Source organism: Poeciliopsis prolifica, unplaced genomic scaffold (genome assembly GCF_027474105.1).
Source record: "Poeciliopsis prolifica strain line A6 unplaced genomic scaffold, Auburn_PproV2 SCAFFOLD054, whole genome shotgun sequence".
NCBI lineage: Eukaryota > Metazoa > Chordata > Actinopteri > Cyprinodontiformes > Poeciliidae > Poeciliopsis > Poeciliopsis prolifica.
In genome coordinates this window covers 1680057-1940000 of record NW_026562429.1, presented here as the reverse complement: position 1 = coordinate 1940000, position 259944 = coordinate 1680057, and the positions used below count along the sequence as shown (strand labels likewise).

The window sequence follows — 259944 nt, the reverse complement described above, 5'->3', positions numbered from 1 at the left end:
TTGTATCCACATCATCAAAGGGATTTAAAGAATTTTAGTTTCTAGTTGTGTGAAATAATAATAATAATAATAATAATAATAATAATAATAATAATAATAATAATACTCTAGCAGACCTGTAGTTGGGGAGGCTGAGTTGAAATGCATGCCACACTTTTCAGATATTTATTTGCAACAAAGATTCTTGTTTCACTTCTACTTTAAAAAAAAACTGATAAATTTAGATTTATAGTTGTAAAATTGAAAAAATGTGAGAAAATTCAAAGGATTATTATTAAATTTATGGACTTTTATCAGATTTTCTCCCGTTATCCCAGCTGCAAACTGGAGGGTCTTTACTGTTTCTCAGGTCAGGTTAGCAGTAACTATAATCAACAGCTGGCCGCATTAGTGATGAAAAACAACTGAAACAAACAACTTTGCGTGCCTACACTTCTCCCTCCTACAGTCAATACCGGACCGAGGGAGAAACTGCAGCACCTGGAGAAAACCCACACAGGTTCAATGAAACATGCAGCATTAAAACAGAAAGGGCAGAACTGAAACGGAGGATGTTTCTGGGAAAAAGGAATAAAAACAACTTGTGAGGAAACATTTTGTTCTGACAATATCAATTTTATAAGACTTGTTTGTTCTTTTTGCCTGGTTGTGTCAATTCAGATGTCCTGGCGTTTCTTGGTTAGATGTTAAATGTTAGATGCTCATTAAACTGTTTAATTAATAATGTAAATACTGTAAAGTAATACTTATACTGACTAGTTACAGTTTAAGCTAAGAAATAATAGACATTAGCAGAAATAACATATTGCTTGGAGGCAAACTGCAAGGTTAGAAAGCAAATAAACAGCAGAAATCATTCAATTTTAAATTTAAAAACAACTCAACCATTTCCTCTTACAGATATTTGATCAAATGCATAATTATATAGAATATAAAAACTGACAATGTATCATTTTATCTCGCCATTTAGGCTTCAGAGTTTCACTTTTCCTGCCTCTGGCTGTCACAAGCTCCAGCTCCTCCACCCCAACAGAACAACAAATAAAAGGCTTCCTGACGGGACGTCACCAAGTTGTTTTGGGAATGATAAGAGAAAAGAACAAGATGTTTCAGGGCAAGTGTGCAGAGATTTGTTCAAAATATCCACCCTGAGTCAGGCATTATATGTAAAGTTTCAACTACAACTTTACACTGAGTAAAAGTGCAACAAATAGTTGTAAAATAAATAGAAAAGACCTGACTTCTGAGTTAGCATGCTAACATTAGTCCTTAAGTACATGCTAGTGCTAATGTTAGCATCACAATAAGATTTTTCACACTGATTGAAAATGATTGTAGGGTAAGCATTTCCTTGATGGATCAAGTGGGCAATAAAATGAGTCACAAATTTGTTACATTGTACATGCTAGTGCTAATGTTAGCATTCTAATCAATGTGACTTTTTGAAAATGCTCAGAGGGTAAACATTTTCCCAGATGGGTCAACTTTGCGACAGGCATTTGTCTCATTTTATCTTGGATTTTGTAAAAAAAAAAAACAAAAAAAAACCACCTGCTTCATTTGTGTTAGCATGCTAAAATTAATTCTGTTAGCATATGAATTATTGTGATTTTCAGTATTGTTGAAGGTAAAAAAGTCCTAGATATGATGAGCTTTTGCATATTTGAGAAATATGTTTGTGACTGGAGAAAAAATTTAACATTTTAGCCAAAAAAAACCCAGCAATTTTACATAAGAATACATATCGTGGTGTTCAAACAGTGCTAAACAATGCATAAAAAACTGGACACTCTCTACCCACCTCATAGAGAGTAATCAAACACAGGAACACTTTCTATTCTGCTAGTCGAGCAGAAATGTCTCAAACTGCAGGTTTTTCTCTGACCCACTACGATTGAAATTTGGGGCTCCCTCGGAGCAGCCATGCACATAAAACCATAATGTTTTACTTAAAATGAAGCATCCAACCTGAAGTGGGAGCCCATGCATGAAATAGGACATATTGATCCAGAAGGTACCGCAGAGTATTCCAGGCTAAAGGTGAAAAGTTTCTGAGGTTTAGACCCAAACCTTTTTTAAATGGTTGGAGTATTTACAGTAAATGTGAAGAATCGCCAACGATTCCTTAAACCGTATATTAAAGACAAGTGGGTTCACTTCAATTGCTTCACTGATTGTGTCAGAGTTCAGAAATGGGCAAACAAAACTGAAAAAGTTGAACCTCGTGCTCTCAACAATCTTCTGTCTTCAATCTGGATTGGACCGGACAGCTTCTTGAAATTAAGAAATTAATCAAATGAATTGCATTAATTGTATATTGTGTAATTAATCCAAAACTCACTGTAAATGCAAACTGAATTATGAGGTTAGAAGAGCTTTGAAAAGATGCTTGCAGCACAAAAACACTAGAAGAGATTGAAGCACAGTCAGGGTACGTTGTTGAATATGTTTTGAATTTGTTGCATAACTAAGTGGCTAAAAGCTCAATTCATAATCTGCATGTGTCCTTCAAACAGACGCACAATATCAAATGTTTTATTAAACTATTGAAATGTGAATATCAGAGATGCGACCAAGAGGGAATCCAAACCACTGAACAGCAGAAGTTCATGTGAACATCCAGATGAAACAAACTAAACAAAAACAAAGCTCTAATAAGACTTCAGTGTGTTGCAGATGCAGTGTTGTGTTTATTTTCTGCACATAAAATATCGTAGTAATTTATTACACAATAACAAAGCTGCTGCATGTCTGTTATTTATAAACAGTTTCCTCCAAAGCGCTGAAAGGTTGACGGTGTTAATATCTGTCCATTTGCTTTTTGAAGACAGAAACTTAACAGCGTTTTTAAATGTATGTTTAACACAGTTTAAAAAGTAATTATGGCTAATAAATCTTTTTATTATGAGTAAGAGCAAAATGTTTCAAAATGTTTAAAACTGCCCACTTTAATATTTAAAATGGTAAATTTATCTTCATATGTATTTACATGCATGCAGTGTATGAAAGCATGTTTCCTGACCTTCTGCTGAAAAGTTACTTTAAGTTAGATTTGAATGTTTCCACCAAGAGATCGATCAATATTTGGTGTTTTTGCAGAGCATAAAAAGAGAAAAACTCTGTTTCCTGAACCCGATTCCAGATTAATCAATTTAATTTCTGGCTGTATCTCGTCACCCTTCCTTTTTGGAACGGCCTCTCCGTCTCGTCAGCATCGATCCCCCCCCAAACAACAACAACAACACCCTCTGCAAATCCCTTTTCAACGCAGCGTTCTCCTCCTTTGTGTCGCCTCTGGTAAGATTCTTCGAGCCAAGAATGAGAATAAACACAGCGATGGTGAACTGGAGGCTCTGGAATAAAAACAGCGGCCGACTCTGACAAACTGATTAGTGAGCAGATGGATAAAACAAGATTAATGTGTGTAATTACTATCGACAGGGCTTATCTCTGGAGAAGACTTGTTTTGTGACTTACACTGTATCTACAGCAGATTTTTGTGCAGTTTGGATGGTTCTGAAACGCCTCGGGCTTCAAACAAAAGAAAAGAAAATATCCTAAAAAAAACAAAAAACAGATGAGTGGTGAAAAAAGATGATGTGCCTGAAATATTAGCTTCATAAAACTCTTTGGATGCAGGCAATTTACCTTCCTTTGAGTCAACAGGCTGCGAAGCTGCAGGGAGGTAAAAGAAACTCTGCTTCTGTCTCCATTAAGTTGTTGATGGAAAGCCCCGCTGGGGCGCTTTCTAATTCCCAGCAGAGGTAAGCTGCAGTATGTCAATACCACACACTTGATTTACCTATAACAGTTCAGAGCCAATAACAACACACTGACGCTCGGCTCCAACGCTGAGCTGAGGGTGATTAAAAACTCGCCTCGAGGAGGAATTACCTGAGCGTTAGCATCCGTTAGCATCTCTTTTTTTATCAATATGTTTATCTTCTGACGCATCTCACCATGCAGGGTGACATGAACAAGCAATAAACTACAGATACAACATTCGGCACCTTTCAAATGCCTCAAAGTTATATATCTGTACCCTCTAAATAACAAAAAGAATGACATAAAAGCTTGTTTTGAGTAAATAATTCCTGAATATTGATGATTATTTCCCTGAAATAAGAGGAAACATGTTTAAAAAGTGGTACGTTTTCATAGGATTAATGAATTATTTACTTAAAAAAGCTTCTGTATGTTGTCAAAAGGTTACTTGTAAGTTTAGCTTTGTCTGATTTTATTTGTGCTCAAAACTGCACCAGTAATACTTGGTAAGATTTTGTGTTTTTGCAGTAAAAAGGCAAAAACACAAATAAAAACAGACAGATTTTAAATTTGTTCATTTTCAAAACCTCATACTTAACTATTATTAGTTTGTTTTTATTACTTATAAAAACAAAACATTTAACTAATAATAATGAATGAAAACTAGCAAACACACTAAAAACTAATTAAACCAACAGAATTAGACAAACAAAAAGCCGTAATGAAATAAAATTAAGCTATTATGGAAAACCCAAAAGCATCACAACCTTGATGTCTTTGATGTTTTTTTAAAAAAGTTGGTGTCGCTTTAAGTGAGCCACCAGGCCGTCTGTGTGTCTCACGGTGCTGATCCGAACACCTGCTGCTCAACTTCCTCCCGCTGAGCCGCTCAGATCCAGACAGGAGCAGCTCCAGGTGTCCAAACCTGCGACGGGAATGCTGTCACGTTCCCAACCACCCACAGGACGGAGGTGTTATTAATGTAATATAACACATAAACCAGGCAGGGACTGACTGCGGTCAGATTCCTGTTGTGGATGTCTGTCACGCTGATGCCTCAGACACCCAGTGAAGGGATCAGTTAACCTGATAAATTAGTTGATTTTCATTTTTCAGAAGAAATGAATGATTGATCACCTCTGTTTAGCGTTTTAGCGTCGACTCGTCGCTGAGATAACCCCGACTCCACGTTCGCTTCCGTATCTATATTTATTCATTCACTTATTTATTTTTGCCTCCTCCGTTCGTCAGTGTCTCTTGTCAGAACGCGATCTCGTTTTTTTTCTTTCATCACGCAGGAAGTGACAGCTTTTTTTGTCAGGATGATGCAGATGGTTCAACTCCTTGTTTTTTGTTCCCAATCTGTTGGTGGACTTAAATAAATCTTTGATGTCACGAATATCATTTACATTTCCAAAGGTAGCAGAACACAAAGAGTAATAACAGGAATTTAAGGTTGACAGAAATCCTTTTAACCTCCATAACAGCTGCTTAATTAGCAGGATTTATCTGTCAACATGTGACACTGTAAAAACTGAAAACTGTTCGTAAATATTTGTCTTTAAAAATAATAGTTAATTTCTCAGGATCCACAATTGGGTGCCGCAATATTTGAGAAGACGTAACGAGAATACATTGAAATACAGGTTTACTTTTTAGGAATTTAAATAAAATATGGTTTACTCTGCAATGGATTCTGGGTAGACAATGCATGCTAAGCTAGCTCCATACAGGCAGAACTGTATTTTTTATGCAAAAAGTAAAGTTCAGGCCTTGAAATTTGAATCATAAAGGAGAAATAAACTAAATGGATGAAGAAGAAAGATTCAGCTGAAAAATGTTGGCGTTGTACTTCTTTAACCAGTACAATCTTTACATTTGTACCTTTTAAAGTTAATATAACTTCCTCCAACAGTTGGTTTTCTTTGGTCTAAACTGTTGTTTGGCTTCTCTGTTTTCTGTCTCCCCATCCTGCTTTAGCATTCTGCTCACTGCTGTTAGCATTCTGCTCACCACAAACCTTAATGTCATCCACTGTTTTTTCCCCTCATGCTATTTGCTCTGTCTGGGTTGTTTGCTCCACTGGCTCAAAAATGGCTACCCCAAATCATTTCATTTGTTTGAAGTATTTTCAGTCACTCTGATGTCCAAACAACTTTGATTCCATTTGGTCTGAGCTTCTTTGTTGCTTCGTTTTTTGCAAACAAAGGTGTGTGTTTGGTGAGTTGGAGTTCTCTTTGGGTAGACTTGTGTTTGATGTATGTTGGTATCAGATCCAGCCAGATTGTCTTTCTTTAGATTATCAAGTGCAAAGGCAGAACTTTATGAACTGGAGGAAAAATCTTTTCTATTTTAGGTTTTCTAGAAACAACAGTCTACTATTTCTGGCCCCTAATTTAACTATTCAGCCTCCCAATTTGTTGTTAATGGTTGACTCTGTCCTAAAAAAGATGCCACTAGCAGTATCACATGACAAAATACCGACTTTGTAACCATCTTTATGTGACTCTGAGAGTTCAGGTCAGCCAACTCTCACCTCATTCGTATCTAACTTATAAGCAATATGCGTACATTACTATTACTACTGCACTAAAACTAAGATAAATATGAATGATATTTACTGTTGTACTTACTACAGAACTAGCTAAATTAGTTTACTAATGTAGTTTTTATCTGCTAGCTAAGACAGACATGTAGCCTTTGTGTTTGTTAATAAGTGTACTTACTCTGCCAGTCACTAGAACCTTGTTATTCACACAATCTTTAACGAATCTGTTTAAAATCTGTTCTTTCGAACTGTTCACTAAGTAGCTTACCTGATAAGCTAATGGGAGTTTATAATCTAAGCTAGCCCCCATTAGTTGTTTATAACTTAGATAGGAATGAGGCGAGGGCTAGTTATAAGCTTGTGTCTTCTTTATTGTTATAATAGCAACTCCATAGAAACTGCCTACCAAGATGGCTGTCAGCCACAAAGTTCCCAGACATATGACGTCACATGATATCCTGGTTGAGGTTATTTATCATAACTATGCAGATGATACAGAGTTCTACATTACAGTGCCACCAGGTGACTGAACTTGTAGATATTAAATATAAAGAGTCCCAGGACTGAACCCAGGGGGACCCCAAATGTGATTTCTGTCTGCTCTGATGAAAAGTTACCAGCTGACACAAAAAATGTAATCTTCTTTAGATGAGAACTAATTAAGTACTCAATAATACATCACGGTTAAGAAATTATTTAATAGTTTTACAAATTAATGGCATGTCAGAGTAAAGTTCACAAATTTACTTCTGGAAGCCATATTTTTCTTCCACTCCACACTTAAAGTTTGAAGTGAAAACATTGGGGGGAAAAGTGGAAGAGTTCGAAGTTCTGCACAGTTTTGCACCTGTCGGATTTCAACGTTCGTATTTCTGAAAGGAATCAAGTTGAGCAATGTTCCCTGCAGCAGACAGCCCATAATAAAACCAACATTTACTCTTTCAATGCCTCCATTTTGCTGTGCATTAAACTGACACATCATGTATTAATTAATACGCTTTAGAGCTTCTTAAAAGGAGAACATTATATTTTCCAGCCTCCTACGAGCCATCAAGCCATCTTTTGGCCGCCACAAAGCATTAAATGGACAGTTATGAAATTGATTGTATCGATGTCCCATAAGTCTTGGCACAGCAGAGGAAAAATGCATTTCACCCACAATATATAATGTATAAAGCACAATTCTGGGAGAGACGTTGTTTTTTTTCTTTTTGTTTGCTGTGAAGGTGAGAAAGGATGTGTGATATAACACAAGAAATATTTGTGTTCCTGTTATCTTACACAGCTGTTGTGGGATGGCGAATAGCTTGTAGGATGGCTGGAGCCGCAGAAGTGGAATATGAATAAATAACGACACAAAACGGTGTTTGTTCCTCCATGTGTCATTCTGCTTTTCAACTTTCCAATTATTCTTATTTATTTCTGCAGTGTGAAGCAACAATTGATTGTAAGATTTGAATAATTGGATTCTCTGTATGAAAGGCCACTTCAGAAGGGATTATTCAACCGTTTTTTATATTTTACAATCTTCAGTCTTTTAAAGATGCAAAACAAAACAAAAGATAATTTTTGGCTGCAGGATTTTGCATCAATCTGTAAAAAAAATCAAATTTATCTGTATATTAATGAGCCACTAAGCTTTTCACTAGCATTTTATATTATTTTAATCCACTATTCTGGAGGACAGTCACGTGTTTCAATGGTGTAGTCAAAGTCCAGACATTAATAGTTTTCCTTCCCCTTTTACAGTTATCTGATCATCAGAGCTGTCAAATAAATAAGAAATACATTGAAGTTTGTGTTTTAAAAAGAGAAAAAAGACTTTCTAAGACAAATGAATAAAAATGTGGTAGAATTATAGAAACTGTGATTTAACAGCAGATATGAAGGTTTCATACAACGGAGAAATTTAAGAATTACAAGAATCAAGTCGAAGGACAATTTTATGACTTTAATCAGATGTGACTCTATTGTCATTATATGACCTTATTCTCATTTTAGTTTTGACCCATTTTCAGATTATTTTTGACTTTTTTGTTATACAACTTTATTCTGGTAATTTCTCAACTTTATTTTAGAATTATTTTGACTTTAATCCGATAATATTATGACTTTATTCTATTAATAATTTTACTTTATGCTTGTACGACCTTATTCTCATAGTATTTCAACTTTATGTATGTAATATTTTGACTTTAATCTTTTAATATTTCAAATTTATTCTTGTAATATTATGATTTGTTTCTTATATTGCATCTCATAATATTAAACTTTATTTTGTATTATGACTTTATTACCATAATGAGTTCATCTTTATATTATTTAAACTTTATTTTCACTTTATTCTTGTATAACTTTATTCTGGTAATATTGTGACTTTATTCTCATATTTTTCTTGTATTATCATTGTGGCCTCAATGTGTCGTTGTCATCTTCTGCTTGTTTCTTTCTTTCTTCCTCCAATAAAAAACTGAGATCAGTAGAAGAGTCTCAAGAGAGGAAACCCAAACCGCGCTGTCAGCGCAGGGTTAAAATGTCTTTCCAAAGATTGGATAAAGTTCTGCGTCGTCCTGCTGGATCGTCTCGGCGCTGCAGGAGCAGCAAAGAAAGGTTGAGGGGCTGGGAGTTAACCGGCCCGCAGTGGATCAATCCTGGGTCAAAGGTCACCAGCCAGCAGGGTACAGATGTCAACCAGCAGCTATGTGCTTTTTCTTAACTTACTGATTTCTGCTTTAACACTTTGACTTAGTCTTCCACCAGTTTCACTGCAGTCTGTTGGTTCCTACATTCCCTCTCGTCTAATTTAAAAATAAAACCAAACAGGATCAAATCAAATTTTATTTGTGTGGCACATTTCAGGAACAAAGCAGTCCATCATAAAAACACAAAAAGCAGCATTTTTCCAAAAGCCATCGTTACAAATCTGGGTTTTTCGCCTAGATTTAAAGGAACTCTGTGTTTCTGCTGTTTTGCAGTTTTCAGAAAGTTTCTTCTAGATTGGTGGTGCATAGAATCTGGATGCTTCCATAACTTTAAAATACTAACAGCTGTACTTTAAAGTCTATTCTCTCCAGGTATGCACTTTAGAACTGGGATGATGTGCTAAATCTTCCTGGTTTTAGTCAGAACAGCAGCAGCAGTGTTCTGGATTTGACTGATTTTTTTAGGAAGACCTGTAAAGACACTATTGCAGCACCGCAAAAACCCAAAATCTTACCAAGTACTTTAGGTCTAACTTCTAGTTTGGGCTGAAACAATTCCTCGAGGAAAATGTACCTCCCTTGAAGCTTTGTTTATTTATGTTTTATTATTTAGCGCCTCCTCCGGGAGTGAATGGCGGGAAGAGCAGCAGGAGTATTTATACAAGTGAGAGGATTGACTGAGCACGGCGGGTGGCTGAGTAGATATTTCCATGAGAAACAAAACCAAAAATACTTGGTAAGATTTTGTGTTTTTAAAAATAAACGCATAAATGAGTTTCTCTAGATCTTGCTAATCCTGAAAATGTTTTTCAGGTGATAGAAGGCCGACTTTGTAACCGTCTTTATGTGTCTCTTTATGTTCAGGTCAGATGTCATCCTCTAGTTTGCAGCCGTAATAACTGAAGCTGTGCGTCGACTCTCAATCGTTCCTCTTTAGGTGCAAAGATAATAACTTCAGTTCTGTTTCTGTTCACAGATCCTCAGATTGCTTCTCAAAGCTCCGGCGTAATATTCCTGAATTCGTCTCAGGGGCTGATCATACACCGTATCTAATCTAAAGCGATCTGGTAAAGGAGAGTTCATTGCCTTTAAATGGCTGTGAAATCACAGGACACTTCATTTGCGACACATATCTATGGGTGTTTATTCTGTGTACCGTCTCTTATTGCCGGCGCTCCACAACTGTAGCCCTGGAAACCAGATTATGCAAACGAGGCGCGTTCGCCTGAGAGCCAAAGTTATATCCAAGTGCAAAAATTATCCCAGTACTGAGGCACAAACAAGATCACGGGGCGAGCGAGAGCAAAGGGGGAAGAAAGGGAGTTATTATGCACACGCAGGCTAAAGATATCCGCAGGTTATTGACCATAATGGTTTGGAAAGCAGTGGCTGCCTCCGCTCCGATCCTGATTGGATTATTAAAGTGACTCTGTCACAAAAACACATTTCACTGAGATTTCTCATGAAAGGATTGATGTGAGCCTGTTGTTTTCTCATTTAGTTTGATCACAAAGAGTAATAAGAGCATGTTTGGAGTAACTGATCTAATTCCATCACTTTTAGTTACTTCATCTCAAGATTGTTTGGACAATTTCTCATATATTTATTATATTATTTGAACTTTATTCTATAACAGTATGACTTTATTTTCAAATGTCTTTATTAATGTAATGACTTTATGTTTTATTATTACATTATTCTCAATTTTATGACTTTTAATCATATTATACAACTTTATTCTTGTATTATTTTGACTTTGATTTTGTATTTCTATGACTTAATTCTTATATTATCATAACTATTCTCTGTTTTACTTTATTCTTAAATTATTTTTACTTTATTCTCATCTTTCAGCTTTATTTTTTGAATTATTTTGAATTTATTGTTGTACAACTATATTCTTATATTCCTATGACATTATTCTGATATGACTTTATTTTTCTATTTTATTCTTATATGATTTTATTCTGATAATTACAACTTTATTCTCTTATTATTATGATTTTATTGCTGTAATATTTAGATTTTATTCTTGTATTAGTTTGACTTTACTTCTAATATTGTGACGTTATACTTATTTAACTTTATTTTCTTGTTAGTATGACTTTATTCTTGTATTTTTTCGACTTTATTTGTATTATTTTGACTTCATTTGTAAGACTGACTTTATCCTCTCACTAATGTAGGAAACTTACTTTGCAAAGCAGAGAAAAAGGGAAAAGGTGTGAGCATACATTTTTAGAAAAGTTACATCCTGCAGCTTTGAGCTTAAAATACAGCTAACTAGCATGTTATTTATTTTGCATGCTACTTGAGGCATGTTGCACCAAGAGTGCGCGCTCGTAGCTTCACGTTAGCAAATAATTTATTACATCTCCATGTCTATCACCATTTAGCTCAATATAGACGATATATTAGTAGTGGATGAAATTATCAAATCAAAGAATTTATCTATGCAATGACATCTGCAAGAAACAAATAAGCTAGTTAAATTATCAACTCGGGTAATGTGGCTAAACTAAACTAATAAACATCAGGTAATTGATTACAACAAAATATTTTTAGTTTTCTTGAGTTTTATGTTTTCTTCATAGCAGAGTACATTTGATTAAATATAAAAATATAGCGTATCTTAAGTACTCTCAAAGTACTGCCTTTTAGAATATGCATGCTAATTAGCATGAACGACTAAGCTAACTAGCTTAAATAGTTCTAAAATTTATTTTAAAGTTGTTTTTTTTCAATAAGCAGTAAAGTATGTAAAGCTGAAGAATCAAGATAAGCTTTACTAAACAAAAACAGTTAGTTAGCATGCTAAGTTAAACAAGCTAAGTGGCTTAAAGTTAGACTCCAATAAAATATCAAAATATTCGATTTGTTAGCAGCTAGATGTAGACTCTGTTTAATTCATATCAACCCATAAATAACTGAGATAGCAAATTTATTCTGTCATTATTTTAGTCTGTTGAGCTGCGGCTGGAACAGAATCAACGTCCTGTCTTATCTTTTTGTAGATTATTTATCGGTTCACTCAGTGCATTGCACATAGTTATTTTCTTTCCAGGAAGCATCCATAGCATTCTGACTCTTGGACCAGGCTCAGCTAAATGAAATACAGCTGCCATTTTGCCGCTTTGATGTGTCAGAATCTCCACTGCGAAGCGAAAGAGGACCTGAATCATTATTCCAAAGAAAAATGGGAGCGGACGCATCAATTTTTCAAAGAAAATCAATGGAAAAACCTCACATTCATGAGATTTTTTTGCTGTTTTTTTTGTTTGCCTTGAGATGTTTGGAGAGAAGCTGACGACCAACAAATACAGCAGAGAAGCTGCTATCAGTTGTTTTTAAATTTAATTAGATGAGTTTCCATGGGAGCTGAACAGCAGAGTAAACAATCAAGAATACAAACCCTAAACTAGACAAAGATTAAATTACATTACATAAGTGAGAATTATGAATATATGTGTTACACTCAACCACTTTACCTTCTTTTTTGATAAATTGAAAAGTAAAACTGAGTCAGTTTTAAGGTTTTCTCTGATTTCTGAGATTGGTTTCCGTAGCCGATGAATGGAACAATAAAGGAGCAGAGACGATATAATTACAGCTTTTGATCAAAGTAAGAGTCACTGCAAAGATTTAAAACTTGCCCACTGTTTCATTTTCCCTTCTCCAAGGACATTATCAAGCCTATGAAGTTGCTTTTATGATGGGAATAATTATGAAAGAAAGTGTCAAATGATGTCACTGTAAGAAATGGCTCAGAATTTGGAAAAAAAGGAAAGTTTCAAGCTAATATTTAGTCACTTGTTCATGTACGTGCACAACATTGACAAAAAAACCAATAGATATTTAAAATATTTCCCAAAAATATTGTTTTCCCAACAAGAAACCAAATCTAAAAATCACTTTGAAAAGGACATACTAGCATGCAGGGGAGCGGTTGACCTCTGATGACCCATAGATAACCTTTTTCTGAATATTTTTTAAAATGATAGCAGCACAAACAAAAATTTTTGCTGCAAAAACGTTTCACACCAATTTTGTCTGATTTGAAGAAGGTGGGGATGCAACTTCACTCAGGTGCATTACCAACATGTGCAGCATCACATTTTGATAACTTTTCATGACTTCTTTGGTGTGAACTGTTAAATTCACTCCTTCCCTTCCACTAGGGGGCACTGTCGTTTATTTACATTGGCATAAATGACTTGAAGTGTGTCCTATATGTCTGCTTTTGCAGATTACTTTTAAGCTAACAATGGTTATTTAGTATGCTAGCAACTAATTAGCACAATGCTAACTCTTTGTTTTTTTTGTTTTTAGCTCTTTGTTGTTACTGAGTATAATTTAACACTGATGTTTTATACACTGTAAGATATTAAAGAGGTGAAATGTGTGCTTTTTAATTTAATCAAGCATAACTTTGTGGCGATATGTTCATATAGTTAAAAAATCTAAACCTGTGATTTAAATTTGATGAGGTAAATATTACGCAATGTTAAATATTGGAAATTTGTTTTACCTTGTTTACAGTTTAATCAGTTATAAAGGCAATACATAAATAACAACCACTTGATTCTGTTTTTGTAAAAAAAAATCAGCTTTTAAACAATATGGTAAATTATTTTTCCAAAAAACACATTATAAACTTTCGCATTAATAACTCAAATTCAAGCTGCAAACTTTGCTATCAGTACTTTTCTTTTTGGGCCCCCATTTTGTTATGTTTTGTCAATTCATTTGCTCACATTTTTGTTTTATGCTCCTTTACATAGTTCATGGTTTTGGTCATGGGAATAAATTTAACCATCTTGAGCTAAAAACCTGAAAATTATTGAAAAAGAAAAATGATGCGCCATTTAACAAAGACATACAGGAATGTTTGTGCATATTCCTCAATGTGACAATCAAATATTTGCTTGAGTAATGTGAAATAAAACCAAAATATAATGATTATTAGCTAAGATTCAATTAAATGTCAGTCTAATTCTTTAAATCGGAATGTTTGTAACCTCTTCCTTTTGCCATGACATTAGATTAGCTCATAATTCCCATGGAGTTCATCAGCCTGTAACACTGGAACATGACCATATGTTGGTATGGACATCTGATGATGGTTTTCTTTCTCTCCGATGGGAATTTGGGAATTGGGAAAGAGTATTTTAATGGATATAGATTTTCTGACGTAAAGCAATCAGTTTTAAGGCAGTTTTCTTCTTACTTCGAACGCTGCTGCTGATTGCCACATTTGTCAGTTAGAATGACAAATGTTGCCGGCAGCAGGTCACATCGTTTGCCACTAATTATTGTTAATTCCTCGAGTAATTTGATGGCAGGCCAAAACATTTGGCTGTTGTCGGGTCTGTGTGCTTTCTGCAAGCTGCCGTCTGGCTGCGCTCAGCCAGAGATCTTCTATGAAGGAAGAACATTCACTTTGTGCAATGTCATTACACTTGATTGAGTCACATTAGTTTCAGATATTTTTATGGTTCATGTCAGTAATTTATGCTAATGAGAATCAGACGGAGCCTGATGGAGAACAGGTAGCTTATCTGTGTTGTAGCGTTTAGCAAAACATAATATTTTAGCTTTCAGTGGAGCCTTTAATGTCTTCCTCCAGAGTCAAATCACCAAACGCTGTCATTCTAACGTTAACCATAGAACACAAAACGAGCATCAGGCAGGTTTATATGCATATAAATGATGCTTTAGCATTATGTCTCACTATTCTGGACGAGCCCCCAATATTTGGACAATGCTATACAGCGCATCCTTGATTTGCTGTGGTCAAAGGTTCCCTCTACACATGAATAAAAATTACAAATTAAAAGTGCTTTACATAATGAACCAGACAGCAAGAAACATCCCAACACAATGGCAAACCATTTTATTTCTGTTTTTCAGTGTAAAAATGAAACAAAGTCACTATTTTCTCTATGGACTCTTAAAAAAGTACATATTTTCCAAATTAAAAGAATCTAATGTGCCTCTGGTTCTTTTACCATTTTGTTGCGGAACAATTATTCCCTTAAAACTTTTAAAAATTTGTTTTTGTTACAGGATTTATACTCAGAATCATTAGCTAAAGTTATTAAGGTCTGGAGTCTCATGTTGCAGAACTGATTTAGGAGATAAAAAGTTGTTAGATTTGTCACTTTATTGAAAAACGTAAACTTGACTAATGGTCATAAAGGTTGCTAAATATAGCTACAAAGCTGCTAAGGTAGCAGTAGCTGCAGTAGGATTGGTGCTGCGATTTTGTCACCAAAGTCTCCAGTAATATAAACAAAAAATCATTAGATCTGTTGCTAGTAATTTAAAGAATAAAAATAAAAGTCACAACATACAGCTGTAGCTACAAAATGATTAATTCAGATTGTGATTAATTGAAATAATTATCAAGTAATTTAGCAGTAGATTAATCGTTAACTGGAGTGTAGACACTTCTGGCAAAAATGTCATATTTTGCACCTTTTTTAATCCATTTATTAATAGAAAAAATAATCTACAGATAGGAAACAGTGTCATTTTAGCTGTAAATGCAATAAATAATCGAGCGTTCGTACACCACGTCAGTGCATTTTAGGCACTTAAATTGTTTTCTGTTCAAAGTAATTGAATTATTGAATATTTAACGTATGTCTAAAATTATGTAAAACATTTTAGACGTAAAATGTGACAATTCTTTTACCCGATGATTGAAATAATGGTAGTTGCATGTACAAACAGCACATAGACGTTGCCGTTTTTGTGTGTTGAATGAAAGTGGAAAAGGTTTTCCCTGTTATCAGGGAAGAGAAGGAAGAGCTCAGTAAATATTAGCTCAAACTGCGCCTCTCCACCGCAGCACATTAGAGGGATTACAATATGCTCATACCTTCACAGGTGGATATGATTTACTTTCGCGTGGCTCACATTATTCCGGGACTGCTGTTTTCCCGTTAGGGAGATGAATTCATCCGCTGATGATTTACATAAACACCTGTCAGTGCTTTGTCTCCCACTGACACCTAATGAATTTCAAGCATTGCTTGTTCTTTGAGGTTCGTCTCCCCCGCAGCCCAGAGATGCCCTCTGCTAATCCTGAAATGCAGATTCTTCTACGTCTCGCCGTCTTTCTCAAATTGTGTCCGTCAGTCATCTCTCCGCTGGATTTTCGCCGAACAGCAATTGGGTTTGAAATATGAATTGAGAAATTTCAATTGTACTCTTCTCAAAAGTTGAAATTTATCATTCAGTGCCTTTCACTCTGCAAAGGCAAAACATATTATTTGTGTCCAGTTTCTTGTCTAAATATGTTTTTCCACTTGAAATAAGACAAAACTAACTGTTCAACCAGATATAGGGGCTTGTTTTAAGTCAATAATTCCTTAATATTGATTTTAGAAAAACAGTAGATGAGAGTGGAAAAGTAAAACATACTGCCACCTACAGGGGGGAGTTGATATAAAACCAATATTTTTGAACATTTTTCATTAAACTCACAATTACCACAAAAAAAGATGCAATTTGTTGATTTTTGCCTGAATTTCCATGATTTCAGTAAAACTGGAAGTATTGACTGATGTAATATGGCAGTAAACAGATAAAAAACACTTTAATTGGAATAATAAAATAATATTCAAGCAGTCAAATCGTGGAGGTTTTATTCATGCACAAGTCTGGAGGGCCACAGAAAAAGCTACGGCGGACAGGATGTGGCCCCCAGGCCTTCTGTTTGGCACATGTGAAATGGGCGAAAAACAGTTGGTAGGACTTTGTGTTTTTGCAGTGCATTCCCATTTAAAAACTTCTGACAGAAAACATCTTTTTTGCTCCCCTCTGAAATATAAAACAACTGCCTCTTCCTCTTCCAGACTCCTCCTCCTCCTCTGTCGACATTGAATCTGAATAACAGATTAAGAAATAGGAATTTATGGTGTGCTCACGGCATAAAACAAAACGCATTAAAGGGGGAAGCATGGGCGCAGACCAAGGATTCTGCAGGCCTGACGGTGATGAGTCGGCTGCTGCCGCTCATAGTTTGTTATAAATACTGCCTGAGACTGACTGCTATGGGAGCCATGCATCACCTGGGCAGATAGAGCAGCGGAGTGATGATGCGCGTGTCCTTGGCGCGGCCCTGCGAGGAGGGCGGGGTGAGAAGGACGCCTGGCTTTTATCTCCGCCGAGCATCAGCGGAGAATAGCCTTCGTAAGGTCAACCTTGAAGGTGAAGCTTCACTGGAATGTTTTGCTATCATAATTCGCTTAGACGACATGCTCTAAATAGAAAGCAAAGGCATTTGTGCGATTTGTGAAACAAAATTTCAGCGTTAATAAAATTTGCTGAATGAGAAGCTGGAATCTGTTGTGGGTTTGAGGGAAGGTGAAGGTCAACTTGGTTTGACAATAATGAGGCAAACGAGGTTTGTTCAGATTCATGTAATTGTTTTTGGTTTTGGAAAATGGATTTCAAGTCTCGGATAGAGAAGACAAAAGATGACTGGATGTTTTGTACAACCCAAGGTAATGTCTATGGGTGAAAGTAAAGGCAATTTTCTGATGTCACAAACGTTTTCTTGCCTATTTTTCTCTTGCAAATGTTCAAAGAATCACATGATCAACAATGTCTGCTTGCATGATTTATCGTTTTTCTTTTTCTACCAAAAATGGGGTGATAAAAATCTTCGGTTTGGTATTTTTTTCTGAAATAACCATATTTTTGAAGGGTAATTTTATTTACAGAGACATTATTTGTTGTTTTGTTTATTTATTCTGGATATTTAAAATGTCTTACAGTTCCAGTGTTAAATGTTAATCATAATTTAAAGTTTATGGATTTTTGAGAATATTTTTTTGCATTTTTTATGCCATTATATCACACAAAAATGATCTCAAAACAACAATATTATCACTTATCGCGATATCAATTTATCATGACACCAAGCAAAAAATAAAATGAATATATTTAAAGGACGAGGTTTGATTTTATGTATTTTTTTAGAAATAAAATCACATTTGGATATTTAGTATATATTCAAAGTTGTACAAATATTAAATTTCTTGAAACTGCGCTATGCTAACATGCTAACGTCTATAAACTTGGACCATAACTGGAAAACCATAATGAGTTAAAGTGTAACTGACTCCTACATTGACTTTCTTTTTTTGCTGACTATCTGTCTAAATTAACTATTTAGGGCTTTTTCTTTTGTTTTGACATTTTTGTGTAAATTTGTTTAATTTTGTCTCAAACTGGCTCAAGTTCTCGTCTCCCTCAGTGTCTAAGCTGGTGAATTTTCCAATTGTTTAAATGGAAGTGATAAAAATAAAACATAAACAGAAGATAATGTGAATTATATTTTATACTGACAGAAAACAATGGAAATATACATTTGAAACTGAGTTCCCAATTAAACAATCAGGTTTATTTGCATAGCAAATTTCAGCAACTAAACAGTTCAAATCCTGAAAACATAAAAACATCATAAACACGTCACAGGAATACCAATTGTTAATCTTTTTATTGGGGTAATCAATAAAAAGTGCAATTACATTACTTCAGTCTTAGAAATGTTCTTTAATTGATAGAAGACTGATTTTGTAACCATCTTTATGTGACTCTGAATGTTCAACCAGTTCAATCAGCTAGCGCTAGCATGTTTAGCTACAAAGTCAATTAGGGAAAACAAAACATCACTTCCTTCCTGCTTGTTGGCGCCATAACAATAAATATAGAGGTAGAAACCGATTAAAGTGACATTATTTTTATACAATGTGGCTTCCAGGAGCCGCTAAATGATAAACAGGTATTATATGTAAGAAATAAAACCAAAATGTTTTATGTATAAAACAAGGCTTCTCATGCTGGGTCAAAAGCACATGAAAAAGGATGAGTTTCCAGAGCAGATTTAAAAATACACAGAGAGAGCGGAGGCCTGTCTGATGTGCACTGGCAGTGAATTTCAAAGCCTTGGAGCTGCCACAGAAAACACTCTGAGTTTCCGCCACGTCCTCAACACATCTAGAAGGAGCTGACCTGAGCAAACGAGCAGCGAAATTATAAAAGCTCAGAGAAGTAGGGCGGGACGAGACAAAAAACTCATTCAAAAAATCTTAAAATTGGTCAAAGATGCAGGAATGTCGTAGGGTTATGTTGATTTCTGTCCCGCTGTTACTTTAGAATCAGAACAAATATAGTTATTAAGTTATTAAATATTGTAAAGAATACAATATAATAAACTATTCTCCTTTGGAAAAACCAAATAATAAAAATAAAACAAGATTAAACAATTTCCTGTACATTCTAGCTTTAGCACGTTAGCACAGCTAGCAATAACAGGAAGTTAGAAAGTGTCAAAATCTATGGGTAGTATAATTATTGGCAGTCATCTTTTGTTATTAGTGTTAGTAAGGATGTTAATTTAATATCAAATGCTTAGATATCAGTGAGCCCAATCAAAATATATGAATAAAAATATTTTCTTGTGTCTTTTTACCCAACACTGATATGAAATGGGTATTTATTGGTAATTTGCTTACTTAAAACACTAGTTTTGTATTTATTGATACTGTCAATGAACAAAAAGTGGAGAAAATTATTTAAAAAATAACTTCAAAAAATCATTAATTGGAACTTATTGTGATGGTACATCATAAGAAATTTGTATTTTTGAGCTTCTTCAAAACAATCCACTACATAACTACCATGTTGAATGTTTTTCTTAATATAAAATGAAAGTTTCTCATATTTTCTTAGAGGAAGTCGTTTAATTTATTTCAGACGAAGTTTCAAAGCCACGTCCAAAGAGTCATTTGTGGATATTTGAATCTGTGCAGCTAATCAATCCAGATCCTCCTCACTCAACAGAAAAAAAAAAAAAAAGTTGTCTGTGCAGCTAACAAGATTAGAAACAAAAACCTACTAAAGAGACGGTGGAGTTGCATTATCAGGGCAAAAGGAAGGTGATATCATTTGGCACGGAGTGTGTGTTTGCTTTGCGGTGTAGTTGAGAGGCTCAGAAGACAACAGATGGCCAAACAATAACCAGAAGCAAAATGTGCAGTCCGGAGAGGAATGGGATGAAAGTTGTTGGGAGGACTTGGCATTCAGTCGCTCCCCTTCACCGACGCCTGGCCCCGTTTTGATGTGTTCCTCCCCGTGGCTGTGGTCACTCTCAACCAATAAATCACTGTGACAATAAACGCTGTGACATCTGCCACGCAGCATCTGATGGCTGACAAAAGTCATCTGTACCCTGGATCTTTGAGGGGGGAAGGCAAAAATAATGCGCTGCAGTGAGCCAATGACACGAGTCGCCTCGTGAGCCGCGGCTCGTATTGGCAGATCGGTTTGTAAATTAGTGCAAACTGAACTGCCGAGTCTATTCTCAATTAGCAATGTCACAACTGTTCAATTCTGACCTTGACAGTGAGGCTGGTAACCAATACGACGCACACATCTTCTCATTTTCTTTTGACGAGTAGAACAGGTTACCTGTTATTGTCCCTTGAACAGATTAGGATTTTACTTTTTTTAGGTATAAAATCCTGATTAAATAATGAGATTGTAGTCAGAATGAGCTGTTTTTAAATCCGAATAAGCTGCTGCTGGTCATGCTAACCAGACTCAGCCTTTGAAATGGCTGCAAACTGATGCGCATTTATATAACCGAACATCTTTGAAAAGCAGAAATGAAGCCTCTTGCACAACCAACACGAATGTGGCAAGTAGATTTGTGATATTTTTTTTCCAGCAGCCATTGTACAGTAAATCCAGCGATAAAACCAGCTTGCCAAATGTGCTGGACGTGTGACTTGACAATCAGGAGGTTTTGGAAACGTGACCAAAACAGGAAATACATAAAAATTTAAAATGTGAATTTTGGATAATACATTCCCCTTTAACATGCTAATCCTAATTGTAAAGTCCAATTTAATCAATCACCAAGAACCATTAAAGGAAATGACACAAAAACCTCTGAAGGAAACAATGAGCACAACTTCCTGTTTCGCAAAATGTTAATAAAAATTGAGGGGTTGTAGGATTGTTTGTTTAAAGCAGACTAAACTGGGCTGGTGTGAATTTATTCTTACAGCAGCTGGGGAGTTAAAGATACCTGCTTGGGTTTCATCAGGGCAAGCTTTTCGTATTTGTGCTTTTTCTTTCTGCCGACAACCACAGTGTGAAACGACGACACGATGAGACTGTCGGGCTCAGGAGGAACAGATGGGGCTCCAGGAAACACCTGGACGAAGGGTCACACATTTCAAAGCCACCATGTGCAAACGCAGACAGTCTGAGCCTCTTGTTTCTATCCTGCATGATCATTTGATTAGGAGGATTTTGAAATCTTATTGATGTTATCATGGCTGAGATTAAGTGCATAGAAAACCAAGTTGTTTATTGTAAGATACACATAAATGTAGATAAAACAGAAAAAGCACAAACCAATGATGTTCTTTGGTTCAGTTCGAATGCATAAGCCAAGCAGATCAAAATAGCAGGAAGTGGACTACATTACAGGGCATTCTGGGTAATTATAACCAAAACAAAGGAAAAATGGCTCATGGTTTCTTACCAAAGATCAAGGAGGAATACGACACCAACAAAGTCTACTCCATTTTTATTCACATTTTGCAAAACAGGAAGCTGCGCTCAGCGTCTCCTTCAGAGGTTGACAATAAAAATGAACAGAAATAAATACTTGAAATACATCTATTCACAACAAAAACTCAAAATTATTAAAAGTATTTTTGGTCTAGGTTTTAGCGTAGATACTTTGGCATAGATAAAACTAATTAACTTACATGTAACTTTTTTAAGTGTTAGTGAATAATTCCTTATTCTTGACTAAAAAACTAATTACACTAATAATACATTTTTCATAAATACTAAGGGGTTAGTTACATAAAAACATAAAAAGCTAACTTTTTTGTAAGTTAGCTTTATGCAAATTTAACTGTGTTAAAATATTTGCACTAAAATCTACTTGAGAAGATTCTGTGTTTTTGCAGTGTCATGGATCTGTATTTGCTTTTCAACTTGAATTCCTAAAAACAGTTAAATTTATCGAGTTGCGCCTGTAAATGGGTCGTAATCCATAATAAACACATTTTACAGCATCGTTGCTCCGACAACACGACGCACGCGACAGAAAAAAGTGATTTTTTTAATCCCAAAAGTTTCACTGTCCCTGATATCTGATATTTCTGTCTTCATCTGGAGAGTTAAAGCCAAACAGAGTCTATTTTCTGACTTCTGAGAGTTCTCAACTCAAATAAACAAAGCATTCATTTACATTTATTAATATTAAACAAAAAAAACTGTTGACTTCTTCGCAATGTGGGGTAGGTGTTCATCATGTAGACGGTGATACAGAAGTTCATTGTTAAGAGGTTACTGCTTGATGTTGCCACATGTCTTTTAAATGTATATTTATGAGGAACCCCTGGCACTTGAAGGCAAGCCAGCCCATGTGCCGCGCACATAATTCCCCCGTAATTAATGTATTTATTCAACATCATGTTCAAGCATCGGCGTGCCCTCTCTTTTCAAACTGCCCTTTTGAAGAAGCCGGCGTGCTCTTTATAGCGAACGCGCACGTTGTTTTCGTTTCTTTTCTCGCAGATAACAACAGCGCACATTTCCATTTTTGCAAGGACGGGGAAGAACGTGTGATTTTTAAGGTATACATAAATAGAAACTTTATTTATGAGCCGTAAATAAACACGTGCAAAGCAGAGAGGCTGCACCAGAAATAGAGCATGAAGTTTTGGAAGCTGCAACGCCACAGGCTCAGACAATTATCTTTCAATTCCCGTGGCCAAACGGTGTTATTGTTGCTGTGTTTGTGTTGGGAAAATTTCTGTGAAATTGTCGGCAATTGACTGGAGGATTTGTTGCGTCAGTGCGGCGCGTGTGTTGTTAACAAGAAGAGGCGGATACAGCTTGAACTTCACTGAAGATCGGTGATTTCAGAACAACTTCCAGAAATTATCACCATGTTTACCAATTCATGACGCCACACGGTAAAGAGAAACGGTCTCAAAATGTAAAATAAATAAAAACAATCATTTCTGCAGATGCATGCTTCCGACTCCTGCAGTGACGTTCAGTGTAATTTGTTTCAGTTGGAGGCTTTTCTTTCATCTTTCTGTCATATTTTTATTTAGCAAGCAGAAAATCAAGGTTTCTAAAATATAGTTTCTGAGACACAGTTTTGGTTTTTTTCAGTATTTTCACACCTGATGGTGCAAAATTGCAACTCACTGCAAAACACAAAATCCTGCCAAGTATTTTTGTCGAGTTTCTACTGTGATTATCTTTGTGCACTTAAACGTTTCAGCAAGAAATATAGCCGATTATAGCAAGTAAACATTAAATAATGTTGATGAAAAAAGGCGAGTTCAATTTGCAGATCACTTCATCTTTTACAAGATGTTTTTCTTGAGTTATATGTCAAAATTTATTTCAAGTATAAGTTATATTTTTAATCAAGATCTAGGATTATTAACTTAAAACAAAATTCTTGTTTTAAGTTGGTTCACTAATTTATTCTGGTAATTTTAGTATTTGATTCTCGTCATATTATGACTTCTTCTATATTATTTTGACTTTATTCTCCAAATATTATGACTTTATTCTCATGTTTTTATGACTTTAATGCCGTACTATTTCAGCTTTTTTCTTGTGCAACTTTATTCTCTGAATATTATAACTTTATTTGTGAATTACTACGACTTTCTTCACATGCGACTTTATTTTCTTAGTACTCTGGCTTTGTTCTCCTGCTTTTATGACTGTTCCTGTATTATTTCGACTTTTTTCTTGTACAACTTTATTATGGGAATATTGCGACGTCAGTCTCATAATATTATGACTTTACTTCAGTATTGTTTTGATTTTTTTCTCATATAACTTTAATTTGGTAATATTGGAAAGTTTAAGTATTTTCTCAGAATATCACTTTATGCTCGTACCTCATAGCCTTTATTCCCCAAATATTATGACTTGAATTTTGTATCATTTAAACTTTTCTTTCATATACAACTTTATCCTTTTAAAATCACTTTATTCTTGGAAAATTGTGACTTTTTTCTCAAAATATTCTGAGTTTATTTTTGTCATGTTTTTACTTTTTTCTCATACGACTTTATTCTGCAAATATTTCAACTTTATTCTTCATTATTTAGTCTTTATTCTCCAAATATTATGACCTTATTTTCATGTTATTACAACTTTATTCACATTTTATTTAAACTATTTTCTTTTGCAACTTTATTCTGGGAATATGACTTCATTCTTCCATTATTTAGTCTTTATCCTCATAATATTATGGCTTTATTTTTATGTTATTACAACTGTATCACTGTATTATTTAAACTTTTCTGATACAACTGTATTCTTGTATTATTTTGACTTGATTCTTGTAATTCTTAGACTTTTACATTTTAACCTTTCTTAGCCTGGCCCTAATACTCCGTCGCTCCATCTAACCTCACTCTGTTTAGGAACGATTGCTATTCCTGTTCCCTGAAATTTTTGCATACAGAAAAATGCAGTAAGTACAAAAAATCCCAATTTGGTGTCAAACCTGCTGGTCTGTGTGCCGAACAGTAAGCAGGACTCCCATGGGGGGCAGATTGATTAGCGATGAGGTCATAATTGCTGCCTGAATCACCTCCATAGTTAATCAATCTCTGGCTGAAGGATAAATACGTTGGGTGAGAAAGGACAATACTTCATGAGGTGATGCACGGTTGATAAAGGACATATTCATTCATCACGGGGTTCCTCTGCTTGATGGATATGCAGCCATCGACGGTGGACTCCATCCATCAATCAGACGCAGAACGGAGGTCAGCTTTGAAGATCAAAGTCAAGCACCCAACTATTGCACATCTAATGCGTTACAGTAAAGACCTAATAGGTTTTCAACGGATCAAATTACCTGCTACACTCCACCTTCAAGTGTCCATTTGGTCTCATAATCTGCAGGTTAACCAGACGTGGGAATAGATTAGCTCCTGCTTTGTTGCTTACCTTCAAGCTAGGTGCTCTAGTAATCAGCGGAAAAAATGTTTTCCACCGATTTTTTTATTTTTTTTTATTTTTGGGAGGTAGTTTGAGCTCAGCACATATATATCATCCAAACTGACTGTTTCTGACATTCCTTTTGCAGGGCTCACAATAAAATACACTGAACCTCTTGAATTATGAATCTCTGAGCAACGCTTTGATGTCAGCTCCTTTTGAACCAAATTCAATAACCATAATAAAGATGAAGGGAACAGAAGCAATTTTTCCACTGTGCCTCTTGCCGTCCAAAGCGCCGCGCTGCCTATCACACGAGCGCTGCCCCTCTTCCCCTGCGGAGACTCTGAAATGCCCAAAAGCAAATATTATTTCTAGTAGATGACAAGCTTCTCCTGAAGTCACTATAGGAGCTTTGGATTCAGAAGGTGAACATTAGTCTAGTCAAAGTAGACTTTTTGGATGCACCTAATGCTCAAAAAATAGAAAAGTACTGCCACTTCTTTTCCTCTTCAATGGTTCCATTTTTATTTAAATGTGTGTGACTGTCCAGGCCTGGGAATTGGAGACCAAAAATACACTTCTCAATGTTTTTATAAAGCCTATTAATGGCAAAAACACTAATTAATACAAACATATATTTATTTTTTGTTATTCGAATTGTTTTACTTTGGAAACTCCATTATTGTTTCAACTGTGAGATTTTAAGATCGTGAATTCTTCTTCTGTGGTTAAATTGTTTGTGCCACTTTTCTCATGTTGTGCTGTGGGAAAGATGGTGTATTTTTTTATTAATCTAAATACATCCGCTTATATCTTCTCAATCTAAAAAAAATCATTTCTTTTTTTTTTTTTTTACCCAGAAACACACTCGGGAGATATACCTTGGCTCTGTATGTCTAGACAGAGCCAAAGTTTTAGATGAAAATTCTCATTTCTATTGAAATGAGGAAAAAAATTGCATTTTGTGCTTCCATTTTGTTTTCTATAGCTTCTAAAAGCAACCCTGGCACAAAAAAAATCCTAGGCGTTTTTTTGGTGTCTGGAAAAAAACCAAATAAAAAAAAAAAACCAAATATGTATTAAAATATAAGTGGCATGAAACCTTTTAGCGTACAGTAAATGTAGCAGCGGACGGGTTGGCAACAGAAGTGGGCCAGTGGCGAAGACGAATATCGTCCAGAAAACAAACAATAATTTAGCTAGCTAGCTTGTTAGCGATAGAATCATGGATTGCAATCTTGAGATGCATTTAATTTGCCTCTGTGATTAATAAAGCATTTTTGTATTGAATTGAACTGAATTAATAGTGCAGAAGACATTCTTCATCATAACTTTGACATTAATATTGTTGTTAGCATGCTACGCTATCAATCTCACATTCACATTTCTAGATACAATAAAGTGAAAATAATATAAATTTTGAACACTCCTTAAAAAAATCTGAAGATTAATTTAAACTGTTAATAAATTATTCTACACTGATTTTTTTTTTTTTTTTTTTTTTGTTGAACTTTAATTGTTGATGAGACAAACTGACTCCCAACATCTATTGAATAAGTGGACAGCAAAAAGATTTCCTTTTGCTATTCAGCCAGAAGTTAATTCACTCTGACAAGGGAGCTATGCTGATGCTGCAGCAGATTTTTTTTTCAATTATATCAGATTCACATGTGGCTGTTTTACTGAACTATTATTAACAAAATCATCTCTAATCTCCCAGTGCTTTTGGTAAAATGATTTCAACCTTGGATGGAAAGGCCGATATGAATCCCTGATCTCCCCCTTTGCCCATACAATCAAATTACTTTATAACCAGAGAATAAAATTAATTAAAGTCTTACACAGCTGAATAACATAGTTTAATAAAACTTAATGGAAACTTTCTGTTCATCACCACAAGCAATTTCAGGCATTTTTGTTCCTCCCTGAAAAGTGAAGGGACCGAAGGGAGGAGGAGGAGAAATCTAATTTTAAAAGGAAAATCTCACAAGATGTAAAAGATTTTCTACCTACAGGATACTGGATAATTTTTGTATATTTATGTAGAAACAAATAGAAACGTAAAGGTTGAAATGATTAATTGAGACTAATTGAATCGTCAACTAATTTAGCAATCGTTAAAAGAGTGTACAGACTTTATTTTAAAGCATTTCCAAAATTGTAAAAAAAAAAAAGACTGAAATGGTTAAATGAAAAGTTGGTAAAATATTTGATTTCTTTAACAATCAAATTAATTGATTAATCACCTGAATAATTGATTAATCAATTACTAAAATAATGTTTATATATACTTGTACAGAAATATACATATAAGTAGTTAGTCTGATTAATTGTCAGCAATTAATCAGATTAATGAATTAATCTGTATAATTGTAATTAATTTATCATTTAAATAATCACCAACTAACTTAGTTATTGATTAAATGTTAACTGGAGGTCACAGACTCAAAAGAAGCCAAAAGTTTCAGCCAAAACTCCTCCTTATTAAAAAGAGGAATTTATTTTTTTGTTTATTTGTATCTTCTAATGTTTCTCTATTATTGCATAAAAACAGGCTTAAGACTAACCAGTTAAAAGATTAATCACCAGACTAATCAATCATTCGACTGTTTAAATAACCGTTAGTTTTGCACATAATGAGACAAAGACACCTGAACATGTTCAGATTTTATCATACGAGTGTTGAAGGCCATCCCTTTAATGCGTCTTCTTATTAAACACAATTCTATATCAAAACTGGCGCTGTAATGAGTCCACCTTGTACTTTCACTTTTCATTAATTATCATTATGCTGGCTGCTGCTGGCTGGTCTCATAATGACCAGAAAGGGAGAAAAACAGGTAAATTTGTCTTGTCTTGTCCATCAAACCAGCCAATATTAATTTCAATAAACAACCTGGTAAAAGCTCTCTTTCAGAAACCTTTGAGTAGCTAATCTTTGGCTGCTTCTCAACTGCTGGTGTAATGAGAGCTAATGAGGGTTTTCATTATTTTAGAACAGAAAAAAAAAAACTGCTGTCGCTCTTAAACGGTAGTTCTTTGGGGATTTGTAAGAAAAGTTAATTTTTTTTTCTTCTGACACTTTTCCTCTTCTTTGGCTTCTTATTTAGTAAATGTTCAACTCATTTCCAAAATCATGAAGACAAAGTAGTGGAAGACAAGAAAAACCGTGATGATGCAACAGCTACTCACCATAAAATGTAGCCATAAAAACCATAAAAATACTAAATACTAAAACTTGTCTTTAACTTTATCATTGTATTTATCTCACATTGAATATATTGATTCTTGGCTGTATAATAAACAGCTAACCAGGGTTTTTTGTAAAGTTTTCTAAGGAAAACTAGCAGCAGGAAACAGTTATTCAGGTAAAGATGTGTAAAAAGAATGAAAAGTGATTTTTAATTCCAGTAGTTTCATCTCACATTGAAAGTTGTAAGAGTGAGAGTAAAGAGATGAGATCCTCCACTTCCTGTTTTAAGTGGGTGGAGCTTAAATGACAAAATGACCATATCTATAGAAAGTCCATCACTAACACTTTGTGTAGAAGTTATTCCACATCAAAGTTTTCTGTCGAATGGCCACGCCCAGATTCTTTGGTGCAGCAAAAAGCTTTTGATAAATTTTGATCGCCAAAAATTGAGCTTTTGACATTTCTAAGTTAAAGGCAGAAAAAAATGCATCTTTGATCCTAAATGGCTGACTTCCTGTGACAGTTTGTACACTTTTTTAGTTTCTAAAACTATCAACATGCCATGCCAGTATGTAAGTGTCCACAATTAAGACCTTAAAATGTCATCAATTAAAGAAACCTTACTAAATTGGTCTTAAAATCACAGGTCTTAAATTTTGTTTTTGCAGTTTAAGCCCTAATACTGGGACTTTTCTTTCAATCTCAAGTTTCAATTGCCTGCAGACGTTTTCAGTGCATTCTGTGAGTCAAAGCGCCAACTACCCTTGATAGCTAATTTGCTAGCTTTTGTGTGTCTGTCATGGATAAATGCAAATTTATGGTGGAGTTAGGTCTTAAATTTCTCTTATAGTGGTTTTAGAAAGTCTTACATTTGAGTTGGTGAAACCCCGTAAATGTGAACGGAGGCAGATTTTAATGTATTTAGTCGCGTTTTAGAGCTTTTTACTTTGTTAATGTCGACTACAAAGATTTGTGTGGCTGCTGCACATAAACATTTCACACGATGTTCGTTTTTCTACATTCAGACTTATACATGAGGCTCCAGAACTATATCTGGCACAAGATTTGTGCAATAACCTGCAGAGAACTGTGGATAAGAAATGTTTTGATAGTTTGTTAGAACCTTTGCGGAATATAGAAATCAACACGCATCCTGCAGTTTTGATCTCCTGTAACCTGAAGCAGCCGCTGAGGAGGCAACGATGCGGCTACTGATGGAATAAAAATAAAGTTAATAATTAAACAACTGAAGGACGCAATAAAAAGTGGAGGGGTATTGGTTAGACCGATGTCTGCTGCAGGAGAAATACATCCTACTTGTAACAGCATCGCACCACTCCACTTATAAACCAAACTTCCTCTTTAATGCCGCAGCTTACTGAGGCTGAAGCCCCGGGGCTGACAGCATATCAGGCCCAGGAGGTTTGGTATAAAAAAGTATCACTGGAGAAATGTTGCTAGACTTTGTGGGCTAACCTACTTCCAGCTGTGCTGAGAGTGTGTATACACTGTATATTGATCTTTAAAAACTTGCAGACAAGTTTTTGAATCAATTTCAGTTGTAACTATTTTGAACCGACGTTAAATTCTCCTTGAAATTTAAAATGATAGATATCAGGATTTCTTTTTTGTCCTTGGCTTCAGTACAGGTCATTTTAAAGAAGGTATTTGCTGTTAGTGAGTACAGATACTTTCATTAAAATCCACGACCATCACATTGACATCCCACTAGTCTTAGATATTTTGTCCCAGGTGGAGTTTCTGAAGGGACTAGAAACGCTGCTTAACAGCTGCTATGCTATCCTGGTTACTCATTCTTTACAATATTGTTTTATAATTTATTAGTAAAGTTGTATCTGACCCAAAACTTTCCCAAAAAAAAGCATGTTCAGCTACTACTGACAGAAGTAGGAAGTTAGCATAAAAGCTAACATTAGCATGCCTGTTTTTTGTTGTGATATGACTTGTTGATCATTCTTTGCATAGCAAGAGTAAATCTTTCAGGGACTAAAGATGTCCAATTCAATAGTCTTAATCATTCTGGAACAACTGGCCCTTGATAACATTCATAATCTTGCTTTGGTCCAAAATAAAGAATAGTTTGAGATAGTTTTAGGTACTAATATATTCAGCACTTTCAATATTCAATGAAAGCAAAAACTTACTTTTACCCAAGTAAAAATGTTAATTTGGTCATTTTACTTTACTGAATTATTATTTTTTTCTGTGTTTTTGTACTTTTTCTTAAGTACTGGTTTTAATATCTAACATTTAGCAAGAAAAGCTAATTCAAATGTCTCCTTTGTGAGTGGAGACATTATACCAGTGAGTTTGGACGTGCAGAACCATGGCAACAGGATAGCTGCTCCGACCCCTCAACACACAACAAATCTCAGCTTAACTCTGGCAATTTGTGGAGTTCACAGCCGAGAAATGATTGGCACTTTGGTTGTAGAGAAACAGTGAGATGTTCTTAGCTGCTATTGCTGCCATCGGAGTTTGGAAGGAAATCACGAGTGTGGCACTTTAGTGGATTAGTTCCTTTGTGATAAAAGGTAGCTGATTATAAGGGGGTCCGCTGGCTGTGTGTTGGCACAGATATAAAAACTTGGGTTGAAAAGTGAGCTTGTAAAAGCTTCCTTACAGACATGAAGAACGGCGCTGCCGCTGAAATATGAGCTTTAAAATTGCGCCTTTCTTGCTTTGCAATGTCCCAAGTCCTTAATTCCATTAGGTAACCTCAACCTTGCCTCACTTTTTCTCTTTCCATGCGGGAAAAGTCATGGTCAGCACCACCGCATTTACCCTTGTGGAGTTGTTTTGTATTCTGCACATGATAATGAAAATATTGATTTACATTTTAGGCCCTGGCCAAGAAGTCGCGGATGGCAATGACAATATTTCTGCAGGCAGTAAGGTGAGGAGATTAAAAAGTGGATTTCAGAGAGTGATAATAAAAAAAAAAAGTGCCAGTCAAGTCAGAGTCCACTGTGTTTGGTTCATAACCCCATGTGGAAGCAGAATAACCCATTAGAGCAATTAAACATGTCTGTATTATAATACAGATGTCATTTAAGGTCACTACAGAGATTTTATGTAAATTCAGTGCAGCTCCAACTCATTTCTAGTCGCTGAATGTGTGTAAATTATCCAGCGATATTGAATGCCATTTTTAATGTATGATGCGAATACATTTGGCAGGCGGCTCATATGAGCTAATCTCACTGACTGAAAGGGGTAATATTCCAGACCACCCTCTCTCCATTTTCTCTGCCTTTCGCCAGAAACGAAGAGAAAACGTCGACATCGCCTGCAAAATCGCCTCAACTCACCTGAAACTAAACAACCCGGTCAGATTGTTGTTGGGTTTGTTTTTCTGCTAGAATAAATATAAATATCATCTAAGAAAAACCGGTTTGGTTCCCAACAGGAAAGGAAAGATTTAAGCTCAACCAGAAGGACTTATTTTACAAGATTTGGTTAAAAAAAAAAAAGTTAAATTGGACAATTTGCTGAAAAATTGTCAGGAATAATTTAAGTAAGATTCATAAAAGTAGCGGAACGTACATATTTCTTTTAAAGAATTTTGTTGCAAAACCATTCAGAGATCGAGAATCACATGCCAAACTGCAGGTCCGGGGGCCAAACCTGGCTCGCCTTTAGCTGTTTCTGTGGCCGTCTCAACTCTAAATTACATCATCACATCCATCTAGTTTTCACACATCCTCAAAATTCATACAAAATATCATTATAAAGGATCCCCACATGTTTTCTGATTTTTATTGCAAATTTGCCAAAATCATTTAAGTGACCGCAGCCTCAGCCTTGTTTTATGTCAACTTATAGTCTGATTGATACGGCGAATAATAAAGACATATTTAACATCGCACATACATCAGCGCAAATATCATTAAAATTTCTTACAAGTATTTCTAAATTTGCACCAAAAAATCTGTTATTTTGATTGAAAAAGTACAAAAACAATCGTAAAATCCTGGATGGACGGATCAATATTATTTAATTTTAAGAAACATTTACTGAATGCTGAAACAAACAGTTTAAATAACTTTATCTATACATTCTGGCACAACTGGACCTTTAAGAACATTCAGATTTTGTATTTGGCCCAAAATGTTTTATTTTAAGTGATGGAAGACCGACTTTGTAAACATCTTTATGTGATTTTGAAGGTTCAAATGTGAGTCCATCCCTATACACCCAGATTTCAGACCTGATCACAGGTTTCTGGGTGTTTCTGATGTGCTGCAAGCGTACGCAGCTCCGCCCTGTTACGCTCCTATCAGTCACACATCCCAGGAGATTTGCATCCGACTCATCCTGCGGCCACAACAAGCGACAAAATGGAGCCAGAAGACGTTAAACATCATTAAGCCAGCAGCAGAGTGCAAAGTCGAGCTTACGTCCGACTCGAGCCTCAAATTAGAGTTAATTAGATCTAAACTCCAGTGCTCAGATGCTTGACTAATGTCCAACTCAACTAAACTCAAATACTATGTATAGTTCTCAGATCAGTCCTTATGGCCATAGTAGGCTAAAATGTGTGCCTATGATTTGCAAATTTGCAGACAAAGTAAAGTAAAGCAGAAGAATCAAGATAAACTACTGGCTGCAAACCTGCAACATTTCAACGCATCTCTGCTCCAGCACAGTGGTTCCTGACCAGAGCTTTCTAAAACCTGCTGACATATCAAGAAGTTAGCATGAGACATAAACTTTCCAAACTCATGTTTTGAATCATTATCTACTGCTGATAACATTCCCAGTAAAAAAAAAGCCCATCGTTATGTCTAAATCAGGTTTCCTACACAGTAACCATCAGATGCTCATATAATGCCAAATAATGTCTCATTTCAGAATTATAAGGGCTATCTGTGCCTTTCTCTGCTCCTATTTATGCCCGGCTTCGGCGTCTGATTAGGTTTTCAAAGCAGCTCTGAGCACATGTTACAAAGTCTATATTTAATGTGCAAGGCAAACCATCATAAATCTCTAAAGCGCTCATCAGTTTTCTCCAATGGCAGTCTAAATCACTCAGAGGATGAAAAAGCTGACACTTCTCCCCGTCTTCGGGTGCAGAATGGAAGCTATCTGGCTTTAGATTCTTCTGACTCCTTTGGCTCATTTATCAAGCTGCGAGTGCTGCTTCCAGTCTGTGGGCAAACGGAGATATTCAGCTGCTCCCTGCCACTGCACAAAGTCTGCTTTTTCTTCTGAAGCTCCTCTGTTTGGGTGCCAGTTTATATATCTTCATGACAAATGCTTTTATTCCTGTATCAAAGTGACGTATTGTTAGAGTTATGGCTGAAGCGATTAATCGTGATTAATCGATTATGAAAATAATTGTTGACTGACTCAAAAAGGGACATTTGGTGGACGAACAGCAAGCTCAGAACGGTAATTAAACCAAAACTGTACAGAAAATATAAACATTTTTCATTTAAAATAAGGGAAACTGTCTTTAATTCACTCCTTAAATGCATAGTTTTCACATCATCTGATTAAAATTACTGTGAAAGTCTCCAACTAAACACTTTTTGCTATCCAATTATTAATAATCATCTGAACAGTGCTATTCTGTATTGATGTTTGCTACAAATCAATTAATCATCAAAATAATAGACTAATAGACATCTGAGTGTTTTTCCAGTCCCACCTCAGATATTTCAGCACATTTAAAATGCAATAATCAGATGCACATATGGGCAATAATCAATTGTACATCAAATGAATGCTATGTTTTTGTGTTTTACGCAATAAAATGCTACATTTTTTATTTTAAAAAGGAATTATTAAATCATTTTTGACGTTAATGTATTTCTAATCATGCATAAAAAAATAAATCTTCAAAATGTGCTACTATTTCTATCCAACTAATTGATTAATTGTCATCATGATTGATTAATCAATAACTAAAATGTTAGTTGCAGCCGTAGTGAGAATATCTAAAAAGCCCAAATATATTAATAAGACGCCCAGAGACAAAAGTTGCAGTGCAGAATGATTTCATTAGTAATAAAATGGCTGATTTGGCCCGTTTGTTGATGAGTGCGATGTTGAGGGCATATTCAATGAAGCCAATGGATACATTTCTTAATGTATAACTGTGTTGGAGTCGATGCAGCCCTTGGTGCACAGATATCCATCCGTAATCCATATTCAGAGCCGCTTTCTATTGATTGAGTGTGTTCCAGATAAGAGGGGATGCTGAATCGCACAGAGATAATACATTCTATGGATCACAGGAATGCAAATCAAATCAGATACCCATGCAAATAAGTGCCAAAGTAATCTGAAAGCAGATTTTATTTTATTTATTCAGATTCTGAAAGTTCCTTATTTCAAGTTCGCATTTGTAGCTTTCGCTCTCTCTGTGCTTTTTTTCCCCTTCTCCTTCTTGAACTCTTGGAAAATAATTAATTGGCTAATGTTTTTCAGAGTCCAATTACCGGCTCGCCTTCTCCTCAACATGCACAATCAGGAGGCGTGACGCATATTCCCAAACCCCTTGATCACCACTGTCCTTAGTTAGCAACCAACTGCTGAATCACCAGCTGCTTGAGTTTGTTTCTTTCTCCGTCGGCATTCAGAGTTTGATTCACAGGAATATTTTCTCCAAACAACTGCAGCTGAAATTGTTTCCTGGGGCCCAGGCTTTATGTCAGACCTTTGCATACACTCACTGGTCCAAATGTTACATATGGGCTTGAACCACATTTCTCCCAGTTTCAACTGATTACAATTGTAATAGTTCAGTATTTACAGATTTTCTCCTAATTATTCATGTCTAGATAGAGCTTATCTAAAATATTATTTAAAGAAATTCAAGGAGCACCAGTCATTTTTCTCGTTGCTGATTGGCTCTGAAAAGCAAATGGAGTTAATAAAATGACTCAATTTCAAAGTCTTTTTGAAGCAACAGTAGCATCAGTTAAATAAAATACATACTGGGATTAAAAAGTTTGTTTTATTCCTTAAGTGCCTAGTGACGCTAATTGGCGACATACCTAAAAGCACACTAGTGGTGAATGCAATGTTCAAATCAATAGCCTCCAATTAAATTTTTTTTTGTCATGTGAACCAAAATTGTAAATGTGAAGTCAAATTGGAAAAAAAAAAAAAAAAAAAAAAAAAAAAAAATGCGCTCATTGTGTTCCACACGGACTTAAATGAGGGACGGACAACGCGGAAAAGAAAGCGGAAAGCGGAAAAGAAAGCCAGACAAAGAAATCGGGAGTTTGTGGACTCTTTCAATCAAAGATCCTGGTCGAGTTGCAGATCTGGATGAACTTGTAGACGAGCAGAGAGACAGCCGGTAAGACTCGAGCTTTATTGTTGATAAGATCGGACTGCAAAGCTACTCACGATCTCCTGTCGGACTTCCAGCTTTACCTGCTCATTAACACCATCAACTACAACATGCCTGAAGTAGTATTGATTGATTGATTTTATGAATGAACTGATTGTTGTATTTTGAATAATGAATTTAGATGTTAAGCTTAGCTATTTATTAATTTAGCATTATATTAGAAATGACATCTTAAAGTTATTTATATTCATGAACTTAATATTTATGACTAATATTGAAAAGTGATGGTTGTATATTAAATAAATGTAAATATGTTATTGAAAAGATGAATTTGAAATGTATTTTAAAGTTAAGGAACTTAAGTTTAGTTACTTGTTCATTTAACTTTAGTTATTTTGGGGGTTTGATTCACAGTGGGTTGCTTAGTATTGTTTTATATGGTTTGTTTTCTTTGTAGTTTGATTGAAATTAATTTGTGTAAATTTGCAAACAATTAAGTAATTATTTCTTTGTCTTTCTTTTGGGTTTGTCCAAAGGTTTTTACCTGCTCTGGACCAAATGTGGAATATCCTGACATGCACTAAATAAATGAAGGATAAAAATGAAGAAAACTGCTTGGTCCTTTGAGTAAAATCCTGTTTTAAAAAGTCTGCATCCATTCATCCATCCCTTCTCAAGTGGGGAAGCTGCACAAATCAAAAAAGAACTTGACAGTAAAAACCGGCTGCAACTGCTGATGGAAAAAGAACTGTTTCAAAAGATGGCGGATTCAGCTGATGGAAAGTCTGTTGTTCAGGCAAAGATGGAAAGAACGACAGCAAAAAGATTGTTGACTCGATTGATCAACAACATAACTCGGACGCATGAGGACATGACTGAAGAGGAACTTAAGGACAGTTTCCACAAGCTCAACATAGAGGCTGGAAAAGTAATGACGGCAAATGATGATCTCGAAGCAAGTCTCATCGCAGAATTGGAATCCAACTTTGGTGAAGATGATGGAATCACTGACTGAACAGCAGAAATCTGACCTGGAAAAGACTGCAAATGAGTGTGAAGAAAAAGTAAGAGAAGTCAAAGGCTTAATCCAGGAGACCCTGTGGAGAACCTTTGGAAAAACTGAACTGTTAGTTGCACTTCAAGTAGCGGAATTAGAATGTGAACATGCTGCCACTATCGAACCAGGAGTGGAAAAGGAAGCATATGACTTCACCCTTAACCACCTGAGGGAACTCTTAAAGGCTGCAAAAGAAGCTCATTGTCACTGGAAAAGATGGATCCCTCATGGAGCACGAGATGAAATCCAAGATCGTCTGAGAGAATTGGAACTTAGTGTCCCAAGCTGGTTTCCAGGACAGCAGAGTTCATTCATGCAAAGCTAAAAGATGAAGAAAAGAAAGATCAAATTGTAAACTTCCCAAAATTATTCTTTACCAACCATCAAGCTGAAACCAACTTCTCTCCCAAAGTTTTTTGGAAACAAACGTGACTTTTTATAGATGGAGAAAAGACTGGGAAGCACTTCAAAAACAAGGAGAACCAACTGGTTCAAAAGAAGTGAAGAAAGTGCAGCTGCTGGACAGTCTGGATGAGAAAATCACGAGAGACCTTCGCTATAGCACTCCAGAAGATATTTTTCAAGTCCTTGAAAACCGGTATGGAAATCAGACCTCTATTGCAATTGAAATTGTGGAAGAGCTACAGAGAATTCCTGCAGTTAGAGGTCACCAGCCAAGAAGAATCGTGGAGTTGATCCAAGCTGTTGAAAAAGCTCTTAAGGATTTAAGTGATCTTGGAAATACTGGAGCTATTAAGAACCCTCTAGTTACAAAGTCAATTGAAACTAAGCTCCCTGAAGTTTTGAAGAAGGAATGGCTCGTTTATGCAGCTGATAAAAGGAATGCTGTGACACCAGAGAATCGATTTGATCACCTGCTTGCATTTCTGAAAGATCAAGAAAATATTTATATGAGCAACTAGAGCAACTGAGAGAGGAAGAGTCAAGTAGACGAGAGACCCGAATGGAGCAAAGACATGCTAGAACCAAGTCAGTCAAAGCAGTTGATGACTTTGCAAACTGTGTTGTCTGTGGTGACGGAAAACACAGGAAAAGACTTTACTTTTGTAAACAGTTCAGAGCATTAACATTAACTGAGAAAAAAGCTGCTGTTAATAAAATTGGCGCATGTAGAAAGTGTTTGGAAATACATGATGACAAATCATACTGCAAACCTGGATTCTTGTGCAAGAATCAAAGCTGCAGGAATGGAGATGATCCACATCACTATTATCTATGCCCAAGTTTTGAAGCTAAGAAAAGTAACACAGCCCAGAGGAGGAGGAACCGATTCGGCAGAGAAGAAGACAAAAGCAGCAGAAAGTATACAGAGGAGCAAGAAGAATTTCTTAAGAAATTGTCACCTGAGTTGGCTAAAGACTGTAGAGATGTATTTTCAAACACTGCATCTAGAACTTTCAATACAACTCAAAATCAGTTAAATCTCCTGATGGACAGTGGAGTGCAGGAACTGCCAGTGTTAATGATGCTCCTTGAAGTAACTGCAAATGCTGGTCAAAAAATTGGCACATTAATTGATCTTGCATCAGATACAAATTACATAACACACAAGGCTGCAAGCAGATTAAATCTTAAGAGTGAAGAGATCACGCTCATTGTCCATGGAGTTGGGGGGATGAAAGTTTGTGTGGAGACAAAACGTTATCTTTTGAAGATTCGTGTGAAGACCTCCAAAGGCACCCTTAAACCTTACCAGCTTGTTTGCTATGGACTTGACAGTATTGCAGACATTCATAAGCATGTTAAAGCAAAGCAGCTGCAAAGATTTTTTCCAGATGTACCACTGGATGAACTTGAAAGACCTAGAGAATAAGCTTACTTATAAGCCATAGGGAAGGTCAGTTAACACCACAAGGATTAGAGTTGTGGGGAACCTTGTACTGTGGGATGGTCCCTTAGAAAAGTGGTTGGAGGAACTCATCCAGAATTGTTTGAGGAGCTTGCCATGACTGCTTATTCCACCAAAACCCACTTTGCAAGGTCAATGAGGACAGCTGCTGCCAAATATGAAGAATTAATTAATGAAATCCCACAGAATTCACCATTAAATCACAGGTCTCTATCCAGCTGAAAGCATCAAGCACTGCAACTTCAAGCCGGGATTTCCTGGAGTGGTGGAGATGGGACAGTATTGGCGCAGCCTGTGAGCCTAAGTGTGGAGGTTGTCGGTGTGGAAACTGTCAGCCGGGAGGAAAGTCGATGACGCTCGCTGAAGAAAGGGAGCTAGAGGTAGTGAAGGAAGGCCTCACCTACAATGAAGGAGATAGCCACACTAACGAACCTCACTGGCATGCTAGGTACCCATGGTTGGAGGATCCAGCATCCCTTCCAAACAACAGAAATGCAGTTGAAGCTACATTTTTTAGGACAGAGAAGCAACTGGCTAACGAACCTGACTGGAAAACTGCCTACACTGAACAAGTGCATGACATGCTTCAGCGTGGAGCTGCAATTAAGTTGTCTGAGGAAGTAATCAACAAATGGAATGGCCCAGTGTGGTATGTAAGCCACTTAATTGCTCCAAATCCACACTCGGTGACAACTCCTGTAAGACTGTGTGGAATAGTAGTCAGAAATTTAAAGGGATAAGTATGAATGACCTGCTGAGAAAAGGCCCAGATGTCCTGAACCAGATCCGTGCTGTCCTATTAAGGTTCCGAGAGGGAGCTTATGCTGCATTAGGAGATATAAAGAAAATGTATAATTCTGTTTGGCTGGAAGAAAGAGAAGTTCACCTGCACAGGTTTATTTGGCGTGACTCTGAGGATGAAAAGGTTGGAGACTATGCAATTACAAGAGTGAACATTGGAGATAAACCTGCAGGATGCATTGCACAGTTGGCGATGCGAGAAACTGCAAGTTTACCCTCATTTATTCACCTTGTAGAGGAGCGACAAGTCCTTCAAAATAACAGCTATGTTGACGACATTCTAGTGTCCCACAATGATCCCGACAGACTAAAGCAAATCACAGAAAATGTGGAGCGCATTCTCAAAGCTGGAGTTTCAAACTAAACCCTGGTGTTTTCTGGGCAAAGTGGGAGGAAAAATTGTAGCAACAAGCAGGATGAGGAGAAAGTAAAGACCATGATTTTACCAAACCCAATGCGGGATGAGGACAATAAAGCACTCGGTTGAGGAGGACCATGTCATGGTCAGCATAAATTTTTCAAAGAGGAAAAGAAAGATGCGACTTGGACAAGACCTCCAGCAAGACCAATCAGAAGTCAAACTCCAAACCCTCTGACAAGGCGAGAGCTCCTCAGTCAGGTGTCTGGTCTGTATGATCCAATTGGCCTGGTGACTCCTGCGAAACAAAAGGGAGCAATCCTAGTACGGAAAGCTTTCCAAGAGGCAAAGAATGTGAGTAAACAAGTAAAAGATACCTGGGATTTGGCACTCTCCAGTGATCTTAGAGAAGAAGCTATTAAGCTCTTTGAAGAGTACTCAGCTCAGTGAGATCCAGTTTGTCAGATCATTAACTCCTTTTCAAAACTGTAATAACTCTTTAGCTATTACATTTTCAGATGGAAGCGAATGTTCTTATGGAGCAGTGTTGTACCTGAGGTGGGGATCAACTCAAGACCCAATCATTAGGCTGGTGGAATCCAAGGCTAAGCTGACTCCATTGGAACAAAGAGGTGAGGCTGTTAAAGCAGAGATATGTGGAGCAGTGTTTGCATCACGCTTAAAGAAGTACTTTGAGATGCATTGCCAAATTAAAATTGAAAAGTGGTATCATCTCATTGATAGTCAAACAGTTCTCGGAGCAATTCAGAAAGAAAGCTATGGGTTCCAATCATTCTTTGCTAATAGGATTGGAGAGATCCAGAGCAACACAAGAATCCAAGATTGGTGGTGGATTCCTGGGATCAAAATATTGCTGACATCATTACTCGAGGAGCCAGCCCTCAAGATCTTGATCTTAACTCTAAGTGGCAACAAGGCCCAGCATTTTAAAATCTCCAGTTGAAATTTGGCCTATTAAATCACCTAGGCAAATTGCCGTCAATGCAAAAGAAAGTATCACAAAGCTGCAAAAGAAAGCATTCATTGCTGTAACCACAAGAACCAGTATAAAGGAATCAGGGTTCAAACAAGAATCACTTGAAAATCGAACAGAGGTCTTGGCAAAGAAGCGGCGGCCATCGATATCCATACAGAACCTGGTAGATGTTAGCCGCTTTAGCAGTTTAACACTATTGGTCAAGACAATTGTTTGGGTTTGGAGAGCAGCAAGAGATTTATAGGGAAAATCAAGCTGTGAATAAACCAAAGTGGGAGGCAGTCTGCTCTGCAGGGGTAGTCTCTGTGAGAAAAGAGAAGATGCTCTCAGGGATATTTTCCTTACTGCTCAGATGGGTGCCAACTTTCTAACACAACCATGGATAGGTTGGTGATTTATCAAGACAAAGAATCTGGGTTATTAGTATGTGGTGGCAGAATACAGATCTTTAGAGAAGATAGAGTTGCAGTTCCCATCATACCCCATGATGCTTGGGTGTCAACACTGTTGGGCAGAGAAGCTCACAATGCTGCACATGATGGAATTGCTGGAACCCTATTGAGGATGAGGAAAAAAGCCTGGGTTGTAAAAGGACGAAGGATAGCCCAAAAGATTGTTGATAGCTGTATGGTCTGTAGGAAAGCTCGAGCTTTGAAGTGCCAGCAGTTGATGGGTGATTTGCCACCTGAGAGAACTGAGCCTGCTCCTCCTTTCAAGTTCACTTCAGTTGATCTCTTCGGACCTTATCATGTCAGATGACGTCAAAAAAAAGGGTGACAATTAAGGTCTGGGGTGTTGTCTTTTGCTGTATGGCCAGTAGAGCTATTCACACCGAATTGGCAAGCTCTCTTTCCACTGAAAGTTTCTTGATGGCTTATCAGAGATTTACTGCAATCCGAGGTCACCCACAAAAGATCTGGTCTGATGCAGGCACCAATTTTGTTGGAGCAAAACCAGTTTTAGAGGAGCTCTATAGATATTTGGGCACCCAAAATATATCAGGTTTGGAAGAAACTGCAGCAAAGAATGGGACTGAGTGGTGGGTGTGGAAAATCCTTCCTGCAGACTCACCTCACAGAAACGGAGCTGCTGAAGCTGCTGTTGGCATTGTGAAAAGCTTTCCAGAGTCTTGGTCAAGAATTCTCACTAACTTTTAGTGAGTTTCACACAGCTCTTTATAATGCTGCCAATCTAGCAAATGAGCGCCCCATTGATGCCAGACTACAGAGTCGAGAGGGTTGTATTCAGTATGTCACACCTAACAGCCTTTTGCTCGGCCGAGCATCCCAGACAGGTGATGTAAAAATGTTTGACTTTTCCAGCTATTCATTCAAACGACTTGGCGCTATGCAAAATGAGGTTACTAAATTCTGGAAAAGTTGGAGGCAGCTGGCTGGTCCTAATCTTTTTGTGAGGAGCAAATGGCCACTTCCCAAGAAATGTTGCTGTTGGCGACATTGTCTGGTTGTGTGACCAAAATGCACTTAGAGGACAGTTTTACTGGGCAAAGTTGTAAGTGCTAATCCCGACAACAAGGGTGTTGTGAGGGATGTAAATGTCCAGGTTGTCCCAAGTTATTGCACTCCTATAACAAAACATGTCAAGCAAAGATCAGCTCATCCACCAAAGAAAGATAAAATGAAAACCACCATTCTTCACAGGGATGTTAGGAGGCTCATCGTCTTAATACCTGTAGAAGAACAAACACAAAGTCAAGCCAAAGAGGATTAAAACCCAGAAAGTGACAGTGAATCTGCGATCTTCCCAGTGATTCCTGGAAAGATCGAGTGGGAGTGTGAAGTCAAATTGGAAAAAAAAAAATGCGCTCATTGTGTTCCACACGGACTTAATGAGGGACGGACAACGCGGAAAAGAAAGCGGAAAGCGGAAAAGAAAGCCAGACAAAGAAATCGGGAGTTTGTGGACTCTTTCAATCAAAGATCCTGGTCGAGTTGCAGATCTGGATGAACTTGTAGACGAGCAGAGAGACAGCCGGTAAGACTCGAGCTTTATTGTTGATAAGATCGGACTGCAAAGCTACTCACGATCTCCTGTCGGACTTCCAGCTTTACCTGCTCATTAACACCATCAACTACAACATGCCTGAAGTAGTATTGATTGATTGATTTTATGAATGAACTGATTGTTGTATTTTGAATAATGAATTTAGATGTTAAGCTTAGCTATTTATTAATTTAGCATTATATTAGAAATGACATCTTAAAGTTATTTATATTCATGAACTTAATATTTATGACTAATTGAAAAGTGATGGTTGTATATTTAAATAAATGTAAATATGTTATTGAAAAGATGAATTTGAAAATGTATTTTAAAGTTAAGGAACTTAAGTTTTAGTTACTTGTTCATTTAACTTTAGTTATTTTGGGGGTTTGATTCACAGTGGGTTGCTTAGTATTGTTTATATGGTTTGTTTTCTTTGTAGTTTGATTGAAATTAATTTGTGTAAATTTGCAAACAATTAGTAATTATTTCTTTGTCTTTCTTTTGGGTTTGTCCAAAGGTTTTTACCTGCTCTGGACCAAATGTGGAATATCCTGACATGCACTAAATAAATGAAGGATAAAATGAAGAAAACTGCTTGGTCCTTTGAGTAAAATCCTGTTTTAAAAAGTCTGCATCCATTCATCCATCCCTTCTCAAGTGGGGAAGCTGCACAAATCAAAAAGAACTTGACAGTAAACTCAAAGATAGTTGTGGGTCAAAAAACACCGACATAAAATCAGGCAAATAAAGTATCTGTTGTAGATTCAAAACTTGAAAGAAAATTAGAAGTAAATTTCCCCCAAACACTCTGAATTTTTGTGACTAATCTCTGAAATTTTCTAGAAAAAAATTTAAAATAAAGTTTTACATTTGAAATACAGAAGTCTCCAATATTGTTTCTTGAAAATGTCCAATAATAATATAAAAAAAAAAATTTTCTCTGGCAAATTTCTGAACTTACTCTAAAAATGTCATTTTTTAAATTGTTTTTGCTGCATTAAAAGAAAAGCATCATGTTTTCTGTTTCTTTTGGACTCAATTCATTTATTTTCAGTAATAAGAGCAGGATTTGGTTCACTTTCTTTCAAAAAGAATAAAAGCTAATTTGGGTGCTAATTGCAGCTGGGGGCCACACAAAGTCAGTCCAAGGGCCACAAATTTATTTTGGACACTCCTGCTCTAGTTCATTTCATATCTCATTAGAAGCAATAAAAATTCAGCAACACAAACATTAAAAGCATTTTTTTTTTTTGTCTCAGGGTGACACAACTGGGTTTCCACTGGTCCACATACAAAACTGGTTCTGGAATAAAGTGAAAAACCTGAAATTTGTCCAGAAAAACAGCCAATTTAAATGAACTTTGCCAATTCAACCCATGCTGACTGATTGTAAACCTCTGACCTGAACTGTGTTCACTGACCATGGAGAGCATCAATAATGCATTTGCCAATAAAGTCATGCCCGGTGTCTCTGTGTCATGTTTTTATTGATTTAACAGAGACAGAAAACACACAAATCAAGACAGAAAAATAGGAGTCATGACTCAAACTTGTTGAACGTAATGTTGGAGGGTAAAATCTTTGAAATGAATGCATAAACACACACATCCAACAAATGAGAACTGGCCACACTCTGTGATCGTCGTGTTTATATTTGTTCAGGGTTTTTTTCATTTTTTAACACAAAGTTACAAAATGCAGCTTCAAGTCTGGGCAGAGTTGCTTTCATGGCAAACATAAGCCAACTAATGTTATTTTAATACAGATTTAACAATTTTAGTCAGTTATAGGCAGATTTTTTAAAACTACATCATAATTAAACTTTGAAATAATCAAGTAAACATTTGTAGGATCAGAATTGTTCTCTTTTGCAGTTTATTGCATTGAAAAATATATTTTATTTTTCTAGCTCTATTATGAAATGATTAATTATTTTAATCGATAATTGAAATAAGCATCAGCGAATTTAGTAATCAATTAATCGGTAGCTGGAGCATACTGATGCAAAAAAAGGCCATTTGTTGAAAGAACAACATATAAAGAGCAGAAACTAAATCAAAACTGTACAAAAATATAAAGGTTTTGCATTTGAAATAAAAAAATAACATTTTCTTGTAAATATGTTCTACCTAAAATGACACAAATAACGTCTATCAAATTATTAATCCCAAAAATAATCCATAAATTTCTATTCAGTGTTTTTTAGATGCAATTTTTGCTGCACATAATCAATAATTGTTTTGCATTTTAGGCAATAAGACTATTTTCTTTTTTTTTAAGTAACTGAAATATTTCCTTATCTGCATCTTTAAGTGAATTTTTGATATTGTGTTAAAAAAGGTTTGGTTAAATGAAAAATCTTCAGAAAGCAACAATTAGCTTTATCTTGATTCATCAATTATTCCTCAGAATAATCAATGTTTCTGAAACCGTAACTTATTTACATATTGACAAAAGTCTTTCTGCTCTATTTGTTTAAAGGGTTATGTTGGTTTATATGGATTTGTTTCTGTGTAAACTATTCAAAATCAGCTTTTATTATTGATTCAGATGTTATATTCTGTTGTTTCAAGTTAAATTAGTGAAAGAAATGAATATTTGAAACATTCTGATTCACTGTTTGGTTGTGATCTAATGATCCCTGCGAAGGCGGTAATAAAGAGCCCACTCCCTGTGCATCACTGTGGATTTTTTTATTCACTCGCCTCCTTCTCTGAAATGCAGTTAGGTATGTTAAATAAAATCAGACGACCAATAAGCAAAGCCACTAAAGCGATACACTCATCACTCAGATCACCCGGCGGACCTCTGAGCTGTCAATTACTTCACTCCTGCAAGCGCGCCTCGCATACTGACGCCGGCGGAGGACCAGACCAGTTCATTAATTGATCTCTGGTATTCCCCAACGAGGACGGAGGCTCAGCAGAGCATCTTTTGCTGATTTCGTCGGTAAAATCCAGGACTTGTTCCGTCTTTCTAAGCGGGTTCGGGCCCGGCGGACGGTTTTAATGAGAAGGAAAACTGATGTGTGAATGTGAAAACAAATTGTCAGCACCGGCGAACTTGATGTACATCAGGCTGAATATAGCCAGGGTTGCCAGGTTGGGCGTGTTGTTGGAATTTGGGATGATTTTTGTACAACTTGTGGCCGGTTTTTAGACACAAGAAAATTATTTCTAAACGTTTAATAAAGTTGTTTTAATGTGAAATGTCTGAAATCTGTAAACCGTGGCATCGTCAATGATTAGTAGTGATTGATTTATCAAATGCTATATACAAGAATATATATGTATATATTTCTATATATTACAACTTTATTCTATATTTCACATTTACTTTTGTACTATTACTTTATGTTCGGATTATGTCGACTTTATTGTCGCATTATTTTGACTTTATTCTGTTTACTTTTTTGTATTCTTGTGACTTTTTTCCCAAACGAGTTTATTCTCATATTACAACTTTATTCCTGAACAAGTTTATTCTCGTAATTTTAGTCTTGAAATATTATGACTTTATTCTCATAGTACAACTTTTATTTTTAGAGTTTGTATTTTTTCTTAGCATTGCTCTGATATTCTGTGTTTTATTTCGCACACATATGTACTTAAGTAAAACTACCAAAGGTTGAAATTTGTGAAATTTGCGCTTGTTTTCTTTAGAGTTGGTCACACTTTACGTTTTGTTGGACTGGAAACCATCAGAACTGGCAACCCTGAGTCCAACTTTCCATGACCCCGGTTCACGTCAGTGCAGCAGCGTCATCTTCGATGTGACAGCTGCGTGGTTTGATTCCACTGTTTCCTGTGAGTTGCGATGCAGCAGCCTCCTCCTGGACCTTCAGACTTGCTGATGCATTCTGTTGGTCTGCGATCCGCTCTGCCTCGTTCCGCTCCACACAAGCGCCCATGAAACTTGCAAACCTGCAGGCCTTGAAGTCAACATGGCGCCTGTCTGAATTGTTCTCTTCTATGTGCTGAGAACAAGTTGGATGTAATTATTCTGCCCCTCAGAAGTGGAGCCCTGGCTAAAATAAAGGAGATGTGTCTTTGCCGAGTACAGTCCAGCGCGCTGATAGACCCGTCTGCTGGCCGAGCCGTCCCCGGAGCAACGGCGAGCGGCACGGATGTCAAATACGCCGATGAGCAGATATCAGAATCCGTCCGCATTATGAACTAAAACAGATGGGATTCAACGCTGCTGGATGCCAGTTTACTTATAATCACGTTTTAAACTGACAGCTCTCATTTTGGTGCAAAGCAGCGCGAGGAAAACATGGATAGTAGCGTTTGACATTTTACCCCATAGATTTTTAGTGTTAGGGGTGGACAGCAGGTTGCACAATGTGAAACATTTTTTACTCGTGAAATGGGTGTAAAATTTATTTACAAATAGTATTTTTAGTCTAACTTCTAGTGCAAATACCTTATCATACTTGATATAAGAGAAAATTAACTTAACTTACAACTTTTCAACATGATATAAGCAACTTGTAGGGTGAAAAGCTGTGCGCTATCGATGAGTAGCATTGGTTTTAGCCGTGAAGTTGTCAACATAACGCACTAAATCCTAAATGATATAATAAAGAAATTGGGACGCAGTGCTTTGCTACTAATTGCCAACACCACTAGATAACAAGGTCAGAAAAAAGTTTTAATCAAGAAAAAAAACAGCAATGGAGAGGGAAGCAGTTCAGTTACGCTAGCTTGACTATGACAATCGTAACATGAAGATGTGCTGTGGAATTTTGGTTTTGGTTGAGTTAAAAAAGATTTTTAAAAAGGCGACCCACAAACCTACTCCGTCAGGTAATCAGTAGAGCAGGTGTTTAAATTAGCTAATCAACCACCGCTGTGTTAGCTCAGGTAATAGCAGCAGTAGCTAATCCACCACAGTGAAAACATAAAACTGTAAAGTATTGAATGTTTGTGTGCAGAGAGTGAGAAAAAAGAAGAATACGAACAGTTTTAAGTTATTATTCAAAATTTTTTCTGCATTATTTTTCTTGTCTGTGGCGCACTGCACTAAACCAGTGATACATACAACTTCAAGTTTTATTTTCTTAACAGAACTGTTAAAAATTAAATTAGAAGTACATTTTCAGCAGGATATAGTAATGTGTTTTAAGTAAATAATTCCTAAATATTGATAAAGACTTACTAATTCCAGATTATTTCACTTATTACAACACATTTTTCCCATGTTATAAGTTCAATTGGTACTTTTTTATGTCAGTTCTTGCTGAAAAGTTATTTGTGAATTAGTTTAGTCTTTTTTTGAGTTATTTGCACTAACATCTAGATAAATACTTGGTAATATTTTGTGTTTTTATAGTGAATAAATGAAGTAAAAATAGATTTTAATAGAGTTGAAATGTGAAAAAAATTAAAAAGTTCTTTTTACACAAAAACAGATGTTTTGGAAAAGTGAGACTGTTGTTCTTTTGCTCTTATTCGGTGCTTTGTTTTTATTGGTCCAAAGGATAAGCATCTTAAAGCAAGAACTTTATCTCAACTGCTTTGAGGTAAAATAACTACCTGGCATGAATCCTCCTTACATCTACGACCAAAACAAGAACAAAAGCGAACCGGCGGATCAGAGGGAACTAGTTACAAATAAAATCCAGTCCAGAACTGGGGTGAGGCGACCGTGGAGCAAAAACAAATCAATAGACAGAGCGGATGAGTCCAATCCCTGCTCATCAGGAGAATCCCTGGGGATAGGAGAAGGCTCCCCAACACTGCCCACCCATTACCTTCCAATCCTGTCCAAATCCCAACACAAAGCCGCCACATCCAACAAAGCAAGCAGCTTCCTTTGCACCACAAATGAAAAACAGCATATTGAAACTATCCTCTAATATCTTGTTTTGATGTGAGAGCTTAGTTTTAGTGATGATGATGATGAAAGGGGAACGCTGCATCTCTCTTACTTTGAAGTACTTTATTAGTGCTATTAGTGTGTGTCCTTCAGCTTGCTGCATCCAGTAAGGAGGGAATAATTATTGTAATAAAGTCTGCGAGTTACAATAAACAGCAGCGGGAGGAGGGGGTCACCCAAATTCATTAGAGGAGCAACGTGGGAGAAAGAGCTGCAGCTTTCATCCAAATCAAATTCAAACTTTGTTCAGTGTGGATTTCAAAAATCCACTGCAAAAACACAAAATCTAAGTTAATAATATACATGTATTAATAAGGCAAAACTAACTTAAAACAAACTTTTCAACAAGATATAGGAGCTTGTTTTGTCACTAATTCCCTAACATTGATTACAAAATGGCAAATTATTTCACTTATTATAAGATATTTGCACTAGAAACGAGACCAAAATTACTGGTGAGATTTTGTGTTTTTGCAGTGTAGGAGTTTCATAAATACACAGAAGGTTTTCCACTGCAAAAACAAGATTTGAATCATGTTTCTTGGTAGACTTCATAGAAGACAAAACTAACTTATTACAAGTAAACTCTAAGAAAAATATAGGAGCTTATTTTAAGTCAATAATTCCTCAGTTTTGATTAAAAAAAGTATTGAATTGTGCATGTAAAAAGAAATTACTACTATAACTAATAAACAGTAACAAAACCTCACTCTACATGAAAACTAACTGAATTACACAAACCAAAAGTCAGAAACATAAAGTGAAACTACAATAAAAAGATTCTCTAAATGTTTGCTGTGAGGTCACGTTGCTGCAATAAAAGATGAATTAATTTCAGTTTCTGCCGATAACTGTGGTCAGAGTCGGTTTATCAGTGCAGGGAAAAGTCTGCGGGTGGGTGAAGGATTTGGCCTTTGATTGAGTTGAACAGCATCCACTCTATTGGCCTGTCCATCTCTTTAATTCCACTGTCAATGAGAACAACTTTCATTCTTCATTACGGCGCGCGACAGCCCATTCATCAGCTCCGAGAACCTCTGACTCCACTAGCAGGTCGGTTTTTACGGTTTTTCTCACTGCGCTCCAGTTTAAATTAACAGCAGAAAATATAAACAAAAGACAAAAACTCCATTGGTGCAAAAGGAAATTCAGTCATTCACAGGAGAATAAATAGATAAATAAATTAAAAAACACACAAAATGGAAGCACAGCAGAAACTAAGCTTTGCTAAACTATTATCAAAAATTCACATTTTGTGTGTTTTTGTTTCACGTAACGCTGGGGGCGTGGCCAGCAGCAGCGTATTTGGAAAACGCCCTTAAAACAAGTCACTTTGCTAGATTTTCATTATTTAGGAATGATTTTGTTTGTCTATTCATTTTCTAGTGGATGGAAAAGTCAAATAAAAGCCTCGAGGAACAAAAAAAATAATAAATAAAGATGTTAAGGACTTAGACTTGTCAGAGGGTTGGTTTGAGTTTTGATCTGCAGGAACCTGCAGGGTGCCGTGCTGAATAGACGTGTACAATTATATCTAATTGTAATTTGCTTGAAAAGCCCTGTGTTTGAGAAGCTGTTTTTATTTTTTGTTCCTGTCTTTTTTCTTTCTTTCTTTGTTTTTTATTTCTCTGATATGAGAGAATAATTACTGTCATGTAATAACAACAAAGAAAACTTGTTCAGACACTCACATGATGTATTTCCAAAGTGGAAAATCTCAATAAAAATATTTCAGTAAAAAATAATTAAAGATGTTAAGCAGCTGAATATTCAGACTTTATGAAAAAGGCTTAAAGTACATTTTATAAATTATTTGTTGTTATTGATAGCACTTTGTTTTCGGAGCAACCAATAAAATAACATTTTTATGTTAAAAAAACAAACAAACAATGAATTTATGCTATACATAAAGCTGGAAAAGCTGCCAACTGTTCCTAAATTTCCTCTCCCCTCATTAATACCCCCAGCTGTCAGCAACATACTAGAAAGTCCTTTAAAAGTCTGGTTGATGCATCTGTTGGGTTGACCTTTAACTGGGCCAACCAGCAGATATCGATACACAGAGCGAAGTATTGACCAGAATGAATACAGCTGGGACTAAAAGAGCTCAAGGACCAGAAAACAAGACCAACAGAGATATACCACAAAATAAGGTAACAAACATCACATGAAGGGCTAATAAAGCCAAAGAAAAACCCAGTGGGAACCCCAGCGTGTAGCATAATAATCCCAAACATGACCAAACTCTTCACTTTTGGTCCAAGTTGATAGAAATGGAGGAACTAAGTAATAACACCATAAAATGACGAGCCATAATTGGGGAAAATCGGAATAGCCTTCACAGTTTGTAAATGTAAATCCGCCCATGACCTTACATACGTTGATGCCCTCATTATGAATACATTAATATGGAACAGATCTGGTGAAGAGGCTCCAGTTTTTATATAACAGTGGAAAGAAAAGATGAGTTACACTAAGTAACTATGTATTATTAAAGCTGTTTGTACTCCACTTTAGCTGAATAAAACTAAAAATATACTATTTTCTCTTTATGTGGTGTTTACCTGTACAACTTGGGTCAAATGCTTTGTGTTTCCGGCCAGAAGCTTTTCACTTTGTTGGAACCCAAACAGAGAAAAACTGACAGTTTGTTACAAAAATGTTGCTGAAATACTTTAGAACCAGGACAGATCCACAAAAGGTGCAGTTACATTAATGCTAAAGTTTCATTTCTGTGGGTAGTTTTATCTGGATGGATCCTGTGTACAAGCTTAAGCACTAAATCACATTATCATAATAAATCTAGCCTAAATGCTAACTAGTGTGACTGTTATTTGCCATCAGTCTAAAGATTATCAACTGTTAGCATCTTTATAGAAGAAGTTCATCTGTAGCTGGTAAGTGATGTTAGCCTTTGTGCTAATTACCATTATTTGGGCCGTTGACTGATGCTAGTCAACCGTTAGCGCCTTTGTTGAAGAAGCCAGGATTTAACTGTTGACTAAAGTTAGTCTGAATGCTGACGACTGTTCGAGTGACCGTTAGCTGCGTTTAGTTTAAACGTTAACAGTTAGCATCTTTGTGAAAGAAATTAGGCTGTAACAGTTAGCCGCTAGCCTAAATGCTAACTACTGTTGCTGTTGCGGATAATGTTATTATCCGTTAGCATCTTGGTAGAAGACATTATAGAGTAAAATTTAACTTACGATATAATGTTTGTAGAAGAAGTTAGCCAGTTTTATGATTATTTTCCTTTTGATTTGAAGTTATTTATTCACATATTACAAGCATAAAATTGAAGATTTATTTGTTTTAGGAGGGTAATATATACTGATTTCATGACTGTTTATCCATACTGTTTCATTTTGTGCATCATGTGTAACTTCCTGTCTGGTTTGTTGAGATGCACCTGTACATGAATGCAACATCTACCCAGGTGAAGCCGCCCAGCAGAGGTCGGCTACTTCCTGAAGGACATCATGACTTTGCAGGCTTGTATTTTTATTTTTTTATAATTTTTTTTTTTAAATAGAAAACTCGTGACCATCTGGTTGCAGGACAATCTCAGGACAGCAAAGACTAACACACCTGCTGTTAGGTAATGAGTCTGTCCACAAGGATTAAACAAATACATCCAAATCTTTACGCCAATTAGAGGTGAGAACTGGAAGTTTGTGCTGCAGTCAGTTTGGCTGATAAACTGCTTCTATTTATAATCTCTCTCTCTCTATACATATATATGTGTGTGTACATTTTTGTTTTTTTCTAGTGTTTTTGAGCAATCATCAACTTTTTTTGTAGTTAACAGAGGTCCAAACTGCAACCTGGCTTTTGGGAGAGGAGTTTGCAGATGACAACAATAACAAATGCATTGACTAAGCAGGAAAAATCCACATACCATGACTTAATGTATGGCTTCCTCGCGAGGCTTTGCTTACCTGCACACATTTTTGAATACGATCAGCACTCCTACTCTGCACAAATCCCAGGACTCAAGGTGTAGGTGGAGGTTTGCGCGAGCCAGTCCTCTTCCCGCCTTTGGTTTCATTGAGGAAGAGCAAAAAAAAGGAGATTATTATTCCGTAGAGCTTCAATTTATAATCCTTGGTCATTGCAATCATGGGCCGTGAATTTGTTTTTGTGATACTGACTGGGTGTACTCCGCCAGCGGTATTGATTTCTTTCTTTTGGTTTAAGATTCAATGCGTGGGCGGCAGGATGATCATTTTGATTAGGCCGGAAGGGAGGCTGATTTTCACCCTCTATGTGTTTGCAATGTTGATAAGACTGTGACAAGTATAGGAAGCATGAATAATCCATGAAGTAAAGATGTATACCGTGCCGCTTTAACTTGAAAAGCCATTTTTCAGCTTCAGGATTTTTGTCACAAATCTGATACTTTGTTTTTTTTCTTTTGAGGAATAAATTTTCAAAGGATAGAGGATATTTATCTGCACCTACCAAGACACTTAGCAGTTTGAAACACAGTGCTAAGCCTTTTTTTTAGCTTTATTTAAATGGGAAGTTATCACTACAGGTCACTGCATCACTGAATGAATTTTGGCTCACTTTTTATTCTGAGTTGGACTTTGACTACACCACTATAAAACTTTAATTTTCTTCTGTTGTATAATTCAACTCCACTTGAGTTCAGGGTCTGAAATTAAAGTTTTTTTCTCAGAATATTTAGGCAAAGAGAATCAGTTACAGCACGGTTTTTAATGTGGAGGCCACTAGGTGGCGCTCAAAGATAGACGGGATTTGAGAAAACAAAAATACAAAAAAAATTTTTTTTTTTTATTATAACATGTGAGCTGTTTTTTATGATGCCGCATTAGGACCGTTTTAAATAGAAGAAAAATGAATAAAGCAGAAATTTTTAAATTCATCTAGAAAGGCAAGAAATTTTTCTGTTTAAAAATTTGTGACAAAAAAATCTGAATTTTTTAGATTAAACTCAAAAATTTTCAAAAATAAAATGTGTTTTTCAAAAACTTACAAGTTTCTGAGTTTCAAAAGTTGAAAATTTGCAAGAAAAAAAATGTCAAAATTTGAGATACATTTCAGAAACATTCAAGGAAAACTTGGAAATTCCTGAGTTTCAAAGTTGAAAATCTTTTTGGGAGGAAATTTACTCATTTATTATATAAATATGCATATTTTCTTGATGCTCATCTTTCTGTCAAATTAATCAACCTGCTTTGCTTCTCATGCTGGCATAGCAAAAATGCTAAGAAGTCAAGTGAAGCCAGAAGGTTTGACGCAGCATTTATGTTGAACAAATGCAATAATTAAATGTTTCTTTACATGTTTCATTAGAGATCCTTCCAGACACACAGACTAAAAAAGTTACTCTTGCTCTCATTTCTCCTTAACTTCTGAAAATTATCACTTTGTGAGGATTTCCTTGTTCTTCTAAAATGCTTAAACTTATGTTCATATTAGTCCCAATGATGTTGCCCTGCAGTTTCATCAGCAGTTTTTTGGTTGTCTTTTTCTCTACCTGATTTAATTCAAGATGAACAAATTCACAGGCGCTTAGAAATGTGTTTTTATTTTTCTTAATGCACAAATAATAACTGATTTTTGCTCCTGCTCCATAGCTGTGGTTAATATTGATGTGGGTCATCTAATATAGCGGTAAAATGGCAGCTAGATTGTTTTTTTAGGATTGGGTTCCTCCAAATTGCTGTTTTTGATGCGTTGATAATAAATAACAAGTTGAAGGTAGAAACAATCACTACTGATTCTGAGGTCGTTCCACCAGCTGGATTGCATGTTGGGGTGAACCGGTTGGACCGGAGCAATCAGTTGGAGGTTGTCTTTCATTTTTAGAGCGCAAATTGTTTTTACACGCCAGCTTCTCAAGGTTTTAATTTAGGCAAACACAACAAGCTGTCAGTTTAAAACAAACGGACCGACGTCTGTTTCCCAAAACCTGGAAAACAGGAACAGTAATCCGGCAAAGATCTGCTGAAAATCCAGAATATCACCAAGTTTTTAGGCAGAAACTACATTTTAATAATCCCTGTTGATGCTCATTATTGTATAATATTACCCAGAATGCTTGGCTCCATAAAGATTATCCCTGAATTTACAGCTGTGTTGGTTTGGGGTGAAACTGAATAAAGGTAGTTTATTCATTATGTTGTTTCATTCAATTCAGCACTGCTAATCCAGCTCATTTGCTTTTGCTTCTTCTCTTTAAATATCTAGCTTTATAAAGCACAGAGATGTTTTAGAATGGGATTTAAACTTTTCTCGTTACATTAGATAGAAAAGGTGGACTCCAGCACAGGGCATTCTGGGTAAACAACTAGAAATAAATGGGAGATTCTAGAACTACTGGAAGAAATTATTGGTAATTGAAAACAACCACTTAAATCTGATGCTACTCCATTTTTGTTTAGATTTTGCGAAAAAGAAAGTTGTGCTCAGATTCTTCCTCAGAGGTTTTGGTGTCATTTTCTTTTATGGTTTTCAGTAGGGCGCCCCCACAGGCAAGGAGGGGAACAGGTTTTAAATTAGGTTGTTTTTTTTCCAATGTGAAGGAGAACCACAGCAGCTGATGCGTTGATAACAAATAAACGTTCAATAAATGTTGAAATTGAGGATGTTAACTACACGCACATAAAATTGTCATACAATAGACATTCATCAATTTCAGGATTTTTCACTAAAAACTGCAGTGTTTTATGGAGGTGACATGACAGGATAAAGACGCACTTCAGTTACAGTTTAGAAATAAATCCAGAGTTGAACTCAAATGAGAGTGAATTAAAGTGTAGGTGTGCACTCTCCACACTCTGGGGTGACTCAGAGAAACGGGTCCTATAGCAGCAGGAACCAACGGTACCAAACACCCACACTGACATGGGAAACCAAACTTTGATTTGAATGAAAATGATAAAACGAAGGGATGTAGATTCCAGTTTAGTCAGCTATCCAGCCTTTCTGTGTTTCTACTTCATTGCAAGGCTCAGCTTTGAAACTCCAAGTAAATGAGCTGTGTTGCAATTTTGTTTTTTTTAAATCAGAACCTCTGGATCTGAGCTTTAAAGATGAACAGGTTAGGTCTTTACAAAACATGTTCATTGTATTTTTTGCTCAAAATCATTCTTAGATAATAAGATTTGTTTCAGGATGAGCAGTTTTATTACGTTCTGTCTCTTTAAATCCAAATAAGCTGCTGCCAGGGCTGTTGAACTGGAAGTTCAACACAATTAATCTCCTATAAAATAAGATGTAAACCATTAAAAATGAAAATTTTTAAAGCCTGATGAAGGAATAAAAAGAATCCTAATTTTCATCCAATCTCCTGACGGTTTTCTTTAAAACTCCAGGTGCCATTTTCCCTCCTCACTGCCAACATGAGCAAAACGATGAAAGTTAAAATATTCCCCAACGTGTCCTCGAGTAATTTAACATGTTTGTTTACAAAACACTCCTGCAAGTCTTGTTTCTTTTCTCTTTTTTTTCGGATTCCTGTCGAGACTTTTCCACCTCCATCGTGTTTATCCCCTTGGGTTTATATATATGTATCTATATTTTATTTTTTCTTTCTTTTACTCTTGTCTGTCTGCCACCAAAATCATGCACGACATCTCTGGGATGAAGAGGGGAGGAAGGAGAAAAAATGAATTTAAGTCTAATTTCCATACAGCGTGTATGCTGAAGGAGTGATCTAGTATCTAGTATATCTGTCAGAAATATTCGTCAATGGCAAAACTATTCTTTGAAGAATATTTGTCAAACATCCTGGAAGAAGTGAGGCTGAGAATATTACTAAGACCAGTTCAACTGAGGACGTTTTTTTTACAAAGGCTCAGTAATTTTTCTGCTCTTTGTTTTAGTTTGATTCTAATTGAGTTAAAATGTTTTTAAATCTTTGAAGCTTCTCTTTTTCTCCATAAAAATCCTATTTTCCAATGCAAATTAGGGAATCAAACATGGTTCTGTGTTGATTCTGACTCAAAACTTAAACGTGTTGTTTTCAATGTTAATTGTAGCTTTATTTTTTTCTTTTTGTCTCTGATCTGATACCAAATGCAGCTTTAGTGTTTTGGTGCTTGGATTTCACATTTTCCGTCTTTTTGGGGTTCTGAAACACGCTGATTATTCAAAGAGGCTAATCTGACGCATCAAATGTTGCAGAAAATACTCTTGCAAGCTCTTGTAGGAAAAGTTAAAATGAAACTATAATCTGTGATGCGTCGCTTCAGCAGAAGTGCCAGTTTAGCTAAAGTGTTTTCAGCAGGAAGAAGGAAATGCTCAAAAATAAACAATAAAAGTACGGCAGGATAAAGAGTCTGTTTGCATAATTTAGAGGAAATCACTACTTAAAACTAAATAGGGTCTAAACCGTCAGATAACTTAAGAGATTAATCTAAGTTTCTCAGGATAAAACTAGTTCACATAGTAATTTTTAAAGATTTTACTTTAAAAACAACCTAATGTTAAAATATTTCTGTAAATTTGATGGTTAACTTTGTCCTTAATGCTGAAAACTTAATATCAGTTTAATTTGTGCGCGTCTCATGGAATGACTCTATAGTAATTTGTTACATTTTCAGCTGCTGCTGTTCATGTTTTCATTTTACTGTGAAACAAAGCAAACCCTTTGAAAAACACATTGCCCTCCTCACCAGAGGGGGAGCTGTAGCAACACCCACTGAAGGAAACTACACAAAAACCTCAGTGAGGAAAACACTAAGTGCAACTTTCTCCTTCACAAAATGTTAAAAATAGAGTAGCATCAGATTTTCGTGGTTGTTTTGTTGTTGGTAAAGACAACAAAACACTTATCCAGCTAGTGCTATGCTAACGCATTTGTTTTGGTTGCATTTACCCAGAATGCCTTGCACTGTAGTCCACTTCCTGCTTTTTAACCGATCTCCAATCCACTTTTTGTTCACATATTCATCTGAACATGTGAATAGAGTTAACATTTTTGGTTTGATTACACGTTCACACCTCCTGAAACAAACCGGACTTTCTTAACCGATGTGATTGCACCCGTTTTGTCTGTGTGTTGATGTTACGTTTAAGGAGAAGGAAAAAAAAGTTTCTACAGTACAATATTTGGCCACTATTCATCCCTAATCATCCAACAAGCTAAATTAAAAAAAAATAAATAATAGGTATTATTACCAGGATGAGGTTTAATACAAAATAATATGTGTACTTCTATAAAAAATCACCAGGAGGTTATATTGTTCATTTCATGTTGAATAAGATCCTTCTCCTGGTACACTGAGTCCATGGATAAAGTTATTGCTTTAGGCTGGACTGACCTGAAGTCGACCTCACTGCAGCAAGTCTCTCAACCAAAGAACCTGGTGCTTTGGTTTGTGCTCAGGTTATGCTGTGCTGTCCCTAATGTTGAACATCTTTTGTAACATCCAACTAGAGGTTGCAGTGTAAGGGGCAAGTTTGATTGGATTTTCTTTTATTAGTTGTTTCTTTTTTGCTAACTTAAATCCCAGTGCTCCAACAGGTCACCCTCCAATAAAAACAAAATGGCTCCCTGAACCTCCTCTCTATAGTTACAAATATCATCTCATTTTTAAAAAAGTCTTATTCCTGTGGAAAGGAAAGTGAGGTTGTTCTAATGGAGTTGGTTAAAATTTTTATAAAAAAAGTATATAAAAATTATTTTTTCAGGAATATGCAAAACTCACTTCAACAGGTATGAGCCAAACTTCTCATTACAGTAATAATAGCTCACTGTTAGCTGCTAACAATGCTAAAGACCTTGTTTGAAGTCACATTTATTTATTTCGGTTATTGTTGACTGATTTTCGGGGCAGATATTTTCCCCCAGACTCTATAAACTCTTCAGATTGTGTTCAGTGGATCTGCTTTCCCGTTGTGCTGCTCCTCACTATTCAAGCTACAGTTAAATGCTGTTATTTTGTGTCCATTAGCCTGTAAAAACCTCCCATCTGAAGGTGTTTTCTTTTGGTTTTACAGCAGGGACTACGTCAGGAGTCCGTTTTGCCCTTTTCCCGCTTCTCCCTCGTCTCCATTATTCGCCGATGTACAGCCCAGCTTTACAACCGGCTGTTTCCCCGGTGACCTCCCGCTTCGGCGTCCGCCGCCTCTCATTGCCTTTGACCCTGTTTGCCATGCAGGCTGTAATTGTCACTCGCTCAAGGCTTTTAAAACCATCAAAAGCTCCTCAGTGCTGGGCGTGTGGCAGTATATCTCGGCTCTCATCAGAACGCTGTCCTCCAAGAGCTAATCCAGCAACCCCCGAGGTGGCTGATCCAAACCAAACTAATTATTTTGTTTAACCGCAGCGGCTGGAAAACAGCCACTGCAGTTTCAAAATGAAGGTCTAGAGCGAGGCGTCTCACGATGCTATCTCTTACATTTTCTCTCCTTTTCCAGCTGATAGAAATGTCTCTTTTTCTGTTTGTCACAATAATCTGTTTCTTGAAACAGCAGCCACCGTTTTCAAAGTTTTTTCTTTCTCCTTGTGTGTGAAGTCGGATGTGCTATATCCGTAATGGAGACCTCCCAGCATCGCGTTGAGGAGAATCTTTTTCTCTGCCCCTGAAGTCTGGACCTTCCCCGGGCCAGCAAATATATCAAGCAGCTTTCCAGTTTGTGTTCTGCTCTCAGAGGAAATAGGCTCCCTGAGGCTTTGAGGCCTTCTCTTGATCCCTTGGTGATACCGAGGATTTACAGGGACTCTAGTGATTAGCCAGAGGGGAAATGGGAAAAACAGGGGCAATCGCTGCCAGCAGTCCCACATCCAGCAAATACAGACAAACACACACACACACACACACCATAGCAGAAAAACACCAGAACATTCACACACCTTATAAATGTATTATCACACACCCCTTCAAGACATTAATGTCTCTTATTAGGAGTTTGTTTGAAAGGTTAAATCAAAGGAGGGGAAAATTTGGAGTGAAGAAAAAGGATGAATGGTTGTCCAAAAATTGAAGCATATATTTCCAGGTACGACAGAATATTAGTGTCATGCTAAGAAACAAAATAATACAATTATGAGAATAAATTTGGAATTTGAAAAAATTAAAAGCTTTTTAAGTCTATGTATCTAAAATTAAGGCCTTAAAATATATTAAATTAAGTTGGCCTGAATTGTTTTGTGGCAGGAATATTTAATGTCATTTTTTCCATGTACTTTACTTCTCCTGGAGGTTTTTGTGTCAGGTAACAGTTTGATATCTTTATTACCTTTTGTGACTCAAGGTGGTTGCAGCTAACGCTAACTAGCTGCTAACATACCCGTGGTAGCTAGCTAGCTAGCTGGCTTCATTGCATTACTCATGGGCAAATTAAGACAGTCAAGTTACATTTCACTCAGTCTAGGGGTGAAAAAGTGGCAGATTATTTCACTTAAAACATTTTCCTCATGTGAAATAAAATAATCTGCAACTTGATCTAGTTCTTAAATCAATACTAAAGAATTATTTACTCAAAACAAGCTCCTTTATCTTCCTGAAAAGTTACTTCTGAGTTAGTTTTGTCTTATTTCAAGTGAACTAAGATATTTGCACTGTAAGATTTTATGTTTTTGTTACTTTGTAAATCAGTTTGCAGACTTTGAAAGGTGCCACATGAATATATTTTGATTACATTTTTTATTTAGAGGTATAAAAGGCCATGAAAACTATGCATCTTTTTCCTTCAGTTGTATAAGTAAAAAGCTCAGCATTTATGAATGTTTAACATTACGCTAAAAACAAGCTAATAAACTTTGAAATATGTCTATTCTGCCATAAAGTTTATTGACATAATTTTCTGTTTTTCCTTGTTTTTCTGAACTCTGCGTATGAATATGCATCCTCTTTTTTCCCCAACCTTGGAAATCAGCATATCTAAACAAATCAGAGCTCCTTGATATTGAAAATGGTTGCAGCAGTCCCATATGTCCCATCTGGCCTTGAAGATAAAACAGTGAAGAGGCATGGTTTGAAAGTACAAGCTCTTCTGCTGCAGTGTAAGTGTATTATTCGTATTTAGGGCTTGTAGTCGTGTAGCACGCTGGCATTTGGTTGATCTTATCCTCTTTGAGTAAGAGATAAGCAAAGGCCAGGATCAAACTGGCTTTATTTGGCTTCATGCTGCAGAGGAACGTCCAGCTGTTAGCTGGAGCTAAAGCAGAAAGAGTTGGACCTGAAGAGTGATGAGAGCGTTGCATCATTTATTTGACGGTGCCTTAAAAACCGTAAAGGTTAGCACTACGGCTTACGGTGTGAAAAGAGGATCAGAGAGATTTTAATGAAATAAAAGCAACTCGGTTAATGCACTGCAGGCTCTTGGATGAACAGATGAATGGGTGGATGGACAACTTAAAACAAAACTTCATATTCAGAGAAATCAGTGGAAGAATCTATAGATGGATGGATGGATGGATGAACGGTAGGATGTTCAGATGGATGAACAGTAGGATGTTCAGATGGATGGATGAACAGTAGGATGTTCAGATGGATGGATGAACAGTAGGATGTTCAGATGGATGGATGAACAGTAGGATGTTCAGATGGATGGATGAATGTCGGATGTTCAGATGGATGGATGAACAGTAGGATGTTCAGATGGATGGATGAACAGTAGGATGTTCAGATGGATGGATGTTCAGATGGATGAACAGTAGGATGTTCAGATGGATGGATGAATGTCGGATGTTCAGATGGATGGATGAACAGTAGGATGTTCAGATGGATGGATGAACAGTAGGATGTTCAGATGGATGGATGAACAGTAGGATGTTCAGATGGATGGATGAACAGTAGGATGTTCAAAACACATGAAAAGGTTAAAAAACCTGACAGAAATTATCACAGGTCAGGAACTAAATGAAAGAGGAAGTGACATCATGCTGATTGGATGGATGCTGATTGCCCGGTCTCTGCTCATAGCTCTGCCTGCATGTACAGCAATCCCTAAACGTTGTTAATTAGTTCCAAACAGCTGAACCCTAATAAGTTAAAAACTCCTGTTGTTGTGCCATAGATTTCCTCAGAGTTTCAACGGAAAGTTTCCCAAACGTCAGCGAACACCTGATTCTGCTACAACAAAAGATTAGACCATTTAGAAGCCCAAAAAACAGTTTCACAGCTCAGTTTTGGTTCCATTTGGCAGCTTTAAGGGCCAGTTGTGTGAAATATCAGCTGCAGATGAGGTCGAGTGCCAACACCAATAGACAGAGGTTTCCAATTATCCAGCAGCGGAGGCAGAGGAACGGAGAAACAGGTGGCGCCTTTAATTGCTTTTTGCAACCCCAGAAGCAAAGCAGCACCAGAGGGAGCGGAGACGTTGGACGTCCTCTGGGAGGAGAGACATTCACCACTGTCCTCGTAATTGGTTTTATGGAAAATGTGGAAAGATAATCCTGTTGTACACTGTAATGTTTTTATTAAAAGCTCAGGATGAGAAGTATTGAGAGTGATTTGAATTTGGAGAATCAACATCATTTCCATCACAACAGAGGAGGACGGGTTGACGTTAACTCGTCTTTTATTGGAGAAACAGGATTTACCATCCGTCCGTCCGTCCGTCCGTCCATCCATCCATCCATCCATCCATTCATCCATCCATCCTGTGTTGGTTGTACCAGCGAACCTGAAGCTCATTGGTGCCATTTTAAATATTAGACATGATTCATTTTTTTCTCTTGAAAATACAGTTTATGTATTTTATTTTATTATTTTTGTGTTCTTTGATGTGTTTTAGAACTATAGTACTTTTACTATTTTTAATTCAAACGTGCTTTATAAAATAAATGACTAAAATTAAGAATAAATAGATACAAAATTTGTTTAAATGTGGCTAGTAAATAGATAAAATAATAAAAATAAATAAAACTAATACATGAATAAAATAAGTAAAAACATCAAAAAATAAACATGGATTGTAAATAAAAAATAAAACTAATAATTTGATATGAATACATAAAATGAATAAATAGAAAAAATATTGACATTTATTTTAAAAAAATCTGGATAGTAAATAGATAAAACAAAAGTAAAAAAACAAAGAAATAGATAAAAATAAATAAAATGCTTACAAATGCATGAATATGCATAGTAAATAAAAAATAACTCAAATGAATATAAAATAAAATGTAAAATAAAAGAAGTATAAATGGATATTCAATAAATAAAAAGAGGAATTAATTTTTAGTTAGCTTGAAATATTTAGTTTTTAAAACATAATGAAAAAATAAGTGAATAAAAATGTGATGAAGAATAGATAAAAAAATACAATAAAATTCATAATCAATCACTAAATAAAAGTGGATCATGATCTAATTGAAAGTTTTCAGAACATATTTTACATCCGAAATAACAGAACAGAGAATATCAGCTGCCTGCTCCTCAACAATAAGAAGTAGTTTGTAAGTTTGATGCCTGAGATCGCTATCGATTATTATTGATCTCAATCAGCAAACCAATACCACCAATATCCTGCCTGCAAACGTCAAACTGAGTCCAGAGCAGGAAGCTTCATGCATTGTTCTAAACCGGCTCCGACCGTCTACGGCTTCACGCATGGAGAACTGCAGCTCGATAATTGTAAATACTAAAGTATGAAATCATTATATGTCTCATAAAGTAGACAGCTGGACTTAAATGAGTCATCTGTTTAAGTGGCAGCTGGCACTAATGGAAAACTGAGGCTTATATATCACTGAGCAGCAGGAGTTTCTGTATGGCAGCACCTCCAACTCTGGCATTATAGCCCATCGCACGGTGTGGAAAACAACATAAAAATATCCTTTACTGCCCCACAATGGGGCATAAATATTGCAATATGTACAAAAGAGAAAGAAGAAGAATAATCCCATGGTAAGGGCAAAATTTAAACAAAGATTGTGCGTAGCGGTAAAAAACAGTGCAAAATGATTTGGTTAAAGTCCGTTTAACTAAAGTCTGAATTTTTGGGATTAAAGTCAGGGATCTGAGATTAAGGTAAGGATTTTGAGATTAAAGTTAGAATTATGAGAAAGTCAAAATGATATGAAAAAAGTCAAAATTCTGAGTTTAAATCAGAATTTTGAATCAACATAAAGTCAGAAATCAGAGGTTGAAGATAAAATTTTGAGAAAAAAAAGTCAGAATTCTCAGTTTAAATGTTTAACCCTAATGTCAGAGTTCTGACTTTAAAGTAAAACATTTCTGAGAAAAAAATTTGAATTCTGAGATTAAACTGAAAATTTTGACCCCAAAAAACTGTCAAAATTCAGAGTTTAAAGTTAATCTTTTTGTTCAGTGGCCCTGATCCTCTTCTGTATGACTCTTCCTCCTGCAGGGTTTTTATTAACCTTTTCACTTTTCGGCCTCATTAACATTACCAGTCTGCAGAATGGGGGCTAAAGGAAAAAATGCAAACTTTTCAGCTTTTCCATCCACCAACGACAGACTCAAACAAGCCCTGCATCCGGCCAACCATGAAATTGAGCTCTTACCAGGTTTTCATGGTGACAGAGAAAAATCACGACAGAATTGATGGTGGCTGTTAGTGCATCTAGAGAATCATATTGTCTGGTCTTTGGATCCGAATGAAATATTCATTGGCCAACACATTGGTTCTGTGCATGCAGCGGCTGCTTGGGAAGGAGAATCTTACTGCTTCTAATGACTTGGACGTCCTTGACAACCAGAATGTTCTTTAGCATCATTAGAAGGAAGTGAATAATCAGTCATCTCCGGTACAGTTCTTCAGCGTTGTTCTATAAGTAGGTTTTAATGCGATTCTTTCCCACCAGGATGAATAAAATGACACACCAATGTGTGCAAACAATGGGCCATCTGAGTCTGACCCTTTCCTTTCCCTTCCCACGAAAAATTACTCTCTCTGCGGGGAGCTAACTCAGACATTGGCACTATTTCATTTCTCTTTCAAAATATTCTCAGCAGGCCTCCAATATGAATCTAATAGAGCGCCGGGGTCCTCTAGGAGTGTGTTTGCATAGTGGTTCTCACATGTAATATGCCACATGTTTCTGTCCCGAGAGGTGCAACGCTGCTACCTGCTTTCCAGATTCATAAAATCCCGTCAGAGCGACGAAACACAGAGGAAATCAAAAGCAAACCGCCTCATTTCCTGACAAGAAACTCTAAATTCTATTTTTTTTTTTTTTTATGTTTGACAGGAACTTCTTGTTTTGCTGACTTCAATTTCATAAAACACACATTTCTGATTGGTGTTTTGCACATATACTCTCGGATTAACTGCGTTAGGGGGGATCCACTTCTGCATGTTCTCTGGGGTTCAGCAGAGCCTCTGTCTCTACCTTGCTGCTCCCTCCTGCTGCTAAACTTAATGAAAAAATGTGTTGTGAGGCAGAGGATAGTGAGAAAAAAAAGGTCCCTCTGGTCCAACAAAAGTTTTTTGAGCATTAGCGAACAATGTAGCTCGACAGGCAACAAAAAAAGCTTTCTGCAAATCCAGAAATGTGTTACTTGCTGAGTTATTCTCAAGTTAGTAAAGCTTTCATTGGTAGTCTCTCCTACAATATCACTTTAGAAAATTCATATATATAAAATAAAAGCCTGAAAATATCTTTAATCCATGGAAAAAACACAATTTGGTTTTAGAAAATGCTAGTCACAAGATTTAAATTTTGGCAGAATTGTCTAATTTAGTTTTTTTCAATGAGTACCGCTAACTAGCCGCTAATGTACCCTTGCTAACTAGCTTTTCTCTTTTACATCTACCATGAGTAAGTCACCCAGACTGATGTAATTCAAAAACAACTTTTAATTGTCTCATCTTTCTAAATAAAGTTTGATATAATTAACTAATCAAAGTAATAAAAATACAAGTGATATCAGGAGCATTTCTCAGAAGCAGGTATTAGCTTGGTTTAGCATGTATAAGCTTATAGTAAACATTGAGATAGGGATAACATTAGAGATAGTAGCAGGTAAACTAGCTGAGCACAGCTTAGCTAGTGGAATAGCTGGTTGAAGTTCATCAGGTAGCTAGTTAGCATGGCATTATGGAGCATTTCTTAGCCTAGCCTAGCATATCTTAACTTACAAAACAAAAATAAGTCAGTAAAAAAAGAGACTACTTAGGAGTTTTAAGCTTATTTAGCACACCTCATCTTACCATAGCATGTAAGTAAAGGAAAACTTTCTGTGAAGGAACTATTAGCTTGGTTAATTTAGCATGTCACTGGGTGAAAAGTTTGGTCAAGGAGAAGACTCCATCTGTCAGCTGTAAGCTTAGCATGTGTTAGCTTAGAGTAAAGTTTATGTCATCTAAGAGACAAATGTCATAGATAGGAAGTATGAAAATGAAACTCCATCTATCAATTGGTTATCTTAGCTCGTGTGTTGGCATTTCATTAGCTTAGCTTGTCTGGGATAACTTATCTTAAAAAGATATGCAATAAAAACAAAAACTATCTGGAGATTATTGATTCATTTACCTAAGTGTACCTTAGCTATGTGTACATTAGCTTCAAATAAATCTGTAATAGAGTTGTGAATGTGTGTGGAAAGCCAGTGTATGATATTTAATTCACACTATTCATTTCCCACCAAGTCTAAAATCTTTCATAAAGCTCTGCCTCTGCTGGACTCGGCTACGTTGACTTCCTCCCTCCTCCACTTTCATCCTCCCGTCATGCCAACATCTGTTGCATCGCCAGCAGGGTATGATGGCTACTGGGTGTAAATTACCTTTTGTTTGTATGCTGGTTTTGTTTTCACATCTCAGGTACACGGTGCTGCTAAACAATCAGCGAGAAAATAATATTCTGTCCTAGGAAAAAAAAAGGCCAAAATAGTGTCTGAGCAGCATCTTGCATCCCAAGGTTTTCATAATAGAGGATCTCTAGATATTCACTGCTGTTTGATTTGAGTATAAAGCTTTGCTTGACTTCTACCGTCAGACGCTGCCTAACCATCAGAGAATAATAAATATATGCATTTATGTACACAACAGGGCTGGGATTTCAATCAATCTTGTCAATTAGTTGAATTTTTGGAAAGTCAGTATTTTTATTTATTTATTTTTTACCAATGTTGTCTTTCCATAATTCAAATGTAAGCAAACCCAGAGCCGCCATCTTGTTTTACAGCTTCAATTTATTACGGTAAAATATACGGGTCGGGCTGGGAGTTATTTTTATAAATATTATTATTTTAATAAGAATAAAAACCATGTGACTATAAAGTTGAAATAATGGGAGAATAAAGTTGCAACATTGGGAGAATTAAATAATTGTTTTGAGAACTCAACATGAAAATAAAAAAAATAAAAATAATTATTATCCAATTTTTTCTAATCAAAACAACGTTTGACTCACATTTTCCTCCCTGGAGTATTACGTTACATGCTAAAAACTGTGGAAAAAAACAAGAATTGCAATTCAACTAGCTTAAAACATATTTAAACTTTCTAAAGTAAAGCATATAAGCATATCATCACCAATTATGCTTAACCAACAAATTACAAAGCACGAAGTTGTACCCCTTGGACACTTTAATGAGTAGCAAACATCAGCATTAAACAACTGAAAGCATTGTGCTAATTAGCTGCCAATGTACAAAATAACATAACATTTTCATTAGCTTAATGATAATTTAGAACAAAAAACACATCTTTCTCATTAGCTTTCAACCTTCAGCATTAACTCACCATGTTGGGCGACACTCAAAACGTAAGTAGGAAGTAGTTTTAGGGCTCATTTAGCTTGCTAGCGTCAGCCGACGACGACATAGTACAACTTCCGGTTCGCGCCGGCTCAGTTCCGGTTGTCCGTCAAATCATTTAAACTCCGTTTAGAATGAGCTGTGGAGCCCCCTGGTGGAAAGGGAGGAGTGAATCCAGCAACTATGTTCTTGTAATTTAACAAAAAAGTCTTGTAGTCCTTTTTTTTAAAGACAATTTTGTTTACATAGACTTTAAAATACATTTTAGTTGTTTTTTTATTGATCTTTGAGAAGATCAAAGCCATAAAAATAGTCTCAAAACAACATTATCATTTATTGCAATGACTTAAAAAAAATAGTTAGATGTGGAGTCAACCCTGATCATCCAGCCAATGCTGCAGTCGGCTGTTTTTAGATACATGGGATGTCTCTGCCCAACCCTTCTCAGCAGCTGTAAATGCAAATTTTAATACCGTGCATCAGTGCTAAGGACTTTTAGGCCATATAACTCTTTTATGAATCACCACCAGGGTTCATAAAACAAGAATATAACTCACAATTGCTGTTCTGCTGACACCGCATACCATTACTTTTACTTCCTGCGATTACATCACCGTTTTGAACCGACCCCCTGCTGCTCGTAGCCTCTCATAGCCGCTCAACGACGCTGGTCATGACACGCGACGCTGAGCAAAGAAGCGGGGTTCGCCTTTGGCTTTGCATGGTCATGACTTCGACAGTGCAACAGAATCACTATGGCGACCTTTCCAAAGCCCGCCGGCGCCACGTCTGCCTCCTCATTAGCACATTGTAAAGGTGGTAATGTTGTTCCCTAGCCATCTGTTTTGACCACCTTTCAGCTCCCGTCATTAAGCAGTGGCTGTGTGGCCGTGTATCTGACAGTTGCACACTGCGGACTGAAAAGAGGCATTAGCCAGGGCGAACCGCAGGCTTCCCTTTGATCCACACTGGACTCAATGCTGCTATGAATTCATTATAAATATCAGAAGAGGAGAAAAAAACATATTGCTGGTGAAAACAATAGGTTACCAAGTGCATTACCCCGGCTTCATTTAATCTCTCTGACTTGACAAGTCGTCTGAACCTCTGAAAAACGCAGAGCCGAGCCAGACGATGCAGACTTACAGATCACCTACATGAGAAACAATTATGTTCATATTCTGTATTGTTTGTATTAAACAAAAACATCCATCCAGGCTTTTTATTCCTGTTTACTTTCACTGCAAAGATACAAAATAAAGTACTTTTGCTTTACTTTCTAATACACTTGGAATAAGACAAAACTCACTGGTGACCTCTGAACAACATGTAGGATTAACTCCACTTTTTCCTTCCACTCAACTTTCCATAAATATGCCAAACATTTGTAGCTTGTAGAGGGTGCTGGGATGAGATTAGTAGAGTACTGCAAAAACACAGTACACTTTAAATAAACAAAACTAACATTTTCAGCAAGATAAATAAGCTTGTTTTAGTAAATAAGTCTGTAATTTTGTTGAAAAAGTGTCAGTTCAACAGGCAGATTATTTAATTGGGAAAAATGTATTGTAATACGTGAAATAATCTACCAATAAAATTAATATTTTTTCTTCAATATTAAGGAATTATTTGCTGAGACACAAGCTTATTTATTTTTCCAAAAAATACTTGAAAAAAGTCAAAACTTGAAATAAATTTTGTCTTATTTCAAGCATATTAAGATATTTGTATTTGAAAGTTGAAGGAAAATAAGTGGTGAGATTCTGTGTTTTTGCAGTGCACTTTTCAAAATTGCATTTGTATAAAAAAGCAAGTCTCATTTTCTATCAATTTCACAAATAAAACCACGTTAGTTTGTGGTTATAATAACAAAAAGCTTCACATTTTTGTGATCCATTGTACAAGCTAGACGCTGAAGTTTTTTGCAGAAATGTCAAACTCTAGTATTCATGTTTCCACTCGCTGCTTTGCACCAAAATGAGAACTGTCACTTTAAAACACCTCATTTCAAACATCTGCACTAGAAACTGGACAAAAATTCTTGGTGAAATTATATGTTTTAACAATTTTGAAGTTCCTGCTACCAAAAGTTATTCAAGTAAAACCATTGAAATTCATGCAAGTATACACGCTGGGATTTCTTTGCATGCTGTTGATGTTTGAGTATCAGTGTGCTGCACGTCTACCGTCTGATGTGCTTGTGTTTCTCTGCAGCGCTCTCCACTCTGATTCCATCTAATTATGCACAGAACAAAGAGACTGTGAGACTATGTAGTCCTTTGTAGTAATTGATCCTTCCACCTGAGGGCAGTACTTTCTAATGTAATTCCAAATAAATCTGTTTCATCTTCAATTAATCTGAAATATTGAATGAATTGGGTGAGCTCAGGTTGATCTCATTTGCTTTAATTAGTTTACTTCATGGTGTGTGTTTAAAAACAAAACATGAAAGCTTGCAGTACCGCCTTCCCCCAGCAGGACGACGCAGAAAAAAGGTCAAGCATTGCATAAAATTAAGGAAATGTGTCAGAGGCTGAATAATCAATTATGATGAGCATGTTGTATATTTTCTTTTGCTAGTTGAAAACAGAAAAATAAAAAGCAGATCTTCTAAAAAAAATTCAATCATTATTAGCAGAATATGTGTGAATTTAGAAAATCCTTCAAGGACAACAAATTTTATAGACTGCATGACTTAAGAGAGAGAAAAAATAATGAATTTGTTCCTGCAAATTCAGTAATAATCATAATTAGCTCCTGTCATTTTTAGGGGAGGATTAGATTATAAATCTGGATGAAAAAGTAAAAAATCAGCATTAGAAATTAACCAAACACCAAAAATCTGACATACGATGCAGAGATATAACAACAAAAATTCATTTATTTTCTTTCTTTCAGAAATAAATAAAACCAGGAGACAAAAAAAAAAACTATTTTAACTTCAGTTTTTTAACCACCTGTGTGATTTGGGACCAGAAGCAGAGAAACATCAGTGACTTCAAGTTTTTGTATTCAGACACTGAACTCAGCTTGCAAACCATAAAGTCTTAACAGATGGACGATTTAATTAGACTTTGGTAACAACATAAATTTACATTTTTCTCATCATTCATGCTTAATTCAAAACAGCACAAAGTTAAGTAAGTACTGAAAGTTTACTGGTATTCATAAAGTAACCAGTAAATTGTAACACAATGGAGAACATCGTGATAAAAGATGAATGACCCGACACCTGATCCCTGAGGAACACCTTTGGAAAATTACAAATGCTTTCTTCAGCTTTCTACGTTAGTTCTCTAGACAGTCTCATATATCTTGCTAAAATGGGACAAATAAAAACGTTTGAGTTTTAAATCTTGCTGTAAAGACAATAGTTTTTGCTTCAACAAAATAAACAGTTCCAGATTCATATTTTTCTGGAAATTATTTGAAATATTTTTTAAAAATGTAACAAGAAAAGCAAAGAGACAATTTGTACTTTATTTTTTTCTCAATTCATGCATCTTGTATGTTTAACAATGAAATGTTTTAGGAGTTTATTTATTTGAAAAAAATAAAACTTTTTGAAAAAGTTGTTCCCCTCCTCGCCTGTGATGGTGCTGCAACAAATACACTGAAGAACACATTGATTACATCTTCCTTCTTCAGGAAAGTTATTTATTTAAGAAAATACTATTTTCTGTTACCTCACTATTTTTGTAAGATTTCTTCAGGTTTTTTTCTTTTTAAAGTATTTAAGGACCTTTTCTGTTCCTGGATGCTCTCAGCAGTAGTTGCTCCTGCCGTCGTCCCTTTCTACTCTCTCCTACATTACATTCTCCTTTACATAAATCAATTATTTTCACCATTCAAAATCTGCTGCCAGAGGCTTTGCTCATCCTCTTTTTATTCATTCAGAAACAATGTCTGAGCTGATTACACAGACAGCCACCTATCACCGCACAGGGGAGGAAAACACTTTTCTTCACGAATGAAAAACAATAATTTTGATGTCTCTTGCTGGAGTGACAATTTAATTTAGTCTGTGCTGTGAAATGTATGCGCAGAAGTGATATACTGTAGTGCCAAGCTGAATCTTCTCCTTTTTGACCCAGAGGCTTGAAAATAAAGAGAGAAAAGAATTGATGCAACTCCTTAAATTAATCTGCCTCTGCCACTCTCTGCTGATAGATCACAAATTGTTCCTTCAAATAGTGTTTTCAAGCTGTACACACAACCTCCAGGTTAAATCAAATATAAAATGTTGCTTTGGTGCTAACCCAGAATAAAATACCTCAATAAAAAACAATATAATCAGTCAAACTAGAAAATATATTGAAGGAAAAATGATCAGACGGGATACAATCTGATGTTACGACTCCATAAAGAGGAAGAAATGGTATGAAATACCAGCTGTACTCTTTACTAAAGTGATGGACTGTCTGTTTTTCCAGTGAATATGTGGGTTAATATTATAAACAGAAATAGTCACACATTAAAGTGAGAGTGCTTTCACCAAAACTGCGACATCTGTTTTTCAGCTGCTGCTGTTCTCCTTCTCACTGCACTGTGTCAAACCAACCAAACCCTTTGAAAAAGCTATTCCCCTCCCCGCCTGTGGTGGCGCTGCACCAAAATCCACAGAAGAAGACACGGAGCGCAACTTCCTTCTTCAGGAAACGTGAACAAAAGTGGCATAGTGTCAGATTTTAGTGGATTTCTCTTGTGTCTTTGGCTAAAGACCGCAAGCCATTTCTCCAGCTAGCAGGTTTGTTTTGGTTGTATTTACCCAGAATGCCCTGCGTTGTAGTCCACTTCCTGATTTTCGGTTCAGTTGGATTTCACATATGCATTCAAACTGCAGCAGAGTTCAGTTCACCTTAACTGAGACTGAGGTTTGTAGGTGGACCAGAGACGGTTTCTTTGTTCACATCAGAGTTCGATTAAACTTCCCCAAGTTTACCAGATCGGAAAGCGGATCAAGTAATAAAAGTTACTAAAATGTTGCATTTCCATAGCACATGCTGTTGTTGTTGACGGCAACAAAGTTCCTCCACTTGATGTCAAAACTTTAACAAAAGCACGCTTTCTCCCATCTTCTTAACACTTCCTGTTGTTCTCGCTTTGTAGTTTCTGCCAGTAGTAACATCCGTCATTGATCACATGACTCGTGTGTTTCCGTTGCAGTTTTATGAAATAGGCCTACATTTGTTTTGATTCAGCCAATAAAACATCTAACCTTAGCGCAAAAACCTTTTGAAATATTTCTCATTGTCATCAAGCAAATTCCACTTTGCAAGGTTAAGTGGAAACACAGCCAGCATGTTTGTTTTATTTCCTTCAGTGGTTCTTTGTCTTTTTCTGCAATGCTGCTGCTGTTTTCTCCAATTTGCATTGTGCTACAGAACAGCAAGATAACAAAAACTTTTCTGCTTTTCCTCTTAAACCTCCTACAGGCGACGTGTATTTAGTTGCATTGTTTGTATCAATGATAATTGAAAGTTTGTTTCTCCTATTACAGTCAACACTTGCTACGGTGGATTCAGTAATTCCTTTTTTCACACATTTGGATTTGCATGCAGCTATTTCTTTCAGTCTCTTTATAAAAACGTATTTTCCAAGATCAATAATTGAGCGTGTGACTTTGTTTGATCATCCACTAACAGGATTAGTGTTTCAATCAAAGAAAGCTCTAATAAGTTTGATGATAAAAGCAGCTGATTAAAAGAAGATATTCCACTTAAGGAAGCACAAATAACTGTAATTCCTCTGTTGGAGTGCGTCGATATCCTTCAGTTTAAGAAAGCTCATCGGTTACTAAAATTACTTGGAAAATATTCACCGAACAGCCCAAAAACATAGTGATTAATTATAGCTGAGTCAAAAAAAAAAGATTATCTGGAAAGCCGATTTGGATCTACAGTGGAGAAAACGAATAATAAAATGTGATAATATACTTATTTTAACGTAAAATAATGTAACATTTCTACAAAACCAGATTTGTGAGTAAAGTACAGACATTTAATGCATCTAAGATTACCTTTTAAATTATATAGAATTGAGCCACAGAGCAAATAAATGTTTTATTTGCCAAAGAAAAATATTGTTCATGATTTGAAAATGCCAAAGGCTGCATACAATTTGTATAAGACACATATTCCCCTGATTCTTCCTGTTGCATATATTGACACAAACAGGCAGCTTCGGTCATGAGAAATCAGGAAAATCTAATGTTTTGCGTATCTACATGTGGGTGTGAGACACTGAGTCACTTCTTTAAACATTAGCAAATGGATAATATCTCCAGACTAGCAACCAGAGAGAGTTTACGTCCAAACACATTATACCAAAAACAACATCAAGACAGAAGGCTTGAAATCCTCAGATCTCTCTCCAACCAGCTGCTCCGCTGGGACTTTACCGTATTCCCAAGCCAGCCTTGAGACATAATCCCTCCAGCGAGTCAAGTGTTTGCTTGAAAGCGTTTCCCCTAGGAGATGATCTAAAGGCATTTAACCAGACACTCAAACAACCTTAAATGGTTTATCTGAATGCAGAGCGGCAGCGGTCCAACTCCAGGCCCGGCCAGATGACTGAACTCAAACACTCACCTTTAAAGCTGAGCCTGGCCGACTTTTCCTGATCATAGAACAGACTGGTCATGTCGGAACAATTGGGGAGTCAATCTACCCCCACATTCTAGTCCTACTCTTACAAAATATCAACAAAAGACAGTTGATTGAGGTTGAAGTTTCATGACCTCTGGAAACATTTATTAATAGCTTTAAAACTCTAACAGCACAAACAGAAACTTCTTAGCAATTGAAGCTTGGTGCAAACCAAAACAGTGAACTCTGGTCCGCCTAAAAACCTCGGTTTGGTTGAAGTGAATTGTTGTGGTTTGAATGCATTTGTGAGCGCCAAGTGGACCAGATACCGCTCCAAAAGCAGGTTGTATTTACCCAGGGCATTCTGGGTAAATACAACCAAAGCAAACGTGCTAGCCTAGCGCTAGCAGGAGAAATGTCCTGTGGGCTTGAGCCAGAGACAAAAGAAAAATCCTACAACTACAAACATCTGACGCTTTTCCATTTTTGTTTCCATTTTGTGTCTTCTTCAGAGGTTTTCTTGTCATTTCCTTCAGTGGTTCTTGGTGCAGCGCCCCCACAGGCAAGGAGGAAAACAGGTTTTTCAATTAGGTTGGACTGAGTGCAGTGTGAAAGAGAATCACAGCAGCTGAAAATGTAACAAATGAGGCAACTTTGCTCCCTCGTTTAACCAAATCTACCAGATTATCAGGTGCGAAAACACCCTGATATGGTAAATCCGAGTTATTATTGTTGGTTTTGTTTTCTTCGCTGGGACACCAGACACTTGGTGGCCTTGACTACTTACAAATTAATAGGCCAGCCTCTTTGAAAAGTTCGACTTCAGAAAAATCAAGACGTAGGACAGCAATTAAAAATCAACCCTTGATGTCAGAACTGAATTATCTGCCACAAAATTTACTTAGGATCAAATCTATGGTGAAACATGTTTAAATTTAAGAAAAACCAGCGCTTAACTTTGATAATTTCTCAACTGATGGGTCTTTTAATTCAATCTAAAACTCATTAATCTCATGCCTGGAATTATAAATGGGATATTCCTGTAAAATATGCCTTCCCAGACAGTATTCTGTTCACACAGAGAAAAACACTTATTGTAGCTGCGATCTCAGGTTAACTGATTATCACTTATTCTGTCTGTGCGCAGATGTGTTGCAGACTCTCTTGTGCTTGGATAATTTTCTCATTTCTTGTATTATTCTGGCTGCTTTGAATTATCTTCCCTTACCATGAAAAGAAAATGTGAACTTTATCTGCTCTACATTTCAGCTTTACTTTATTTAATCTATCAATTTTTGAGACTTGTAATGTGTACTCTTTGTTTATTTTATTTTTTTAAACTGTTGAGTGAACTTTGCTTCATTATTATCTCAGGAGAGGTTTTCTTTCCACTAAACTTTCCAAAAAATGCTATTACTTTATGAAAGAGATGCAATTATGGCTTCATTTTCTTTAGAAATAAATTAAAATTTTCACTTTTCAACCAAGAACTCATTGCATTTTAACAGAATATTGTCACCTCCGAGGCGTATTTGGGAATACTGAACAAAAATATACTTGAAAAAGCAATACTATTACATGTAGTCACTATGAAAAACTCACTGAGAGATCTAAGCACCATTAGCAGAGACAGTTGTTAAGGATCCTTGGAGGACAGCCATACCGTGGATATTTGTTACATTTAGTTAAAAGCCTAGTCGATAAGCAATTTAAGCATGCCAACTAGTTTTTGACACCAACTAATGAAGCCAATGAGAGCAGAGACAAGATGGAGCGATATTAAAACACGGTTGTTGCAAAGCACTGCTGTTCTGTGTGATTAAGGAGGAGCTCCAGCTCAATTGTCAACAAAGAAAAACTCCTCACTTTTTGATATTTTTTGGTGTAAAAATCCAATCAAAGCATATTTCCAGCTTAAAGTCTTAAATGTTATTGAAAATACATGATTGAATGAAGTGCATATTTAGAAACAGTTGAGTTTGGAATATTAATCAGAGCTAAGTGCAGGAGAATTGAGTAGTTATTGATTATTCTGACCTTTTATATCGTCTAAAAATGTGGCTCATTCTGCTGATTTTTCAGCAAATAATTCAATTACTTTTTTGAATAAGAAATTGAAAATGCTATTCCTTAAAAAATGCAATTTAGTGAACACTGCAGCTAAAAAGACACTAACATGTTGATAAGTTTTTGAATTAATAACTGAATAGCAAATACGTTTTCTTTACAGAGTTGTAATTTTAGGAGTTTTAACTTGAGGATATTTACAGGAAAAGGAAGTTTTTGCATCTTAAGTGCAAAATTTGTACATTTTTGTGCTGATTACTGCTCTGAACATGCTGATTTTTCTCCAAAACAGACTTTCTTTGAGTCTGTATACTCAAATAACTGATTAATCACAATTAATTCGATTAATCGTTTCAGCCCTAGAAAAAAATACACAACTCTGGTCAAATTTATGGAGTTGAAGAGGTAAAAACAAATGAAATCCCTAAAAATGTAACAGAAAACAATGAATCCACATCCAATTATACAATAACAAAGTAATATGAAGTAAATCTGATTTAAATAAAACTCAGCTGTCCTGTTTAAATGTTTTAGTCAGTTTCAAATTGATGAAAATGAACCATATCTAATGGGAAAATCAAGTGAAAATCAAAATGATATATTGCATTTTTTTAAATGAAACATTTTTGTTTATTTTTTAGCTGAAATCTACAAAAATAAATGTCATATAATAGAGAAAGTTGTTGTGAAATCCTTTGCAAATGCGATTTATGTGTAATTATGATGTTAAATTTTATTTTTCTTAAATCTGAACCTCATTAATGTTACATCTGGAAATATAAATAGCTAATATTCTTCAGAAACTTAGAGCAGAACATTATGTTGGCTCTGTAATATTCTGTTCACACACAGAAAAATACTTTTAGCAGCTGCGATCTCAGGTTAAGTGATTATCACCTCAGATATTACGGGCTGCAGACTCTCCAATGCTGGGATAATGTTCTCATTTTTTTTGTTTTGAATTATCTTCCGATATGCTTTTCCATGAATAGAGAATCAGCAGTTTCTGGACCTTTGAGACTCCATCTTTATATTTCAGTTTTCACAGTTTAAGCCAATAATTAAAGCTGTTAACGGGGACCGCTTGTTTTACTTTGATTAAAGCGTTAGAAAATTTATTTAATATAAGTTCCAAAATAAGTTACATCCATTGGGATTATTCATAATTTAAACTGTAATCAAACTGCATTCATGCTTTAAATTAACATTTAAATTAAATGTTTTACATGTTTTAATGGGTATGACTTGCTTTTTATAAATGCTCATTTGTACTACTACTAAACATTTCATGTAATTTGCTGCAAATTATATGTTATGTGTTTAAATTTTTATTTATATTTTGTTATCAACCTGCCAGAAGAAAAAATGGCAATTTTGAATGAATCTTGCACCAAATTGTGTTGATTAATAATTATTTTCACATATTTATATTTTTCCTTCTATCTACTGTGAGGTACTTCCATTTCAGATATATTTATTAAAATATTACATATCTACACATTTCTAAATCTTTATTTATCCTCTGTTTATGTTTTTATATATATATTTATTTAGATGCAAGTAATATTAAAGTTTGCTAAAACAAATAAATACAGTGAACACTCACTTATTTTCCAATTTATCTATTTACAGATTTTTCTGTGGATAGTAACTCCAAATTATCTGCAGTCAAATAGCAGAGTGCCGTTGATTTTCTTTGGCTCTGATTATCTGAGTGGAGCTCAGGAAAGTTCAAGGTGCTTGATAATGAAAAGTAAATTATGAAACAAACAATGAACGTTACTTTGATCAAATACCATCATCAAAATTAACAATATGTTGGTCAATTTTCCAGTTAGAATTAATCAGAAGCGACTGTAGAGAAGCTCAGTGTTTCGGCTGTTTTGCAGTTTTCGGGAAGTTTGATCCAGATCTGTGGAGCTTGGAAGCTTAATGTTTGGTTCTGGTTCTGAAGAAGCAAAGCAGAAAGAAAGTTCAAGGATTTGATATGCCATTTATTTCCGTAACTTTTTATTATTTACCCATATGTTGATTTAAGTGTTCAAGTGTACTTAATTATTTTATAGTTTCATTATTTATATATACAATCTGGCTTTCTATAGGAAAAACATAAATAATGTAATTTTCTGAATGAATTCTGTTTCTAGATTTAGATCAAACTGTTTTAAAACAAAGTAGGAGGGAAATATAACTTTTTATATGTTTTTATACCAATTAAATTGGTTAAAAATTGAATTTATTCAAATATTGGGCTGTTGAGTGGGCTTTAATGCTGCTTGCTGCTGGTTCTGCAGAGGTGGAGGTGCAGGGCAGCTTCTAGCACACAGTCCCAGCCTGGGAGCGCTTTGAAGACAATGAACTATGGACTGTACTGTACTGCTGTCAGCAGGGATTTTCTGCAGCCTTGTGAACATTTTATGAAAGATATTTTGTTGTTCTCTCTCGAACAGCATGAAAAAACAAACTGTGTTCAGACTGAGTAAATATTCAGAGCTGGCTTCCTCCTTCTGCCTTCTTCTCAGTTCGATTCGGCTTCCTGAGAAGGACGACCCAACATGGCTGCCCGCGTTGCAGTCATCGGTTTTATTAGGAAATATTAAAAAAGATCAGATCTTTACCAGATTATTAAATAGCCGCATCTGTACAGATTAAAGTCATTTCCTGTTGAACTTATAACACTACTCACATTTATAAAATTTCTGACTGCTTCTGGACAATTATTCACTAAAGAATTGAGAGAAATCCAACTTTTTTAATAAGCAAAATTCATATTTTGAACGTTTTTGTAGTTCCATTTTGATCTGAACGCTTGAAAATAACCACATGGATTTTTCTTTGTGTGATAATAAGTTAATATTTTTTTGGTGTGAGGAAAATGAGCCGTTTCAAAGAATCTTCCAAATGTAAACGGCACATTCGACAGGCACGCCGCCATCATAAACGTTGAGTTGGAGGGGCGTGGCCAGCAGGATTCAAAGTGACAGGACATACGTAAAATAGCTCACCCTGACTAAAATCTCAATATCTAAGAATGACTTTGAGCAAAAAATATGTGATGAAAATGTTTTGTATAGGCCGTAGATCTATCCTAACTTGTTCAAGGAAGCATAATATGTTATGTATAACACCGTAATCCCAGTTTCACCAGACCAAACCACTGTCCAGGTGGAGTTCAAACTGGAAATATAGAAAAAAGTCCCAATCTACCACGAGTTATGGTCTGACGGTTTCTATGAAGACACTATGACTCTACATTTTAAAGTGCATATCGACGGGGACTGCTCTTATTTCTTGAGCTCAATTCACCTTTTGTCTTGCAAATATTTGTCACCTCTGTAAAAACTCTTCTAACTGCTTATTATAACAGATCAAACACTTTTATGCATTAATAGAACAATAATAATAATAAAGCATCCAAAAATGTGTGAGATCGTGCTGCTGTATTAAAATTTGTATAATTTTTAGACATACCACTGTAAAACATCCTGGATGAGTTCAAAGGTCAAGAAAAAAAATCAATGAAAATGGGGTAAAAATATCCCTTTGCCTTCATGTTATGTAGACAGGAAAACAGGTTTGCATGCTAACGGAACAACATCTGGTAATAAACATAAATATTTTAAAGAAAGAAAAGCATCTTTCTCTAAAACAGGATTAAAGAGATGCACTGAGTCTGAGCATACTCCCAGATAAATCCCATCCCTTTCAGTCAGAGATGTGCTAACCAAGACAAACCTGGATACCTCATGTTCTGTGGCTCTCATTGTAATTGGAGCAGATCAATTGTGCCTTTATTACACGAATAAGATGGATAACCTTGTCCTCCTTTCCGGGCTGTTTTAATGGGCCACTCGCAATCTCTGCTCCTCGCCTCTCACTAATCCCTGTGAAGCCTATACACACTTTTAATCCTCCTGCTGGACCGCTAACACAACATGGGCTCATCATCCATCCAGCCTGCTCAACCTCCCATATACTGCAGAAATTACTAATTCCTCGGGGTTCGTCAAAAGAAAAAAAAAAAGTTTGTTGGAATCGGTAGAAAAACTGAATGTTTGTAGGAATACTGCAGTTTTGGAAAGTGAAAATACACCACCAGCTAACATAGTGCTAGCTTTAAATACTGGGTGGCATTCACAGCAGCCATGTTTGTTCCAGTTTAATCAAACTCTTGAAAGCCCAGTTTGTTTGGGGAGGTGTGACTGAATCGAACTGGTTCACCTGCAAACCTCTGTCTCAGTTTGGTAGAAGTGAACTCTGGTGCTACAGTGCAAGGCATTGTGGGTAAATACAACCAAAACAAACAAGACTAACATCAGGCAGGATAAATGCCTCAAAGACAAAAGAGAAATCCTGCCACCAAACATCCTTTCTCAGCAGAGTTGCAAACAGATGCGCATTTAATCCACCGTCTTTGAAAAGCATGAGTGGCGCCTTCTGCACAACCAACAAGAATGCAGCAAGCAGTTTCTGGTTGGTGAGTCAAAATCAAACAGAACACTTGACTTTTCCAGCAGCCATTGTACGGCTCATACAGTGGTAAAATCAACTGACCTAACGTGTTGGAACTCAGCGTGGGTTGCTAGGTAATTGGTCAAATGCATATGTCGATACTTGTAAACAGTTCTGCTATCTTGCCAGGTCTTGCTTTAAAAAAAAGATTGTACATCTCAGTTAGTTTCTTTATCTGGTTAAATAATTATTAACGGGCCGGGCTTCACTCGGTAACAGGCACTTCCTGCTCATTTATGACTCAATAATCATAAGGCTTTCACAATGACTCATTTCCAGACACCAAAAACCATTTGTTTGTATGTTTTTTTCTTTTTTTAAGTTTGTAAAATGTGAATTTTTTGTAACATATTGCCTTTAAATTGTCAGAACAACCATGCATAAAAAAATGGATAGGATTACTCATAAACCAATAGAAGAATTATATGTATGTGTAACTACAATCACAGAGCCTGAGCTACACTTGACAACAGTTTCAACTGCAGTGATATTTCTGTTGCCATCTGTAGCCTCACCAAGCATCAAGATGAGCCTCTCGTCTTCTTGACAGATACAAACCAAGAAAACCTTCCAAAGGAAAGCGTTTCGGAAAACATTCTCAGGGCGCAGTGCTGATGGTGTTTCTTCTGCTCTGCATGGATTCGATAACATCCTGCATTCCTGCTGTATCCGTGTAAATCCAGCAGGCTGATCAGAGGAGACAGACTGCCGGTGCAAACAAGCCAGCTTCACTCAAAGAGCAGGACACTGCAGCCACTGATAGGAGGACAGACTTTCATTTGATGCACATCATGCGGTGTGATTAGACTTCATTGCACAGTGCCTTTCACAACCCTTTTAACTTCTTCACGCTTTGTCATATTTGACCACAAATGTCTGCAGCAACGACAGAGGGAATTTCTGAAAACCTCCTTTGAAGGAATGCGAGTCCTTCAGATTTATCTAAGAAAATCTCTGCTATGCAAAGTCTAACAAACAACAAGGCGGTTCGAAGTGCTTTACACTGTAAAACACAATACAGTGACCAATTATGACATTATAACCAAATCCAATTATACACATCAAATATGTTGATCAGTTTAACTCTAAACAGGATTTTAGTCTAGATTTTGAAGGATTGATTAATTATTTCAGAAAGTGGAGTTTTTTTTATCTGATTAATCATCAGCATAATGGATTAATTGATTACTAAAACAAAACAATCGATTCATTTTTACATCCTTTTGTAATGCCAGAAGAGCCGCTGTTGACAAAAGAACATAAAGTGAAGAAATCATCAAACTCTTTATCTGATTAGTTGATTAATCATCAGAATAATAGATTAATTGATTACTAAAACAATTTATCAATCTTTACATCATTTATAATGCCTTGACTACACAGCCTATAGTGAAGAAATTGCCAATTTTCACTTTTCAAAAAAGGAATTACATATTTTATTTGCATCTTTTAATGTATTTCTAAAACTGTAGAAAACGGCTCAAGAGGTTAAAATGAATAATCTGTAGAATGTGATACATTTTTATCTGACAAATCGATTAATCGTCAGATTAACTGATTATCAAAATAACTGATCTTTACATCCATTTGCAGAGTCTTGGCATCATGGCCTCTGTTGACCAAACAGCCTAAAGTGAAAAAATCGGCATGAGGCTTTTAATCCAATAAGCATCTCTCCTCTCCATCAACATTACTAACTCTGCATTTGTGTCAAACTGTAGAGCACAAACAGGCAAACGATCGATAAACTGCCACGGTTCAATAAGTGTACAACCCCAGGCTTTGGTTTATTACCGGCCTCTGAGTCATAAACCCCAATCCTGTGTATCTTACCAGCTTCTTTTCCACAAACACAGTTTAGCCTCCATTGGTCCTTTTGTTTGACTGTTGAATAAAACTTTCCTTTCAGCGACGATCAACAAGATGGCGGCAAAAAAGAGAAATGTATCTTTTCCGTCCGGACATTTAATTTGAAGCATCTTGTGTTTGAACAAATAAAACCTTTCGTATCCATGCAATGGGATAAAGCGGCTGATTTATGTCTTTTCCTCACCCAACATGTCACTACTAATCTGTTTTGCCTTGTATGTTTTGTGGAAACGTAATTGCTGCTTAGATTGGTGCTCCCTAAAGTGAGTCCCAGTAGATTGATTTTTTAGACTGTTGTACACAACGCCAGCCTTCGTCTTCATCAGAAAACCAACAAACCCCAGCAGGAAACTTTGGATTCTGTCAGATTGGGGTCTGTAGAGCAGCTGACGTCACTATCCTACCTAAAGTAAACAACTCTTTGAGTTCTGTTTGACATAAGATTATCAAGATTATTTGACCTAAAAATGGTCTCAAAATAATGGTGTAAATAATTATTGTTTATCGCAATAACTTCTGGAACTATTTAGTGTCCAGCAAGATTTATTAATGTGACAACCCTAAAAAATATCCTTTTTATTCAACTTTAAGGTTATAAAATAAAGAAAACAAAACCTTTGCAAAACAACAATAGATTATAGGACATTTGTTGGAAATAGTATAAAAAATGTAAATTAAGTAAGAAGGTTTTTGACTATTTTTGAGAAAAATCTGCAATGAATTCCCAATTATGTATAAATGCAACAAACTGCAGGGATTTGCTGATTTTGTGTGAATTTTCACAATAATTCTCAAGAGACCGATTAATATAATTTGGCAGTAAGCAGATAAAAACTCCATTGATTTGATTGATAACATGACATTGAAGCACATTTAGTGTTAAGAGGGCCACATAAAAAGCTACAGCGGGCCGGATTTGGCCCATGAGCCTTAAGTTTGACACACAGAGTGTAAATGTAGCTAACCACACGTTTTCTTCATTATTCACGTTTTCTTCTGATTTCTTTTATCATTAATCTTTAATGAATTTAAAGTAATAAAATGACTGGCAAATTTTCATACTTTGTTTTAAAAAATATTCAGATTAAACATTCAATAAATTACCAGAATCCTGATGTATAAAAGCAGCTTCAAACATTTGATTTTATTGATTTATCAGAGTTTCACAAGCTGATTGCCTGGACAAATAACTAAATTATCTGTGACATCATGTAAACTTTCCCTTTGTTTAATGTCATCTCTTGTTGTTTGAAAGTCTGTGAAACTGAGTCTAAATCTGTAGGAGATAATTCACAGCAGGGAGATTTTATCAATCAAAATTAACGACAGATGCATAGCAGCTATCACATCTAATTGCACTCCTGCGTCTTGGATAACATCCATTACCAAACACCATTATCTCACATCGCGCACCTAAATTCACTTGAACCCAAATTTACAGCACAGCTTTCAACGCCACTACTAAAACACTGCAGCGTCAAAATTAAAAAGTATGAACCTGAAATAGCCCGTCGTTTAGCTGCAGATCCAGCTCATTAAATTTGTTTTATCACCTGTTTTTGCATGTTTATAACTCCTTTTGCGTCGATGCCCAGATCTCTAATTCAAGCGATCAACTTAATCAGCCACATCGATTTTACTGACATGTTCATGATGCCTTTTAGTGTTGTTCTTGCTAAACGCTGCATTAAATGAGTGGAAGGTGGTTGTGTGAAGGGGGCAGAGGCATTAAGACCAACGCGAATTAATCACAGCTGAACCTCCGAGACGATATTTTAAGATGATGGCAAAAGAACAGAAGCCAAATGATTTTCCGTCGGACAGCTTCAGAGCTTTAAATCTCTGTTATTTTTATTTCTTGCGATGAGGCTGGCAGAAATTACACACATCAATTTACGCCGTACATGAGGTTCAGCTTTTATTTCTTATGAAAAAGCATTTCTTTCATGAATTTCTGTGTCAAACTGGTGTCGATTAAAGCCACAATGTGTAAAGATTGTACTTGAGCCAGCGCATTGATCACAGATGTTTTGACAAACGAAAAGGGGTCAAAGGTTACCAAAGGCAGCAAACATCCAACATTGACCTTGTGGTGCCAGCAGCTAAACCTGCCCCTTTTTGTGTGAATCTTTTTCCATTTAATTTGAAATCAATGAACAAAAGAGGTAAAAAATAAAAATAAAAAATCTGCAGTGTTAGCCTGTCACGGTCACAGCATTGTGTTGGTTTTGATTTGTTTACTTTTCCCTCTCAATGTTATGGTGCTATTTCTTAAATCTGCAGGTTTTATGTTTGTGTAAGTAAAACATTTTTGTGTAAGTAAAATATTTTTGAGATTTATGTCATGTTATAATATTACTCTTTGATCAAAAACATACCTGGAGTTTGGTAAGTCTGAGAAATCATTAGTCTCCTTTGACAACTTTTGGGGATGAGTAAACATTTGATTTCACCAATTATTTCCACTCAGTTCCTCCAGACTAGCGGCAGCAGCAGTAAGCTGTTGGAACTGCGTTACTCATGCAAACTAATTCTCAGTCTAACACTTCTAAGAAAGGTTGTAAAAGGCATAACAGCACACCACTGTTGTGATGATGGAATATCAGGAAGAGCAGGAGCTTCTTAAAGAGACGGAGGTTCATTTCAAGGCATCAAACTCTGACATCGTGGACTTATCGTGAAAAGTTCAAGATCTTGTACCTCCATTTAGGTTTCTACTCCTCTTAAAAACAACCCAAGTGCTTATAAACAATAAGTTAATGTTTTCAAAAACTTTCTGATTGGTAATTTAAAAACGAGTGGCACTGCATCATTACCTAGAAACCCAAGCTGATCTGGAAACAATTAGATGTTTAGCATCATTATTTAACTGAATTGTGATTATTTGACGCTTAGCCGTCAGCCATGAGTCATTAGGCAGTTACTCAAGCCAGCACTATTTAAACTAGACATATTTTAGGCTAATATGCTGTTCTAATTTAAGACTAACTGCTAAATTTCACCAATGCTAACTACATTTCATGCTAACAACTACTTAATTTAACTGCTGCCCAGCTAATCAATCCAAATTCATTGATATTTCAGCTAAATGCTACTCCAGCTATCCTTGGCTAAGCTAAGATTAATGAGAGGTTAAAACTGTTTAGTGGGAGGTTGGATTTTAGCCTTGGTAAAGAGAAGCTAGCCTCTTAGCTACTACATGTCCTGTCACTCCTTCCCTATCTGCTGTTTTATTCATATACTTGGATATTCTAGAAAACCAGCTGACGTTCTCAAACTGCTATGGTAGTTACAACGACATTATATAGGAAAGGTTGTATATTGGACTACTGAGACAATATCCCTAGGAAATTCTTGGCATTATATCCCTCATCAAAACTTAAACTCCAGCCTATAAATCATGTCTCCCCTTTCCCTGTTTTCACCAACTCCTTATATCTAAAGTGATTATATTACAGCTTTATTCATTCACAAAATTTCTTTCTGGTGCAAAGGAAAGGTCACAGATTTAATGAGCACAGAACAAGAAAGCTTTAAAGGTCCTAGTAATACCACAATGAATATGTCTCAAAATGTAGCAGTACACCTTACAGGCGCTTATATACCTCAAAACATCCTGCTGCTAAAATGATGCTTATTTAAGAGGCATCATGGGAATACGCTTCACCACAGGGTGAAAGAAAAATCATATGAGCGCATTTAAATCACAGGCAGATTGATGGACACCCCATCAAGCCATGTCTTCACACCATATGCCAGCTCATGTTGATAAGCTGGAGGCAATTCATCTTTGTCACACAGAACACATCCTCAGCCTGACTGCATGCTTTAATGGTTTGTACACCCAGCAATCAAGTTACAGAACCAGAATAAACTTTTGTCGGTTTGGGGAGTAGGACTGTAAAAACCAGAGTTATGAAGTCTGGTTATGCTTGTGCTTTGCCAGAATCAAAACATGATGCCAGGACGCCGTGCCCGTGAGAAATTAAATATGATTGCAGCTTCTAAAATTACCATCTGATCGGAAAGACCACAGAGCATAAAGTCCGCTAATTACAATAAACCTTTGGAAGTGGGAAGGGAAACTGGTTCCAGTTTACAGAGCAGGAGCAAATATTTTTTAGTGATTTGACTTAAGAGGGAAATCCATCTTAAACCTTAAATACATCAAACAAACAGACAACTTGATTATCTTCACTTATAAAAATATATTTCCACTTGTTATACTTAGTAAGTTGTTTTATTACAGCATATAGTTAATAACTGGCATCACGCGTTTGTGATAACAGATAATGAGTTTTTTACATCAAAATGTTTAACTGTTTTTTTAAGTTCCTGTTAGTTTTAGGTCAGATAAATGCAATGGGACACAGACAGGGCCTCAACTACCGATTATTTCAGAAAACGGTTATTCTGACGATTAATCGATTAATCAAATATTTTTTTATTTGGGTAGAAAGTATTTACAGAGAAGGTTTTAATGTGATCTTCAATACAAAATTTATATATTTTTGTTCTGTTTCGGCTTAAATTCTGCTCTTAGTATGTTGTCCTTTAAACTAATGACTTTTCTATACTCCAGTTAATGATTAATCATTAATAGTTGACAATTATTGTGATATTTTTTGTTACAAATGATCAAGCATTCACAAACGGAATACAATGTTGTTATTATTATATAAAAATGAATTGAATTAGTTGTTTATTTGCATCTTTTAATGTTTTTTCTAATATTGTCCAAAAAGGGCTGAAGGAAAAATGTGCCAATTTTTAAAATTTGATTGATTAATCGTCAGAAAAACTGATTAATCAAATACTAAAATTATTAGTTGCAGCCCTTTGCAAATTTTTGGATTTAAAGATTTAAAAAATCTATAAATTAATCAATATTCACTTCAGCGCACATCACAGAAAATATTCAAACTGTTATTTTGCTTCAGACACAACCAAGAGCAGTTTGTCCGTCGTAGGTATTTTTTTGTTTAATTTTTTTCAGGACAGTGTTTTACAGTAACAAACCTTCAACTTGGTGTGTTCAGCTTCTCTTTACCTTGCTTCTTGAACTTGTTCAAGTCAAGGTGAATTTCCAAGGTAGTTTTCATGTGTAGATGACACATTTCAGCTCTAGAAACTCCCAACTCTCCGCCTTGGATTCAAAAGGGTTGTAAAAGGCTCTTGTAGCCATTATATTTAAAGAGATTCGAGGCTTGAAGGCTGTAAAGAGATTGTCAAGGTTTCTCCCTAAGAAGCAAGCTGTCAAGCTTCTACACCTGATCCAAGGTCTTTTTATTTTCTGTACAATGCCAAAAATCTTTTCTCTAAAAAGCCTTCAATTCTGAATGGTGTTTCATATAGTACAAACCCACGAGAATGCAAGCAATGTTATTTCCTTTTAGGTATAAAGGAACATGAAGCTAAACCCAATTTCTTTCACATTGAGAAGCAATAATTACAAAAAAATCTTCTCTTCTGGATTTTAAAGGCATGTTGCTGTAAAGTTTCAATGCAATCACTCAGTAGACCTTGAAAGAGGCATTTGTGATTGTCCAGGAGAGCCAAGAAAGTGTTTGCAAAGGCAAGGATGTCCAAAGTCTGGCCACCAAGCCACAGAACGTCCACAGGTCAAAAACTTGACAAAACTTTACAATAAAATCTGCCATAAAGACATGGAAGAGAAAAGTTAGTGGGGAAAAAACTAAATAACTGCATTGAATCATCTTCTGAAATATAAACGCTGCAATTATTGAAGCCCAACAACAGAAAAATGGTTCAAAGAGTAAGAGGTAACAATCCATATAGTCATCACAGGATGGATGATTCTTTTTCTTCGTTTTCCCGGGGAAAACAAACAATAATTATTTTACACCATTTTAAATTTTTCCTTCTCAGCAACATGCAAATATTTAATCAAATAAATCACAAAAGAACTTAAAATTATAGTTTTGACATTTGATTTTTTGATCAAATCCAATTTTGTTTTTGTATGATTGTTCATTTTACTTACTAATTATTAATGTGAAGGATTATTTTAGTAATCGATTAATCAATTATACTCACAATTAATTGATGAGATACAAAAAAATTAAGCGGTAAAGGAGGCAAAGCTGCTTTTATCTTAAATGTGAAATGGCCTTTTTTGAATCTGCATATCGCAGTTAATCAATTACTACATTAGTTGATGATGATTTCAATTATCAATTAATCTGATTAATCCGATTGTTTCAGCTCTATTTGTATGTAAACAGCTCACAACCACAGAAGAAGGCAGACATAACAAAGCGCAGGATAATACTCTCATAAGATTAAGACAAAGCAAGCAATTAATCGTGAATAATCGCTTGTTGAAGTAATCATTAACTAATTTAGTAATCGATTAATTGTTAACCAGAGACCAAAGAAAAGGACAATTTAAGGAAAGAACAATATACTCAGAGCAGTAATCTGTACGAATAACATAACATTTTGCACTTAAGACGTAAATATGTTTGACCTTGAAGTCCTGAAGGTCAAACTGAAGACTTTAAGCTTCACCTGGTTCCAATTGTGTAAAACAAAACAAAGAAAACTTTCTCTATTAATCCAAGAAAACAATCACCAGATTAGTATTCAGTACATTTTTTGGCTACAAATTTGAAACAAATAATTAATTGTCCACTGAAGGAATGCTTTATTATTGCATTTTAGGCTATAAAATGTAAATGTTGCTTCTTTCGATATTTTATTGTATTTTCAATAACACATAAAAAATAAAAAAGTATAAAAATGTAAGGAAGCCATGTTTGTCACTACTTATGTGGCCCCAGCGTCCCTAATTTGATTTGACCTGAGTTCATTTCTGGACACTTCAAACAAACAAGGCCACTTTGGGCCGATGCTCAATGTTAATGGCGTGATTAGTGCCGTATCTTTCCCTTGGTGTGGCGATTTATTTTGCCCCATTAAGCCTTTGAAGCTATGCCCTGCTGACTCAGATGCTCTTAGTAACAAACAGTAATACTGAAACGGCTATTACTGCCAAAATCTATCATCTGGAAATGCCTTGTAAGGTCACAGAAAAGTGCACCTGAAGTGAAACGTCCAAAACGGGAAAAGGCAATAAATCTAAAGGCAAGTTTTAGGCTTAAGTAGAAATTTTGCAATCTTCACAAACTAATCCGTCAAAAATGTGTTCTTCTAGCTAACTTATAGAAATAAATTAGTGTTGGATAAAGATTTTTTTTTTTGTCTCAGCAACCAAACAAAAAAACAAAAAAACTCTCAGTATTTTTTATTCCAAATGTGCCCAAAACTGTCAATATACCGTTAATGTAAAAAATATATATATATTTCTCACTTGCAGTGTTTCCATTGAATAAAGACATAAATAAAATCACACGTGAAGAAATTTGCTCACATTATAAGGCAGTAAAAGAAGTGCTGCACCTTTAATCTCCAACTACTTCCTTCTTTGTTATGTCTGTCAGTAGTAAAGAAAAAGTGTTTTGATTGCCGTTTCGAAAAATTAATCAATTTCAATTTTAAAAAAAAATCTACTTCATCGTCAAACTAATCAACAAATGAGAAATCAATTCAAAAGATGAAAGCAATTCAAATTATTCATTTATTTAAATATAAACTAAATCATGAGTTAGAAGAAATTACTTGAATAGACGATATGAAGTAGATCTCAAAAAGCAAAACATAAGGATGAATTATCAAAATTATTTTACTGTTGTGGACAAAAAAAAGGCATAATTTTGCATGAAGTTAGTATATTAACAGGATTCATGTTGTAATGTTTCAGCTGTAATTTGAAATCATTCTGCGACGGGGAAAGGAGCAGAAACGATTTTAATCCTGAGTTTATTTCCGTTTTTAAAAATTTTCTCCCATGCAGTCAAAGATCCTGAGATACACAAGCATCTGCGAATGTCCCTGACTGACTGACAGAGGAAGCATAACTCCTTCATGTTAGAGAAAGAAAGGGCAACATGAATGCATAATAGCATTTCGCTGTGTTGATGCCTCGGGTATTCAAATTGTGTTTGCTGGGAAGAGGAAACAAAATCAGGGCTGTGCATAAACTCCCTTTGATTGACTGTTGATGAATCCTTCAGAGATTACTGGAGGTAAACTGCTGGATGGCGGAAAGGTTTCGTATTGACAGCTATCCGATAAAAAATGTGCCAGAAGCCGGAAATTTCCTCCAGGTAGACGAGGCAGGATTCCCACAGAGCTCCAATTAAATAAATAACGTCAACATCAGCTGTTTTATAGTATTATTATTATTACTCGAGCGCTCTTTCTTTTTCTCACTCTCACTCTATTCAATGAAATATTCATCACTCTCTCGTATGTTTCCACATCTGATTTACAAACTTCAAACCTGAGTCAGGAGCGTTTGTCTTTGTGTTCGCATTGAAACTCTTTTCTCTCCCAGTCACATCATGTTTCCGGATTTATGAAGATAAAACGTGAACAAATCTGCAGCATGTGGAGCTCTGATGAGGGTCATTTCACTTGGGACCAACTGAAACGGCTCGATAATGTTGGAAAGTAGAACAAGACGGCTGGTATTTAGCCGGTCAGATATGAGGAAAATATACTTAGCTATTCTTGTTTAGTGTTTATTTTATGATTTTGGTTGGTGAATGCATGGATCAGCGTCAGACCTCGCAAATGCATCTTTAGCTGTTTTGTAAAAAAAAATTGCCAAAAATGGCAGTTTCCTGGAAACACAAAACACACACCATGCCGACTCAAGTGGAGGCTTTGTGTTGCTGCTTCAGGGCTTGTTATGATTATAAATTTAACTGAACGATTAATTGTCCCAGACGTTTTTGCAAAAAACTATCATATTTTGAAATAATATCAGAGTAATGGCATAATAATGCAGGAACTGGACATTTTAATTAAACAGAAAAACATAAATAATTAATTATGAAGAATCTGAAAACAAAATTGTCATTAAATAAAAGGGCTAATTCAGACCAAAACACCAAACTGAAGATTTTTATTATTCAGTTTTTGGTAGAAAAAAAGAAAAATTATAAATTGTGACAGCCCTACATGTACCCATTAAAACATCAGTAAAATACATGAAACTTCACAGTTTTTAAATGTCAAAAAGCTGAAAATTCTATATTCACTGCATTAGAAATGGTCTGGATGTTGCTGCAATACAGTTTATTCGTTATTTTAATTTCTGCACCTTCCTATATTCTCTTGTTGCTCCTAATTAGAGATGTATGTCATCAGAAACTTACATTGCTGAAATAAACACCTCAAGTCCAATTTGTCAGTGTGAGCTCAACCCCACCTCCCGTCCCAAAGATAAATAATCAATCACCACCTGCAGGAGGGCGGGGTGAAGTCAGGGATCAAATTGGCCCGGCCGTCACTTCTCTACACCTGAATTAGCTCAATAAATGTTTCAAACGTCACAACAACTACAAGCCACACAACTCTGGGGGTTGCCTAGCTGTTGCATCAGTATGATGAAGGGGTTGCTCTAGATCTCTCTGCATGTGGTGTTTATTCATTAATTTATGTAGTAGTTTCTCTGATCCCACTTCAGAGGGAATACAAAGGCCGTGTCCCCCTTTCTTTTTTTTTTTCTTTTTTTTTGCTGCATGGGAATCCAAGTCACTGCTAAAGCACAGGTGCATCATCAGACATACAGCTGTTTTCCATCAATGCAGATGATTTTTAGATTGATGGAAGTCAGTTTTCAGTTTATGTCAAACTCAACTCAGCATGAAGAGTTTTAGGGTGATAAAACACCTGATAGTTCAGCAGACCAAAGTTGCAACATTTGTTACATTTTCTGATGCTGTGGCTCTCTTTCACATTGCACCTGTTCCCCTCCTCGCCTGTGGGGGCGCTGCAGTAAGAACCACTGAAGGAAACGACAAGAAAACCTCTTGAGGTGCAATTTCCTTTTCGAAGGAAGTTGGATGCATTTTTAGACACTACTTCAAAAATGGAGTAGCGTCAGATTTCTTCTGCTAGCGCTAAACTAGGTTGTTTTTACCCAGAATGCCACACAGTTGGAAACATTTACCTTTGAGCAGACTTTCTGGTGGACGTCCATTTTGACTAGGGATCAGTGACAACAGCGATTTTTTTTTTTTAAATATTGATCCATCCTGCAATCCAGGACAGAGAAGAGATTGAGTCTAAATATTTTGATATCGATCCAATACCAATACTGAAACTTTTTATCAATTAGGTTTGATATAACATCACACCTCTGACTTTCTTATCTCCTTTAAAACCTGGGACAGAATTTGGAAGCATGTTATGCTTCCTTTAACAGATTAGGATTGATCTCAAACATTTACAAAACATTTTCATTACATTTTTTGCACAAAATCAATCTTACATAATGACATTTTAGTTGGAATAAGATATTTTAAGGTCTCTGTCATTTTAAATCCAAATAAGCTGTTGCTGGCCACAGTCCCCAAACTCAACATTTGAACTCGCAAGTAAAAATGGCTGCAAACAGATGCGCAATTATACAAGAGTACGTCTTTGAAAAGCAGCAATGGAGCCTTCTGCACAACCAACAGTGGTTGGTGAGTCAACATCAAAACTCGTGTCTGTCCCAGCAGCCATTGTACAGCACATACAGCGGCAAACCAGCTGACCAAATGTGCTGGAGCTCAGTTTAGGTTGCTAGGTAACAGCAAACCTCCCACTCAACAATTGTGAGGTTTCTGAAACAGTTTGGTTTTTAAACACAAAAAGGGATTATTACAACAACAAAAAATGCATTGGGTGTTTTAGAAGCAGTAGAAACTCAAATGGAAGTAAAAGAAACGTGCAAAAGGTGAATTTTTAACAAAATGAGGACAAGACAGAGAATAAAATAGTCCTGAACTCTTTCTCAGGGGTTTACAATAACCAGTTAATACAGAGCACAAGAAGTTGCATTGAGTTATTATGATGTACTTGGAAACTAGAGGAACCAGTTATGAACCAAGGTAAAACATCTTCAAACAAGTTCTTTTATTACTGGGAGGAGAAACGTGTGCAGCCTCCTCCAGGGAATCCTGATGTGTGGAGCATCCATTAAGAAATGGGACGTCTCTGTACCTCCAACCCCAAAGAGGCGCGGAACACGGTGCGTGACCTCTGGAAACACTTAAACGACGTGGAGGAACAAGCTCTTCCCTTATTAATGTGCTGCTTTACAAAGCAACACACCATGCTCTGTTCCCCCAGGACAAGACGGTGCAATGAGTGTGGCGAACAGGTCTGTTCATTTTTTAAACCTGGCCTTAAAGGTGACGCAGTAAATCAAGATGCTGTTTAGCTGCTCCGCTAGGTTTTACTCACTCTCCGGCTGATGCATGTAATGACTCATGAGCCATCCGTCTCCGACAGAAGCTACAGCTCAAACGTCTGGTTGCAAATAAAGTCTTCACTTTTTACATAGAAATTCTTGGTTAATTCTTGTGTCACAGTGTGGAATCGATTGGCAGTTCCAGCCATGATGTGTTCACAGTCCAGAGGACAGGGCTGAACGCTTGGCTGGCTTTGTACCTATTAAAGGTGGCGCTTTAGAATAAGGGGGAAATGCTTACTTTGATTTCCCCCAGGCTTTTTGCTCTCAGAGCAAAATGAAAAGGCTCCTTCTACGGCGCCATAAAAGGTACGACCCGCCACGCAAAGGCCCATTTATCCTCAAAGAATCGCTCACACATACATGCATGCACAGGAGCGTTTTATGAGCTCGCAGTCTGCAAAAGGTTTTGCCAGTTAAAAGATTTCTTCACAACTGTACGACCTTGTGTGCTTCATAAAACATGACGGATGCAGGGATGTGTTCGGGCATGACAAGACGATTGATTGTTTTCCCTGCTGTGGCGCTCATGTTTCATTGCCTGGCTGAGAAAGCATGGGACGCGGCGCCGCTGCCGATCCATATCCAGTCATGCACATGGAGCCTCGCAAAAGTGTTCACACCACTTTACATTTCACCACATTAAAGGAGTTTTCACACTTGATAGCGCGGTAGATTCGGTTCGACTGGAGACTAAAACCACAACATTTGTTACATTTTGTGTCAAATTAGAAACGTTTTGAAAAATCTGTTCCTCTCTTCGCCTGTGGGGGCGCTGCACCAAGAACAACACTGCAAAAACACAGAATATTACAGTTTTTAGTGCAAATATCTTGAATTAAGCCAAAACTAAACTACAAGTAACTTTTCAGCAAGATATAGCAGCTTGTTTTAAGTCAATCATTTCTTAGAATTGGGAAAAGATGTTCTTGATCCAATGGCAGATTATTTCACTGCCTTGTTATAAATAAACTGAACTTCTTTCTCAGTTTTGAGGAATTATTTACTTAAAACAAGTTCCTGATGTTTGCTGACAAATTAGTAAATTGTGTCTTATTTCAGTGAAACTAACACATTTATTCTGGAAACTAAACCAAAAACATTTAGTAAAATTTTGTGTTTTTGCAGGTTGTTCATGAACTGAAACTCCTGGATTTCTACGCAGAATAAATTGCTACACAATTGTATTTCAAATGAAAAGAAGCTTCTGTTGGAAGAGATAAAATGTGAAAAAGTGAGAAGATTTCTGCAAGGCTCTGTATTTTCTGCTATCCGTGATCTCTGATCCCTAATGATGCTGAGGGACAGGTGGAACTGATGCGCTCTGTTTGGCGGCAGCGGCGGCGAGGAGGTAGGGTTCAGTTGGACTCGGCCGCCGGCATCTTGAACCGATCTCCAAACGCTGGAAACAGCCAAAGGTCGTTACCTCTGAGTGTGCGTAAGAGAGAGAGAGAGAAATCGCTAAGAGGCGTCCCTCTTCGTCTCTCATCACACATGAAATTACAGCTGATTCTAATAATTTATCAGGTTTTACAGTCTGGTTCAGCGCTCACTCCCAGCGCCGGGCGAAACGCGGCGTGGCACGAAGGGTTCCACGTTTGATTAAGTCGCGTTACCCTCCGTATCCTTCCATCAGAAAGGTCACCACACATCCTCCTCTCATTTACATTTCACAGAGCAAGCCCCCAAAGCCGGGATCATTTACGAGGCGTAATCCATTTCATTCACCATTTCCCCAAGTCGAGAGTCGTTTTGGTGTGGAACATGAATCCATGGGAAATTTCCTTTCAGTGTGAAATTTGTGAGAAAAATGGCACCTCCGTTGCAGTTGGAGTCAACCTTTAGTTATTTTATCTCCTGTTTTAAAGCACCTACGTTCTCCACAATCAATTTTTTCATTTCTTTATATGCAACTATTACTGTTTAGAAATGGATCATAGTTACAGCATCTGATGTACAATGGCTGCTGGAAGAGACAAGTGTTTTGTTGTTGACTTACAATCCAGAAACCACTTGGTTGTGCAGGAGGCTCCACTGATGCTTTTCAAAGATGTACAGTTGTATAATCGCGCATCTGTTTGCAGCCATTCTCATGTGTGAGTGTAAACATTGAGTTGGGGGGCGTGGCAGGCAGCAGATTATTTGATTTAAAGCAACAAGACGCCCCAATGTGCTGTCGTATAAGTGTGACAGCATTTATCCTCATTAGAGACATCATAGCTTACTAATGCATCTACTTATAAACAAATTTCAGACATCTTGAAATATAAGTGCAGTGAAACAGATTAAATGCTAAACTGGCTAGCCGTACGGTTGGACAGCGCGTCGCCTCCATTGTTCTCCGCCGTGTTCTTCTTCTCTGCCTGCTAAAGTCCGGAAGGCATATTCATGAGGGAGGCCTAATTAAGCAGTCGGGGTCTGGATGGCGTCCAGATGGATGAGTTATTATTGCCGTTATTGATACTGGCTGGTTTGAGCCCCGCTATCAGGGATTAATGCTGCTTGAATTTAGAAGCCATCTTACCACTTAGTCCCATGATGAATAATGTTAGGCAAAGTCGTTTGCTCTGACACTCACTTACTTCCCCTCATTTTATGTACTTTGCTTGCCTTATTAAGGCTCTTACCATCGGCTTAATTGCCTATTTAGAATTCCCCTCTTTGTGACCTAGATGTGTGTTATTTTGTGAATGTAATTAAGTTACCTGTAAATATCTCAGCCGGAGCCTCATCCATCTACGTTACGTCGGCACTCTTTTTTTACATTTTTAATTAATTTAATGGCTGCCGTATCTGGACACGTATAACCTCGATAAAACCAGAAGAAATTGGTTTCGGTGGTGTTGGACTGGAGTTGTAATGGATCGGCGCTGGAGTGGCGAAGCGTCTGGCACGTGCGGTGAAGGATTCAGGGCGCGTGGATTAATGTGCCGCATGTGAGGAAACACTGCACATAGACAAAAACTGTGCAGTTAAAAAGAAATGTCATGATTATCACTTAATAATGTCGACTTCTATAAGAACAATGGAAATAAATGACACTTAGTGTTAATTTAAATTCGGTTTAATTTTGTTTTTTAGCTTAAAGATGTCATTCCCCTAGACTGACACGGTGGACACTATCTGTGTTTTTGAAAATTGTTTGGAAGAAAATTTAAAAATTCTGTTAACTAAAAACACGACAAAATTACAGATGAATAAGTTTAAAAAACATGCAGCGTCATCATACTCCTAAAATTTCCTGTCTTCTTCTTCGTCATTTCTACCAGTAGCAACATTTGATTTACTGAAGAGGATTATGGTAACTGATAGATGAAAAAAAAAATAGACCTTTTTTTTCTCACTAACATTTTTTTCTAAAAATTTGGACTATTTTTTCTCAGGATTTTGACTCTTTTTTTAGAATTTTAACTCTGATCTCAGAATTTTTTACTTTTTTCTCAAAACTGTGAAAATTCTTAGAATTCTGACTTTAATCTGAAAATTGTGACTTTAACCACAGAATTTCTACTATTTTTCACAAAATTTTAACTTTTTCTTAGAATTTTTAAATTAATCTCAGAATTTTTTACCTTCTTCTCAAAATTGTGACTATTGTCAGACTTCGGATTTAATCTCAGGATTTTAACTTTTTTTCTCTCAGCATTTTGACTTTAACCTCAAAATTCTGACTTTAATCTCAAAATTCTGACTTTAATCTGAAACATTGTGACTTTCTTTCTAAGAATTTTGACTTTTTCTCAAAATCCGGTCTGTTTATTCTCAGAATTTTGACTTTAATTTCTTCACGTTCCTGCTACGCAACACAGAAATGAAAATAAGAGTGTATTAAAATCGCACCAATATGTTAAAATATGACTCCAATGTTGATAATATCGTACATCCTTAGTTTTTTCCCCTAAAATGCCTCCAGTCCTGGTTGTGATTTATTGCAGGTGTGAAAGGAAGGAATCCATGTAAAGTTTGTGCAACATGTTGCAGGAACAAGTTGTCGTCTCTTTCCATATGTTACTGCAGTTTCTTTCCAATTATGGTTAAAATGTCAGCAGCTGAATCACAGTGTTTCTGTTCCCAGCCAATATGTTCTGCTGAAAATGGGTACATGAGGGGGAAAAATGCACCAGCAGCTTTTAAAGCTCCATAAAACAGCTTGTTTTAAAGCACAGATCCAGGGTTTTACGGGGTTTTAAGAGATATTAATGACAGAAACTCCGTTTACGTAAGTGGTGCAACACGTCACATGGTCACTGCAGATCTTTCCTTCTTCAACTTTTTGTTATTTTAGAGGACAGTCGCTGACTAAACTCCACAGTAGGTTTTTCTTCGGAGAACTCACTACCCTGACCTAATTCAATCCTTTAAGATGAGTATCCCCTTACCTTAATCCCCTGCTGGAATAGCAAACAGCTTCTGTTCTCTGAGCCGGATCTCCGAGGATTGGTTCGCCAAATTTCTGAACGGAGAGGAGAAACTAAATCAGATTCTCCTTCAGGAAACACAGTTATCCCTCAAACATTCACAACTTTTCCTGAAAACGAACATGTGAAGAATGGTTAAACTGATGACTATGAAACAACCTGTAACCATGACAATATTCATCCATGTTGGTTATTTTTACTTTGGAGAGAAGAAAATCATAAAGAAAGTTGGGTTGCGACAAACAATTGTTAGCAATCGATTATTTGATTGATTATTCTAATGATTAATCAAATTCTAATTTGTCTCATTCTGCATATCTTTCATTTTTTCACTTAAGTCTTTTATACACAATATTAGAAATTTATTAATAGATGAAAAAAGTAAATAGTTTTACTTATTTAGAGAAGAAAATTTAATTTTATATCATAAAATGTAATAATATGGCATTTTTGAGAAAATGTTTCTCATCATAATGAAAAAAAAATAAAAAATTTGTACAGTTTTGTCTTAATTACTTCTCTGAACATGGTGTTTTTTAAGCAAAAGGACTCCAGTTAACGATTAGTCGTTTACTATATTATTTGGTTGTTATTGCAATAATCAATTAATCAAAATTAATTTGATTATTCGTATATATATAACTGAAGCCCCCAAATATTTTTGGTCTAGTATGTAGTGTAAATATTTTAATATACTTCAACAAGATAAAAATAACTTCAAGTGCATTATAGGAATTTGTTTTAAGGGCATTCCAGATAGAAAAAAATGGAGAAGCAAAAAACTAATGTGAGAAATTTTCTAGAAAAAAGTTTAAACTTTCTGAATTCCAAGTCAGAAAATTATGGGAACAAAATCTGAAATTTTCTAGAATTTCCTATTGTGAAATCATTTCTAGGAAAAATCCCAGGACATTAATCTAGAAAAACTAGGAAACTTGAATTTCAAAAACTGAAAACTTTTGACTTTTCAAACAGAACTATTGACTTAAAACAAACTCGTATCTTGCTGAAAAGTTACTTGCAGGTGAGTTTTGTCTTGTTTTATGTGTGCCAAGATATTTTCAGAAGAAACCACTTGGTAGGTTTTGTGTTTTTGCAGTGTAAAAACACAAAACCTGTTTTGAGTTTTCTGAATTTAGCAGAAAACTCATCATTCTGACATCATCCTGACATTCCTCACTGAACCTCCATGGAGAACATTATTTTGCGAGCTGGACTGCCTCAGCTTTACGTCTTATTGGCACTGTCAAAGCCCGTCTTCCATTAACCTCTGCAAATTAATTATTATCGACACATTTGGATGGCGCTATTGGATGAGACTGAATGCCAGATTGATGCTGTAATTGTAGCGACTCGTTATATAATGAAAGGTCACGCAGAAAAGAGATGAGATACTTGATATTTATTCATTCGTGAGGATAAATCTCTCTTTTAATGTGCAGACTATTTAGAAGATGCATATACCATTTAAATTCCCTCAGCGCTAATCATGGGTTGCTTTATTTTTAGCAGACAAGTTGACATTTTTCTTGACTTGCTGCTCTGAAACAAAGGAATAAAGGCATCTCCTGCAGACAGTGTGCAGGCTGAAGTCTGTCAGAGTGTACTGTAAACTCATTTGCTCTCATCTCACAGAAACACGATGCTGTCAGTGCACTCGCGCTCGCCGAGTGATAGATCTTTGTTCGAGACCACCGACACTCGGCGCAGACTTGTTCAGGCTGGAAGAATGAAACCCAGGTTTAGGCAGAACGTTTCTTTGATCGCAGCTGGTTAATCGCGACTCTTTTCTCTGCAATCAGCTAAGTGTTTCTGCAGATTTCAGGCTGGTGTTAATGTTTTGACATTTGCGTTGCCTCGGGATAAAGGCGGCGTCATTTCCTGACTATTTATGGCCGAGTTTTTGGCGTCGTTTTTGACATGGGGATGATTGGCTTCAACACTTCAGTCAGATGAAAAGTGCTGAATGATTTCAAAAAATTTTACACAAGGCTGCTTTTTTGCAACATATATAAATCTTTAATATCAGTTGTGACAAACTGTAAAAAAGAAAAATCCTAGCAAGTATTTGTGGTTTAGTTTCGAGAGCAAATATCTTCATTTGAAATATGAGTAAACTGACTTAAGGTAACTTTTCAGCAAGAAAGAGGAACTTTATTTTTATCAAATATTCTTTAATATTAATAAATAAGTCCTAATTCTTCTAAATAATTGTTTCACTTATAATATGGGAAAAATGTCTTGTTATAAGTAAAATAATCTAAGTATATTTCTGCCCAAAAACTATTTTGAGATTAATCTCAACAGTCGAAATCAGACATTTCCTTGCTTCTTCTCAAAAATTGCCTTTTTTCAAAAACTTTCCACTTTTGGAGCTGCAATATTTTTGTTTTTTCTAGAAAAGTTATGCACTGAAATGTATCCCTTTTTTGTATTTTTTCTCTAGTATTTTTTGAGTTTTAAAACTCAAAAATGTACATGCTTTTTCTTGTTTTAAGTGAATAATTCCACTTCTAATATGGGAAAAATGTCTTGTAATTAAAATAACCTGAAAGTGGAATGTACAATGGAGTAGTTATGGGAATTTTAGATAAAAAAAAGGAGTGTATTTCTGCCTAAATTAACTATTTGAAATTAATCTGAAACATTTTTTGGAAAATTTATGATCTCAAAAAGTCTAAATAGTTAAATTTTGAAACTCAGAAAAGTTCCTGATGTTAAAGATTTTTGATATTTCCTTGCTGTTTTATTATTTGTTTTACTTTTTTTTTCTAGAAAATGTATGGGTTTTCAGGTGTAAATTTATCCCTCGTTTCCTCCAGTTTCTTGAGTTTTCAAACTCAGAAATTTACATGATTTATGTTTTAAGTTAATAATTCCTTTATATCGATCCAAAAATTGCAAGTTCCACTGGCAGATTATTTCACTTATGCATGAAAGTGAAATAAACTGCACTTTCTTATCAATATTACGAATTAAAATGAACACAAACTCTTCTGTTTAGTTGAAAAGTTACTCGGAAGTTAGTATTTTAAGTCTCCTAAGATATTTGTGATAGAAATCGAACCCAAAATACTTGTTTATATTCAATGTTTTTGCAGCATTCTGCACGTTGCTGGACGTAAAGTAAAATGTTCTTTTCCAAAACGAGGCGCCGAGGCCATATGGCGCACGGCGCCGGCAGTAATTCTCTCCACGGTTTGTCCGTCTCGGAGCAGATCTGAGACACAATGCAGGAGATGATCGAGTCTTAGTGTCAATACATCAGCCCAGAAAATTACCTCCTCTCTGCTTGGCCTACTTTAATCTGTGGCCCTCTATTGAAGCAATGAACACTCTCTCCTCTGTCCTATTGACGACGTAAAATAGGTTTGCCGGCTTGATTGACAACTTTGTCCAGCTGACAAAATGTAATGCAGTCCAGGACAAAAAACAGATCAGGAATTCTTTTGGACCCAATCTGGTGCCGCCGATTACATTTTTCTCCTCCGTCTTCTTCTTTATTGTATCAGATGGGTCTTTTGAAGTATTGAGGGAGAGTTTTTTTGATTTATTTATGTCGTGTGAGTGCTCACACACGTATTCAGCTGCATGTTTGAGAAGAAGTTGGTTTTGGCTTTTTAAGCTCCGACTTTCATCCGGACCGACTCCTGAATAACAACAAAAAAAAAGAAAAAAAAAGAAAAAGAAAGTGTGTTCTGCCACCAGAAATAAGATCTCATAAAAACAGCACCGACTACCTCTGGTAGCATTCCAGTGACCATGATTTATTTTTCTGTTCTAGCTCGGTGAATTATTCAGGCTGCACTTGTAGACATCAAACACATTTTCTGCTGACAGGGAGATTTAATGAAAACCAATTCGGCTCTCCAGCAGCACTAAAATGTGAATTAAACTGATGGTTTTTAGAGCTATTTGAGGGCTTGTTTTACCTTGTATGTGTAAGATATATCTAAGCTGTTAAAGCCTGGCTTTGATATGAAATTAATGTCAAACTAAATTTCAGCTCCACACCAAGAAAAATCTTGAAATATTATTGTTAATGTTTGAACAAAAAAATTTATTATTTGGCGTCTCTGCAGTGGAAAATATTCGTAACCTTTTTCATTTTGTTGAAATTTTATCTAATTCAACTCAAATCTGAGCAATAAAAACCTAAAAACTTAAATTGAAATTCACTTTTTGCACATTTTCTACTTCCGTTTGGGGCTCAACTGCTTCTGAAACAGTCAAAGTACTTTAAAAAAACATCCAGAAATGAGCCATTCCGAAAACTTCCCAGATGTTAAGTCACATTCTGTTGCCTCGCAACCCCAGCTGAGCTCAAGTTGGTTTTTACAGCAGGATTCAGCTTCTATGCGTCACAAATCTGGAATAAACATCCAGAGCAAACACTGAGTTCCTTTAAATGAAATCAACAAACACACCTGTTTAGAGCTGACTCTGAACCATAATAAATGGAACATGGTTCAACAAATTTGATGTGTGTCGATGACTTTGATGATACACTCAACTAATATAATGTTTGGTTTCTTAATTACAGACTTTTTGTTTTGAAGTTTTTATGACATAAAAACATACTTTGAACTGACTTGTTGCTAAAATTTACTATACAAATACGCTAGACTGAGCTACAATGGCTGCTGGAAAAGACAAGTGTTTTGTTGTTGACTTACCATCCAGAAACCACCTGCTGCATTCTCATTAGTTAGTTGTGCGGAAGGCTCTACTAATGCTTTTTTGGTTTTTGTATAGACGATAGGTCTATACAAGGCATCTTCAAGGAAGTTCATCTCATTCTCACATCCCTCTAACGTTAGTTTTGACTGAATCAGCAGTTTTCAGAGTGTTGCTCCTGAAACTGGAAGTAACAGAAGAGTCATCGCTGTGAGACAGTTTAATGTTTCCAAGTTTTCCAGGAAGTTGTTAGTGAGAGAAATAAGCTTATTAAACGCAAGCATCTAAACAAATTTCTGTAAATCGGAGTGAGATGGCAGTCGATAACGCATTGATTCCTGTAGCGCCTCTTTTCTCCATAAACGTCCTGATCCTCCAGTAAGCAGCAGCAGCAGCAGCGGTCTCCAGACGGGGGAACAGAAAGCGGTCATTTTGAGAGGAAACCGCGTTAACTCGGACTAATTTATTTTGCCGCAGCAGGGCTTTGGAGGACGTTAAGTATTCATGGCATGAATTTTCCATCAAATCCATCCAGAGAACACAGTGATCACAAGGCTTTAAATAACCAAAAACTGCAAGCGGAGCGTGTTAACCGGCAGGGCTCTCCTCATCTGTTATGCTACCAATAGGTGAACAAAAGCAGCAGAACTGTACTACATTACTGCCACAGTGTGCTACAATTTAATGATCATGTCAGCAGTTCTCTTCAAAGGCCTCACTTCTGATCAGATAAGCCTCTGGTTTCCTCTCCGTGTTTGAACCCCCATGAACTAGAAAATGGATCTACCCCATCCATCCAGCCCTCCGTTCGTTTGGCACGGGGGCTGAAACTCAATCGGCGGAGAGCTTTTGGAAACAAATTTTGATCAAGAGCATAAAAGGACATTCGGCTCGACGTGAAAATTACCGGGTTAAGCTGTGGGGGACAAACGCTCCTCAGAAGTGATCAAACCGCTTCGATTTGTTTCACATTTTGAAAGATTGGAACCACCGGCGTCAAGTTTCTTCTAAATTATCTGGGCTAGTTAAATATCTTTCTACATTTAAAATAAGACAAAACTAACTTTAAAGTAACTTTTCAGCAACATATAGGACATTGTTTTAAGTAAATAATGGTTCCTAAAACTCACTAAAAGTAAATTAGTTTTGTTATATTTAAATGTACTAAAATATTTAAACTAGAAAATAGACTGAAATACTAGTGGAACTAGTACTTTTTAAAATCAAAATGAAGGAATTACTGACTACGTCTCACTGAAAAGTTACTTACAAGTTAATTTAGTCTTTTTTCCAAGTGTACTGCACTAGAAGCTAATAATAATACTTTGTGAGATTTTGTGTTTTACAGTGAGTGAAAATCAAATTCCTTGTTTTTGTGCAGAAACTTGGTCAGTAAAATCAACTACCAACATTTGCACCATACATATAGATACAATTAATTTATATTATGCTTAATTTCAGCTGCTAATCAAGCTAAACTGTAGCACTTTTCGCTCTCTTATTGCTGCTTGTGACCTTGAATGTTTGCCTATTAAACTGCCGATGCTCAGACAAGTATCCATCTCAACCTCAGGGGACTCACGCACAAGGATAACGAATCAATCGCCGCCTTCATCCATGATCCAAAGGCACGATAACTCAGGACTTTGGCTCTTTCCCTGAGAAACTGCTTTATCTCCAGGGAGTAACTGCAGGCTGAAGACGAAGGGTAAACCGATGCAGAAAGAGGTCAGTGTCTGTTCCCTCCGCCCATGGCTGTCTTTCTTCTAAACTGGAATTGTTTTGGAAGAATGTCATATAAATACCTAAAGTACCATCCCAACCTAATTAAATGACACAGAAATGTAGCTAAGGAGATAAAACTGTCATAAAACAAATTTATCAGTTTTCTTCTTTTAACTTGAACTGTTAGAAATGCGCATAAGTAGGACGGGTTTTTAGGAACTTTTAGAGACATGTTGGAAATTAGGAGCTACTTTTTATTTGGTGAACTAGAAATTCAGGTTACAAGCCATGTTTTTATACGTCCATTTGGGTCTTAAGTGCTTCTAGAAATCATTCAAAGTGCTTAAAAAGACACTCAATAAGTTAATGCTGTAGCTTCTGGGAAATGATACAATTCAATAGTTACATCCAGGCACTGTGCCTGAACATTTAAAATGTGTATATTGAGCTAAATTTAGTTCTAAGGCTCCAATCACAATAAAATAAATAAGTAAATAAATAAATATTTTACCACTGGATGTGTTGTACAATGGCTGCTGGAAAAAGACAACTGGTTTGATTTTTCACTCACTATTCAGAAACCACTTGCTTTTTTTTTTTTTTTGCTCATTGTGCAGAAAGCTCCACTTCTACTTTTCACACATGTATGGTTGTGCATCTGTTTGCAGCCATTTTTACACGTGACTGAACGTTGAGTTTACGGGGCGTGGCCAGCAGCCTAAAACATCTCTTTCTGCCTGAAATCTCAATATTTGAAAATAATTTTGTGCAAAAAAATGTAATAAACGTGTTTTGTATAGACCACAGACCTATCCTAACCTGTTCAAGGAAGCATAATAGGTCACCTTTAAACAGTTCATTCATGGTTTGGATAGCTGGTTTCCAATATAAATGAAAACATTGTATGAAAAACTGCCTTTTGCCAGTGTTAGTTAATATAACAATCTGTTACATTTAAGGACAATAACTACTCAAAAACAGTTAAATTTAATGTCAGAATTAAAATAGAGACTTCAGTTGGCTGCTGCTCTACAACATGACCTTTTTGTGCTTTTTTAAAATGATTTTGAATGTGTCTCATAATGTCCAAATGTTCAATCTGTGCCTGTAAAGTAATAATTTTTCATCTTTAAGCATTTTCCTAACACGTTCTGTTTAAATATGGAGTCCCAGCTCCCTCTTTAATCCAGAAGAAGAGCTGATTTAATCCATCTTGCCCTGCCAACACTCTGCTATACGGCCTGATTTACATCCTGATTTGTTGGCCTTTATGTTCATGTAACGGTTACGCTACTCATGTGTGGGATATTAGAGCCTCTTTCACTGACGCCCATAAAAACCGACATTACAGGGCGAGGCGTCGATGAGCGGCGTACCGATTACGGCTTAATCATTTATTGAGATGCTGTGAATAAGCATCTGGTTTCTTGTTGCTGATTTGTCTGGATTTTTAAGGAGAAGTCAGTCAGCATCAGTCATAGCTGGTGATTATGATAAAATGAGGTTTTCACGCAGAGCATCCGAAGATGAGTCACTTCTGACCGCAACTTTTTAATTGAGTTGTTTAAAATGTCACAGCTTCAGATTTCAGACGGATGAATCAATCCGCATTAGTAATGTTGGAACAGTCATGTTTTATGTCTGTGTATTTTTAAGTTAAATCAGATTAGAAACAAAACTTATAAGGGATTTTAATGGTATTTTGTGAGATAACATAAATGGTGAATCTATTGTCCAAATCTGCTTAGAGAAATATGTATTACTGATTAAAATAGAAGAAATTAGAGACCCCAAATATATGTTGAGCATTAAATAATTAGTAAAAACTAATTTACACAAAGACATAAAATAACAATTATTTTAGTAATCAAATATTTTAGCATTTATTCTGATGATTAATCAATCTATGGATTAAAAATTGCCTCATTTTGCTGATTTTCAATTTTACCACTCAATGCATTGCAAGAAAGAAACAAAAAATGCATTTATTTTATTTTTTTTACATTTTATATCCTAAAATGAGGGGTTGATTTACAGGCTGGTAGAAAAAACAGAAGGTTGTGTCTTGCATTTGGCCAAAATACGCGTTTTTGAGTCAAACTTGCCTCCTAAGAGAACTCTAACGGCAACCTTTATTTAGGACTATAAGCGTAAAAGATACTTTTAGATCATTTCAGTGTGTTCACCTTGTAGTTTAAACATATATTTCTCTATTCAGCTTCTCATTGTATCATAGCTACAGCTGTGAACCTTGAATAGTTGCTGTAAATCATGTTTTGTGAAGTGGAGAAGTCAGGAGTGGCGTTTTGAATAACCTTGAGTAAACCATCTGTCACCCTGGCAGACACGGGTGGTTTGCAGGTAAGCTGGAAACTCTGCAGTCTCTATTATTCTGCATGCCATGTGAGAAAACCCGCTGACTTCAACCGTCCTGCTGGGCTAACCGCTGATTAGCTTGCAGTTTGGTTTGTGTGAAACAAAGCTGCATTAAACAGAAACATCCAACAAATACGCTCCTTTAATGCTATTCCACGGATTAGCTGCATCTCTTCCAGAAATCATTGCTGGAATTAAAAGCAGGAAGTTTCAGATGTTCTGCGCTGTAGCGTCCAGGTTTCCTTTATTTGTGTTGCGTTTGGCTCCAGTGGTGGCCAATTTCTGCACAGCAGCTGCCAGACGCGCATGGACACAAACCGCTGTTTCTCAAGAAGGCTGCAGGCGCGACAGAGAGGTGATGTCACTGTAAGTCATTTCTTCCTTTGTTCCAGCAGCTTCACGGTTTCTACAGGCCTGTTTAATCCTCCAAGCATAATTAATCAAACTATTTCATTCGCTTTTCTTTAACAAATTACTGAACTGAGGCGGTTTCCTGCTATTTTTAGTGCAAGAAAAGATCATATTTTACATTCCAGTAACATTCATGAGATAAAGTAAAGTGTTCAAATTGGACAACAATTTTGTTTAGTAAGTAATAAGCACAATTTATCAGAATTTTCAATTTTTGTAAGGTCAAAATTAATCACTAACAACTTTTTATCCATACTGTCTCATCATTTGGCATCTTCATTTGTTTAGTGATGTGAACCTGACAGCTTTACACCTTTAAATAGAAACTGTTTAGCTGTATATTCACATCGCTGGGTTGTGTTTTCTGTCTGACCATAATGGTTCTACCCAGAGAAATATTGGAAATATCTTATTATATTTGTACATTCTTGTTAACTTTTATGGAAAGTATACTGCTCCTATTGAATTGGATGGAACTTTTACCAATTTGACAATTTGAATGCTTTTGTACTTGAATTTGGTGCCTGGAAAATGAGTCGTTTCAAAAACCTCCCAATTTTTAAGTCACATTTGGGACTTAAAAAGAGCAGCCCATTACCTATCAACCTATCACAGAGATCCAGCACATTGGTTCAGCTGGTTTTATGCGTTGTACAATGGCTGCTGGCAAAGACAAGGGTTCTGTTGTTCACTTGCTATCCAAAAACCACTTAATGCATTCTCGTTGGTAGTGCAGAAGGCTCCACTTTTGCTTTTCAAATATGCACGGATGTGTAACTGTGCATCTGTTTGCAGGATCAATTTTTCCGTGTGACTATAAATGCTAATTTGGGGAGCGTGGCCAGCAGCAGTTTGGATTTTTAACACACTTGATTTTAAGATATGGTGTCATGTGTTTATGCACAGCTGTTTGTGAATTTGAGTTTTGTTTTGACAAGTTTTGTCGATAAAGCCGGTATCTCATGGTTTAGCTCTCTTAATGAAAGTAGTTTTTGATAAAGCTATATGCTTTGTTTTTATTGCTACAAACAACTGCCTTCAGCCCAGTTCTTGTGATTTGTTTGCTTGTCTACTTTTTATTATCTCTAGTTTTGCACTTCTATGTCTAACAGTGTCTCTTTGCTGCCAATGTACTTCTGGTCTTTGTAATAACTGGCTACCAGCCCTCCTTTCCTTTTCTTCTTTATTTTCTCCACCGCTAACGTTTTATATTATGTTGCCGCTTGACTACACTTACACAAATGTATCACCAATACACTGTCAAGATGCTTAATTTCATCAGCACATAGTCGCTGTCCGTATGGAAACCCTGACAAATAACATAACTACACAACACATATACCTCCATATGGATCAACACGGTTTTGTTTCATCCTTGGTTTCTTTCATGATTTGAACATAAGTCTGCCTGTTCTCCATCTGGCTGTTAATTTCCTGTTCAGTCGTGTTATATAAGGCAGCAAAACTATCATCAAATTATCATATAATTAAACCAGACCAGAAAACATCTGTAATTTTCTCCTGTTTCTCTCAAACAAAATCTGAGAAATCTATGCTGGACTCCAGGAGCTCCAGTTTCAGATGGTTCGATGAATTTCCCCAAGGTGTGAGCACAACTACAACTCAATACAGGTGTGTTTGTTGGCTCAACATCAAAAACATTAAAGCTGCTTCATTAACGCACTGTTTCTATGTTTTCCCCCAAAACCTAAACCAGCAGAATTAAAAAAAGAGAGCGAACAGGTAAAGTAGAAAGAGACATGTTAGCAAATATAAAGTGTATAATAATAACTCTGAAACTTCTCATCTATTATTGAGTCCTGACATTGGCAAGTGGTAGATGACATGAAATATATATGAGGTTGAACTCCAGATACTTAAAGATTCAGCTCCACACATAGCAGTTGTACTGAATCGCTCTCTTTGTGTCCAACTGGGACTGAAAAATAAGTTCCTTTTGGTTGCATAGAGCAGAAGTTGTTTAGTCATGAAAAGCCTTGATTGCCCAGCACAGAGGACATTACCTTTTAATTTGCATTTGCAGCGCTGGAACGAGGTTAAAGCTAAGCAACAGGAGAGAAAGTAGACGGGATTGTTGGCCGGCCACAGCTGAGACAGCCATTACAGCTGGTTGAAGAAATGCTGCAAACTTTGCGATCCTGCTGATGTAATTGTCTGTAATGACCCGTTTTTTGTGGCCAAGTGGAATTCAGATTTGATTGCGTCGAGGGAAAAGTCAAAGCGCGTGTTGTTCTAAAAACAAAACCCTCCAAAACTTATTATTGAAACTTGGAAAAAAACGTAGAACCTTAGGTGAATATTTAATATCGACCAAAACAAACTAACAAAAAGGGGGAAAAAGGTGCAAAATTGTCCAATCACAAAAAAACCTCTGCTACAAAAATGGAGACAGCATTTATATTCATGTCCTGTCTCATTTTATTTGCAATTCGCCTTCTCAAAATGTGAGTCTGCGACTGAATACGTTGTCCTCGAAGTGTGTCCTCGTCCCGTCTGAATAGACACTAGAGACAGGTGAAGTCAAAGAAAACGTTCCAACGTCAGAGAGAAAGGTTATAATGTAACATTTAGAAAAATGATAAGAAAGCAAAGCAGTTATTAGCTTCGCGACACATTACATTTATTTTCCACTATCCTGATAGTCCATCTTAACACTTATATAACGGTAAATGACTACCAAACTTTATGTCATGTTTTTATTGTCTAAACAGCATTTTAATGCAGATTCAGACCCCAAAACATAAAATTTTCTGTTTGTACCATCTTGAAATTATAAACCAGTATTTTGTATTACTCAGTATTATGAATGAATCCAGACAGCTTCATGTTAAAATATTTTAAAGAAACTTTCTAAACCTCAGCTTTTCTTCATAATTGATTAGGTTTTTGTGGTTATGGATATAACCAATAAGTTTCCTTGTGGATACATTGTTAGAATATTTTCAAAATGTCACTAATAGATAGTTCTCAGAGTTCCTCTTATTCCCATTAATTTGCTGTAAAATATGCTAATGCTAAAGAAAAACAGTTCATCAGCCCTACATCATTATTTTTGATTGATCTAGTTTATGTAATATACAGGTATCCATGGGTTTGCTATTACAAACCACTAGCAAGTTGTTTTGCTGGACTAAAAAGTGTTAAAGTTTTTTGATGAATATGTTTCAAATCTTAAGGTTTCTAGCTTAAAATACTAGAATTTTATTTGCTGAGGTTTGTTTTGGTAGCATTTAGTAGTTTTTTGTGCTTTTTGTTTCCAGCAGCTAATAAGTTCTGTTGCTAATGGTTGTTAGCATTTTAACTAAGGCTACTGCTAGCAAGTTTTTAAGGAAGTCTCTGAATGTTTCTGCTAGCAGTTGTCGTTCTGCCTAATTAAAGCTCACTCACACGTGAAAATGACTGCAAACAGATGCGTAATTATATAATTTACACCTTTGAAAAGCAATAGTGGAGCCTCCAGCAAACCAGCAGGAATACAGCAAGTGGTTTCTGGATGGTAAATCAGCAACACAACACCTCTATTTTCCAGCAGCCATTGTACAACCTCCAAGCTCAACTTGGGTTCCTGAGTAACAGAGCTGGGTTTCACAGTTGTTGGGTAACAACGTAACAATCTCTGAAGTTTATTAAAATAAAAACATGATTTACCATCAGCTGTACACGTGACAAACTATAAAAATCAAGAGTTACAAATCTACGCCGCTGTTGCCCACACTGCCCAACTCAACATTTACACTCACTCGTGAAAATGGCTGCAAACATCTGCAATTATACAACTGTACATCTAAAACAGAAGTATACATAAAAATATATACTTATTGCCAAATAGCTTAGGCTGTTTCAGATGCAGTTGAGACCCAAATGAAAATATAAAAACGTATAAACAGTGTGTTTAGTATAACAGCTCCACTTTTAAAATCCTCAGAATGCAATAAAAGCTGAGAAAAAAAATAAAATAAAAGTGAGTTTGAAAAAATATGGAACCCTGAAACTTTCACAGAGCTTTGGCTTTCTAATAGCTTTGTGTCTTTTCAATTTATCTATTCTTTCTTTCCACATTTAGTTTAAAAGTCTGTCATAATCCTAGAATAACTAACTTAATATAGATGGGCTGTGGCACTGGAATTGCAAGCCTTCGTCAGAAGAGGTTATCAGAAGTCTTTTTTTATGCTATTCATCACCAGCAGGCAGGGCACTGCCAGGAGCTCAGTGGGTTTGTTTCATGAAACCAGGTGCAGCATTGAATTTAGAAAGGTGTACCTTTCTTATCTCATAGATACATTCTTACCTTTTCATCCTTTTCCCCTTTCCTCACTTCCTGCCTTTCAATAACAAGCACATTATTGATATTCTCCTTCCTCCCTGGTAGAAACAGAAACAGAAAATCTCAGCGCATCGCCATTCTTATGCGTATTTTTTATATTTCAAAAGAAAGCTTCATAAAATAAAATAAATATTTGTTAGCCTAAAGAGAACATACAACAATGCTGTTAACTGTTCACTTGTTAACAGTTTCAGAAAGTCCAGAAAACAAACAACACACTCGGTTGTTGTTTGTCACTGGGTGTGTGTGTGTGTGTGTGCTGTGGTTTTACCATAGGGTTGCTAAACTCGAAGCTCAATTGGAAGCAGGTGTGGCGTAAAGACCTAATCACATTTGCAGCTCATTACCCAGCGACTGTGTGCACATATTTGCCTCTCAGTGTCCTTATTAATCAGGCACAGACAACCCTAAGTGCTCCTCTCCACTTTTCCACATGACTTGCTACAAGCAACAGTAGAGCACAACAACGTGATGAGACCACCTGCTGCTGGCTGCTTTTCCAGCACCTGCAATGCAAACGCTCATAATTTCTCACTTGACCTCTAACCATTTGCCAATTGGCAGAGCGTCAGTTTTTTGGCCCGCTTGAATGTTGTGGTACTCGCTTCGGAGTGATCATAACAGCATTAGGGGAGCTTCCTCGCTCATCTGTAACTAATATAATACTGTATGTGGTCGTTTTCTAAATCAGCAGAAGTTGTACGGTGAAATGGAAACGCAACACGGTCCAAAATGTTTTCCTGCATGCAAACGGATCACAGTTTTCTGGGGGGGTTTAATCAAAATTTGCTTATTTAGACATTTGTTCACTTTTTTAAGTGGCGTTCCCACATGCATCCGAACTGCACCAGAGTTCACTTCAACTGAACCTGGATCAAAGTTTGTAGGCTACGACGGAGTATCAGAGTTAAGATAAATATAAAGTCCTAAAATTATGAGAATGAAGGTGAATAATATAGAAATAAAAATCTAAATATTATTACTTAATCTCATATTATTTCGTCTTCATTCTCATTCAGCTTTGTAACATTATGACCTTCTTGTAATTTCATGACTTTCTCTTTAAATTCCTAACTGAAGGTTAATATCTGGCCATCAGCTCAACCTGATGCAATAATCCATCGCACATCAGCCAAAATTCTTCTTAAAAACTACCAAAAAAAACTAAAACATTTTGGAGTGGCCTTGTCAAAGTTTTCCGGTCTTCCAGTAGAGAACATTAGAGAGAGTACTTCACTAAATACTGAGAGCAGCTGTGTGAAAAAGCTCTGTGAAAGCTCTTCGTGTGGCCACAAATGCATAACATAAGCTGAAACCATTCGCCAAATTTCCTCCTCCTCAGTGACGTTAAAAACTCTTCCCAGCCAAATGCTTAATGGCAGCTGGTGATGCCAAAGGTGATGCAGCCAATTATTAGGTTTGGAGAGGAATTAGTTTCCACATCGGGCCGGGTTGGTTTTTTATCCCTCTTAATGAATGAAATCATTATTTAAACTCTGCTTTTTGGATTTACTCAGGTTATTTTGTCTGATGTTGATGTTTGATGATTTGAGACATATTTTTAAAAATTTATATATTTTTTTACTTCTATATAGAGTTATTTTTTTGTCAATTTTCCACATCCAGATTTCTGAATGAATTAACAAAAATTCTAATATTAATCAGAATATAAAGAATACTGCCTACAGTTATTTAAACAATGAAATATAAATACTTATGTCTCACTGAAAAATGCTACTTTAATATTAAAAACTTAAAATAGTGGGAAAAAAAAGTTTAAATAATGAGGGGAAAATATTCATTGAATAGTTCGATTCTATGGTTAACCTTAATGTTGGACATTTAAAATGGTAAAGATAAAAAACTTAATGAGAAAAAAGTCTAAATTATGAGAAAAATGTGGGGGAAGGTCTATAAAATGTATTTCTTTCAAGTTCATGTGGATTATTAAATGAATATTAGCATGAAAATAAAAAATATTCACTAATTATTGGGGGAAAGAAATAATTAGCTTTTCATCTTTACATTTCCCATTTAAAGCTGCCCATAAAAAATGTGCCATTTTGAAATCTTCTCAAATTTCTAAGTCCAGAATCAGCAATAATGGCAAAAAATGTAATGAAAATGAAAACTTTTAAAGTTTCTCACTAGTTCATGCTCTGATCTGACCCTCTGAAATAAAATGTCTTCTTCTACCATCACAGAACTGTTGAACAAACACATCTTAAATGGAGAGAGTGAAGTGATTACATTAAATTGACTTCCACCGTGGTGCACAGTAAGAAATAATTTGCTTGTTCGTAAATGAACCCTGAATGAAATTCTTCGGTATTTCAAGACGTGCCACGCTTTGATGTTCCGTCACTTTCACGAATTTCCTCAAAATTATTTGTTGCAAATTGGGTTCAGTCACAGATAACAGCAGCGATTATGAGGCTGAGCATTTCAGGGGTCCACACCAAGACATGTATACGCATAAATAAACCGCAGAGAGGGAAGACAGGACGAAAATAGTTTACAGGAAGGCTTGATGTGGGAGTCCTGTTGGGCTCTGGCGTCTATTCTTCTGCCTTTTTATCTCTGATGCTGAGCATGTCTCCGCCGTCTCGTAAGGATCTCGGTTTCCTGTTTGGTTCGGCCCAAGAGACACACATGGCACCGTATAAAGGGCCATAAGTGGGACACAGAGACTCGGAGTCCCGATAAAATGAGACAAGAAAAAAGGCTTTGAAAGCTGAGACGTGTTTTCACTGAGCTGTCCTAAGATTATTATTATTACCAAAGATCTATTTGTGGCTACTTCTTAGTTTCATCAGAATTACAAATGAAACTATGTGGTTTAAGATGTAACTTGTTTTACGGCTTATATAAGACCACTTAAAAATTAAATTCACATTTTCAATGTTTTTGTATTTAAATTTGAGACTGTTTCTAAAAAATACCCACCCAACCATATTTTGGTAATAAGCTAATAATTTTTGGTGTTTGGAAAATGAGCTGTTTCAAAAACCTCTGGAATGTTAAGTCACATTCGACATGCACTGTGTCATTACCTACAAACCCCAGTGGAGTCCCACCCCATTAGGTCAGCTGGTCTTATGGCTGTACAATGGCTGCTGGAAAAAAAAAATTCTTATTGACTTATCATCCAGAAACCACTTCCTGTACTCTCGTTGGTTGTGCAGGGGGCTCCACTTCTGCTTTTCAAAGATGTACATTTGTATAATTGTGCATCTGTTTGCAGTTATTTGAAGTTGTAAATGTTGACTTGGAGCAGCTAATTTGGTTTAGTTAAAGGTGTAAGAAAATTGTTACAACTTTAATTTTCTTGTATTGATACCAAAGATCAACATTGTTATCAGCATAAATGTTGATCTTTGTACCAATTTAGTCTTCCCTGTCTCATATTAATACAATTTTTAGAAGTTTTTAATTAGAATACATGTTCTATTGTAACCTCACACATTTCATTTATATTAATTTTGGATATATAGACAGATCCTGAGAAAAAATTAACACCAACAGACAGATCAATCAGTATTGTGGGTAGAAATTATTTTGTAAATGGCAGATAATTTACTGTAAGGTATAATAGAGTAAGAGAAATCCAACAGATGAAACAGTCACAACTTTCGTGCTGCTGATTCCCTCTTATTGTCTGAATAAAATGGATTATTCATGTACACTAAAGTGCAGAAAATGGTAGCCGGGTCAAGAAAAATTGACTGAAATGTTTCAAATTAAAGCTAGAAAGGTGTAAAGAATAGAAAACAAAAGCTGAGCCATTGGTCAGCCTCAGGCTGAAGATGAAGATCTGCAGATCTACTTGTCAGAACTGTAACGATCAGAAGACATCAATCAAGAGGCAAGCTATCAAAAGATATTATTGACCATTTTTATGTCGATTCCAAGCTGCTCTTACGCTTCTTTTTTTATGTCGACCTGCCAAGAGACTGGAGATGTGGATTAGCCAAAAGCTACAATCTGGTGCAACTCATCAAATGATGACGTTTCATGTCTTGCTTGTACATTGTCACTTTTTAAACAGAATCCAAGAAGTGTTGCACACAAAATCAATTCTTAAAAAAAACAAAGAAATTCATTCTAAGACCAAAAAATACCAACTCCATGCAACAGCTGTGATGCAGTTCTCATAAATGGTGATCAGACAAATAAATATTCTTTCAGTGAATCACAGTGAAGTTAAATCTTCAAGCATTTTTCTTTTCTTATAAAAGATGTTTCAGTTTGTGATTGAAAATATGTTTCTTTAAAAACACTTGCATTCCATTCTTCCTCACTTTCTGTAGAATAACAAGTCATTTGGTCAATTTCTTTTCAGATTTTTTTCTTTTGGAATATATGTGGGTCAAAATTTCACTCACATTGAACAAAATCAACAGTTAAGCAGAATTTCTTTAGACAAAGTAATGAAAAAATAACAAAATTGGGCAAAAATATATATTTTTTCCCAAATCAGTTTCTTTCAATTAAAACTTATGAAACTTTAACAAAAACTGCAGGGTTTGTCTGAGTCTGGTGGATTTTTGGTTGAAACATGTTTGTTTTTCAATCAGTGAGTAGAAAATTCAGAAATTTTACTCAAGTAAGAGTAAAAATACTTCACAATAAAATTACTCAAGTAAAATACAGCGCAGCAAAAGTACTCCTAAAAGTTAATTTAATTTTGAAAATGTAACTAGTTATTCTGTCCTACATTAAACTTAATAAGGTGTCTAGTGAATAGAAATAAAAGTGTAAATCCATGTCGGTGACGATGGAACCAAAAGATGCAGTAATAATATTCAGTTTTGCATTGGATTGATCCTATTTTAATCATTGTCAACATTGTGAGTTTAATATTCTGAATGTTTCAGTTTGTTGTTTCGATGTGACGGTTTTAGATTCGGTTGCTTACAGATTCAGGTGAAGCTTTGCTTGTGTGCAGAAACCTTGAGGAAGCGCTCTCCCTCACTGTCAGACGCCGAATCTATATCAGGATTCATTCTTATTCAAATTGCATCCCGCCAGCTCATAAACATAGCATTAGATTATGGAAATGAGAGGTCTGCATCTATTCCCATTTAATTCCTTTCGGGAGACATTTAATTTAAACAAATAAATAAATAACAGCAGCATCAGGTGTTTATTAAGGTTATTGTGTAAATGTAGCCATGCAAACTGAATGATAATCACTCCATTTGACTATCCACGCTCAATCACCCAACACTGAACACTTCATTAAGGCTTTAATAGTCTTTTAAATATGTGAGACACTCGATTTTAAGAAAAGGTATCAGGGGAATTTTCTCTACTTGTCATTCACAGTAACGTGCCTTCAGTCCAGTGAACTGCCCGTTACTGAGTGAATGTTTGCTGTCGAAAAAGGAAGGACAATTAATGAGTTTTACAAAATATATTTAGTTAAAACAGGTCACTTTTGAAAAGAGACCTTCTGCCCATCCAGTTCCAAAAAGCGAACAAAGTGCTATTTGTGTGATTACATGAATACAACCAGAGATTACGTCAAATTCAATAACTAACAGAAACTAACTAGTATTGACCATTTGCAGCTACGTCACTCAATCATTCGAGTTGCCATGTTGAATTTTGGAAGTGAGGGATGGAAGCGTTGAACTCAGCAACTGAAATTGTTTTTCAAAGTTGTTTATTCGTGCTTCTTCTTGTTCGAGTCGAGCTGATTTGTCTGTGAACGTAACACACCTGGTTGGGGCTCACAGGTTGGAAACAGCTAGCTTCGATACCGAGCCGTACCTCCTCCCTGTTGACGTGTTGTTTAGATTATTGACTTTGCCTGAATTCACATCACTTGATTTATGTCACTGTGTCATAAACAGAGAAGCCTTATAACCATACAAAAGACAAGATGCTAACCAGTTTTTTCCATACATGCTAGGCTACATTGTCTTCATGGTTACTGTTAGACGTGTATATTCTTCATAATATGATATTTCATACCTTTCTAATCATACTTACATACAAATTATATGAGCATTAGTTTTCTCACCTTGTAAAAGGGGAATTTAATCTTTTAGTTTGAGGGACTTAGCTTGCAGTAGCAGTTAGCCTAACTAGCTTTCAGCTTGATTATCTGTTAGTTTCAGTTGTTTTTTAGTTAACTAGTTCTTGCAGTGGGGAGCAGTTAGTTAACCTACGCACATTAGTTTGAGTTGCTACTACTTTACATTGTCGCTATCTTGACTAGAAATTAGCCGAAGTAACTTTTAGCTTAAGCAGGCTAACAGTCCGTTAGTCTGAGAAGAAGTTTGCCTAAATAGCTTTCCAATTTTTTGATTAATAAAGTATTTTTGAATTACCTTAGCCTCAGTAAGTTTTGGGGCAAAAATTAGCTGTTACCTAAAGTAGTAAATAGCTGGAGTTTCAGATAGCTGAAGGACGTTTTTGCTTGGGAAAGCAATTATTCTAAATGCACTTAAGTTTATGAAGTAGCTAGACAAAGTAGCATTTAGCGCGAGTGGCTATTAGCATTGTAAACAGCCAAGGTAGCTTCTAGGTTAGCTATTTTTAGCTAAGTATGGAGTGTGTATGCTGTTAGCTTGGCAGTTATCCCTTTTTTTAATCAGCAAAGACCCAACACAAGACCTAAGAGACTCTTATGCTTTAATTTATGACTATAGACCCCAAATTTTTACTTTAGCTCTTTAGAAAATATATTTTTGAAGCCGAAACTCTTTAGCTAGATACTGTTTTCATAGATTAAAACCAAAATATTGAACACATTTTCTATGTGACTGGCTACTGGTTCAACTTAATCCAGGTCCTATTCAAGGGCTCATGTAATCGTCTTCATAAACAAATTATAAAAACTATGAAAATAACCTTGAAGAACGTTAGAAAACTTGATTATTGCTCAAGGGTACTTTAAAGATAAGAAAGGCTGAATAGAAAAAAATAAGAGAATTACTGAAAGTTTTTTAAGGTTCCCTCTGTAAAATATTCCATATTAAGTGTGTCTTAGATAAATGTTTCAAACAAAAATGGAAGAGTACACTAGATGAGTTTAGCCGGCATAATTCAGCATTGGACTGAAGAATTACTAAAAATGCCAAGAACATTTTCAATAAAATGTTTTCTCAAATCAGTTAAATTTTTATGCGGATTTACACATCAACCAACTTCTCAGAAAAGGTGAGCAATATTTTGAGTGGTCTATACGGTTGCAGCAGCGTGAAAAGGGCCGACAAAGTTTTCAGAGGATTGCCTCTAGGAAATACTGGAAGCTCAAACCTTCGCTTTGCATAAGAGGATGGAAATATGTGCTTTACTAGTTTTTAAATGCACTGATCAAAAGTCCACTTACACTTGGCTCGGGGCCTTTCACAGGACATGTGGACGAGTCAACAAATGGAGGCAGTCGTGATGCGGATGGATCACGGGATTAACGGCATCTCAGAGATAGAGAGCTTCTTACTAGAGACAAAATGCATGAGGCAGAAGGCAGTGGATCTGGCACAGAGACTCCAGTAAGTGGGACATGTATTTCATACTGAGAATGGGTTTTCAGTAGCTTGAAGCACAGTGAACAAGGCACAATGTACCACAATGGACGGGATTTGTGAGGGCTTGGCTTTTGCTGTGCAGAAAAATTCACTGCAGAAGCCATTAAATAAATACCTAGCATAAATACCTAGCAACAACCAGTTGAGTAATTCGCACAAGTCAAGTTTCTGTAATTCTTTAGCTGATTATCACCAAACTACAAAAACTCGTTAGTCAATCAAGTTTAGTAAAAGACTGCCTCCTGTCTTTTGGAGAACTTTCAATGAATCATTTTTGAAAAGTCTAAGAAGAAGAAAATCTGGAGGACGAGCTGGAGGGAATTTGCTTGGCAAGCAGGTTGAAACGCAATCAACACCATCGTGAACCTCTATGTAGCTGCTGGTTCCCGTTGGGTTGGGTCCGACCTTATCGCCAAGACTCAACCAACATATTTGCATTGGTGACCTCTCTATCAAGTCTATTCATCATTAAATCAAAGATCATTGGGATACTCTGATTTTTTTAGGTAAATCCTCAAGATTTACCTTAAAAAAAAAAGAGAAGGTAAAAGTCAGTGCTTGCTCTCTTCTTCTTCCACACTTTGTACTTTGTCTTATTGGTAGCTGGCAAATTATATTTCCTGCCTCATAGCCACCAGGCCGCATCTTTGTCTGTACCGCAAACTGTTGCCCTTGTTTGATGCTTTCACCTAGTTGGTTTGATAAACTGACTAATCCCAAGTCTTCCAGGATTTGGTCCAGATACAATCTGTTGAAATGAATTTACTCCATATCGAGGTAGGACCCATCCCAAAATCTATGGGCTATGCAAAACATATTCATTTAATGTTTTTGGACAAACCCACTCGTAGATATTGAGACTGAGCTGTTTTAGGGCGCCCTGTCACTTTAAATCCAAATAAGCCTCTGCTGGCCATACCCCTCAACTCAATGTTTACATTTGCACGCCAAAATGGCTCCAAACAGACGCAAGATTGTACAGCTGTGCATCTTTGAAAAGCAGAAGTGGAGTCCCCTGCACAACCATCAAGAATGCAGCAAGTGATTTCTGGATGGTAAGTCAACAACAAAACATTTGTCTCTTCCAGCATCCATTGTACAGTGCATAAAACCAGCTGACCAAATGTGCTGGAGCGACGTAACGGGGTTGCTACGTAACAGCGCAGTGTTACTGAACATCCAGTAGGTTTTTGAGAAGGATCGGTTTCCAGACCACAAAAATCATTGACTTATTGCCCAAAAAGAAAAACTGGGTGGTTTCATTAACCATCCAGGAACTGTTGGACATATTGATTATTGCTTCCCAATATCAAACTCAGACTCAAGGAACTGGACCAGAATTTAACACACAATTATCTACAAGGTCTGTGTGAACTTTATATAGCTTTTGAATTGCAAACACTGAAGTATTATCTTTGTTTAAAATGTGAAAATTTCTCATCATGAGAAATCGGTTAAAAATAAAACGTTTTTTACTAATGTCACATTAGCATTTAATCACATTTACTCAAAGCACACAATTATCCATGATAGCAACCAATTTGATAAATGACTCCTTTAACCACATTTCATCGGCTCACATAATTACGCTGAGTTTATGACGGAAAACGGATCAAAGTGACGTGATAAAATCAACACAGTCATGTAGGATGCGCTGCATTTTAACTGCAAGGTTAAATTCTGACCTTTTAGTTTTCTCTCTGTAGATGCTGCAGCTTTAAGGAATGTTCCTCGGCTGCGTATCTGATGTAAAAGCTGTGTAACTGACAGTTTTCATGTTGTTGTTGTAAATGCATGACTTCACAGCTCATAGCACCGAGCTCAAACATCTTTGCAAAACACAAAGCAACCTGCATTCCGATCGATTCTATCATTACAGGTTTTCAAAGAACTTATAAAAACTAAAACTCACTATTGTTGCCAGATGTGAATTTTTCAAAAATAGAAATAAATAATCTTTGACTCACAAATGATCACCTCGGTACTATGTTTACCGATAAGGTGCTGCTGTCGCTATAAAATATTTACTTTGGGGAAATGAAATAAGAATGAAATGCTTACATTTTTTCCCAAATCATGAATAAGAAATTGTTTACTTGCTTTACGGCTCTGTTAACTTTGGCAGATCCAGCCAATGTGTCAAGTGGTTCTCCTTTAAAGTTATTGTCTGCAAGCATCTACTATATTCTGTATTTCAAAGTGTTTCTAGCTCTTGATTTGTTGCAGTTGTCTGTTTTTGCATTGCATTTGAGCTCAAAAGAAAGTTTAACGACTAAAGAATAGCAAAAAGCATTAAGTTTTCCACGGTTGAGACTAAATTAAATGGAACTGGTCGTGACTTAAATTGGGCAGAATGATGCTTTTTCAATCTCAAAGTCTTGCAGAGAATTTCAGATTTGATGGTAGAAGGGAAATGTTACCCTATATTAATAATTGCACAATCAACCTTTGATTTTAAAGCTTTGTTGAACTTTTAAAGGTCTCACATGGTAAGACATTGTTAGTGTGTTGCCAATTCCTGTGAAAAAAGTACTTTGATTTAATCAAGGTGTAAAAGATTAAGTTAAAAAAAATTGTATTGTATTGTAACAGTCAAAACCACACCACACTTTCTTTGGTGGTGATTTCCACCACCAAAAGCACCAAGCTAGCATAATAAAATATATTAGCATATATTTAAAATAATGTTAAATAATACAAACTAAACTATTATTTTTATATTAATAGGTTGCTCTCTTTCTGTTTGGGACAAATATAAGACAAACAGGCTTGTTTACTGTAAATTTTAACTTTATCAGCTGATGTTACTTTCAAATATTAAAAATAAAATGGCTCATTTAAATGCATACTCTGCATTTCAAAATCCAATTTACCACTGCAGAGTTAAAATCAATAGCTATGATGCTAATTTTTAATCAGCATAAAGTAAGCTAATTAAAAATGATTGTTTTGGTGGGCCCCAAATGAAAATTTGGTTAGGGCCCCAATAAGTGTTGGACCGGCCCTGTCACTGATTAGTGTGCTTCCAAGCAGTTCTGTTGAGATCTGTGATGAAATTTACTTTAAAATAATTAATCATAAATTAGGATTAACAGCTGATTTTAACACTCAACTTCATGTCAAAATGAAAATACATATTGGAAAAATCTTTTAATGACTAAAATTATGGTTATTATAATTAAAAACAATGGAGAAACATGCAAACCTACATTCATATTCTAAGTTTTTTTACATTTCTGCTTCAATATGGTGAAATAGTTGGATGTTATTGGGGATTTTTTTACATTTTTTTGCCTAAGGTTTTCATACAGGCTGCATGTTCAACATCGGGACTCCAGCCACTGGAACTGTCCCTCCTGGGATCTCATCATCTACCAACAAGTCTGACCCCAGATGTTTTGTTGTTGTTTAAAAAAATGGAAAAATATTCCAAACCGGAGTGGCAACAGTGGGTGTTATGATGTTATGTAAACCAAGAGCGGTATTTCGGATTTGCATCCAATATTAAACGAGAATTGAAGTAATTTCTATCTAGATTATGATGTTTGTTATTGAGAGTGATCTGTTTATTTTATTTGTTGTGTTTGAAGACCAGCAGCTGCTTCTTCTGAGCTTTTTTAAATCTACTTCCAGTTGATCCTTTGAGCATGAAACAAGGTTTATCTTTATGTAAGCTTTTGTAAACAGATGCTTTAATTATTCTTATGAATTCAATTAAACAAACAGGTACAATCTAACGACATGCCATCTGGTTTTTGGTGCCATACTCTGTGGTGATACTTATTTTGACGAGAGAAAATGAAATATTCAAAACAGCATGAATAAAACATGGCTGACGCAGTCAGTACCTGTTAGTGTCCTGAATCTTTGATTGATATCATTTTATGTATCGGTCCATCAAACTGTGTGCAAAACAACTTGCAAATACAAATTAGAAAGAACCTCTTTGGATGCCGATTTGGAAATGTTGCATTTTAATATGATAAAATTTAGTCTTCAGAGCCAACGACCAATCAGAAGAGACGATTAAAGGGGGGAAAACACCAAGTCGAACGTCTCGACATGGTATGATGTCATTTTCGTTGACAGGCTGCCGCCGCGCACCGCCGGGGTCAGGTTAGCAACATCCGCCGCACTTTGTTTACCTCGCACCGCGGGTCTTGTAGAACCATCTGTGGAGTTTTTTCAGCATCTCAGAGAGCGGATCGGTGCCAAACAGGGCTCAGCTGTCTGCCACTGGCCAGTTTTCAGCTGGATTTTACCTTCTACTTCCCTCCAGGTCTCCTATTAGTGTCAAGAAGGCCACCTATGTCCAGGTGTGAAGATGTCTTGCCAGGTGCAAGATGTGATAGTAATTTGTTGTGCCCATAATGTCAGCCGGTCGGTTCTCCTGGGAGCACAGCAGCTGACTTTTTGCCTCAGTGGTGTAAACTAATTAAGTGTTAAATTTGGGTTCATACATCTGTCTTTTATGTAAACAATGTTCTGCAATTAGAAGAAAAGGATGCATATGATGGGAGATATCAAGAATAACCACTAATATTAACAGAACTTCAAGTTTTAACACAATGTTTTGTAGTAGTATTTATCATAATAAATGATAATATTGTTGTTTTGAGACTATTTTTAAGTTAATATAATGGCAATATTGGAGTAATAATGAAAGAAAAGATCTATAAACTTTAAATTCTGGTGAACATTCAACACTAGATCTGGAGGACATTTTAAATGTCCAAAACAAATAAACAAAACAGCAGAAACATCAAATAAAATGAATTATTAAATCTCTGGAAGTAAAATTGCGCTTCAAAAAAGGGTTAAAAAAGCTGCCTTGAAATCAAATACATTTTTACATTCACCAGAGTAAAACTAACATCGAGTTAGTTTTACTCAATGTTAAACTAACATTGAGTAATTGAGTAATTGTACTGAAGAAATGAATTCTTTCTTCAGTACAATTATAAGTCAACTCTACTGACTCCTAAAACTTTCTTTAAAAAACATCTTATTCCCCCAAAAAACTCCTTCAAGTTCTGAATTATAGCAAGGTTTTTTTCTGTATTGTTCCACTTTCAAAGGAGTTGAAATGACCTTCACTGAAATATGAAAGTGATTTATCCCAATATTTTACATTATACTTTATTGTGTAAGACAGCTTTAAAATGCAAATGATTTTCTGTTAGGATGCTTCAAACAATACTTTACTGCTTTGATCTTTGCAGCTACATAACAGTGGAAGATATTATTAGTATCTTTTTTTTTTATTAAAGGAAATTCGCAAGAGAAAACGAGTCGTATTGAGTCGGTGCTAAATCAAGTAATTTCTGTGATTTACCTTTCCTTTTAGAGCAACATTAATGTTTCCTTTCCTTTCCTTTCCTTTCCTTTCCTTTCCTTTCCTCAGCAGGAGAAGCTGATGGAGGCAACAGTGCATGATGTATTTGAAATAAATGCCTGTCATGGAAACAAATTTGAAAGTAGCTGCCAGACAGCTTGTCAGTTTCAATACATCCTGCTTGTTTTTTCATTATTTTATTTTTTGTATTACAGTACCTGAAATGTTCATTCTGTGTTTTGGATGCTAGTTGTTGGCGCTACCTGACAGCAAAGGACTTTCAGGGCGTCTTGCTTCTTATGTGTTGCACTGTTGAGTTTTTTCTTCTTTTTTTTTTAACATCTCCCTGTTGGCTTTGCTTTCTGTCTTTTCAAAGTCACATTTTTGCCGTTTTCTGCAACGTGTCGATTATCAAACCGGCTGGGAAACAAGCGGTCTGTTTGGTTCGCAGGTCAGTACTTTGTGTTTGCGATTCATTTAGTTTCCCGAGGCAGATTGATTAATTAAAAGGAAAGTACATGAAACCATGGTAGATCCAACAATTCCTGGCTTTCCTCTTCTTACCAAAACACAAACAACAACAGACTGGTTGTAATAAAGAAAAGACAAATGTCAGGGTTTTGCTTCCAAGGGTTTGGGGGAACAGATGCAAAATGAACAGCATGAGAAACTTCAGTTCCCAACAGGATCACTCATCTCCCACTTTACAGTCAAAGCAATATTGATTTTGCAAAGCAAATAAATGAAAAAAACTGGAATTATTGTTTATAATTAGCATCCTGAAGTTGAAATCTGAATATTTGGAATTTCGACATGGATGTGAAGTGAGAAAAGTTTTATTAGTCAACTAGAATCAATCCAAAATATGAATAATTATCAACACCAAGTTGGTATTGACTTTGACAGAAGTAAACTAAGATTTTTTTTCTTCTTTTTATTCAAAACTTTTGTTTATTTTAAACCATAAATGAATTAAATAAGCAAACAAATAAAATCTGACTCCTTCTTGAAATTTCAACTTGATCTAAAAACAGATTAGACGTTTCTAATTAGTACTTGGAGATGTCAAAGTCCCAGATACTGGGAATCAAAAACTACTGTAACTGGTCAAATTTTAGCCTCAATTTGAAGAAACCTGCCCTAAAACAACTTATCAGAGTCAGGGGCGGGGCTTAACGCTGTCAATCAACCTTGTGAACAACTCCCCGTTACAGAAAAACTGTTTATTTGCCATCATTGGTGTCTACAGTAACTGGTAGGGTGAGTGACAGCACCAAGCCTCACTTCCTGCCTCTGATTGGCTGCTTCTACATACCACAGGTTATATTTTTAAAACTTCCATACATGTTGGTGCTTTAATAGCATTTTAAGCACGTTGTACATTTTCATCTGATGTACAGAAACAATTAGATGCATTTTTCAAACCAAACAACACATTTCATGGTGCGTTTAGGATATTGTGTGCTCGTTCTGTTCATAATCACATTTTCTAAGTGTCTGTACATTTATTAACATTTATTTTTCTGTTGAAAGGATCAGCTGAATGGATGGATCTGTGTCATAGGTAAATTATATTCTTTTCACCATTCGCTCTCGTCCTCTGCAGCCTTGCCATTACTTTGATTCATTGCTGCTTGTGTTTCCATCCCTGCATAGAGTAAACACCTATATGCTGAAGTGATTAGTTTTCCCGGCCATTCATGATCCCATTCAGTCTCGTTTCATTGAAAGCAACAAGTTCAGCGCCTTTCTCTGGGATCTGTCAAAAGTCCTCCTGGGAAATGAAGAAAACCGCTAATTGAAGCCTAACAAGACAAGGCGGATCGAGGCAAAGGGCTTACAGCAGAGAGAAATAACCCACTGCGGGATAAAAGGTGGGAATTTATTCCTTTTTTATTGAAAAATAAATAAATCTTTCAAATTCATGAGGAGAAAAACACTGGTATTCCCTTTATTTTTTACTTTAATAAAAAATAATTCAGACTCCAGCTGCACAAAAAGTAAATAAGAATGTATTTGGAGCAAAAGCTGCATCTGTGTGACAGGAGGCCGTGGAAATACAAAACACAGTGGATGAATAATATTTTGAAGGGAACAAAACGTGTACGCTGTCATGGCTATGAACTGGAACACCATGTTGTTTCTCTCTTTTATCCTGACAAAAGCCAACACTGGAACAATGGCTCTGAAAATAACAGAAAAACAGAATTTCTGTGACAGCCGATGAATGACGACTGCAAAATAAACACCATCTAAAACTTCATGTATCGAAACATTAAAATTAATAGTCATACCTTGCGATTCTTCTTTCGTTAGAAACTGAAACGTACTAATTGGTGCTATCTTTTTTAATCAAAACATTTTAACCCAAAATTTAACTAAAAATGTTAAGAATTGACCATTTTAACAGTGGAAACACCAAATTTACCTGAAAGGTGATTTATTATGCTTCCTTCAACAGGTTAGGATAGATCTATGGCCTGCACAAAACATGTCCATCACAGTTTTTGCACGAATCATCCTGACATAATGAGATTTCAGTCTGCTCAGTTATACTGGCCATGCCGTCCCAACACAATGTTTACACTCGCACCTGAAAATGGCAGTAAACAGATGTGCAAATATACAAACATACACCTTTGAAAAGCAGAAGTGGAGCCTCCTGTGCAACCAACGAGAATAAAGCAGACGGTTTCCAGATGGTGAACCAACAACAAAAACACTTGTCTTCTCAAGTGGTGAAACCGGTTGACCAAATGTGCTGGAGCTCAGATCGGGTTGCTAGGTAACGGGGCTGGGGTAGGCTGCGGTTGCTAGGTGATGGCATTAACATATTCCCCAAACAGTAGGGGTTTGTTAAGCACTTAGGCTGCTTTTAGAAGCACTTCAGGCCCAAATAGAAGTACAAAAAAAATGCAAATGTGAATATTGAATAATACATTCCTTTTAATATTTACAAGCAGAAGCTAACTTTCACATTTACACTCATGGGGGATCAACCAGTCAACACCAAGGAATATAAACGTCACTCCTGGATTGGCCGCTTTTGTCAAACAGCTTTGGTGTTTCAGCCTTATTTTCTTTCCAGAATTTTTTAAAATGCTTTTTGAAAGGTATCAGTAACCATGCATATTTTCTACTATTAATAATTTGAATCTGCGTTTCACAAAAAAATTTAAATATACTGAATTGGGAATAATCAAAAATATACCAGAATGGAGAGAATAGGCCTACAAAATATTTGGCTAAATATAACAAGCATTTTCAAATATTGTTTATATTGCTTAAATTGATAATAATAATAATAATTTGTTCCTTGGACATATTCTCTGATGTTTTAAAACCTGACTCTGCTTTAAACCTCTTTCCTGTTGTGAAGTTTGCTATTTTAGACAGAAGCCTGTGAGTGTGAAAACTGGTGAAGCTCAACACGAAGAATGTGTTGGAGCCGTGATACCATCAGGGAGACTTTATCTTTTCCTGCTTTGTTGGTTTTTTTCCATTCAGCTTGGTTCATTTTCTCTACATTTCACAGAAAATCGGCAACAGCATGAAGTAAAATCCAAAGTGACGACCACCTTTTCCCCAGTTTGCAACATTTTCTTCCCAGACTTCAGCTTCTCCCCCACAGTTTCATTTAAATGCTAAAAATGATCTATTAGAAAAACAACAAAAACTCTCATAAGGCTGCTCTCAATTTCTCTTCATCTCTCTCTTTTTTCTTTTTTTTGCCTGGAGCGAACTCTTGAATGGTCAGAATTTGAATTGTGTTTGCAGTCTGCTGTGATATAAGTGGATTTAATAAAAGAAAATATTGAATAGCTGTCTGTTCTCCTTCTTGGAGATACAAGGTGTTCTGCATTTTCACATGTATTATTTATGAGACCACCAGGCAGCTGCTGTTAGCTTCATTACCTAATCATGTTAGCCGACTTGAGGGTGAAGCTACCGATTGGATGGCAGGAAAAACCAAACATAACGACAAAACGCAGAGAAATTATCAGCTAACATAAACTCGTATCCCACAGCATCACCCCTCCACCTCCATGCTTGACTGCATGAGTCATTTCACAAAACAATGTTTGATTGGGTTGGACAAAAGCATCCACACCGTATGTGGTTATCCATGTTGTCAAGCTAGATCCACAAAACTCGGCGTGTTTTATGAAATTTACATGATCGACCAACACAATTGAAGCTGAAATGAAAATCTTATAAATGTTCATTTGGTTTTGGAGCTGTAGGTGAAATTCAATAAATCAATCTGAGTTTAAGTAACAACGTTGAGCAACAAGGCAGATTAAAGTGCTTTATCTTGTGAAAACATAAAAACATTGTATAGTTACCAATTGTGAAACCAATTGGTTTGGCTTTTGATGAATGTTGTAATCAAAATCATCAATACGCATCAAAAATGTTGGTCAACGTTCCAGTTATTATGAGTTAAAAGCGATTGTAAACAGATGGGTTTTAGTTTTGATTTAAAGAAACTCAATGTTTTGGCTGTTTTGCAAATTTCTGGAAGTTTGTTCCAGATTTGTGCTGAATAGAACCTGAATGGTTGGTTCTGGTTCTGATGCAGAGCAGACAAGAACCAGAAGACCTGATTGGTCTGGAAGGTTGTTACAACAACAGCAGATATTTAATGTATTTAATTGTGTAACTAATAAAAGTATTTTATCTTCTTGGTTTTAGTCAAGACGCCAGCAGCAGCGACTAACAATAAAAACCTGGATGAGTTTCTTTAGCTCTTGCTGGGATATTAGTCTTTTAATCCTAGAAATGTTCTCCAATTGACAGAAGGATGACTTTGTAACTGCTTTTATGTGACTCTGAAGGTCCATTATGTAAAAATAAGTTTAAATGTCCATTCATAATCCTAAGCCTGGCAAATAATTAAAACTTGTAAATTTCTACAATGTTTTTGAGTCTATAAAATGAATTTAAATTACTTTCCCTTTGGGGTCAATAAAGTGTTTTTTTTCAAACGCAGTGAAGATAACTCAGTGTTCCACCCAAAACTCCAGGGATCTGCAGGGCCGCTGATTTCTTATTCAACACCTTTCAGTTAAATTGGACGGCTGCAGCCTCGTGCACAAAGTTCAACTCTATACCTTCATTGATTCTGATCTGCATAATATTTGCATATATATTTAAAAACCTCTTATTGTTGGGGAAACTAATTGCGGCAACACAATTAAGCGATTCTAAGTGCTTTTTGTCAACTTTTCCAGAAGCGTAGATGGTGTTGATGTATTTTCCAGTGAGAATAATTTCCTAGAACAGCGCAGAATGCAAAGCAGCGTCACTTTAGAGAGGTTTGTGAAATTGTGATGCATGGAGGATAGCCTCTGCCTAATGCGCAGTGTTCATTTTGTTGCATGGAAATAAAAGGAGGGAAAAAAGAAACATGCCACTGCTATGGTGAGCAACATAATGTAAGTAATCAGACAGTATAAAGGCAGCAATCAGTTTTTCTTCCAGTAGAAACGAATTTATCCTGATAATTAGCTGAAAATGTCATCCTGGATGCTGTGAAAGTGTTGTAGCCCCTTTTCTCTCAGCAGATATGAATAGTTTTACAACTAATGAAAATTTCTGTCAGAAACACATTTTTTACTTTTCATCCCAAATTAAGAGCAGATTCTGCTCAATGAATCTGGATTGTAAAGTTCAAGGTATTTCAAGCCTTTTAGATGCAGTTATTAATGAAGAAATCAGGAATTAACAACAACAGTATCAGTTTTAAATTCCTGTTTGCTTCTACGGGTGACCAGAAGCAGCTACATTTCAGAGCAATGATGGTTTAAATTCAGATGTTTTATGGGGGTTTTTTTACACAAAAACACAAAAGTTTGAATTTTGTATCGATTTCAATTAATCTTAGCAGCTGTATTTATGCTTAGACCCAACAGAAACCCTAACAATTACCAGTATGACCTTTTCCAAACTATATTCATACTGTATTTAACTCCCAAAACCTGGTCACTGGACTCGTTTATGGGAAATTTATTAGCTGTGTTTCTATTGACCAAAAAATTGAGCAAATTGAAATTAGAAAAATAAATTTGATTTATGGAAACAAGTCAATTTCGAATAAATTTGAATTTTAGTGCTGGTGGTTTTTGTATCCGAATTGAAATTGGTGTCTTTCATAAGCTGCAAGGGAAACACTTTTATCGCATCATGACTCATGATCAACAACTGGATGATGCTACTGATGGAAACTGCAAAGAAGATGACAGGAAGTGGTCGGCGGAAAAACCGACATGTTTTTAATGTCTTTAAGGTGTAAACAAAAGTATTCACTTGTTATTTTTATTGCGTTTATGATTTAATGGAAACACACCAATTGTGAAAGTGTGTTTTTCTCAACATTGATGGAATATTGACAAAGTTTTGTGCACATTTTTAAAGGAAACACAGATATTACACGCAACTACCTTCTTTGCAAAATGTAAACAAAAATGGAGTCGTATCAGATTTTAGCGGTTGCAGGATTTATCTTTTCTCTTTGGCATTTGGCACTAGCACTCTAGTGTTTGTGTTGGTTACCCAGAATGCCCTGCGCTGTGGCCCACATAGCATTCATATCTGCACCCAAACTGCTCCAGAGTCCCCAGAGACCAAGGTTTATAGATGGATTGGAGTTTGATTTTATTGTTCACATGAACAAAGTATTAGTATTAGAAAATAAAATAAAGAAAAATATGTGACAAAATATGAACGAGAATAAAGTTTAAATAAGACTAGAATAAAGTCTTTATTCTCATAATATTTTGACTTTATTTTTATAATTTTATGACTGTATAGTTTTTTCTGACAGCCCCTCACACTCTGTCGTACGATGATCCATCCACACCTTGATGAACAAACCGGACTTCTTAGACAAAAGAGCCAGATTGACTAAAGCACACAAAAAGGACTGGTGTGAATTCACCCTGAACGCAGTCAACAACACCAACACGAGAATGCAAAAATGGTTTTATGAAAAGCTAAAGTATTTTTCCATTAGAAAATCCTGATATTTGTGCATCTGAAATCACAGCTTTGTGTTTTGTGGAACAGGGTGAAAGGATGATGGGGTCTGGGCTAAACTTGTTTCTTTCACAGCTTCTGCTTTGCTTTTTCTTGTTCAAGGAAAAAAAAAATAGTTGAAAGAATCTAGAACCACACAGCTCTGATAGTACTCACACGTCGATGCTATTTATCTTTGCCTCTGGCTCAGACGTTTGTGATTATGTTCCAAGATGATAATCAACCGTGGTCTTCAAATATCTCTTCGTTTCCTGACGTATTCTTCAGATAACGGCACTGAAGGAGAGTGTATTTCATGTAAGAGTGCAAGCTGTGTGTCCGTCTAACCTCAGAAGAAGAAAAAAAACTGATTGTAGCAATCAAGAGTCAAGGCAGGACCACGCGGCAGGAGTCGGCCTCTGGAGAATTGGTTTAAATTTACACACGGACTCACACAAGCATGCAAGTATAGGGTAGCTGAGGAGTTCATGCAGAGGTGTGCAGAGGCCAACGCTGCTGCAGAAAGTCCTTTTATGATGTGAATGCCTCTGTTTATAACCCTGTCCCCTCCCTTGTTCCCTCACCTCTGACTGCGGCAGAAAACCAGAACACGTTGATGGTCAGTTTATGAACAAATCAACCAGGTTAAAAATCAGAGAGAAGCTTTTTCTGCTCCCCAACACATCACAACACTCAACGCCACTTTGCACCAGACCTAAAGATCTGGGGCTGGGTGATTGCTAACTTGCTGATTAGGTGTAAAATTATTTTCTCCAGCCACAGGACTTTTTTTCCTCCAGCACTCACAGCAGGTGGTCAACTACTTATTACCTAATTTGGTCGTAACATTCCTCACAGGTCTGTTTCTAAAGGTGAATGTGTCAATCCTGAGCCACTGAAACATCAAGAAAAGGGTAAATGACAGGCTTTAGAAAAGTTTCTTAACTGTTTGACATCTCTCCAAAGAAACTACCAGTCTAGTGGTAAAGAAACAAAGCTTAAAGCATCGTAAAGGTTTAATCTCACCGGCCCTGTATAGTCCACTTTAATCCAGTTCATTTGGGGAGTTATGAATCAAAAAAGCTAACTCTGGTTTGGTTGAAGTGAACTCTGCTGCGGTATATGTGAACACCAAATGGACTGGAGACCGCTCCAAAAGCAGGAAGTGGACAACAGCGCAGTGCATCCTGGGTAAGAACAACCAAAACAAATGCAAGCACCCAGCGCTAGGAGGAGAAAAGGCTCGCGATCTTTCACCAAAGACAAAAGAGAAATCCTACAACTGCTCTTGTTGTTGACTTTCCGTCCAGAAACCATTTGCTGCATTCTTGTTGATTGTGCAGGAGCCTCCTCTTTTGCTTTTCAAACACGTACGGTTATATAATTGCGGTTATAAATGTTGAGTTTTATACTAAACATCTTTTAATAGACCACAAACATATCCTAACCTATTCAGTGAAGCATAACTGGTCACTTTTAAGACTTAAATGAACAACAGGCGTTTCTAAAGTCTACTAAACTGAGATCAGCAATTCCAAGATGTGCAAAAGAATCCAGCAACATCTCAAAATGAATCCCTTCAAGTATATAATAACCACTGAGCCCAGGTTCATTTTGGGACAGCGGGTCTGTGATTGAGAGGTTTTCTCCTCCTTCCTGCCGTTCCCGCATCGGGTCATCGCCGACCCAACTGACGGCTTCCTCTTCCACCGTTTCCATCTGCCGACCGCTTCTGTCAACAGCTCATCCCGTCCCACTGGGAGTGAAATCAAACCAGAGGTGGCTCTTCTCTATCTACTGTCATTTCTCATTAAAGAGATATGAATCACTCCTGACACCGTGTAATTGGTAAATGGTAATTTCTGAAGGGAAAAATTCAGGGAGAGTGTGGAGAAACCTCACTTTGGGTTTGGAGATGGAAAGGATTGTGACACGGAGCTTAACTGGCTCTTCCTACTGTCTTCTTTTATTGTATCTGATAGCCGAGGATCCCACTTGCTCTGGAATCAGAGACATTTCTTATCTAGGTACCCTCAAATAATGGCTCTGCTGGGTTTTAATATCAGCTGAGTCCTTTAAACTCTGATTTCACAGTCCGTTTAGAAGGAAATATTTTCATTAAACCCCTATCAAAAGAAACACAAGTTTGTCTTTTTTACTAAAACAAAAAACTTGTATATAATAGCATACTTTTCAAATTTGCTGTATTCTCAGTGGTGACCAAGGTAAGAATCTGATTATTTTAACCCCTCATTAAAGTCGCTGATTCTTCGACTGCGAGTCGAGCAAATTAACGTTAACGTTGCAATACAGAGATGAAAAGAGAGATAAAAAAGACTGGGGCCACAGCAATTAAAAACTTATTGCTGCACAAAATCCCCCAGAGAGAGGAGACGGTCATGGCGAAAAGCTTAATTGGTTTTGGGTTAGTATTCCGTTTATTAGAGTACCAGTGCAGAAGTTAGACGCAAATCTGCTTGCGTTTCTGTTTTTGCAAAATCTGGAATAAATCTGCTGCCTTATGGTTTTAGAGGATGCATACATTTTCCTGAACCGTGCATATATTGCATATATTTCACCTGTTTCCATTGCTCCTTTGGTTGCTTTGTGGAGCTCAGGGAATGGAAGACAGTTTCTTCAAAAGCAGACTAGCTTTTTTTTTTTTTACTAATAAGACAGTGGGTCGCCCACAGAAGCACAGTGCCATGGAGCTTTTTTACTTTTTCTTATGATAGCCTCAAAATTATATATATTTTATGTGATAAAGACATAAAAAGCTCCGCAAACCATGTAGCAAACATGCAAAACACCCTGAACATACCATACAAATTGATTGATTGATTTGATTTCAATGAGACCGTACATATTATTAATGTTCTTTACATTTTCTGCACAAATTCAGACTCAGATAATGAGACTTTGAGTTTTTAGATGTTGTCTCTTTAAATTCAAATGAGTTGCTTCTGTCCGAATCCCCCCAACTCAACATTTACACTCGCATGTAAAAATGGCTCCAAAACAGACGCACAATTATACACCTGTACATGTTTGAGAAGCAGAAGTGGAGCCTCCTGCACAACCAACAAGAATGCAGCAAGAATTTCTGATTGGTCTAAAGTCAACAACAAAACGTGTGTTTTCCAGCAACTATTGTGCAGCGCATGCAACGGTGAAACCAGCTGACAAAACTTGCTGGAGCTCAGCTTGGGTTGCTGCTGGTTTGTGACTTCACAGTTTTCAGACACCAGAAAACATGAACTTATTGCTAAACTACAACTGGGTGGTTTTTTCTAAGTGCTTGGGTTGTTTTTAGAAGCAGCATAAACTTTAATGCAAGTACAAAAAATGTGCAGAAGGTGAATTTTGAATCATAGGTTCCCTTTGAACCTATTAGATTAAAGAGAATCCTAATAGTTTCAGTGAAAGAAACTATTAGGATTTTAGTTTCTTTTAGTTTTGCTCAAAACTATGAACCTACTTCTGTTTCCCTCTGAAGGAGTGAAAAGTCAAATGGTCCGGGGTGTAATCTCGGCACAAACAAATGATAAAAGCAAACCGAATTACCGGCAATAAATTAAATTAACGTCAGTAATTACTGAACTAAACATTAGCTGCATACATATTGACTTTGCATGAAATGAATGTAAATATTGCATTGTTCTCATACATTAATTCCAGATTAGTATTCAAGCTGTTGAACACAACAAGATTTATTCGGTTTTTCCGTTTCAGCAGAATGCAGAGGGGCTCGACAAATCTATTTAAAGCCACCTAGAGCCATGAATGGGGGACAAAGAGATGAATAGCAGTTTTCATGATTATGTCACACTCAGCTATATGAAACGGTGATTATTTCCATCTCATGCTGTGGCATATACTGACCAAATCCCATTCAAACTGGGCCTTTTGCTCCACCAAATCCCCTAATATGATACTGAAAAGAGAAAAAATATTAATTATAACGAGCTCCGGCAATCTAACCCTTGCACAATGGTTCATTGACATGATTAGAAGTAAATAAAGTAATTATCCATCATGCAGTTTGAAAAAGCTCCTGCATATAAATAGGCATCATTATGGCAAACAGTGGATCAGTTGCAGAGCCTTTCTACCTTTTGGTGGAGAACGATTTTGATCTAAATTGATTGCTATGGGATTATCCAGGATTTATTAAATATTAAGGCATTGACATTCACTAATGTTGATAATTAGGGTTTATTCAAAGTCAGGGCAGAATTGGCATAAAACGTGCATGGAAAGCAATTCATTACCCAGCCACGAGTCAATTCATCAATTATGATTTTCATTACATATCATAATTAAAAATGCTCAGGCTGAATTGATGTAGTTTAAAAGACTCGTTATGCTGCTATTTAGGATTAACAAATACATTTGGGAATGTGTTGCAACACACGCTGAAGAGACCGGGATCATCTAAGACACAGAAAATTATTAAACTCACTGGGACGATCCGTTTCTTTAATATGCAGAGATGGCAGAAAAAGTTACCAAAATAATTTATTCACTTGTTTAGGTACAAAGACATTTGTGATTTCAGCTCAGATTCCTTAGTTTGAATATTGGTCATGAAAAAGCAAAATAAAAAAAACATCTAAACTAAGCGGAATTTACTTTATTTGTCCTAAAATTTGTAATAAATTGAAAATTATTTGTGTTTTGTCAATTAATTTTTGCTTGACCTGAACAAATTTTACACTGTTGGAAGTGTATTAATTTCCCTTTAAATAGAGCTTTATTACAAAGTTTTACTAAGTATTTTTCTAGTTTCTCGTGCAAATATCTGACTATAATAAAAATAAGACAAGTAACTTTTCAGTAAGAAATATTTCCTGCTTTAAGTCAATAATTTCATAATATTGATAAAAAGTATTAGTTCCATTTGTAGATTATTTCACTATTTTTCCCACAATATAAGTGGAATAATCCACGCATGGAACTAGTATTTTTTATCAATATTAAGGAATTATTTACTTAAATCAAGCTCCTATTTCTTGCTGAAAACTTACTTTTAAGTTATGTTTGACTTTTTTCAAGCATACCAAGATATTTATTTGCACCAGGAACTCGACCAGGATTACTTGGTAAGATTATCCAGGGTCCTCTAACAAAACTTAGCTAGCGGGTAAAGAAAGCTGTGAATAAACCTGAAGTTGTTTACCTTCCGTCAGAAGTTCAGGTGGTGATCCTGCATGTTTCTCCTCATGTCAGCCATTGTTCTCAGCAGGCCTTTCAGCTCTCACCGAGCCTGGCGCAGTTCAGCTGTCTTCCCGCTCTGCGCCTGCAGTAACAGTAGTTCATTATCAGCAGGAGCTAGCTGAGCAGACACTGACACTGCTGTGGCTGGAGTTTAGTTCAGTTTAGACACAAAACAAAAAAAGAGAACATCCCTGGGTCTCATGTTTCTGCAGGAATCCAGCAGAACCTTGCAGCTAAGATCATACTCACAGTTAGGAGAAAACATTCAATACCCACCTGAAAGCCTAAAGCACTTTCTCTTGCCTTGATGCCTTCATGCCAACTGGAGTCTCACGTAAACTTTTAACATCCAAATAGTGAGAAAAAACTGCTCTCCTGAAACCAAAGCGACAGTACAGCTATCTGTTCAAATACAGCCAGATCCAATGCTCCATTAGGGCCGCTGAAGGAAGAAGGAGAACATTTCTGCCAAAAAACTCAAAAAGTTTTAGATTAATCTAAAAAATAATAATAATAACTCAGATATTAATATTTCTAGAATTGTTTTTAAGGAGTTTCGAAAGTCAAGAATTTGCTAGACAAAAAATATGTGGAAAAAATCTGGAAATTTGGAAATGAGCTCCAAACGTCAAAAATATTCTACAAAAAATTCTAAAAATCTTTCTAGAAATGTTTGAGAAAAAACATTGACGAGAAAAAAAACTCAAGAATTTCCAAATATGTGGACTTTTGAAACTCAGAAACTGATATTTCTATAAAAAACATGGAGCTCCAAACGTAACACATTAGTGTGAAAAAAACTAATTATCTAGAAAAGAAAACAAGAAAATTCTTGAGTTCCAAAGTTCAAAAACGTTGAAATTAATCGTTGATATGTTCTACAAAAACTGTGGAAATTTCTGAGTATTAAAACTCAAAAATTTGCTATGAAAAACTCTGAACTTTTAAGATTAATATCATAATTACTCTAGAAAAAAACTTGAAATTTTGAGATTGTCAAAAATTGTCAAAAAAAACTTCTAACTTCTGAATTCTGTTTCTTATGGAGCTTCAAAAGTCAAAAATTTGCAAGACAAAAAAAAATTCTAAAATTATCTCGAATAAAAATTGGAAATTACTGAAGTCCAAAATTTGCTAGAAAAAAACTCATACATTTTGAGAAAAACTTGGAAATTTTCATATCTGAAAAGTTGAAGATTTGGTAGAAATAGAAGTCAGATATTGTCAGACTTTGAAACTTTGAAAGTCAGAAAGTAATATTTCTAGAATTTTTTTTTCCATGAGCTTCAAAAGTCTAAAATTATCTTTAAAAAATACCTGAAAATCTCCGAGCTCCAAAACTCCAAAATTTGCTCGAAAGAACTTTCTAGAGACAAATTTCTCAGATTTTCTGAGCTTTTCGCCAGAAATTTTCTCCTTTTTTCTACCTACAAAGTCCCTAAAACTCCTTCGTCGGCGCTGCCGGTATGCAGCTGCTGAAATTAAATTACAACATGCTGTTTGTGTCGCTGACATCCGTCTAGCTCCCAAACTAAATCCCATTCTGGGGATAAAGTGAACTTTCCATGTTGGAGGCTTTGCGTGGTGAAACACCGTGGCGGCAGAAGCTAAATGCATTTGAGTGAATGAAGTGGTGCAGAAAGACAGCGGCTCTCTCTCAAGGATATAGCGGCGCCAACTCTTACATTATAGAGCTGGCAGAGATTCGAGAGGCATGCTCCTGCTTGTGATTGGCGATTAGCAAGTGTTTTGTCCCAACCAGAGATCCGGGTAATGGGACTATAGACTCCCCGGTTGGTGCTCAGGAGTTAATCACACAACAATGAGGCGCGGAGGTAAAGGATGGAAGTTACGGATGAAAAGGAAATGGGTTCACACCTTGCAAGACGAGGCCCCAGAGTTTAATTGTGTTTGGATAATCTCATTGTCTGTACAGGTAAGTCTCTTCACTCTCCTTATTCTCTTCCGACAAAGTTTGTTGGAGTTCAACAGACTCTTGAAACAAACTTTAATGGGCAGAATTATATATTTTTATTATATATTGTATATTTTCCAGGCACATACAGACATTTTATAGCACAATAAAATAACTATAAGACAAAACTAATTTACAAGTAACTTTTCAGCAAGAAATAAGAGTTTGTTTTAAGTCAATAATTCCTTAATATTGATTTAAAAAGAAAGTACTAGTTCCACTGGCAGATTATTTCACTTAAGGAAAAAAATGTCTTGCACTAAGTTAAATAATCTGTCAGGAAGTAACTGGAGGTGAAGTTTAAAAGATAGTTATGGTGACCTATGGATTAAAAATAAAACCCTAAATAAATGGAAAATACTTGACCAAATTCTTGTTTTTAAGCATCATTAATCAATGACACATTTAAAACTTAAAACTAACTTATATGTAAACTTCAGACCAAGTCTAAAACTTTGACTGTTTTTTTTTCATGCTTTTAGCTCATGTTTTTACACCCATGTAGACACACTTCCAAGCCACCAGACTGCACTGACAAACCCAGTTATTTTACCTTCCAAAACACTGCAGATGCATCTCTCCGTATGCCTACAATTGTTCTGTTATGATGTTTATTCCAGACTTTAGTACATCTTTCTTCCAAGGTGTCAACGTTGAGTGAGTAGCATAGGTTCTGCGGAGCTAAATTACAGTTTTTACAGTCGGAGTTCTGAGAGTTTGAAAAAGCACTTAAAGGAACTCCGTTTTGCAGATTTTTGAAAAATCTCTGAGGTACAACGGTAAAAGTTTTCAAATATAAACATGTCATAAATCTTATGTGATTGTAGGCTTGCTAACGTAGTGTTTTGGGTTTAGCACTCAATACTCTCCACTTTACTGTCGTCTCCAAACTGAAACCACTACAGCAGGGTTAGTGTTAAGTGTAACATAACTTAGTATGAGTTAGGTTACTCATACTGAAAGCTGCACAAGTCAAAAACTATTTAAAAGCATTTTTCTGGAAATAGCAGTCAAAGCAGCTTTGCAGAACGCAGTTAATTTGGATTTTTAATCTGTATTATTTTTGTATACTGTTTAAATCTTCTACCATTTTTAAGATTACAATAAAATATAAACTAAATAAATAAATAAAAAATATCTGCTCAGATGGATTTCTTTTAGCATACTTATGCTAAAAGCTATTCAGGCTAACAAGTACAGCTACAATGATTCCATTAATCCGACTAAGAGCTATTTAAGAGCTACTACTATAGCAGTTACTCAAAAACTAGCAGACAACTAAATTACCCACCAAAGCGATTTAAGCTAACAACTTTTTCAAGCTAACAGCCACTCAACTGAGCATCTATGCTTACTTAAAGGTACTGAAGTCAAAGGCTACTTGTGCTAACAACTGTTCATGCTAACAGATAAAATGTCAAGTTTTGATTAGCTCCTAATCAGATTTAATTGGCACAAGTAGTTGCTGGATGCTATTAACAGTTACTCAAATTAGTGGCGCTTTAATTTAACTACTAAAATAAAGTTTTCAAGCTAAAAGCTATTCAATTGAGCTTCTGTTTGCCTGTCTATCCTCCTGTCAAATCTCTCCCTAAAAACCTCTTGACTTTACCCTGCTGCCTTAAACTTTAAACCTGGAATCAGCCTTAAAAAAGAAGAAAATTAAATATTATGTCCACATCCTGAAAGATCAACTACTTTTACTCTTTTTAAAATGAAAAATGTGACATTTCTGCTCTTTTAGTCATGCAACTGTCTGGTTGAGATCTAATCTGAGTACTATAAAGTATTCATACACTGAGCTAATATCATTTGTCAGCCTTCAACTTGGCTTTTATTCAGCAAGATTAAAAGTAATGTAATCCTTAGAGAAAACTAAGTGGATCATGGTTGTTTTACTTTCAAAATTAATCATGCACTCTGATGTACTTACCATTTGCTCACATTAAAGCCACCAGCTTCAGGTTAACTGAAAGCTATACATAATATTCAATTAGAGACAACAAAAACAAACATGGCTAGGTTTAAAATCAAAATGGAAATTATAACTTCTCCGAAATCTCTCTGTATTTTTGCTCTTTGCAGGTTGACGCTGCTTGTGCTCCTCGGCCTGAATCGATCAAAGAGACTTGACCAAGGTTTGACTGTGGATTTATTGATTTGCAGACTTTTCAAAATGGTGGAAAGTCTAACACTGTAAGCAACTTAAATTGTGACGTAGTGCTAAAATTACAGATATTAGTTTTATAAAATGCTGCTTTTTGGCTGTGTAAGTTTAGTTAAATAAAGTCAGCTTGTGGGAACATTATGTAATATACTGTACTTTCTTTAAAAGGTTGACCTATTATGCTTCCTTAAACAGGTTAGGTTTATGGTCTACAAAACATGTTCATTACATTTTTTTCACAATATCATTCTTAGATAATAAGATATTAGTTTTGAACTGTTTTAGGGCTTTTTTTAACCCCAACTCAACGTTTACATTAGTACTTGGAAAAGGCTGATGCGCAACTATGCAACCGAACATCTTTGAAAAGCAGAAGTGGAGCCTCCCGCACAACCAAATAGAATGTCGAAAGTGGTTTCTGCATGGTAAGTCAACAACAAAACACTTGCATGGCGCATGCAGGGATATAAAACCAGTTGACCAAAAATGTTGGAGCTCTGCTTGGGTTGGTAGGTGACCGGCCTGGGCTTCACCGGGGTTGTTAGGTAATGCGATTTAATCAAAAGGTTCATTTTCCAGACACGAAAAAACACTTATTGCCAAAAAACCTGTAGGAGTTTCTCTTTTAAGAGCTTCTGCTTTTTTAGAAGCAGTTGAGACCCGAATTTAAGAACAAAAATGTGCAAAGGAAATGTTCTCAAAACAGTACAAAGTTGTTCTGCTAATATATAGAGTTGTGTTTCTTGTCAGCTGTACTTGTAATTTTTTACCTTTACTTGCATCCCCCCTAGTGGTTCCAGAAGATAGATGTAAAGTCTAAAAATTTGCTTTGTCTTCACTCAAACATGCGAGTAGCCCACAGCGCTGATTCGTTATAAAGAATTGAAGCTCTCGGTTGGAAGAAGCTGCCACCTGTAGACTTTCTTGAGATGTTATATTTGGTGATGTAAAATGTGTTCACGTCACATCCAGCCAGGCCCTAGTTGTACATCTCTACAGAATGTCTGGGGAAACTATCTTCCACAATCTGTCAAACGGTGCAGCATTGGTCTACCAATTACAGCTGTGAGAAGCGAGCAGCTGTCTTGGCTCTACAAACTTCTGTGCCACCATGTCTCATACTGCAGATTACACGTCTCCCATTGTGAAAATGTGATGGTTTTCACTGAGAAACAAGGGTGAAATGGAGAGCAGTGATGGAAAGGGTGGTATGGCAGAAGGGTGTGGGGGTTTTTTAGACCCGGTAATCAATAGTTGATTATAGACGGAGGTGAAAAGATCTTTGAGAAAGAGTTTCAGAATCGGTCCAAGACTGTGAGATAACTATATTCCTGCATTTCATACAGCTGAATTTAAAAGAAACCACTCAGCTATGTGTGAAGTTGACGTGTTCAAGCAGAAAAGTGAAGAATAAAATCAATGGGTGTCCGAAGTATTGAGTTCAGATCCTAGTGCAAGGTTTTTTTCATATAGAAATATGAAAGCAGCTTTTCAGATCATTGGTTTTGTGCAACTGAGTACCGGATTAAGAGAATTATATCTTAATCATGAGAATAATTATTATTACTATTTGCAGAAAAAACATGGAATATTATGAGAAAGGTCATTTTAAAGAGAAAAAAAGAGTCTTTGAAATTGCAGAAAGTCCTGCGACTGATAATAATGTGACGCTATTAAAAGGTTAAGTATTTTCTTATTTTTGAAATAAAAATACAAAGTACAACTCAACATTCCTCATTTTAATGCAGAAGTAAGACTAAGGTTTTTTCCTGCAGGACTTGTCATAAAATTTCTACTTTTTTCTGGTCGTAATTTAAAAGAACAAGTTTCTCTTTGTCGATCCCTAATATGTCTTCATGTTTAATGAATATTGAAATAATAGATAACTTAAAATCTTAAATTATGTCATTTTTGAAGATTTCAAATTAGTCTGGCCCACAATAGCAGACTTGGAGAACTTTCAAATCGGTCTTCACTGTCACAAAGTGCAGTTTTTTTGTTCTGGTTCTTCTCAGAGTTTGATTGCGCATTCACACCTCCCCAAATAAAATGGACGTTCTAGACAAGCTAACCAGAATTTTATTAAAATGACCTCACAGTAAAAAAGATAATAAATTTGTCATTTGTTAAAACGAGTAACAAGTTAGCTCATTTTAGCTCTCAGGCAAACATACTAGTAGGAAGAATGAACCAATAATATAGCACTACATTTATCAGCTAATGCTAATTTAAACTTGACTTCAACTTAAAAACAATAGTTAACATCTAATACTTGGTCATGTTAGAGCTCAAATTAGAAATATTAAATGAACAAGGTACAACATAGCATTAGCTAACATTAGCACTAAGATAAGGCCTCTCATTTGCATATTAAAGTGATAACTAGTGATCATTAAAGCATCCTTTGTAACTAACATCATCAAAGAAAGATAATTGCCATCAACAGCTCCATATTTATGTTCCTATGGACCCGTTAGTTGCCCAACAAGGTGCCTGATGTAAAAGTTCAGCAATGAACAAAATCAATAAATAAATCCAGGCGATTTATAACATCAACTATCTAGAATCAAACTATCTACAATCTGTGCTGCCCTGTCCAAATCTTGTTTGTCTAATTTCTTTCTTCTAATTTCTGCAACATCTTTGGTTTGCTTTTTTGCTTTTTTCTACCTCAGCATTCTAAACTATAATTATTGATCGATCTGCAGTAACCCTGTGTTATATTTTGATCAAAATATCACTGGTTTGTATCTGTTGTCTTAATGTTTTTAACCATGTTTTTAAAGATAATGATGAAAAGAATTTAAACTATAAAAGAAAGGTTTTTTAGCAAAGCTTCAACAAAGTAAGAAGTACTTTTTTAAGGTTATATTGCTTTGTCTGAACATGAAAAATTCTCTTGTTGTCTAAAAATAAGTTTGCCTCCCTTTTTAGTTTTAAATTAATCCCACAGAGAGCAAAGCTTTGACAACAGGGACCAGTATTCACAACCTCATCAAGACCACGCAATGTCAGTGTTTAAACATGTTGAATTTCATGCTGTGATTATCCCAGGCTTGATTTTTATCACAGAGAAAACACATGAAATGCAGTCAGCAGGTTGGTGGTTGTATTCATTAACAAGGTTTCGAGAAATGTGAAAAGAGACGGTGTTGCTTCTGTTGTAAGGTTACAGAAAATGCATCCAATTTCTCGCTGTTTTGGAACAATTAGCCAATTCTCAAGAAAATTAGCATTTGGAACCTAAATTACTGATATAGGTACAGAACAGTCAGCAGGGGGTGTACCAAGATCTGCAAGGCAACCACATCTTGCTTATGAGATTTATTTTAGGGGCCAAATCTCTTCAACTATGTTAAGTTTTGGTCCAACGTGATAGTTTACGTATTTTAAAGGAGAACTACATATTTGTGTGCCTCCATTTGACATTTACCTGGCAACCCAAGCACAGTTCCAGTATGTTTAGGTTTTAAAATGGTTGCTGGAAAAGGTGAGTATTTAGTTGTTGACTTATCCTCCAGAAATCACTTGCTGAATTCTTGTTGGTTGTGCAGGAGACTCTACTTCTGCTTTTCAAAGCAGTACGGTTGAATAACTTTGCATCTTTTTGCAGCCACTGTCACGTGTGAGTGTTCTGATTAGACTAAAATATCATTATCTAAGAATAAAATTGAGCAAAAATTATAATGAATATATTTTGTACAGTTTATAGACCTATTAGAACCTGTTCAAGGTCACCTTTAAGTCAAAGTTAATTTGGGAAAGCTGGGAAACAAAGAAGATAAAACTTCCCTTACAGCCAGCAATATCAAGACGCAATTCATTTAAGAAGGTTCTGTGTCGTTCTCATTTGGTATCGGCTGGTATTTTAGGGAAAAATGTCAGTTCAACATGATCGATTCATGTTCGGCCGTCATGCTGACGAAAACAAGAAATTGAAATTGATTTTTGAAGGATGTTATTAAGATCCAGGCTGTGACTTTTGCTTCTTTTTTTTTTAAATGCAATCATGGGATTGTTATGGAGACAAAGACTGGGGCAAACATGGTAAATCTAGAAAATAGACTCAAATATAAGCAATATATATTTACCTTTCCTCTAATACAACCACAGAGGAAAGGTGTTGTCATGAGTGAACGCATGAAAGAAGCCCTTAAAATCTGAGACATGATTCTCAGCACATTGTTGTCATGAATTATAAATGTCAGTTTATTCAGCGAGGAGTGGTGTTAGGTCTACATATGCAAGGATTTGTTCTGCAGCACTGTTTTCTTAACAGCATTACAGGTTAGTTGGCTGTGTAACTACAAGATGTTTTTCACCCTCCACTGCAGCCAGGAAAATATCTCACATTCTCAAGGAGGTTGTTACATGATCTTCTGAGTGAGTAATTCAGAGATCACATAACAACTTATCCATCAGTGCATGAAACCCGGCAGAAAATGGGCTCTCTGATAGCTCTGTTGCAGTAATCTTCGCAGAACTCGATCTGTCACATTTTGGGTGCGAGGAATCAAATCGAGATGTGCAAAAGATGAAAGTGAAAATTTTCTTTTTTAAAAATATTTTGAGATCAGACTTTTTTTTAAAAAAAATAAGGATATAATGCTAAAAAAAAATTTTTTTGGTTTCAAGCACAGGTAACTTTATTTTTACATTTTAGTGACAGGTTTTATGCTTTTTGACTTCTCCAGAGCCAGATGTTTCCTGTCCTTTGACTGCAGATTTAAAAAAGTGCACTTTCAGCAAAACTGAAATACCTCTGTTCTTTTCTATATTATTGTATTGTTTTCTTTCATTTTCTGTATCCTGTAGCTATCAGTGCCAAAGTCCACTTGATCTAAAACGTTACAGTCAAACAACAATCTGTTTGCATTCAAATAAAGTCAAATAAAGTCAAATAATACTCATAAATGTTACTTAGATCAAGCTATTCAGCTTATAAATTCCTACTCTTACAACTTCATTACCACTAAAACATCTATACTCTTAACACAACAAATATTAACAGAAACCTGAGAATCAATAAATGAATCCAAACAAAATGGAAAAAAGGTTTTCTAAAATCAAGTAAATCTCCAGCTAGTCGGTCTTGTTATGGTGCAGTAAAAACTAAACTTCAATGTTTACTTTTGTACAATATTCAAATGAACACAATATTCAAAACAGATTTAAAGCTTTAAAGTAAATCATATTAGCATATCATCACCAATTATGCTTAATTTAACCAACGAGTCATAACATTTATAGTTTTACTCCCTGACAACGCTACAATAAACATGAGCTAGCATTGAGCTAATCAGCTACTAAAACCCTGAGCATTTCAATTAGCTCGAAGCTAATTAGCCGAAAAATCCACTTGCAGAACAAAAAATATATCTCTCAAAAGTTTTAAACATTCAAACATCAACTCACCGCGCTGGTCCAAAAATCGTAAAGAAAAATTATCTTTAAAAGTAATTTAGCTTGCTAACGAGCCGACGGCCGATATAAAAAAAACTTCCGGTTCACTATAGAGTCAGTTCCGGTCTGCCGGCAAGTCACTTTAACTAAACTGTGAAGTAGCTTTAACAATCATGAAGGTTTCAGATTTAAAATATTAAATCTTTTTTTAGATTTTAATCACATTTTGTTTTAATTCCCTTTCAAAGTGTGCTATGTTTTATTCCACATCAGTTTAATGTTGTATCCATACTTGGTTGTTTTAAACTAAACTTTTAACTCCATTTTTTCAGAGAATTGATGGATATTATTGGAGAATAAATTTGGTGAAATGTACTAATTCACCAAATTTTAATTTTCCCATTTGTCTAATTAAAGTATTGGTGTGGTTGTTTTTTCTTCTTCATGTTTTATCTTTTTATCTTGGGTTCTTGCAACACTGTATTATCCCCTTTGTTCTGAGTGAACTCCACCACTCACCTAAACATCAATCATCCCAACTTCTGAGTTAGTATTTCATGATTAGGCTGATGTTTTTTTCATATTTCTAAATTACATTGTCTTCTATTATATCAGTCAGGCTTTCAGGAATGAATGATGACTTGTATTTACTGTTGGTGGGTTTTTTCTGGGGTTTTTTTTTATAACAAATGACTGCTATTCTGTCTTTCTTTCGCCACACAAAGCTTTCACAAAAATGAAAATCTGCACCTCCTGCGAGGGGCAAAAAAAAATAAATAAATTAAATATAAATGCATCCCAGAAAGAGAAAAAAAGCTTTTCTTTTGTTCCTCAGATCTCTCTTCCAGTGGCAAACTTTTCTGCAGAACGTGCATGCGTGTGCGTGTTAGTGTGTGTGAGATGCTGCAGACAATGAGTTGCTTTCCAATTGCCTCCTCTCCAGTCGCCACACATCTGCATACAAAACCTTCCGCGCTGAGGATGATATAAAGGCTAAAAAATGGGCTGATAAAACAGAGGCAAGGGGTCATTAAGCAGCAGGTTTGGAGACAGCTTGGGAGACGCGAAGTCCCAACTTCATCAAGATTAATCACTGACATCTGGTGCCTTTGGAGGACCTAGTTAGTAACCCTCTGTTTTCCCCCCAGTGGGGCGTGAATCATCCATGGCAGCAAGGCAGAGACGCAGGAAGCTCAGCCCCGGATGCATGTTGTGGCTTTTGTCTCGCTGCGTGACAGGCGCTGATGATAAACGACACAAAGGAGCATAAATATGCATATCTTTTAAATGGTTCTGCTGCCATTAACTGTAGAGACATAATTTCTTTTAGTAAAACAAAAGCCATGATTATGAGAAAGACTTGAAACAGGACAAAAGTATCTCATTAAAATTACTCATAGTGAAGCACGGTGGTGGCAACATCATACTATGAATACAAATTCATTTCTCGAGCTTCTTATTTTTCAACATAATTTACTTACAATGAAAAATGCTACTTCTGACACAAAATATTCTTCTTTCTCTATCCTAGCTTTTATATTCGGTAAAACTATGTTCTTCACAGACTTTTTTGCTGCATCCAAAAAAGCTTTTATCTAATTTATTAAATTTGACTAAATATAGCAAAGTTGTGAAAGGAAGAGAGCCAAATCAAACTCTGGTCCACCCATAATTCTTGGTTTCAGCTTGGTTGAAGTGAACTCTGGTGTGGTTTGAATAACGCCAAGTGGATCACAAAATGCTCCAAAGCGGACTAAAGTGCCGAGCATTCTGGGTAAATTCAACCAAAACAAAAGTGCCAGGCTAGCGCTAGCTGGAGAAATTACTTCTGTTTTTACTAAAAACAAAACCGCTACAGCCTGACGCTACTCCATTTTTGTTTACATTTTGTGAAGTTGCGCTCATTGTCTTCTTTGGTGGTTTTTGTATCATTTACCACAATGGTTCCTGGTGCAGCGCCCCCACAGGCAAGAAGGGGACAAGCTTTTCATTTAGTTTGATATGATTGATTCGGCAGTGCGAACGCAAACTACAGCAGCTGAAAATGTAACAAATGTTGCAACATGGTGCAAGTCTATCAGATTACCAGGTCTGAAAACACACTTAGATACTACCCATGTACCAGTAAATGCTATATATGTATATATTTGTCCTCGAAGGCGGGGCTAGGCCCACTCAGGCGTTTTGCACAGCTAAATGATTGCCATGGAGATTAAATGCTTTCTAAAACATGCATGAAAGAGTCAAAGCAACACAGAATAGCGTTATAACATATGTAAACCTTAAAAAAAAAGTACATTTTGCATTATATTTTCCTTTTAATGACCCAAAATATATTTAAATACGATCAGAAATGGTTTCACAGACAGAAAAATCAACCAGTAGATTGATAAACGAGACAAAATTTACCATCTATTTACTACCAACAAAGCCTTTCAGTCAGATGTATCTTTGCTGTTTTCAAAAAATAAATAAATCTACGTGTAGTTATCCATTCAGCTTCTCTTTGGCGTGACCTCAACAAATATTCCAAGAGCGTTGCCTCATTATTGATCACAGGGAAGTGAGGAGATATGGATATTACTGGGCCGAAGGCCACAAAGGTACCGGGGTTGATTCATAGGGGCGTCTTCCTCATAACTCAGGCTCTAGACAAACTGTTCAGTCCCAGCAGTGCTGGCATTTGAAGGAATAAAGTTCTTGGCTTTAAAGCAGGGTCAGATCCCTGCTTTCTCTTAAAGGGCCTTCCTTGAGTCTGGCGGCCATCTTTCAGGTTAAAGTTTTCCTCCAAAACCACAAACACTATCTCTTATCCCTTAGCCTTTCATTCCACTATTAAATCCCTGATTTTTTTTTTTTTTTTTACAACTTTGTGAAGCGACTTGTGCTAATCTTTGAAATCGGCACTATTTTCTGTCTTGCAGAGACGGACCCTTTTCATATTTTCTGACCGTGCCCTTTCCGGCGAGATCCTTCGAACTCCCTCTGCTTTGTGTTTTTTTTTTCCCCCTTTTCTCGTTTTTTAATACTACGGCTGTCACTTGTAGAGGGCCAATTAACATATTGTGTCTGAGGAAGTCATTCTCCCCAACAGTCCTCCCTCTGTTTTTGTCACTCTGCCGGCTATACCGGGCAGTCTCACACAAATTAGCGGCGTGGGCTGCGAGGCTCAATTACCTTTTAAAACGTTGTGAGGTGGTGTCAGCCTGTCTCAGAGCCTCTCTCCGACGGTAAGGGCACGAAGTGAGGAGGAGGAGGAGGGGAGCAATCGGCGTGAAGGGGGCTGGGTTGGGTTTCTAACTGATCTAATTCCTCTGTCTGCAGGGCGCCTAACTGTTGGCATCCCAGCTTCCCCTGGAGACAAAGGCAGCTCTCTTCTTCTTCTTGAATCCAACTAATCTGCTGCTGGCCACGCCAACCCAAACTCATCGTTAACAACTGAAAATGACTGCAAACTGAGGCGCAATTAAGCAAATGAACATGTTTGAAAAGCGGAGCCTCCTTCACAACCAACAAGAATGCATTAAGTGGTTTACGGATGGTAAGTCAAGATCAAAATGCTTGTCTTTTCCAGCAGCCATTGTACAACACATAAAGCGGGAAAACTAGCTTGGCTCGCGGGTAAACAATGTACTTCTTGTTGAAACCAAACACATTATGGCTTGGTGGGTTTTTTAATCCCTTTTAGATGCATTTGAGGCCCAAATGAAAGTACAAAAATATGCAAAATTTGATTTTTCTATTGTAGGTCCCCATTATTTGTACCACAAAACAGTTTGAGACGATGTGACACAGTGGCCTAATTCTCCCAGCCGCTGCAGATTCCCAGCAGCACTTGAGGCCCTGCAGTCTGAAACGCTTTCTGTTTGTGAAAGACTCAACGTCCAGTTTGCTAGAGTACAAATGGGCAGAGGACGTCCTGTCCAAGTTCCCGGTTACAGCCGGATTAGAGCAGTAAACAACCTGACATTTAACAGTTCAAGGTGGTTTGTCATTAGGATTAGAGTTTAGTCAGAGTCGGACTTTCAGCCATGAAAGTGAAAAGTTCACCAACTGGAAAAGGCCTGGGAGTTTCGGGGAAGCAGCATTCAGATTTTATGCATCAGAAATCCGACACAAACTTCCAGAAAACTGCAAAACAGCCGAAACACTGAATTCCTTTAAATCAAGACAGAACACCCAGCTGTTTAGTGCTGATTTTAAACCTTAATAAATGGGAAATTGTCCATTTAGTTGATGTTTATTGGTGATTTTGATGATGGCACTTGACAAAATGTAATGTTTGTTACTGGTTTCACAATTGGTGACTTTTCATTTTTGTATTTTTATGTATAGCACTTAGTACCCCAATTTTAAATTTTTTTTTAAAGGAAAATGTACATTTTTGAAGTTTCCTTTCCATTTTATAGTCATTTCTAGTCTCCCAGTTTTTAAACAGAGGATTTTCTCCTTCTTCTGAATGAATGCACTGGATTATAGGTTGGACTTTTCCACATTTTCATAGTGAAATTAAACTGCTGCAAAGAGGTTTCTCATAAACGTGACCTGTTCTGCTTTTCTTTGACAATTTTTCAGTGAACCGTCGCTCCCAGCCTCAAGTGAGCTCCAGTCAGAAAAGCATCACCAGGAAGTCTCAGTCAGCAGTTCAACTCACACATTACAGAGCGTGTCGCGCTTCGTGTTATTCATTGATACAGCCTCATGTATTCGTAGGCCCAATTCATGCGGTTTTTAAATCTCTGCATAACAAAGGGGAGATGAGAGTTGGAACCCACAGTGAGAACAAGATAAAAATGATTTATTTTGATGCAGATATTAATGTTGGACCAGAATGATTGAAGACTTATAGCTTCATCGTGAAAAATCTGTCAATGTTTGTAGAAGAACCACGAGAACTGTTAATATTCTAGAAATTAAAGAACATCAGAAGCAGCTTGGCTTTGTTGATCCGCCACCAGGGGGCAGTGTTGTGCAGGCAGATTGATCTCAGCTAACCCCCATCCTGAGCAGATCACTGAGTCTCTGCTGTAAATCCTCCTGCTTGTCCTTCCAGTGAATCTCTGGAGTCACGCTGCCTGTTGGTGTTTGCAGAACTTCTTCATGTGTTTTCTTTTTTAAACGCACGTACAAACGTGATGCGTGTCTTTTCACTTATTACTCCGCAATATGAAGCTCTGCTCAGATACTGCAACCAGACACACAGATTGTATTGTAATTTGAGGTTTTCGATGACAATGTTGTGTTTGAAAATACGCTGCAAAACACAAAGTCAAGTATATATGTTTTCAGCAAAACATTGGAGTTTGTTTAAAATTGATGATATTGATTTAATATTTCACTTATTACAAGACATTTTCCCAACCTATAAGTGACAAATTTTTCTTTGTTTTGAGATCTGAAATTTCCTAATGTTTTCTAGTAAATTTCTGTGATTAAATGTCAAAATTTAATCTACTTTTTTTTAATGTAAAATGGCCCAAATACACGGCTGTAAATCTGTCATTGGAAATAGTATTATTTTTTCATCAATATTAAGGAATTATTGACTTGAAACAACCTCTCATGTAAATGCTGAAAAGTTACTTTTAAGTTATTTTGTCTTATTTCAAGTGGACTAAGATAATTATGCTATTTTACAGAGTCTGAAATATATAAAACCAAATATTTAATGGATTTGAAACTTTGACTTCCTTGGTTGATTGCACCTGATACTTTCTCCTTGTCAGTTTTATCAGGATTTGTTTTGATAGCACTCATTGGATGGACTGAAACCTGGAACACTGCTAAAGTTCAAGAAACTCATTGAATATCTGGGAAGGAGATTTACAGACTTACACAAGCTGGGAAAGTCTTCTGATGATTATTGATAATTCAATTTAGTTTTAGAAAAAGTGTCTGTTTAAAGAAAGCCACTGACTTCCTGCATTTGGTCCTGTGGGTGAAACAATCCTGGGTAAAATGACTTTTTCTCTCGATTCCAAACAAAATCTCAGAGTGTCCAAAGGGGAAATCTTGGATTCATGGATATGTTTGTAAAAACCGTAATTACTATTTAAATTCATTTAATGGAAACATGGCAATTTATTCAAGTCATGTGATCAACAAATGGATGTTGCTACAAGTTGGATTTATTTTAAAAATTATGTTTTTTAAATATTAGCAAAACATCTACAAAGTTTTGTGCACGTTTGTAATGGAAGCAGAGCTTTCCCCAAGAAAATGTTTCGCTCACAATCACAAAATCATCAATAAAAACAGTTTACGTGGGTGTGTTGTACTGATCCATGGATGGAAAGAGGAGGAAATCATAAAGGTTTAAGGGTGTGGTCATTTTAAATGTCAATTACTGAGGCTCAATTTTACTGTCCAAACTGGAATAATGAATGCATCGAATGAAACCAGGTTAGCTTTAAGCTTGACATAGGAAACTTTTGCGCCAGCAGCTGGAAGAGCAAACTGATGAAGGTGAAGAGAAGCTGTGGCCTGGAGGAAATGACAGCAGGAACCAGAGTCAGGGTCCCCGTCATTTCCTGCAGCACCTGACAGCCTGCAGCCCAGAACAGGACACAAAGTGTCAAAACATGCTGCTCAGTGTGGACTGTGGCTCTGTTCGCCCATTGATCCGTCTGTCCTGCTTGTCCTGTCTACCTGCCACAGATCTATACCAAAGAAAGTTACACTTTGATGACATGCTGTACATAAAGCAGCTCTGAAATTCAAAGTGAATTAAAATAATAATAATAATAAAGATCTTAACTTTTCTCTTTTTTTCAAGTGAAAAACATTTGGATGTTTTTGCAAAATGAAAACATTTAAAATTCTTTTCAGAGTAAAAAGGCGACGGAGGCGGCAGATTGTTTCCTGTTTTACATTGAAGAAAAAATCCATGTAATTCACAACAATAAGACTGGAAAGATAAAAATGTGATGATTTACCAGATTTTCTTTTAGTAAAAAAAAATAGAGAAAAACATTTAATAGAGAAAATATACAAATACACTTCAATTAAATGATAAATAAAAATATTTACTATTACTATAAAAAATGTCTATTAGTACTTTGAAAAGAATGACTAAATATGTAACTCAATAAGTAAATTTCTTCAAAAAAAAAAAAAAGTAACTTAAGACTTAACAGTTTTTTACCTGCTAATTAATTTGAAGTTATTGGACAATATTTTATTCTGCTTGGATTAGGATTTGTGGTACAAATTGTGAAATATTTGCGATATTTGGGCTTATTTATGATGGAAAATGTGACGTTTTATTACTGCTGTATAGATCATGGATTATAATCTCACATCAGTTAAAGCTGAGGCAGCTGTTTAGTACATGTAAGAAAGTTTTTGACAATTTTTGAGAAAAATCTGCATTAATGATGTATTAGCACAAAAAACTGCAGGGATTTATTGATTTTCTGTGAATTTCCATGATAATTCTCCAGAAACTGGAGGAACTGATCAATATAATTTGGCAGTAAACAGATAAAAACTGCATTGATTTGATTGAAAACATAAGATTTGAGCACACTTGGTGTTTGGAGGGCCACATAAAAAGCCATGGCGGGCCGGATTTGGCCCACGGGCCTCGAGTTTGACACATGTAAAACAAGTCAGCAAATCTGTAGAATATTGATGTTTCTAACCATAAAGACGTGTTAGCAACGTTAGCTGAATTACTCCTTAACGCTGCAACGTCTGCTTGTAATAATCTTTGCATCACTTTAATTTTCGCCAATAAAAATACGAACTAAAGCTGAAGAGATGCAAGCCGCTGCTGAACATGTATCTCCTGCTTTGTTTGACATTTAAAGTTTACAGCAGGAGTTACTAAACCCCAGTTTAATATTATCTAAATGTCACCTGATTCCGTCATGTCACCTCACAGTGATCGTATTACTGCAGAGATCTGGATCTGCTGCAGACTTTCAGTTTGCTTAAACTCAAATTGATCTTTAAATTTGTTAATTTGAAAGAATAAAGTTGTATATTTGTAAAAAAATATATATATATAAAGTAGTGAATACTTTATTCATTTCTTAAAGGATTTAGTAATTGTTTATCAAGTAATAAACAATTAAACAGATTAATTGCTTGTTGAAATCATCAACAACCTCAATTATTGATTAATCGCTCAATTATTGATTAATCGCTCAATTATTGATTAATCGCGTACATGGACTCAAAAAAGCCCATTTGCTAAAAAAGAAAACATATTCAGAGATGTAATTAAGCAAAAACGTTCCCCAAAATTTGTTAATTTTGCATTTAAGATAAGCTAAAAAACAACTTTTCACTTCTCAAACAGCGATTCTGACTTTGCCTAGTTCAAATTATGTAAACATAAAAAAACTCATATTAAGCACATTTTGCTTTCCAATTGTTAATTAAATTAAAGCAGAGGTTTTCCTAAAGTTTTTCACCAAAGGTCGCTTTTTCTCTCCAATTAAAAATGAAAATCTGATATAATTGTGATTTTTCTCTCCTTGACATGCACAACAATGAAACATATTTTAATAAAACCAACATTAGTGTGAATTTTGCCTTAGTGTTTACAGTTATTAAACTTTTTTGGTGCCAATTATTTCCTATTTTATTGGTCAATGAAATGTTTCTTCATTTCCAGCAACAAAAACAGGATTTTCTTTTAAAAACCTTCTGTGTGTTTAACAAAAGAGTGATTTGTAAAGTTGCTTTGTTTGTGGCATGAATTTCTATTAAATAAAAACAAAAGCAAAAAAGAAAGAGATAGTTATTTGTTTAATGACATTTTTCATCTCCTAGAAATATTACAAAAAGTATCAAACTCTGGAAGGCAGAGGGACAAATTTGCACAATTTTTCAAAAACAGTCAGCGGCCAAAACTCTTATTCTAAGGACCACAAATGGCCCACGCGCCACACTTTAGGAAACCCTGCTGAGCTGTTGCACTTTAGCTTATTAAATTTTTATGTACTTGTTTAAAAAGGGATTTAATTGTTTGTTAATTTGTCTTTTTATATATTATTAATTTGATAAATCAAAAATCTGCAGAATGTAACAAACCTTTCATCCAATTAGAAATCAGACTAATCGATTACTAAAATAATCAGAAATGTTATTATTATTTATCTATTTGGCTTTCTAATCTTTTCCTTTCATCGTTCTTAAGTGCATCATGTTTCTTGTTTCTTCTGAATGTTTCATTGTGCAGACATGCCTACAGCCAAAGTGTAACATTTCTGAAAATATAAAAACACAATAGCAGCCATCTGTGTGCCTGCATGCCTACAAAAACTTTCTTTTCCACTGAAGGAGCAAAAAAAAGTATTTTTTTGATTAAAACTGATCTGTTTCTCTCTGTGGGGACCTGCAACTAGAATAAAATCCAGCATGACTGAACTGCACTTGTCTAGTTTCTTTAAATGGGCAAACTATCTGTGCCAGGCAGCCTGAAGCCCTCTGCTCTAATTGTCCCGTCTGTGGTGTTTGATATGCATAATTAGACTTTTAATAATCTTTGCTGTGCAGGTGATGTTTGCCATGAGTACAGACAGATTTGTGTGGCTCCAACAGGCCGTCGTGATCTCTCTAAAAACGAGTCAAACTTTTTCATTAAAGTCTTTTATGTTGACCAGTTATAACAATATGTGAATGTAATAAACTGTGGGCCAAAGAGGAAGCACATTAAGTGTTAACTAACCACTATTTAGAATATATAGTGATATAAGATGATCGAAATGATTTCTTCTTTCTGTTCAGCTGTAGTTCAGAACTTTATACTCTCCCATATTCAGTCATGAACTCTGACTTTTCACAAGTCTGGTAGACTTGGTTTGATTGGGGACCAAAGTTGCACCATCTGTTACATTTTCAGCTGCTCCGGTTCTCTTTCACACAAACAGTAAGTGATAATTAAAGAACTTGTTCCCCTCCTCGCCTGTGGGGGCATTGTACCATAAACCTCTGAAGGAAACGACACAGAAACCACTGAAGAAGTCACTAAGAAAAGCCCAAACAAAATGAAGTAGCGAGTCATTTCTCCTGTTAGCATTAACATTTTGTGGTTGTATTTACCCAGAATGCACTGCGCTGTAGTCCACTTCCTGCTTTTGGAGCAGTTTCTGGTCTGCATTGCATTCACATACGCATTAAATTAGCACCAGACTTTACTTCTACCGAACCAAGACCCAGGTTTGATTTGGGTCTGTTTGTTTTTGTCTTTTTTCAGAAAACTTGCTATTCTTTGTGCCGGGAATTCTGGGTAAATACAACCAAAACAGATGCGAGAGGCTAACGCTAGCTGGAGAAATGGCTCGTGGTCTTTTTCTAAAGACAAAAAGGGAAACGTAACTACTATAATCTGATGCCACCCCGTTTGTAGGTTGAAAGACAAAATGAAGGAGAGCATTTCTGCCAAAAAACAAAACATTTTCTAGAAAAATTGGGAAACTCTCTGAGCTCGAAAAGTACTCAATTTATCACGTTCCGACATTTTTTCCTTAAAAATATGTGAAAATAATGCCAACATTTTGTAGTTTTTTTCTCACATATTTACAACTTTTCAAGCTCAGAGAAAATTCAGGTCGTTTCTTGAACATTTCTGAGATTTCCAGTTAAAATTTGCTCCTTTCTTTCTTTCTGCAAGGCCAATAATCCACCATAATAGAAATGAACTTCATCCACTGTCTGCAAAAATTAAAACATTTTGAACTCTCTCATTGTAAAACTGTTGGTCTCAGAGTCTGTGGATTTGTTTACCACTGATTCTCCTCTTGGATTTTTTCCTCTGGACTTTTTCCAGGTAACAAAATTACATTTAGAAGACATTTTTTTTCTTCTTCTATGCTTCACATGTTATTGGAAAAAAACTCTGAATCTTTTAAATGCAGCGGAAAAATGCCAAGCTCTTCCTTTTCATCTGCCAAGTTAACAATAAATGTAAAAACGTCATTCTTTATTTAGCAGACACTGGAAGCACTTCAAGGAGGTATTGACTGAATCTAAAGAATCTACAGAGCTGAAATCTTTGTATTTATTCACATATCTGTAATTACATTTGATGAAAAAGGAAGAAATTAAAAGGACATCAGAAAGTTCTCTTTGAATCCATTCCATATAAACCTCTCCAAGATTCATTCTAACAAGTGAAGGCAGCAAAAACTCTGAAGCTCATCTAACTGAAAAGTTACTATAAGTTAGTTTTGTCTTATTCTAAATGCACAAAGATAAAAATATGGGATATTAATCATTTTCTGTGCAATTTGCTGTCTCAAAAAATTATCCTTGTAAAAACATTAAATGGTGCCACATCCAAGGGGAAAATACTTTTTGCAGGCTCTGTGTGTAACTGTGTACACTTGAACGGTTCCTTGTTGGACCTCAGGACCGACTAAATTCTTGGTGCCATGGAAATTTCTGTCCATATTGACATGAAAGCATCTTTTGGCTGCTCCACATGTCAAAGGTCGCCTGTTGGATTGAGATCTAGTGACTAGAGTCCATATTGAGACAACTGGAGCTGCTGTGTATTTCAGATCAAAGTCCCAAAACGCATTCTGTATTAAAAGGCCGTATTTTATGGCTCAGACTGCCTCCAGCTGTAAGCTGATCCAAACGGAGACCTGTTAAGTTTTTTATGAATTTTTCTCTGTTTCCTAAAATTTATATATTATTTTACTGCTTTTAAAATCTGCCCAACAGGTTAAAAAAGACATCCAGCCATTATTTAGAGATAATCTACTGTTTTTGGGTGTCTGGAGAACGAGTTGTTCCGTTACCTAGCAAGAGCAACGACAGCGTTACCGTTGCTTTGATTTGTAATTGCTGCCAGTCCTGTCCATGTCTCTCTTGAAACAGAGATTTTTAATCACATAAAAACACACCTGGTTCAACAAAACCAGGTGTTATTGGGGTCGACTGGGATCGCCAGGCAACCCAGAGCAACCAGCATGTTTGTTCAGCTGGTTTTACTGCTGTACAATGGCTGCTGGAAAAGACAAACGTTTTGTTGTTGACTTTCTATCCAGAAACCACTTGCTGGATTCTTGCTGGTTGTCCAGGAGGTGCCACTTCTGCTTTTCAAAGATGTACAATTGCAATTCATCTGTTAGCCATGTTCAGATACAAGTGTGAACGTTGAGTCGGTGGACGTGGCGAGCAACAGCTTATTTAGATTTAAAGTGACAAGTCCGCCCAGCTTTGGGCTTGTTTTTTTGTTTTTTGTTTGTTTTGTTTTTTAAAGTGGCTTGAAATTTAATAAGTTATGGTTTATTTGGGGCTTGTTCTTGAACATGAAGTTACTTATTTGGGTGTGACTTTCTTTCCAAAAAGCTATTATCTCCAGCTGCCACAATAAAGCAAATCATGATGGCAGGTGGAGTCTGCAGAAGAGCAGTCTATAGGCTTCACTTTAAAATCTTCTGGATTTGCATATATCCACTTAAAATAAGCAGATAAACCGTTTTTATTTGTGTCAAATGTTTTGGCAGGAAATTATCTCCATATCGCTGGTTATCCTGTGTGTCAAACCCATTTTTCCTTGATTTGTAAGTGGTATCAAATAGGAGAAAACTTTATTTTTTGTGTTAAAGTAAGTAGAGCTTGAATTGGCTTGTGAGGCGTTTTCAGCAGCGGTTTCTCCCGCAGAAATCTGGGCTGTCACATCAACAATTTCTCCTTAAGAAGACGGTAACTGTGATTAAAAGCAACTGCATGTTCATTAGAGGAACTGTCTTTAAAAATGCAAATGCCAGGATCGAGCTGAAGAAGCATTACCAAACTGCAGGCCTGACGTTTGACACGGCAGCATTACTCGCACGTCCGATGTAATATAAAACGATTTAATCTCGACGCGCCACTGATGCGGTTTGATGGACCGGCTCGGGTTTTTCTTTTTTTTTTTTCCTGCATCGTCTCTGTGAGTTTTGTTGTGCAAGAGGCCCAGGCACAATGGCGGTGTTGTGGCATTGCTGCTAATGCCTCCTGAATGTGGCAGTGGAGGTTTAAAGAGCGCACTCAAAGGGCTCTCTGATCAAAGGAGTGTTTCATCTGTGAGTTCTGCTGCAGTGTCGAATGCCAGAGACGTGTTATGACAGAGATCTGATGTGAGGAGAGAGTCGGCTCCGTCTCTGATGACCCCTCTGCACAAAACAAGAGAGAATAAACCGAGAATCAGAGCGCTAACAGCTACTGGAAGGATTACAGTGAATCCACAACAAGCCAAATCACAGATTAACTCTTCACGTCGTTCTGATGTGAAACACTTAGAAATGAGGCAAAAAGCAAAAGCAAAAAATATATCTAGGATGTTAAAAAATTGTTAAAATATTAAAATTATGTCTTAGACAATGCATAACAGATTGCCAAATTCTTACAAAAATTCTCAAGCTTTGAAAATGCGTCATTCTGATCCTTTCTGATAAATTTCAACAGATGAGCAGCAGGATTCACAACGTTTAGCGTTTTTCTGAAGCACCAATTTATGCATGGAGATTTTATTTTATTTTTTTTTTTAGGTTAACTGTCCATGAAGCCGCACTGTTAATCTTTGCTGCTTCTGCTCAAAACCAGCAGATACAGAAAAAGAGATAACACACTTCATTTAATCAGCTCAAATAAAACAAAATGGCCGTATGGTTCTTCCACATAATGTCTGAAATCGCTGAATATTTGTTTAAAACAGAAGCATATGAGTTGTAATCTTCTCGGAAGAAGCAATAAAATCTGGATTTTATCGTTGCGGCAAAAAGCAGAGGCAGTGTTGGTCTGTTTGGAACAAAAAAAATACCCCTTTGGTCACTTCAGCACAAAGCTGAGAGCCATCAATCAATCGCTTGTTCACTGCATCACAGGATAGTGTCGTAATTCATCCCTTTGTGTCAGGCTTTTCTCAGTCTGCTTCTTCTCCTTCTGCAGGTGATTTTCCACACCTCAAAAGGAGGTTATCTGTGCCGCTGTGTGGGAAGGCAGAGCAGCAATGCAGAGAAAGAGACTTTCCGGGGGGAAAAAAGTGGGTCCCATCCCCCAACTTGCCACTTCCTACGTCCAAATTTCAACTTCTGCTGCAACAAACGTTTCATTTAAAGATGGAGTAGATGAACCTTTTTTACATGTTTCTATGCAAACCAGCTGCTGCATTCACATTTTTTGCACAAATTTTACGCTGAATATGAACTTTGTGGCATTCAGGTGAGCATCCACCTCACAGGGTGCAAATCAGTTCCTCTAGACTAGTGGCAGCAGCCATTAGCAAACCCCTAGTGGAACTGTGAGTCTGCTGAGTTCCTTATTCAAACTACTTGTCACTCCAACGGTCCTAAGAACGATTGTGAAAAGCAAAATGAGAGGCATTGTGGTGATGAAGGCGAAGTGTCAGGAAAAAAATGGAGCTTCTCAAAGTAAAATTATGACACAAAATCCACATTTCTTACCTCAATTTGAGTCTCTACTGCGTTTAAAAAAATCCACCCGACGGTTTTTGGTAACAATTTTATGCTTTTTGGTGTCAGGAAAAAGAGCCATGTTAAAAACCTTTGGAAAGTAACGACACAAATCAGCACGCACTAACCGTTACAAAGCAACACCAGCAGAGTACTTTACTGTTACCTACCAACCCAAACGGAGCTTTAATACGTTTTATCAGCTGGTTTTACTGCTGTATTTGCTGCATAATGGCTGCTGGAAAAGACAATTGTTTTGTTGTTGACTTACCGTCCAGAAGCCACTTTCTACATTCTTGTTGGATGTACAGGAGGCTCCACTTCTGCTTTTCAAAGACATAAAAAACAGTTAAAATCTCATTAACTAAGAATGATTTTGTGCAAAAAAATTTTTTTTTTTATCATATAGACCTATTCTAAATTGTCTAAGCTTTGCAAGAAAGCATAATAGGTTTGGTTAAATCTAACTTTATTTCTTGTTTTGCACTGAAAACATATTTTTTTCACACAGAAAGTTGTACAAACAGAATACCTCTGTACCAAATTTCACAGGGAATATCTGCTTTTAGACGGCCTGAGCCACGGATTGTTAGGATGTGTTTTTAACACTGACTATCAATTAAACAAAGCTGATTCAAGATTCCTCTCATTATCTTCAAAGCAGAGATCTGTGTTCGGTCAGGAAGTCAAAAGTCCCACAGGAGTCTCATGAAACAAAAGGAGAAGCTGCTCATTCAAAACAAAGATAATCAAACATGCAATAGTTTATGCTTTCAAACATTACTGAAGGTGAATTTGTCAGAATTTACATTTCAAACACAATTTAGCACAAATAACAAGGATGACTGACATCTACAAAGCTGCAAGTCTTTCTATTATTTATCAAAGTGAGCAGTTAGAACATAATGAATTAATAAGGCAATTGTGTGTAAGTTTCCATTCAATGAAACGTATATTTGACAAATACCACAGGCTTTTCTGCAGCCAGACAGCAAATATTCATGGACTCTTCTGAAAAATTAATGAACCAACGCGACAAAAAGTTACTCAGGATGCAGAACCAATACAAATAAAACTAAAATCTAATTTATCACCGGGCATCTCTTGATTTATTTATGATTAAACTCTATGGTTATAACCTAATTTAATCATATTTGATTAATTCCACAACAAATTTAAGGACTTAAACTTCGTACATTCCTGGGCTGGTTTGTTTTGAGCAGATGGAAGTACAAATATGTGCATTTTTTTCATAATAGGTCCCCTTTAAATGTGACATAAAGAATAAATCCGTAAAGGAGAAAACATTGCATTTTAAAAATGTATTCTGTTCTGTCTGCATATTTGTTAACAAAGTTGTTTAGGCCGCCTGCCCGTTGAAATGTTAACATTTCTTTGGGTAATTAGAGGAAATAGAATAAACTTTTTGGACGATTACAGCTCCAGGATATACATGGAAAGCTGCACTGACAAAATAACCTTAATACTCATCTTTTTAGATTAGCGAAACAATGCCTGAGCTGGAAGGGGCGGGAAAAAAAGAGAGAAAAGATGACTGCCGACCTGACAGGGAGCCAACCTGAAAATTGCTTTTGGATTAATATATTTAAAATATGCATTCACATATATCATTTACCTCAGATGATGGGCTGGCTGTAATTTTCTCTGTAAAACCAGACTTGGCCGAAATGAAAAAGGAGGTCACATTAATGTAAATGTATTTTCTGCATTCAGCTAAGGTTTTCATCCAATTTGGTTTCCAGTAAAAGAAGTCAGAGTCCACTTTCTGCTCAGGGGCTCAATTTAACACACACACACACACACACACACACACACACACACACACACACACACACACACACACACACACACACACACACACACACACACACACACACACGCACGCACACACACACACACACACACACAAAAATGAGTGGCAGAACAATGCAGAACATTTTTTATGCAATTAATACGTCTGTATACCATAGTAGGCATTTATGAGTTTCTGTGAAGAGTTGTGCCAGGAAGGCTCTCCAGTAGCAGTCTGTATTCCAGCGGCTCTGATTAATCCACTGTCTGAAAACGCTGTTGTTGTAAAATGAAAACTCAGGTTTTATTTTGATAATCCATCTCTGGTTGTCGGCAGGTGAATTTTTATACGAGTTCTAAGCTAAATGTTTAAAAGTCAGATTGTGAATTTGTAAACTAACAACTCAGCTTCAAACTAGAATATAACTTTTGATTTTTCTGGAAGAAATTAATCTTGAACACACAAATAAAGTATTAAAAAAAGACATAAAAAAGATAAAAATAATAAAGAAGATGTTTGAAAACCTCTGCTGTTAAATAATGTAATTGAATGACAATAATATTTAGCTTGCTAACTAAATATGGAGCTAAATATATGTTTGGCATTTAGCTTGTTATGTAAGCATGAAGCTAAATACTTAGCGAACTAAATATTTAGCCAGCAAATTAAATATTTAGATAAATATGACATTTTTTATGACAGGGTGTTCATTTTTCACTCATATTCTTGTCATTTGTGAACAATAAAGTTGTATTTATTGACTTGTTAGTAATTCTTCTGAAGGCAGCTGGTTGGACTCCATCACATTTAGACAAAAGGGGTTAAATAGATTTTGGGGGTAAAATGTTTTGGGGGTAAAATGTTTAAAGTGTTGCTCTATAATATAAGTGCCATTAAAATGAATACATTGAAGTTCGTTATTATTTTTACGGTATGAGAAGATCGGATGTATCTCTTTAAATGTTGCTGAGATGAACAAATGGACTAAGGAGGAAAATAGGAAAACATTTCAATAATGAATAAGGGTATCTGGGACAGAGTCCAGTCATGGCCGCAGGGGTTTCTGTCCCAGTATTTCAGCCATAAAATGCATCTTTATCCCCATTTTTACTCGTCTCTTGTCCCGCAGAAACTCTCCCACCAGCTCAGCAGGTTGGCTCTGTGGATCGCCTCCATGAAAAGTTGAAAAGCGAACAAACACGAGTCGCCATCATGTCGTGGGAGTTGAAAGAGAAACAAAATGGCCGCGAGGTGGTGGTGTGTTTTTTTTTTTCATTCCAGACTCTTGGAGGTTGATTGAGTGCTTAGAAGATAAGCTCGGTGACATTAGATATCCCGGTGGGCGGGGGAGGGGAGGTTAATCTCATTCTCCGTCATGATGCATCCGAAGCGACTCTTTTAGCCGCTGGTGTCGTCTCTGAATACTCCTTGGGTTCCAAGGGCAGCGGGAAGTGTCCGCTGGAGCCGCTGCATTGATTGCTCCGCGATTTGATTAAACCCTCGGCTCTTCTCCAAATGTAAGACAATAGCATTGAGATAATCCCAACTTCCCTCCTCAGGTCAGGAGTAATGGGGTTTAACGACGTAGCCGTGCGCTCATGTGACACCTCTGGACACTTCTGAGTTATTCCAAACTTTTACAAACTATTGGAAAAGAAAGAAATCGCACCACACTGCAAAAAGACAAACAAAGTTTTGGTCTAGTGTCTGACACAAATATTTAGGAATTATAGGCTTAAAACAAGCTCCTCTATCATTTTGTAAAGTTAGAGTTGTCTGACATCAGGCATACGAAGCTTTTTGTTCTAGAAACTAAACCAGAAATACTTGGTAATACTTTGCGTTTTTGCAGTGGAAGGAGAAAAGTAGCTCCCGGATACACCAGCGTATCCCAAATGGCTGCAAAGATAATTAAGATCTAATATTTAGTGAGGAATCTCAAGGTAAACATCTCAACGGCCCGGCGGTCTCTAGTGGGTCATGTCATCCCAAAGGGCAAACTCTTAAATAGGATCCAAGTTCATCCTCTGAAGCCTGTGGCCAACGTCTTTATTGGCCCTCATTAGCAGCCGTCCTGTACAAAGTTATTCACTCCCTGATTACAGAACCAGGCTCAGGGCAGGAAAACCGCAGCCCGGGAAATCATTAATTGATGATCCTGCGTTTCCAGTCCTGCTTAATGTGTTTCTCCGAGCTAGAAGTGGAAAGAGCGGACTCAAACCAACAGCTTTCGTTTCGAACGCCCTTTTTTCCCTGCGTGTCTTCTGGAAATGACCTCATTGTAGATTATTCACTTCTCAAAGCAGACACATCATGGGAAAAGATTGGACTAAATAAAAAAAGTAATAATCAAATGACAACCTGAAACCATTTGTCAAGTGAAGAAAACGTCACATTATTGTTTTTATGACTTGTAATAGAGAAAAATCTCCTGAAAACTACAAAACCAGTTACTTTGACATTGCAAAAAGCAAAATCTAACCAATTATTGAAGTATTGTTTCTGATGCAAATATAGCAGTGTGAAACAGGAAGTTTATTATGGTAGGAAATTAAATGAGCATTGGTAGCTTTTATTTTGAAAACCCGGCAGAGCCACTTCAAATTACCAGGTAACTTCCGGTTTGGAAATTATGATTTTATTTGCATTAAATTTGTTGTTATGACTGTAATTGTGAATAATTATCTTCAATGTTTAGCATATTAAGCTCACGGTTAATATGCGCTGGTTCTGAAACATTTTTACCCAGAGCATTTACAGATTGAAAAAAAGTTTATTCAATTTCAAAAACCCAAACTGAATTATAACGGCAAATATAACACTGTTGATATCAAAAGAAAGGAGGAAATTTCCACCAAACAACTAAAATTTGGAGGAAAAAATTGGGGAACTTTCTGAGTTTGAAACGTTAAAAGAATTTCAAGAAAAAATCTAAAATTTTGAGAAATTTTCTAGAAATACCTTAGAAATTTCAAAGGTGAAAAAGATCTGATGGAACTCAAAACTTCTGAAGTGTTCAAATTGGTTTTGGTGAAAAAAATAATTCTGAGATTAATCTCAAAATTTCAAAGATTTTGGGAAAAAGTACTTTTTTTCTGTCTCCGCAGTGGAAATAGTACTTTACAGAAAACTTCCAAAAGCTGAATATCTTTGACATTTGAAACTCAAAAATTTCTACATTTCTTGGCAAATTTTTGGTGCAAATTTCTGAGCTCCAAAAGTAAAAAAAAATTCTTGAAAATTTTTACTTTTGAGCTCAAGCAGCCAAATTTTGGAGGTCAACATTTCTAGAAAGTTTTTTAGTTTAAACTCATAAATCTCCTGAGATTTTTCTAGTAAATTTTCAACTTTTCAAACAGAAATTTCTAAGTTTTTTCTAGAAAATTTAAGATTTTTGTTCCTTAACAAATTTTGACATTTGGAGGTCTGGATTAATTTCTGAGATTAATCTCAAACTTTCAATTGTTCTCCTTTTTCAGAGTTTCTGCGTAGATCAGCTCCCAGTGGTCTTGGTAGCAGGTTTGGTGTCTGTTAGACAATAAAACCTCTCCTGCCTGCTGTTAGGAGACTGATTCCTCTGACAGGTTGGGTTTTGTGTGTCTGGGAGAGCGATCTAATTTAGACGCAGTAAAATCAGCGATCCTGCTGAGGTGAGACGCCTTCTTCTTCTGCTGCATCTTTTTTTGTCTCAGCTCTGCGGTTTTCCGCAGCTTTTCCCGTCAGCTCATCTCACTCCATTCATGTCCTCGGAAGCGCTGCTGAATGCTCCTGTAATGACGACAATTAACCAGGAATCGCAGTAATATTAAAGACCAGAATCAGCGCATCAGCCAACTCTGAATGCTAATTGACTTGATTGTTATTAATTTTGACATTACATTCTAATTAAAGATGGTAAAACACTGATATTATTTTCTTTTCATTTTATGCTGGGAGATTAGGGAGGCCATTGATCACACCTGAATAACTCTGTGTGTGTGTGTGTTGCTAATTAAAGACCGAGATTGCAATTAAGATAATGAGTCCAAGTTTTTAATTGAAGCACGCAAACATGTTTTTTTTAACCCTGTCAGTCAGAAAAGATTCACAAGAAGAGTTTAATACATGGAGACATCCTGAAATAAAAATAGAAATCCCTGTTTTTCTGTCTCTGCTGCTAAAATGTGTTATTTTGTTAAAAGTACTTTAAGCAGCAGGCTAATTTAAACACTCGCCCCACCTCATATCGTCTACCTGTCTTTTAAATAGTTTTGTTTTCCTTCATTGTCTCCCTATCTTGTGTTGCAGGCGCAGCGTCTCCAGGGCAGGATCAGACAACCCACCTGCAGAGCACTCTTCCAGGATCCGCTCCATCCAACCAGTCTGCAACAAATCATCGCTCAAGCTGTTTAATCTCACCGAAGAGGGTGAGTCTTTTCCTGCTCTTACTTCAAATACAAGTTGAATCCATTTTTCTTCACCGGAGCTTCGACTCAGACTCTGAAAGAGTATTTTAAACATGACATGTTGAGGAAAAGTCACCTTTTTGTATGTCTTTTGTACTTCCACTCCGGTTTTTAGTAATTTTAAAAACAACCAACCAGCCATTTTTCTCAATAAATTAATATTTTTTGGTGTCTGGAAAATGGGCTGTTTCAAAAACTTCCTGATTGTAACATAACAAATCAGCAAGCACCGGCTGTTACCTAGCAACCCCAGCAGAGTTCCATCAGTTACCTAGCAACCCTTGCAGAGTTCTATCCGTTACCTAGCAACCCTTGCAGAGTTCCATCCGTTACCTAGCAACCCTTGCAGAGTTCTGCCCATTACTTAGCAATCCAAGCTGAGCTCCAGCACATTTGGTCAGCTGGTTTTACTGCTGCATGTCTTTGTTTATTTAAGTCAAGTACACACTGCCAAAACACAACACTACTCGGTAAGGTTTTGTGTTTTTGCAGTACAGAACTACTTACTAAATGAACTGAAGGTAGCAATATCATAAAGTAAATTGGGTTGATTTTACACTGCAAACACACAAAGTCTTACCAAGTGTTTTTGTCCAGTTTCTAGTGCAAACAGCTTCACATGAAAATAGATGAAAAAATAAGTAAAAAGTCACTTTTCAGAAAAATGTAGGAGCTTGATTTAGGTTAATAATTCCTTCATACTGATTAAAAATAAGGTCCAGAATTGCTGACTTACATCCAGCTCTTCTATTTGGCTGAAAAGTTACTGATAAGTTAGTTTTGTCTTATTTTAAGTCATCTAAAAACCACACAAAGAAAACTTATTAGATTTAACGTTTTTGCAGTGCAAAAGACCAATTACATTATCACACTAAACTAAATTAATTCAACTAAAGCGACTCATTAATTATTCATTAAACTCCTCATTGTGTAACAGAAAAGGAAATCTACCTTTTTTTAACATATTTGAACATGTTAAACAGGTGTTATCATCACAAACTCCAACAAAACTCTTATGGTTTAAAAATACAGGGGAACAGAAGGATGGAGTAATATTTTAAATATTTCAGAATAATTTATAGATGTTTTCTTATTTTGCAGCTGAAGGGCAAAAAGCTGTTCATTATACATTTGATCTGTTTCATTTTTGTTCATGCATACCTCATCAACATCTGTCCAACCATGAACTAATTCAATCTTTTCAAATTATCAACATGTTTTCATTAGATTTTCCAGTCGAATATTGTTCTGCTCCTGCAACTAATGATTAATTACTTCCTTTGTTGCTTTAATGGAAACACTGTGAATGTCTTTGAAGTAGCTTAGGGAAACAACAGAGCTATGTTTGGGTGTTATTTTATATTTTTCGCCTTGGATCTCCTGCAGATTCACAACCCGACCTGATTTTTTGCTAATGAATGAAAAGTTGAAGTCCATGCTGGTTCCAGACGTTTCTGCACCGTGACGTTGCGCCGCAGTTGGAAGGATTCGACCTAATTAAAGGGAACATCCTGATGCAGCCGGGCATCCCGACGTTCCTTTGATTGGAGTGGGAGTCAATTTATTACCGGATACGGCCGGCCAACATTCACTTCGTACAGTGAGCCTCTCGCTTTCTGTGCCTCGTTCAGCAAATGTAATTTGTCACTCGTTATGTATTATTTTTTATTTTATTTTAGGCTCATCGTAGCTGAATCAGAGGTCATGTGAAGGGAAATGTAACGCTTGACTCAGGTTAAAGATGTTCATGAAATGCAGTGATTACTGCCTCGGCGTAGAATAACGTGCAATGTTTCTCCTCCGATGCTCAAAACTAAACAGAGTGGCATATTTATGGTTATAAATATGTTATTTTTCTCTACTTGTCGTCGTTGATCAACTGTGGGCAGCTGAGGCTCGGTGTAGAGGCTTTGATGCTCCGGTAGCAGAATGGTTCACCCTTCAGTCCTGTCAACTAAGAATAAAAATGCTGCATATGTAGAAAGCAAGATTTTTGGGTGAACACACACACACACACACACACACACGCACACACGCACGCACACACACACACACACGCACACACACACACACACACACACACACACACACACAGAAATGCTGTGAAAGAGCAGTTTGTAGAGGAACGATAAGGAGAGAAAGCTGCTCTACAAGTATTTTTAAAATGCAGACTGATCAGAACGGTGGGTAAAGGTGTGAAAGGTAAAGGCAGCAATCCTCATGGTGGATATGTTTTCTTATGTTATGATTCTTCAAAAGATTTTCCTCATTTTTTATTTTTAGAAATAAAAAGATACCAATGTGTAACATTATTTAATATGCTATCCTTGATTAAATGAATCTGAAAACTCATGAATCCGTACAATCAGTGTTCTTCAATTGCTTTCTTCTCATAAGAAATTATCACAGTTTACCACTGTGTTTATCTTGTAGAAGTTATGCTATGCTATGCTAACTTGTAGAAGACAGCATAGCATATCGAAACTAACCACTGCAGAAATGGATTAAATCATGAACACAAAAGCAGTTAAAGGACGCTAAAAAAAATTATACGTATAAAAATATGTGTATATATATATATATATTCTGTAATATAGGCGATCAGTGTTCAGCACTCAACTCAACCGAGTACTTGTGCCTACCAAGATGGCCGTCAGCTACACAGTTCTCAGAAGTGTGACGTCACATGAGAACTATGTATCGAACTATGTTGAATCAAATTATTGGGAAGCCCAAAACTTCTTCCCAAAAAAAAAAAAAGAAGCTAACTCACAAAATGGCCGAACTGCTTTGCTTTGTCAACCTCAGTTTTTCACCAGATGGCTTTTTCCATGTCAAAAGAAAGAGGCCAACATGAATCTTTTTATAAAGCGGTTGAAAACATTCATGCTGGTAAATTAGCTGGGTTTAAATTGTCACTCAATCAGAGAGAAAATCTCCACTAAGCACGACCTGCATGTGTGAAATGAGTTTTATTTGAGGCCTGTATTTGCTTTTGATTGCTCCTAAGAGGACATTTTACACTTCTTGACAGCTTGCAATTGTGCGGTAAAACCCAAGAGAAGCAAACTCACAAAATCAGGGTTGAATAAGTAAAGAGGGAAGAAACATTTCTGCTTCCTGATTGTTAGATTCATTTTCTTTTTTAAAGTAGGAGTGAATTATTTCAACATTTGGTGTCTTTTGGGAAATATTTTTCCTTTTTTGGTTCTTCAATACTAAGAACTAGCACAGCTTTTATATTTTCTGTCTTTCTTACACATCCTTCCTTGATTCTTGTTATTTTTGCTCAATAAGTTTACATTTTTCTTCACATTTGATCAATAATGAGGATTATAAATGACTTCCTGCAGGTGCTCTGCAACGTAAACATGTCACATTTCTTCATGGGTGTCACATTGCTTTTGATTTCACAAGTTTTTCTCCTCGCAAGCTCTCATAATGACTCAATAAGTAAAAATAATTATCATTGCTCTGTGGTGTAAAAATAACAAAAAAAGTAATTAGCACGGCTGAATTAATCAGACAGAAAAATTGCAATCATTTTGCTCTTATTAAGTGCCATTATTTCCCAGACCACCATGAAATTGTTTCTTTTGGTGCTGCATTTCTTTATTAATAATGGTGTGTTCTTTTTTTAAATTAAGAAGCAGAGGACTGCAATTTAACTTTTTCTCTCTTTTTGCATCTCAAGGCCAGTCCAAAAGAAAGTCTGCACTGTGTTACAAAAAATTGAGCGAGAGGAAGGTTTAAATTTGACCAAAAAAACAGTTTTTATTAAGATGAATGGGCAAATCAGGGCCAGGTGTGTTCAGCAGCAAAACTCAGCCTTGGATTTTTTTTTTTCGGGCTGGGAAGGACAAACCTGAATACCTCCATTCATCCGCAGTTCAAATGAACAATTCAGTTAATTTTAAAAAGCCTGCGATTCATAATGAAGTTGCAATATCAAAACTGACCGAAACATTAAAAGCGTAGGCAGCTTTTTATCGTCCAATTTAGCCTTGGTTTAGAAGCAAAGTGAAAAGCATTTCTAAGATGCTTTTCACTTCAACTGGGTTGAATTATGTGCTGCACCCAGTTAGAGATGTGCTATTCAGCTGAGGAAGACTTTTAAAAAGCTTTAAAAGTTTTTTTTTTAAGGGTGAAATAATGATGGATTCATTGATGTAGAGAAATCTTCTGGAGCTGCTAAAAATGGAAAGAAAACTGCAAAACCTTAAAGGCCATAGTACCCCCGAGATCAGAGGTTTAACGCTATGGCTAGTTTGGCTCATCATATTAACAGCGAGTCAGTTTGGTTGCTGCTTAAGCTAACAGCCATGTTGCACCAAATAACGCTAAACCTCATCAAGTCAATAAATAAGAACACAGCTCTCTCAGGAATGGAGATGTTTCTTCCTAAAATGCAAAAAATCTGTAATTTTTCAGCGTTTCCCTCATTCAACATATATAAAACTTGCTTTTGAAAAATTAATATGCCTAATGTTTGACAAATCATCCAATTTGGGCCTTTATAAAGTCATATGTAAACTTCACCATAAGAAGAATTACCTGAATTCTGGTTTAAGACACTACTTTTGCTATGAAGGATAAAAAAGGCAAGTTTGCCGTTGGGTAATTAGTGGGATAAGGTCCATCTATATCCATTGGCAGCAGCTGACAGCTGGAAGCTGTTAGGCATGTGAAAATGGATTTCTTCTCACTGTGAAACTAATTATGGACATACCAGCTTAGTGGGAGATCTCGGGTTTGGGTCTGCAGCACTCCCCACGGCGTGTGCATAGCTAACAGACACATCGGCAACAGGTCAGCCCAGATCACGGGTCGGAAATTTAAACCGACCGGGAACTTTACACATTAAACAAAGCTAATGGAAGACGTTTGAGAGGGCCTTCCATCGTTTTTCCTCAACTTTGATCTGTTTCAAATGCAAATAGATCAACACAAGTTGAAGTTAGTGCTTCACCAACTCAACCTGTTGTTGCTGTTGTGGCTTTTGTGCTTTTTGTGTCAACAAAATTTATTAAAACGTCATGAAAGGAAAAAAAGCACAGAGATGATTTATGATCTAAACTTTGTTTTGCTAAGAATAGACGTGTTGTACATCAAGCTAATGTTTTAGCTTCATTTAATGTTTTTTTTTAGTTGTTTGTCTTTTCACAGGAAATAAACTAAACATATTTCTGCAGAAAACAAAGCTATTTTTAACCAGGGCCAGAAAAACGGATCTCATTTCTAAAAGATGTGATTTTTGGGGGGCTGTTTACAACTTCCATTTCAGATAAAATGAAAGTGTAAAAGTACATCTTTTTATAAAAGAAGTAAAATGTTTGTGGTAGAAATATAAAAGACTGAATAAATGCAATACATTCTAACCATTAGGCTGCTTTAGCTTCACCTTCATGGTGCTGCATCGTTTTTGAAGTCTGTGCCGTTTCAAAACACTGGCTGAAATATAAATGCTGTCTTTGCTGCCGAGCCTGCTGGGAGTCACCTGCAGGGCCTGTATAATGCTGCTGCAGCTGTGGCTGTCACTCTTTGGATGGATTAATGTCTTGTAATCATACTTAATTATTATCCCCACCTGCTTGTGGACTGCCTGAGACTGGGGGACCTTGTAAAACGCAGAGTCGGCGCCAAGAAAACCCCCTCCTGGGAGACAGTTGAATGTCACCACACAAGCCTTACCAGCCAAGGAACATTCAAGGCTGTCAGGTTGGCCTGGTGCTTTTTGGGCCCATACAAAAACAAAAAGGTCAAAGGTTCGATGGCGGCAGAAGGCAATCGGCCTTCTATGCAGCTCGGCCTCAGGAAGAAGAAATAATGATATTTGGAGATGGAGGCAACATCTGGCCATGTTAATGGAGAAAGACATGTCTCAGTACAACTTCTGAGGTTTTTAGAATAATTTGGAAATTTTTTTAGTTTGTAAAGTCCAAATTCTGCTAGATAAAAGTCAGAAATTTTGAGATTAATCTCAGAAGTTGTCGAGTAAAAATATGGGAAATTCCTGAGTCGAAAGAGTCAAAAACTTTCGACCTTTGTAAAATAAAATTTCCAAAAATTGAAGATGTTTGACTTTTGAAACTTAGAAATTTCCCCAAAAAAAATTCTTTGAAAATTTCTGAGATTCATTTCCAAATTTCTGTTTTTTTGAGGAAATGTTTCAACTTTTCAAACTCAGAAATTTCAAAGATTTGTCAAAAAGATTTCTGAAATTCATCTCAAAATTTAAGAAAATTTCAGAAACGTAATTTTTTTCTCAAACATTTTCAAGATTCATCTCCACATTTCTGAAATTTTCTCTTTTTTTGAGCAAATATTTGACTTTTCAAACTCAGAAATTTCACATTTTGTTCAAGAAAATTTTATTTTTCACTTTTGTGTGGCTGAAATTGATTATTTGTTTTTTAATATATGTCTCATCTCTCAGCCTTGTAGTTCCGTGACATATTTTCCATATATGGTAAAGGGAAGCGTTTTGGGGTTTTTCTCTTGAACATTTCTCCGTTTTTGGAGGAAATTTGCTCATTTTTTATCCCTAAAATAACCCTAATATGCTGCTGTAGTGAGCAGTACAAAGAGGCTGTGATGTTTTTCCTCATTATCCTTAAAAATATATTTTACTTTGCTCGATTATTTATTGTTAAGTCATGGTAATGGGATTTTCCGAGTCATCTTTAAATGCACCAGGAGTGTAAACATGGCGGTTCCAATTTGAAAGTGGAGGCTCATATTAAACCAAAAGGCAAAATACTTTACAAACAAATCGAATAAATTGAGTATCGCTGCTCCATGCAGATAACGTTAGCTAACAGATGACTAGCTAATCCAAGTTGTTATATTAAGCTTGTTAGGTTGAGTTAGTTAATGCCAGGAATAAACCAAATCCTCTTTAATTTTGCTGCAGAAGTTGTTGCCTCGTGTTGCTCTTCACACAATTTCTTTGAAGAGTCAGGAAGGACAGATTATAACTTCATGTGCAAAATCACAAACTTTTACCAAGTATTTCTGGTCTAGTTTCTAGTGCAAATATCTTAGTAAACTTTAGATAAGACAAAACTGACTTACAGTAACTTTTTAGCAAGATATAATAGTTGTAACAAGACATTTTCCCCATGTTATAAGTTAATTTATCTGCCAATAGAACTTGTATTTTTTCATCAATATTAAAGAGTTATTTACGTAAAACTAGTTTTTACTCAAATAAAAATTGCAAAAAATACAAAATCCTGGTAACATTTTGTATTTTTGCAGTGAAGGTAAGAAAAGATTCAACGTAGAAATGTCAATTTTTTTGTAACATCATGTTATTTAAAAGATAATGTTTAAAAAATTCTGTAATTAGGCTCCAACAATCACAAGAAACTCCTTTCTATTAAATGTCTATGAACAAATTAATAATAATATCAATGTTATTATGCATCAACAGTTTTTCTCTGATTAAATACTGCAGCTTGTTTCAGCAGCATTCACAGATAAATCTAATGATTCGTCCTAATAATTTGATTTCCTCTGTTTCTTGGCGCAGGAAAGAAGCGAGCATCGAGCCAAACCTTGTAACCGCCGAGGTCAAGCTCTGGCCAGATGTTGCGCCGCTCTCCGCAGCCTGGACACTCACTCGCTCCGCTCCGTCTTGGTTTCAGTCCCGCGTTCAGCAGGCGTTTTCTGTGCAGAGATAATTAGCATCATTCCAGATTCGGGGCGTTTTGCAGACACAGAGAAGGTAAATTTGCATCCATTTCCAGTGATCAAAGGTGTGTGAGTTTTTTGTCTGCTTCTCTGTGAATTGATGTGGTTTCTCATTATAAGTTGTTTTGTTTATCTTATACAATAACGTAATTACTGCCTCCAGAAACAGATGTCTCCACACCTTTCATTATGAAAGGGTAAGCCTGCGAGATATGAGCCTCCTGCTGCACAGGAGAACGCAGAATAACAGCATCTTCATTAGATTAGTTGCACAACAGCAGAAAATAAAGTGAAGGATAAACAGCAATTTCATTTAGTTTTCAGCAGCAATTTCTCAAAGAGACCATCTCTTTCTCTTAAAGTTGTCTCAAAGTGAGCAGCTTTGCTTTACATATTCACAGTGGGATGTGAGAACTTTCTGTTTTGAAAACTCCAGCTGGGCAGCTCTATAAAGCAGATGAATAATAATTATCTTAGCAGTCCTCCTTTCTATGCTCAAGGAGTCCTTAAAAAGCCAGGCTTGTCTAATGAAAAGCTGCCATTTTGTGTTGTTAAATAAAGACTCTGATGGCTTTTCAATCTGAAAGTAAATGTGTGATAATTTGAAACCAACTGGTCTTGTTTTGGATTCATAAAAGGGAAAATCGATACCTACTTTTCATCAACATATAGCAGCTTGATTTAAATAATTGTTTTAAACGGTTAAACAATTCTAAATCTATTGGCAGATTATTTCACTTATGAGAAAAATCTCTTGTAATAAGTGAAATAATCTGCCAGTGTAATTAAGTTAGCCCTCTAGTTTTTAGCTAGTTTACTAGCATCAAAGCTAATTTACCAGCTAGCACCGAAGCTCACTAACAGGTTAGAGGAAATTGGTAGCTACTACCAGCTTAAGCCAGCTGTTTTATGACAATAACTTTGTTTTTTGTTGTCTGTAAAAAAATCTAATCTAAATCTAAAGTTACAAATTAGCAGCAACCAGCAGCTTTTATCACTGTATGGACTGTACAATGGCTGCTAGAAAACATAAGAGTTTTGTTGTTGACTTACCATCCATAAACCACTTCTTGGATTCTTGCTGATTGTGTAGGAGGTTCCACTGTTACTTTTCAAAGGTGTGTGGTTGTATAATTGCGCATCGGTTTGCAGCCATTTTCACATGTGAGTGTAAACGTTGAGTTTGGGGGCGTGGCCAGCAGCAGCTTATTTGGATTTAAAGTGACAGTAGTTTTGAAAACGGCTCATTCTGACTCATTTTCTGAAAGGATTTTGTGCAAAAATATGTATTTAAAATGTTTTGTGTCGTCTATAAATCTATCCTAAACTGTTCTTGTCAGCTTTAGGGCTAACTAAAGACATTCATCTTGCTCACTGAGATTTTTCCCCATGTTTCTCAGTCAATCCAAATGAAGCTCTAAGCATAGATGCTAACATTTTCTTTCTTTTTTTTATTCTTATCATCATGTGGTTTTGACCTGAACCAACCTGTCTTCCCCTTTACTGGAAATGCAGATAAATCCCTCAAGCCTTCTTAATTTCTGCTGATTTTTTACAACTCTTAACTTCCTCCTCACTCCGTCTCCAGAAGACATTTTTTCGGGTCGTCGTTGTGATTAGAACGTGTCTGCTCCCTGTTTTACATAATGCTGTTAACACAGTTTTTCTTTTTCTTTTTTCCCCTCTTCCTGCCGTTTTCTGTCAAAACAAGTCATCTGGGTTAGCCCCGTTATCAGCTCCCCACTCAACACTGCTGCAGATAAATCCCTCTCACTCTTTCACCATGCTCCTTATCGCTTACAGTGCCGTGATGTGGTCACAGCAAATACAGCAGAAAGGAGATAAATCTGCGTGTCTGCGGAAGTCGCTGCTACAGATATGCCAGAATTTTAAATTCACCTCAGGAGTAAGCTTATTTAAGCCTGTCAGCTATTAAAGTTTCCAAAACTGGAGAGCTGATATTCTTAGTCTCCCAGTTTGCATCTCTATGGTGCCTGGAAATACATTTCTACTGATATGACACAGAGATCTCTTTCGGAAAGATAACAACAACCATTTCTTAGTTGCGACATCTGTGCTGTTCAGGGATCTGTGCAGTGCAAAAACACTGCAGCGTCACAAAAATCTTTAAATTGGATAAACTCTTGCAATGCAGGCAAAGGAGTTTCCAGATTTATTTCCCCCAAAAAAACATAAAATCATCTTCACAGTTACTAATATTGAAAACAAATCACATTTAGAAATCCCTGTACTTTTGAGCAGAGGTGCTGAACTTATTTTGATTTTTGGCGACAAGATAACAAATGTTCTCCAAACAGCTGGTTGTTGATTAAATTACCCATTAAAAACTGTTAAAATGTTAATATAACATTAATATTATGCTCTGCATGTGGTGAATGCTTCTTGAAATTAAAGGTAACCATGTCTGCTTCCCTGAACAGATTAGGATAGGCCTACCATTACATTTTATGCACAAAATAATTCTTATATCATGAGACTTTAGTCAGATTGAACTGTTTGAGGGCATCCCGTCACTTTAAGTCCAAATAAGCTGCTGCTGGCCACGTCCTCCCAACTCAACACTCGTACGTGAAAATGGCTGCAAACAGACGCACAGTTACGCAACCGCACATCTTTGAAAAGCAGAAATAGAGCCTCCTACACAATCAACAAGAATACAGCAAGAGGTTTCAGGGGATGAGTTAAAAACAAAATATTCAACTTATTTTCATATTGATGTAATTTGGCCTTATTCAGAATGAAATGGTCATGACATAAAACATGACTGGAGTAAATTTTTTAATTTTTTTTTTATTACAGTAATCCAGAATAATTTGATTTTAATAATTCTTTTAAGTAATTTCTTTTCGTGTCACAGGTATTAACCCCATAAAAGTTTTGTTTTTCAAACTCAATGCAGAACCATCTTCTGTGTGTCTGCAGTGGAAATCTCAGCTGAAATTGTCTCGTCTTCTCCGAGCCCTTGGAAACTGCTCCCAGCATGCTTCAGAGACTTTATTTTTCATTTATATGAGCTATCTAACCTTGTGACAATCACATTGCCACCCAAGTGTATAATAGTTGTTTTGACATCATTTCACAAAATGGAAGTTAATATACCCCAACATGTTGCTGTGCAGCCGATACAAGGTCATTCTTGTCAACATACAGAGCTGAAATATATCTGCAGGACTGAAGCTTGATGGAAGAAAATAGTCAAAATGACTTTGCTTGTGCAGAACTGCTCTTCATAGTATAGATGTTGTCACAAAGAAGAATGTTTTCTGGTTCTTTATGTCATATGTCACCTTAAACTGGTCTAAATCAACATGTACGATGTTCTTTTTACGTGTGATTCATATGGATATATTTGAACAGTTGCTGCTAACAGCTAATAAAAACTCAGTTTTTCAGGAAACGTAAATATTACAGAATACCAATAAAACATTTTATTTTAGTGACACGTGTTTTTGGTGTGGTTTATATTGTTTATTCGGTTTAATTTTGAAAATTGGAAAACCGGAAATCACAGAGTTTGCACATCCGGTTTAGCATTACTGCTCTAGGGATCGTTTATTCGGCGGGGCACAACTTGTAAGTTTGTGAAAAATATATTATTCCACACATAGGAGCATATAATTACTCTATATAATTATTTGAAACACAAATATACTTTCAGTTGATCGAAATGTTGCATCTGAGCTGTTAGCATATGTAGCATTTAAGCTACCAGACACATTCATTAGCTTGTCATGTTTCCTTTGCAGTTTTACTCTGATCAAATTTAGCAATATTTCTGTCACAAATCTGGTTTTATTTGTTAGACATTATCTTCAAACCACATTTTGAGCTTTTATTTTGTACACCCTCTAATATTTGAGCTTACGTTTTGAATTTAATTACAGAAACTAACCGTTAATATTTAGAAATTACATAATCAGATAAGGTTAAATGGAAATTTCGGTATTTTATGGACGAAAATGACAATAATGCACATAACTAAGGGAAAATGTTTCAAAATCAGTTTAATTTGATGTAAAAATTTAACAAAAACTGCAGGTGTGTTTCTGTGTCTGATAAAACGTTTGTTCTTCATTCAGGGGGTTGAAAATCCAGACATTTTACTCAAGTAAGAGTAGAAATACTTTATAATAAAATTACTCAAGTGAAAGGAAAAAGTAAAACACCCGTAAAAGTAAATTGTTTCCAAATAATTGCTCAGGTGGATGTAGTGGAGTAAATGTAACTAGTTCCTCTGTCCGGCTCTGCCTGTGGGTTTCATTGAAGCATAAAGATGGGTTATAAATTTAGCCTCCATCTTGGCCTTCCTCCCCCTGTGTTCTGACGTCCAAGGCCGGATCCCTGCTGATGCAGAGAGGGGTCGGCTCCGGCAGCAGGAACAAAGTGGACTTGACAAGTGTGAAAGATTTAGTGCTCGGCATTTAGAGTGATCATCTTTTCCCCTTTGTCAGCAGGTAGAGAAAACTCTCCACCCTTACTTCGTCCTTGGTTTTGAGTTTGACGGCGCTGGGGAAATCCTGTCTCCTCTCTGCTGAGGTCGCCTGGGCGCATCGTTCCTGTAATGACTGTTATTTCTGTGAGTGGGATGATTATTATTACCTCAAAGCCTCACTTCTTATTTCCTGTATTTATGAGGCGCGTTTTTAAGCTAATATTAACTGTGAATTTCTCCTTGAATTAAATTACCATTTTCTTCTTGTTTTACTCCAACTCTGTAACTTCATTTCACCAGAGAGTCACAGAAGTTTCAAGGTGGGTATTTTTAAAGAGAGAAATTTAATATAGGGGCTTTATTTTTGCAAGGAATTTGATTAAACTTAAAAATCCTCCTGTGCTGCCTTGTAATGAGGTCATTAGTGGTGCGTGATGCTTCATAATCGCTACCTGAGATCCATATCGCCGTCTTGTCACAGCTCCAGATGTTCTGCCCCTTTTTCTTATGGCGGTAGTTCATCTGGATGGAGCGGACAAACAACAACGAGTCACGAGTCGACCTGGCAAACCGTTTAATGGTAGGAAATGAAAGCAAAAAGCAGGTTTAATCATAACTTGCCAAACACTGAGGATGTGAAAAATCCTACTGGGGAGGATTTCCACCAAGTTACTGGCCGTTCTTCCAGGAGAACGTTTCTGTTTTCACTTGACTTGGACTCGATCCTCAAAGACCTGAGACCTGACTTGGATTCGACTCTGAAAGGTTTGAGACTTGTCCTAGACTCTTTCCTCAAAGACTTGATTTGCCTTGAAAAGACGAGACTCAAATTTCAAATTTAAAGTGACAAATGATTGTGTTGCTGTTTTTTAGTGTGTTGTCTTGAAAACTGGCCAGATTCTTTTTCTATTTTACTTTTCTAGGCTATAATTTTAAAACCACTGGAGTGAATAAAACCCTTTAAGAGTTCAACACGCTGCACATTTCCATATATCCACACACTGAATCCCCCTCAGGGATCAATAAAGGGCTCCAGTTAAATGGCAACAAAAGCTGCATTTCATTTGATATTTGCACTTGATGAGCCATATCTCTGAAAAAGAGAGGAAAAAAAATGAAGTTTTGTCTGCAGATATTTCACATCTCACCAGCAGATGATGGATATACAGTCCATCAAATTGAATTTTACAACACAAGCAAAGTTGGTAGTGAAAACTATGGAGCATGTAATTTCTCTTTTACATTTTGTTGTCTTCCACAAAGAGCCTTCGTGGGTTTCTTTTTATGAAGGAACCCTCAGCGGAGATCTTCCTGTTTTCCTCGGCGGACCTGCTGGCGCGGAGATTACCGGGCCGAGAGAAGCCAGAGAGCGGCGCTGAATAATGCAGCTCCTCCTGGGAAGCCGCTTTGTGGCGGACCGGGCCCACTGTAGATGACTGGTTAAACAGGTCGGCATGATATAGGTAACTGCAAGAGGGAGATAAAGGAATTCAATATTATCTGACAATATACCAGCGGAAAGAAAAGAGGGCAAAGGTTAATATTTACAATAGTCCAAAGAAGAAAAGCGGTTCATCCTCGAGAGCTTCTAATAATTTTGTATGGAAGTAATGGTATCTGTAATCACATTTGTGTGAAGAAGAGACGAAGACGAGGGAGCTCCAGTAATAACCCTTCAAGAGCAAATTAGACACCAGCTTCGTTTGTGTTCAAGGGAACCACTGAGTGTCTTTCTAAGTGAAGGAAATGTGAAGACGCTGCAAAACCATAAGAGTTTACCAAATATTTTTGCCTAGTCTCTACTGCAAATGCCTTAGTACATTTAACTAGCTTACAAGTAACTCTGAAGCTTCTTTTTGGTCAATAATTCCTGATCATTGATTAAAAAATACCAGCTTCTACTGGCAGATTATTTCACTTACTAAAAGACATTTTCCCCATGCTAGCAACAAAACTGGCCAGATAGGAAGCTAACTAGTTTTGCTGCTAGCTACCTAGATAAATATTACAAGACAAATAGTTTTAGTTTTAGCTAACTAGCTAAAACTATTACTTATTGGCAGATTATTTCAGTTACTAGAATTTTTTTTTCCATGGTAGCAACAAAGCTATTTAAATAGGAAGCTAGCTGGCTCTGTTGCTCGCTAACTAGCTAAAAAAGGCATTTTTTCTACACTAGCATTGTTGTTAGCAAGCTAGCTGAGATTTACTAGTTTCGCAGTTACTACAAGACATTTCTAAATTAAATATAATATATTGGAATATTTTTTCCTCCAGATTTGATTCATCGCTGCTTAGAAACAATAGAAAAAAGCAGAATCTTTTCACTTCAAACCGCATTTCAAATACAGCTTTAAAACTGTGGGGAAACACTCATTATAAATAAGGGGAAACACTATAAACCAAGCTCAAAGAGAATTTTTTATGAGTCTGGGATCTCTAATAAGAAACCAGTTTGGATCCTGAAATAAGGCTGCTCTTTGTGAACTGGTGAAAACAGTTCGGAAAGCTGGCTTTGAATTCTTGTTTCTGAAAAGGCGCTTTGCGGTTCAAGCTCAAGAAATGAAAGCAATCAGATAAAAGTCTGACTGTTGATAACGGCTGTTGATGTCTCCGCCATGGCGGGAAGTGGTCCCGTCTCATTTGGAGGAACCGAGCGGACAGCGGGACGTGTCTACCGCTACACGGATGAATGATGGAGAGAGTCGGATGTCGCATGTCAGGGGAAATGACGGGTTTAAAATGTAGTGATGTAATGCAGCGTGAAAACGCCGATTCAGCAGAGGGTAAATGGCTCCATATGTCTTTTTTTGTCACATGCATGAATGCTTCCCAATTTGATCAATCAATAAGGCAAGCCAATGTGATATTTAATCTGAAAATAAACAAAAAAAACATAATTCATGTGATTCTTCACAATTTATTTAAGTAAGACAACTTTGGTACTTATCAAAATTAATTTTAAATATATTACCAATTCTAGTAATTGCCCTGGAAGGGAGTAAGTTCAAAAACTGTTTTAAAACTTTAGGCACCATTTATTAGCCTTAATGCTAATAAAATAGATTTTAAAAAATAGATTTATTTAAATTTTATGTTGGAAACTCTATAAACAAAATAATGTTTTGTCTTTTTTAATAGCAAAAAGTTTCTATATTACATCATTTTTTGAAAATTATTGTCTCGCAGCAGGAAGTGGACTACAGCGCAGGGCATTCTGGGTAAATATAACCAAAAGAAACATGTTAGCCTAGCGCTAGCGGGAGAAATGACTCGCAGTCTTTGCCAAATACATAAAAGAAATCATACAACTGCAAAAAACTGACGTTACTCAATTTTGTGACGAGGAAGTTGCGTTTATTGTCTTCTAGAGAAGTTTCTGTGTTGTTTCCTTCAGTTGTTTTTTGGTGCAGCGCCTCCACAGGCAAGGAGGGGAACAGATTGCAGTTAAAAATGTAACAAATGTTGCAATTTTGGTTCCAAATCGACCAGACTATCAGGACATAAAGTAGCCTGAAAACAACAAGAAGAAGCCTGGTACATTCTGGTCGTATTAATCAGAAAATGAGCAGAAATAGATTACTCAACTGTTTTGTGTTTAAATTAATTAAACATTTTGATGATATTCCACCACATGCAGCTGTAACGTCTACAGAAAATAAGATGAAATAAAAATCAGCACCGTCCCTTTAAGAGAGAGCAAACAGAGGAAGACTTGTGGCCTGTTTAAAGGTGATGTAAACAGGCTTTGATGGATGAAGGACTCCCGTCCATCCATCATCCGTCCGTCCTGAAGAGCCTTAATCTTCCACAAACACAATCCTGCCACTGTGCCCCTCATCTCGTCTGCCTTGTCTCTCAAGTCCTTAATAATATCCCTTCGTTTGGGGACCTTGTTGCTGTGGTGTCCCTGACATGCACACTGCTGGAAAAGAAATGACACGCTCCCCAGGTTCAAAGCCACATGAAATGCACCGATGGAAGAAACTTCTTGGTCCAAATGTGTCGAGAAATGAAGATGGACGGGTTTTCTGTTTTTAAGTTACAAAAGAAACCAGAAGCTCCTCTGACTTGTTCAGAAGCCTAACTTTCCCGCCCCGTATTTCCTCTAAGACGCTGCAACATTAGTTTGACTTTCAAGTCGTTTAAAGGCATTACTGTAGTTGGGTTTTGTTGGCTGCCTGTCGGTTTCTCTGTGCCCCTCCTGTTAGCGCTGCTGCTGCCAAGCTACTGTCTCCGCCAAATAATGTCAGACTTCTGGGCCTGGCACAAGATCTTATAAATGCTTGCCCGGCTGGCCAGCAGACATCGCTGAGTTTCGTTTGCCAGGGTTATTACAGTGATTGAAGTATCGTGATGAGTTTACAATATGGGTGACGATGATAACATTTCAGCAGCAGCAACTCCATTTTTTTGTTCTTCTAACCTTTTTTTAAGGACGTACTGGAGTGTTTTGCACATTTCTTTGTCCATTTAATATTATAATTTGACCTGCAACCACCGATTATTTTAGTTATGTATTGGATTTAAAAATCGGCACATTTTGACGATTTCGATATTTTTACAATATTAGAAACACATTAAAAGATGCAACTAAATTATTGCAGTAATGGTGCTGGTTTGAATCGAGACCAAAGTCGCAGCATTTTACATTTTCAGCTGCTGTGGTTCTTTTTCATGGTGCATCTGTTCCCCTCCTTGCCTGTGGGGGCGCTGCACCAACAACCACTGAAGGAAACAACACAAAAACCTTAGAAGAAGACACTGACTTCCTGTTTCACAAAAATGGAGCGGCATCAGATTTGAGCAGTTAAAGGATTTCTCTTTTCCCTCTGGTACAAGACCAAGAGCAATTTAGGAGCTTTAACAGATAAATTAACTTATAAAATGGGAAAAATTTTAATAATTTGCCAATTAAAATTTTCACATCAATACTAAGGAATTATTCACTTAAAACAACTGGCTATATCTTGCTACAAAGTTACTTTTAAGTTAGTTTGTCTTATTTCAAATGCATTAAGATATCTGGACTAGAAACTAGACCAAAAATGGTTTTGTGTTTTTGCAGTGTAGTACCAATCACAACTGTATTAACTAACAATCAGTCCAGATTTTAAGAAAATGTTTTCACATGTGGAGATGATGTAATTTTCACCTGTGAATTATTGGAGATCTTGTTTCTCTAGATGAATGAGAAAATATTTAGAAAAAAAAAAGATATTTAATCTTTAGAAATCAGGATCATTGTCACTGGCAGCTGATTGAAAATGAAAACTTTAAGGAGACATGCAGTTAGATCGATGAAATAAGGGATTTCACAGATCAAATTTTCTTTTTGTTTTGGACGTTCATTTGCACACAAAGTTAGTTTGAAATTAGTATTTCCCCCTGCCTTTCTTTTCAACTGTGTGAATAAAAAAAAATCCCTGCTGTTTGATAAAAGGTCAACTTTTCATTGAACTCCTTCTTGTTTAGAGTTTATTTGCTATTTTTACTCGTCTCCAAGTCATTTCGTTAGCCAGACCTGAGAACAAAAGCAAGGGCGACTTTTCTTTTCTCCTGAAACTGTCACCGGCGAAGCGAAGGAAATGTGTGTTATTTTCTGGTTCTTGAATGTCTTGAGTCATAAACAAAGCAGAAACTGTTGACTGATGGAAGAGAAAAAAGAAAGAGAAGAAGAAGAAGCATTCATACATGGAAGTTCAAACCGAAAGAAACATCTGGAATAAAAACACTCATCGAACAGTTAGAGTCAAAGCGATGGAAGGATGATTTTGCTTTATCTGCTGCAGATGAATGCAGAGGCTGTTTATTGGCTCGTGACGCCGCATGTGGAGATGATCGGAGGGATGCACACGTTTACCGATGGAGAACGGTGTTTTAGCTGTTGTTATTGAACGCTCTTTGGAAGCATTAAAGCTGTGAAACACCGTAAACTCAGGCTATTCTTGTTCCCTTCCTAAAGTGGCATAGAGCCGTTTTCTGCAGACAACAAAGCAGCCCTGATTACCCACAACTGCAAATACCCAGCCTCTGCAGTAGCTGTGAGTCAGCTTTAGGAAGTTTGGAAATGACAAAAATGTTACATTTTCATTATTTTTAAATGTGGGATTTTAAAGACGATGCAGTGGGATGGTAACGTCTTTTACGTCATTAATTTCTGCGCCTGCCTGTAGATTATAGACACTCAGCTGTCTTTCACTTTAATCTACCAGCCGAAAATCAGTAACAAGGCAGTTCAAAGTGCTTTATATCATAAAAGAAATGCATTGAACAATTATGAAGCAAGCAATTAATCCTCCTATTTGTCAAATGTTCATTTACATTGATCAAATATTGATCAATGTTTCAGTTACAACTAATAAAATGCAACTTTTTTAGCTTTGATTCAAAGGGAGTCAGTGTTTCGGCTGTCTTGCAGTTTTCTATGCTTTGTGTTGCGTAGAAGCTGAATGCTGCTTCTTCAACATCAGATATTTAATGTTTTGGGCTTCAGTGATTTATTTTCTCAGTGTCAGGACTTTAGGATTGGGGTGATGTGCTCTGTCTCCCTGGTTTTAAATCACACATTAATAAGTTTTTAATTAAAAAAACATGCTATGCTATCATCCTGTTACCACTTCCTGTCGTCTTCTTCAGCATTTCCACCAGTAACCAAACTCGTAATGCAAAAAACGTATTTCCATTGCAGTTTTTGTGAAACAAACAAATACGGTTTCTTAGCATGAAAACCTTTTATCAAAAAATGTGTTTGTTTGAAATTATTACAAATTATTGTTGTAATTCCAATCATAGTGTCATTGGGAACCCAGTTTTTGACCTTGCTTGATGAGTTGGTTGCTTTTTGAGATGTTACCCCACTTCGCGTCGTCAAGCAGGTGCAGTTTGAGATCTTTCCTGACCCTACAGGTCAATAAAAATACTCAGGGTGCAAGAATGCAGACGGGTTTATTTTCCCAGGTTGGTTTGGATCCAAACTTCATTAGAGAGCAACTTTTTGTAATCAGAAAATATCTTTAATCTTTAATTTCTGTCTTCAGTATGAGGAAAATTATAGGTAGTCGTTCAGCATCGACCAGAAAATGTGAGGTAGAAGCTCCAGTTCCCGATTATGGAGAAACAAAGACTATGAAGCCGCATTTCAGCCTCACATACTTTTATCCACCGCCGGGTTTTAGAGCAAAACGCGCTCTGGAAGAGGAAATTGCCTGAAGAGTTGCACATTGTGGGAGCTTTATTTGGCGAAAGACAGACAGATGTATTAGGCAAGCAGGAGATGCGGAGTACTTTAGAGATATTTATTGCCTGTAAAGAGGCGTTTGCGGCGCAGCACCGAGATCCTGTGAATATGCTCAGAGACAGCTATTCACAACGACTGATATTATGAAACGTCTTGTTTCTTTATTATTCTGCCGCTCTGCTTGAATTCAGCGCCGGAGAGATAAAAAGAAAGCCTGTACAACCTGCCATGCTGTTGTTGAAATATTAACTCGGAGACAAAATGAAATATGATAAGTGCTAAAGGAAAAAAATCAATATGACATTTTTTTTTTTGCTCTTCAGCTCGTCTGAGAAACCTTGAAAGGTTGAACTTTAATCTGATTTGCTGGAGGCAAAAGAAAACTTAGAGCAGGAGGAACACATGGAGGTGTTGGGTTGACATTCATAAGGTCCAGAAAATCCATCAAATACATCAACCCACTTACAAACAGAGCCGTGGAAAAGTATTCACGCCCTCAAACATCTGCTTGTTTTCATATTTTCCCACATTTTGTTGTTTGAAATAAAAGAAGATTCATAAAAATTAAATATTGAGAAATCTCTTAACCCTTTAAGGATTGCGTTTCAAATCTCCACCTGGATATTTTTGGCTTATTTTAATTCTATAAAGTTCTTTAAATACCCTGTGAGTCAATGATTTTTGCCTATTTCTCCATAACAACTGGAACTTTCAACGTCTAGCAGTTATTTGCAATTTACCGTCTATTAAAAAGAGTGATTAAAATTAATAAAACTGCTTCCTGCAGCAGCGTGAGTGGAATCACCGTAATAACCCCATACTGGCTGGAAAGAGCAACATCTCCCGTTTCAGAAACTGTTGGGATTTTTCCAAAAGCATGAAGAACTGCTGCTTGGGGATTTAATCAGAAATGGAAGTACAAAAACGTGTAAAGAGTGAATTTTGTGCAGCCGATTCCCCAAAAATGTTGAGAAAATATTCTGAAGTCCAACGAAACAAAACTGGAAACTTTCTGGAAGTTACAATCAAACACCCGTCTGTCTGGCGAATCAGATTTTTGTATTCACTCATTGAAACATTAAACGTTTGCAAGTAATAAATCTATTCGGGGGTAAATGTTTGTCTTTTAGCATCATCGTTACTCTTCGCTCCTTGCTTTTCCGTACTTTTCCGCTCTTCTCATCCGGTTTCCTGCCTGCGTAATCGGTGTTGTAATCATCGAGGCGTTGCCCTCCTGGGCGTGGCGTTCTCCCAGGGGGAAGTGATGCGTACCAGGCCTCTGACAGATATATGCGCCGCTTTATCTTCCTGTTAGCTCTGCAGCCAAGTGAACCGTAGAAAGAAATCTGAGAAAAATGCATCAGCAGCTGCAGCGCCGAAGATCCCCGTCCCCTCCTCCTCCTCTTCCTCCTTTAGGCTCCGACTCAGCAACAAGTCTTGGGAATCCATGCAAAACAAATACTATTAATAAACATGGCGCTCACTTACCCTCGCTGCAGAAATCTGTGGGTTTTAGAGAATTCAGCAAAGTGGCAGAAAAATGGTTCCACAGATGGAGATCTAATCAGAAATGGCACATTTTCTCTGCAGAAAAGGTGTGAAACGAACAGTAAATGTTGGATATCAGCGCTTTACTGTAGAGTCGTTCAGCTTGTTGCTCGGATGCAGTTTGTGTTTTCTCATTAGAACATGAATAATCTTGTCAGATCTCCAAATGAGATGCATTCATTTGACTCAAGGGGGGAAAAGTGGTGAGAAAACCCCAAAATATTAATAGCAAAACTGATTATTAAGTAGAGAAATATTATTTAAAGAGGGGAAATAACATATTCAAAGCATGAAAGGTGTGGAAATGACTTTTATAATCAAAGCAAATGCTTTTTATCAAGACAGTTTTAACAAATTGGTTAAAATGAACAACATGTTTTTCTTCTTAGCAAAAAAAAACAAAACAAATACAAGAAAATAAATAAAGAAAACACAATGAAAAATAGAGAAAAAAAATAGATATATAAATAAATTAAATTATATTTAAAAAACTTAAAAAGTAGTAATATTTAAAATAAATTATTCAGATAAAAAAATTATTTAATAAAAACAAACATAAATAGAAAATTTAATAAAATTATTTGATAAAAAATATATAAATTAAAAATGTAATTTTCAATGGTGGTTATTATTTTAACCTCACAGTATCAATCTGGAACAACATTAAGAACATTTGTTTAGTATTTTTTGCATGTCTTTTGTTTTTCTTTCACTGATTTGCATCCAACTTCCAGCTAAATGCTGAGATGTTGCTTCAATATTCTTCTCCTCGTCTTTCCGTTTTACAGACAAAAACAATCAACTACAAAACGACTGTTTAATTTCTGTTTTAATAATACCTTATGATTACACTCTATGCTGTACAAAAGGGACAAACAAAATTCAATGTTTTGACATCTGAATGTATAAAATACAAGCCAGTCTTTATTTCTTTTACTCAGATCAGGGATATTAAATATTCACAAATATAATAAAAAGCATTCAGCAAATGGAAAAGATTTAAACTCACCTAAAAGAAGAAAAGTTCAATAAAAAAAGTGACGTGTCTTTTTACCCTGTGTTTGGAAATATCCCTCAAAACGCCGGTGATGGACACGTTTCGTCGATCCACTCAGGCCTTTTCTATTTCTAGCAATGTGAGTATTTAAATGGAAGGAGTGCGAAAGAGCAGACAGTGTCATTTATTTCACTTCCAGTTTCTATGGATTCATTTTTATCCATTTTTTTTGTGGTTATTTCCTTCTTGCCTGGAGGGACAGCAGTGTAACTCGACTGGAGCTGCAGCTGGCGATGCCACTGCTGAACCCCAGAGTTCATAAATACCGAGCAAGAAGAATGTGGAAAAGTAATAGAATATGAAGAAGCAATAAAAACCTGCTAAAGAAACTGGAGTAGAGGAGAATATCTTATTTTGATTTTAATACGCGGTGACTTTCAGCTAGCTGTTCCTGCTGCTGTTTTACCAGGAGGACAGAAACTAAAAATAAGCAAAACAAAAACACAAAAAGAGTTGAAACGAAAACACGTCCATGATTATGTGGTGCGTTTCTCTCCAGATAGGCCTGCAGGTTTTTTATGTCTGCTTATGGATTTGTTCTGTTTTTGTCAAACGTCAATATTTCAGATAAACCTCCAGATGCTCCAACCTGAAGGGGGCAGTCCGAGTTTTCCACGGCCGCAGGCTGGAAGAGGCTCTAATGATCAGCAGGACCAACTTCAGAGGAAAGCAGGTGCTTTTGATAAATCTTAAGATCTCTTTTTGGAGTTTTACGCTACTTTTAAACTCAATGCACACAAAAAACTACTAGGGCCAAAAGTAAAACAACCAAAAATCAGATATGTGTCAAAAAATTTTACTTTAAGTCCCAATTTTGCAGAATAAATGTGATCAATTTGTTTGAAATCATAAATTTCTTGTTAGTTCATCAGCTTATTTTAAACGTTACATGTATACTTCATAACGACCGGACACCTTTTGCATATAAAAGCTCAATTTCATGTCCAAAATGGGGAAGAAGTATAAACTAATATTAAAGCTTGGATGTTCTCTGACACTGCTGTCAGAAGTTTGCTAAAGTGAAACAATGGCATCAATGTATAGGAGTACATTCCTGCCAAAAACAAATTTGAAAAGTCAAAGATTTGCTGAAAAAAACCCCACAAAGTTTGAGGAAAAAATAGAAAAAATAGAATTTTCCCAAATTTTTGTAGAAAATTTGAGTTTTTTCTTTAAAAAAAAAAAAAACATTTTCAATCTCAAAAATGTTCATGTTTTTTCCCTCAAACTTTCTGAGATTTTCTGATAAATTTTTTATTTTTCAGAAAGAAATCTTGAGATCAATCTCAAAATTTCTGCGTTTCTTTCTTGCACATTTTTGACTTTAAATTAAGAGATTAAAAATTTTTTTCTGAGACTAATCTCAAAATTTCTGAGCCAATTTTTTTTTACTTTTCAAACAGAAATTTTCCATTTTGTCTCTAGAAAATTTTTATCTCAAAATTTTTGTAGCAAATTTGAGCAAAAATGTTTTTGAATTTATTTTTCAAATATTAATTCCTTTTTTTATAGGCAATGCGGTAATAACTTGTCGTAGAGTGGTATGTAGAGTTTAATTTGATAAAAGTCTGATACCCTCCAGTTGATCCAAACTGTCTAAAAACTTCATAATCTGGTTTATTTATATGTTAATGTGTATCACTCTATATTGTCAGATTTTTTAGGTTTTTCTGATTTCAACTTTGTAAAAAACTTAAAATAAAAGAAACAGCGCCATGAAAAACTTTTTTTTACCTCGAGAAAACAACTTTCATATTAAATTTCCAAAATTTTGACACAGATGTCAAATTTAGGATTTTGAGATCCCATTTTCCAAAGCAGCATCGCTCCACAGAAAATGAACGGAGGGTCAAGTTTGAGCTGCGACACTTTCAAAGTGGAGCGCTTGGGTTATTTTGATTTTAGCGTCATTTCAAGCAGTAACCTCTCCATTACAATAAAAACTATCTGAAAAACCTCCAGCTCTCTGAACGACGGGCGTGTTTCTAAACACTCGCCCTGTCCTTGTGGACAATATTGACATTTTTCTCTCTTTTTCAAATTAGAACAAAAACAAAACCCTCATAACAATAAGTCTGAAATAACGACGACATCAAATGGGAGCTGGAGTAATATAAAGGCAACTGCTAATGCTCATTGCTTTATGTCATGTTAAAGTGTGGAGTGGGAGAATAAAAAGGAGATCTAGCTATAATACACTGATAACAGTATTTTCAAACATAACATTTAATTTAATCTAATCCATTGTGTTTAATATGAGGTTGGCCCAATCTTTGCTACTTTCACTCTTCTGGGAATAGACCTAATAATCTGACTCAGGGTTTAGGGTTCATTTAATCTCAAACAATGGATTGGTACCGGTTTCTCCAAGTTAGTTTAGTTTAGGCAGACAGGTTTAAATGCTCCAGATGATGGTTCATTAATGCCGTTTGGATGGAAGGAACCAGACTGGTTAAACCCTAAAGAATCTGCCTTCAGAAACTCCTCTTTCTTTTTGCTTCCCCATCCAAGGAAAAACTTTTTCAGTGCGTTTGGCAAATCTACAAATCATGAAAACCACACCAGCTGCAGACCAGGAAGAACCAGCAAGTGAAGGAGAAATCCCATATCTGTGCAAAGGAGTGTACAGAGTGACTCAAGGTTTGCTTGTTTCACAAAGCTGCCAGCAACAATCTGTCAGAAAGCTTCACTCTGTGTCTTATTTGAACGTTCACAAGTCTGAGGAGGAAAACCTTATCAAGGAGATGAGAGCAACTGTGATAAATTTGCTGCATCCAGCTGCATCCAGCTGATAAGAACAAAATTATATTCTCTCTACATGCCTGCTCTAATTAAAAACAGTCTCTCAGGTTCCAGCAAGTCACCATGTGACGTGTTTTAATCTTTGTTAAAAAAAAAAAAAGAAGAAATGATGCAAGAACCGCATCAAATTTCCAGATTAAGTTTCCCAGTTCTCGAGTTGATAAATAAATAATATCATCCCTGCACCCTGTTCTTCTCGACCACCTGCTGCTTTTAGTCTGCGCGCCGAAGCCGGCATCATCAGTATTCATCCGGATCCTTCCACCTCATGTCGCTCCCCGCAAAGGAGCCCCGGGGGCATTAATGGTGAACCTTTACCCACATGGGACCTGTTGGTCTCTCTGACACCTGTCTCCCTCAGGTTGACCCCAGTCACGCCTCGGATCACGCTACGATGCCTCCAGGTCCGGATCTGTCGGCACGGTCCGGCGTTGATGGGCAGCTCCAGAGAGCCGACATGCAGATTTGAGAAACTAAAGGAAATAATCCGGAGGAGGGAAATGTAAAAGTATGGGAAGAAAGATGATGTTTATTTGCACCAAAGCCTGGTCACTTGCACGCTCTGGTTGGCTATTGATTGTCAGGAGTTTATTAATCTTAAAAGTTTCCAAGGAAGACTTGGGGAAAGGCCACTGCTCAAAAAAACAAAAAAGATTTTTCTCTTGGCAGAGAAAAATCAATGCCTATTGCCATACATAGGACTGTATGTGATGCTGAAAGCTTTATTTTCACTTCAGTCTGAGAAAACATGCAAAAAATATTTCAGATTTAGTTTTTACATGACCAAAAAAGAGAGAAAAAAAAACCTAGAGCATTAATTTCCATATAAATCTGTGACTACAGTTTATATTTCCAATAATCAGGAATTTTGTTTACATCTCGTTTTTGGGAGCTAGTAGTTTGGTCACCATGTAATGCTAACAGCTGCCAATCCACAAAATGTTTTTGGTCTAGTTTCTAGGGCAAAAGTCTTGCTTCACTTAAAATACGACAAAATTAACTTATAAGTAAGTTTTCAGCAAGATATAGGAACTTGTTTTAAGTCAATAGATCCTAGCTAGCTAGCTTATTTAACTAGCTACTTTTTCTTCCTACCTTCGTTGGTTCCTGCTAATATACTAGCAAGTGTATGTTAGCAGCTGTTTACCATTAGCTGTAATGGCCTTGAGTTACAAAATGCAATGAAGTGATTCCACAAGAAAAAGCAACTACATAGAAAACAAATTAAATAGTCTGACCACAACTAAATTTAAGAGATATGATTAGCATATTTAAGGCCAGTGTAATATTTTAAAATGAATTTAAGACATTTTAAGGCCTTAATATCTGTGTTTAACATATTTAAGACTAACTTGGGTTTTAAAAATGAATGTGCGACATTTCAAGGCTTGAAAAACATATTTAAGGCCAATGTAACTTTTTAAAATGAACTTAATACACTTAAGGGCTTATAACCTATTTGTTAGTATATTTATGGCATTAAAAGGGTCTTAAGTATTCATAGAATACGAGATTAAATAGTCCAGCCACATTTTAATGCCTTGACTTAAGATACATTATTTTAAGACTTTTTAAGGATGTGCGAACATCCTTTGAGTTCGAATCGTGACAAAACGTGCAAATGCTGATGATCTGATATAAACAATGAGTTTCCTGTGAATTTAATACAGCTGTTAAATCAATTAGTAAACAGATGATAATCAGAAACAGACGCCTGTTTTGCATCCAAACCACTGATGTAGACACATCCTCTACAAGCTTCACGCTGAATAAATATCTGTCAGAAGTCTTTTAAACATATTTGGATGAATTATTTATTGCTGAAGGCTCCTGCTTCCCATTCTTTCCACTCTTACCTGCAAAGTTGGACCTTTTTTCTTTTAGCTGACGCGGCAAACAGTTCACTTGTTCCACACAATTATCCATGAAAGTCACTCTGTGTTTTACATCCCAACTGTTCAAAGTAAATTACCTCGCAGCAGCAACAACCGCCTTAAAAATAGCATCTGAGGAGAAGCACACCAGGCTGAAGCACATATTTACCCACTTATGTGGAAATATAAACAGAGAGGTAGTTTCCTTTTCAGCTAAGCCGCTTTGTCCATGTCAGTGTGTGAATCGGTGTCCTGGAAAACTTCTTGTTGAGAATGTCAAACAGCTTCCAAGCCAATTAGGAGATCTACTCCCTGCAGCAAGGCCCGGTTCTTCAACCCTGAGGACTTTACCCAGCAGGTAGAGCCTGCTAAAGCTCTGCAGGGAAATGTCCAGGAGCGTGGAACCAACCCAAAATGCTTCTGTCAATCTGTGTCCTGCTGTTCAATCATAACAGCCTTCTGCTATAAATAATTAAATCTTCTCAGTTTATGTCATAAAAGTCTTAGCTGCTGCTTATACCATTTATTGTCAGTTGACTCTTTGAGGTTGTAGCTGTGTCTGGGAAAGCTTTCCATGAAGTCAGATTAAAATGGTGAACATTTTCTCCATAAAATGCTCGATGCATAGTTACCACAAGTACCAAGAGGAAGTGGAAGTTTTGGGCAAATAAAGCATTTTGAATTGAACGGAACAGAAGACTTTAAAAAAACCTCCTTTAAATGCGAAAAACAAAGTGAGACGTTACATTTTGGTCTATATTTTCCTCATTTTCCCTTTCCAAATATGCAAAAAGCAATAAGTTTGTCAAACCAAGTATGGAAACACTACAAATTAATTAGTTCGTTAACAAGCTGAACACATAAGAGCTTTGATTTAATATATTTATTCCAGACTTTAGGTTTACGTAAGCTTTGCCCGCCGCTGTGTCCTCTGCGATTTATTGCCCTGATGCATTTGTCAGCGTCCTGTTTTCTGTGCGTCATATCGTGCTTTCTTCTGCTGTTCGGCCCTCCGCTTGTCCCATGCTGCTGAGTCATTTGGTGGGAAATGACACTCCATTTGTTTCCCATCATGCTACCTGGGCAGTCACGTAAGATTAACGTGCCCCTGCTTACTGGCCCGAAACCGGTTTCTTCCTCTTCTTCTTCTTTTTCTTCCTCCCACCCAGCTTGGGTAGTCACAGCATACAGCCTGATTCCCTCACTGTGGACTCAACCGCCCAGTCCACATTTGGAAGAAAACGTTCCTTTGTTGGTGTTTAAACATGCAACAGAATTTAGAAACATCTTCCAAAAACTATCGGCGAAGATCTGCATGGATTTACATCGTTTTTTTGATATTCAGCCCGCAGGGGCAAATGTCTCTGAACACAACCGAGTACTTTCATCCTGAACGCTGCCTGTCCTGTTTTACACCAACTGAAGGTGAGTTGAACACAGAAAGAAATTTAAATCCAGCGCTTGAAGCGAAAGCTTGGAGGTTGGAAAGAAAAGTTGTAAAAAAAGGGGGGAAAAATCATGCAAACTGGGTGTGAAATGTATTCTTGTTGCTTTTAAGGGAGGGAAATTGGAAAGACGGGACCACAGTGTGTGCCGGCGCAGAGGGAAAGACGAGATCTGTCTTCCACAGAGACCTTGTCTGTGAAAAAGAGATATGGAAGGGACATGCTCAGAGAGGCGTGGACCAAACATGACAAACACGCTTGCAGAACCCAAGAACTTCCCAAAATATCTCACCCCAACTGGGGGAAACTCAAATACTCGAGAGGGAAAAGGGTTGATATAATGAAGAGAAGGATAGTGCAAATGTGGGGTTAAGGAATACAGAAAAAAAGTGAAGTAAGTCATTTTTCACATGAAAGCAGCGTCCAAATCCATGACTAAAGCAGGCCAAGCCATCAGAGGATGGATAGTTGAAAGAAACCAGAAAGCAAGAACTCCCAAAGTGTAAACTACAGTGACAAGATGGTATGATGACAAAACAGAGGAAAACATCAATGCAAAGTTTGAAAAGAAGGGACAAAAATATGTGAAAAACAGCAGTTAAATGGAAACATCAGTTTCCAAACATTGAATTTCTCTGGACTTTATGAACCAACAGAAAAAAGTGGTGTGCATTTCAATACCCCTTCAAAAGTCACGTAATCAGAAAATATATTTACTCACGGCAAAAATCAGGGTTTCACTGATTCAAATGTAAGACTTTTTAAGGCTAGCAAGGGTACGCTAGCAGCTAGTTAGCAGTGAAGCTGTCTGAACAACACCAAATGTACAATAGTGCTGCCGCCACAAAATTAAGACCTGTTATTATTGGATTTAAGGCCAACATAGATTTTTCTAATGTATTTAAGACTTTTTAAGGTCTTCAATTTTTATAAGATAAAGCAACTGGTTTCTATTCTGTTCTAATTGTCTGGATTTATTTTTCCTTTTTTTGGGAAAACACTATAGACTTATTATTGCTTAAGAATTAAGTCTAAAATAATTATTGCAAACAGTAAAAATTTCTGACACGATTTAAATTGAAACGTAAAAAGTGAGCTACAGTCATTAAATGTTCTGAATTATTATGTGTTTGTTAAATACATTTAGCTGCTTTTTCTATAAACAGTTTAGATGTTTAATGTTTAAGTACAGTTGTAGTATACACAGTATAATATTTACTTTTTTAAAATAAACACTGAGTATGTAAAGCACTGTGTAAATAAGAAAAATGTGGGAAATATTTAAAAGAAACAAAACAAAAAATAAGCGGATATTTAAAATAATCCATATTTAATTTAAAAATTATGAATTAAAACAAGAAAATTAAAGAGTCAGTCAAACAAATGTTTAAAAAATGAATGTTTCACAAAAATACTTACTTTTTTCTAGTTTTCTTAAAGATCAGCTTAATTTCAGAATGCCATGCTCACCTATAAGCCCTGAATCTCTTCACTGTTTCTGAAGCCTCTCTGCTGCAGAAAAACAAAAGATTTTCCAAATCGAAGGTTAGCGAACCCAGAAGATCTTAAATCAGAGCTCTACAAGAAGATTAGAAAGAAAAAAAACAAACAATCGGGAGCAGCAGACGACATTTTCTCAGCTAGAAAACTGCAGTTCCTGGAAGCAGTGTAGGATAAAAAAAAGAAACATACAGCGCAATACATGAGAGACGAAGCAGGGCCTAATTTAAGCTGTGCTTTATTTTAGAGGCACAATGGAGAAAGACCACAGAGGATTCACTCATCAAACAACCCAGGAAGCGTCTCCACGGGAAGCAGGAGAAAAAAGGAATAATAATTGTGTATACTCTGAAGGTCCAAGATTTGTCATTATAGAATGGAAGAACAGAGGGAGAAATAATAAGCAAGGGATTTCTGACGTTATTTAAAGAAGTTTTAATCATTAGTGGGCTGTGCGGCGTGGCCAGAGGAGCCACCGCGGCCTCCTCCTGCGAAGAGAGCATGATCAAAGAGGAGGAAGGTTAAATGAGTTTAGTTGGTAGAAAGACAAGAAAACCTGACCGGGGTTTCTCACACGCTCGCCGAATGACAATGCAACGCCACAGAATCCTTCAAAATGGTGGACTCTCGGTTTCCCTCCAGACTGAAGCGACAGCAGAACTGACACAAAGAGCTGGAAATCTATTCAGATCTCCTCGTGTGGCATAAAGTGAGAATCAACTGTTTGTTCGCTGCGACTCTCCAGCTGTCCCCGTGTTTGCCAGGCTTGAGCTCCCCACGTTCTCCTCAGTCTGCACGCAGCGCCAGGCTTATCTCTGCTGATCTTTTGTCCTTAATAAACACTTACTTCACAACCAATTTGGGCTCAGGCTCACGCTGTGAATACAACACAATGTTTTCATGCCACAGCCTTGCTCTGAGTGCAGCCTGTGCAGCTAAATAATTGAGTCAAAGGTTCTCTCCTTTTCAAAAACAAAACCAACAAATTATTGTTGTTTGGATAAAATAACCAAATAAGATGTAGGTAAATATTTTCTGATAAACAAGATCAGAAAAATGTGCCTGATTATTACAGAAATTGTGTAAAATATCAGTAAAATGTGTAATATTTCAGCAACAAATAGTAAACTACAAAGACATAAAAAATCTTAAGTATTTTGTCTAGTTTCTAGTGCAAATGTCTTAGTTTTGTCTGTCAGTAGCTGCACTTTCCATACAAATGTGCAAAACACTTTGTTGATAATCCACTAATATATAAACCCCCCCCCCCCACAAACACAGTTCTGATGTTTGTATTAAATGAGAAGCACAATTAAAATTAAGTCTGAAAAAGTTTGTTTACATGTTAAAGTCATTAAAAATTGCAACAAGTTAAAAGTCATCATCTTGTTCCCACTTCTTGTCATCTCATTTGGCATTTCTGCCAGTAGTAACATCCTGTAGTTCATCATGTGATGCGAAAAAGTGCTTTAATTGCATTTTTTAAAAATACACTAATTAACTTAATTTAGCTGAAAAATACCTAGTTCTAAAGCAAAAAATATGATATTGAAAAAAGTTTTTTTTCTAAATTTATTTCCATAATTTCAACTTGTGCATTTTTACCCAGCTACTGTTTCCTGTTTTAGCATATATTCAATGTTTAAAAGGAAACAAACTTTTATTTTAGCAATAAACCGAAATTCAACCAATTATTCACTCAACTCATCAAAAAGTAACCAGTAAATGTTTCATTTTGCTTTCACGTTAGCTGAGTTTCTTCCCATGCTTCTTGAATTGCATCAGTTTCTTTTTTAGAAAAACAATTGAAAAATTGTGTAGATAAAATTTTAAAGTTGAATATTCTGAAAAATTGACGACCACAGATTCTGCCTCAACAACTCGCAGTCAAACAGTAAAATATGCGTGGCCCCAATTCCAGACCACGGCAAGTTTCTTTACAAACATTTCTGATTTATTTTACAAGTCAACACACCCACTGTGCTGAATTCTTATATTTTGCCTCATAAATTGCCCCCCTCCTTCTCCACCAGTCGGTAATATTCGCAACAAGTCCCATTCTTTTTGGCCCAATTTTTCCGCCGCCCATCTGATTGATGGTAAAGCCGGGCCTCCGCTGTAGGAGCCGGCTGTTTACGCCGAGGTGAATTGGCTCCTGGGAGTTTTCAGCTGGACTTAGAAAAACAAACAATATTCGTGTCATGATCTTCTGCGGCTCCGTGAAATAAAACACCAGCCCTGGATTTATTGGGTTGTTTTCCTGAAACGATATTTGTTTGCAGGTTAAAGCAAATGTTTCTTAGTTTGACTTTGAGTCTCCATCAGACAGTCGCAACTTTTTGTTTTCGGGACGTTTTGTGTTTTAATTATCATCTTGGGTTTATCCACAAAATAAAACCGAATGTGTACGTGTTGGAACATCTGCTACAAGCTGTCGCGCATTAAAAAGAAGCTCTAAAACAGAGAATGAAGGAAATTGGCACAGACCAACACAGGCAACAAAAATGTCATCTGTCGTGGAAGATTTGGAAAGCTCCTCTGAAGAGCCTTGAAATGATATTGCACGTATAACCGCAGACAAATAAATAAGCGCCGCTTTCTCAGCTTGAATTAAATCAGCCTCAGACATTGATTGGAACGAGGGTTTCATAGCATGTAATTGCCTCTGTGATTCTGATCATTGATCTAAATCTAAACAATTGTCTCAGAAAAATATTATTACTGCAGTCTACAACTGTATTTCATTACGAATGATTTCCATATCAATGCAGATTGATTTTGATCATTGAACACATTCAAAGGAAGGGAGTTCGAAGCCCCAGGGAGCTTTTACAACAACATGTTGTCCCCAGTGTTTTTAATAATTATTTCAGTTCATTTTCACTTGGTAACTGAATGAAATGTAATTTCAGAGTCTATAATGTGATAATATGAAAAAGAATCATTTTGAGGAAGGGAAAGGGAGCTGACTTTTCTCCCTTTGCTTTTCAGGACAGTATCAGTCTGGAAGTAGAAGTGAATCACAGTCCAGGGCATTCTGGGTAAATACAACCAAAACAAAGAGAAATCTTACTAAACTTTGACACCACTCCATTTTTGTTTATATTTCATGAAGAAGGAAGTTGCGCTCGTCTTCGTGTGGTTTCCTTCAGTGGGTTTTTGTGCAGCGCCCCCACAGGTGAGGAGGGGAACATGTTTATGATGACATCAAACCCCCCAACCTTTTTAGCTTTAAAAATGCTGATTGTTTTTGGCTGATTTAGGTTATTAGTACATACAATTTAAAGCCCACCTGAGTTCCTAGATCCTCAAAGTAAAGTTTGAATTAATTTTAACATTTGCATAATGAAGAGATCCAGTCTTCCAACGCTCTTCAAACGTCACAATACTGTTTATGCTTTGTTTGAGCAACAGTGGCACTATTTGCAATCAGCCCCATTGGAACCAAACCTGCTGAAAATGCACTAAATGTTGAACCGAGTCTGAAAGAAGTGACACATCAAGACCAAATTTGTCATCGAAACTGATGCAGCAACGTAAACAACGTCAAAACCGCTAATCCCATGCAGCAAGGCAGCGATTGCTGCAAACAAACTGCGTCTCCGGAGACATCTAAATATTCTCCATTAGGGCAACAGCAACGCTTTTCCTCTGCCAGGCGTTTGACATTTGATGTGGAAAGAAGTGGTGTGAGTCAGAGCCGGGTCAGAATCTATATTTAGAGCTGCCACAGCCGCAGTTTAATCTGTGGGCGAACATTGCCCATTTGTCGATTAAATATGAACGCTGACAGTTTACAGAAACCATAATGGATTTTCGAGCAACCTTATCAAGAATGTTCTTTGAAGAGCAGCTGTAGCCTGGAGGCTTTTTCACTAAATTCAAAGAGTAGATTCCCAGGAGGATTCAGGGTTTTTTTCTACTACTAACAGGTGAGAGTGCACTGAGTCAGCTAATCGAGAGAGTTCGATTATTTTAGACCATCCAGGTCAACTTTGGTGCTCACATTAAACGTAATGTTGCCTTTGTGAGAAAAATATGAACATTGGACACTTGCTAACCAGCCCCAAAGAGCTTGATACTCAAAATAAAGTTTGAATTAATTTTAACGTCTGCATAACAAAGAGATCCAAGCTAATTAAGTAAATTCTCTCTTTCTTTGATAAATAGATAACACTGACCTCCCCAGCTGAATTTAAACAAAGCCGAGAACATTAGAATATTCATTAAAAAGCAACGTTTATGTAACACTGAGAGGTTTATATGACTTTGCTCCCCAAAGGGAGGGAACCAGAAGGCAAGGTTGAAATGTATAGCTTTAGCTTCAAAGCATAATACTGTATATTAGGTTAATTAATTCTGGTGCCTGGGGGGGTCTGAATGAAGCGTAGCAGCAATATATGCTTACATCAACTGGATATTTGCTGCAAGTTCAAGTCATTTCAGCTTTATTTTCTTTCTCCAGGAATTGCTGGTGTGAAAATGATTTTCAGCAGGTGTGACAAACCTTTTAAAAGAAGGGAATCTTGGCAGGAGTCTGTTGGTTGGTGGGTGTTGACACAACGCCAGGAGGAAAAGATACCAGCAATGACCTTCGAGAAGCAATCGTTGCTGCCTATCAATCTTGGAAGGGTTAGAAGAGCATTTCCAACTCTCTGAAGTCCATCACAGTATTGAGACAAGATTATGTTGTGCCAATCTGTCCAGGACTGGCCTTCCTGTCAAATTAACCCATGGTCAAACTGGACAATACTCTAAGAAATTGCAAAAAATAACACCTGGGACTCTTCACAGTTCTTGACAAAACAATGAAGGCATGAGGCACAAGACTTCTGGATCAATCCTCTCTGGACAGACGAGACCAAAGTAGAGAAATATAAGATATAATCAGGGCTTGATTTGGATGTGCAGTCATTAAGTTGACAGATGACTGTAGAAAACCAAAGTTTTCTGGAATTGAACATGAAGCGGTCAGGACAGAAACTTTACAACATGGCTGACAAAGGAAATTGTTAAACTGACTTAACTTTGCGGGACGATAAAGGCTGTTTCTATTCTGTTCTATATTAGATATACAGAGAATAATGTCTGTGAACTTTTTCCATTATTCTCTGGACCAAAATCCTTCCATAATCACTGAATATGTTTTCACTGACTTTGTAAATGCTTAAATTGGAATTATGAAACTAAATTCACTTCATGGAAACCTGCCAGTTTTGAAAAAAGCTCACCTTTTCACTGATTTGCCAGGATCAGGTGGTTTTTCAATCACAGTGAAGTTGTTTTATTTTGCAGAATTGTAATGGAAACAACTTTTTCACATTACGAGTCACATGATCAGCAACCAGCTGATCATGTGATCAGAAACAACAAAGAAGATGACAGGAAGTGGTAAGAATATGACGTTTTTAAGAATTTATCAATTAGGTTCCTTTGTTTTCTTTTTTTTTTTTTATTATGTGTTTCAAAACTTACAGAAACTGACAGTTTTGTGCACATTTGTAATGGAAATGTAACGTAATGGTAATTGCTAAACAGGGTTCAACAATCTGTTGGGTCGTCTGTGGAACAAATTTGCACATTTATTCGAAAAGGTCATAAATAATGAGATAATTTTCTGATTAGGAAAAGCCAGGTGGAGATAATTTTACCTTAGCTTTATGTTTGTTTAATAACATATTGCAGTCCGTTGGGTGTTCATGTATGCTTTAAAATCATAAAATTGAGGAGTAAAGCTCAGATTAATTTAATTTTGTCCTGAAATGGTAGAACCGAGTTGTTAAAGTTCAATACTGTCGGCCATTAAAGGACACACTGGTACAGCGTTTTGTTAATGGATGGTAAGATACGGACAGGACGAATCATCAGTACCATGAAGAAGAATTTCATACAAAGGTGAGCCCAGTGTCATGTTGTTAATAGCAACAATTATCCATCAACCAGCAAATGAACCATCTGCGTTTACTGCCAGCTCTCCATCACACAAATCAGTCCTGATGGCTGCATGGAACAAGCTTACAGCCACCTTTAGATCTGCTCTAATGTCAGATCCCATTCCTTTAATCCCCCACATCCGCCATTAGCACAGTCGTTAACCATTTTTGTACCAGTACCTCTCTAAGCTTTAGCTGGAAGTTGCATCACCTCCCTTTGGGCCACATTTGGAGCTTTTTGCAGTGGAGCGTGCTGAAATGGCTGTACAAAATAAAGATGCACAGTAATATGTCAAATTTGGTGCCTAGCAAAGGAAAGTCTAAAAATTTCACACAGCACAGATACTCACAAGGAAGCCGTGTTTTGTATCTTTGCTTTGGAAACCATCTAATCTGTTTATAAAGTTGGGATATGAAGGAAAATAAACTGGAAAACATCTACTAACTAATTAGAATAATTGGCATCAGCTTAACAGAATTACTGTGTATAAAAGGAGAAGGGGGTACTTAAGGAGACAAGGGGAGGAAGATGATGTGGGATAATTGTTTAGTTATTTCAGTATGACAATTCTGAGCTTTTACTCTCAGATTAACTACATATTTCATTATTTATGTCTGAGAAACGTTCAAAGAAATCTCTGAACGTGATGTAATTTACCTAAAAATGATTGATGCTCTTGCAAACTTTGGTGAAATTTTAGTTTATTTAAGTGTAATAAGTTGAAGATTTAGTCATGACTGCAGCGCAGAGCATTCTGGGTAAACATAACTGCAATATACAGCATACGGAGAGGCTAATGCTAACAGGAGAAATAGCTTGTCGTCTTTCACCAATGACAAAAGACAAATCCTACAACAACTAAAATGGGACGCCACTTCATTTTTGTTTACATTTCGTGAAGAAGGAAGTTCCTTTCAGTATCTTCTGAGCTTTTTGTGTAATTTCTTTCAGTAGTTCCTGATGCAGCGCCCCCACAGGCGAGGAGGGGAACAGTTTGAGCTCGTTTGATACAGTTTACTCAAGAGAACCACAGCAGTTAAAATGTGACAAACGTTGCGACTTTGGTCCACAATCGAACCAGGTGTGAAAACCTTGCAACTTCAGCTCAGCAACCTAGCAACCCAAGCGGAGCTCCAGAACATTTGGTCAGCTGTGATGTGCAGTACAATGGCTGCTGGAAAAGACAAGTGCTTTGTTTTTTACGTACCAACCAGAAACCAGTTGTTGCATTCTCTTCGGTTGTGCTGGAAGCTCTACTTCTACTTTTCAAAGATGAAACAAAGAAACGAGGTAAATTTTCAAACTTTTCCAGTACCACACTTTATAGATAAAAGGTCGACTCCCTTTAGAGATACACTACAAAAACAAATATTGTTGGTGTAGTTTCTATTACATTTGAAATAAGACAAAGTTAAAAGTTACTTTTTAGTAGGAGCTTGTTTTAAATGAAAGATCTTAATTCAGAGATTTGCGTATCTCAAAACTGTTGTCTGTCTGATCAGCTTCCTGACCGCTGCCTAAATGTTAGTAATAGTCAACATACATGTGTCACCGGTTGCTTTTTTTGTCCGTAACTACATTCCTGACCGTATTTAAACATAAAACTTGTACCTCCCATATGACGAACCGTTGAACAAACCTCTGCAGTCTCTGGTGGTGGGATATGAGGTTTTGAATTGGATCATTAAAGATGTCCTCCAGCAGAGCCGCTTTAATTCCTGGCAGTGGGAGCTATTCTTGCTGCTTTTTGTCACTCATGCGCTCCCACACAGTCAAGCTCAGCTCATTCTCCATTTGGTTACCATCACTGTCCAGTAAGCCTCTCAGCCATTATCTCCGGGAAGAATCAGCGGCTGATCTCTGCTCCTAAAAATGTATTGCTATTCTGTCATAATGTCTTTCTGACCGTCTGCAGCGCTCCTGTCTGCGGCTTTCACTTCTTCCTTTTTGTCAGAAGGGGTTTGGCCCCGGCCTCCGTCAACCACCTGTTTATGCCGCTACAGCATCGACACCAGTGTTGAGACGACAAGGGCAGTTCAGAGTCATCCTGGTTTTAATTCCTCTGACTCCCATTTGGGTCTCTTCTGCTTCTAAAAACAACCCAAGAGCTCAAAACAACAACCTCGCTGGGTTTTTTGGGCAATAACTTTATGGTTTTGGGGTTTTTTGTTGCCTGGAAAATAAGCCGAGCTGAGTTCCATTTGAAATAAAACTAACTTACAAGTAACTTTTCAGCAAGATATGGGAGCTTGTTTTAAGCAAATGATTCCTTAATTTTGAGAGACACGTTCACATATCTCATGGTAAGAACATTTTGTTATAATTTAAATAATCTGCAGGTGGCGCTAACACTTTTTCATCAATGTTAAGGAATTATTTACTCAAAACAAAGCTATATTATCATGCCTAAAAAATTACTTGTAAGTTGAAAAAGACCAAAGTAAGATATTTGCATTTCATATCAAAGTACAAATTACTGGCTTGTTTATGAGCCGGGGTTTTACAGCAGGATCTTTTGGGCATTCTGCGGTTCATAAAAAGAATTAAAAGACCCTGTGTGTTTCTGTTCATGGATGTTTTTGATTAATAAATGTTCCAGACAACAGGCTGGAGAGCTCTGTTTGCAGAAAGGAGGAGCTGTACCTCAGGTGTGAAGATCCCTGCAGAAATGTTCACCTTATTAATTTTTTAATCAACAAGAGGCCAAAATTAAAGCAGAGAAGATTACACAAAGTTCACGAGGTGTTCAATCATAAACAAAACATTGAACAGCTTGGAAAATTAATCCGGGACTTTCTGAAGAAAATTGCTAGATGTCATTAATCTGGTCGTGTTGAATCCTACTTATATTAGTTTAATTAAACCCATCTTTCTACAGAGTCGTCTAAAGGCACTTCTAAAAAAAACCATTCAATTTGTATACATAAAATTAAGTCAATTGTAATGTGTTACAATTTAATACTAAATAATGCAGTTAAGCTTAGTTCATTATTCAAATTGGGAATAATAGCTGTGGGAAAGGAAACAGCTGTGAATCGGTAGCAGTTTTGATTGCCATTAATAAAAAACAGAAATAAAATTACATGTGAATACGTTTTTTCACATAATAATACTACTTCCTGTCGTCTTCGTCGTCGTTTCTGCCAGTAGCAACATGTGATTGTTGATTAGTAATTCCAATGCAGTTTTGTGAAAAACACACACACAAAAATTATTTTGCAAGATTGGCTTTTCCAATTTATTCTCGGAATTTCAAGTTGTGTAATTTTGAGGTCAATAGAAACGCAGCCGGTAGCACATCCAACTTGTTTTGAATTCCCATTAAAAATGAGCGTAAAACTTTTGCTAATGTCAAGACACAATTTCAATGTTGCGATGTTTTCATTCCACATATCTATCCATTCATTGGTGCCTAACTCCAACTGTTAATGGGCGAGAGGCGGGGTCACCTGGACAGGTCACCAGTCCATATCAGGTTTTAATTACATAAGAAAGTCAATTAAAATCACATGTGAATAAGTTTGTTCACACAGAGCGTCATTAAGAAATACCACTTCCTGTCGTCTTATCCATCGTTTCCGCCAGTAGTAACATCCTGTTGATAAATTGACTCATTTGATGTGAAAAAGTTTTACAAAATACACAAATTTTTACATCTGAAAAACATTTTAGCGCAAGTTTTTCTCAAAAACGTGATTTTTTTTAATTTCATGCCCTACTAACCAAAGTTATTTCCGTAATTTTTTTTTTTTTTTTTGCAGTTATGGAAACACAGCTAACGTTGTAGTTTCAACACTGATAAGTTTAACAATTGCTAAAGTTTTTAACCATAAATGCAGTAATTTGTCTTCAAAAGCTGAACCCAGTTGAGCATTCCTACTTTTATATTTCAGAGTCTAAAACATGCATTTAAATACGAATGGAGTGTGACGTTTCTAATTTAAGTCCTATCACTTTCAGAGTTCGATCCTGACACCTCATTGTTTTTGTTTGTGTTTGCTCCAACAACTCCAGCCTTTCCGTTACTTTCTTGAAGGATTTCTTCCATTATAATCCTTCTTTTTTGTTTTAATTGACAGCTTTCTTGTTAGGACCCTTTTTCCTGTCAAGCATCCAGGTGCAACAGCTCATTAAGGCCTCCAAGCCCACCCCTTACTATTCAGACTCATTTACATAATAATTCTGGCTACTTCTACCCGGAGGTGTAAATACAGCAACGTTAAATTCACATCCCTGCTGTCTATGTGGGTTTGATGGAGTACCAAGCAGGTTTTATGTGTTTACCTGCTTTGATTTAATGAACCGAGATGGAGTGCTATTTGCGTAACCTTTTTAAAGCCGATACCCTTCGTTTATTTAATTAATGATCCAGTTATTATCAACGGTTGAGTCCATGTACGTGGCTGACCCTATTAAAGATGTCTTAACCACACTGTAGGATAATTAACATCACTTGATCTGTCATATAGTTGGAAACAAACACTTTAATCAGCCTCTAAATCCAGAAGGCAAAACCTTGGATGTCTAATACTATCACAAAAACCTTAAAAAATTTCTGGAGCCTTTTTCTTTTAACTGCGCAATATTATCAACATTGCTAGGAGTATCTTTGCACAGATTATTGTGAAAAACGTTCTAATAATTGTTTGAATGGGACATTGCTGATTCATTTTATTTTGCCATTTTATGATCCACTAGTCCTAGAACAGATTATGGACTTATGAGTTTGTTTTCTCTGAATATTTGCTTCAAATTTATCACTTAGTCTGTGTATTAGTTGGACAAAATGTGGCCAAATGAGCAATCACGAGTCAAGGAGAGGTTAAAAGATAACAAGCTAAAAAGTATTCATGTCAGCAAGGAGGCATTCGAAGCTAACTTAATGAAACATGTAGCTTACTATGCCAGAAACCATTAAGTTGCTTGGTCTCTAATTCACTGTTTGATAAACATTTTCAGAGTTTTGTTTTCTTTGAGATCAAGCCCTGAAACAATAGGTTTGTCTCACCAAATTAGATAGACATGCTAGCAGGTTAACGTTTAGACAGAAGCATTAGCAATCATGCATAAAGCGTGGATGCGCACAAAAAATGTGCTAATGGATTAAAGAGCAGAGGTTCATTACCCCTACTGAGTTTTAATCATTCTGACAAGACAAATACATTTTTATTCAATAATTAAATTACACATTTATTTTCTATGCATAGGCTAAAGCATTGCATCTGTCCCAACAACAGTGGAAACAATATTCTTATTCAACAGGGTCCAAAATATGTTCTTCAGCTGTTTATTTCAGTGATGCACCATTCATTTGATCATTATTCCACTCAGACATCTTTATTGGCTTCCTGTGTTTTCCTGAACCGCAGCCACAGTCCCACTCCTCTCCTGCCGGGCTCGGCATGCCTCCACTCTTGACTAAATCTCAGACTCGTCTCTCACTGCGGCCCTTCTCCTTCTTGGCATCCGTCCTGCTTTGAACCTGTGGATATTCCTCACTGAATCTAAACTGTACCACCCACAGTCAGCACCACAAGCGATATCCCTTCTGTAATATTTCAAGCATTTCCGCTGCAAGTAGCGAGACTTGATTTAGATGCTTGTATGTTTTGCTCTCAGTTGTGTTGAAACAATCAAATTCCATTCAGAGCACTGAGGTACAACGCAAATATAAAAGTATATATTCCAACACGTTTTATTCTAACCTTTTCCAATATTCACATGTATTAAAAAATGCCCAATATTTTGTACAATCCTCATTAGTCTTCAACATTGGATTGGGAATTATGGCTCATTCTTCTTTATTAATCACCAATCATGATCCAAAAAATGTAATTTTTAAAAACTAAATTCACCAAAATTATTGTTTTTTGCCAACTCAATAATAAAGTATTTTAACTAAACTAATAATAAGACTTTTTTTTTGGAGGACCGGGCTTGTAGGTCCAAAGCCAGCACAAAAGGATTTGTTATCTACCCAGAATGCATTGCAGCGTATGCAATGTGGTAAAGTATGTTTGACAATGTATTTATTTTTATTTTTAAAAGCTAAACAGCCTGCGGTATTGTATTTACATCAGACAAACAAAGTCTTATTGTTTTTTCACTCGGATGTGAAAATGGCCGCGAATAGACGCACAACTTATACAACCGTACATCCTCGAAAAGCAGAAGTGGAGCTTCCTGCACGACCAACAAAGATGCAGCAAGTGGTTCCTGAATGGTGAGTCAAAAACAAAACAGGTCTGTCCCAGCAGCCATTGTACAGGGCATGTAAAACCAGCTGACCAAAGTTACTAGAACTCTGCTTGGGTTGCTAGGTAACGAGGCGGAACTCAACTGGAGTTGCTAGGTAACGAGGCGAAACTCAACTGGAGTTGCTAGGTAACGAGGCGGAACTCAACTGGAGTTGCTAGGTAACGAGGCAGAACTCAACTGGAGTTGCTAGGTAACGGTCAGTTCCTGCTGATTTTGAAGGTTTTTGAAACGAGACGCCGTAAGAAGTTTAACTTATTGTCAAAAAAGAGCTTTGTGTTTGGTTCTTTAAGCAGTTGGTCTGTTTTTAGAAGCAGTAGAAACACAAATGTGAGAACAGAAACGTGCAAAATGTGAATTTTTAATAATTGAGGCCCTTTCAATCCAACGAAAGTGGCCAAGGTGGGCTTAAATTCAATCAGAGATAAACTGTAGAGGTTAAAGCAGATCTTGTAAAGAATAATCCACATGGTCAGGCTTGAAATCAAACGACGTGTAGGAAAAGCGCTGCGCAGTGAAACACGGCTCGCTGATGTGTTTTAACAGCATGTCTTTTGGCAGGAACCGAGCCCATGGCTCAGAGCAGATACCTATTTCAGGCTTCAGCTAGATACTTGTTAGTGGGGAAAGTGTTCTTGCCAAAAGACTGAAAAAGCCAGCTTGGGTTTTTTCCAGCATTATCGTGAATGTTGTGCTTTCCACACCTGCTGTATTTTATCCAAGAATATTGTGACAACGATTAATCACTGATGTCTCATAGTAAAAAAGCGTGGAAATGCTGTGACAGACGCTGCCGGGGTTTCTGTTTCTCCACGCTGGCTCGGTGCTGCAACATTCGTGTAGGTTGCACAAAAAGGGAAGATGAGAAAGTCCTGCTGTCTGTGTTTGTTTGCAGAAAGTTTTTGCCCCAGTTTAGATGTGAAGAAGTCCGGAGGAGGGAAAGGTTTGCCTCGGGCGTCCGCAGCTGTGCCGCTGTCTGCTGCTGGGAGTTTTCCACGGCTCCACTGGGACCAGAACAATCCTCTGGTCAGTTTCAAAGTGTGACCTGAAGTGTTCCCGGCTGGAGGAGAGAAAAATCAGCTCAGAAACACCAAAGTCTCTCCTCTGCAAAGCATCTGGGCTCTTTTTTTTTTTACGTCTTGCAGACTTGCAATTAATATTTGCGGCTCTCCAACATGACTCAGGGGTGATGTTCATTGGAAGATCGATGCTGGTTTTCTTCGGTATTGTTCCAATTTCCTGTTGAGTCACGGAGGTACTCAGAATGATGTAGCCTGGAATTAAACCTGTTGTTTTCGCACATTATTTTCAGCTGCAGCTCCAGCTGTGTGTTCAGAATAACAATAAATAAGGAGCTGAAAAAGAATGTCAGAATATCAATCTTAATCAAACGCTTGTATTCACGCCACACTGACCAGACCTGTAGATCAGCAGGCTATTATAAAATGAGAACTGCGTAGGTAAAAATCACATACAATTGCTCTAATGTGGTTTTATTATTTAAAGCTGAATATCCACTTGACATCACTGTGCAATGCTAAGGCCTGCTGCATCAGCTGTGGGTGTAACCACACTTCAACAATACATTTTATCTCTGCTCAAAACAATCAGTGTTAAAAAAAAAGCAAGATTTCCAGTTTATTTCTAAAATGAATGTTTATTCTTCAAGCAACTTTTTTCATATTTATGTTTTATGTGAAATATTTTGGTCACATATTTAAACTTAAGGTTCACAAACAAATCTATTTTTAATTCATTATACAACTGGATTTAGCTTAGATTGCACTTTATTAACCAGATTCTGGTGTTTCTATGATTGCGAGAACCAGGCATTTTATTCAAGCAAACAAGTTTTGTACTTTTTTGACGCTCGATTACAAGCTTCTCTTTGCTGCCTGTGACTCTTTAAAGAGTTTTAAAATGATGAGATACAACGACATTTACCTTATTGGGACCAATAAAGTATATTTCAACTGAATTTGAACTTCTCTGAACCCCTGGGGGGCGGAGCTCCACTGTGGTTGCTAGGTAACAGGCTGGGGGGGCGGAGCTCCACTGTGGTTGCTAGGTAACAGGCTGGGGGGGCGGAGCTCCACTGTGGTTGCTAGGTAACAGGCTGAGCTCTGCTTTGGTTGCTAGATGACGGGCAGCTGATTCGTTACATCGGAAGGTTTTTGAAACTGTTTGTTTTCCAGTTTCCAACATCTTATTTTTGGTTTGGTTTCTACTTAAAATATCTTATTATACTAAAAATAAGACAAAACCAACTAATTTTTTAGCTTCTTTTACATCAATAGTTTCTTAATATTGATGAACAATTACTAGATTATTTATTAAATAAGCATTTTCTCACCAACTTTGAGGAATTATTGACTTAAAATGTGACCTTATATCTTTATAGTTACTTATTAGTTAGTTTTGTTTTATTTGTACTAGAAACTACACCAAAAATACTTGGTCAGATTTTGTGTTTTTGTGGTGGAGGTATTAAATTAACGCCAAAAATCTGCTCTGTGTTTCTCTTTTTCAGCTTTAGAAAACCAAATGTTTGTACAAAATGTGAGTTTTCCCTGAGCGGTGTGAAGCTAACTGCCCCGGCGAGCCGCTGCTGCCCTGACAGTGTTGTTTCTGTCGGCCCTTGCGGTCAATTTGATGGCAAATCGCAGGACACAGTAAACATCGACAGAAGCATCCATCTTCCCCCAACCTGCCTCTGTTTATGGATTTATCCCGGTTCAGGTGCTCGCTGTCGTAAATATTAAGCTGCGGCCATCATTTGCTGCTGTGTTGGCGCCACACATAGATTGTGTCAGTGTTTAAAGCGCTCTGTGTCCACTCAAGGAAAATAGGCCTCCCACTCTGATTGTAATGACAACGTAGGAAGAGATTAGCAATATAAATACTTGAAACACAATTACCGGAGCTGACTATTACTCTTTAACCACTACTTGGCCTCTGCTGCAGGCGTGAGCTCGTTCATCTCTCTTTTCATATACCCACGGTGTGTTATTTTCTGAGTTTGACTCAGATCAAACTTAGATAGTAATTACATAGTCTCGAGATGATTATCGTAATAGAGCTAAATCTGTCACTTGATGGACTCGTTAAAGTTATTTTATCATTATCTACTAAAACGAAGCTGCAAAGTTGGGACAAAAACATCATAACTTAAAAATAGTTTGCTACACAAACAACTTTTGACATGAGGTTAATTAAAAGAGCGACCATAAGAGAAACAAACATATGCCTCATTCTGTTTACTTTCTAATGTTTTGCATTTTAAGCTCTAATCCTCCTCTATTAATGACTTCTTAACAAAGCTAATTTTACATGAATATTAATCTGAAAAACACAGAGAATAGAATATGTTTAGTGGTTGTAAAAGCCTGTGGAAGTTGTGTAACTCTGGCTGCTTTTTATTTATTCATTCTGACACAGTTTGGGATGTCTTCACGCTCCCTTTTGTGCAAAGCTGGATTTTTTTTTTTGTAGGATAAAGAACAGATTTGTTTGACAGCAGTGGAAAATTAAAGTTTAACTTTTGTTTTGTTTTTTCCGCACAGCAAGAGACGTTTTATTAAACTGGAGCTTTGTCTCAGTTCTGTGCTTTGGAATAGAAATAAAAATGGCATTTGTCCATCAAATCAGCTGCTGCCAAGCAGATTTCCTGTCAAGTTGTTTTACTATTAAACAGATAGTTGTGGAAAATAAACAAGTTTGTTGATGATTTTAATGCTGAGTTTTATCCATTTTGGATTTCCTAAAGAACTGAGCAGCCTCCAGAAGTTAAAAGGAAGCAGTATTGATTATTTATTTAAATGACAAAATGTTGAATAAAGAAACGTACACAGGAAACCTGTTCCCCTCCTCGCCTGTGGGGGCGCTGCACCAAGAATCATTGAAGGAAATGACACAAAAACTTCTGAGAAAAACTCTGAGCGCAACTTCCAGTTTTACAAAAATGGTGCAAAATAATAAAGAGTAAATTTACATTTAAATTATTTTTAATTATTTACATTTTATTTATTTAAATAAATATTTAAAATATAATTATTTAAATAATCTTTTAAGTCATTAAAAGATAATTATTTATTCAATAAATAATTTTAGTGCTAGGTTAGCGTGTTCATTTTGGTTGTATTTACCCAGAATTCACTGCGTTGTAGTTCGTTTCCTGCTTTTGGAGCAGTATTTGGTCCTTTTGGAGTTCACATCAGCAGTTAAAGCGCTCCAGAGTTCACCTTTTGATTCAGAGTTTGATTCATTCACACCTCCCCAAACGAACCAGACATTTTTATTCAACCAGACTCAACATGGCTGCTCTGACTGTAACCTCAATGATCCCTAGACTTTTGGGATTTTGTTGACTTACAAGAAAGTCTTTTTAAATCTCTGTTGGGCTGTCAGGTTGTAGGCCGGGCAGAGAGATGTTAGAGTAGGGGATACAGGAACGGAATAATTGCAACCAAATGAAAATAAGAAAACAAAAAAGAACAAATCAAAGCAAACCCAACTTTGTTGTCTTTACTCCTAGATCCTAATTGCAAATATTGCCAGCTAACTGCTCACAAGATGATAAATACTGAAATAAATTGGTGGAAAACAAAAGAATGAAGAATTTAACAAGGTGTCAGAAAACGTAAAAGTCATTAAGTAAAATAAAGAGCTCACACACACCCTGATGGGCCAGACACTGTGTGTGTTTCTGTTGATTTTTTCCTCCTTTGACCAACATCTGTGATTATGACAAATTGTTTTATCTTTTTCCCGACGCAATCGACGGACACAATGGCCTCAGGGACAAAAACCTGAGAGCCGTCGGATTTATTGAGAAATCTTCTCTGGTTTCCACTTCATATCTCAAACGATTTTCTTTATTAAATACATGGAAAGTGGAATTTATTTATTGTTGTGGGATTTAAGACATATAATAGTCTCTCAGTCACCTTTAATAACATTCAGTATTAATCAATAATGGCATTTTCTACTCAAATAGAAAAAACTACAAATTCACAAAAAGTCAAGGGCATAAAAGGTAAAACATAAAGACTTCACCAGGTCAAAGGTCACCAGTCATGCATGGAAAGCTGTTTTATTTTCCAGCAGTGCTATGACTGGAGAAGCTTCAGTGAAGCTGCAACTTCAGATTCATGTCTGTAAATAAGTTCTTCCCAAAACACAAAGGTCACGTTTCGCCCCGGTTCAGATCAACGCTTGTCCTGTTTTCACCCAGAGCTTTGGAGGAAACAATAACCAAAAACACCTGAGCAGGAGCTGAAAACTGCACCACAGTTCAAACTTTTTTTCTTTCTCTTTTTATTACTATTTATTTTTTTCAGCAATTAAAGTAATTAACATCGTAGCTCAAGCAAGGTTCTTGTTTTAATTTTTTATTTTTTATTTTGAATAAAGAGGCTGGAAAAATTACTTAAATAACTAAAATTACATAATTATTCAATATTATGCAGCTGCTGGAAAGCCTAAAAGAGAATATGAGTCAGTTTATTGATCTTCAATTTCAAATTAAAGCTAATTTCCTTTCTGTGGCCTCTACGCAACTGATTAAGCTGCTTTTCTTTCATTGAGATGTTTATTTACAACATGAAATATTAAAGTAGCAATAACACTAAAATGGTAGCCATTTTTTGGACATTATATTTAAATGAGTTCCTAGTTATTATTGGTTATCTTCAGCTAACTCGAGTAGCAGTTAGCCCATGTAGCTCCTACATTAAAAAGCTATTAGCTTAAGTATCAGTTAATTAATAGGTAGAAATTAGCACAAGTAGCTTTTAATCTTGTTAGCTTCAGGTTTCGGTCAGTTGTAACAACTTTTATCTTAAAGAACAGCTAGCCTCAGTATCTTTTAGTTTGTGCTGCAGCTAGCTTAGATAGCTTGTAGCATGAGTAGCTATTATCTTTAGTACTATTTACTTTGAGCATTAGTTAGCTTGATTAGCTCTTAGCTTGACTATCTTGAAGAAAAGAACTGATCAACTCAAAGATGTATCATCTGTTATTTTTAATCCTTTGTTGCCAAGTTTACAGCTAACAGCTCTTGAAAGTCAACTTGTTGCCAATTTGTCTCTTTCTGACCAACTTCCGGCGACAACTTGCCTAATTACCCATTTTAAAAGTTGCTTCTTTGCTAAGTTTGTGTGTTGACGAAGCACTAGCTCATCCCTTGAACATCGCAGCCTTTCATACGCCTGGATGATTCACGGCCAGTTAAACTAAACAAACGTCTCTTTGAGTTAAACAGCTTAAAAAGTGCAAAGGAAAACTCAGAGAAGAGGTTTAGGAAGGCTCACAAACCGCACATCTCAGTCTCCTGTTGCTCTGAGAGATTGGCCTTAATAATGCTATGATGTGCAAAGATCAAAAGTGTTTGAAAATAAATAAAAACAATATTGTAGATGGTTGATTAAAAATGTCTGATATCTTGTTTGCTGGGCTTTTGCGGGGATTACAGCGATAATACAAGTCAAATAAAAAAAAAAACATTAAAATGTGGATTTAGACACTGATTGAATTAAAAGCTTTTGAAAAGGAAAAGTCAAATTATAAAAAAGGAAAGATTTGTCTGCTCACATTAAAGGAAGCAGTCATGTTTCCAAGACTTAATAGAAATAAATGTTTCCATCAGATCACTGGCACTTTGCAGAAAGTTGCTGACCCATTTATTCCCAACTTTTTGGGGAAATGAAATCGAGCGAGCGAAATAAAAATGTGTGTCAAGGTCGTGACGTACAGCCGCTCAACCTTGATCTATCGCCCCGCGACGCCCGATTGCACAAGCGGAGCGAGAGGAATGGTGAAACGGTGAGAGGTGCAGCCCCTCTGCTGGGTTTGGCTCATCGAACCTGGGCGGAGCTCTGACACATCGCGAGGCGTCAGAGCCGCAACCCGCTCCAGGAATCACACGGGTTGATGGGAGAGAGGAGAGAGATGGAGAGACGAGTGGGATGATGGGGCAAGGAGGGGAAGGTGTTTGATTCACAGATGGAGGAAATGAAGCTGTGACACAATCTGATTTAGCCAATATCGCTCAGGTTGTTCCACAGGACTGATGAGAGCGGCTCTCGCTTCACTCTTTCAATTCTATTTATCTTACTTTTGTTTAAAAATTTTCTACATATTTGTACTTTCATTTACATCTCAACTGCTTCTGAACCACCAAGTCCCTTTTTTTTGACAGCAAGTTCATGTTTTTTGTTGTCTGGAAATTTTTACTAGTGGCACTTCTGGAGTTCCATACAAACACTGGAACTAATTGTTACTTTTTAAACATCTTGTTTAATTAGATAAAATGATAAGAGTAAATAAAAGCAGAAAAGGACAAAATGTCCTCCTCCTGTTTGTCTCTGTAGATTTTTGCTCAGATTTAAAGAGAAAGTCAGCCATGATGCCGCGGTATCGATTTTAATTATTCCATTACTGAGCCCGGCGGTCTTATAAAAACAAATATGCTAAAGACCTCCCACTAATCAAATACAGAGCCGCACCGTGCATTTGTTTCACCGTTGTTTGTAGTTCGATTTATGTTAAATAACAGCGTGATTCAAACGCAAAACATATTAACTTTGACAGGAAGTGGAGAGACAGAGCCAGAGGGCGGAGGGAGAGCCGCTGTGCGCCGCCGTTTAACCCCGGATGGTTCAGGCTGAGTGGCAGGATGCACTACCTGGGTCAGATTATAATCCAGAAAGGCAAATTAACAATAAAACCAAGAAAGATTAGATGGAATCACAACTTCTGGGAGATTTTTATTGGATTTGTTTTGGTTAATTCCAAAAAGAAACTGGCTTTGGGGGAAACGTGTTTTTTTCAGTAAAACATAAGAAAAACCTGGAATCAGTCGACGTTCCTTACCCAAATATTAAAATCCGCCTTTAGCATAATGCGTGGTTTAGCTATACTTCTGATTTTTGTGTCTCTTTAAATGCATAAAATGGAGGGTAAAACTTTTCTGAATTTGGTCATTTTTTAGAGTTTCATACCCTTTAGCTAATTGTATAAGTTTTCATATCACAATTTTATTCAATTCATATTGTTTGTTTGTTTTTTACTTAAATTCTGTTCCAGTGGAAGTAGACAAGCGAAAGACGAAGACATGACAACGATAAATTTACCATTTTTCCCTTTTTTGCACTTCCATTTTGGTTTCAGCTGCTCCTAAATGTGACCCAAGCACTTACAAAATGTGGCAAGATGCACTGTTCAAAAATAAAACCTCCCGTTGTGAAGTCACAGAGGGCACTGAGTCATTGCCTGGAAACCTCAGCAGAGTACCGCCTGCTACCGAGCAACACAAGCTGAGCTCCAGCAGGTTTGGTCAGCCTGTTTTACAGCTGTATGCTTTTACAATCAATCAAATTCAATCAAATTTTATTTGTATAGCACATTTCAGCAGCAAGGCATTTCAAAGTGCTTTACATCATAAACACAAGAATACAAACTCATGCAACATATAATAGACAATACATTGTTACATATTACAATGGCTGCTGGAACAGACAACTGTTTTGTTGTTGACTGACCATCCAGAAACCACTTGCTGTATTTTTCTTGGCTGTGCAGGAGGCGCCACTTTTACTTTTCAAAGATCTATTTGCAGACATTTTTATGTGCAAGTTTAAACAGCGGCTTTTTGAGACTTATTGTGACAAGACACCTTAAAAGAGCTAAAAGTTTATGCAAAAACCACAGTAGACATGTTTTGTTTACCTTTAACTAAATATCTGAACAGATCCTACAAGTGTTTTGTGTAAATACATAAAAATTACCATTTCAATAAATTGTTTCATTTAATGTGGGGCTTGTTGGGACAGACGTTTCATCTAAACCACAAAAGCCAGGCACAAACTACAGCTGTTGTCGTTTACCTCATCCCATATTTTATTTTCCCCCCACATGATTTATATACAAAAAAATAAATTTAACATGGCAGTCTGATGCAATGCAGCCGCAATCCCTTTCCATACATAGGCAGGCTTTTCAGGTTCACCCGGCTCCGTGTGGAACGGCAGAAATGTAGAGTAAAAAAATAAAGAAGAGAGAGAGAGAGAGGTGAAGAAATAGGAAGTAGCAGAGTGGAAAGGTGAGGGCGTGAAGCATGAATGCTTCAGCAGCATTGCCACCACAAACAGTGTTGACCTGGAAAGCCTCAGTGTGCTGGACATCAGCTTTAGAAAAGCCTTTTAGAGACCTCCTCTGGGGATTAATACTGTTTTGGTGTTTGGGGTTTCTGTCTTTTGCTTTTTATTCCTCACTTTCTCGCTCAGTTTGTGTGCGAGAGTCGGCTCCACTTCGGGCGTCGGCACCAGAAACGCGCTTTTGGGCGTTTCTGGTGCAAAAATGGATAAAAGGCTAAATAAAAAAATAAAAAAGATAGAGAGGTGGAGAGAAGAAGATTGATTTTCTTTTTCTTTTTGTAATTCAGTTGAGATGAAAGGAGAATAAGTCATTTTATTAGTTCATATAAATTTCAGGGCAAAAGAAAGAGTAGGCAAAGGTTTTCTGAGTTTAGAGTCTCTGTTCAAAGCAAGAAAGAAATAAAAAAAATCAACTTCCAAACATTTCAGGAACATTTTTTATTTCCTCCAGTGTTTTTAATAAAATATGTTTATATTTCTGATTTTGTAGAGCACATTTTGAACAATACAAATATTGGACCTGTGAGTTTTTATAGACATGTAATGGTTTATTAGACCCATGGCAAATTGAAAAAAGGGTAAATTTCTGCTAAAAAATCAAATATTCTAGAAAAAACAAAAGTCAAAAACTGTGGCTGAATTTTTTTCTTGGAATTTTTAAAGTTCACAAACTTTGAAAGATCAGAAATGAACATCAAAAATGATTATATTTTAGTTTTACACAGACAATGTGAGCAACCCTGCTTTCTTCTAGTGCTAACTAAAAACAACCAATCAGAGTCAGGAGGCGGGTCTTAGCACTGTCAATCACTCGGCTTACTAATTGTTGTTTCTCTACTATTAGTAAGTTGAATAGTGAGTACATGAGCTTGATTGACAGCATTAAGACCCGCCTCCTGCTTCTGATTGGTTGTTTTTGGTGAATTTCTTCAGCAGCTCAGGAAGGAAGTGGAGGATATTAATCTTTTCCCAGATTTACTGTCTCATAACAAGCTGTCATAACATTGTGACGGTTTTATCAAATATGTAAAGAACATATTTTTATTTTTAAAAAGTTTTGTCGTATTCAACAAACGGAGTGACCCAGTTGTTGCCCCTTTGAGTTTCGCACAGCAGTAACCGTGAAACCCAACTTGAACTCGCGAAGCTAAAAGTCTCATCGGCGAGACAGTTGGAGACAAGAAGATGATAAAAGAAAGCCCTTCGCGTTCTCCTCTCATCAGCTCTTCCGGCGAACGGACGCCGTCGGACGAAAAGCTAATCAAGGCTGACAGCTAGCGTCGCATCAAACAGGTAGCTTGGCCTAGCTCTGGACGCCAGATTGCTTTTGACAGAAAACATCCAAATAAAACATTAGCAGGGCTTCCAGGGAGAAACCCACTGAGTAAATTATTCACACATTGACTTACTGACGGAATGAAAGCTTCTGTCTCCTCTCTAATCCCCAGCAAAGCTTTTGGTAATAGCGCCGCGCTCAAGAGTCGCCTCTCACAAGGCTCTATTCATCAAACTTTCCAGCGTATGAAATCGGCGTCTGACAGGCTTTTGAAATCCTGCGGCTCCTGCATTATTATGGCGTTTAGCCTCAAACAGCCTCTCGCAATGGTGATTGCTTTGATTTTAATTGGGATCTTCTCGCCTCTAATCCAGCCGTCTCCCACCAGTTGGAAAAGGGTCGCTGGCGGTGAGGCGCGGTTGTCCTATTGAGTTCAGCGGCGGAGAAAGGCCGCGCGTCGCAGCGGGGCGGCTTTTATTTTTGCTGTGAAGTCACAGGTAATTGAGAGATGAAATATAGAAGCCATTTGATGTGGCTGGACGTGTCAAACAGCCGCAGTCCTTGGTATCCGGAGACGAGCTTATGGCACGGAGAAGCACCATTTAGCTCGTCCATCCTTGAAAGACTAAGCCATGACCCCACTGGGGAAAAATAAAACACATGGAAAGGCTTACCAGGTGCATGACTCTCCAGACAACTGAGGGATCATGGTGCACCTTTGTCTCCATGAAACCGGACCACCTGCTGCTCTCTAAATGATCCCAAAAAGTAATCCTTTATATACAACAGAGAGGCTGCTGCTGCTGCTGCTGGAGCTGCTGCTGCTGCTGCTGGAGCTGCTGCTGCTGCTGCTGCTGGTGCTGCTGCTGCTGCTGGAGCTGCTGCTGCTGCTGGAGCTGGAGCTGCTGCTGCTGCTGTGGAGCTGGAATTGCTGCTGCTGCTGTTGGTGCTGCTGCTGGAGCTGCTGCAGCTGCTGCTGCTGGAGCTGCTGCTGCTGCTGCTGGAGCTGCTGCTGCTGGAGCTGCTGCTGCTGCTGCTGGAGCTGCTGCAGCTGCTGCTGCTGCTGCTGGAGCTGGAACTGCTGCTGGAGCTGCTGCAGCAGCTGCTGCTGCTGCTTAAACTCACAACAAAATGGATTCTAGTGCATTTTTGATCTAGTTTCAAGCACGAACATCTTAACACACACTAAATAAGACAAAACCAGCATACAAGCAACTTTTTTCTAAAATATAGGTCTTAGATCAATAATCTCCATATAATTATTTCAGTTAAAACATTTAAAGTGAATTACTTGGGTTGTGTGTTTGTGTGGAGTTCTGGAGAACGGCGAGAGGATTTCGGGTTTCGGTGCCACGGTGACTAATGGTTCCCTAAAAAGTACGATTGGGGCATAAATTTCTTATCAGCTTTTGAAAATCTTGGTGATGAATGTCCCGCTCTTTTGGCATAATGAAGTCCTGTCGCCTCTGGAGCTCTCAGTAATTAGTCTCAAAGAGGGAAAAAATAAAATCACCTCATGGAGACAAAGTTTGCCAAAGTTAAGCAAAGGACTGCGCCGTGCTGTGACCACGACTTCACATCCAAACCACTTTGACGTCCAGAGCAGAAATCAAATAAATCAATTCCAACTTTCCCCCATCGATTCATTAAAACACTAAAATTAAGTCAAATTTGACCAATTATAGAGTAAATTTCCACTAAAGAAAAGAGAATGTTTTTAGAAAGAACAAGAAAATTTCTGAGTTAAAAAAGATAACTTCTAAAAAAAAAAAAAAGACTAAGGAATTTTTAAAATCAAACTCAAAATTTGGAAATTGACTTTGAAAAGTTGAACATTTGCTGAAAGTTTCTGATTAATCCCAGAAATTTTCTGGAAATTTTTTGAGTTTTAAAATCATTTTTAAAAATGCTAAAAAAAAAAAAAGAATCTTTGAAATATTGAAGTTACTCTCAGAAAATATTTTGAATAAAACGTGGAAATGGAGTTTAAAACTGAAAAGTTGCTTGGAAAAAGTCAGAAAGTTTGAGATTCATCTTAGAAATTTTCTAAAAAAAAACTTTTTACATTTGAGAAGTCAAGAATTTGCTAGAAGAAAGTAATAATTTTTAAAATTAATCTCAGAAAACTTCCACAAAAAATGTGGAAATTTGAATGAAAGACCTCAAAAATCTGACAATTGATATCAGAAATTTTCTAGAAAAAACTAGTAGATTTCTAAGTTTCAAGTCAAATTTTTTAAATATTTGAAGCTTAAAGATTTCCGTGTTTTTTCTGAAGTTTATCTCTAAATGTTACTTTTTGTCCAGCAAAGTTCTGGATTTTGAAACTAAAATTTTCTAGAAAAAATATACAACATTCCTTAGATTAATTTAAATTAATTTCCACTTTTCAAAGTCAATCTCCAAGATTTTTTTCTCACAAATTTCCAACTTTTGGATCTCAAAAATTTCCAATTTTTTTCTGGAAAATTTTGTGCATCAATTTAAAAATTTCTGAGACATTTGACAGAAGTTGTCTCCTCCTCTTGCTTTTCTTGAGAACGTCGTCGTGTAAACCTCCGACTGCGGCTGGACAGAAACCAAAATGGCCGACATCCCCTGACAGGCAGGCCCTCTCACGCGGCGGTGCGTTGGGGTTTCCGTCATTGCCTCCATCCATCAGCGGTGGTTGCTGCGGTTAATCACACTGAGTGGAGAATGACTCACAGAGGCAGGGGTTACCCCCAGCCAGACCTCATTTCAGGGCCACACAGCAGCTGCAGCAGCAAACTCCAATCCATTTCTAGTTATCTCGCTGAGAAACTCTCTTTCTCATGCCTTCTCTTATTTTCTGCCTCTCCGTTTTTGATAAATTTGAGTCATATTTTCCCCCAGGTTTGCAGGCAGTCTTCCTCAAGAACTTGAAAAGTGAAGAATATCTTGAGTTTCTTCTTCTTTCAGGGAATAATACCCAGCATGCTGAAGAAATTACTTACAAAATGGCGTTTTTGTTTCTCTTGCACGCCAATAAAAAGTGCTAAAAGTTGACTAAAGTGCTTCAACACAAAGTCCAAAAATGAATTCAGGCATCAAATTAACCTGAAATGAGCTTGAACACATAAAATGAGATAAATAAAGCAAATAAACTGGTGTAACCTTTTAGTGTTAATGAGAAAGCGTCACCTCCATTAAACAGGAACTTTATGTGGTTGTTTATATGATGGGGGTCTTGCTCCTGCTTTTCTTCTTTCTTCTTTAACTTGTTTTTATCATCATGACTTGTTCTCTGTAAGTTACACAATAATTTACCTTCACAGACCTACGCAAGCATTTTTATTCAATGTATTTTAAAAGTGATCTTTCAGGCTTTCAGAAGATCTTGTAAATGTTTTTTTTAATGTTTTTTTGTATGATCTGATGGAAATAAACGGGAGGAGGTAAAACCCATGACTAAGATCTTCAAATAACAAGATTATTATCTCTAAAGATACATTTACCGGTAGATTTTTGTCATTCTGTTGTGAAAATACAACAACATTTTGAAAACAGTCAAAAGCTGCATGTGTTAGTTTCTATATTTATATAGAAACTAACCTGCTCCAGCAGGTTTGGTCAGCCTGTTTTACAGCTGTATGCTTTTACAATGGCTGCTGGAACAGACAACTGTTTTGTTGTTGACTTGCCATCCAGAAACCACTTGCTGCATTCTTATTGGTTGTGCAGGAGGCTCCACTTCTGCTTTTCAAAGATGTACAGTTGTATACTTGAGTGTCTTTTTTGCAGCCATTTTATGAGCGTAAACGTTGAAATGATGGGCGAAATGAGAGACTACTCAGGAGATCCACATATCAAATATAAGACTAAATGTTCAGAAATTTAAACGCTGTTCAAACACAAACACTCTTTGGTCCATTAAAATAATCTCTCACTTCCCCCATTTCTCTCCTTTTATGGGTTTTATGGACATTCCTCCTCTGAAACCGTTGTGGGGTTTTTTTCTTCTCCCCCGTCTGAACCGTTCCCGACGGTGAAAAAATGCGAAGCGCCGGCATCCATCACCGGATGACAAGCCGACCCGCGAAGGCACGGCGAGACATTTACATTCTGTGGCCTTTCGTCAGTCCCTCTGCTGCAGCGGCCGGCCTCGCGAGGCTCAGACTGACATGCACTTTCCAGGTTTGTTGTGTTTCTACAAATAGACTTCTCCTCTGCATTTACCATCAATTTTTTAAAGAACAAAATGCAGAATTGTGTATATTCTAACAGGCAAGTTCTTGAAACTCCCTCTCCTCTGGCCTCCCAAGGCGTCGCCCGAGGTGAAGACGTCTTTTATAGGCAACTGATTTGAATCTGGTTGTGAAAAATACGGCTTACTTTTACAGCGTTTCTGCTAAATGTGGCAGAAAATTGCGAGTAAGTGAATATCCGTCCTGGAGCCGCTGTTTCTTCCGGACGGTTTAATGATGAACGACAAGGACATGAAAGAAAATGAAGCCCGGATGAAGGTGTGTTGGTAATTTCAGCCGTTATATTAAGCACCGTATAGTTGCCTATTAAGCTGCCATGCTGTAATTTGCGGTCTCACGGGCCGGTGGTGATCTAAGCAGTCAGTAACCTATTAGGATGCTTTGTTATAAAAACAAGCCGCCTATTGTTGCAGAAGGAACCTTCTCTGACAGCAACACTGTGTTTTCACCCAGGCTTAATTTGTACGTCTTCTCCTCAGGAAGATTAATTGAAAACAGAATCACCATAACCCACTCAAGGTTAATGCAACCCATGCTCAATTAGCTGTTTGAGAATAAGCAGCTGTACAGTACACTGTAAAAAATTTAATTAAATTAAAGAAGTTTTCTGACTGTTGAATCACTTTGACGCCGTGGTTCATTCCTAAACATGTGCATATGTCTTCTTAGCTAATCTTACAACCAGGAAGCGTGACGTCACACTTCTGGAAACTTTGTAGCTGGCAGCCATCTTGATAGGTATCGGTAACGGTTCCTATGGAGTTGTTATAACAACAGTAAACAAGTCACAAAGATAGAAGTAGTTCTCGTTTCCACGTACCTGAAGATTATATGCAGTTCTTATGTGATGTCATACTTCAAGGAACTTTATAGCTGGCGGCCATCTTGGAAGGCAGTCTCTGCATTCTGACTTTAGTTTTATAATTCAGCTTTTTCAGTAAAACTTTTACTTTTTCAGTACAATTCTTACTTTTTTTTCTTCAGAATTCAGACTTTATGTGGCTTTAATCTCACAATTCTGAGAATTGTGAGGAGAAAACCCTGCAGCCTGCAGAAGCGTTGCTGGTTTCCTTGCTGTTTGACGATAAGCCCTCGCCCCTTCAGTTATTTGTGTTTTTTCTTGTCTCAGTGTTCAGCTGGCAGGGTGAATGCAAAGGGTGAACAGGCTTAGTGAATTTCAAAGTCACCCAGGCAGCTTAATGGCTTCCCTAAATGACTCAGCACATTATTTCCAGTTGTACAGTAGTCCATTACATGGTGCGTTGCTGTGCCCATACAGTGTTTGGTCCCACTCTCCTCCCGTCCTTCTGGCGCTCGCTCAACAAACCACTCGAGCCTGAATGCAAAATACCGTCCCGCTGGCTGTAACATTAAGGACGGTTCAATCTCTTTAGTGCTTACCTCAGTCCTGCCGTCGACACCCCTCCGCCACACAGGCCCCGACGGCAGAGGCAATAGCTAAAAGTGTAGCTGCCAAAACTACGTGCAGCAAAAGAGAGCAATTAGAAGTCCTCTGCACCATAATCCCTGGGAGACAAGCCCCATCAATCATGGTGCTAATCCTTTGTTTCTCAATAAAGATAACCATGCTGCAGGGAGTTAACATTTTCTTAATAAGTCATCCCACTCAGGTGCAGCCGAAATGCCAGACTGGCCCTGAATCAGCCTTATCCTTTATGTTTGACATTGAGTTGATAAGAGGACACCAAGACAAGTGTGTTATTTTGAAATTTCAATGGTAATGGGTCCAGCAGAGGTGGTGCAGGTTGGGAAAGATTCATATTTTGATTGCATTAAACCTGTCTTGCCCTGTGATGGATCGACGACCGGTTCAGGTTGCGCCCGCCTCTCGGCCGTTGACGGAAGAGTTAGACACCACAAGGACAAAGTGGGGATAAAAATGAATGGCGGGATAAATCTACCTAAACTAAATTCCTGCTTCCTGTTTATTTATAAGCTATGGTTAGCTTATAAATGCCTAGCTAGCTGCTACAGAAAGTAAAGTAGCACTTTAAAAATACAATTTACCAGAAACAATTGTTTTTATGAAAGACAAAATAAATGAAAAAATAAAAGCAACTTTCTACCTGTTTGCTTAAAAGCTTTGGCTAGCCTGCTAGCACAGTTAGCATGCTAGCACAAGGTGAATTGGTACTCTAAAAAATACCATTAACCACTGTAGGAGTAGCAGAAATGTAGGTGTAGTGCTTTACATATTATTGAAGGATTAAATAAAAGTGTAAACCAAATCTCCGTCATGCTAGCATGTTAGCACAGCTAGCTGCTACAGGAAGTTACAAAACTAGCCATTTAAAATTCAGAGGAGCTGCTTCATTAAAAAGTGAATGACTCATGATCCTAGTTTTGTCTTTAAAAGGTTAACTTGAACTTTCTTATTTTTCTCTGATAAATTAAAATGTGTTTTTACGAATATTCCATCAAAAGTCAAATTATGATTACTACCAATTCTTATCAATTCAAGAAGACAACTATATAAAAATCTTTTGGTCATCCTAATTTAATTAGTTTGTCACTATTGTTGACCAATTTAAAATATCTTGTCACCAGTTTTACAGCTAGAATTGCTGTAAAAGTGATTTAATTGCAAAAAAAAATCCAATTAAAAGTAGAAGTGAAAACATCTGGTGATAGTTTTCAGAAAAAAACTGGAGTGAAACAGATTCCATGAACCATAAAAATCCGTATCAAATGTCAGAGCTGTTCATCAGAGTGTCACCCAAATAAAAAGCAGTATCATAGGTCGTTTGTGCAAGCTTTTATGTTTCGAAATAGGTGACCTGTTGTAACCACATGGAGAAGGACTGCAGAGACCCCAGGAGGAGGTTTGACCCAGACAACCATGAAAACTGAGCTCTCTGCTGTACTGTAAATGTCACGACAAGTTACAGCCTGACCTATTCGTCAAACTACCCAAACCCCAGCCATTTATTATTCTTACATTTGGCTTCTTTTTCCTACAAGCTTTTGACCTACGCTATAAACAACAAAATGGGTGGAAAGTTCTCGAGTTATTCTGATTATTGCAACAAAAACAATGAAATCAGGCTTTTTACAAGTAAATCTGTGGAATGGTTGAGATTTTTAACTGAAGATTTTTTTAGGATAATGGAATTTTAAATGTTTCTTTCTGAATAAAGAAATGTATTAATAACATCACGAGAATATGAACAATCTGCCTAATTTTAAAGTTCAGTGGTGCATTTGTTTATTTTTTTAAACAGCCCAAAGTATTTTTACTGTATTCCTTTTACATCAGAAATATGTGTTTCTAAGAATAAAAGCATTGTTGTTGTTTTTTTATGTTTATTTAAATATGGCTGCAAACAGATGACCAACAATACAACTGTACATGTTTGAAAAGCAGAAGTGGAGCATCCAGCACAACCAATAAGAATGGAGCAAGTGGTTTCTGTATGGTAAGTCAACAACAAAACACTTTGTACAGCACCTGCAGAGGTAAAATCAGCTGACCAAATATGCTGGAACTCAGCCTGGGTTGCTAGGTAACGGGTGGACTTCTGCCGTGGTTGCTAGGAAACGGCGCAGCGCCTGTAGAATGTGATTCAGTCAGAAAGTTTTCAAAACGGCTCATTTTCTAGACATTAATAAACATAAACTTATTGGATTTATGTTTATATTTATAAAGCGCTCGGTCTCTTTTTAGAGGAAGCTGAGACCAAAACAAAAGTAAACAAAAATAATACAAAACGTGAATTATACAAAGTACATCCTTGTTAAATTGGTGAATTTTTTTCCTAAAGAATATCTGAGATGTTGTAAAGAATGCAGCGGTAAAACCAGCTGACCAAACGTGCTGGAGCTCCACTTGGGTTGCCAGGTAACGAAGCGGCGCCTGCTGATTTTTGACCTTACAGTACGAAGGTTTTCCACACACCAAAAAACATCAACTTATTGCCAAAAACACGGCTGGATGAGGGGCTTTTAAAAGTATTTGGACTGTTTTTAGAAGCAGCTGAGTTCCAAACTCAAGGATGAAAACGTGAACATTGTAGTTAATGTTTGAGAGCCAAGCAGAGCGGTCCATACCCATGTCCTTAATGAGCAATCTTCCAACTGATTCGGCTTGCCAGTTGTTGTTCTGTAAGGTTTTTCATCAAACCTTTGTGGATTTCCACCAACATTTCAGCACAAACACTCAGGATGCTGCAAACTTCCCCTGCATGAAGGTAAATCATTGTTAAAGGCACTCAGATATCTAATCAAATAGGTTTAGGTTAGAGTGGAGCTCTAATTGCAAGCTGCAGCTTCAGGGCATTTCTCAGAAATTATACAGTAAAAAGAGTTAGCTCAGAAATTCATCATGACGGCCCAAAGGCATCGCTTTAAGAACGAACCATTTTTCTGCGCCGCATAAAGGGATATTTGCTGGAAGGCAAATAAAACACCCTTCTTGGTTCTTCGAATCCAAATTAATCTCGCATATTTTCTCCTGGAATAACAGAAATCTTGTCTGCAGAGGAGCAGAAGTGTGACCTTGAAGGCATCTGTGTCCAATCCGCTGCGGCCAGATCCATCCATCATGTTTCTCTTGTTCACCTTTGTCTCGGCGAAAACATTTCGCACCTTGTTTCTCTCTCTCTCTCTTTCTTTCTTTTTTTTTTGCTCCTCTCTGTCATCCCGCTGCTCCAGTGTCTCGGCGGGTCTCTCGGAGAAGTCGGCCGCCGATGTGATGTCTGCAATGCTTCAAGGTCAAGAGTGCTTAGCTAGATATTAAAGAGACAGATGGGTGGAAGAAACCGAGTGGGATGGCAAAGCAATGCAATTATAACCCATGCCCACTGTCCACACACACACACACACAAGAAGAGAGACAAACAGAGAGCGAAAGTGGGTGAGAAATAGATAGACAAGAGATCAGTGCTATCTCGGAAACTCTGTGGAGACAATCTAATATCAGCATGAGTCCACAACAGTTAGAGCATGCACGCACTCATGTACAAACAGCCGCGGCTGTGCACACACACGTGGCGCAGAGATCGTCTGATAGGAATTGTAATGGCTCATTAAAGCACCAAAGTGATCCTGCGGATGGCACCGGGAGGAGGAAAACAGAGTGAATGATTGATACAGTGAAACGGCGCGCGCTCCCTCCACCAGCCCATTAAGGGTGATTTACAGGGACTGTGGAGTGCAGCCGGAATGGGAAAGAGGTTCCCTTTCCCTGCGTTTCGCTTGATTCCAGCCGCACTCGCCGGCTGATTGAGAGAGTGCGGGAAAATGAAAATGAAAATGTTTTGCACCACCTGGAGATCTCGCTGTGCAGGGAGTAATTGCTCAGGTAACAGCCGTGATGCAAGAAAAACAGGAAAAAACAAAAACGACTGGGCTGAACCGGACTAATTGTGTTTCAATGGTTTGTGTGATTGGTTACTCACACTCAGAGTTACTGTTACTTTTACTTGAGTAATTTTATTTTGAAGTATTTCTGCTCTTACTTCAGTAAAATCCCTGGATTTTCTACCCAATGAATGAAAAACAAACAAAAATGTAACAGTTTCTGTTCACATTTCATCAGTTTTATATTGAAAGAAACTGATTTGGGAAAAGTTTCTTTTGTTACTTATATGAACTATTGTCAATTTTTGTCCATAAATACCAACATTTTCACTTAATTTTACATTTTGGATGAGCTAATGATGTAATTTTTAAACATTAAATTAATAATAATTTGATTAAACTTTTAACCAAATACTTTTAAAAAATGTTTAAATAATAAATTGAACCTAATCAACTTCCAAATGTGCCATTAAACTGAATTATCTTTGTATAAATAAAGTAAATTGAAATTAACTGAACAAGTTGAAGTGCCGATGGAAAAATATAACAAAAGAAAAAGTTTTTTGCTCTTCATCTAATCTTTCTGAAAGCCTTAAATCCTTTTCCAAAGTAATATTCTTACTTTAAGGGACACAGCACACGATCAAGGCGTTATTTACGCAGATTGGACATTCTGCAGTAATAACGGTCACGCAGTGAGAAACATTCACTGGTTTCATTAGCTGCACATGAGTTGCTTTGGTTATAATAAAGCATGCATCTGCGTTAGCCTCTGATTGCTGTTCTCTGCTCTGCATCTAATTTTATGACGGAGTTGACAGCCTAATAACCCATATTAACTATAATCTGCTTTTGTTGGTTGCTTCTTGGTTTTAGTCAGGTGAAACTAGCAACTATTAAGAAGGTAGGTTATTTTTCAGATAGGGTTTTAAACAAATAAGAGAGATTGTGTGCTTGTAATATGAATGCTATGTAGTAAAAATAAACTTTGTCAATACTACCAAAGCTATAGAAGCACACTGAATGTCAAAAAGTTTTTATTTTGCAATAAACCTCCAAGCTTACAGTCAGCACCTCAACAAGAGAGGAAAAAGCAAGGACATGGCACATGTAAAAGCAGATGACTGTGCACTAATAGGCCTCTAAAGCCTTGTTATAAATAGTAAAAGCGTTAAATAGCTGCAAGGCTCAAGAACTCCCCCACACACGCGCTAGGCATAAGGACAAGAAATCGTTGCCCTTAAGTATTTTGCACTGTGACATAGAGCATAACCTCTGGATAATTAGCTATTTTAATCTGTTTCTAGAGCACAAACACCAGCGGTGTCAGCTGCAGGCAGCATGGACAACATATTCTGAAAGCAGCGCATGCCGTTAGCTTTTCCGACCTAAAAAGATGGATTTGAAGCTAAAATAGAGCCGTTTTTCTTACTATTATCTATAATTGGATTAACAACTGGGTAATGCTAAGTAGCATAACTATAAGATCTGGTGTTGAAGTCATTATCTTACGTATAGCACAAAGATTTGGAGTAAACACAGTTTTGAGAATAAAAGATGCTCAGGAATTTAAAGCTACTAAAACTTATAGATACACAAGTTAAGACAAACCTTAGCTACTAAAGCTAATAGCAGTTCTAGCTAAGCATTAGTTCAAGCTAACAACAACACTGTCTAATGGTTGCTCCATTTTCCATCTACTATTCCCATTTTCTGCACTCAAGAGACAAATGATAGCCAAATGTTACACAAACTAACAGTAATACAAGCTAGCTGCTGCTCAGGCTGACTTTGCTAGTTTAGCAAGCCACTGTACAAGCCATTAGCTACACATATTTGGAGCAATCTCAGTTTTGAGAACGAATGATGTTTAGGATTTTAACATCAACTTAATGGCCACTGAATCTTAAAGCAACTCCAAATTACAGATATACAAGTTAAGACAAACCCTAACTACCAATGCTAATGGGTAACTGCAGCTAACATTTGTGGATAAACGCTAGCCAAAAGTTCTTACTAAGTATTTTTGTCTACTTTCTAGTGCAAATATTTTAGTACACTTGAGTGTTATTTCAAGCACACCAGAAACTAGACCAAAATTACTTCAACACTTTTAATATCTTCTCATATGGAGCAGTTACCCAATAATACTCCTTCCAACGTCAAAGTGGATAATTCTCAGTAATCATTGCTTTCATTTCAGTAAATGTCCTCAAACTTACTTTTACCTCCCAGCGAACAAACTGAAATTAAATTTTAGGCCTGATTGATGATTAATTAAACGAGGGCAGTCCGCATCAGGACGGTCACATTACAACCGTTATTTACTCCTGACTATGGAGATGTCGGCAGTCCCATATGAGTCCACATGATTGCGGACAAGAGAAGAAGAAGCAGCGGTGCTGTGAAACGGAGCCTGCCTCACGCTGAGGCAATTGAGTCAGGAAATGGGGGTCGGTGTGGGGTCATGGCATCCAAACTCAGCAATCTGAAGATTTTGTGTTTTTCACAATCCCCTTACCCAATCGCCCTCACTCTCCCCCTTTCCCTCTCTCACACAAACAACTGCGGTCCCGCCATGCCTCCCAGTCCTCCGTCCCCCTGAGGTGAGAGTGTGATATCAACCAATCTGTTTCAGCCGCCCCCGTAACCCCGACAGTCACGGGCACGCCGCCCCCAGCCTCGATGTTCCTGCCCAGTTTGCCACAGTGACACCAGAACCGACTGCTGGACTCCCAGAGGGTCCAGGGAGAGAAGGTGTTAAGTGAGCCGAGAAGGAAAGTAGAAGCAGAAAGAGAGTCCCTTAACGACCCACACCCATGTTTTAACATTTCACTAAAATGAGTCATCTGATATTGTCGATGTAGATACAAAGAAAATTGGAGAAAATTTCCACCAAAAAGACTCGGAAATTTTAAGATTATTACCAGAAATTTTGTAGTAGGAACTTGTACATATCTGAGTTTGAAAAGCTAAAAATTTGGTTGAAAATCTCACCAATTTTGAAAGCAATCTGACATTTTCTAGCAAAAAACATAGAAATTTCTGAGTTTGAAAAGTTTAAAATTTTCTGAAATTTTATATAGAATCTAAAAAAATTCTAGAAAACATGTACATTTCTGAGTTTGAAAATTGTTAGGAAAAAAATTCTGATATTTTTGAGACCAAAGGTCATAAATTTGCTGGAAACTCTTTCCCCTGGCCCCCAAAAGCGATTTTTGAGATTAATCTTAGAATATTTTTAGAAACATTTATAAAATTTCTGAACTGCAAAAGTGAAAAATTTGCTTGAAAAAAACTCAGAAGTTGAAAATTGTGAACTTTTGGAAATTTTCAAGTTATTTCAATTTGGAAATGAATGATTTCTGAAAATGTTCAAGTTGTTTCTAGAAATCTCAAATTTTGATGTTTTTAAGCAAATTTTACATTTTTATAACTCAAAAATTTCTTGTCTTTTTTTCTTGAAAATTTCTAACATTTTTAAGAATTTTTTAAAAAAAATTCTAACAAATTCTGGACGTAGTGTTGTAGTTCGGCCGCCATCCAGCAGAGGGCGTTGCTCGGCATCCTCAAACAGAGTCCCTGAGATAGAATTAAAGATGGCGGCGGAGACGTTCCACAACAGTAAAGAGTAACGGTATAAACCGAGATGCTAAATACACTGTTAGCGGTTCTGTTTTAAAATATAAACACTCGAAACGTTCCTTAAGTTTCACCTTAACAAAGTTTTATCCACCCAAGTTAAGAAGACGAGGATATGATGATGGAAAAGCGGGGAGAAAACGGAGAAAAAGTGTTAAACAATGGGATAAAACATGATGCTATTGATCAACGGCTAATACACTCCACGGAGAAAAGATTGACCCCTTCAAGTCTTATGTGTGAACATCTCTCTTACATATTTTATTTATTTCATCTTTTATTTTTCTACTGGCAGCTGACAAGTTCTTGTTTTGTTATGTTTTGTAATTATGTCGAAGACTATCGTTCGAACCACAATTTTCTGCCCAGTCTGTACTGAGGACAAAATAAAGTTAAAATGTAATGTTTCTTGTTTTAATGCAGCATATTGTGACAAATTTATATTGTGGAAAGAGAAGACTCGGGTTTTAAAAAGTAAATGGTCGCTTATCAGTTCATTAATAGTTGATCAATAAGGTCAGTCAACTATAGTTACTCATTAATCAATAATTTGAATCCCTAAAATGGCAGATTTATTCAAATTTCAACATTAGTTGGATTGGGTTTGATTGGCGATCAAAGTTGCAGTATTTGTTACTTTTTCACCTGCTGCTAAGCTTTTTTTTTTTAAGTCTTAATAGCAAAATGTCTATATTTTTGAAAAAAAAATTCCTCTTTTGAATTTGTGTACTCCAAATAAAAATCAATTACTAAATGTTTATTCACAAATGATCCGATTTAGCATTAATTGAAATTAAAGGTTAGATTAATCCACATTTGAAAAGCAGAATTGAAGCTGGTGTACTGTGTGTTCTCAGGTTAGCTGAGGAAATAAAAAGTGTCGGTGGCCAGCAGATGTGCTGGATAATATGTCAGAAACAGCAGTGGGCCCATCTCTTTCTGCTGCTTTCATTTCAAAGTGAAATGTGTGGAAACTCATCTGACCAATGAGGCGAATTTTAAAGGCAAAAAGCTGCGACTACTTAGACGGCAGGCAGCCAGCGGGGCTAAAGAGGCATCTCATTCCTGCTGCTGTGAATTTCTACGAATTTTAACTCCAACTTCACTACCGCTTTACCATAAGATGAGCAATTTTCTTCTTTCTCCAGCTGCTTATAGGTTTAACAGCAAAAACTGCTTTGTTTTTCCTCTTCTTGTGTCAAGTGCTCATTAAAGAAAACAACCTACTTGCTGAACTGAAACAGAGAGAAAGAGGCAAAGATCAAACATAACAATGTCTTGAAATAGAAAATTAAATATAATGAGTCTGCTATTTGCCACAAATAGGAGAGCATGTTTATGTTTCATAAAGCTATGTTGGCAATCTTCCACAGTTCACAACCACGTAGGTGAGGTCACCTTCACTTAGGGACCCTGAAAGGCATCTTGGCTTTTAAATGAATGCCGAAAACGTGAATGTTTATTAGCCTTTAATTTTTGGAATTAACGAGAAGAAGATTTCACCCTATTTAACCAGGGCGGTAAAACATCAGCAGTGATCTTTTCACCATTTAAAGAGGACCTCTTATGCTAAATTCACTTTTTGCATTTTTTTTTTTTGTAGTTTTTGGTTCTGTTGCTTCTAAAAACAGCTCAAATGTGTAAAAAAACAAAATAATAATAATAATTAAAAAAAAGAGTTGTTGTTTTGGTAATAAATTAATGTTCTTTGGCGTCTGGGAAATGAGCCGTTTCAAAAACCTTCCGATTTGTGATGTCACTGCACCGTTGCCTAGCAACCGCAGCAGAGTTCCACCCGTTACCTAGCAACCGCAGCAGAGTTCCACCTGTTACCTAGCAACCGCAGCAGAGTTCCACCCGTTACCTAGCAACCGCAGCAGAGTTTCTGGAAGTTCAGCTGGTTTTACTGCTGTATCTGCTGTACAGTGGCTGCTGGAGGAGACAAGTGGTTTGTTATTGATTTACCATTCAGGAACCACTTTCAGCAGGGGTGTCCACAGTGCAGCCTGGGGGCCATATGTGGCCCTTGGAGTATTTCCTTTGTGGCCACTGGAGACAACATAGGAAATGGAGATGATGCAGATGGAAACTTTTTGTGTTTTTCTTTGTATCAGATTTTATATAGCAAACTTATGTCTAAAATAATTAATTTTAGGTTCGAAACAAGAGTTTTTCTTCTTTTGGTAACAATTGTTTTTGATATCAGTCAGCAGGATCACAAATCTTCACTGACTTCTTACTTAAAAACACATTTAATCACACCCAACAAGTTAGGAAGCTGTACAAGCCTGACACCTATTTTCAGACCTTTTTAATTAAAATGAATTGTAATTGTCATGGTAAGGTTTTATGAAATGACTTAGCATTTTTTACTGAAAGAAATATAAATAAACTGTAGCCCCTGAGTAATTTTGGCCCTGAGAAGTTTGGACACCCCAACTTACAGCATTCTTGTTGGTTGTGCAGGAAGCTCCACTTCTGCTTTTCAAAGATACATAGTTGTATAATTGAGCATCTTTTTGCAGCCATTTCAACACGTGAGTGTACAAGTTGAGTTGGGGGTATTTGGGAGGGATAGCAGTTTATTTGAATATAAAGTGAAAAGATTCCCTACAATAGCTCATTTTGACTGAAATATTATCATCCAAAAATGATTTTGTGAAAAAAAATTACATGTTTTGTTTAGACTATCTCTGTCCTCAAAGTCACTTTTAGAAAACCAGACTTTTAATGCAAAAATGACACATTTTTACATCTTTCCTCTTCCTCCAATAAGTTAAAAACCCATCTGCCCTATTTTTTCAGACAGTGCTGATTAGTTAAATGTAAAACGCCACTATAGTGTTAAAGACAAATCCCTCGACAGTTTGCAGCCAATAATATCTGCAGTGCAGGCATAGAAAATAAAAGAATTAACAGAAGCACAGAAAGAGAAAATCATCAGAAATCGGGACATTGTTTGATTGCTCAGCAACATGTGGAGGAAAGCGGCGTTAAAGATTCTTAGATTTTGTGTGAAAGTAAAAAACATTTCACTGACTGAGCCATTGTTCAACACGCATAATTTATGTGGCTGAAGCTTTAATAGAAGAAAATACATTTTATGGAAAAAAAATTAAGAAAATCCATTTGTCGTCACTTTTTTCCATGAGGAAAATGTAAAATATTAATCCAAAATGTTACAATAATTGATGCATCTGACAAGGAACAGCTTTTCAGTCCTTTGGTTTAAAAAGTGAAAATGTTGTTTATTGTTATTAAATTTGATTATAACCAGTGGAGATTTGAGGGATTGTGCATTTTGTTATGAAAGGTTTCAAAATGTAGAGTTTGTTCCTGCTTTTATTTTCAGCTGATTCAAATAAGGCCAATTGAAACATTAGACCCTGCACTCCAAAAATTATTTGTTGGAAAACATGCAAAGTGAAATTAGATGGAGCAATTATAATGTCATAACTTAATTAACCTGGTTTGGTTCAACAAAACCTTTTAGGGTTAATTTGATATTTTTACCGTGGCTGCTTCTGATTCATGTTTAATTGGTCTGGTCTATTAATTTTCTTTTTTGTACATGTTTCCAATAGTTACAACAATGACAGTTATGTTTGAATTCTCTCAACAATTCCAACAAAAATAATCCCATTGGAAGACGATCGCTAATTTCAGAGTTGCTGAATGAATCATTCAGTTGAAAATCTTGACTATTTTCAAAAAGTCTAGATTTGAACCTCTTATCTGGACCATTTAGATAGATTTCTTAAAAGTCTGACTACTTTGAAGGAAGATGTAAAAACGTTGGTATGCCTTTTTTATTTCCCACTTAAAAAAATCTCTAATGCCAAGCAATCAATTTAAAATCTTTTTTAAATTATTTGCATCAGTGCCTCTGATAAAAATATTCATTTCTGTGGTCCAGTAATCTGCGCACTTCAGTATGATGGTTCCAGTTTGTGTTAATGGCACCATTGATCTATCTCCCACTCAATTGTAGCTGTCACGAACAAGAAGACATTAAGATACTTTAACTCCTCCACTTTAGTCAGAGAGTGACCCCTGACCCCGAGGGAACAAACCTCCATTTTCCGGGTCAGAAGCTGACCTCGGACTCAAAAGGAGTCGGCTTTCATACCATCTGCCTCACAGTGCTGAAAATCTTCTCCCAAACATGACAAATGAACCTTTTCAAGACTCATCCACTCAAAACAAAAGAACTCCCTGTTCCTGACTGAGCTTTGATGTTTATTAATGAGTTAATAACTGATCAATCACACAAACGGTGATTGATCAGTTAAACAGCTGCTCTAGTGATAAATGTTAACTGAAATTTAAAGTGTACTAATCTTTGAGAATGTTATTACCATTATATTACTCGAAATGGTCTCAAAACAACAATATTATCGTTTATCTTACGATAATATGAAAAACTATTATATTAGTTTATCAAAGCTAAATTTGTTTCTGTGACAGACATAGTAATATTTACTAATGGCTGATCCTTTAGGTTTTGTATTGTTTGTTCAGACAATATTCTAGCGGTGCTTCATCTATGCATCAAAACACCAATTAGTGTTTCTGTCTGTGAGAACGTTGGAAAGAAAAACACGCGAGCAGAGTGGGTAGTGTTAGGGTGAGGGGGGCAACTATGAAGGCGATGAAGCAGAGCTCAATTTGGACATCAAACACAGGAGGAGAGATGTGAAGGCAGTGGCATGTGGGCCTGCGATGTCAGGAAGGAGCTCTGTCCTGACTCCATTTCCAGCCCTCCCGTGGGAATCCCACGCATGTTGCAACAATGTGGCAACACACTTCATCCCATTACCCCCGAGGCTCTTTACCCTCAATCTGCTCTCGTCTCAAAAACTGACAACTTGACTGTATTGAACTTGTTCAAAGGCTTTCTTGGTTCTTGGAAAGACTGTGAGGAAGAGAAATTAATCATTTCTGTGCCTTTGAAACTTTGAGGGGTTGAACAAAAGACGTGTGGACGAGTGAGAAACTATTTGGATCTCAAATTGCAGAGAGTTGCTCGCCATACGAGTGAAACATATCAACTAAAAGTGACAAGCAGCTGAAAAATAACGCTTTGCTGTGGAGGGCAAAATTCATCTTGGGCAACAACGCATCAAATTATCAAATCAATAATTCCCTTTTGTTGATGAAAACTCACTAGTTCCTCATTTCTCTTATTACAAAACATTTTTTTTCTCACAAATTGTTTGCCAGTTAAAGTCACATTTTCATCAATATTAAGGAGTTATTTCTGTTAGAAGTTACTTGTAAATTAGTTCGTCTTTTTTTAAGATATTTGCGCAACAAACTAGACCAAAGATACTTCATAACGTTTTGTCTTTGCAAGTAATAGTACTTTTCAGAATATCACTGAAAAGTTAGTGAAAGCATAACTCTGGCCATTACCAATTAAGAAAAATTGCACCAAAAGTGGGCGGAGCCAAGATATTTTGAGGGGTGTGGCCTAATTTGGGGTTTGAGGAGATTGGGGTCAAGATGGGAAGAAGCACACACAACTGAACAAACTTGCATACAAATATCAAAATTTGCACAGAAACATAAAAATATCCAAAATGACATATTTATACAGCTGATTTTTGGAATTAGTTACTCTATAAGTTAGACATTTTTCAAGATTTTGAGGTTTTACACCGTATTTCTTAAGTGGCAGTTAGAAATGTTCTTATTTTCTCTGCCAAATTCCTGTGTGAAGTTGTGCTAACGAAAATATGAAACCTTCAATTTCAGATTGTTTTCAGAGCGAAGTGTATGACAGCATAGACTGCTTGCTGAATAAAACATGAATTTTATCACTTCGATACCATAAAGAGATGTTATGACCATTAAAGAAAATCAAGTGATCAATTAATGACAGCTAAATGTGCTCTACTCAGTCAGTCTTGTGCTAAAATACAACTAATGCAGTCATTAATATTTGAAACTTGTAAACAACACCTCAGTAATGTATTTTGAAAACTGTAAGGAGAGTCCTAAGTATCAGTAGCTGCATGAAAAATGAAGATGACTCCAGGATGATAGATCTATAAGCTTGTTAATGACTGGCAAGTCATGGTTTCCGGATCGGTTTGAACATGGAGAAAATCCTTATCTGCCAAGGTCACCGCCGTTCTTCTCTTCCCCTCCTTCGCCAAACGTTTCGGCGAAGGTGCCAACGATACGTCCCTCACCGCTCTGCTGCGTGGAGCCAGCGTGGCAAAACGTGACACAAGTCGTATCGTTTTTCATCATTTTTCAAGAGGTAATTAAGAGCAAATGAGAAGATGGCTGCTGCCCTTCAGGATACTGCAGCCTATGCTGCAGCCATGATTACAATAAATGGAGAAATAATGGTGCTTTCGCTCAGCTATAAACATTGTTGATGGAAAACAGTTCAGGAAACTAAAATCCCAAACTTTCCAGTTGATATTTGAATGCCCCTGCCCCAAATTACACCACAAAAACACAAAATCTCACCATTTATTTTGATCTGGTTTCCATTGCAAATATCTTGATACACTTGAAATAAGACAAAACTGTCTTAGAAGTAGCTTTTCAGCAATAAATAGGAGCTTGTTTGAAGTGAATTATTGAAATCAATATTAAAGAATTATTGACTTCTGTTTCTTGCTGAAAATCACTGAGTGCCTTTTGTCTTATTTCAGGTGCAAAAAGAAACTAGACCAAAAAATACACGCATTACAACTTAACTGTAGAGCAAAACCCTTAAAATAAGGAAGAAAAAATGACATGCAAGTGACATGAAATTAATATTACAACTGGTTAGTTCACTTGAATTTATAGTGATCACCTTAAGTGAAAATACATGAATACAATCACCAGTATTATTAATTTACTGCAACGTGCTGAAATAAAGGGAAAAATAACTCAAAAACCACTGGTAATCTTCATTTATCTTTTTATTTTACTTTTTTAACAGAACCAAAACAACCAAATTCCACAGCACATCTACATGTTAAAGTTGTCATAGTCAAGCTAGCATAACTGACCTACTTCCTTTTCCCCTGCTTTGTTTTCTTTTAATTAAAACTTTTCCTGACCTTGTTTTCTTATTTCTGTAGTGTCAACGATTAGTAGCAAAGCACTGTGTGCCTTTTTCTTTTATCACACACAGATTTAAGCTTTTTGTTGATATCTTGATGCTAAAGCCAATGCTAGTCATCGTTCATGTTTGAGCTACCTTCCTACGTTCATGTAGGGTTATCTCTGGGGTTGTATGTTTACACACCAGCTTTTATGAATGACAGAATTGGTCAGTGATTGATTTTTAGCAAGACGCTACCGGAGAACTATTTGAATCCTCTGACCAGTCTTTTTGTGATAAAGGCTGCAGTGATTGAGTGATATCCCTGGCCTCCTGATGAACATATCACCAAGATGACTGACAGGCTCCGCCGCTGTCACCGTTCACGTGTCGCTCACCTGATTTACCGTGGCGATCACGCCGCTTTGTCCTCATCATTTTTTAAAAGCTCCTGAAGTGTCATTTCCTGTGCTATGCTTGACTTGAATCTGAGGAAATGAAGCCTGAGTGAGGTGAATTATTACCCACGGTGACTTTTAGACTAATTGAGACCATTACGCTATGCAGCACAGGAAAATAGAGTGCCGACTCTGGTGGCAAACAGACTCCCAGAGCGCTGGCTCACCCCCACCACACCAAATCATAAAAAACAGCGCCCTAATTTGTCAGTTAACCTTAAATGTCAAGGTGAAACGCAAAGGTTGAATGTAAATTAGTGGCGTGAAAAACATGCTCCCATGACCCCAATCTGCACAGTTCATGGTCTTTGTTTAGATTTGCTTTTTAAATGGGTTATCCCTAATTAGAAGTGACCCTTGGGCAGAACTGCTTGGTTAGTTCATTGTGTTAACAGCTCACCATGCAAGGAAAGGTGTCTAATCAAATGTCACAGTTCAGTTGCGAAGCTAGTGACCTGCATTGTTGTGGTTTACGACAGGAGGGGACTGCGCGAGCTCTCAAATGGGATCCATGTAGTTTCACCACCAGATAATACAGAAAGGCTGTAAAGAAGATTTCATCCCTCTGACTGTGACTGGAAGAGGAAAAAAAAGGAGCAAACTCAATGAAATGTATAGCAAAATGGCAGCTAGTTAATAACTAAAATAACTTCTACTAAAGCAACAGGTAGTTATGCTGACATTTATTGAAGTTAACATCAACTAAAACTAGCAGGTAGTTAAGCTAGCAAGTACTTAAGCCTGTTGCTAACTAGGCTAACGGCTACTCAAACTAACTGCTATATAAACTGCAACTTTAGTTAAACTAACAGCTAAACACTCACACAGCTACTTTAGCTAGCACGCGTATGGACTTACTGCCACTGAAGTCAATAGCTGTACTACCAGAAACTTTAGCTCCGAGGTGCTAAAGCTAACATTTATTCTATCTAACAACCATTTGGAGTAGTAGCTAATCTAGCTGAAATTTACTCGAGCTTTTTTACCAGCTTGTATCTTACCAAATACAGCACAGTTTTTTTTTTTGTTTAAAATTACGTATAGCTATACATTTGATCCATGTAGTCTCACTACTGGGTGCTACATAAAGATGTAAAGGTTTCATCCCTCCAAGTGACTAGAAGAGGAAAACAAGGAATAACTGAACAACTGAGCAAAATGGTAGCTAGTTAATGCTTTTGGTAGTTAAAATAACTACTTCTAAAGTAACATGTAGATTTACTAACATTTATCAAGTTAACCACAGCTAAAACTAATAGTTAGATAAGCTAACTAAGCATAAGGCTGTTGCTAGCTTAGCTAACATCCAGTAGTCCAGTAGGTAGTTAGACTAACAGCTACTCAAGCTAACCACTATACAGACCACCTACTGTTCAAATTAAAAACTAACAGCTAAACATTCATCCTGCCATTTTAGCTTTCACCTAAGGTAACAGCAACTTAAACTTATACTTATTCTACTTGAATGCAAAGATGCTAAAGATAATTATTCTATTAACCATTTAATGTAACTGCTAATTGAGTTAAATTTACTCAAGCCTTTTACCGTCTTGTTTAAAATAAATTCAGTTTTATTTCTATGCTGTCCATAAAGATTTACAGCTCTGCTATGATAAAATGTAGCATTTTTGTTTGCAAAAAAGGTTCATATATTGGCAATATTTATTATTCCTAATTAGAAATGACCCTTGGGCAGAACTGCTTGGTTAGTTTATTGTGTTAACAGTTTACCAGGCAAGGAAAGGTGTCTAATCAAATGTCACAGTTCAGTTGCGAAGTTAGTGACCTGCATCGTTGTGGTTTACGACAGGAGGGGACTGCGCGAGCTCTCAAATGGGATCCATGTAGTCTCACCACCAGATAATACAGAAAGGCTTTAAAGAAGATTTCATCCCTCTGAGTGTGACTGGAAGAGGAAAAAAAGGAGGGACCAGAATGAAGCGCAGAGCAAAATGGAGCCCAAATCCCCCCGAGAATAATATGGAGATCTGCCTAACATAAGATCCTTGTGGTAATGCAATTTAAGTTGGAAGGAAAAAATGTCAGGGTAATCTCATCAGTCCGTCAGAGAGAGGGATGTCAGACATAGCCTGTGGCGAGCCTCCAGCAGGGCCGCTTCTATCCTTCACAGAGCACCGCTCTGTCTCCTCTCCTCTGCTTTTTCTTTCCATCACAGAGCCGAACCTCCACTGCATTGTGATACCGTCCTCACTGTCGATTCATGTAGCCGAGCAGAATGTGCAAATGAACCCAAATCCGGGGAAGCACTGTGCAACGTTGGAGACAAAAGGCTAAATAAACAAAAATCTACATGGGTGAGGTCTATATTGTGTCAGAAACAGGCAGATTCTGCCTTGGGTACCATATGCATGATGTCGGAAGGTCATCCCTAAAAGAATATAATGAGGGGAAGGTGAAACGACATGCAAGAAATCATCCTGTCGGTCATATGGAGATCGGATCTCTAAATCAGTGGACCCTGTAAGCTCCAGGGTAAAGAGAGGTGCAGAAACCTCCTGGGACAGAGCAGCTTAAAAGGATAAAAACGCAACAGGAAGTATGTAAATAAACTAGAAATATAAGAGAGAGACTATTTATTCATCTGTTTGTGTTGGCATGGGCCTTAGTGTTGTTGACTCATAGAATATCAGCGAACAATTTCTCAAACTATCTGCTAGTTAAGCTAGCAGCTACTCCAAATATTACTGCTACTTGAGCATGTTGATAGTCAAACTGATCGTCACTTGAGATACACTTTTCAACAGGTAGTTAGGCTCATATCTATTCAAGCGAACTTTAACTCAAACTAATAGTCAGATAATGTAGCAGGTACTCAAGCTAACTGCTAATCCAGCTTCTAGCCAAAACTGTTGCTAGTTAAACTAACAGTCATTTTAGCAACAGGTACTTAGGCCAATATCGATTCAAGCTAACATCAACTCAAACTAATAAGTAGACAGTATAGCAGCTACTCAAGCTAACTGCTAATCTAACTTGTAGCTAGTTAAGGATGTTGCTAGTTAAACTAGTAACTACCTGAGCACCAGGTAAAAAGACTAACTAGCTAAGATAGCAGGCACTCAAGCTAACTGGTATGCCCCTTTAGTTAAGCCTGTTGCTCGTTAAAACAGCTACTACTCAAGCAAGTTAGTTAGGTCAACATTTATTCAAGCTAACTGCAACTTATACAGATAGCTAGTTAAGCTAGCAGGTACTTAACCCTATTGCTAGTTTGCTAACAACCAGTCAAATAACAAGTAGTTTGGTTAATAGCTACTCAAGCTACCCACTATATTATCTAAATGGTTTTAAATCAAAAAGCAAACAGCTAAACACTCGTACAGCTATTCTAACTAACATCTGAATAAAGTAACCACCTAAGCTAATGGCTACTCTAGCTAACAGCTATTCAAACTACCAACATCTTGTGCTCATAGATTCTAAAGCTAACAATTATTCCATCTAATAATCATTAGTTAATCAAGCTAACATTCACTTAAACCTTTGATTATTTTATATCTTACCAAATAGTAATATTCTTTCAGTAGAACAAAAACACTCTCATACTAGCAAGTAGTAAATATGAAAGTCAAATATTTTTAGTATTCAATTCTTGTCGTATGGAACAATCAACACAATGTTTTGTAATAAAACATTTCACGGTTTCACGGATCTGTTTCTGGGAATAAGAACCGTGAAACCCCAGAGATGAAAGGCCACATAAACAAAAATCTGTCTGAAAGTACGCTTTCCCAGGTCAGAAACTGTCAGATTCTGCCTCGAGTGCCATCTGCGTAATGTTGTAAGGTCATCCCTGAAAGATTATAATGAAGAGAAGGTGACACGACAGGGAAGAAATCATCCTGTCGGTCATGTGGAGATAGAATCTGTAACTCACTGGACCCTGCATGCTGTAGGGTAAAAAACTATGAGTGTACTCAAAGTTGATTAAAAGTTTATTATCTCCACAAACTGAACATGAAGAAATGTTATTGAACATCCAAATTTCATACCGTTTTCTTTTAACGCTGATTAAGTAGAGTGATTCTGGAATTATTGACGAACAGTTTGCGATCCATAACTGCCATCAGGAATTTCAAATGGAGCGCCTGAGGACATTGGATGGGTGTGGAAAAGTGGCAGTGTGCCATATCAGAGTGGGAGATAAGGCCAGATTGTGGTGTATTGATTCTAGATAAACATCTACTCTCAAACACAAGCTGCCGGTCTGTTTCTGACCACCGGAGAAGACCTGATAGGTCTGGATGTGCATGTTTTCCCGTTTTGATCCGATCTGTTATTACATCGCTCCGTTTGTACACAGTCTCAAATTAACTGAGCACAGAAACTCTGCAGCTAAATAAGTCAGTCTGCCATTCTGCAATGCATTCAACAGTTTGGGAGTGCAGCAAATAAAGGTGAAAAAAGAGAAATTTCAAATATGAAAGCTCTGCTCACTAAGAAAGTACTCAGTACTTATTAAATTTAATATTTTAAACTCAAGAAATTGAAATTTTTGGATGATTTACATCTAAAAATGCAGTCCATGATTAGAATCCCATCCATTTTCTTGAGTTTTTCAACCTTCAATACTCAAATACTTGAGATTCCCTCTCACAACGCTTACAGCAGCCAATGTTAACAGTTCAAAACATCAAATATTGCTAATATGTACTGTGGAAGCCACCTTAGCACAACCACAGAAGCTAACAGCTATTGTTTTTTGTATTTCTGTTCAGCCAATCAGTGGCAAGGAAAATAAATCTAAGAGCAGTTGATGCTAATTTAGCTTCCAAACCTGCATGTTTAAAATATGCTCTACAAAATATATATCTGCACGTTCACAGATCTACAGCTTTAATCAAACTGTAGATCATTTGCCTAAAATGTTTGGTTCATTTGGGGAGGATGCTTCAGTGAGCTCTGCCTACAAACCTCGGCCTGAGTTCAGCTAAAGTGAACTCTGGAGCGCCATGTGGACCAGAAATCGCTCCAAATGTAGGAAGTGTATTACAGAGCAGGGCATTCTGGGTAAATACAACTGTAGCGCTAGTGTGAGGCTAGTGCTAGCTAAAGACAAGAGAAATCAACTGCTAAAATCTGACGCCACTCTATTTTTGTTTGCATGTTGTGAAACAGGAAGTTGTGCTCAGCGTCATCTTTGGAGGATTTTGTGTCGTTTCCTTCAGTGGCTGATTTTCATTGAGTTTGGTTTGTTTGACACATTGCAGGGAGAAAAGAACCACAGCGGCTACAAATGTCATTTAATTCCCAATCCAACCGAATAAGGGGTAAAAACATTTTCATCGCCTTGAAGGAATTTTGACTTGAAATGTTTTATCCCAGCATCATTGGAGGTGGTTTCGAGTATAAACAACCTGTTTAATGAAAATATTTCTCAATATCTCAATCAGATTTCAGCTTTGGCTTTCATTTGGACAATCTAAAACCTTCATTTTACGCCACAGCATCAGTATTAAAAACAATGCTGATTCAGTTTATGGAGCAGGATGTGGACTTTCCCAAACGTTCCACTTTTCTGTCATCTTTCACAGCCGTTGGAGATCATTAAATGTTTTTTGGCAAGTGTAAGTCAGACCTTCGTGTCCTTTCTGGTCAGCTGGCTTTCTCCTTGGGAGTCTGTCCTGGTTGCAGTTTTTGCTCAACCAGGGCAGATTTGTAATAAGTATGTTTTCACGCCTCTGTAAATTGGTAAAAAAAAGTTTTACAGAGTAAATGGAAGCAGGAAGTAACATTGGCAGACAGCAAATAGATTTAAAATGTTCACACAATACTTAATACCAGTTCAATTTGAATGTAAAAAGATAAAAACACAAGTAATTTAAAAAAGTAAATCTGAAAACATTAATCCAAATGACATTATGCATGAAACATGTCAGTGATGTTGTGGTTCACAGCAAAAAATATGAAATAATCTCTTTTTAATAATGGAAAGAAATCATCCTGGTAAACGGTGATTTGTGGGAACAGACTCAAAGACGAAACAAAAGAAATGCAGAATATCAGGAAAACACAAAGACCTCAGATAAGGTTTTACAGGCACCGATGTGTCTTTACTGTGCGGTTTTACTATAGAAGTAAATAAATTAATAAAAAAGGTTGCTGACTGACAAAATGAAGACTTTGTAAGGATGTCACGGAGATCACTGCACCATTGTAAGCTGCTATAAATTAAAAGACGCATAAGAGAGAAAAACGTGGGCCTGCAAGAGGATTACACCAGCCTCTTTGTTGACTAGCTGCCTGCGGTACACGCATTTTAACTTGTTTGTTATGATCATCTTTTGCTTTATGCTCAATATACTGATGTGCTTTTTTGCTGAATAGGAAACTGCATGGAAACATGAAGATTTGGCCTGAGCTGAGCTGATTGAGGGCTCCATTAGCAGCTAATGCATGGAAGAAGCTTCTGGATGTAAATGAGACGGAGCCTTCGCTTTGAGCTACAGATTGTTTTGAAACAAGGTGGGTTCTGTTCACCATCATTACCAATGTTTCAACACAAACTCTGAACACTGGTTTGATTACTACAGTAATCATTTGTCAAAATGGCTGAAACAAGCTGCTCTAAACTGGCTGGCATGTCAACGTTGGCTTTATTTCAATCGTACTCCAAGATGTTTGGACTCGAAACTGGATCAGAAATAGTTGGCTGGATTTTGTGTTTTTACAGTGTGTTGTGTCTGACTGTAAAAAAGGATAATTGAAGGTTTGCTTTTAGATTTCTTACTTCTCGATTTTTGTTCTGATTTTGACCTTCAGGCAAATGATGGAGCCATAAAACTCCAGTTTTCAGGGATTCCTCTTTAAATGACTTAATTTTTTTTTGCTTTTGGATTATAACTTTTAGTTTTAAGGATTAAAAAGTGTTTTTTTTACCTTCCTTGGGATTTCTTTTAATCATAGCCGTGTTGGAATAATATTTCAGTGCTGATGTTTTACAACATTGGTTTGCTAATGTGTTTCCATTTCACTTTAGCTCCTACAAAATTGATTGCTTATATCAGGATAGCACTATATAACCCACAAAGCATTACCCAGTGGGGACAGTAAAGTATATTTGATTTGATTTAACTTCAGCAGCAGCTTGTGGAGCAACAAGCACTAGCAGGCTCACTCACAACATAACCAGAGTGCTGTGGTTAAGAAATGGAGAAGACGCAGTGGTTTTGTTGTTCCCTGACCCTCTTTCTCTTTTCCTCATTTATCCAAAGTCGTAAAGCAGCAGCACAAGCAGTCCGCTGCCATCAATCTCAATCGGCCTGCGCTTCCTGCACCGCTCTGATTGGACGTAATGATCTCCGCCTGTCACTTCACACACTGATGTGTTTCTCCCCGTGACCCATCTGCTTCCCTATTCTGCCACAAGCCGCCGGGGTGTTTACCACGGACTCTCACAAGCAGGGTCCTCCCACGCGCCAGTCACTCCATGCTACCTAACAATCCCTCACTATCATCATGTGCTTTCCCTCGCATCTTTTGTCTGCTCGCTCCCACTTTTGTGGAGCATCATTATCACTTACATATGCAACATAAAAGGAGTGTTTTTCTGCAGATATATATGTGAAAACTGTTCATTTTGAATAACAAACCTTAAGGGAAGAGCCAATTACGAGGCTCATGCAGTATGTTGAACATGTGCAATGAGAAGATTTTACAATACCCAATCTTAAAAACTTTAATCACAAAACAGAAAAACTTACTTCCTGACACCATATAACTCTTTAATTAGACCCATTTTCTTCAGGCACAGTCGCCGCATCCTCAAATTACACATTGAAAACCCTGCAGCTTTCTGCCAAGCAAAGCAAACCCTGCATAAATCTGGCTAAAAGGTTTTCACTGAGGATCAGATAGCAGCGAGTTCCCGAGATGAGGAGTGGAGAAAACGACTTGGTTAAGAGGCCAAATCTGTGTAAACGAAACCCCAAAGAACACACATTAAGACGGCAAGGAATTAGAGGAACAACAGCGCCGGGATCACGATAAGGACGCCGCTCAGTCGGGTGATGCCAGTCTGAGTTTCCACTCGACATGGACGACTCGTATCAATAACAAGAAACCATCAGCGCTGACATCCGAGGCAGAGGTAGAAACAGGAAAAGATGCTTTTGGGTGTGAATTTGTGAAGCCTCTTCAATTTCCTGCCTTCAGTAGAAAGTGCTGAATTAGAAGAAAAAGCTGTAGTGTAAAGTTTATGTTCTTGAAAGCAGGTTTGATGTAACATGAGCTGCAGTTCGATTGCACAAGTTGGAAGTGAAGTAAATTTGCTTCATGGAAGTCCATCATTTTGAAAAATCTCACGTTTTTTGATTAAGAAGTTTTTTGTGCTAGGATGAGATGTTTCTTTGTCTCACAAAACTGCAATACAAAAACGTTTTTTTGTATCAGACTAGCCATGTGATCAACAACCGGATGTTACTACTGAAGGAAACGACAAAGACGACGACAGGAAGTGTTAGGAGGATAATGACACAATGTGTTTTTTAATGACTTAAATGGAAACAACCAATTGCAAAATTGTGTTTTTTCAATATGTGTGGAATATCAAAGACATTTTCTGCACATTTGTAACAAAACGCAACTATTCCTACAGAGCTGGGAAACGTATTTCCTTCCTTACAGATTACTTTGGCTTTTAATTGTTTCTATAAAGAGAAAAATAATCCAAACCAACTTTTCTTTAAACCATGAATAAACTGGGATTATGCAGATTTTTTTGGACCTAGTAAGTGTTTCTGCAGTTTTGCAGTTTTCTGGAGGTTTGTTCCAGATTGGAGGCCCATAAAATCTGAATGGTTCTCCATGTGAACTACCAGGAATTGGTGGTTATTGAATCCTAGAAAATGCACTTCAGCTGATAAAAGGCTGACTTTGTAATAGTCTTTATGTGTTTCTGAATGTTCAGAATCAAGTTAAATTAACAAAATTTCTCAAAAGTGATGTGAAAGTTTGTCGGTTATCATAAATAATTGATAGCAGACGTTTGATTAGTTAAAACAATTAAGTTTAGCAAACAACCATAAGCAGATGAAAATTTTGGAAAGGGGGTAAATACATTTCTGGGCATTTTCTTAAGTGTTAGAATGAATTGCATAGTGGCAGATATATTAGTTTCTATAGAAATCTAGGTTGTCCAGATGAAACAGCTGTTCTTTCCAAAGGTCAGCTGCAAAATGTTTCAGTTTCTTTCATAACAGCAGATTATAATTGGGTAATTTTCCAGCTGTGATTCAAAAATATTTCTTTTCCAATTAAATGTGCTTCTTCCTTTGAAATCACTCTTGTGGAAAGTCTTAACTATTTAAAACTCCTCTGGAGATCTTTGAAATTTCAGCATCATTCACTTTTATGATTAGGAACAATGATGATGATGAGGTTTTTATATTTCTCTGCCTAAAAATAGTGATAATGGTGCATAATTCTTGTAATTTTAGCTCTGTTTGTATTTACTTCTCTGTACTACAATTAGGGTGGTGATGAGCCAGGAATTTTTAATTGAAGGAGGGAATTTAATGGCACCGATTATGCAAAATTCACACTTGCCATATTTTTGGTACCTCCATTTGAGGCTCAACTGCTTAGTTGAGCAGTTAGTTCACATTTCACAGGCATTTCGCTGTTACCTAGCAACGCCGGCAGAGCTCCGCCCGTTACCTAGCAACGCCGGCAGAGCTCCGCCCGTTACCTAGCAACGCCGGCAGAGCTCCGCCCGTCACCTAGCAACCCAACACCATTGGTCATCTGGTTTTGCTGCTGTATGACTTGTATGATGGCTGTTGCAAATTTGGAAATTGCACTTGTGAAATAGTTTTTTGACATCAGTGGAATATCGTAAGTTTTATGCGTATTTTTAATCAAACGTAGTTTAGAGAAAGCGATAACGTAGCAAGAGAACAGCGGGTCCAAAGTTTTAATCGCCAGGTAACAAAGAATTTTGGATTATTTGCAATTTTAAAATAGTCTAGTTTTTTTGACGCGCTGCTGAAAATGTAACAAATGTTGCAATTGTGATCCCCACTCGAATTGAAACTAATTTGCTAGGATTAACATTCGTCAGTATCTCTCAGGTTTACAGAGACCAACAAAGAGAAACTATGAAGTAAGTGTGGACAATAATGTATTGATGTCAGCGTCGAATGGACATACTGGAGGGAAATAATAGAAAAGCAATAGAAACTAGGATATCATGAATAATAGTTGTGAACAAACAATACATTGAACTTTGAAGCAGATGGCCAAGAACAGCAGGACGCCACTTCTGTCAGCTAAGAACAACAAACTGAGGATACGAGTCACACAGCTTCAGCAAAATTGGACAATAACAGATTGAAAAAATGTTGTACGGTTTGGTAAGTCTCAATTTCAGCTGCAATATCATTTCAGTTTGGTCAGAATTGAATATAAACAACTTGAAAACTTTGATTCAGCTTATTTATTGCAAGACATTTTCCACTGTTTTAAGTAAAATCAGTGGAATGAGTATTTTTTCAGCAATATTAAGGGATTATAGACTTAACACAAACTCATTTCTTGCTGAAAAGCTACTTGATATTATTTAAGTATATTTTCACTAAGAAGGACAAAAATACATGGAAAGATTTTGTGTTAGTAGATAATTAAGTTAGTAGGTAACAATAGCTGGTGAACTTTAAACAAGAATTAGTACATTTTAACCTGGTTGAACTGAAATTAGAGCCAGTCAGTGTCAATTAGCCTCTTAGTAAGAAACATTTAAGAAAATATGACTTTGTTTGCATACAGTAAACTTAAGCCTGCATGTCTGCAATTAAAAATAAAAGGGTTATATTTACTGAGCCTTTAAGCGGCAGTGTTGTGGTTTCCAGGCACTTAGTGCGAACTTATGCACAATCAAGGAACTATAGTACCTGACTCCATATCTAACGTCCTAAAATTGGGCCTCTGTGTCTTTAAAAACTCAAACAGGTGTATCGGGAGGCAGAAACTTGGAAACTGCAGCTCAGAGGAGGAGCAATGTCCTAGAAGGCGGAGCTAAGTCCACCCAGGTGTTTTGGACAGCTGAATGTTTGCCATGGAGACCAAACGATTTCTCAAACATGCATAAAAAAATTTAACACTCCAGGTATGTTTTTATAAGGAAATAACATGAAAACGTGATGCAAAGCTAAGAAAAGTATTTTATGTGATATGGCAGCTTTGAAATAATTTTTTCTGGGCCTTTTTGTGCGCTAGCGGCTGCCGCTTTGTGCACATCTGACGATCAAAGCTTGAGAAGTTTGAGCTCAGCAGGTGGGAGGGGTTTGAAGGAAGCGTGCTTCACTTTGTATACACACACTGAAATTATACAACCATACGGACTTCACTGAACTAAAAGGAAGGAGAAAAACAATAAAGGGAGCAAAGCAAACAAGCCAGAGGCGCGTATCTGAAGAACGTCCCCTGTGTGGTTTTATTAGTACGAACAAACACCAGCATGGGTCTGTTTGTGTGAGTAAGAAATGTTGTTCAGGATACGGAGGAAAAGTCCCAGGACGGCCTTCCCTGGCGACAGCGGACAAAGGTTGACGAAGAGCGAACATGTTACGTTCAATAAAGGACGCGGCCTGACACGACCGTTTCATTATTCATCAGATCTCAGCCCAGAAATAAAACAGCAGTCGCTGTCAGGAGCGTTTAATCCGCATACAGCGAGAGTGAAGATGTCAACAATCTGTCAGCTCCGCTTGACGCCCGGCTCGTCATGCGCCGTGCCAAACACCTGCGCAGCGGTGAGGCGGCGGCGCACAGAGGAGGTGTTGAGTTTCTATTTTAAACGCCGTGCTTTTTACTGTCACAGCCTCAGGTGGGTTTTACCGTTACCCTTCACAATCACCCCATTTCCTCCAAATGAAATTCAGGGATCAGGTTCGCTGACTTTTTCCGCTCACAAGTGAAATATGAACTCCCTCCTAAAGAGCGCTCTGTCCGCAGAGAGAAGCAATGAGCCGCGGTGGATAATTTGCCTCCTGGTCCCTTCCCAATCAGCTGACGGGAAGGGATCGCTGGCCTGCAGCTCACTGACATCCCATAAAAAAAATATATAGGGCGACCTGACTGGGGCAGGAACAAATTTTATTGGGGAGCATTTTAAAAGAGGCAGAAATTTATTTTACATATTTGTTGAAATTGCCATGACAAGTTGAAACGTCTAGCGTTTCTGCTTTCAACCAATCAGAGCAAGGAGGCGGGTCTTAGCGCTGTCAATCACACTTCCTCTCTTTCTTTGTGATACGCTATACCTTACATAACCTGTCCTGAATGCTAGGTTAGTTAGCATAGCTACTAATGATGGCGGATAAAAGGTTTTTCTGTAAATTTGAGCTGTTTTTCTGCCATTAGCACATTTAGCGCATTCACACGGATGATTGACAGCACTAAGACCCGCCTCATTGCTCTAATTGGTTGACTTTGGTGCATTTTTTAAAATAAAAATTACATCCCACAGTTTTGATATATTAATTTGTTAATTTTGTACATTTATTTATTCATTTACTGGGGTTTATTTATGTGTTTATTGAGGAAGATTTTATGAATAGTGTGTTATTGTTTTTCTAAATATCCCAACACGTTCTCCATCAGGATTTTCTATTAGGGAGTTGAATTCAAGTTTCCCTTTCCTTCCTCTAATGGTTTTTCTTTGGCCGCTGATGTACAGTTGCCTGTATATTTACTTAGCTGCATCCTAATAAATGTCCATCATGTTTGCTCGGTGTAGTGCTGCGACTGTCTCTAGTGTCTGCTTTGATAGCCTCGTTCCCTCAAGAGGCCGAGTGTTTTCCAGGCTGCAGTTGTTAAAAACAAATTCAGTTCAACTCGGAAATACTTTATTTATCCCAAAGGGAAATTAAATGTTTCCCTGAAAAGCACCAGAACCGGATGTTGCGGCTTTCTCCGCAGCACAGCTCTCCAAACAGATTCACACCTTTTCAGGTGTGATTAATGTCCTGTTTTAGGTATTTAAGTGTTTTATAAAGTTTGTTCGATGAATTTAAAGTTTTTATTTGTATCAGGTTTATGATCCTTCCCATTTTAGTCGTCCTTCTGCAGTCAACAAGGTACTGAAAATTAGCTTTAAAGTCTATTATAGTAAAATGTGGACAAAATTCCCAAACTATGAAACAATTTCTCGTTGCATATTTGTTCCTTGGCTTCCGTTTTAGTGTTTTCTTATTTTGTTTTTCATTTCTATATTTTGAATGTTAATTGATTTTCATGTTTGCATTTTTTAGCACTGACAATGCAGATCAGAGCAGAATAAACAAGAAGATGCACACATGTAAAAGAATTTAATAATTTACAAAAATACTCATATTTATTTAATTTAGAAACATTAAAGAATTAAAATGAGAACATTGCAGATTAAAAAAATTCTTAATTAAAGGTATTTTTTTTCCACTAACGTTTTCTTTTTTATGCTCTACTTCCAAAAAGCAGTAGATTTCAAGAAATAAATAATGAACATTTAATAATTTTTATCTTTGTACTTATCACTGAATTAAGAAAGACTGAACACAACAGGAAATAAATCATTAAATACACAAAGACTTTAAGAAAGGGAAGGAAAAAACAAAAACCAGCTCAGACAATAAATAGTTGAACTTTCTGTAGACGATAACAGCATGTTTGCACAGTAAAAAAAAAAAAAACATAACTGCCAAAGTGTTTCAAGAGGATGGAAGTGATTTTCAATCTTTTTTTATAGCTGAGAATGAGTGGTTTTACCCTTTAACCTCCAGTGTCCATGCTTAGTTTCTATGCCAACCACAGACTAATCTCTCTGCTCTGACAGGCTACCATCTGTTTGTGCTTCTCTGTTCTCCGTTTGTTGCTGTACTGCTAAAACATGCTGCTTTAATGTATTTCACACCATTATGCCCAATGAACAAAACAACGAGCTGTTGTATGAATTGCTGCAGGAGATCCAAAAGTGTAATTTTGGAGGGGAAAACATCTCTGGGTTTTATACAAGTCAGTAAAATTATTTTATGTCTAACTGGGGATTTGTGTCTCTAACCTGCATTGGCATATGGATAACCATTTGATTGAAAACTCATGTTGGTACATTTTATTGGTTTCACTGCAGCTGGAGAGAGTGAGCTATGAATTGAGCCAGCCGGATCTGTAATCTATACAGCAGCAAATTACTGTTGGGGATAAAAACCCTTCAAATGATGCATTAGAGCCTGTACCGTAATTCTGAAACCTTCAAACAAATTCCTTTCACTTGAGGTTGGACATTGTTTTTGTTTTCACCTCTCATACCCTGAAGTCTTTATTCGTTTTTTCAAAATTATTTTCTATAGAAAAAAAAGTTCTTCCACATCACAGTTGCTGTCAGTGTCCTGCTGGTCTTTTAGTGCTTTCAGCTTTAAATTATGAAGTAGTTAGGATCCCCACTGTTGTACCTTCCCATCTAATGCCAGGAGCCGGCAACACCGCAACAGTAACATTTTGCAGCCATTACAGGAGCAGTAATGTGTCGCAGTCGTAGCAAAGGTCTCGTAGTACCAGTGTGACAGTAGTAGAGTATAGGTAGAAGTATCAGTCGTGTAAGAGTGACAGTGTTTAAACAGACTTAATAAATTACCAGCAGACGTTGGAGCTACAAGACAGAAGTAGAAGTAACAGTTTACAAAAACAGAGTAGCAAAAGCAGTAAGTGTTGCAAATACAGTACAACTATAAGGATATTAATGGTTTCAGTTATACATCAATAACTGTAGCAGTAACAGTGAAGCAACAGAGTAGCAAAAACTGTAACGATGTAGGAAAGCTGTATCGTTGTCACAAAAATAGCAGCCATGTTGCAGAAATGGTAATAATGTGGCAACAATGTATCAAAACACCTAATAACAGTATTGCAAAAAAACTTTAACACTAATAAAATGGCAACAGTGTAGCAAAAACTAACACTGTTGCAAAAAAGAGCAATATTTTTCCAAATACTGTTAGTTTATCAGAAACCGTTACTGTGAAGGAAACCAGCCACAATGTAGCAACAGTAACACTTGCACTGTAATAAATAATTGTACCTTTAAGTGATGATAGCGCTGTAGCTCTAAGAGTGTACTAAAATAAACAGCATAATTAAATAAATGAACCACAAACACACTATTTCATTTGCTACAGCATGTTCTGACAGAGTTATTGGAACTTGCATGCAAAATGTAGATGGGGACATGCAAACAATCTATTCACCATGTAGCCTGCAGGACGGTTGAGTGGATTAGTTAGACGTTGCTGGGTTAAGCTTGGTGGTGGATGCAGCTTTTTGATGATACCAAGATACAGATGTTTCCAGTTAAATCAAAAGAAATCCCAATGGTTCCCACTCAGTCTGAAGTAGCTCTGGTGGAAAGCACCAACCCTCTTATCTGAAGCAGCCCCAGGGCTCCAGTGTATGTGGCTGAATGGATGGATTGATGGACTGATTGATTGATTGATGGATGGATGGATGGATGGATGGATGAGGCACATTTCCGCTTGACGCCCAAGGGCTCAAAGTAGATAGAGGCTTTGATTCTTTTTGACACTATTGTGTGGTATTAACAGTGGTGGAAGGTATATTTACTTGATTACTGAACCTTTGTGTTCAGTAATCTATTATGTTTCCTTGAACATGTTAAGAAAGGTCTGTACACTGTACAAAACAAATTCATTACATTTTTTGCACAAAATCATTCCTACATAATGAGATTTTAGGTGTTTAGGGCGTTTTGTTACTTTCAATCCAAATAAGTTGCTGCTGGCAACGCCCCCCAAAACTCAATGTTTACATTCGCAAGTGAAAATGGCTGCAAACAGATGCTCTATTATACAACGGCACATCTTAGAAAAGCATCAGTAGAGCCTCATGCAGTAAGTGGTTTCTGGATGGTAAGTCAACAACAAAGCACTCGTCTTTTTTAGCTCAGTTTTAAAACTTAGAGGCTCATGAACATTCACATGTAAATATAATTTGGACTTTTAAATGCTTAAGTATTTTCAAAAGTAAGTACTTGAGTAAACTGTTAACCGAGCAACATTTACTTATACTTGTAGTAATATTTCACCATGGGTATCAATACTTTTACATAATCAGAGCCCGGTACTGTTTCCACTACCGGTTTTTAATGTTTTGTACATGAATTCCTTGTTGGTTTTTCAGGTTTGTTGACGTTTTCATGACCACTCCAAACCTACATGTCTTTGCTCTTGACATTATCGTGTTTCGACAGATGTCTACAGTAGTTGTGCATGTCAGTTGTGACCGGGTTTGCGATTGTCAAAGCGCCACCAAACAACTTCGACAGCTTCTTAAAGACTCTTTCTTTCATAATGAGCTATTTGTTAAGCCTAAAGCTATTTAATTGTAGCAAATTAGCATAGTGAAAGTATATAATTGTCAGAGTTAGACTCCAATTACCTGTCAAACATGTTGTGAGGCACAGATGGCTTGATATGCTATTATGGTTATGCTTTGTTTGAAGTGTTGCATTGTATTGTGCCTTGTAAATCCAGAGAGCTGAAGCTGAACTGCAGCTGAGCAGCATTTAACCGGTCTCTTGAATTGGGTAATGGGCTCCCAGATTGCAGGGAAAATTGGGTTCACTGTCAAAAGATGGTGAGCTTACAGCTAGCTCTACAAGTTGAGATAAGATGGATATTTATTCATGAAAACAAGAGGGAGCTTTGTGCTTTATAGGCCTTTCTTGGATGGTTGGAAGGTTAAATAAATGATAAACCAGGTGAGGAATGGTTGTGATTGCAGATTTACTTGTACTTTAGCAATTCCTTTAATAAGATGAACAGTAGAGTATATATAACTGTAGAGTTTGAGTTCAAGGATCTTCATCTTGCAGTGTCGTCTCTGACTTGATAGTTGAGCTAATAGTTACTAAAATAAACCATTTTTACACTTTTACTCTCAGTCAGTTACTCTGACAGGGTGCTGTCACCAGAAGCGGTTTTATATGTGTGAATTTAAAGGTCCCTAAATGCATCCTTTTTTTGTGCTAATTACCATTTATGAAAAATATCTCCCAGACTCTTGTATGTGCTCTATCATGCCGGGACATCTGCATAAAATAAAGCCTTGAGCCTTTAGACAAGCATTCAAACACTGGAGGTTGATGGACATGTTTTGATGGCTATACAACACTTTTATTTTTTATGAAGCCAAGAGAGTTTAAAGAAACAAAGTCTACCAAACTGTTAGGTGAAAAAACATGCTTTTTTTTTAAATGTACCGTCTTGTTAGATATTTCACTGTTGTAGACGAGTGTGTGCATGAATACAGTAGGTTAGTATAACCTTTGACCTTAGCTTACTCTTTTCTTGGTAAATTATTGGTTTGTAAAAAGCATTTTATTTAGTTTCCTCTTTTGTAATGCTGTAAATTTACCAAAAATAAAGCTAATCTGAGTATCAGTAGGTCTAATTTCAACTTGCTACCTGCTGCAGGTCATAATGTTTCTGCTGAACCCCAAATAAAAATAATAATTTGGTCAAACTGCCACAGAAATGCCCATGTTTAACCTATAAAAACAACAATTTCTGCTTCAAAACCAGAATAAGAAAAACTCTGCATGCCTTTGACAACCAGCGAGGTCATACATTTTGGTGAAATATTTTGATCACGGCCCAGTTTAATAGTTTCACACCCCAATATAGCTGTATGTGCCTTAATGTCCACCAAGAAAAAGTGTGCCACTTAACAAATGGACTGCTGTATGCTTATATGCAATTAACCTATATCAGAGAATGGAAGTTTTCAGTCCTGCGCCGAGAGATTTGACAGAGTAAATATCTAAAAATGGCAGTACGCTGTGCAGAAATCAATCCCCCTTTTCTCTCCATTGATTCCATTAAAAGCCTTTTTGGAGATTGATTACACTGAAAGCCTCCCTCCGCTTTGGATTACAGTTGCACAGTCCCAATCTCATTTTTTACAGTCCAAAGATATGGGCATTTATTCCATTACACTGTGAGGTGCAAAGCCGGCACATCAGAGACCACCTTTTCTCTTCTTCTTTTTTCTCTCCTCTCATAAGGAAAATACTTTGTTCAGATAGTAGAGCATCCGTTTGAGTATTGGGTATTGCCCCGCTTTCCCCAGATAAGTGTTATCGTGCTTGTTGTTCACTTTTCAAGATCAGTTTTCCTCCCCATCAACATCAACATTCGTGTTTCCTGAAATCAGAAAACCGCTCCTCTGAGTAAAAACCATCTACCCGGCTTCCAGCCTCCTGATATCAGACACACTTACTGTTTTTTGTTGTTTTTATGCAGTGAGCACAGGGTGGACTTTAAGATGTGGTGTTGGAGCCATCCTAAGAAAAAAATTAACTGAGATTAACATGACTGTACAATCCTAATATCACAAGAATAAAGTCATAAAATTACGAGACTAAAGTTATTAAAGTCAGAATAATACGCGGGCCATATTTCAAAATTAAAGTGATATTTTGAGAATAGTCATAACGGAATGAGAATAAATATTACAAGAATGTTCGTTTGACAGTCGTGCAAAAAAGTGAAAATAATGAGAATAAATTCAAAATGACAAAATCAAAATATAAGAAAAAAAATTGTATTGACTTTATTCTCTAAATCTTACATTTTATTGTCTTAGCGTTGCCCTGACACTCCGTTGTAGAACTTCATTGTTTTTATTTAACATTTTATTTAAATACAAAGAAGAAAAAATCAGCAATGTAAGGAAAATAAATTGCATATAAATTCCCCAGCCTGCTGTGGTTTTCTTTACTGCAGCCTTATCTCTGTAATGGATTATTTATCTGCAAAGAGAAGCAAAAAAAGAAAAAAAAAATGTTTCCAATAGCAACTGAATGCATTAAACATTTAGCTTTTTCCTGGTGTTCCTATATCAACGAATAAATGATCCAGATTATTAAAGGTTGGGGGTTGGAGGCGATTCTTACTCAGCAGCTTGCAGAAGCAGCCATGTTTGGGTGAACTCGGGGACGCTGTCCTTGCCGGGCTTTTTTATGATTCATTTATCTGTCAGTTTTTCTGCTGAGCGTACCACTATAAGCTGCTGGGATGTTTATGAATACATCCGCAAAATGGTATGAGAGCAATAACAACTCACAGGACCCAGGTTATTTCCCGCGGAAATCGATCAGCTGTGTGTTAGAAAATGCATTTCTCCCGCCTCTGATGGCGTGATCCTGCATGTAGCTCGCAGGAGTGCAGCTGCCGGTGTGTGTGTGGTTTTGCATACGGCCGTGCGTGACCTTTTCCCCCGCTCGGCGCAGTATTTTGGCAGATTTAAGTGTTGTTGCTGAATAGATAAGCGCTCACCCTGAAACGGATCCATGTGAAGTCTGGCTTCTCGGCTCTGCGCTTGCTTGCATTTTAAAAGGTTAGTGGAGGATGCCAGGTTGTGACTCCGCTCCGCCGGAGGCGACGACTCCGCCGCCCCTCCACTGTGCTGTAGTTCAGGAGAGTGACGTCGGGCCACGGCGGGAGGTTTATGGGTCTCGCCTCGACTGCCAAGCTGAACCGAAGAACGGGAAATAAAACTGGGGCCTACAGTCCCTGGACCTCGGCCCAGAAACATTTATGACTCCAGAATGGCCTTTAAACGTCATTTCCTACGATTGCATCAAGTTGAAACAATGACTTTTGATCATTTGTATTCATTCTCTGCAGTTTTTCCTCTACGGGTGCATTTTTTATCAATGCATAATCCAGACTGTACTCCCCTGATTCCTACAGGTTGCTTTCCAAGCCTGCAGAATAACCTTTTCTGTGTTGGATCAGGAAAACACCAAAAATGTAAAATCCTGCATCTTCAGGGTTTTTTCTCACCTGATTGTCCAGTAGGCTCAGTTCAAATTGGGACCAAAATTGCAACATTCGTTACATTTTCAGCTTCTGCGTTTCTCTTTCGCTCTACACTGAGTCAAATGAACCCACCCAGTTGACGAACCTGTTCCCCTCCACGCCTGTGGGGGCGCTGCACCAAGAACAACCGACATAAATGACTAGTAAACCTCTGCAGACAACAGAGTGCAACTTTCTTCTTTCCAAAATGTTAACAAAAATGGAGTAGAATCAGATTTTAATGGTTGTAGGATTTATATTGTCATTGGTAAAATACATTTCTCCTGTTAGTGTTTTGTTCATGTTGCATTTACCC

General features: G+C 36.8%; 1 long non-coding RNA gene across 3 annotated transcripts; it reads right to left on the bottom strand.

Annotated features, from left to right (window-relative positions):
• Positions 1 to 16753: 16753 nt before the first annotated feature.
• Positions 16754 to 146260, bottom strand: LOC129378974 (uncharacterized). 3 transcript variants are annotated; one of them, XR_008608118.1, is made up of 6 exons: positions 146165 to 146260; positions 136570 to 136689; positions 111462 to 111535; positions 97925 to 97998; positions 52470 to 52567; positions 16754 to 16907 (listed from the first exon to the last, which is right to left on the bottom strand). It is a non-coding gene; the product is annotated as an uncharacterized LOC129378974 (long non-coding RNA). The 3 variants fall into 3 exon arrangements; XR_008608117.1 differs by lacking the exons at positions 16754 to 16907; positions 52470 to 52567 and adding exons at positions 96311 to 96492; positions 102640 to 102824; XR_008608116.1 differs by lacking the exons at positions 16754 to 16907; positions 52470 to 52567 and adding an exon at positions 96311 to 96492.
• Positions 146261 to 259944: the final 113684 nt, after the last annotated feature.